Source organism: Vulpes vulpes, chromosome 3 (genome assembly GCF_048418805.1).
Source record: "Vulpes vulpes isolate BD-2025 chromosome 3, VulVul3, whole genome shotgun sequence".
Taxonomy (NCBI): domain Eukaryota; kingdom Metazoa; phylum Chordata; class Mammalia; order Carnivora; family Canidae; genus Vulpes; species Vulpes vulpes.
The window spans coordinates 124305369-124549161 of NC_132782.1; the positions used below are offsets into that span (position 1 = coordinate 124305369).

At 40.4% G+C, this 243793-nt stretch overlaps 2 protein-coding genes across 10 annotated transcripts; both read right to left on the bottom strand.

The window, feature by feature from the left end:
* Nucleotides 1-39089: 39089 nt before the first annotated feature.
* On the bottom strand, nt 39090-42856 carry GPR88 (G protein-coupled receptor 88). The gene has a single exon (XM_072754499.1). The coding sequence runs from the start codon at nt 42142-42144 to the stop codon at nt 40990-40992; it is 1155 nt and encodes a 384-aa protein (XP_072610600.1). The 5' UTR covers nt 42145-42856; the 3' UTR covers nt 39090-40989.
* Nucleotides 42857-60799: 17943 nt separating this feature from the next.
* On the bottom strand, nt 60800-239421 carry CDC14A (cell division cycle 14A). 9 transcript variants are annotated; one of them, XM_072754503.1, is made up of 17 exons: nt 239060-239237; nt 238288-238378; nt 215842-215917; nt 210295-210339; nt 201592-201684; nt 172577-172656; nt 154179-154245; nt 151083-151145; nt 137000-137087; nt 127977-128207; nt 119833-119971; nt 96970-97129; nt 86153-86271; nt 84322-84369; nt 81519-81641; nt 80483-80816; nt 60800-63070 (listed from the first exon to the last, which is right to left on the bottom strand). In XM_072754503.1, the coding sequence occupies exons 1-17, from the start codon at nt 239106-239108 to the stop codon at nt 63041-63043; spliced, it is 1836 nt and encodes a 611-aa protein (XP_072610604.1). In that variant the 5' UTR covers nt 239109-239237; the 3' UTR covers nt 60800-63040. The 9 variants fall into 9 exon arrangements, with proteins under 9 accessions (XP_072610604.1, XP_072610607.1, XP_072610606.1 ...); XM_072754501.1 differs by having other exon boundaries at nt 62493-62997; nt 239060-239238; XM_072754506.1 differs by lacking the exon at nt 84322-84369 and having other exon boundaries at nt 239060-239238.
* Nucleotides 239422-243793: the final 4372 nt, after the last annotated feature.

A 243793-nucleotide genomic window follows, 5' to 3' on the forward strand; every position in this document is an offset into this window, starting at 1 on the left:
CCTTTCTCCAGAAAGGAAAACTTTGAGGAAATTAAAGCAGCAGCAGGTTATGCAGGCAAACACTCATTTATCTGTCATTAGCCCTCGGTGAGGGATTCTAATTCGGCCATTAATGGCAAAAGAAGGCAGCTTTATTCCTCATCTTCGTCCTTTGAATTCTAAGGAACCAACAGGACATTTGTTTTCTCTTTAAAGCTTAGAAAGAGATAGTGGTATCTAGCTTTGATCACTTCCATGCTTTACTTACAGGATATAATAAAGAATTTCTCAAATAGCAAAATACAGTGTGAGCTCCATCTGCAAAAAGAATTATGTTCCGCAGAGCAGAATTCAGGCATATCAGCTAGCTAATTCTGAGCCAAATAACAGTGATTCGTTACATTAAAAAAAAAAAATAACAAAAGAACAAATTTTCTTTCTCTACAAGGCTTCCAGGCCATCTATCTCAAAGCTCCACTAAATAGTTTTGCGTTCATCAAAACTTATTTAAAACTAAGGGTGCCCTCGGCTCTGAGAGATCAGTGGCTGGGCAGTAATCTAGTGCCACCTAGCTTCCCTCCTGGGGGATATTTGTCCATCACTGGATGTTGTCAAATGAAGAAATTAGACTGGGTTCAACAATGGGCAAAGGCTTGATGAAACAGAAGCAAACAAAGAGAAAATGCCTCCGTTCATTTTCATGCAGACCACTGAACATGAGAGGTGGAATCTGGAGCTCCTGGGCAATCGCGGCCCCCCACCCTAGCCAGCCTTTCCCCACCTCATCACCTGCGACTCTGCAGGAAGAGAACACCGTCTGTAACACTCGGGGTGCTTGTGGTGGGGGCTACCCACATCATGCATTTCTCCTGATGGCCTCAACACAGCCTCCAGTATTCCCATCTCAGTCACAGATGCTCTTCCCAGCCTAAAGACTCCCCCCACCCCCATGTTCCCCCACTCAGATCCTTCCAAATTCCAGCCCCACTTCCCATGGCAGCCTTCCCTGACCACACCAAACTCCACCAAGGGCCTCATCTCTGAGTTACATTGTGTTCGCAGTTCTTCATGGTGGTTTTCCTTACTCTGCATGTGCCCGCCTACTCCATCCAGTCCTGGGCCTGGGGGCTCCTACTGGTCCTTCCATCCTTCCATCCTTCCAGGCTCAGCAGATCCCCACCCACACTCCCTCCTCCTATAAGACAAAAGGATGCATTGCCTCCTAGTGTGGATACCTCTAGGAGACAACTCATTCTTTCCTCACCCTATTAGACTCTAAGCAGGGGCTGTGTTTTTAGCCTTCCACTTTGCTCATCAGTAAGTTGTTGTTGAGTAAATGGTTGAAAGAATGAAACGTAGCCTTTGAATTATTTAACATTTCTTAGTGTTTCTCCAGCTAGTCTGTGTTTCTTGCAAACAGATTGTATCTCTTAATCCTCCCATTGCCGTAATCTTAAACACAGGGACTGATCCCAGCTTAATCCCTTCTGAATTTATTTTAAAAAACAAAAACAGGGACACCTGGGCAGCTCAGTGGTTGAGCATCTGCCTTTGGCTCAGGGCGTGACTCTGGAGTCGTGGGATAGAGTCCCACATTGGGCTCCCTGCAGGGAGCCTGCTTCTCCCTCTGCCTGTGTCTCTGCCTCTCCCTCTCTCTTTCTGTGTCTCTCATGAATAAATAAATAAAATCTTAAAAATAAATAAATAAAAAATAAAAGACAAAGCAAATAAAACAAAAACCCTACATTTCCCTAGAGGATTTACTCTCCACTCTAAAATAAGCAGTCTCATTCCTCCTCCCCTTCACACTCTCTCTCTCATTTCCAACTGAAGGCTTTGCTTCTTATTTCACTGAAAAATAGATACAATCTGGGTTCTGGCTGTTAAGTTGACCAGAAACTGAGATCTTCCTTCCACATCAAGTTGAAAAATGCTTAATAAAATATTTTTAAAAAAACTTTGGCAAATAGTGGGATGAAATGGCAAGAAAATTAGGAAAACGAGATGGCATCCAAAATGAGACCAGGAGACAAGGGAAGCACTGAAGCCTCCCACACACGCTGCTGACATATCCACCTTTGGCTTCATTGTTCAGAAGGGACTGGAGATAAAGCCTATGCTGGGTCCCGGCCCTGGAGCCAGGTAGGGGTCGGCCCACATCCAATACACACACTGTTTTCAACACATCATCCAGAGTGATCATTTTCGAATGTGTCTCAACTGCTCCCAATCGCCCAGTAACTCCTTATTTCCACGAATGAATCTCCCAGGCCTTTCAAGGCTCTCCATGATCGGAGGCTCCTTCCCACCTCCTTGAACTCCTTCTTGCCTCTCTCCCACTCATTCACTCCACTCCTGCCATACTGGCCTCCTCGCTCTTCCTCATGTTGTTGCAATCCCTGATAGAGGCAGCCACACTACTTCTCACATCAGGTCCTTCACTTCCTATTCCCCTTTCTAGAATCCTCGACTTCATGTGGCTTATCCCACATCCCACCCAGCTCAGGACTCAGTATAACATCCTCAAAAGGCCTTCCCTGATTACATCATAAAATGGATCCCTCCCCTTCATTCTTCATTCCCTCCCCCAGATTCATCTTGCTTCACAGCACTATCACGGCCTGAAATTACACTTCAAATTTTTGTTAAATATTTATTATCTGTCTTCCCAACTTGAATGTGAACTTTATGATAGGAGAAATTGTCTCTTTCCTATTTAGATCAATAAACCAACCCTAGCCTGGGCCTGAAGATAGGCGCTTTATTCACACTTAACTTTTTCCAAATGGTAGGGTCTTTGGAGAAAAGGGGGCATAAAAGGAGGTATATTATTTGCTGTGGGATAATGGCAATAACAACCCACAAGCTTTAGGGACTTCACAAAATAAAGGTTTCTTCCTTGCTCAGACTGGAGTCTTCACGGGATTTCCTAGTCAGATGGTCTGACTGGTGAAAGGCTTGCTCAATCTCATGGCTCCACTATCCCCAAGGACCTTGAATTCCTCCACTGAATCTTTTGCATCTCTCTGGAGATTGGAGACTTGTGAGACAATAGAGTATTATCCAGGAGATTTTAGGGGTCCAATTTCATCAGAACACAGTCATGATGCCATACCTAACTTTGGGGGAACCTGGGAAAGCATTTTAACCAATTCCAGAGGGAAAAGGAAGTAGGGTGTGGTGAGTCCACAGCATAGTAGGGTCTGTCATGAGAGGTAACCAGCAGGCAGCTGGAAAAGTGTTTTAGGGGAAGGGAATAGCATATGCAAAGGCCAAGAAGTATAAAAAATAACAACATTATTTTAGGAACTTCGGGTTACAGATGTGGCTATATCCTTGTGAATGTATAGTGTGAAACAAAAAGGCATAAGGTGGGAGAAACAGGCAGATTCTAGATGATAAAGGATGCTGTATGCTATGGCAAAGGGTTCAGACTTATTCTGAAGGTAACGGGGTGCTTTTGAAGGATATTAAGGGCATAGGTTGGAGAATAACATAATCAAATGTGTGTTAGTAAAAGATCACTCCAATGATCTGTATGGAAGACAAATTTGGAATAGAGGGAATGGAGGTAAGATAATTAGATAGGAAGGTATTGAAGAAGTATAACAAAAAATGTTGAAGGGGGCACCTGGGTGGCTCAGTGGTTGAGCATTTGCCTTTGGCTCAGGTCATGATTCCGGGGTCCTGGGATGGAGTCCAATATCAAGTTCCTTGCATGGAGCCTGCTTCTCCCTCTGCCTGTGTCTCTGCCTCTCTCTGTGTCTCTCATGAATAAATAAATAAAATCTTTTAAAAAGGAAAAAAGAAAAGTGTTGAAGTCAAACTAAGACAGTAGTTTATAGTAATTGTTAAATTATTTTTTTTTCTGGAAAGTCTTATAAGCATACTTATTGTCTTTGATGAGCTGAAGACTCTAATATTATTCCTGAGGTTTAGAAATTCATCTCATAGAGGTTAGTAAAGTCACATTTTAATTAAATCTCTAATTAGATTTTGAATGTCTATCATTTAAAACTAAAGGTCAGTCTAAATGGATAGTTATTTTTCAGTCAATGCTAAGGATTTTTGGGGAGACAAAGGCAAGGAGTAGAGTTATGGATATGAGTAAACTCTCACGTTGGTAGTGTATGTGGGGGGGGGGGAATTGATAAACATCTCCCCCAATATCCATTGTGACAAGGTATTCTAATCAGAAAACAAATAGAAAGGATAGATTGTTCATCATAACACTATTTATCTCCACCAGATAAATGAACATCATACTCAATTAAGTTAAACTCTTAAGTGTTCCATAACCACCACTACCAACATGCTTACACTTTTCTCCATATAATGACAAACCTTTCCATTCATAACAATTCTTTTTTGTCATCTTTTTATTTTTAAGTTTTTACAGCTTTCCTGAAGTATAATTGACAAATAAAAATTATGTATGTAAGGTGTACTGTGTATTGTGTATTCATTGTAAAATGATTACCACAGTAAATTAACACATTCATAGCTACCATCTTTATTTATTTTGACTTGGTGAAAGCACTTAAGATCTACCCTCAGCAAATTTCAAGTACACATAATAATATTTTTATCTATCTATCTATTTATTTTTGCGGGGGGAGAGAGAGAGCACATACATACACAGTGAGGCAGGGAGGAGCAGAGGGAGACTGAGAGAGAGAATCCCAAGCGGGCTCCACGCCCAGCACAGACTGACGGGGGCTCAATCTCACGACACTGAGATCATGACCTGAGCCACAACCAAGAGTTCTATGCTTAACTGACTGTTCTCCTACATTACAATATTTTTAACAAGAGTCACCATGCTGTATTTTAGATCCTCAGAATTTATTCCTCATAATTAAAAGGTTGTGCCCTTTTTTTTTTACATATTTAGGGTAATTTTATTTTTTTAATGTTTCAAGTTTTATTTAAATTCTAGCTAGTTTACATACAGTATGATATTGGTTTCAGGAGTAGAATTTAGCGATCACTTATATATAACACCCAGTGCTCATCACAAGTGCTCTCCTTAATACCCATCACCCAGTTAGTACATCCCCCCACACACGGCCCCTCCAGGAACCCTCAGTTTGTTCTATATGGTTAACTATCTCTTTTATGGTTTGCCTCCCTCTTTTTTTCCCCCACTTCCCCCATGTTCATCTGTTTTGTTTCTTAAATTCCACATATGAGTGAAATCATATGGTATTTGTCTTTCTCTGACTTATTTCACTTAGCATAGTACACTTTAGCTCCAACTACTTCATTGCAAATGGCAAGATTTCATTCCTTTTGATGGCTGAGTAACATCCCATTGCATATATATGTACTACATCTTCTTTATCCATTCATCAGTTGATGGACATTTGAGCTCTTGCCATAATTTGGTTATTGTTGATAATGCTGCTATAAGCCTTGGGTGTATGTGCCCTTTCAAATCAGTATTTTCATATCCTTTGGTTAAATACCTAGTATTGAAATCACTGAGTCACAGGGTAGTTCTATTTTTAACTTTTTGAGGAATCTCTATACAGTTTTCCAGAGTGGGTGCACTAGTTTGCATTCCCACCAACAGTGCAAGAGGGTTGCCCTTTTTTCTACATCTTCACTAACATCTGTTGTTTATTGTGTTAATTTTAACCATCCTGACAGGTGTGAGGTGGTATCTCATTGTAGTTTTGATCTGTATTTCCCTGATGATGAATAATATTGAATATCTTTTCAGGCTGACAGTAGCCATCTGTACGTCTTTTTTGGAAAAATGTCTATTCATGTCTTCTCCCCATTTCTTAACTGGATTATTCGGGTTTTGGGTGAAAGTGTGTACCCTTTGACCAATGTGTACCAGTTTCTCCATCTGCTAGCCCCTGGTAACCACTATTCCACTCTCTAGTTCCATGACTTTCACATTTTTACATTCCACAGGTAAGTGAGACCATACAATTTTTTTCTTTCTCTGACTTATTACATTTAACATAATGTCTTTGAGTTCATCCACATTGTCACAAATGATAGGGTTTCCATCTTTTTCTGGTTGAATAGTATTCCATTGAGTAAACATATACTATATTTTCTTCTTTGTTCATGAGCAGACATGTAGGTTGTAGGTTTCCATATCTTGGTCATTGTATATAATACTGACATGAACATGAAAGTGCAAGTATATCTCTTTGAGATATACTTGCACTTTCAATTCTTTGGATACATACACAGTAGTGGGATTGCTGGATTGTATAGCAGTTCCACTTTCAATTTTTTAAAGAATCTCCATACTGTTTTCCATAATGGCTGTATCAATTTACATTCCCACCAATAGTGTAGAAGGATTCCTTTTTCTCCACCTCCTCACCGACATTTGCTATCCTCTTGTCCTTTTGATAATAGTCATCCTAACAGGTGTGAGGTGATATCTCATGGTGGTTTTGACTTCCATTTCTCTGATGATTAGTGATTTCCAACATCTTTTCATATATATGTTTGGAAAAATCTCTATATTCTTTGCCCATCTTTTAATGAAGTTATTTGGTTTTGATTGTTGAGAAAGATGCATACACTAAAAACTATAAGACATGAATTAAGAGTGCCTGAATGGCTTAGTCAGTTAAGTGTCTAACTCTTGATTTCAGCTCAAGTCATGATCTCAGGGTCATGGGATCAAGCCCCATATCAGGCTCTGTGTTCAGCAGGAAGTCTGCTTCTATCTCTCTCCCTCTACCCCTACCCCATGCACCCACATGCTCTCTCACTCTCTCTCAAATAAATGAATGAATCTTTAAGAAAAAAGAGACACGAATGAAAGAAATTGAAGAAGACACAAAGAAATGGAATGATACCTCAAACGGGTGAATTGGAAGAATTAGTATTGTTAAAATGTCTATACTACTGAATCTGGTCTACAGATTTAATGTGACCCTTATCAAAATTCTGATAGCATTTTTCACAAAAACAGGACAAAAATACTAAAATTTGCATGAAATCACAAAGTACCTCCATAGCCAAAGCAATCTGTAGAAAGAAGAAAGCATCACACTTCCTAATTTCAAACTATATTACAAAGTTATAGTAATCAAAACAATGCAGTATTGGCATAAAACTAGACTCATAGATCAGTGGAACAGATTTAGCCCAGAAATAAACCTGCACATATACAGTCAACCAATTCATGACAAGGGAACCAAGAATACACAATGGGTAAAGGATATTCTTTTCTATAAATTTTGTTGGGAAATTGGATATCCACATGCAAAAGAATGCAGTTGCACTTTTATCTTACATCATACACAAAAGAATCAACTTAAAATGGATTAAAGATTTAAACATAAGGCTTGAAACCATAAAATTCCTAGAAGAAGACATAAGGGGAAACCTCCTTGACATTATCTTGGCAATGGCTTTTTGGAGTTGACACTAAAAGCTCAAGCAACAAAAACAAAACAAACAAAAAAAAAAAAACAAGTGGGACTATTTCAAACTAAAAAGCTTCTGCACAGCAAAGAAAACAATCCACAAATCAAAAGGCAACTTATAGGATGGGAAAAAATATTTGCAAACCATTGTATTTGATAAAGGGTTAATATATAAAGTAATTCTTATTTAGAATGTTTAGATCTACAATCTAGATATTTTTAAGTTATTGCAAGAAGTGGGAAAAAACTGTTTTTTTCAAACTCAGTAGAAGGGTTCTAAAAAAGGGCAAATTAAAGCATCAGCAATACTTTTTAAAGCAACCTTTACAAATCTAGAATCATTTTGTGTGATAATACCTATTATATTGAAATAGTAGAATTATGGGTGAGTGACTTATTTTGCTCTATCAAATTCTCTGTGTAAGTACATTACTTGTATAACAGAAAATGAATAAAGACAGACTCATTTTGACAAGTTAATTTGCTCACAAAATTATCAGGGATTCCTGAGTTCAAATCCCACCACTTATGTGACATTGAGCAAATTGATATTATTATCATTATTATTATTATTAATATTATTTTTACCATTAATATTATTAAGTAGCATTCAGCATGTATTATGTGCCAGCCTTCTGTTAGGCACTTTATATACATTATCTCATGTTAGGAAATCTTTCAAAATACACTTCCTCAGCTTTTAAAAACATTGATAATAACACCTACTTTGTTATAAGGATTAGATGAGATTATAAATGAAAAGCATGTTGCAAACTGTATAATATTATACATGTGTTGATTTCAATCTCTCTAAATTTTAATTATAAAGAATATTCAGGTAACAAAACCAAATTCACAAATACTTTGTTTTTTAAAAAACAATGGTAAAATTGTCCTACTCATGAACTTCAAGGAATTAGCTTCTTTTAACTGGGACTAGTTTCTGAGAAGCAGAGACGATGTTAAGAACTGAAGCAAAAATCCAGTTAGGGAATGAATAAGTCATGGGAACAAAAGGCATAGCATAGAGAACATAGTCAGTGATACTGTCATAGTGTTGTATGGTGAGAGATGGGAGCTACACTTGTGAGCACAGCCTGATGTATGGAGATGTTGAATCACTATGTTGTATGTTGCCTGATCACCGGGTCCTGGGCTCGAGTCCCGCGTTGGGCTCCCCCGCAGAGAGGCTGCTTCTCCCTTTGCCTATGTCTCTGCCTCTCTCTGTGTGTCTCTCATGAATAAATAAAATATTTTTTTAAAAATTAATGAAGAAGTAAAAAAACAAAACAAAAAGAAGCAGGAAGCACTTATTTCCAGAAAGTGCTAGGGAGGAGAGTGGGGGAAGGGAGAAAATTCTCAAAGTCCTTGAAATACAGACTAATGGGAATCATGTTTGAACTCTCCCCATTATCAGTCACTGTTGTTTCTGATGCTTCATTTTTATGCTCTTTACAGACTTACTAGAACAACTGTATTCACAGTGAGACAATCTTTTTCCCTTTTCTTTGCTAGTTTAATCTACAAATATGCAAATTCTTTTTCAGACTGCAATAGACGAAGATTAGAAGAAAAGTTGCCAATGTCCAGCAAATGCTTTACCATGTGGTGCTGGAAAGATTGGCTTAGCAGAATATTAGACTATATTTCTGACCCAAATTTTGGGCTGTGTTCTATGTCGTATTCCATCCAAACAAGAACCTTTTGGTCATCAAATTGCTCAAGTCCAAAACTAAGAACTATGCCTCAGCCTTCCTCTTCTTGATCTTCCATATCGAACCTGCCAGCAAACCCCATGCTTCTAGCCCAAAGGCCTCTGGGGTCCTCCTCAGTACCTCCATTTCCATTGTTGCCTCACTGCTGAAGTCTCATCTTCTCTCACCTGAACTTCTACCATCACCTCTAACTCACCCTATCTCTTCTTCATTCCTGAGAGAATATTTATATCCCTTTTGGAGCTTAACTTTTCTCTCATACTTCTTTTACTATGTTCAGAGATAATGCTTTCAATTCAGCCTCCTGGATCTATTATTGTCCAATATGGTAAGCACTAGTCACAAGTGGCTACCGAGCACTTGAGATGTGGCAGGTCTGGATTGAGATGTGCTGTAAGTACAAAAGACACACCAGTATTCAAACAATTAGAGGGAAAATGAAAGTTCTCTTACAGTAATCTGTAATTATTTCATTAATACCTCACAAATAATAAATATGTAAATATCTCATTAATGACTGTTTACATTGATTACATGTGAATATGGTAATATTTTTAATGTATTGGGCTAAATAAAATATAATGTTATGTAATTACGTAAATTAATTCCCATTTGTTTCATTTTACTTTTGTGAAGTAGAAAGAAAATCAAATTATATACATAGCTTGAATGCCATTTCTTATTCTATCTTTTCTTTAAGTAAGCTCTATGATCAACATGGAGCTTGAACTCACAACCCCAAGAGCAAAAGTCACATCCCCTACCAACTGAGCCTGCTGGGCACCCCAATAGAAATATTGGATAGACCTGTTTTCCATTGCTAATTCAGTTGTCAGCTGTTCCATTCAATCTTTTTACTGAGGGGAATGCTTTGGAAATCAAGTTTTAAATTTCCTAAAGCTCTTTATTGTTCTCTAATTGCTTCCTTTGCAACTACTCTAACTTTATGAGTTTAAAATCTTCTCAAATCTTTCTGGAGACACATAAATTGAATTTTATTAAATTCCTATTTCCTGTACTAATTTGAATTCCTCAGGATTTAGTTTCTCCATTTTTGTTTCTATTTTGGAGCCTCTCTTTCATGCTGTTGGTTTCTCCTCCAATGGTTTTGATTCTTGGCTACCCATATCTAAAATGGGTATCTGGGCAGATCTGTTATTGGTGACTAAATTCTGTTTCCTCAGCCCAAGTGAATCCTTTAACAATGAATAAGGATATTAATTGATATAGTCCCAGATGTGAAGAGTGTGCAAAAATGTGTGGCCTGGCTGGCTTCTTTATGGCACATGAAGAGCTTGTCTTTTTGGTACAGAGATGCTTGATAATACCTGGGCACTGCTCTAATTATCTCTCTAGGCCCAGTATTTACTTTGGAGTTCCTCAAAATACATCATCTGTTCTATTTAAAATGTTCACCCTCTCATAAGAAATAATTTTAACATAAGAAATGGAAACTTTATAGAACCATGTGGTAGCATAGTCAATAGAAGAAAAGAGAAAAGCGGAAAAGACAAAATATCATTATGAAAATAGCTTTCAAACTACTCAGGTAGTTAGAACCAGTTGCCTTCTTCATACCAACCCAAACCTTGCAAGAAGGCAAGATGAAGTAGAGATAAGGGGCATCAACTATTCAGACATCTGATGACCAACATCTAAATGATACAAAATTGAGCTTTCTTGGAGTTCTCACTGGAAAAACTTTGCACTCAGTAAAGAGGAGAAGAAATTAAAGTGTCTAAAAAGGTTTAAAACTAATGATCTCTAAGGTTTAGTCTAGGGAATGTATCAAGAAGAAAATTCTGGGATGTATCATAAATAACATTGAACTGTTTTGTCATAAAGTTTCACTGTGAGTAACTGGCTGTATAACTCAGGAAATATTTTGCTGGACAAGAAGAAAGGGGTATAAAGCTTCGGGTTAAAGACATATGTGTACATAAGCGTGTGTGTGCACATGTATTCTATAGAAACAAAAAAAAAGGGCAGGAAAAAAGTTTTGCTTTCTGACAAGGTACAGTGAGCCTGACTCCAGGGAGCATGCAGTAGTCAACAAATAATTGTTGAATGGATGAATTCCCATCTATTTAAAATATCCTCAAAGAGACTCTGTGAAGCACCTGTTGATTATTCTTTGATTCTCCGAAAGCACGAGCATGTGATTTATCTCTTCCACAAAAAAATGAAATGGTATACTGATTTTATCTTCTCTGCATAGAAAATGTGGCAATCAAAACAGAATGTTTGTGCTTGAAGGAAAATAAAGGGTTGTTTATTCCAGTTACTCTCATTCTCCGATAGGATAGTGTGTTTTGAGATGTTCAGAGCCTGTTCAAGGTCACAGAGCTGCCTAGCATCAGATCCTGGACCAAACCAGGGTTTCTAGTTCTGTGCCCAGGACCCTTTCTCCTTCACTAGCTGACAATTCTCCACTGTATTGCTAATTTCACTGAATGACAAAGCTGGGCAAGTTGCTAGTACCTGTTGGCATATTATCCAATCTATCCTGCAGAACTTGAATTCTGGCTTACACTTGAGTTCTACTGAAAGTCAAGGTTGGCTTAACAGTTGTTCACTTCATTTATTCAGTAAACGGGGAACACTTCCTATACGCCAGGTATTATTTTAGGCACTATTAATCCAACAATGAATATAACAATCATGGTCCTGCCTTCACAGGGCTTCCATTTTGGTAGGGGTGGCAGGAAACAACAACAAATAAAATTACTAAATATTGTGCTAAGTGATACAAAGGAAGCAAACACGATACCTGTGGCAGAGAATAAAAAGGGACTACTTCAAATAGGGTGGTCAGAAGAGATTGCTCAGAAGCGTGTCATTTAGGCTGAGTCTGAAGTACATAAAGGAGTCAAGCATTGCAAGAGCTTCTAGGCAGAGGGAACAGCAAATGAAAGTTTCTTGAGGCAACAAGGAGCTTGGCATGCCTGAGAACCTGAGAGAAGACCTGTACGTCTGGATCACAGTGAGGGAAGGAGAGAGTGAACTAAAGTGAGGTCAGAATAGAAGACTGGGCCAGGCTACACTAGACTTAGAGGCCCTGGTTTGGAGCTTGGATTTTATGTCAAGTACATAGGAAACCATTGAAGGATTGCAAGCATGGAGTGACATGATTTTATTACATATTAATAAGATCTCTCTATGGTAGACACTGTTCTACTCACTTCAAGAAGAAAAAAACTCATTTAATTATCATAACTCTATAAGATAGGTGCTATTACAATTTATAAACTGAAGCAATTGCAACAAGGAAAGCTGAAATAAATTGCCTAAATTCATATTGTGAGTAAGTGGCAGAGTCACGACTCAAATCCTGGTCATATCACTCTAAAGTATGCATTCTTTTTCTTTCTTTCTTTCTTTCTTTTTTTTTTTTTTTTTTTTTTTTTTTTTTTTGAGAAAGAAAGAGAGATGGGGGAGGGAGAGAGCACGAGCTAGGGGGAGAGGCAGAAGGAAAGGGAGAAGCAGACTCCCAACTGAGCAAGGAGCTGACAATGGGGCGCTTCATCCAAGAACCCTGTGATCATGACCTGAGCCAAAGGCAGACACTTAACTGACTGAGCCACCCAGGTGCCCCAGAGTGTGAACTCTTAACCATACACTTGTGCTTTTAGATTAAGAATTTGGTGGGGTGGGAAAGGGGACAAGGGAGGAGACAAAGGTCTGAGTTAGAGAGCTATCGCAGGGCTTAGAGAAGAGAAAATGGTGGCATAAGTTAGAATGGTGGCCATGAAGATAGATAGGAGCTAGTGGACTTCAGATATATCCAGGTAGTAGAATTGACAGGATTTCATGATGCAATGGCTATGGGAGAAGAGAAAAAGAGAGAAATTGCAGATGGCTCTTAGATTTCAGGCATAAGCAATAAACCAGGCATCTGGTGGTGCCATTTACTGAGATAAGAAAGACTGGTAGAGAAGCAAAACAAGTTTTAGAGAGAAAAGGCAAGCGTTTTGAGTTAGCTGTCTTAAATTGGACATGTTCACTAGATATTTAAATGAATCTAGAACTCAGGGAGCTGGATATTAAAATGTACAGGTCATCCGCACAAAAGCCATGAGAATGGACAAAGCAACTTGGAGGGAGAGTTTAGAGAAAGAATGAAGGTCTGAGACTGACCTCTGCCAGGAGGCTGATTAAAGATGGATCCAGCAAAGGAATCTGAAATGCTTTGGATGGTGAATTGGGGGAGCCATAAAGTATGATAACAGAAAATCCAAGGTGGGAGAGAGTTTTATAAAAAGGGGAGTTGCAAAATGTCAGATGCTGCTGAGAAGTCAAACAACAGGGGTGAGTCAGCTGACCTATGCTACTTGATTTCAGGGATTCAAGGAAGCTCTCATCCCTTGAAGACCCTCCACTCAATTCTCAGATACATGAAAATCTGCATTTAAGTCTTTATTCTTTTTCTCCTTCTTTTTAGTGCATTCCAGTCCCATGAGTGAAAAGTCAAATTGAGTCATTTCTACTTCCTGGAGGGAGTAGGTTTGGGGTCATTTCTGGATACTGGATATTTGACATAAAAGAGGAGAGAAAGAGAGATGAGTACAGGGTGGTGTGGGAAGAGAGGGTAAAGTGGGGGAGAGAGAAAAACAGAAATGATGGAAGACACCAGATAGCACCTTCAGCTACTTCACACTTCTGCCTAGGGCCTGTTCACTGCACTGAGTCACTTCTATTTCAAAATGGCATTCTGGCTGACATTTGATTTGATAAATGAATATAAAATCTCCCTTTCATCCCTCCAGGGTATAAGCAAATGCTCTCTTTATATATGATGCACCATAGATAATGAAGCTCTTCACCTACTCTCTTAAGAGTCTCTTTAACACCTTCCCTGAGGATGTATTAGGGACAGAATTAAGGAAAAATCTCTTAACATACAAACAGTACATGATGCTACTCTTCGAATAATGAAGATGTGGAGAATGAGAAAGTCACACCCACATTAGACCCTTGCATCTTCAGACCAACGCACACCCAAACTAGACCGACCCACAACCCTCAGAAGTGTGAATTTGCCAGGAAGAGGGCTCCCTTCTTAATTGGGTGCTGGGTGGACTTGGCACACTTGAGCCTGAACCTGTTAGTTGTCTGCTTTAACCCTTTAGTTGTCTGCTTTATGCCCTCTTCATTCTTCTTTGATCTTTCACAGATCCTAAGGAAGGAGCAAAACTGGAAAAACAACCAGTTCAGACTTAGTGGTAAATGTTTCCAGTTAAATGGGTCCCTACCACCTTATAAGGGAGGGGGAGCAGAGAGTAAAAATATCATTCATCAAAGTACTTAATTCTTTAAAAACCCTGCTTCCACATGTCTTTAGAGGAACAAAACAAAGGAAGTCAGCATCCTCTCCATGACTTGTGGTTAGAAAAACAATGATGTTATGTAACAGATGTTTCTTAATAATATAAAAATCTACTCAAATGAATGAATGAACGAACAACTGAATGAATGAAAGAAAAAGGCACACCATATACTGATTCTTGATAGATTATTCCAGGCATACTTCCAATGGCTTTGATTACCTTCCAGACACAGAACAGGGCATGAGATTGAGACAGATAGAATAAGAATGCAGGAAAAGCTACCAGGGGTAAAAACAAAAAGACCTTGGCCCCTGTAATGGAGGTGACTGTGTTCTGGACATTTGTCCTCGTGGAGTCTCTTAGGTAATCACAGCCAACTATTCTCAAATCCCTTATCTGAGGATGAAATTTCCCTGACTGAGCAAAAATGAGACAGCTGATAGCCTCTCAACAGAGGTTTTTCTGAAAAGCAAGCATTTCCCCTCTTCAGAGCAACCCCCTTTGGAGAAGGTTAGCATTCCTGGAGTGACTCCAAACTGTCCAGGGAGACTTTCTGTTCCTGGAGTCTAAATAGGAACAATAAGGAGGAGAAAAGTCAATGAGATTCCTTAAAAAACAAAACATAACAAAACAAACAAAAACTACTTTCATTTGGAGCCTAAAGGATTGCAAAGAAGTGGTGGCTGAGGCAGATGAGAACGAAAGTGGTTTCTGGGGCCCTGGAGCCCTGGTAAATCCATGGCAGAGCCAGATTGTGATTTGGCTCTCAGGTGACTACGGCAAGCAGAAGAGCTCTCATTTCTCTTTGTTGTTGTTGTTGTTGTTGTTGTTGTTGTTGTTGTTGTTTTTAATTAACTAGTGGCATTTCCTATAAAAGCCCTAGGTTGTTTCTAGATTGTCCAAACATCCAGTTTGTTGATGAGGCTGCCTCATGGAGAGGGGAACTTGACAGGATTCCCTGACCAGAAGTGAGAATACATTGTCCTGTCTCCTTGCTCTTCTGTCACCTGCAAGAAAGGGAACCCTCTACTTTTCCACCTATGAAACATGGGCACTTTGTCTGGAATTATCATTTGTCCCTAATGCCTTAAAACAGGGTAGGGTATAGAAAAGAGCGAAAGTGCTAGGGTTTTATGCGGCGGGGTTTTTACTTTCGGATTTTATTTATTTCTCACACCAAACCTTTTTTAGACCCAATTAACAGAAAGGAAACTGATTCAGAAAGGTAAATAATTGCCCAGAGTTTCACAGATTATAATGGCATTTTAATTACCTAAATGAAACATCACTTCACAGTTAAAAGTGACTGAGAAAGAGATATGAGGTTGGATTCTCCAGACACTATCTGCAGTGACAATAAAAACTGAGAATCTGCAACAAATTGGTCAACTTATAAAAATTGTCCATTTCTTTCCTAAAAAAAAATGTTTTTAACTGAAAAAGCAACTCCTTGGCACCCACAAGCCTTCCCCATTTGATAAGTTCAAAATCCCAGGGTTACCCTTTGTCTCATCCCAATATGCAAGGCCCTGCGCCCAGCCCAGAGATCCTTGTCCAGAGAGATGTTATTTTAAAGGCTGAGCTTTGCAGTCTCAGCAGTCTAACCCTAGAATTGGGAACAGTCTGTTCAGCAGAAGTCCCTGGAGCTTCATCATCCAAACAAACACGGGGCTCGGGATCACCTCCCCCATCTCAGAGGAATGGGTCCAGAGAACGACAGAAACACAGCAGTCTTCCTACTGTCTTTCTTTAACACAGGATTTCCTTCCAATGTTTCTGCACTTCACGTCTCTGATTCACTTAAAGGGAAACCTTACTTGGGCCCCATTTGTCTTTAGCATCTTGTCCACCCTGCTGGACAAGGGCGAACCTAGGTTCCATGAGACATGAGGCAGCAGTGGTAGCCAGAGCCCAGGAAGGGGTGGAGGTGAGGATGCAGGGGTGAGGTGAGAGGAGTGAAATATCAGGGAGTGAACATCTGAGATCATTGTGAAACACAGATCTAAAAGCCACAAACCTAGGAACTGAGGTTCTCGGGTTACAAAGTCATGCTGTGTAGAAACCTTACATAGAGCTCAAGCCCTGTGGTTGATGGCAGAGCCACCCAGATTTCAGAATATTTACCTTCCATGATCTTCCATTCTCTCCTATGACCTGGACTTGTGGCCTGGTCCCCAGCTCTTCATATCCCTATAATCTTGGCCTATCTTCTGGGAACCCCCAGACCTCTCTCTCCTCTTCTCTTTCCCTTTCCCTTTTGGTGACTTTATTCAACACCATCCTTTTTTGAGAGAGAGAGAGAGAAAGCATGGGAGCAGGGGGTGGGGGATGATAGGTTGAGGCAGGGCAGACGGAGAGACTCTTAAGCAGGACTCAGCACCCAGCACAGAGTTTGACACAAGCCTTGATCTCATGACCCCAAGATCATGAACTGAGCCAAAATCAAGAGTTGGACACTTAACCAATTGAGCCACCCAGGCACCCCTATTCAACACCATCCTTATGTTTCTACCTCATGCCCCCTTTATTTGAGGTCCCTATTATACTATACCACTTGATCCTACCTGTGAGCCACATAAAAGTCACCCTACATCATTATACTCTCACTTTTGTATACATATTTGAATTTCAAACAAATATGTGATTTTACAAACACAGCATTTCACACCTTGTCATTTCCCAGACCAGGAAAATCTGCCTAAAACATCAACTAAGTTTTTAAGGAGATGGTCCATATTTGTACAGATCACCTCTAAATTTGACCTCTGGGTCAATTAGCAGGTTTTCTAGATTAGAAAGTCTTCCATGAGAAAGTCTAACATGAAAAGATGATCCTAGCTTGGTATACTCAGGGAAGTAAAAGCCTAAGACTAGGGCAGGCCACCACCCTTTCATCTGTATTGTTGAGATGAGTTTTATTATTGTACAATGGAAGCCACACAGTAATTAGGTTTGGAAAGAGTGCAAATTAATTAACAAATAATAAATCCATAAAAGGGTATTCAGTGAGACTCAGGGACATCCAGAATCATTGTTCAATGGCCAAGGGCAATTTCTGTGAACTGATGCCAAATATCCCTTAATGCTATTAGAAAAGACCTGTTCTTATAAAAGGATAAAAGGCTAAAGGGATAAGTGTGGTATCTCTCATTTCATATGAGATGAGAGGGTCCAAGGAAGGGGCAGATCAGCTTGTCCCCACAGGAGTGACCAGGGTCACTAGAAAATGTTAGGGCTTCTTGTAAGAAACAGAAAAGAGGACCCATTTTTAAACACTTTTGTTTTCTCTGTTTGTAAAAGATGAGTGATATTTTTCACTAATGCTTAGGTCCAGGAATTAAAACCATGGAACAAACTTGAAAGAGAGTTGGGTTGGAGACACAACCTCAACCTTTTAAGGGTGAGATGCCAAGAGCTTCCCGGAGCATAGTTGATTTTCAGAAGAGACAGGGCCTCTTAGGAACGGCCTTGGCTAAAGTCACGTAGACACTCTGCTCCTGTCCTGGGAAAATTTGAGCAGGGTTAAAAAAAAAAAAAAAAAAACATAAAAAGACAGGAGCCGGGGATCCCTGGGTGGCGCAGCGGTTTGGCGCCTGCCTTCGGCCTGGGGCGCGATCCTGGAGACCCGGGATCGAATCCCACGTCGGGCTCCCGGTGCATGGAGCCTGCTTCTCCCTCTGCCTGTGTCTCTGCCTCTCTCTATATATATGACTATCATAAATAAATAAATTAATTAATTAATTAAAAAAAAAAAAAAAAAGACAGGAGCCCAGTAGCTTCAAGGAGCCCAAAACAGTGTGATACCGGTGGGGGAAGGATTTTCTCCAGACTTCTGGAGAGAAACTTCCTCACTAGGGATCGCTGGTTGATTACGGTGGCCACGGGGGGCTGCAAGAGCAGCTTCCCAGGCCCAGGTGGTAGCACATGGCCAGTCAAGGCCACGAGGTAGGAGGAGCCGCAGTCAGAGCCGGTTAACCTCTAGGTGAAGCAAACTGCGTTAGGTCCAAATCGTCTGCTTTTGTCCTCCCACAACCCCTGATTCCAGTTTTTAATAGATGTTATTTTTTAGTGAAGTTTTAGGTTTACAGAAAAATTGATTAGAGTGCACACAGAGTTCTCATATACCACATCAATGCCCACCTCTAACTACACACTCACACACACACACACACACACACGAAGTGTTCCCTATTATTCGCCTCTTGCCTGAGTACTGAGTATGGTAAATGTATTCCAACTGAACCAATATTAATACATTATTATCAACTGAAGTCCATAATTCACAGTAGGGTTGACAGCTCTATAGTGTTTTGACAAGTGCATAATGACACGTGTCCATCATGACTATACCCGGCAAGATAGTTTCAGTGCCCTAAAATGTGCACTACTCCACCCACTCATTCCTCCCTTCCTTCTACAAACCCCTGGCAAACACTGCTCTTTTTATTGCCTCCATAGTTTTGCCTTTTCCGGCCTGCCTTAGAGTTTAAATCACAAAGTATGTAGCCTTTTCAGATGGACCTGTTTCACTTAGCAAAATGTATGTAAGATGCCTCCGGGTCTTTGCAGGGTTCGACAGCTTATTTCTATTTAGTGCTGAATAATGTTCCACTGTATGGACGTACCACCCTTTCTTTCTCCATCGAAGGACATGTTGGTTGCTTCCAGGTTTTGGCAATTATGAACAAGGCTGCTATACATATTCATATGCAAGTTTCTTAATGGATATAATTTTCCATGTTATTTGAGTAAATACCAAGGAGCACAACTGCTAGACCGTCTGGTAAAAATATGTTTAGTTTTGTAAGAAATAGCCCAATTATCTTCCAAAGCGGCTGTACCACTTTGTATTCCCACCAGCAAGAAATCAGAGTTCCATTTGCTCCACATCCTCACCAGCATCTGGTATTATCAGTGTTTCAGATTATGGACATGTAATTAGGTAGGTAGTGGTATTTCATTATTTTAATTTGTAATTTCGGAATGACATATGCTATTGGGCAGCTTTTCAGATGCTTATTTGTCATCTGCATATCTTCTGGTGAGGCATCTATTTGTATCTGTTTGTTTTTAAACGGGGTTGTTTGTTTTGTTTTCATTGAGTTTTAAGGGTTCTTCATATATTTGGGATGCAAGTTCTTTGTCAGATATCTATTTTGCAAATATTGTCTCCCAGTCTGTGGCTTGTCTTCTCATTTTCTTCACAGTGTCTTTTGCAAAACAGTTTTTTCATTTTAATGAAGTCCCACTCAACAATTTTTTTTCTTTCATGGCTTGTGATGTTCGTATTTATCTAAAAACTCATTGCCAAACCTAGGGCCACATAGAGTTTCTTCTATGTGATCTTCTGGAAGTTTTATAGTTTTATGCTTTACATTTAGGTGTATGATCCATTTTGAGTTAATTTTTGTGAAAGGAAGAAGTCTTCTAATTTTTTTTTTTGCATATAGATGTCCAGTTATTTCAGCACAATTTGTTGAAAATGCTATCCTATCAAAAAAAGAAAGAAAGAAAGAAAGAAAGAAAGAAAGAAAGAAAGAAAAGAAAAGAAAATGCTATCCTATCTCCATTGAATTGTCTTTGCTATTTTGTCAAGATCAGTTGACTATATTTGTATGGATCTATTCCTAGACTCTCTTTTCTGTTCTATTGATGCGTTTGTCTATTCTTTCACCAATATGAATTTTATCATAATTCTATAGCTTTATAGAAAGACTTGCATAGCGTCAGTCCTCCAACTTTGTTCTTCAATGCATTAGCTGGTCTTGGTCTTTCACCTTCCCATCTAAACTTCACAACCAGTTTGACAATGTTCACAAAATAAATTGCTGGGATTTGGGGGTGTGGGGAGGTTGTACTGAATCTATAGAGCAAGCTAGAAAGAACTGACATCTTGACAATGGTGAGTCTTCCTACCCATGTATACAGAATATTTCTTTAGTTATTTAGATCTTTGATTTCCTTCAGTTTTGTTAGATTTATACCTAAGAATCTCATTTTTTAGTGCTAATATATATGGTCCTATGTTTTAATTTCAAATTTCAATGGTTTATTTTTACTTTATAGGAGAGCAGTTGGGTTTTTTTTAAAGCTTTTATTTACTTATTCATTTGAGAGAGACAGAGAGAGACCAGGGGAAGAGACAGTAGAAGTGGGAGAGAAAGAATCTCAAGCAGACTCCACACTCAGCATGGAGCCTAATACAGAGCTCCATCTCACAAGCCTGAGATCATGACCTGAGCCAGAACCAAGAGTCGGATGCTTAACTGCCTGAGGCCCTGACATTTTGTATTTTAACCTTGTATCCTGTAACCTTGCTATAACCACTTGCTAGTTCCATGAGTTTCTGGTTTTTGTTTTGTCAATTCTTTGGAAATTTGTTCAGATTTCTTGATACTTTTTGCTATTAGTTTTATGTAATATTTATTGAGCATCTTGACAAATATTTATTTTGTAAGTCTAAAAGTTATTCTTTGAAAGTTTAAAGAAACTTGACCAGAAGACAATACAAAAATACTGGTGCTTGAATGTCAAATATTACCATATGCATAAAATTACATATTTCAGGGTAGTATGAATTTTCAATGTTAAGTCATATTAAACTCTTTAGTTAAAATAAGCACACCTGGCATTAGCAGTGTAGCCATAGCTTTCTGATGTCAATAAAAACAAAATTGGCAATTTGAGAGTAAATCATGACAAGGTTTTGATGCCTTCGTTTTAAGATATTAATGAAACACTTCAAAACCTTGAAGTGTCCAGATTCTCAGATATTTGATGCATTTGTGTTTCGTGTGAGTTTTGTTTAATTGTGTGTGGGTTTTTTCAATGAATGTTTGGTGGCATATTGCAATCCTCGAACACATGGTCATCTTTATTGTATTGGTGATTTGTACATTTAGCACTAGCATTAGAACAAGTTCTATCAGCAAGCAATATTTTCAATTAGTAAATAAGATTTCAAAAATCATGTAAGAATGGGTTGAAGCTTCTGAATATAAAAATTGAAATTCAAGTCACTGTAGTTCTTTTTGTGTGAGCCTAGATGCTAGCATTTTATTAAATGATTTTATTAATCAAATAAATGATTTTATTAAAATGTTAAATTGCAAAACAAATCATGTCATCTGCAAATAAAGATAGTTTTTTCTTTCCCAATCTGTATATATTTTATTTCCTTTTCTTGTCTTATTGCATATCATATTCATGCATGTTCATTTCCTTCTGAACATCTTTTTACTAGTCATAATCCTTTTTCTTTTAATGGCCACATCTTTATTATTGTTTATTAGTTACTGTGAACAATTTGACTTAATTCAATATAATTTCATTTAATGTGTTTCATTTGTTTTAAGATGTTTATAAAGCTACACTTACACTTCAATTACTGAGTCCCAGCAATTGTAGCAAACCAGCATCTCTGGGGTGAGTGATCCATCAGGGAAATGACAAACTGAAATGCTCATATTCCTGTGGGATCTAATTGGTCTAAACAATGGCTGGGGAAGCACATTTGCAAGAGGGGTCCAGTTCTATAAGAAACATTTCATATTCTATCATGATAAATAATTACTTATTTATTCTAAATGGATATCTGATAATATTCACCTCCACTGATCTTGCAGATGAAAATCCCAAAACACAATGTTTCTGCTTTAAGAACAATTGGGGAAAAAAAACTTTCACTTATATGATAAATTTTACCTAAATTGTATTCATTTGAATAAAATGTTACATGTCCCCAGGAAACAATCAAAAGTCAGTATTTTTATAGTAGAGGAAGTGAGTGTTCTTGAGGTCTAGCAAGGTATAGTATAGGCAGTTTCTTATTTGCTTTAACCTAGGACTGCCTCTGTGTGTGTGTGTGTGTGCGTGTGTGGGGGTGTGTGTGTGTGTGTGGCCATTTTATAACCTTCCCTATGAGGCTCTTTCTTTACACAGAGAACTTGACTAACTTTCTGCATCCTTCAACACTATAAGTTAATGCTTATTTTTATACACTAGTAAAATGCACAAACTCTCTTTTTCTGAAGTGTAATACTAATGAAGTTACTTTGCTGCTTAAGGTGATACACAAGACAGGACTTGTGATAAACAACACAGTTGGAAAAAATACATATAATTGTTAAGGAGAGTATAGCTACTCTTGAATTCAGGAAAAGGGAAGTAAATTATGTTTCTTTCTCAAGGGGACAGATCTGGAAAGTCCTACTACCATCTCAAATAATCTGCTTGCAAATTTCAAAACAAAAGACAGGAGGAAATTACAGGCTGTCACTTTTATTTACAACTTTCTTCCAACCAGAGCCTGCCTTTACAGTGCTACATCTGAAACTAATCTGTGTGGGAAGGTCTCAGAGGCATGGCCAGCCAACTGGCACATTGTTGCCAGAGCTGCGGATGCCATAGCCACTATCAGGTATGGACTCCAGTCAAGTAACCCAAAGCATCTACCTTAAAAAAATCATTGTGCAGAAGACGAGCAGCAATGAGGGGAATAGGGGGTGGGAGAAGGAAGAAATCATGAAAATACATTTTTACAATCCAAAATGCAATTGAAATTCCAGTCTTAATCAAAAACAGTAACAGGCTCTGCTAAATACCCACAAAAGCCTGCTAAAAATATGTGAAGTTCATCCAGAGTTCAAATCTCAAAATTATTTTTATTTCCCAGCTTAAGCCTATCAAAACTGCCATGAAGCCTTTAGTTGTTTTAGTGAGAAGATTGTGCAAAAGGACTAATATATTATATCACATAATGAAGCCAGAAGCTAAAGAAACTTGACAAACCTTTCCTTGCCATTCTACTGAAGGTCCAGAGCACTGAGTTTGGAGTCACCAATCACGAATGTAAGCTTACTGGCTTCCTGACAACTTCACAGAACTTTCCTTTCTGAACCTTTAAAATGAATTATGCTCAGGCCACCACACTGCCTTGAATAGAATAAACGGAATAATTGCTTTCTTCTCACTGTTTTATGGCTGGTCTGGATCCTGCGTAAGCCCTCTCCATATGGTCAGACTTACACTTATGGTCAGCCCTCTCCATAAGTCTCCATGGTCAGACTTACACTTTTTGTATTTACCCTAAGGAGATGGAAATGTATGTCCACAAAAACCTGCACACAGGTGTTTATAAGCAGTTTGACTCATAATTGCCAAAACCTGGAAGCAGCTAAGATGTCCTTCAGTGGTGAAAGGATAAACTGAATAAACAACAGAATATTATTCAGCACTAAAAAGAAACGAGCTATTGAACTATAAAAACACCCAGAGGGGTCTTAAATGCATATTGCTAAGTGACAAACATCAATCTGAAAAGACTAAATGTTGCATGATTCCAATCATATGACGTTCTGGAAAAGGCAAAACAATGAAGACAGTAACAAAATCAGTGGTTGCCAGGGATTTGGGGGCGGATTAGAGGGTTAAATAGGACGAGTACAGAGGATTTTTAGATATTTGTCCAAACTCGTAGAACACTCAACACCACAGTGAACTACATGTAATGTAGGGTATACGGGAAATCTCTGTACTTTCCCCTCAATTTTGCTGGGAACAAATGGAAGTACTAGTTTCAATTCTTTCAGACAATAGTTATGGCTAACTTTGGCTAACCTGAAACTGAGAGGAATTGTCAAGCCTGAGGCTGGGATCCATTGTTGAATTATCCTTGAACGTGCATGCCATTTCATTTTGATATAGTAAATGCCTCATGATATTGTTACTAAGTATCTATCTTTCTAGTTTATAATAGCTACCCTTTATTTACTGCTTATTATATGTCAGGTATTGGGCAAAATTATTATTCAGACACTACAAAAATCCTATGAATTACTGTTTTTATGCATTAGACAATGAAGCTCAGACATGTTATCTAACTTGCCCAAGGTCACACAGCTGATAAGGGGTGAAGCCAGTGACTATTGGACTTATAAGCCAGTGCTTTTAACCACTGTCCCACCTGTCTTTTTTTTATTTTTATTTTTTCAGGTATCAACTCATAGAAGAAAGAATAATGGCTTTCTCAAATCGTGTTTTAGTTTGCCTACAATATGAAAACCAGTCTGTTAATTAGCTTCATTGTCAGAAATGTTATCTTTATGTGCTGAGGTAGTTTGTGCTAATTTGCTTCAAAGGGAATAAATAATAGCACCTTTACTCAATGAAATATTATTCTCTGGTCACCGGTGTTCAGAAGAACCCCTAGAGATTAGCAACCAAACACATGTACAGGAGTCATAAAGCTTCAGAAGAATTAGTAGACAAAGAGATTGTGTTTGAAATTTAACCCACTGTCTCAGGTTTGGAAAGTATATAAGACATTAACTCCACATTAATTCAAGCTACAAATAAAGCACACCAAATCAGAATTTTGAATTCAATAATAGATACGAATGATAAATAAATGGGAGTAACTATAAATAAAGAAAGCCCTCCCATTTGGACTCCACTATGTAGTACTTGCTTATAATAGCCAGATGCCTCCAATCATCCTCATATTTAATTTTTAAGAAAAATTTATGCTGTACCATAAATAAGTGACTGTAATGTTTGCTTACTGAAGTGTGACCAGCTTGCTTACTCTCTTGGCACTCATTTTCCTGCTTCTCGGTCATTATTTTGCAGAGATGTTCTGGGAAAGGTGCAGAAAGTCAAGTATGGTCTCTGAGGATCATAGTCTACAGTGCCAAACACTGACCACGGACCAATGAAGATAAAGACAGTCAAGAGTCTATTTGATTATGTGTCAAGGAGGCCATTGGAAACTTTGACAAAAGGAATTCACAGAAATAGTGGAGGCCAGATTGGAAAGTGTTGGGAGTGGGGGAGGACTGAGAAAGCAGATTCAGGGAGTACAGACTACTCATTTAATAATTTTGGCTGTTAGGACAAAGATTTGAGCATGTTAAAATTCTGTGGAACAGAAGCCAGTGAAGAAGAATCAAAGGTAAAGGAGGAAGAGAAAAAGAGCTGACAGTTCCTGGTGTCCAAGGTGATAGGAAGGACTGTTGCTCTTGGGGCTCTGGTAAAAACCCACTGCAGCTGGGGAAGATTATAGGAGAAACTCTCCACTCCAGGGCAGAGGGCAGGAAACCTGATGGAGCTAGAACTACAACTGGGAAAGAGGTAGGAGCACTGGAAAGGTGACATCCCCAAGACCCAGCGACAGAGTACCTGCTGAAAATTGAAGCTTCATCAGAACAGAAAACCCGCCTTACCTCCCACTCCAGATTAGCAAACACTGAGTAAAAAAACAGTGGAATACCACTGGGAGATTTGCAAGAGCATAGAGACAGGCCCACTGTGGGTTCAGTGCAAAAGGAGGACCTAAAGCTGAGGATGGAGCAAATATTGTGGATACCCACTGACAAAGCAGCACCCCCCACCCTTGCCCCGCAGAAACACGAGGTAGCACCCCAGAGGCATTTGAGGCCTGCGGCGCAGAGGGCAACTATAGGAACAGTAAGCCTCAACCTTAGCTTAGGTCCTAACTAAATTAATTCAAATCCCCATGCCAAAGGCCTAGCAGAAGGAAAGATATGCCCCTTTCCAAGTATAAAACAATCTGCTTCAGAATCTCCTGTCTTATAGCTTTTAACAAAATATTAGGAAGCAGGGATGCCTGGGTGGCTCAGTGGTTGAGCATCTGCCTTTGGCTCAGGGTGTGATCCCAGGGTTCTGGGGTCAAGTCCTGCATCGGGCTCCCCACAGGGAGCCTGCTTCTCCCTCTGCCTGTGTCTCTGCCTCTCTCTCTTTGTGTGTCTCTCATGAATAAATACAAATCTTAAAAAATATATTATAAAGCATAGGAAAACCACACACTGCCAAGAGACAAAGCAATGCTGAAACTGAAAGCTCAGTGGTTAAACTCTCTACTAGAAAAGATGGACAACATGCAAGAGCAGATGGATGATTTCACTGGAGAGATGGAAACCACAGGAAAGAAAAGAGATGATTCTGGGGTGAAAATACACAAATCTTGGGGATTGTTGGTGAGAAGGGGAGAAAAGACAGAGAATGAGGAGTTAAATAACTGCAATGCAATTTGCCAAAGTAGAAAATGCACAAAATATAGTTTGGGAAGGAATTTTCATTATTTCAGATTTAGACAATTTGAATTTAAAGGTTGGTGGAACACCTAAGTGTATATATTCAATACCAGTGGTAAACAGAGGTTTTAAATTCCGGAGAGACATCTGGGCTAAGACCCGCAGGATATGGATGGTTGCTTGAATCACTGGTAGGGATAATATCACTCAAAGACATAGAGGGCACTGAGAATATAAGAGTGCCAAGACTGAAAACAATGAGAGAACCAGCATTTAAGGGGTGGGTAGGTGAAGCGAAGTCACCAAGGAGACAAAAGAGGAGCAGAAAGAATGACAACAGGGTAAAATGCTTCCAAGAATTTAAGTGAGATAAGTGATCGCTATATTTGGCAACAAAGATGTCACTGGTAAGCAAGAGTCTGGTGAATCGAGAAAGTGGGTTGGGTGAACAAAAGAAAATTTTCTCTTCTTAGAGAAAATACCTCTTTCAGGAAGCTTGGCTACCAAGGTAAAAAGAGAAATAAAGCAGGAGCTAAATGGAGATACCTTACCAAGAAAGGATTTGTTTGCTGTAGAATCAGCTTGAACATATTGAAGTGCTGGTGTGAAGGATCCAAGCTGAAGACACAGGAGGGGGGGATGGGGGGGGAACTGACAAGATGGCTTCAGTGAAGAGATCAGTGTCCCAGTATCAACTGACTCTCTTTCATGCTTCCAGCATTTATCTAGTGTCTAGTATGTAGTAGGTGATGAGTCATTGGACAAGGCATTGCCCTTGCCTTCAAGGAATTTATGGTCTATAGCAGCATATGGAATGGTAAACAACGAAAAATAATGCTAAATAGCAAGATAAAAGTTATAGCTTAATCCCAGGGAGCTAGGAGAGCATTTAGGGAGGGTGTCTGATTCAGTTTAAGGACGTCAGAAACAATTTCCTGAAGCCAGAAAATGTAGAGAAGGAGGAGCAATTGCCTGATTTCTAAATGAGTGCTATAATTTGTGATGTTCAAGAGGCTAAGAAAAGCATCGATCATCCTAGGAATGAGTTCCATGGGACTGAGGCATGGTGAATAAGGCGTGTGTTGAGGGGTGAGAAGATGATGTTGGAGAAAGGACCAGATCATGAAGAGCTATGTAAGCCATGCCAAGGTCAAGTAGCTAGTCATCAAAGTGTTTTGCCTGAGAAATGCAATGATCAGTGTTAAGTTTAGAAAACTCACCCTAGCTGCACAAGGAGAATTTGACAGAGAGCAAGAGTCCCCTTAAGATGACATAGAATGAACAGGGAGGTGATGAGGTGGGAGCTCTGAAATAAGGCTGACACTGGAAAAATAAATTCCAAATCAGTTTGATAGTTGACTCAAACCTGAAGATGGTAGATTCGCAATAGCATTCATCCTTGTGATTGTGTGATTCCCTTCATGAATATTTGTCAGCCTACATACAGGAAAGCCAACATTTGGATGGCATGACTGGGTTCATGCCAGTGAGCACAAAGGAGTACAATGGGTCAAGCTGAGATGAGGGCTTGTCAAGGAGGTTTGAAGTGACAGACCAGGTTGTCTAAGCCAGATCAGAAAGAAAGTGAAGGCAGAAGAGAGGGCTCTTGGGAAAATATGGAGAGTTTCAGGAATGGAGGAAAGTTTTCATAAAATCAAAGAACGTGTATAGACATAGTATTCAAGGAGAGATCTGGAAAGACATAAGATTGTGGCCAAAGACAAGCTTCTTTGAATGTTAAGATTTTGTTGCAGGTGATAACAAGTTTCAGGACATGGCCATTGGGCTGAGTGTAGTATAGGCAGGGTGAGCAATCACACCAGAGACTGGCCTGAAAATAAAAACAAAAAAAATTTTTTTAATGTGAAATGTTTATTGCAATAGAACACTTGATTTGAAACCTTAGCTCTGTACTTCTCATCTCTTCAAAGTGAAAACTATTCTTTGAAAAAATGGTGATGATGTAATAAGCAATCTTTTTAATGGTAATGTGTCTTTCTTTCTTTCTTTCTTTCTTTCTTTCTTTCTTTCTTTCTTTCTTTTTTATTTATTTATTTATTTATTTAAGATTTATTTAGTTATTGAAAGAGAGAGAGAGAGTGGGAAGGGGTAGAGGGAGAGACTATCCAAGCAGACTTCTGCTGAACATGGAGCCTAACATGGGGCTGGATCTCAGGAGCCATGAGATTAGGACCTGAGCCAAATCCAAGTTTCCGACACTCAACTGACTGAGCCATTCAGGTGCCCCTTGATGTAACCAATTTCACAGAGTGGCACAAGGGGTTGCTTGCTGCTTCTCCCAGGAAGCTTTCTGTGGAGGCAAGTGTGTTTTCACCTAGAACGACTCTTTGGAAGCTTCTGGGCCTCCCGTTTCCACGTCAAGGATAGAAGTAAAGTGAAAAGTGGAAATATGGCCATCAGCTCGGAGTTTGCAGACTGCTGCCTGGATGGCACCTGGAGTTCACTTCTCTCTCCTCCAGCTCCCCACCCAGCATCGCTCGATTAACTTCTACTTATTATGCAGGACTTTTAAATGTCACTTTCTTAGGCCTTTACTGACACCCAAACCAATTTAGTTCTTCCGTTAATGAATGTTCATGGCACTTCCCATTTCGTTTCTTGGCCCTTTTCCCAACTGTAACGAGAGAATGTGTAGTTATTTATCTCGTGTTTCTCTTCCCTTCCTGGACCTAAGTCCCCTGGAGGTAGGAACTGTGGCTGTATAGTTTGCATAGGTATACGTCGTCTCACAATAAATTACTGGAACCAAAAATGGAATAATTATGCCTCCCCTTATGTCTGTGGGGAGAGTCTAAAGAAGAAATCACTACAATGTGTTCCACTTGGAAGCAAAGCACATTAAAACCAACTGAAACTGATTCCTGACTGCTGGCTCTGACATCATCTCTTTGCAGATGAAGCCTGGACAGCCCTGCTAACAACCCACGTGACATAAATGCATCAAGGTGGGGTCTATTTTTAGCTACAGCAAATTACCATTCCTTTATGCTTTCAGGTTTTCATCTTTGCAAATGAGTTCTCTTGTTCTTAACATTTTTCAGAGTAAAGTAAGCCTGATTGCTTTTACGAAGAAAGAAAACAGTCTTTAAGGCAAAGAGCATTTCTCCTTTAATCTCCGCCCCAGCTCAGAGGTTCAAAGAGCCTTTACTGGGCTGCTTGATGCTATTCCTGAGAATAGGGATGGTCTTTCAGACTTTTTGTAAAGACACTGCAAACTCACACTCACAGGGGAAACTCGGCCCAAAGAGAACAAAACAAAAATTTGGCTCTGAGTCTGGGACATGATGTTCCACAATGACACAATTGATTAATAAGAAATTGGCATCATAGAACTATGGATTTTTAAACCATATTTGTAAATATGCTTGTATCATATAAAAATGAGCTATAGGCTCCCACCAAAGATGCGGTTTACCTAACGTCTTGAAGATGAGGGTGTGCTTTGTACAAGTCAGGTCACTTCCTGCTTTAACAAGTGATGTAGACAAGGTCAAAGTTACTGGCTACAACATGGCATCAGCACAAATGAGCTGTCGCACAGAGAGAATCCTATTTCCTGGTGTTGGGGAGTAGAAAGACAATGGAGGGCCTGTAGATCAAGTAGAGCGATGCAGGGAGGGCATGTGTAGCTTTTTAAGCATATTGAAACATTTGAAGTATAATTCTCTATTTTTAAAAATATCATTTTCTAACACACACACTAAAAATTGAAACCTGGTATACAGTTTTACAAGGACATGAAGAAAAAGTTTCAGAATCACTAAGGAGGCCCAAAATATTTATGTTCAGTCAAGGAAGGCATAGGCCTAAAAAGGCCAGTCATAAAGTTGGCCCAAAAGTAGGATAGGTAGAAGGAGTATGATCAGCTCAATTCAATTTCACCTTTTACCTCTTTCTCCCTATTTTAACTTTACTCTTTTCAATCGAACACACCATGTACAGTCTTGTTTCCATGTATTTGGTGTGCAGAACTCCCCCAAAGATGCCACGTCCTAATTCCTGGAATACGTGAATATGTTCATTAACAAGACAAAGGTTACTCTGTATTAAGATTAAAGTTAAAGAATTTGAGGTGAGATTTCCTGGATTACCTGGGTGGGCCCAATCTAATCTCATGAGTCCTGAAAAAAGTGCCATGAAGGCAGAAAGATGGGTCAGAGATAGACAAAAGGATGAAACTCAACATCAATGGCTCTGAAGATGGAGGAAGGAGACCAGGAGCCAGGGAAAATGACAGCCTCTGGGAGCTGAGAATGGTCCTCAGTTTACAGCCAGCAACAAAACACAGACCTCATTCCTACAACTGCAAGGAGCTATATTCTGCCAACAACACAAATGAGCAGGAAATGGATTCTCCCTACGGTCTCCAGGAAGGAACGCAGCGTGCCAACACTTTGATTGTAAGTAACCTGGTGAGGCCGTACTGAACTTCTGAACTGCAGAACTGTAAAATAAGAAGCTTGAGTTATTGCAAGCCACAAAGCTTCTGGTAATTTTTATAGCAACAATAGAACACCAATACAACGCCTTTGCCACCTTTCTCCGTGTTTGCGATACCATTCCCTCACCCGCATTCTTCTAAATCCCACATTGTCAGTGAAGGAATCCTGACCTCGTGGATCGCTCCCTGCTCTGTTCTACTTTGTTGGCACATATTCTTAACGGAGCTAGTTATTTGTTCATACCTATGTTCTAGCTCCATAGGGAGATTTTTGAGACCCTTAAGAACAGGATGATGTATTAACTGTGGTCCATTGCAATAAAGGCCACAAATCCTTTCCCTGCTAGTATCTACACTCTTGCAATGTGGCTTGGAAGATAGTCCCACCAAAAGATGGATTATATTCCTCTACCCCTTGCATCTGGGTTGGTCCTATAACTTGCTTTGGTCAGTGTACATTAGCAAATATAGCAGTAGCAGTCACATGACTCTGAGATCACCATCAGGAGAACAAGCTTGGGCTAGCCCAGCCAACGGTTAGGTTAGCTAGTCGAATGTCAGACAGGTGTGTGGACCATGGACCGCCAGCTGATGGCAGACTCGAGAGTGGGTGGAGCTGACCAGAAGAAGAACCAGTCAAATGACCCCATCCAGTTTTCTAACTCACAGAATCATGAGCCAATGAATCACTGTTGTTTAAGTCACTGGGGGTAGTCTGTTAAACAGAAAAAGCTAATTTATAGGTAACTCAATGTTCTGCATTGAGCTGTTGGTAAATAATTTCTCGTGGTGCTCATGATGATGAAGATAGTGACAGCCATGACAATGACAATAACAATGACAAAGATAATAAAGAAAGCCATATTGGCTCCGAGTAAAACAGGAAGGTAAGTTGCATCATTTCCATATTCTCATACCAGGAAATGCCAGTGCTTATAAATTGAGAAGTTTCTAATTTTTTGTTCAAATAAGTTGGAAAGCACAGTGTCTAAAGATTTTAGGTTATATACACTACAGTCTATTATTAGTTTCCAACAATTCCAAAATAGCTCTGTACTAAGCTTTTGTATTGGCAACTTTTAGTATTTCAGTCTTTCTCTCTCATTGTGTCAAAACATTAAAAGGAGCCAGATTGTCAGTCTGCTGTGCCAGTTCTAAACATACAAGTAGACTTTGGTTAAAATCTCTTGGGACTTTGTCACATGAGAAACTCAGCCAGGAATTTTCATCAAAGGTAGCTCTTTTTTATTAAGATTTTATTTATTTATTCATGAGAGACACACAGAGAGAGAAACGGGCAGAGGGAGAAGCAGGCTCCCTACAGGGAGCCCAATGCAGGACTTAATCCCAGGACCCTGGGATCACAACCTGACCCAAAGGCAGACATTCAACCACTGAGCCACACCGGTGCCCAGTAAAGGTACCTTTTACATAGGATCCAATAGTAGTTCATCTCTCATCCAAATAATCTCTATCGCTCAACTCACAAAAACAGTCTTCGAGTTTCATACATAGTCGTAAGTGAACTGAGTAGCACATAAAGCCCTGATATGTAGCTTGAGTAGTTTTCAGTACAATGTACTTCTTTCAGCCTACAGTCCATCAAAATGTCTGAGAATGAAGTAGGAACAAAGAGGAGACCAACAGAGAACAACAGGGCACAGTCACCCAAAATGTGGCATAGTCACATTCCAGTGTCCAAGGAGGGACATCCCAGGTCACCTAACCTTGCTTCTCTAGGGCTGTTGTGGGTAAAGTTTTTGCCAAACACATTCTTTCTGATTATCATTTGAAATATTGTAAGCCCAGGGCAACAAAGGTTTTGTCACCTCCAAGCAGAAGAAATATTATGTAATCCTAGAAAGTCTATTTGAAAGGCATCTCAGATTTGATCTGATAAAACTTCCCACATAATACAGACATCCTTTCCAGAGTTAGTCCTCCACACCCTACTTGAATTCCTCAAGTGTTAGGAAAATCACAATTTCCTGAGACAGCCCATACTATTTTGAGCACCTATAATTGAGATGAAGTTTTTTTTTCTCATATTAAACTGAAATCTATCTCCCACCCACTGAGCCAAATTTTACTTCTCAAACTGCACACCATACCACCATACATGTTTTCTCCCTCCCCTGCCACCGGGTGCTGTGTTTACAAGCCCAGGCTTTGGAGTCAGCTGCCAGATTGGTGGTCAATTGTCAGCTCTTTCCCTCGCCAGCTGGGCCAACCTGAGCCAGTCTTCCTCTCAAACAATCGGCATTTTCAACTATAAAACTGGAGTCGTAATACCCGCTTTGCAGGATTATCGTGAAAATCAGATAAGGTAACATATAAAGTACATAGCACAGTTATCAGTATGGTATCAGTAAGTGGAAGCAGGCATGATTACTCTGAGAACCTTCCACATATTTAAAAAGAAACTTATTTTTCCATAATGTCTTCTCTTCTCCAAACTGAGCATCTCCTTCTTCAAGTATACTTTGGAACATGGCAAAAAATATTCTTTCCCTGATCTAGATACTGCACTTGCTTACAGCTTAGGTTCGGATTTAGTGTCCAACTTAAATGATACCTGGTTAACACTCCCTGCTGCAACTGGCCATTTACCTATTGCCAGAAACCAGGGTGGATTTCCTCTAGTTGATAAAACTGGACAGAAAGCAGGTCCATGGTGCATCTGGGCAAGTCCACCGTAAGTCTGCTTGTCCCTCCTGACGGCAGCCTGTTTCCATATCATAAGGTATATGCTTTTGGAGGAAAATGCCTTCTTGTCATTGTCTGGTCTCCAAGAGAAAACAGTTTTGCTGGTCCTGCTGCATCTCCTAGTCCACCTCTTGGGGGTAAAGTGAAGTAACTGATGAATAGGCAATAACCACTAGCCGGGTTTCTCAATGGGGAGGAGCTAATTTAACATCATGAGCCCAAGAAATGTGATCTGCTTGGCCTTCCCTCTCCACGGGGACCAGTGAGAGCTAGTTAGCCTGCTCATTCTAAAGACTAGGTGTGCAAGGAGGAAGTCAGCGAGCTCATTGCGGCACTCACACGAACTTGCATTCTCCTACCTGGCCTTTATGTTATAGAGATGACGTTGCCCTTCATCATTTGTACATTTCATGTTCTTATTTATTTCATGGTCAGTGAGTGAAGAGGGGTGCTATTCGCTGGCCATCTGCAGGCCCCAGTATGTTCTGACCATAATCTGGAACAATCCCACTGAACGAATGCTGACGGCTGAGGAGGTCGGGAGGTGGAGGGGGCTGCGCTAGCCTCCCGTCCTGCTCCTCCCCAGCAGCAGTTCTCTTTTCTACAATCAGCAGAAAACCACCACGAGAGGGATGGAAACAGAAAGAGGCCTGGGAGATTGCAGTTTTTCACATGCTCCATCTGTTCACTGTCTAAAAGCTAAGTAATAAGGGTCACAGAAGATCCTATTTCAGCTCAACAGACTTAAAATAAATGACTTCTAGACACTGGAATTTGTTACTGATTTTAACCCGCAGTCAGCCAGAAGTTCTGAAAAAGAGGTAAGACCCACCAAGTGGGTAGAGAGCAGCACAAATGGCAAACCATCAATCACGTACGTCAACGAGCACTGGATAGACTTCTCCTGATGAATTTTTTTAATGCCAGATATTCACAGCTCAGCTTCCTTTAGGGGTGCCCATGTGACTACTTCTAGCCTCTTGAGGGAGAAGTCCCTTGTGGGAGCTTCTTGGAGTTTCCTTTCTAAAGAAAAAGAGAGACAAGCAAGAAGAGTCTTTTTCCCTCTCTTCTGTGCTATTATGTGATTACAACAGCCATGTTGGAGCCATAAAGCAACAAAGACTGAGGTCGACGGAGTAGAAGGATGCAGAGAACCCGGGCCCTTGAAGACTTCAGGTTGCTACTGAACAAATTATGGAGTTACCTACCTGTAGACGTCTCGTTTATGATGATGAGATGCAATCATTGTTTAAGCCATTTTTAGCTAAGTAGTCTGTTACTTGTAGTGAAGATATTCTCTCCCCCCATCTTTTCTTTGGAGAGAGAGAGACCCTGGAGGCTGGAGGGGAAGAGACAGAGGAGAGAGAGAAAGAGAATGTCAAGCAGAATCTCAAGCAGACTCCACCCCCAGTGTGGAGCCCAATATGGGGCTCAATCTCACGACCCTGAGGTCATGACCTGAGCTGAATCTAAGAGTCAGATGCTTAACCAACTGAGCCATCCAGGCACCCCATAGTGAAGATATTCTAATTGCTACAGGCATGAGTAGCAAATGGTATCTATCACTAGGCCCCTCTTTAAAACATCTTTCTCCTGCTTACACTTTTTAAATATAGTATATATATCACACACATAGATGTATGTCAGTATGTACTTCTGGCTGTAATTATGCACAATTAAGTGTACATAGGAAAAGAAATTTTAAAAAGAGTAGATAAGCACAATAAAATGCTAGGGCGGTAATCTTTGGTAAGTGAAACTTTGGAGAATATAATCTCTTCTATGTTTCTATATCTTACAAATTTTCTATGAATATAGACCTTTATCTTCATACAGAAAAAAAAACTTATTTTCATAAAGTAAAACTTTCATAAGGGCAAATTTTTTAATTCAATCATGTTGGTTTTCCATAGAACTTTCATGTGGCTGAAAGAAGAATATCTGTACAAAGGAGGCGATGTAGTTTCCTACTACCTGAGAAGAGAAAAATGAGAAATGGGTCTAATTTATACAAGAAAAGATAAAAAATTAAACACTTGCTGTTTAATAAAAATAGCACAGAGCTAGACTGGATAATCTCCAGGTCTACCATCCAGTGAACTGACAAAGAAAAGTAAAAATATTCCCACAGTTATTTCTCCAGGGATTCTAGCAAAATAGCATAGTCACTGATTAGCAATGTCTAAGGATTTTAGAAATCAAAAATACATAGTTTTTCTATGCAAGGCCCTGCAAAATAATTGTATGTATAATTACTGAGTATTTGTTCAGAATACCAAAAGAACTTGGATAACAAGAGTGTAAATCTCCCCCGAATGACAGCACTGACAGCTTGTGATTTATGCACATGGTTCACCCCTCCATTGCTACTCTGGGATATCCTTTTGCAAGGGTATGTAATTTATTCTTGGGTCTGTTTCATTAAGAGAAAAATACACGTGCGAGGGAAAGAACCAGATCTTTTTTTTCTTTCAAAATTACTCTTTTTAACTATAAACATATATTAATTTTCTAACATATTTCAGGTAACTGCTTAGTAATAGATAAAAGGCAGTATATGTTCTTTTTTTAATTTTTATTTATTTATGATAGTCACAGAGAGAGAGAGAGAGAGAGAGAGAGAGAGAGAGAGGCAGAGACATAGGCAGAGGGAGAAGCAGGCTCCATGCACCGGGAGCCTGACGTGGGATTCGATCCCGGGCCTCCAGGATCGCGCCCTGGGCCAAAGGCAGGCGCTAAACCGCTGCGCCACCCAGGGATCCCGGCAGTATATGTTCTAACAAAAAATCAAAGGAATGAAAAATAAACCAAAACCTAGTTTTTTTGGGGGGGGGGTGTAAAGATTTTATTTATTTATTCATGAGAGAGGCAGAGACACAGGCAAAAGGAGAAGCAGGCTCCATGCAGGGAGCCCGACGTGGGACTCAATCTCGGGTCTCCAAGATCACACCCTGAGCTGAAGGAGGCACTAAACCGCTGAGCCACCGGAGCTGCCCTAAAACCTAGTTTTGAAGACGACACACATCTTATGACGAAGATGTTACAAGAGAACAAAGCAGCCCAGGAATTCTGTGGAGGCAGAGCTTATGGCTGGGGAATGGGGGTGGGCAGGGCTTTAATGAGGACCTAGAAACTAAGTGAACCTCTGGGAAGGAAGGATGAGGATTGGGTAAGTGAGGAGACTCCAAGACACTCCAGGAAGCGCTCTGAATGAACAAGGCTCAGACACAGACCATGGGGCACCTTTAGACGTCAATGTATGGACCAACCAGGCTATGGTGAAGGATGCCAGGAGGAGCGAAAGTAATCGGGGAGATTAGGGAATAGTCACACCAAGGAGGGAATTGCACACCCGAATGGAAACTCTTGATTTCATCCTATAGCACAGTGCTGACTTCCCACGCTCTGGAGTCAGACAAAAGGTTTAAGCTCCAGCTTTTGTTTAATTGCTACATGACCTTAGGCACATTAGCTACTTTTCTTTCCTTACTTTTTCATTTCCTTCCTGCTTTTCAGCTTGCTTTCTTTTTTTCGGAATTTGGCTTTACTTTTTTCAACTTTCACTGCGAAAGTTTGCAAATATGCACACGAGTCACGACACCCGTGTAATACGCCCCACGTATGCATCGTTGTTTCACCTCCACAGTTTCCACTCCCTCCTCAGCATCCCCCCCAGGCCTGATAGGATTCCTGGGATAGGTCCCTGGGAGCACCTGTTTAAGGAATTCCTGCAGGTGGGAGAAGCTAGGAAAGGCTACCTGAGGAGGACCCCTGTGAAAGCAGTATCCACCTTCGACTTGAGACACGTGGGTCCCAACCTGGGTTTCACGCTTTAAAGGGCCTGCTCCCACCCACCTCTGGTCATTCTCCTTTCTGGAGGGAAAGAAATCCCAAGGAAAGGTCCTTGCCTGCAGCCTGTGCCTCCTCAACAAGTCCTGGTATGGTACCTGGCACCCAGGAATTTCCTGTCTAAATGTCTTGGGGCCATCTCTAGGACATGCTCTAGCAGGTGGCTGGTTGACAGGTGGATGCAGGCAGAGCTTAGACCTGTGGGGCTGAGGCTGCTCACATAGGTGTGAGGCCCCTAAGCTACCAAAGGAAAGAGTAGAGGAAGAGAGAAAGGGTCCCCCCACCCCCATCTTTGTTCCTACAGACAAAGAACTCCCATCTGGAGCTCCATTCTTGCCCCACAACCCACAAACGCCTCTGAAAGTAAGTGCCATCTACAATTGTTCTCAAACTTATGCCACTGATCCCTTTTGTCAAGTCAGCTCCCAGGACCGCCAAAGAGCCAGATGAGCATCGTCTGAGTGCCTGGAGGAATGGAATAAAGCTGACACATGAAAGAGCGAAGTTGATCGATATGGTTGTCATCAGAAGGACAGGGATGCATTGGACTAGGAGACCCAAGCAGACCAACATTCTCTTGGTGAGCAGATCTTTTCCAGGGCTTTCTCTACCAGAAAGTTAGAGCCTTATAGTGTTTAAAACAAAAACCACCTGTGGATGCCTTTGTGTGACAGAGTTAATGTTTATGAACGTACTTCATTTTGGAGGGAAGAAGTGCTAGGAGTAACTAACACCTGTTACATCCTAGAATTTAACCATTAAAGTGCAAGGGAGTGGGAAGTGGGGGGGGGGGGGTGGTTAGACTGCGGGTGCTATATGTATTAACAGGTATATACCTAAAGCAGAAAAGTAGAAAAGGCAAAGTAGGGCAGCCCACAACTGCAATTAGGATATTTTATTCCTGAGTGGATAATATGTGGTTTCATTTAAATAAGAACACAATCTCCATTAACTTAATTCGTAAAAGCAATAACTCCAACACTCCAGCTATTGCCCTGGTAAGGCATTTTTAGACACATCATTGCTACTTCGAAATTAAAAGTGAATCAGTCCTGTGGAGTTAATTACCAGTAAATATAACCTAAAGGAGGTCTCCCAAATGGCACCGAGCCAGCCTAAGATGGTTCTCAGTGTTCACCAGAAATGCTGGAAGATACCGGGTATTTGAAAAGCTAAGTTCATATGTGTCGCAAGTGCTTTGAGGAACAGCAGGAGCAATCATTTGCCGCATCCACAGTGAGAAACAAAAATAAAGGGCTGATTAAAAGAAGACCACTTCAATAGAGATTTAGAAAAAGTGTCCCCTCCACCCCGCCCCACCCCCCCAAAGCAAGCTCTCTGTTGCTGTTGCAACCTATTCCCTAATTCAGTTATGTTTACAGAAAGCAAATCATATCCATTTCCTTTTAATGCTGGCATCCGACCCTATTTGATTATATAAGGTAGAAATCATTTGAGAAACTAAAAATAAAATTAAGCCAGAACGAAGAAGTTACCCTCATCACTACTGCTGTGGAATACAGTGTCCTCTGCTACAGTGTTCTCGAGGAGATATGCAAGAAGACCAGAGACAGAAGAAAAACACTCAGAGAGATAGTTGTCTGAACTTTAATTAAATATTTGAATCATAATTAAATCTTTGAATCAAGGAAAATGGGAATAGATGAAACCTTAGTGAGAGAGAAACAGTACATGCACAAAGGGGACAGGTTAATAAAATGACTGCTGACCTATTATTGGTAATGAACATAATCTGTTTCATTTTACTACAAACATGTCTGTTTCCTGCACCTCCCATAATTATTCAAATGCCCTAGTAAGTGCAATTATTCAAATGCACGCATGTTCCCGCTGTCCTAACTTACACAATGTTCAAGAGTGCAACAGGGCAAGCTGTTCTTTGTTCTGAACCACACAGGCAGGTAATTGAGGTTGCTCGGCCCCAGATTTGATGTAGTTAGCAGTCATGATGCTAATAGATGATTATCTTAAATTACTTTTTTCCCCACCTTAATTTTATGAAGTGACTTCATATGATTTTGCGTCTCAGCTATTTCTAAATAAATTCGGTAAACCAAAGACAAGCCTCGAACCACACATTTTAAGACAGATTCCCACTGGAACTGTTTGCTATATATAACGGAGTCTATTACACCTCTTTCAACAGTCTCAATATTGAGTTTCAACAGACTCAATATTAACGTCGAGTGTCGTGGTCATATGTATACGAGCTACATAGAAAACAGTGTTGCTTTCTAATGTGTGGCTTGTCTAAACCCTAAAAGAGCACAGACCGCTTTGCAGAGCCAAAACCATGATTATTGATCCATCTTGACTGTGGTTCCACTTGCAAGATAAAGTCCCAGCTGGGAGTTTCTCACAAATTGGGTCAAGACAAGAAAGGTAGGTAGCCAGGGTGTCCCTGTGTCTCTTTTCCAAGAATTGAAGGCCACTTCTCCTGGTGTCTGGAAGAAGTAAAATGTCCTTGTCTAATGGGTATTGCTTTAGTAAACCACATGCCCAGTAGGTTCTAGCATCTAGGAGCATGCAATAGCAGCTAACGTTAGCTCTGCAGTCATGGCATTATTAGTGTTTAATTATAGCATGTGCATTGAGATATTTTAAATGTTAAAGAGAAAACAGAAGGATTCATTCTCCTTAGCAACCATTATAGTACAGAATGTTCAAAGCTGCGATCACACTCATAAGGCAAGTAAACTGATTACAAATGAAGGTAGCCACACGTGTGCATGCTATAGGAAACATGAAACTGGCACCTAAAACACCCCTTCTGTGTCTTCAAAATTCCATGGCTGGCTCAGACCGTCAATGGGCACAATGGGAAATCCCCGCTTTAACCCGGCTGTGCCCATGTGGAGTCTTAGACGTGCGAACACGGGGGTCAAGTAATCGATCTGTTTCCTCTTTTTTCACTGGCTAATGGTCCGACTTTATAAAAACCCTTTTAAGAATAAAGGGCTTGAGGTCTTGGCGGCAGCTCCTGCTGGCGGGCACATCTGCGGCTTCGCTCCCCAGGGCAGTGCGGGGCTGCGGAGGACGGAGGCTTCGTCCAAGACCAGCTACTTCCCCAGCGGCTCCGGGAAGGCCGCTCGCTGCGTGGGTACCGGCCGCGGTGGCCCGGGCGCTGGTGCGGGAGGCGGGGGGCGGCAGTCCAGGCCTCGGAGGGGACCCCGCAGTCCAGGCCTTATCACAGCTCCCTTCGCAAGACAGCGCGGAGATAATGAACCTGTCCTTTTCAAAAAAATGTCAGTGTAGCAAGTCCTTGAAGTTTCCGGTGTTTCGACTTCAGGGTTTCTCTAAAACACAGAAACAGAGGCTAAAACTCGGGTGGCTGCGCACAGGGGCCTCGGGGAGCCCTCAGGGCGGGGCCTGCCGGGGTCCTGCCCGGGGTCCTGGCCGGGTCCTGGCGGGGTCCCGGCGGGCGGGGGCGGGGGCGGCGGCGGGGGGCGCCGCCTCCGGGGCCCGGCCGGGTCACCAGTGCTGGCCCGCGGCGCGGGTGCCCAGCTGCGCCTGGGACACCGCGGGCACCGCCGTGGCGGCGGCGGCGGCGGCGGCCGCGTCCCCGACGCCGGGCAGGACGGAGCGCACGGAGCGGCGGAACTCCTCGTTCCTCCAGGTGTAGAGCAGCGGGTTGAGCGCCGACAGGGCGCAGCACAGCAGCCAGCTGGCCGCCTGCACGCCCCAGGGCACGGGCAGCGAGAAGCCGCTGGCCAGGCTCACCCAGGCCAGCGGCTGCGTGGCCAGCAGGAAGACGCAGCAGAGCAGCAGCACCGACAGGCCGCTGAGACGCCGCTGCGCCCGGCGGGGCTGCAGCGCGGGCGGCAGGGGCTGGGCCTGCGCCGGGTGCGCCGTGCCGCCGGGGCCCGGGGCGTGCGGGGCGCCCGGGAAGGCGGCGGCGGCGGCGGCGCAGCCGGGCAGCTGGTGCAGCAGGTGGAAGTTGAGGACGCTGACCCGCTTGACGCTGACGCGCACGCGGCGCACGATGCCCAGGTAGCAGTGCAGCAGCAGCGCCGTCTGCGCCAGCAGCGCGGCGGCCGCCAGCAGCGCGGGGTAGTGCAGGCGCGGGGGCGCGGCGCCGGGCCGCGGGGCCCAGGGCGGCAGCAGCAGCACGAGCGCCAGCGCCAGCGCCCAGGACAGCGCCAGCATGCCCGCCGTGTGGCGCCGCTGGTACAGCGCCTGGTAGGTGGCGGGCGCCCGGGTGATGAGCAGGTAGCGGTTCAGGGCCACCAGGCAGTGGGACAGCAGGGACACGGTGAGCCCCAGGCCCAGCAGCCCGCCCCGCAGCAGGCGGTAGCTGCCGCCCGCGCCGTCCCAGCCCGCGGGGGGCTCCGCCGCGCCGGCGGGCAGCAGCCCGAGCACCGCCTCCTGCGGCATCCAGAGGGCGCACACGCTCAGGTCGGCGGCGCAGCCGTTCACGATGAAGGCGTTGCTGGTGGTCTGCAGCTTCCGGAAGGACGACACGAGGTAGATGACCATGCCGTTGGCCAGCGTGCCCCCGATGGCCAGCCCCGAGTACAGGAGGGACACGGGGATGCGCCGGCCCGCCCACGACTCCTCTTCCTCGCAGAGCAGCAGCAGCGAGCCCCCGGTGGTGGAGGACGTGGACGCGGAGGAGGAGTTGGTCATGCTGGCCGGCTCTTCGCACCTCGCCGCCAGCCTCAGCTCCGCCCGGCGCGGCCCATCCCGACAGCCGCCCGCACGGAGGGCGCGCACGTCCCCCGGGCCCTCCGCCCGCGACGCGCGGGGCGGACTAGCGGCCTGCGGGAGCGGGGGCGGGGCGGGGCGGGGGCCGCGCGGCCGAGGGCAGGTGCCGCCTCGGGGGTGGCTCCGGCGCGCGGGGACAGCCCCCCGGGACGGGGCGCCGGCAGCAGGCTCCTGTCGTCCCCGAAACACGCGCACACGCACGGAGCGGCGGCCGGACGGCGCCCCCGGTGTCCAGAAGGCAGACGCCGCCCAGCGGGGGCAGCGCCGGGGCGCGGGGCGCGGGGGTACCTGGCTCTGGGGCTGGTCCTCGGCGGGCGGCGGCGGAGGCAGGGGCGCCCGGAGACACCTCGCCACGGCCGCGTCCGTGGTCCCCGCGGCGGCAGGAGACGCTGCGCCCGCGTCAGGGCCGGGAGCCGGGGCTCGCGCCTCCCCGGGCAGAGGGCAGCAGCCCGCGGGCGCGGGGAGGCCTCCGGGCGGGCGGGCGGCGCGGCAGGAGCGCGGGCGGGCGCCGGGCTCGGGCGCGGCGGGAGCGGAGCTGCGGGGAGCGGAGCTGCGGGGAGCGGAGCTGCGGGGAGCGCAGCTGCGGGGAGCGCCGGCGGCGCGCGGAGCCGGGGTGCTGGCCGCGGTGCTGAACCCACACGGAGCGCTCTGGTGCTCAGCGCTGCATCACCCAGGGAAAAAGGCAGCCTTGCCACGCTTGGCATGAATTATTCAATAGCTTCTATCTTGTGAAAGGGGGAAAAAAAATACCTTGTTCAGAAAGTGCTGTAATTAACAAGTTTCTCTGCCTTGTCTTTTCTCTCTCTCTCGCCCAATCACCTTATTTTTCACCCTGCTTCATTTTTCTTCCCTTCATCCTCTTCCTCTCATCAGTGTTGGAATAAGACGTAATTCGCTCCTGATCTATTTCGTCCTAGCCCCATGCGTTCCGTGGGCAAGATTTTTCTGAAGGATGACTATACTCCCATACCCAGGACTGATCTCTTCCATCCCACACTTGCAGAGAGAATTACTTTCTTTTCCAAATGAAATTCTTTTTTTTTTTTTCCCCTCCCTTTGGTAAGGTGGGACATGGGTAATTATCCACAGAAAATCCCCGAGCCTCCACTTAAATCATAACTTTGATTTTATTCTCATCACCAAACTCCTTTTCGGAGTTTGGCTTGTGTTCAGGAATGAAATGGTTAGAGGGTAAAAATGAAATGGTCAGGTGAAAAGTAGGTGTCAGGGAGAAAGAAGGAGACCTGAATAATCCAGTGTCGATGACACAATGACTCTTTACTTGAGAACTTTTTTATTTTGTGGCCTTAGATGGAGATTTGCAGTCAGATGTTGGAAACTTCTTTGACACAACCACTTACTTAACCATTCCGCATGGGAAATTTTCCATAAAAGCCACCCTTCCCTCCCCTTGCCCCTCAGTAAATCCATTTTTGCTGTGAAAATCATTTATTTGAAAACTTAAGTCAGTATGGAATATGGTAAGAGCGCATAATGGAAAAAAATGAGCCGTAGAGTTTCGGGACACCTGAGTTCTAAGCTGAGCCTCCACCAACTGGCCTTGTGATGGATCATTTTGTCATCTTGTCAAATAAGTTTTCACTCAGTGACTTCCAAGGCCCTTCCTTTTCAGACTTTCTGTGAATCCTCACACATAAATTTAACATTTCTCCTCCTTAGGTCTGACACTAGAAACGTTCCTCTATCTAACATGTGTCATAGCCCTGGATCCTATGGTAGGAGTCCTCTGCTGGCTGTCTGTAAGGTGACATTTCGGAATGGAGAGCAAGACGCACTTCCTCTGCTGTCCTCTCTCCCTTTCCAAGAAATGGTATTAGTTAGTGACTGTTAACAACTCTAATGGGGTTAGAGCTAAGCATGACTTATGGGTTTAGTCCTTTTAGGCAGTAATTAAGTGGAATTAGTTGAGTTGGAGGATTAAAGAGATGAACCAGAGATTTGCTTTTCGAAGGACTGAAGGTTCATGTCAAGTTCATTGATGTTGAAGAGAATTTGCTATTGTCCTTCACCTGGAGTCATTTGTCTTTCTTGTGTCTCTGAGTACATCAAGCACAGCACGCCTGCAAGAGATTCCTCTAATTATTTATAGTTAAAATCTGTGCTTGAAATAAAAATTTCCCTCACATCAGGGGAGTATCTGATTTCCAGGTCCCTGGCCCCCTGCTGCTGCCTTACCTGTTGCCTGTGGGAACGAGCAAAATCCCTGCTGAGAGGCTCTGGTGCCTTTTAATCACTCACATTTCTGTCAAGTCTATGCCTTTCTTCTTTAGCCCAGGCCTGGCAGGGGGCAAGTTTTTGTTTGTATTTGGTGTGGGTTTTGTTTTAATCTATAGAACAATAGTACAATCTATAGTACAATAGGGTGAAGGGTTTTTTCCTCTCATTCCCAAAACCAGGGCAATGCGTGGCATGTGGAAGGTTCTCAATAAATAAATAATCAGTGAGTGGATGGCTGTATAAATGATTTCTTTTTTCTTTTTCCTTTTTATTCCATGGTGAAACGGTGAGTGATTTTCACGACCCCCTCTTTCCTCCTACCCCTGGCAGGAACTTGGCAAGGGTCAACCACCTTTCTTATGTGCATCCAGTCTCTCTCTACCCACCACTGGTGGCTTTCCTTTGGCTTCAAAAGTGCCAGCTTCACCACAACCTAATAAACACTTCCCCTGCGCTTCGTCTCCTCAAGCTGCCTACACGAGCTCACTCCCTCTCCTGGCAGACACGCTCAGTTCTGCTTTGACCTCCTTTTCTCCCACCAAATGCCCAGCCCACACCGCTTGTGCTCTCACCCTGGGACACTTTCCACCTGGCTGAAGTTCTACTCATACACAAAATTGCCTACCGGACACTGCTACTTGGGTGCTCTGTGGGCATCTCAAAACCTCAAATGTCCAAAACAGGTCCCTTCATCTCCTTTCCAAACCAATCCCTACTTTTCCCGTATTCCAGTCCCTGTGCCCAGCATCACCATTATCCTGATGCCTAAGTCAGAATCCTAGCTATCATTTTTTATTCCTTCTTTCCTCTCTTCCTCCCTATATCCATCAGTCACTCAAGTGTCCTCATTCTACCACATTCATGTTTTGTAATCTGTTCACTGATCTCTATTCACTCTGCCACTACCTAGTATCAGACAACCACAACTACCATCTCTTCTCTAGATTATCCCAACAAGCTCCTAACTGGTGTCTACTTACCATCTTACCTCCCTCCAGGCAAAGTGATCTTTCTAAGACTAAAAGACACCGCTTCTCACGTGTTAATTTTTTGTGTGTGTCCCTACCTTCCACTTCAATGTACATTCTTTGAAAATGGGAGCTTTGCGTTGATTACCAGTGTTATTGGATGCTCCCAGAACAATGCCAGACACATAGGATACTCTTAATCAATATTTGTTGGAAGAAATAGTGAGAAAGTGTCACTTTTGTGCTGAAGTTCTTTCACTAAGACCCTATTATCCTCAGGAGAATCATGAGCATCATCATTGCTAATGTTACTGAATACACACCACATGCACCAGGCATTCCTTTGGGGATTTTTCATCTATGGTTTCATTTGGCCCTCATGTCAGGCCTACAAGGCTTACCTCTAAACTTACAGGCTGGGGCAAGAGTCCTGGTCCAGGGCAGCCCGGGTGGCTCAGCGGTTTAGCGCCGCCTTCAGCCCAGGGTGTGATCCTGGAGACCTGGGATCAAGTCCCACGTCGGGCTCCCTGCATGGACCCTGCTTCTCCCTCTGCCTGTGTCTCTGTCTCTGTCTCTCTGTCTCTGTCTCTCAAGAATAGATAGATAGATGATAGATGATAGATAGATAGATGATAGATGATAGATAGATAGATAGATAGATAGATAGATAGATAGATAGTCCTGGTCCACAGGCTATATATCTAAATATTTTAAATTCATGAATCAAGCCATCAAATTGTCAAATAATATTGTGTTCTCCTACCTTGACAAACATACTTTCATGACAACTGAAAGCTGGGCTCAAATTTAGATCCTCAGATTCATAGATTATTGCATGCTACTGGAATGTGACAACTTGGCCATCTTACCTCTGTCCCACAGTCCATCCCCTTCTCTCCCTGTCCTCAGCTCTGTCATCGCCTGCCTGTTACATATAGGATGCTCCAACCTGCTCATCCAAGTCCCATCCATACTCCTGTCACACAGCTCTCCCTTAGCACCATTTCAGACCTGTAATGATGCTTGGAAGGCAGAGTCAGCCAGCAGAAGGACAAAGTCAGAGCAGAGGTCCACACAGATCATGAAGGTGTGTTCGTGGCCATTGGGCAAGGAATTCTGGGGTCCTTGCCAACGAACGTGGTCTCGAAAGGGCATGTGAGCTTTACATGAACTTGTTCCCCTTGGATCCACTTAATAGATGAGAAAACTGAGTCACAAAAATAATTTGGTAAGTGAATTTCGTTAAGTAGGTAAATTAAACAACTTGCCCAAGATCACACAGCTAGAAAGTAGAATAACTGGGATTCAAACCCGTTGCTCCATACTTAACCCCCACCACACCATACTGACGCCTTTGGTAAAGTTTAAATTCTTTAACATGGGTTAGCTGCCGTAAATAAAGCTGACACAACAAGGAGACCCAAAATTATGGAGGTTCAAAAAATAAATAATTCATTTATCTCTCACAAAGGTGAATGAACAGTCCAGGTGGAAGGCAGATCTACTACACCAGGTCATCCAGAAACCCAGGGATCTCCTTATGGCTCCCCCACCCCTTAGGACAGGAGTATTCAAAGTGTGGCCCCTGACCAGAGACATCAACATCCCTTGGAAACATGTTAGAAATGACTGAGACACACTGGATCAGATTTTCTGGTGATGGTGTCCAGCGATCTGTTTTAACGAGCCCTCCAAGTGACTCTGATGCTTGCTAAAGATCGACCACCACTGCCTCAGGATGCTATCCTTGTCTACTTGGATGACATCATTTCACCACTGTCACATCCACATGCCAGCTGGCAGAGATGGGGAAAGAAGAGAGGGGGGCAGCCAGCTTCCTTTTTAAGGATGTGAACTGAAAAGTTCACATATCACTTCTGCAAATACATACCCCAAACAGTGAAAACTTTAGTCACATGGCTGCTGCTTGCTGCAAGAGAAGCTGGGGCCACACTAGTTGAGTGTTCACAGGCCCTGCGCAACTCCGGGAGGGTAAAAGAAAGGAGAGGGCAAACAGTGGGCAGTAGAGGGAAGCCGGTTACCAGGTTTACCCAGGCTTAAACCTGCAAGTTTAGAATCAGGCCGTTCACTTGGACCCTTTAAGCACAGTGTCTTGGGCATACCAGCTTTTCAAGATCCTTTGACAATACTTAATATCTGAAGAAAAAAAAAAGAATTCCTGGCTCTGAAATATAAAAAAGAAAAGTTTGAAACAGAAATTAATATGCAGGGTGCCTGGGTGGCTCAGTCAATTGAGTGTCTGCCCTTGGTTCAGGTCATGATCCTGGGGTCCTGGCATCGAGCCCTGCATTGGGCTCCCTGCTCACTGGGGAATCTGCTTCTCCTGCCCCTCTGGCCCTCTCCTGCCTCTCTCCCTGCTTGTGTGCTCTCTCTCTCTCTCTCTCTCTCTCTCTCTCTCAAATAAATAAATAAATAAAATCTTTTTTTAATAAATAAAGTCTTAAAAAAAGAAATTTATATGCTATTAGTCAACTGCACATTATCAACAATAGCCAAACCATGGAGCGAGCCAAGTGGATAAAGAAGAGGTGGTACATACACACAATGGAACATTACCCAGCCATCAAAAAGAATGAAATCTTGCCATTTGCAATGACATGGATGGAGCTAGAGGGTATTATGCCAAGCAAAATAAGTTAGTCAGAGAAAGACAAATACCATATGCTTTCACTCATATGTGGAATTTAAGAAAACAGATGGACATAATAGGGAAGGGGGGGAAGGAAAGAGAGAAACAAACCATAAGAGACTCTTTTTTAAAGGTTTTTTATTTATTTATGAGAGAGAGAGTGGAGGGAGAAGCAAAGAAAGAAGGAAAAGCAGACCCCTTGCAGAGCCTGATGCCCACCCTATCCCAGGACCCTGAGCTCATGACCTGAGCCAAAACCAAGCGTCAGACCCTTAACCAACTGTGCCACCCAGGCACCTCCGTAACAACTCTTAACAATAGAGATCAAACTGAAGGTTGGTGGAGGGAGGTGGGTAGGGGTGGGCTACATGGGTGATGGGGATTAGGTACTTGTTATGATGAGCACTGGGTGTTGTATGCAAGTGATGAATCATTTAATTCTACTCCGGAAACCAATATTGTAGTGTATGTTACCTAACTAAAATTTAAATAAAAATTGTGAAAAAAATAGTCAACTGCAAATCAATTCATTATTTATAAACTATTTTAGGTGGAAATCGGGATACATTGTCATATGTTTGATATGATGTGTGATGGGGCCTCCACAAGTGCTGAGGTCTGCACAGGTCTTAAAGCAGCCCAGCTTAAGTCCCTCCTACAACCTCTTCCATCCTTACCTCTGCACCCCTTCTCTCTGCACCCCAGCCCTGCTTCAGCCAGACTGTGGACCTGCCTTCCTTGAGTGTGCCTCAGTTTCTCCTCTTGCTTCTAGCTAGCCATGTCTGTGTTCAGGGCATGCCATTCCCCTGGCTGCCTCTTTGCAATCCATTCCCATTTTGCCTTGCTAAGTCCTACTTATCTTCCAGGCCTGAGCTCAGACTTCCCCCTCCTGCAAGGAGTCTTTCTTGACCTCCACGATGGCTTGTCCAGCCGTGTGCCCCCAAAGCACACGTGTGTGTTGCTGCCACAGCCGGGCTCCCCAAGGACTGGCTACTCCCTCTCCACCTGATAAACTCCTCAAGGCCAAGGCTCTCTTTTTGGTCAGAGTGCCTGATACGCTGTAAATACTTAAACATTTGGTGACTGAATAGGTCCCTGGGGAACCTCTAGTAGGCAAGGTCAAGATTTCAAGCTCAGTTACTTTCTCAAGAGGTCAACCGGCAGTCAGAGTCACGCAGCAAGGCGTTGCTGTTACTGATCTTCCCAAACTGTTTTATAAGCTTCATGTAACCACATCCTCATGCTCGATGCCACCAAATTATTTTTAAATAGAGCTTTTGTTGATAACAAGGCCCCGCTCATACCACCCCACAGCCACCCCTGACAGTACCCAGGGTGTACTTTGTCCAGTACTCAATTTCAAAATCCACCAAAGCACATCTAGCACCTGGCTCCCATGCTTTGGAAAGATCTGAGAAATTGCTCGTTTCCTGGGCCTTCCCTGGCTGCCGGGGGCCAGGCCACAGAGCAACCCCACCAAGCACAACGCCAAGACTGTGTAAAACCCTATTTCAAACCCCAGCTGTATTTCTTCAGATCTGGGTCTTCTCAGAATGAACACAACTGAGAACCATGTTGGGATGCGCTTCTTAAGACCAGAAGAGAGGTTTTGCAAAGGAAGGGCAGCTCCGTGCTGCTTTACAGAAGCCCAGCGTAGGAGTAATTCAACTGCAGGAGCCCATTTACCATTAGGAGAAAGCTCAACTCCGTAGAGTTTTTAGAAATCACGCAGAACCATGGGGCTGGAAATGACCGCTCTGCTCCTTCCCGAGCTCTCATCTGGGGTACCTGAGACCTTCTGCGCTGGCCTCCCAATTGCCTTCTGCTCTGTCAGATCCCAGAGCACCAACCCGAGCAACTGCAGCTCATGCAGGGGTAAACTCCCATCAGGCAAGTACCCCAGAGCCCGGCTCACAGTGGGGGGCCATTTGGCAAAGTCTGGGAGCACTTTTGGTTGTTACACATGGGGGCAGAGGGTGTCACTCTATCTAATGGGTAGAGAGTAGGGACGCTAACCATTTCACAGGAGTCCCACAACGAAGAATGATTATCCAGCTCAAAACGTCAGCAATGCCCAGACTGAGAAACACTGCCAAGGAGGTTAGGAGCTCAGGGTGGAAACCAGAACCTGTTTGTAGTTGCTGGCAAATTATTTCACCTTTACTGATCTCAGTTTTCTCTTTTGTAAAATGCAAATAATGTCACTTCCCTGTAAGGTGGGGAGGGTCTAAGATGATTAAATGTATGCAAACAGCTTCAGGAAGTGGCCAGTGTGTGTGACAATGGTGATTCCCAACTGGGGAGTGGAGGGTGTAAAAGGACACATCTTTCCAAAGAAAAAACCTGGAGGAAATGTGGGATGGCTTATGAAACATAGATTTAGATAAACCAATTTTCAGCTCTGAGTCACTGCCCCAGGAAGTCCCTGTAAGCATTTTAAGAAAACTGTGATCCTCTCCATGTTTGTGTGCAAACATGGATGTGTGTATCTATGTGTTTTTCTGGAGATTAAATAATTATTTCAGCTTCTCAAAGGGGTCTGTAGTCTTAAAGGGTTAGGAATCATTGATGTCATTCAATCTCCTCACTTTATAAAAAACTCAACCCAAAACAGTATATATGACTTATCCCAAATCACACACATGGTGACGAGTCTACACCTCAAACCAGGTTGTCCCTGTGACACTCGTACAGGTGTCCCCACGGAAGTAGGCTATGAAATCAAGGCAATTTATAAACACACGACAAGATAACATAATAAACACAAACACAACTCCTCATTCTAGCACAATCAATATACAAAGCTCTAAATTTGTCTTTTCAGAGTTAATTGAACTATGATCCTCAAATCTCCAGTACCAAAACCACCTGGGTCTGGATCAGAGCCTCGGCCCAGGCCCAGGAATCTGATTTTAACCAGCTCCCCAGGCAACTGTCTTCTACATTAGTATTTGAGAATCACCGAAGCAGAGGATATGTAAACTGATCATGTTAGTTTTTGAGTGTTGATTTGTAAAGTTGCCAAAGCATTTCTTTTCTGAACTACATTTTCAGCTTTTTCCAGGAAAACCAATTTAAACTAAAATTGCTTTGGCTTGGTATTTGTCCAGAAGTGGCTTTTTTTCCAGTAAGGGTTTAATATAGTTTATTTTTTTTAAATGTGCTTAAAAAATATTTCTGTCTGGTAGAGATAGGAACTGGATCGAGACGATTCAGTTTCATGTTTTCAAGTATTTAAGAATTATTTTAGGTAATTGAAGTGAGAAGATCAAATTACTTTTAAGGAACACTGTGTGTGTGTGTGTGTGTGTGTGTGTGTGTGTGTGTGTTTTCTCCCATTATCACTGATGGGGGAAAAAATCACATACTTTTCGGTACTTGGCCACAATTATTATCATCCCTAATTGGAGTTAAGCAGGATTGACAAGATAACAAATGAAATAAGCAGTGACACCCGGGTGGTTCAGTGGTTGAGCATCTGCCTCCGACCCAGGACATGATCCCAGGGTCCTGGGATCGAGTCCCACGTCGGCCTCCCTCTGCCTGGGCCTCTGCAGCTCTCTCTGTGTCTCGTGAATAAAGTCTTTAAAACAAAAACAAACCAAACAAACAAAATAAGCAAAATCTGAGAAACTGTTCGTGTAATTTTAAAGTCTAAATTAGATTGATCAGGAAACAGGACAACCAGGAGCTACTATGCTGTTTCTACTTGAGACAATCACTGGTTAGAAATACTAATATATTCTATTTTCTTCATCTCAGAAATAAGGAGCCTGCTCTCAGCTCTGGAAATAAATTGGCACTATCACTTTCCAGCAGCATTTTTTTTCAGCATATTTCTTTATTCTATAATCCTTTTGAAAAACTTCCCTGGATAGAGACAGCCTTTGGAGCCTCTGTGAAATCACCTGCCAAATATGTGTTTGAAGCCTCTCTGTCATGGAATTTAAGAGTTAAGGATATCACTACATTTGGGGACTGCAGAGCCACACATCCACTTGGATGTCCTTCAAACACCATAGATAAAGCCCAAACTCTCCATGCTTGCCTCACATTGGGGTATGGGCAGGGGGTGACTGTGTGCTAAGCACCCAGTGAGCACTGCCTCATTTCTTCCTAACCACCCAACCCTGGGTGGGAACCACCAACAACTAGTGGGAAAACTAAATGGGTGCACAGACCCAGTCTGCAAACAGGCTGCTCCAAAGGTCCAGCTTTCTTTGAGTGGGTACAGCAATACTCTCCACCGTCTTTTGGTTGTTGTTGCTGGACCACATTGCTCTCCAGTGCTATATCCTATAGCGTCTTTGTTTTGCTATAAAAGTGTAGTGGACATTTGTGTTTATTTATTTAGAGAGAGAATGCAAGCAGGGGAGGAGCAGAGGGAGAGGGAAAGAGAGAATCTTAAACAGGCTCCATGCTGAGCTTGGAGTTCAAGATGGGGCTCTCAAGATCTCATGACCCTAAGATCATGACCTGAGCCAAAATCAAGAGTTAGACACGTAACTGATGTTGCTACCCAGATGCCCATAAAATTTTATTTTTTTAAAAGATTTTATTTATTTATTCATGAGAGACAGAGAGAGAGAGAGAGGCAGAAACATAGGCAGAAGGAGAAGCAGGTTCCCTGTGGGGAGCCTTGTGCGGGACCTGATTCCAGGACCCTGGGATCACGACCTGAGCCAAAGGCAGATGCTCAACCACTGAGCCACCCTGGTGTCCCTAAAATCTTATTTTAAAAAGGCAAGGTTAATGACTGGAAAGCTTGGCTTTCTTCTCCCAATTTCCTAACCCTGGTGTATACAAGGAATTACTGGAGAAGCTTTTTAAAAAGGAAGGGAGGAGGGAAGGAAGGAAGGAAGGAAGGAAGGAAGGAAGGAAGGAAGGAAGGAAGAAGGGAGGGAGGGAGGGAGGGAAGAAGGAAGGAGGGAGGAAGGGAGGGAGGGAGGGAGGGAGGGAGGGAGGGAGGGAGGAAGGACAGACGAACCACCAGCTGAACCACCGAGCTGGTCTGGGGTAGGGCCTTGGTCCCACTATTTTTAATATGCCCCCTAAGTGATTTTAATGCAGTCAGAATTAAGAATCATAGTTCCATAAGAAACTCACTTTACAACCGTTTTAGTGTTAAATTTATATACATCCTTTAAACACAGCCAGTTGAGGAAATTGACGGTCTGGAAAGTTACACTCCAATAAAGTTAAAAGTTTTTCATCTCTTGATCAATGTGGTCAGTTTGTGGCAAAGCAGCATGGGTTCAGGAGGCAGTTCATTTTATCCTACAAACCATCTCTTCTCTTCGTACCACCTCAAAGTTTAGATGGCACAGACCATGCCGGGGTGGAGAGCTGGTGGGAACCGCAACACCAGATGGCCCCACTGGTCTGGAGATTGCTGTTTCTTCTAATTCTTTGCCAGATGAACACATTCAGGTTTTTAATTAGAAAAAAAGATGCCAATATTTACTCCTACACCTCCTGCTGCCTTCAAAACCATCTCAACACACGCTCCTCCTCTCTAAAGGCTCCTCTGACCACACTTTCTTTTCAAGTTTTGTCCACACTCCCTCTCTTCCCTCAAGAACATCAGCATTTCCCAGGGAAAGGGTGTCATCAAAATGGATGGCCACCGTTGGGGTGTCTGTGTTCCTCAGAAGAACTGTGAATTGAGCCCAGTGGTTTTGACTTTGTATCTGTAGCTCCTCGGTAGCTGCTCAGTAGATTTGGTTGGATGAGTGAATGAATAAAATCGCACAGTCAACGCTCCGATGTCTCTGGGTCAGTGTGACTTCTGTTCTTTGATTCCTCTCTCACTGTCTCAATTCTTTCTAGACCGTCAAAGACACCAGAGGCAGCAGCCCATTAAACTTGCCCAAATCCTTTTTGATAAAGCCCCTTCAAAGGGTCGCACCTTATGGGAAGCTGTCTCAAGCAAGGCTTCACTCAAGATTTCTACATCTAATGGCTTAGAGTCTACCCAAGAAAATGAGATCTACGTAGCGCTTATTTCTGAAGCCCTCAGAGAAAATATGAAAAAGGTACAAGTGAAATAAAAGGGTCCAATCTAAACCTATTATGAGTCAGGTACCTGGGATAGAGCAACAGAGGACAGATGTTAGTAGGGGAGGGGGATCACACTTCACCAAACACAACACATGACAAGGCTTCTTTCTGAAGAAGGAGGAAAGTAAGCTGACCTCTTAAAGGACTGACACTATGGGGCGAGGGAAATATGTAAGAAGAAGCCAAAAAATGTAATTTGCAAGAGAGGACAGGGCCTATATTTGTCCAGCACATCATTTGGAGCACTGGGCAAGTTTGTGTAGGAACAAGAAAACATCCGAGGTATTCAGAGTCCTTATTTGAGTACATAACATGCTTTTGGAAAAAAAATCTGGAAATACAATCTGTTATCGTCATTCAGGTTAGCCGACTTGAGGGAGTGGAGGATTTAAATCTTTTACTCTTCTTAATCTCTGATTTTTAAAAAATATTATTTATTTATTTATTCATGAGACACAGAGGGAGAGAGAGACACAGGTAGAGGGAGAAGCAGGCTCCATGCAGGGATCCTGACATGGGACTTGATCCCAGGTCTCCAGGGTCATGCCCTGGGCCGAAGGCTGAGCTAAACCGCTGAGCCACCCGGGCTGCCCAATTTCTGATTTTTTTTTACAAGAATAATATTACATCTTAAAATAAAAGTAATATATTGAGTAAAACCGGAATACATGCTTTCAATAAAATGTTATAAAATAGAAATTCAATTATAATATAGTCGGGTATATCAGTGCATGGTGTTTAATAAACACCTATTTAACACCTATTAAAACCAAAAGAATGATACAACTTGGAAAAGAATTGCCCAGGGTTTATCATCATTAGGACAATGTTAAAAGTCATCTTAAGAATCCCTTAATGTCTTCAACCTGTTTATCAGATGAGCGCAGAAAGCAGCTTTCTGTTGTGTGAGCATTTCAAAAAGGTGCACAAGCAGGTTGCTGTGGAAACCTCACACCTGAACTTTCTGCCCTTTGGCCAACTAATCCTTTCCATTCTACCTTAAAACAACTTTTTTTTTTACAATTTTAAGAATTTGATTTTCTTACATTAGGTCCCAGTGTTTGAATTCTTGTACTTTTTTAGACTCTTCAGGCTAGCTGAGAATCAGCAAGAGATTATTACTTTATATATGTCTCGAAGGCTCCCTGCCTCAAAATATGGTCTATTTTCAAAGCCATAGCACGTTCTAACCAAACTCTCCCCGGGCCTCACCATGTGTACACCAGCCTGAAGCCTTAACATGCTGAGAACTGTCTTACTGGAGATGTTTCTGCTTATTTTGTCTTGATGTGCCCTCTCACACCAGTCAGACTGGCTACATGTAACACAGCAAAAAGGCCAGCAGTGAGGCTCTGCTCTTGAGGCCGAGCTTAAATCCGGGCTGGCCCACTTGCTGGCCGTAGGTCCTAGGGCAAGTCATTCACTTCTTTACATCCCCTTCCTCCACCTGAAGCCTCTTGGTGCTGCTGTCTAGCAACGTAACTTATGTATTGACTTACAGACCTATGGCAGCTAGTGCATTGTCTGGCTTACATTAATCACTCCAAAAAATAACCAGTTACCGTTTCCCCTGGGCCTCCCTGCTTCTGCAGGGCTGCAGGTGCCAGGCTGGAAACATAACTGGGATCATTGGAGCTGACAAAATATTTGCCTCATAGGTCTTTTCCTAAGAATATTCTTGGGAATTTTGACTCGTACAAGGCCCATCCAGGTGGCTCAACCTGGGGGTCAGGAGACATGGGAAGCCTGTGGGCACCTGTAACTTCCTCTGCACAGGCAGCCTGCTGCTTTACTGAAGGGGGTTTAAACCTCTTTGTGATTGCGGTTTTCTCTATTTTGAAAAATCCAGGCCTTTTTTATTTATTCTTAATTTATTTTAGATTATTCTAGCTCATCCTTTTAAATTTTCAATTCCTAACTGTTTTATTTTTCAGTCTCATTCTTTAGATTTGCCGTTTACCTCATTTTAAGCAGTTTCTCAATTTATATCACTATTTTATCATTTTAATTTCTATTTTTACTGTTTAAAGTGTACCTTTCTTAGAGCTTCAGTATTGTCTATTTTTTTTGTGGTCACTATTTTTTATCTTTAACCTTTTTCAATTATTCTTTTACTCCAATATTTTTGAAATTGTCATATTGTTAAAGCTGTCTTAACCTATATTTTTTATTTCTTTCACTTATTAAATAACAGGTAAATACTAGGAGCAAAATCTTGAGACTAGTTTACTTCTTAAAACAAAGATGATTTAGGGCATTTTTCCTACTCTAGTTTATCCCAAAATAAAACCACTTCTGAATGTATCCGTTTAAAAGCAAAACAGAGGAGAGCCTGGGTGGCTCAGCTGGTTAAGCACTGGATTCTTGATTTCTGCTCAGGTCATGATCTCAGGGTTGTGAGGTGGAGCCCAAGAGGCAGGCCCCACACTCAGCCAGGAGCTTGCTTAAAATTCTCTCCCTCTCCCTCTCCGCCCCCCTTTCACTCTCTCTCAAAACAAAAACAAAAACAAAAACAAAAACAAAAACAAAAACCAGAAAAGAGAACTGTGGCCCATCTGGAGCACTAGAGACCCAAAAGGGTAGCATTCCTTTCTACTAGACCACAACTCTCCCCTCCACAAAGAAGTCTCCAGAAATAGGGACTGTGGGGCAACCTCATAAAGTAAAATTACATATCCATTTCAATGGGCTTTGGTTACTACAAAATTAGCTTTAAAAAATAGGGTGCAAAATACATTTCCAGGGCACCTGGGTGGCTCTGTCAGTTGGGCATCTGCTTTCAGCCCCGGTCATGACCTCAGGGTCCTGAGATCGAGCCCTATGTTGGGCTCCCTACTCAGCAGGGAGTCTGCTTCTCCCTCTCTCTGCCTCTCTCTCGCAAATAAATGAATAAAATCTAAAACAAGATAAAACAAAAATATGTTTACATAGCAAAAATGAGACTGATGTCTTTTCAAGGTGGGCTTTGGCTTCCATCTGAAAACAGCTTCCCTGATGATAATGGTGGTTCGCTTTGCCCAGATCTTGCAAACGCTAAGGTTTATGCCCAACACCTGCTATCCTTCCGGAAGTCTAGAATTTTGGTTCATGCTAATCAGAGGGTACTTACATGACCAGCTCCCAATAAAAACCTTTGGTGCTTGATCTCTAATGAGCTTCCCTGGTAGACAACACTTCACTTGTGCAGTCACCACTGGTTGCTGAAGAATGAAGCACATCCTATGTGGTCCCACTGGGAGGGGACCCTTGGACGCTTGCACCTGGTGTCCTCCAGACCTTACTCCACCACGCGTGTCTTCCCTCTGCCAATTTTGCTATTTCCTTTCACTGTAGTAAGTCTTAGCTGTGAGTTCAACCATATGCTGAGTCATGTGAGTCCTTCAACAAATCATAGAACCCGGGGGGTGACCCGGGGGGTGCCGACAAACAGGGCTTCTCCTAGCTCCAGAATGGCTGCTAATTAGTTTCTGACTTAGTCATTGATGGTTAGCTCTCTTCCAGACCAAATGAGTGAACTTTTCCTCTTTTGGATTACCCTAGAAATTAACAGCCCCAACCACTTGTCTCTTCAATAGGAATCCTTAATGAAGGATCATTTCCCCCAACAGATTGAACTTTAAAATAGGTCAAACCATTGTAAAGTCTCGGTTTGCTTGGTGGAGTGTCAGGGTCTCTCTTGGCATTCTCACCTCTTGTCACACAGGACAGCCATCTCGGGACCAGGTCCCCTCACTCAGCCTTTGGTGCAGTGTCTGAGGAGAACCCCAAGGCTGGTGCTCCGTGCTGATGGGACTGGAGATTCTCTGAGGCAAAGGTCTCTGCTCTGTTTTGTGTTTCCTGCATTGACATGGCCTCTGGCCATTACTCCATTATCATTGAAGGCACGTGATCTAAGTGATAAAGTAAGGTACTAACTCTGCCTCAAGCAGCAGGAAAATCTCAGGCTAGCTGCTGTACTTGTGAAGGAAATTGGTGTAAAGAATGGCCAAGGGAGAGAAGTAAATAGTATATCTTCTTAAATCAGGAAAAACTTGCCCTATCCATCCCCGCTGGTCACAGCCAACAGATGTCATGTTATTTACAACCCAAGCTATAGGAGGAGAAGCTAATTGATTACATCTTTCTAGAATTGACAAAACTGTCTGGACCTTGCCTCCTAGGACATGGTATCTCTCTCAGAATGTGTAGTGTGAAGTCTCTCTGCTGGCAAGAAACCTAGATTTTTAAAAATGATGTCATTTCCTCCAGAGTCTTACTTTTTTTTTTTTTTAGACAAAAAATGGATTGTCTCCTTTAATCAATCTCAAATCTTTAGGACCCCCATATCTTCCAAGGTTTTCTCTGTACAAAAAGGCATATATTTCACAGATTCATCTCCATTAGCTCTCAGCAAAGGCCAGATGTACACTAGATAAATGATAGGTAGATAGATAGATAGATAGATAGATAGATAGATAGATAGATAGATAAATGGATAGATGATAGATACTTATATAGACTATCATTACACTATTCTGATCTCTGATTTCAATTTGTTTTTTCAAATTTTCTATTCTATGTACCTGACAATCATTTTTGGAGATCTGGGTGTCAAGATTGACAATCTCACTTGGAGAAAATCTCTTCTTTAAAAACATTTTAAACCACTCTATTGGGGCATGATTAACATCCAAAAAGCTGTGCATATTTAATGTATATAACCTGATGGGTTTGGTGGCAAAAGCAGTTAAGCTAAGATCTACCCTCTTAGCAAATTAGAGTACAAAGTCTCAGTTATGTAAGATGAAAAAGTCCTAGAGATCTACTGTACAGCATAGAGCTTATAGTTAATAGTCACGCATTATACTATTCTTAAAATTTTGAGGGAAATAAATCCCAATAAGAAGTCCTGGAGCTGACTGAAGGTGAGCATTTAGCATAAATTTGCCCAGCCTAGGAAGAGAGGACAATATCCTGTAACATCTGAGAGGGCTATTCATCTCAGCTTCAGCCCAGCATCAGTTGCCTCAAAATTTAGTGTCAGAAGAAGCCCCTTCTTGCTCCTTTGTGGTACACTTGGTCCATTCTTTGAAGCCAGCTTAAATCCTTTTGTTAGAGAGTCATAATGTAAAAAAACAAAATACATTTGATAGATCAGTACCCTTGAAACTGAAGTTTCATGTCAATGTAAACATTTGCAGATGGAGTCATTTCTACAGTTACTACCTTGACTCCTAATTTTCACTTGCAGACCAACCTCTCAAAACAGCTTTGGTCAACTTGATTTGAACCAAAGGAGAAAAAGCAAGTGGTGATGTGAATCACGTCTATTTCGGCGATATGCCAGCTAAAGGAAGGTGTGGTGACTGCAAAGGTCAGTTAACTTATGTTTGTCCATTTAAAACCAGTTCCAAATAACCGTATGTTGCATCAGAAGTAGTCTTCCAATAGAAGTTTCTACTTGCACTCACTCAAAAAGTTTAAAATTCCCTAGAAAAGCTGTTTTTCTCTTTCTTGATATGATTATCATAATTCAATCCATAGAGAAGGAACTGGGTGGGAATATATTAACATTTCAATCCAGCTCAAAATAACTTAATACAATTATTTTCTACTTTCCATTCCAGGGGTGCCACTACTGTGCAACCTATGTGTAAATAAAAGCGTTTTATCTTAGGATATAAATTATGTCGTTGTAATTGGAAATTTCCCTAATTAATCTTCAGAGGAGACTGAATTCTTGCTTTGCTGTGTGTTATAGAGAGGACTGCAAGGCTTTTGCAGGAACCATGAACTCTGCCTTACAAGGGCACTTGGGGAGAGAGCACAGGCTTTGTAGAGAACCTGAAACACCAGAGTGCTGTTCAGCTTACATTCTAACTATTGGTTTAAGCAGAAACTTTTAACGTATTGATGGCTTAACAAATGTCACAAAGGAGAGCTTACAAAAGTGCGAACGATTTTGAAAATACATTTCTGTAAAAAAGAAAAAACATTTCTGTGGCTCAGTGTTGGGAAACTCACGTTCCTGCCTTAGGTGCACCCCAGCTGAATATATATATATTGGGTAGCCTCTCAGGTGTGTCTTGAGATTTATAAATTATTTGGCATCCACAGATGTCACAAAACCATGTGAACTCAACAACGGCTAGGTGAGATATTTGTGGGACTAATTAACTGATTAGTTTTACTATTTTTTTCATAAGAACTGAATCCAAAGAAAAAGATTTTCTGTCCTTCTACACAGGTTCATGAATTCGTAAGAACTCTCCTTCTCTAAGATGTGGTCCCATGACAACCTCCGTACCCCAACTGTCTCATGCAGTGTTGTGAGAACTGCTAATTGGCAGATTCTCAACTCAAGAAGTGAAACCTTCCCACTCACACCCTTTCCTCTGTGTTCTGAAAAAAAAAAAAAAAGTTTAAAGACAAAAGAGAAGGGCACAACCTCAGAAACATCACAACCCGGAGAGATCTGGTTTAATGCAAAGGACATCTTCAACAAATAGTGCAGTTCTTCCTCTCGAGCTGGCTCTTCTGGACATAGATCCAAGTGGGAGGTCTGTTCCATTTGATTTATTTCTGTAATTTCTCCTTTAAGAAAAATGGCCATTCTTCTCCAAAGCCACCGATCACCAGTCTATCATCCAATAGTCGTAAATAACCAAGCAGGACCCAAAACTCTGATCACAATCAGTGTTTTATTAACAGAAAGGAAAATTATATAGAGAAAGACAGCAAGAGCCTGACATCTAACTTTTGTGAAAAGCGAAGTATAAGATTTCTTTGTGCTCACTGTCATATACTTCAAAAAATGGCCATAACCTGGAGAGTTAATAAAAGATAAACTAAAAATCCAGAAGGAAGAGCCTGTGAAACTTGAAAGGCACCAACCAGATTGGATCAAGTATAAAATTATAAAGAGACTTCAGTACATTGATAACTCAAAATGCAAATTATAAAAGTCAGGGAAAACAGATTGCATAAAATTTTTATTTATTAGCAGTGCATTCTTCTACACTTTAAGATAGAACAAAATATCTTTTGGAAGGTAAACTATTTGTAACAAAATACATGTCAACAATTTTTATTTCTGGAGAATTACTTTGCTATATACTTTCTATATTATATATACATATACTTCTTGGTTTGTCTAAGTATCTCCATGTGTACAAATAACTTTAAGACATACACATGTAGATACATGACTAATATACCACACATAATTATGGAAAATTTATAGTAGTCAATTTTACAATCATTTTAATAGCTGCACACAAGTTAGTGTTCACAGAACAAAAACTGTCAATATGATTCCCTTTTCCCCACTTCAAGCATCATCTGAATTACTTTTCACTGATAATTTTTTAAAAATACTATCATCTTTCTATACAACTAACCAATCTATTTTTTACAGGAACTCATAATAAAATATTTTACTATTTCAGCTTTAGAAAAGGTAGACAATTTAATTCCACTTCCTTTAATTTTTGACTCCTAAGACCTACAATTCATTTTTTTTCCGTCAGCTTAGTGCAATTACTTGGTACTGCAGTTACTGAAGTTTAAGTAATGAACCTGAGCCAAACAGTCATTCAAATGCCTTTTTGAAATGTAAAACACGAACGAGATGTTTTGCTGAAGCATGTATAACAGCCTCAAGGTACCCTCTCCTAATAAATAGATTATAAATAACTCAGTGGTTGAGAGTGAAGCACTTCATACGGATCCATTGACTGTGAGTAGTCCACTCTGACAATCAGGCACTGAAGCCTCCAGGCTTCCCAGGGCTACACTAAGATTACACTTCTCGCAAAAGGGCTGTGAGTACCTGCAAGGAGTCCCTTCGTTTTCACTGTCAGGTTTCTGATATGCTGGCTTGTGTGTTAGGTATTTATAATCTGTTTCAAACACATCTCCTTTGATCCAGAGAACTACTTAGCAGCATCTTTTTTCGGTTTTCTCTCTTCATTGATTTAAAAAACTGGTGCCAGACCATATGTGGTTACAGACAACAACCTCGTACCAAAAGCAGAATGTCCTAACTGCGTTAAGGGCTCTTGTGAGAGGAGGAAAGAAATAAAAGCATGTGGAATGTTGAGTCATTGAATAGAGCAAAACCGTGTTTTCAGCGCATCAGGAGAAAGATTCAATGAATTCGGATCTCCAACTGGATGTTAAATTTTGTGAAAGCCCCACAAGGATGCAAAACTAAATGGCTCAGTGACAAAAACAAAGGGAAAGGAAATGGTCTAACAAAGCCATATCAAACGATCCATCGTCCTCCTCTTGCCACAGATCAGCTTGGAAAAACTCATTTTATTAGATTGACTTCTCAAAAGAATGAACTGATCTGCCATATTTATAGTGGGAACATAAAAATCACTTTCCAAAAACTTTCTCCCTTACTTTCTGTTAATAAAGAGGAATTATATATTCATTGTAGACAAAGCCATACTAAACAAATTCAAAATACAAATTTTTGGTAGCAAACAGCAAGAAATCTAAGTCAAAATATAGTCTAGTTTTTACATAATTTTATATATTTATAAATTTATCAAAATAGTCTTTTAAAGTTCACCATACATACATAATAATGTAACACTGTACATGTAAGTGTAATAACAAATGTATTACCGAAATACATTAAAAATAGTCTTTCAAAATACCAAATTCAACATTACAACTGTCTTAAAAAGTGTGGACATCACCATACACATAGTTTCAGTGCATTTGTAGTAGTCATTAGCCAGAGTTTTCTGGTTTCAAGTCTCTTGAAGGTCTTATGTTAGCGCTCTCCTGAATTTAAGGTGAGAAGGCAGAAAGACTCCTCCGACAAGCAGCTGCTTTCTCTCTACATTGCTCGTCCAGGTGAAGACACTGTGTGTAAGAGAGGGACGGCTTTCACCGGAGTGGCGGGGCCTTAGTAATGAATATATTCAGACTGAAGGGACTGTGTGGGGAGAGACATAAACCCGGGTTAAAGTCCATCACATACAAAACTTGTAACACATCCTGCTGCTTCCTCCTTCCACACACAAGGCAGTTTGGGTCTATTATATAAAAGATAAATGAAATAAACTAAGAAGACAATAGAAAGGGATGAAGACAATAGAAAGGGATGAAAAGAAGCATTTGCTAAAAATAAGACACTCAATTATGTGACACGATTGCAAGAAAACTGTATTTTAAAAGGCTGACGGTTTATTCAAAGCAGTTAAAAATTAAGTATTATTTGCAAATTGGTAGGTGGCACCAAACTCACTTCTAAGCTTTGTGCAATAATCTTGAGTTTGATTTCAAAAATATGAAATGACATTTGTAACTAAATTGAAGTTTATTAAAATATACTTTAAGATTATACATACTTTTTAATTGAATCCAATGCATATCAAATGTTGATGTTTCTAATGCAGTAGAATTAGCAGTCAGTTAAATAAATTCCTTAAGAAGGCTTGAACTTAATAAATGGCTTACAAATTCTTTCCATTTAGGGGGAGAGCATTACTAACTTTGCAATTGAAGCTTAAGACCCAAAAGCATTTGTGCAGAAGAATCTTGCAGTCATAACATAAGAAATAGTGGACAGCTTTTGAGAAAAGTAAACACTGCAAATCCCTCCCACGTCATATTAAATATCACATGTAAAAGGAACATGATTGGGATATGTAATCAAGAATGCATTAATAATAGATATTAACCAAGAAAAGATAAAGAAGGGTCAAAAAATTCCCAAATACTTCTTTTTGAGCAAACAGCAGTTAAAAAGAAGAAACACAAATTAGTCTGAACGTTACCAAATTCTTTTGCACAATTCTTCTAATCAAATACCTTCCAACAACAGTTACTCTATTTGCTGCTACATGTCCTTTTCTCCTCCCCCAATATTTCTTTTTCAAATTGATCTGCAACATGGTATTAATAGGTCTTCTCGATTCTGAGACTAGTCCTTTTTGTTGATGGTAGACGTTTCAATAAAAAAAACAATCTCTCTGTTGTGCAAATAATCTACAAAAGGATTCAAACTATCTTTGTTCAGCTTCCAATCCCAATCCCAGTGAATTTTATATCCTACAGACAGCCATTTTCTAAGTATCTATCAACATTGTGAGTCAAAAAGTTACCAGCCTGGGATCCCTGGGTGGCGCAGCGGTTTGGCGCCTGCCTTTGGCCCAGGGCGCGATCCTGGAGACCCGGGATCGAATCCCACATCGGGCTCCCGGTGCATGGAGCCTGCTTCTCCCTCTGCCTGTGTCTCTGCCTCTCTCTCTCTCTCTCTCTCTCTGTGACTATCATAAATAAATAAAAATTAAAAAAAAAAAGTTACCAGCCTGCCCTCAAAGGGTAAAAGCCCATGCTGTCATACAAACATAAAATGAAAAGACAAAGGTGTCAGCATTCAATAACGTGCATAGGGTAAGAGTAGCACTGTAGAGAAGCAAAGCATGAGGCAAAGAGTGGGAAGGGAAGGCTTGGGGAGGGGAGTGGTTCTTGAGGCTGCAAGTTTCAAGGAAGAATAAAACTCTTAAGAAGGAGAATAGTGTTAGGAGGAATGAGAAAAGTTGTCAAGTTGACTTTGTCACTACAGAATGTGGTTTATGCCACGGCTTCAGAACAGGGGAGATGATCAAGAAGGAACGCACTAGAATACAAGTATACCTGAGCTCACAGAGAGCATAAGGGGTAAGACTGAGAAAGTCCAGCAAAACTGGTCTAATGCCTTGAAGCCCACATACATTTAATGTGTAGGACCATCAGTTGCCATCCTAACAACAGAACTTAGAAGTGGCCTATCATTTTTCCAGCTGCTTTTTCCCAGTTTCTAAGTCTAGCAAGTAGACAGAGAGTGCAGGGTCATTATGATCTCCTCCGCTGAAAGACTGCCAAGCCTGCATGCTACACATTGGCCAATGCTTTCCTAGGAATATTTAAATGTTGCTTTTGTTCCAATTAGAAAAGGTATCTGTGTTACCACTAACAGAAATTATGTAGTTCTCAGATTGCCGTAAATTTAGAACAAAGTTGCTTTTGCAAGCATCCCTAAAGTTCCATTCAATTCTCAATAGACAGATATAGCAAAAGAAAAGATACTAGGCAAGTGACTTTTGTTAAACTAACCTTCTCCCAGGATATTTTACATATGCAGCAATATATAGAGGGTAAATATGTATGTACCTATCTTTATTTATTTTATAGAATTACAATGTCCACTGAACTGGAAAACAGAAATAGTCTAGAATGATTTTAGGGATTTTTATCATTCATATGAAGTATATACTCATATTTGCCCTCTGGCAGAAGCCTTTCCCTACACACAGCAGAGGTCATAAACTCTGGCTGCTGTATAATCCAACCTACAGATACAGTTTAGCACGATCCCCACTGCTTCCCACCCAGTGTGCTCACTTAATGTTGCCTAACTGGCTCTGAGTCCTCCACAAACAAATAGACATGATTTGGCTGAGGAATGGACCTTCTGTCATGCTGATTAATTCATTCAACAAATAGTTATTAAACATCAATAATGCATGTGGCAGTAGGGGATGATTAAAAATAAGATACCAAAGCCCTTCCATGGTTTCTTTAATGTGGTATAAAGAAAGTGAAAAGAAATAATAGATCAGTAAAAAAGGGCTTAACAAATTATTCTGACATTAGCATTTCGTAGCAAATTAACTTCTTTTCAACTTCAATCTAAAACAAAAATCTTAATGGAAGTGGAGTTAGGGAAGAAAGAATTGTTAAAGTCTAGGAGACATGTTCACTTGAAAAAAACCATAACTAGTATTTCAAGGCCTTTTCACCCGAGAAGCAATCATGCGGGAGGACAGTAACATTTAGATTTCACATGCTTCCATGATGCAGTTGTACAAGGGCCTCTGACTCATCTGTTACCTGTATCCTACAGTTACTAACAAATACCCCAGAAAACACAATAAACAGTTATTAGCACTGCTAATTTTTTTTGCACTGCTAATTTTTATAGCAAAGATGCAAATGCATTTTGTACTCCATAAACAGTATCATTACTGCTACTGATTTCATTATTCAGAAAATAGGTTAAGGTACAACTGTCTGAATTCTTAACAAACCGGATAGATTACTGAAGAGGTCGATTATTCTGGGAAGATACTTCTTGAGTATGTCCTATATCCAGGCACAGTTCTAAACCTTTTGTATGTTTAACTCATTATACACTCCAGACAATGCATTTTACAGATGAGGACAGGGAGGCCCAGAGTGGTGAAGTACTCTGCCCACGGTCACACAACAGGAGCGGTAGAGCTTGAATCTGAGCCCCCGCAGCCCAGTCTAGTTTGAAGCCCGAACACTTAGCTGCCACAGCATAACACCACAAGACACTTCTAGCTTTTGTCCTGTGATCACTTGCATAGTCAAGTGGACATTCTCTACCTCCCTAACATGGACAAGTAATGACCAGAAGCAGGGTATGATCCTAAGTGAGGAAAGAAATATGAAATTACAAAAAGAGAAAGCAAGCAATATTCATGATACTGTAAAGGAGATATAGGCATTTTAAAATGAAAAATCCTTTAAGGACCAAATCCAAAGTAAATTTCAGGAATATTCTAAAAATAAGTTTTCTTTATAAAAACACCCATGCTTAAGTATTCAGTTTAAAGTTTTAATTCTACTTGACCAATGCTTATCATTGTCATCAGAATTAATACCTGATGCATCTTAAATTTTAAAAAAAATCCAGGAATGACAATGGATATGGTTATGAAGGAAGTGGCACCTGAGGTGTAAATATTATTTTACAAGGTAGTGCTTACTTATTTATATAATTCAGAGATTTTAATTTCTCAAGAAGAATATCCAGGTTCCTGAGCCAGTAAGTTTAACGGGTTATAGTGAGTTAAGACCAGATGAAGTTCATCATGAATATATGGTGTTTTTATAGTGTGAATACCATAAAACTAATAATACAGCAATATTCAGCCTGCAAAATAAGGATAAAATTACCTTACACTTGCAGCCCCCAAAATTTTTATGTCAAAATATAAGCTTCCATCAAGAAGTCTTGTTCCCTGAAAGCAGTTAGATTTGACATAAAACAAAGTGTTAGGTAAGGAGATCAAGACAATTTGTTCTGTTCTGGAAATTTGCTACTAATCTGTTTTGGCAGATGTAGGTAGTGACTTTAAAAATTTAGCTATTCTGGAGGTGTTTCTTTTTTAAACAGCCCAGTTACCTAATCATGGTAGAAAAATGTCTAATAATTATAGATATAAATACTGTGAGATGATTAATAAATACAACTATGTGGACTATCCAAAACAGGAAACGGTAAAGAATAATGAAAAATTTAGGTCTTTGCCCAGCAAATGAATGAAATGACGTCTTAATGTTCAAATAACTTAGACCAAAGGCCCCATGACCTGGAATGTTAGTTTCCTACTAGGTCAAAATCCTGATTCACAATTGCCATGTGCTTTTGCCACCCTGAATTTTTCTCTCCTGCATTTCTCCATCTTGCCTAATCCCTTAAGGAAGAAAAAGTAGTTTATGTAACTACCACTGGTTTGAGTCATAACTACAGAAGCAAGAAGCACCTTAAAAAGTGGTTTGTTTTCATGGCAAAGATAATTAAAAGAAAAAATATGTTTGGTAATGTGGTATCTTATTTTATATATAACTCCAGTGTTGAATTTTAATGAACAAATGGGGAAAAATAAACACCGAGGAATAATAAGTTGATCTATAACTGCCTCTGTACTCTGGGGTCTTTTATGTCTTTGCAATGAAGAGTTTCCAGTTTTTGTATTGCTCGTAAGTTACCAACACACAATATGTGTGCATCAGTACCCATTTCCACAAATGTGGTTTCAAAATACTGAAAGTTTTTGTCTTTGCTAACATAATAATACTTTTCAAATAACACTAGTAGAGAAACATAGCTAGATAAGGTTTTACTGGCATCATATTAACACAAAAAGGCTAAGGTTTTTTATAAAGTCAGCTCTGAAAGAGGTGCAAACATTTTTCTATAGCGTTCTCTAAGCATTTCAGGGACTCCCAAGATTTAACAAGCCAATTTTGGTTAATTAAAATGCTATACAAAATACTCTTTCACCTTCTTACCTAACTTTTAATAGATTCTTTTTTTTTTTTCTGAGTGAACTTAATCTCTGCTATTCAACAATCATTTAAAAAGCTCAATTGTTGGATGACAGATTGTTGTTGACACTCTACTTGACTCAGCCAACCATTCTTGAGTTTTTTCAGTTCATTTGAACATCAAAATTATATCAATGCAAGCCCAGTTAAAAATGCATTGTCTCTTATTTTAGTAAAGCCACATTGCTAGAAGAAAAAAAAAAACACCTCTCAGATGACTGTATATTAAAGCTAAATCTGAAAATCTGCTTTCTGTTTTGTTACTGCTTCCTGTGCTAACGGTAATAAGGGGCTCCTAAGCACCCTAGCTCTTTGCTTCCCATTCATAGTCCTAGATATAGGATCCAATTTTTAGTTCAATAAATATTTATTAGGCACTCACTACACTTTGGAACCTGAGACAACAAAGATGCCTCCAAGAAGCTTAAAAGCCAGCAGAGGGAAGAGAGAATTACATACAGCTTAACTAGAATATGAGAGCAACAAGAAGGTGGGGGCAGGGGGGGCGGTGAACAAAGTCCCACAGGAGTCAAGAAGGATGGGTCAAAAGTGCTTTATCCAAAAGATAACTGTGGAGCCAGGCCAAGAATTATAAAACCAAGCAGAGATAAGGAAAAGCAGAGTGAACCATGTGTGCTAGGGTTTGGGTACGAGGCAGGATGTGGCGCTCTTGCACAGTGCCAGTCAGTATGCCAGAGAGAGAGACAGCTGGAGCTATATACAGCTGGAAAGAGATACAGCTGGAGAGACATGGGTGGGGAGGCACACGGTTAGAGAAGGGCCCCGAGTGGCAAACCAAGGGATCCTGACTGGACCCCACGGGCAAAGTAGAGCCAACAATTCAGAACACAGCAATGGTTTAATCAGCTATGTCTTAGAAATCTAGCACTGGTAGCAGTACAGAGAAAATATTAAAGATGAGAGATACTTAAGGCAGGAAGAAAATTTAACGGGCTATTCCAATAGTCCATGAAGACCTCAATTAGGGCAAGAGTGATGAGAACAGAAGAACAAACAACAAAAAAAATCAGACATCTCTGAGGGATGGCTAATAGGACTAAGTGGCTGGATGTGCAGAGGGAAAGGTAGTGGTAGGGTCACAGAAGATTCCAGATTTGTAGTTTGAATGATAATTACTAAGCCAGGAAACAAAAGGAAGAACAGGAAATTGAAGGAATGTGTTTTCTGTCCCAGGAAATGCCCACAGGAAGTCAGAAATGTAGATCCAACACCAAGGAGGTGATTACCCAGAGAAGTAGGCCAAGGTCAGAGCCTTGGGAAAAATCACAGAGGTGTGGGCAGAAGAAGACAAACAGGTAATGATTTAAGGGGTAGGGAGGAAAAGAAATGGGAAAATAGCATTCTAAAACTCAAAAGAGATGAAAAATAATAGACAAAAAAGGTGGTTGACATTGTCAAGTGCTACAGAAAGACTAAGAAGGAGGAGACCATCTGACCTGGCCTTACAGAAGTCAAGGGCAGCCTCTGGGAGAGACTCTCACCAGAATGGGAGGCCACCTCGCTTGCCCCAAGCTTGGCCACAAAGGAAACATTGTGAGAGGTGACAGGATGGAGGGAAGTGATTGGCGAGACCACTCTGACCGATTCGGATGCACCTGTTTGCAGGTGAGCAGTCAAATGGACGGTAAGAGACTGAAGACATAAAGGAGGAAGGACGTGGATGGAGCAACTCTCTAGAACAGTCCAGAAAGAATAGTACAGGTGGGTAGCGTGATGGGAAAATAGTAAAGATTCTTGTCACCTAAAAGAGAAGGAATAAAGCAGATACACTTTGTGGTAGAGAAGAGGACAGTTAAGGGAAATCACTCCTGATAAATTCTATGTTCTTGGTAGGACTCAAGGCAAAGTCAACAAAGGGTGGCTGTGTTGACAGAGAATGTTAAGAAGTTTTGGAATAGCCGGTGTGAGGAAGAGCAAGGGAGCCAAAATGAGATAATTAATTAAAGTACTATGATGAACACTGAAGGGCCAGGCAAATGAGAAATTCATTTGAAATGGAGTCAACTGGCAGCAAGGTAATGGCATTTTCGCCAGTAGTGCTTAGAAAGAGAGAGACTTGAAACAGACATGAAATGCTTGGATTGATCTTATTTTAGAGGCTGGCAGTGAAGTGGCTACAAAAAGAAGACCCAAGTGTAATGGAGAATGTCAGAAAGAGAAAGCAGAAAGGACTATGTGGGTCAGAGAGGACTGGGGAAGCAGGCAGGGAGCATGGGGAACGGTTAGTATGTGGAGTAAATGTCTAAGAGGAACCTTACCAGATTAAGGATACCAGAAGCAATGCTCTGAGCAATAAAAAGGTCAATGAGATGGATTTCCAAATAAAGAAAAATAAAGATCACTGGAGGAGTTAAGGAAGTTTAAAAGAGTAGCTGTGAGACTTTGACCAAGTCACTGCCTCTCTGAATCTTGATATTTTCATCTGTAAATTATGGACTAAATAAATAAGGTAATGTATATATGAAGCACCTAGTCCAATGCCCAGCACATTGGAGCTACTCACTAAGTCACTGATGATGAATGATGACAATAACGATTAGAAAAGTATCACAGTCATTGAGAATGTTGGCAATAGCCTGGTAGCTACAAAGGAAAGCCAAAGCCCTCAAGGAATGAAGATGAGTAAATGGTAGTGATGAGGACACCAAAGGAGTAGCAGATCACTGGGTGGAGTTTTCAAAGGAAAGGAGAGTCTAAAAACTGTCTAAGTCATCAGAACACAGCATTTTTTACCTCTTACCCATAAAGATTTGGGAGTCACCAGAGAGAAAGCAATTTGCACTTAAGTGGTGAATAAGGGGAATTAGGTTGGAATAGGTCAACCTTATTTTGCTCACTTTCAGACGGACATGTTTTAATTTTCTCTTTTAGTTTAGTTTACTGCTTGCAGTTAATGTCTGTGTTCCCCACTACCTCCAAATTCATGTGTTGAAATTCTAACCTTCAGTATCATGATATTAGGAGGGAGCCTTTGGGAAGCAATGAGGTCATAAGAGTGGGGACTCTACAAATAGGATTAGTTTTCCTATAAATGTGGTCCAGAGAGCTCTCTCATCCTCACACAGCCATGCAAGGATTCAATGTCCATATATAGATATATTATGGTGGAATTGTAGAACTTCGAGGAAAGAGAGACAAAGCTTATAATGATTGGTTTTGCTCTTCAACCACAGAAGCTTCTTAAGCAAAGGATGACATCAGGAAACTAGTATCTTAAGATGATTCTGGCGGCAGCACAAAGACAGATAGAAGGGACCAGAAAAATGAGGGCAGGTAGGTGATCAATTAAGCTGGAAGATGCCATCATGGAGCTTTTAGTCTAGTGGGAGATAATGGCCTACCTTCTTCCACTAAAACAATACTGTGCTCATAGTAAATGCTCATATACATATTAGATCATTTTTTTAATTGGACAAATCTTTACACATATATAAAAAGCTCTCTCTTTTGCTCCTGGCCAAATAAATAAATAAAACAAGATTACAATAAGACTGTTTTCTATTGACTTAGCAGTATTATTGGTATCATGTGAAAAAGAAGGTATCAAACTAAGTTGAACAACCAAGGTAATTAGTAACTCTGATGTCATTGAGATTAAGGCAAGTTCTGTATTTGAAAGAGTCCTTTCAAATGAAGAGTCAAATACAGCTGATACGCTTGTACAGTAAATTAATGTAAACCACTATTTAACCCTGGAAACTAAAATTACCGTTAGCTCTATCTGCAAACACTGTGCGTACCTAACAGCTGACACGTAAATTTAAAGGCACCAACCAAACCACGCTGACCTCAAAACAATCTGATGCTTTGTCAAGAAACATTCTCTAGTCCCCTTAGAAAGGAGACAAAATACCAATGCTGAATAAATATCAAAGACGCAGTTCAAAGACGGAGCTCACATTCTTGATATTATTAACATCCCTTAGCTGAAAATTCCATCAAATTTAAAGGAGTGCAACAACAAAGAGGGGGGGTGGGGAACCACAGCAACTTAAACATACAGGGTTACAAAGATAGTACTAATCCTTGGTATTAAATAGAATACTTGATTAATCTTTGTGATTCAATATATTTAAAATCAGGACAGGATGACAGTTTTTAAAATGGAGAACAGGCAGAGGGGAAAGATATCAAGTTTAAATCAAGAAAAGCTATTAACATCCCATTGGAAATGGAAGCATTTTATTGGGAATGGATGTTCAAACAATCAATAAGTAGATCATCACTGTCACACAAACATTACTCCAAGGTAAAAATGTAGCAAGTTTAATGCACATGCCAATGATTCAGGTTTTCACCTCACTAGGGATTTTACCAAGCTGGATCTAATATTTTGATCTTATTCCAAATCATACTTTAATAATCAGTAATTCCATAAAAAAATAAATACACACACACACACACACACATATATATACATATATATTTTTTTTTCCTAATGCCAGAACACAGAACTTAACTTATTCATTAGGCTACCAAGGTTGTTCTGGCTGGCACTGGTCAAATTTGAGATAAAGAAAGAGAACAAACTGGTGTTTGCCAGAGTACATGGAGTGGGGGGTGCGCAAAATGGGTAAAGCTGAGTGGGAGATACGGGCTTCCAGTTATAGAATGAGTAAGTCACAGGGATGAAAAGGACAGCATAGACGGCACCCGGGTGCCTCAGTGGTTGAGCATCTATCTGCCTTTGGCTCAGGGTGATTCCGGGGTCCTGGGATCAAGTCCTGCATTGGGCTCCCCTCGGGAGTCTTGCCTCTCCTATGCCTGCGTCTCTGCCTCTCTCTGTGTCTCTCATGAATAAATAAATAAAATCTTTTTTTTTTTTTAAAGCACAGCATAGGAATAGAGTTGATGGTGCTGTAATAGCATCGTATGGTGACAGATGGTAGCTACACTTGTGGCGAACACAGAAGAACACAGTAGAACGTATAGAGATGTTGAATCACTGTTGTATAACTGAAACTAATATAACATTGTATGTCAACTACACTTCAGTAAAGAAGAACTAGAGCCAACAATAATGTAAGTGTAAAGGGACAGAAATAATATTGGAGACAAAAATAAAACTGCCTTATGATTACCAAAAAACAAATAAATTTACAATGAAGAACTCATCTACAGAGTCTTCAGAACCAAAGAGCAGACTAACCAGCTGAGTGTAAACACGGCTGCACCCCATCACACAGAGAACTGCATTCAAGGCAATTTCAACTGTGGCATAAGAACGCTAGGGTAAAACAGCACATACACACACTACTTCATTTCAATTTTCCTCTCAACTGTAAACCAAAGGAACATTTTAAATTCCTTTCTGTCAGGCAGCCCCGGTGACTCAGCGGTTTAGTGCCACCTTCAGCCCAGGGTGTGATCCCGGAGTCCCCATATCGAGTCCCACGTCAGGCTCCCTGCACGGAGCCTGCTTCTCCCTCTGCCTGTGTCTCTCCCTTTCTCTCCCTCTCTGTGTCTGTCATGAATGAATGAATGAATGAATGAATGAATGAATGAATGAATAAATAAATAAAATTCCTTTCTGTCTAGTACTATGTTAGAAACCATAAAATAGGGCAGCCTGGGTGGCTCAGTGGTTGAGCATCTGCCTTTGGCCCAGGGCATGATCCTGCGGTCCCAGGATTGAGTGCCACATGGGGCTCGGTGCGTGGAGCCTGCTTCTTCCTCTGCCTGTGTCTCTGCCTCTCCCTCTCTGTGCCTCTCATGAATAAATAAATAAAATGTTAAAAAAAAATAGAAAGAAACCTAGAACTTTATGAAACTTTGTAGGCTGACACACAAAGAAAGTTTAAAAGTTGGAGACCAGTCTCATATATATAGACAACACGTAAGTAACAAATACAGATGCTCGGGTATATAATAGTAACAGTACATAAAGTGCTAACTATGCATCATGCCTAGGAATAGAGGTTAAAAAGGAAAACATTCGGTGGGTTCAATTTCTTGAGGAAAGCTTCAGAGAGTAGATGGAAGGTAGCATATCTCTTTTAAAATGAGATATTGGTGAAGAGGGCAGGGGGCTTTCAAGAAAGGGCTTTCCAGGGGTGCCTGGGTGGCTCAGTCGATTAAGCATCTGCCTTTGGCTCAAGTCATGATCCCACAGTCCTGGGATCGAGTCCCACATTGGACTCCCCTGCTCAAGGGAGTCTGTTTCTCCCTTTCCAAAGGCCAAGAGGTGGGCTGTAATGAGAACAATCTGGGGAAAGAGGACAAGGGAATGGAAGTCCAGGGACAAGCAAGGTCAATGAGGTACAAAGATACAATAAGGGGACCACTGATAGACAGCTGAAAGCTCAACAGAGGCATTCAGGATTAACGTTCTAGCACTAGGGGATCCTGGTCACTTTTGAACAGGTGAGTAACATGCTGAGATTGGTATATCTTAGCTGGCCAGGCTTTTTTTTTTTTTTTTTTTTTTTTGCTGGCCAGGCTTTAAAGTGGGCTTAGCAAACCACAGCCCAGGGGTCAAATCCAACCTACCACCTGCTTCTGTCAATAAAGTTTCACTGAAACACAACCACACCATTTGTTTATGTATCGAGTTGAAGAGTTCGGACTACAAAGCCAAAAGATTCACTATGAGGCCCTTTACAGAAAGACCTTGTGCCCCTACTTACAGTATGAATTAATTAAGAGACTGAGTTATAGGAAGATCAATGAGGCTACAACAATAACAAAGATGAGAAAGCAGCAGAATAGAGGGAAATGGGAAAATTCTAACAGACAATGAATGGCCTCACCGACATAACCGGCAACATCACCATGAGAATATCTCTGGAAATGTCTGGAGACCAATACGTAAGAGTGAGTAACAAAGCTTAACAGAAGTTACTGCTTAGTAGCATAGTAATAAAATCACCAAAAAGATCTTAATAGGTGATGCCCAAAGCAGCTTTCAGAAGAACCTCATTATAGAGCAGCTTATTTATTTGTATATACCCTACAGATCAATACAACAAAAGCTTATTCTAAAAGGCTACTCCATATAGCAAAGATTAATGTGACCTGTTAATGTGACACTGAAGTGACAAAAAATTATTTGTAACCAATCTGACTCTATATATACATATATATAATATATATATGTATTTTATATATATTATATATATATTAATATATTTATTTTATGGCAAAGCACATTATTTTTACAACTCCTCAAAAAGCTCAATTGTTGTAAAAAAAGATGTTTACTAAGGACTATAATTTTTCTTTGGGTAGTTAAGTTTCCATTTGCAAAAATAAATACATCATTTAAAAATTAATAATAGGGCGCCTGGGTGGCTCAGTGGTCGAGCATCTGCCTTTGGCTCGGGTAGTGATCCTAGAGTCCCAGGACTGAATCTCACATCAGGCTCCCCTCAGGGAGGCTACTTCTAGAACCCTCTAACTCTCTCTGTGTGTCTCTCATGAATAAATAAATAAAATTTTTAAAAATTAAAATTAATAAATATATAGTGGATCTGTTGGTCATTCATGATTACTTAATAGCATCAATACTACTATGGGTAGTAAAACATGAAATAATTGATAAAAATAAGCATAGCGTTTAACCAAGGACACCTGCTGAGAGGTAGAGACGGAGGACGCAGATAGGGCTCAGACTAGTCTCCATGCCTTCAGGGTTTTTACCAAGAGCTGTCACGCACAGACTGCTAGGATTATCTTCATCAAATCAGATCTGATCAAGTCACTCTGCTGACAAGATTCCGAGTTTGGAATCTGAACTGCGCCTCCCAGTTTGGCTTCAGCTTAACTTTATAGCCTCATCTACAGTAACCTCCCCTGTCTTTAGCTACACTGGAACACTCACTGCTCTTAAAAACAATAATAGCTGACAATTATTCAGCACCATCTGTATGCAACTGTGTAAACTACTTCATCTGATCTCAGTTAATCATCACAACCACCCTATTACAAAGATATTGGGAGCATTACCACATAAGCTCCAAGGCCTCAGAGTAACACTAACTCCTTTCAAAGTACACAGCTCTATATCAAATTTATATAAAATGTAATATTTTGCATTCTTTATCTCTCATGGGTCCCATCAAATTGTATTAAGCTGCAGAGTGCACATAACCTAGATCTGCCCCCTAATTATTATTATTATTCTCATTTTACTGAGGCTCAGAGAGATTAAATAATTTGCCAAAGTAGTCACTACAAGGAATTAGATAAAATTTGAACCTAGGTCTATCTGTCTTCAGTACATAAAAAGTTTGCCTGCACTTCTGTTCTTATGGTTCCCGTTGCCTGCAATGACTATTTCTCCATTTCCTCCTATTTTCATCACTAGACTCCCAGCAGGCTCCCATTCACCCTCCAAAGCCCGACTAAAGTGTTACCCCTTCCTCACATCCTTCCTTGACCCTTTCTGCAAAGATGAGATATACCTTAGCTATCCTGGTATTTTAAACACCTACCACAATATATATGAATGACATAATATAATCAAAAGCGTATGTTTTTTGGAGTCAAATGGACCCAGGTGCAAATTATGCTTCTGCTACTTATTTGTGGTACAATCTAGGCCTAGGCCAAAATATTTAACCACTCAAACCCTTAAGTTCTTCATCTTTAAAATAGGGGCAATAACTCTTATCCCATCAAGTCATTTAAACACCCAACCATTCATATACCCATTCAAGAGATACTTAATGAGTGCCTACTGTATGCTAGTCACAGAGTATATGACTGTGGCACAGAAAACAGGTATAGTCCCTACCTTTAGGGAGCTGACAATCTGGTGAGGGATACAGGTAAGTGAACAGATGATTAAAATGCAGAGTGAGAAGACTACTGATTAAGACCACGGCAGGGCATAGAAGAGTTTATGGGAAAGGCATCACGACCAACCCCAGACTTCAGAGGTCAGGTAAGGACAGTGGAGATGAATAGCAATTCAATGGTAAGTCTCTTAAAAATAAAACAGAGCAAATATTCAAGACAGATACCTCAGGTAATTTGAACTTAATAAAATACTTCCACCCCACCCACACCATAATCACACGTCCCTCATTTCTTAAGCATTTGAAAACTCCTCTAGAATGTCAGGGAGGGAAAACTGACTTTTTTTTCCTAACAATAAGTGGGTTAATAAAAATAAAACCCTGTGCACTGGCCTGGGCAATAGAAACCCGAGACTCACAGAAGCGGCCATATAAATAAAAATAAAATCTGATTCTTTCTCCGCATTCTGTCACAACCCTAAGAACTCCTTAACATTTGCTCTTGTTTTCTGTGTTAAAGCGTTTAATGACAGAACAAGGAAATCATTTTTACATTTTTCTGGGGGCTGAACTGCTGCATAAAGTGAGAGAGCAATTGCAGCTTTCAAAAGAGATGCTAATTGCAGCTTCTAAAATATTAGACTCCCTCTAAACACACGTCACCCTCAGCCCCTAGGAGTTTCTGGGTCTTTCTTAAAGGTGCTGGGAGGATATTGCCACACAGACTTCATTTCCTACCCAAGGATTTGAAACCATTTCTGTTGAGTGATTTATTCCTAGTTCTTGAGGGGCCTTCCCCCTCACATCTTAGGAAGCTCTGGAAAGACCACCACCATTATTTAGACCAGAGACCCACAGTTAGAAAAGCTGTATTGGACCCACCAAAGAAAACAATTCCCCACCTCCTGCTTTCTTCCACATAAAATGGGAATCTCCATCTTAATTTAGACTTTCTACCAGCAAGCTAGCAGGGGCAGGACTTGAGAGCCATCCTTCCCACAGAGGTTTTCTAGGTAAAGACAAAGGAGCGAGAGTCAGCTCTAAGAGACCTGCTACTTCTTACTTCCCGGGAGGGTGAGAAGGAGGAAAATGTTGTCGTGCTGGCAATTCTATTTATAAATGCTCCTCTTTACAATAAGATGACAAATTTAAGAGACAGAAGAGGTGAACAGCAGCAGCTGCCCACATAGACTATTACTTTAAATTTAATTATTGGAAAATCACTCTATTCGGGCCAGGAGAGGGATGAGGAGAAGGAGGAGATTTGAAGACAAATAACAAAATATAGAATGACACCAAAAACTAAGTTATATAAATATGGGGAGATCAACAATCACCTAACGAATACCCCCATATTTGAACCAGCCAAGAGGAAAACTGAGATCCAGAAAAAGTAGAATGTTAATTCTCTATTAAGCTCCTAACACCTCTGGTACTCAGCTCCAAGTGTAGATTATACTAACTCTTTAGCCATGAAATCAGCGAGATATTTATATAATTATCTATATATCTATATGTGTAACACTTTTTCTGAAAACGAACAGATTTTGTACTCTGATCTAAAAATGGGCTGACCCACGATGTGACAATTCAACTCCTGGTAGGAAGCACAGGACTTTAAACCTTGTTACGAAAAGGTAAATTCTATTATTTTCCATCTAACCCCCTAGTTACTGAGATTTAAGTTTACTGATACACCTATACCCATAATACAGTGGGATCAGAGGCACTAAGGGGTGGAGTGCACTGGCCGTTGCTTGGGGCCCTAATCTATACAGGAATCTAAAATAATGCTGAAAAACATCAAGAGCAATAAAATCTTATGGGGAAAATTATACAAGTGAGCCTTGAACAATGCATGGGTTGGGGGTGCCCATAAGATTTAACTGCGTGGGGCCACGCAGTTAAAAATCTGCATATAACTTTTGACTCCCCCCAAAACTTAACTAGTCTTAGCAAGGACATCAACAGCCAATTAACATGTTATATGTATTATATACTGTATTCTTACAATAAAGTAAAGTAGAAAAAATGAAATATTATTTGGAAAATCATTTGGAAGAGGAAACACACTGTACTGCATTTATTGAAAGAAATCAGTGTATAAGTGGACTCATGCGGTTCAAATCTGCGTTGCTCAAGGGCCAACTATATGTGCCAGAAAGGACAGTGTGTGGATGGAAGAGCGGGGGAAAAAAAACTTTGAAAAGAGTCTGGGGTAGGGATGGGTATGGTGATGAGTCCTATCAACACACACACAGGGGCATGTGCACACATAGGCACTGCATCCTCCCATTAGAAGAGGTGGTCCCTAACTACCATCTAAGGAAAGTGGGTCTCCTTAACTATTCCCATGGGGCTATTGTTCCCCAAGAAAGGCACACTGCCACCAGCAGTTCTCATCCCCTTTCTCCCCTGCAGAAATCAGACTCTTCCTGGACATCGGCTGAGATGTTTGAAGAGTATCAGGCATGAAGAAGTCCCAGGTCCCAGCCTTCCCAGGACACTGGAGCTGGCTTGCACCCTGACTGGAATCACTCCAATTCACGTTTCTTTGACCTATGAGTGATTTCTCCTTCCTATTTTGTCCCTGTTCTCTCACAACAAGACTCACATTGTCAGAGATCTCAGTTCCCTTTGAGGCAATCAAAATATGTGATTAAAGTGATTCATAGCAGGGGGCGAACCAACAGATTTTACCTAACAGGGATTTCTGTTTAAAAGTGGGGCTTGGCAACACTAAATAGCTCAAGGGTAAAATGTGTTTTGCACTCTTTCGTCCTGTCTCTAGAAGAGTGATGGCTAATTCTAAACATCTTCCTGATACTCTGCCTTCCTCTGCCCCTCCAGCCCAGACCCTGCCCTAGAAGCCTTCCTTATCAAGACCTTCAGTTTGACATTTTGTTAATTCTGGGGCAGTTCCCTGCAGGGGTGACGTACCCAGGGGCCTAATGGTTACTTCTAAGAAGATCCTGTTCATTCAGCACCTTCCACATTTAAATACTCCAAATTTTGTTCAATCCTATATGAAGTGGAAGAGTGGTGGTTCCTCACACCACGACAACCAAGCATAGATTGTCTCTTGTATGAATCAACTCTTGGCTTTGCACCAGATATTCAAAGGGATTTGAAAACTTAACTGAAAAGTAACTGGAGTCAACAGTGTCCGTGATGAAGGGAATAAAAGCTGTTTCCCTTCGAAGAGAAATCACCTAAAAAGGAGTGGGAGGAGGAGGAGAAAAGAAGGAAGGAAGAAACCCCCAAGTTGAAACTTGGCATTTACTTGAAGAGGAGCCCGCAGAATGTACGTGCATAGACAGTTTCACAGCACAGAGGGAAGGCATCGCTCAGAAGGCTTCCTTGGCGCTATTAAATTTCTTTGGTGGCAGCCTTGGCTGGGAAGGCAAGGCACAGAAGTTGCATTCAGGGTTCTGAGGACCAAGAGGTGGTGTCTGCGAACTTACGGGGATTGAACGGCTCAGGAATCTCGCTGAGGAAGAAGAGAGGCCGGTGTAGGAGGGTCGGAGGATGGTGGGGTGCTCCTCTGTCTTGATGCTCTGGGGGTTCGGCTGGCTGCTCAGGGAGCTCCCACTGCTGCTGTTGCTTCTGCTGTACTGGTTGTTGTTGAGCTCAGGGTAATTTCTAGCAGGTGTTTGGGAGCTGCCGTTCAAGAGGTTGGTGAACGGGCTGGCTATGAAACCCGTCTTAGAGGACGAGGAGGCCTTTTTGTTCTCTGGCTCCTCTGTTGCAGCGTTCAAGTTCCCTAGAGAACTGGCTAGCCGGGAGTTTATGGAAAAGCTGAATGGAAAACACAGGTTGGGGGGAGGGGGACATAGACAACGATGTATACTCATGCAGAGTTCATGTTTCGAAAACACATAATTAGGACATGAGGGAAATGGGATGCAGACAATCTGATCAATGCAAATGGCGACAGAATGGTTTCTTTATCGCTCTTGGTGATATAATATGTGGCCTTGAGTTACACATGTTAACCTCCCTTCTAAGCAGTTAATTAAGACCCCAGAAGCTAGCTTAACCACTCTGACCAGATGCTGAGATAGAACCTCTGGGGGCTCTATGTGCCCTGAGGTAGAGAGTAAATGAAAATGGGAGAGTAAAAAGTAGACCTGTGTGTAAGATTTAACTTACACATACTCATTCAAACATCCTTACCCATCTTAGTTCTGCCCATACGCATACAAGGAGAAATGATAATACCACCTGTCATCAGCGTGTGCCATGGAACTCCAATTTCTTGATCATGTTAGGCAAGCTGGACCTTTGCTATAGAAAGGGATGCCATACAGCACTCCCTCCACGACCTTGCCCCCACAATGTGAGACAGTAACAAAAGCTCCAGAGGGTCACAGAGCCCTCTGTGATTTCTCCTCCTCTCCCTAACCCCCTCCTCTGACAAACTTCAGCCAAACTCATCGTCTGCTCCAGATGCCCTTTACACCCCCTCCCCCAGTATCTGAGAAGTAGGGTAAAAATTACCTTCTTACACTGGCACCTGAGGACAAAGAGCCTCTGTTTATCCTCTTGGCCGTTGCTGAAGGGGACAAAGCCACTTTTGAGGTCTTCAAAGTAGATGCAGATCCTTGAGGGGACGAAGTCACTCTTTGTGGAGAAAAAGGGGCAAAATGTCACACGAAAGCTCTGTCATCTTAACATTCAGCAGTCTGCTAACACGGTGAACTAAGTAAAGAGATCATAGCAGGTCATGATAACAGTGATGGTAGCAGCGGTCAACACTGACAGAGCACTTGCTCGGTACCAGACGCTCTTCTAAGAACCTCATCGATGGTCATTCAGCTCATCCTCACAGCAATCCTATGAGGTAGCTAAGACTGCAATCCCCACTTTGCAAGTAATGAAATGAAGCCACGAGGGGGAAACTCCCCATCCAAAGTCACTCAGGGAGCTGGTGACAGAGCTGGGATTCAAATCCAGGCTCCAGAGTCCTGTCTTAACCATGATCTTGCCATGCTCGGTCACTTCCCTTCTTGATGGCATCATTCATTCTTTGCAAGACCTAAGATTCCACTTCTTTATATTTTAAATCTGTCCTCTTCTTCCCACTCTGAAACTGCCCTGGGTGAGGCCATCACTACTCCCTACTCTTGATTACTAGCAACATCTTTTCATCTTATTCCTTAATATTCAAATTCTGAATAGTCTCTGCTGGAATCTAAAATATTTAATTATGTCGCTCCACTGTTTAATCCATTTAATCTTTCCTCAGTGCCCAGAAAGCCTAAGTTCCTTGGCTTTATTTATGAAACTCTCCAAAGTCTGGCATTCGCCTTTGTGAGCAGGTCCTTTCTATCCATGCCTCCCCACTAGACACCTCTACATGAAATGTTCTGAATTCCTTGAATGGACTGCATTCACACCTATGTCTAGCTTGCATATGCCGTTTTTCCTGCCAGGGCATCTTCTCTCTCTACTTCTCGTCCACCTCCATCTGCCTCATTCCTATTGTTTATCCTTTGATGATCCAACCAGCTGGTCCCCTATACAGCAAGTCTTTACTGAATTCCCAGGCAGGGTAAGCATCCTGTTCTAGCACACATTCTCATAGCCCTTACGCACCATATTTCATTGTCTGGTATTTGTCTATTTCCCTTGATATAAGCTCCACTGGGGGCAAAGAACTATCTCTCATTTCAATTCCTGATGGTTAGTCCAGTGCCAGACTCAGACAGGATGTTCAATAAATGTCTGCTGAGTGGACAGAGAAAACTGACTCAAATCTGGACAGCCAGGGCCCAGGCATGTTTTTAATATCAAACCTATTTTAACTTGAACAAACCATTTAACATACTAGGACCTTGTTTTCTTTCTTTTCCCCCTTTTTAAAAAAAGATTTTATTTATTTGAGAGAGAAAGAAAGAGAGAAAGCATGAGCGGGGGGAGGGGCATAGGGAGAGGGAGAAGAGGACTCCCTGCTGAGTAGGGAACCTGATGCAGGACTTGATCCCGGGACCCCCAGATCATGACCTGAGCTGAAGGCAGCTGCTTAACCTACTGAACCACCCAGGTGCATGGACCTTGTTTTCCTATCTGCTCTAGAAAAGCTTATTTACCTGTAGACTTTTTCCTTCACCTTCCTCCCCCCCAAACAAAATCTTAAATACATGGTTTACCTCTAAAACAAGAATGGGAAAAATAGTATAAGGAAACAGCAAGTTTCTGGAGTTCTGTCAAAACCACCCACACCAAACAACCCTAGATTCTTGGGCTGAATGAGAACCAGAGGTGAGGGGTGAATCAGCTTTTCACCTTTATCTCATCAACAGTCTTTTTATTTTTAAAGATTTTTTTGAAATTTATTTATTCATGAGAGACACACAAAGAGAGAGAGGCAGAGACACAGGCAGAGGGAGAAGCAGGCTCCACGCAGGGAGCCCGACATGGGATTCGATCCCAGGTGTCCAGGATCAGGCCCTGGGTTGAAGGCAGTGCTAAACCACTGAGCCACCCGGGCTGCCTCCCTCTCATCAACAGTCTTGGCAAACATGTCCAAGGCTCTCACCAAGCCCTAAATGCACTCTGGTACCACTGGTACCTTGAAACCACCCTGGGACTATGTGGGGGACATTTTTCCTCTTCAAATGTTTCCTCTTCAAATGGAGGATGGGTGGGGGGGAAGGAAATAAAACTCAAAAGTAAAGGAGAAGAAGTACATGTAAACCTAGGGGAAAAGAGGACTAACAGAAATGTTAAAAACTCAAAGCAAAATCTGTCACTGGATTGAAAGACACGTTGCAGGGCAAGTTTCTTAGAGACCCTGCACCATGCTGAAAGCACAGACTACATTGACATCCCTACTGCAGCCAAACCTATGGGTGCCTCAAGAAAACAAAAATCCCCTTCATGGTGAGCATTAAAAATACAGTGTTTTGGATGAGCACTGGGTATTATACTATATGGTGGCAAACTGAATTTAAATTTAAAAAAAATACAGTGCATTGTAACAAGCTGGAACAGAAAGGAAGGGACTTTTTTTTTTTTTTATGATAGTCACAGAGAGAGAGAGAGAGGCAGAGACACAGGCGGAGGGAGAAGCAGGCTCCATGCACCGGGAGCCCGATGTGGGACTCGATCCCGGGTCTCCAGGATCGCGCCCTGGGCCAAAGGCAGGCGCCAAACCGCTGCGCCACCCAGGGATCCCGGAAGGGACTTTTTAAAAGGGAAAAGTTATGTGCAATTTGTCTTCACTAGTAAAGGTTGGGAAATATATCTAAAGGGTAGCATTTATTTATAAGCTACTGGAAATTCACCACATTAACAGTACCTGAAAGGCTGGGACACTGCTCTTGGGTGCCCTTTCATATCATCCAACCTAAGGAAATCAAAGACAAATGCTCAGGCATCACCAGGTTCACACATTTAAGCAAAGACCAAAAGCGGCTCTTACGGAGTCAGACCAGTAAAAATATTAAATTGGCAAAAGAGAGAAACCTCCCAAATGCGTATTAGTACTCATTTAGTTTCTAAAATAAATCCTAGAACCAGCAAGAAGCCCACGTTAGTCATTTTGTTTCATCTTGAATTTCATTTACAGCAAATTGCTTTAAATCAGAAGGTGGTGCTGCATCCACTCAGGGTCAAAAAATGTTTGATGATGATACCATGATGCCATTAGGGGAAACTGATTTCCAAAAAATGAGAATATTTCTAAGCATTAAAAAGAACCCACAAAAATCATATTGGAATAGCCTTCTAAAATGTGTAACGGAGATTCTCTCATTTTTTTGCCTATTTATGTGCCAAAATATATGCCAACTTATTCCTCCCACCCCTTATGATTTCTTAAGAATCATATATAAATCTGTTTGAAATTAATTTTAAGCAATATAAAGCCATTTCTTAAGAGTTTCAAGGGAAACAATAGTGAATAAAAGATTAGAAATCTTGAAGAATCTTCCACTGAGTTATTAGAGGATATCCACAGTAAGCAGAGCACAGACTGAATAGCACTGGGTGTATCAGCTCTGTTCCAACTCATCCCCCTGGGGAGAGATTTAACCTGTCTAACCTCAAGCAACCAACCCAAACATGGGTAAAGATGCACACTTTTTGTGTTAATTCCATTAATCGTCATATCCAAACTAAGCACCTAACAAGGCTCCTGACCATAGTAGCTGCTCAGTGAATGATATGCCTCTTCAATTTTGGTAGTTGGTGGTTACTACCAAGCACCAGGCCTGCTATCCCATCTTCTCATGTTACTACCACTGTGAATTGGAGCGACATAAACCTTCATTCCTCAGGCCAGGGACCCATACTCAAAGCATAGGTAACGATGTGCTCAGACCTAATCTGACTTGTGTTATAATCCCCCTAAATAACACATGAAAACTAAACTCTCTGTGAATCTGTTTGACATGTATCATGCTGGCAAAACACCCCTCTTACAGTGCATGTCTCTCACTTAAAAGGCAAAGAAAAGTAGCCATTTCCCATTATAATCATTTGTGAACTTGTCATCCCATACATCACAGTAAAGAATCTGGAAAATATTCACAGATTTTTGCACCTACGTTGATCCTGAAGACTTTCTAACTCATCTGAACCATTAGCAGGTTCTAAATGTTGTGATCACAACATTTAGAATCAATTGATTCTGATTAGTAATTTTAGACTTCAAGCTTGGGATGGTTATAACTTTACAGACACAGGTAAGAATTGTTCATTCAATTCTCAAATATAGAACATAAATCTAAGGAGTTAGGATATACTCAAGCTTGGCATTCAATACTTTTATGCACACTCTAGATTCAAAACAAAAGCCTTAGCACACATGTGAGGATTTGCCACAGGATAGGACACCCACTCACGGGGGAAGAATAGAATTCCAAAAGGAATTTTGAGCACAGTCCCAGAGATACCTAACTGCATAGCAGTTTAAGGTGGCATTCAGAGACTGAGATTATAGGAGATGCTTTCTGTAAACTTCTAGAATTTAGCTGCTCCCTATAGTGACAAAATAATAAAACAAAATAGTAATAAACCAAAAAATAAGAGGTAAACATGGCACTTGTAGAGTGATATTCAAGAGAGATTAAATATTCTATCCACAAATGGAGGCACGATGTAAATTTAAAAGTTTAAAAAGGATCTACCTAAATGCACAGGATGGTGAGGAGCGTGGCGGCTGTCTCTGACTTTTTAAGGCACGTAGTTTGTCTCCTTGGGTTATACTATTTTTCATTTCCACATCTTCATCCTCTTCTAAGTTATTCTGGAAAAAAATGCATGTTTCATAGAAAAGTTATTATGAAGAATTTTGCTTTCTATAGGTTTAATAGACTGTAAACTATATATTTCATATGGATTGACTTAACATAGATCACCTTAAGTAGCTTTAATGCATATGAATTCTAAATACTAAATACATAATTCTGTACACTAAAGAATGTTCAACTGTTCATCAGTTAAATATATGGGTCAAATTCCACATCAGAGAAGCACGGGAATGGATGTAGTAGAGGGTAAAAGGAGCACTTTGTTACAATGGACCCCAACCAAAGAGCCTCTCATGCAAACAAAAATCATGCTTTGGAATATAGCTCAGATACAGACCATCTCAATAGATACATTACAAATATGTTTCCAGGGACTACTAGGGTCCATCACTACAAATTTTCTGTCTTGTTTACAAAAATGAAAGATAAAACAATTTTCGATATCTAGACGATAACTTACTAAGGTCAATTAACACTAGTAAAAGCACACGAGACCTTTCCAGGAGTTAAAGCTTACTAATTGGGAAAGTGTATTTCCTTCTGAAATAAGTCTTATTTCAGAAGTAACACACAAGGTCTTTTCACATGCCAGTTCACATTTAATTCTTACAACTCAGGGCAGGGAGGACACTGTTGTCCATAAAGATGGAAAAAAGGAAGTGCTCATAGAAGTTAAGAATATTGCCCAAGCTCCCCTAAGCTCTTTCTGACAGCTATGATTCTGAAAGATTTCTTGACCCCACATACAACATTCTTTCTAAAATATACGCCACAGCACACTAACACTGCACCAGTAAAGATTTTATTTTGCCCATTTCCTCCCCTGAATATTTCTTATGCCTTGAATTTGCTAAGATTCTTTGCAGCCATAAAAGTCTCCTCCCCTCTTTAAAGACAGAACTCTTATTTGATGAAGGATGTATGATAATATACTTCCCTCAGTCACAGTCTAGTCATATCTGATAGCCATTCCTGGCTCAAAACACTTCTTTGCTCCCTGCCACCTAGGTTGGGTTGCATCAATATACCTGGGATCAGTAGGCACATCCTGGGTAAAAAGACCATACCTTATTACTATAACTCTGAGTGTAAAAAAGAAAATAGAAATACAAAGCACATAGCCAGTGGGAAAGAGGAAATGCAGATGAAAGCTTCCTAGAGGAGGGAATCCTTTAACTGAGTCTTAAAGAATGAGTATAGAGTGAAATGGTCCTAGATCACAGGAAGGGTCATCCTGGCAAAGAATACCATCAGTTCAACAGTTACAGGATCATGGAACCTTAAAGTCAGACTTTCTCTTAAAGTCTTAAGTTGCCCATCTATAAAGTCTCCAGGAATCATTTATATCATTCATCTCTGTCCATACAACCCCAGTTGCAGGAATCCATTACCACCCAAGGAAGCCTACAGAAATAGAAATAGGGCAGGCCTGAAGCGTAGGTTTGTGTGTGGGATGGTACACCTGAGGAGGTGGGCTTAGCTTCACCCAGTAATCAACATGGGTGTTGTGACCAGTTACTTGTACCTAACAGAAGGACGAGCACACAGCCAGTCTCTAGAATATGAGTGGGGTCCAGAAGTATATTAAACCTTCATGGGACTGGCTTCTTGAAGGACCTGACAAGATCTTCACCTTCATCAGTCGGGTTCATTGTCTATTGGGCACCTTTGTGGGAAAGCCAAGAAAGCTTGTCTGTCCTTCCAACCAGGAGGATCAGAATTATGTTCCCAAGTCTGAAACACCTTCAAAATTCTAATGAAAAGTGAGTCTTCACCTGGCATTCCAAAATTCAACCTATCACTCTAATGTTAAAGGTAGAACAAATTTACAAAATTTCACCTTCCACACAATCTTTCTGAGAAAACTTACAGGATGTACATCAGGGAATAGTTAAGACAACAGGAAATCCAGGAAAATTAGGAATCCAATTGAAAAGTATGAAAAGAAGGCCTCAGGTCAGAAGTATATAGTACAGCTAGAGAAAACTAGTCCAGGGTAGGAAGGAGAAGTGTCTTCGGGAAAAGAATGAACTTGGTAAAACTTTTTTGCTGTGTTAAGACTGAAAAAATGTGGGTGCCTAGGTAGCTCAGTTGGTTAAGTGTCTGCCTTCAGCTCACGTCATGATCCCGGGTCCTGGGATCGGGTCTCTATAGGGAGCCCACTTCTCCCTCTGCTTCTCTCTCTGTCTCTCATGAATGAATAAATAAAATCATAAATTAAATTCATTCATGAGAGACACAGAGAGAGAGAGAGTTGAGAGACAGAGAGAGAGAGAGAGACTCAGAGACACAGGCAGAAGGAGAAGCAGGCTCCACGCAGGGAGCCCAACGTGGGACTCAATCCTGGGTCTCCAGGATCACACCTTGAGCCAAAGACAGCACTAAACCGCTGAGCCACCCAGGCTGCCCAATAAAAAGATTTTTACAAAATTTTAAATTAGCTTGGCACAATTTTGGCAGGGGGAGGGAGTAGCCTTATTTTTTCCCAAGTACACAGAAACTATACAAATAAAAAGACAATTAACTTACATCTGAACTCATGTAACATCGTGTCAACTGTACTTCAATAAAAAAAATAAATAGGAAACACTAAAAAAAAAAAAGGTAACTAACTCTGGGAAAAACAAAGAAAGGTTCAACAAAGAAAACAGAGTATTCTACTGATACAGGAGAGCTTGGTTCTTGTCTCATGGAGTCAGAAGGATGAATCTCGCGGACACAGGAGAGTGAGTAAAGGGATAGAAATTTATTAAGTAAAGATACAGAGAAAGCACTCAGGAGTGAGAGGGGTCCCGGCAGGGTTACCACTGAGGGCTTGTCCAGTTGGTCTTTTATTGAGAGCCTAATCAGGGAACCTAAATCCTTTTAACATTATTTACTGATATCACCATTGAGTAAGGACTAGTGATAACATCTTTAATGGCTTACTTCTTCTTTGGGGTCTGGTTATTCTTTGGTGGTCACAGATGATGGTCATAAAAAAGACACCCTCCCACCCACACCTAGGGCAGGGTGGTCTGGCTTGTCCTTTATCTCTGGTTTCCTTACACCTCAGCATTTTTGGGATTTTTGTGAGCCTGCTTCCGTGGCCCTCTACCTAGTCCTCCCTAGCCCTGTTTGTCCCTAACTCACTACACCAAGCTCAGGAGTGAACAATCCTTACATGGTAATAATTTACATATTATTGTGGTTTTTTAAAGATTTTATTTATTCACTCATGAAAGGCATAGAGAGAGAAAGACGCAAAGACACAGACAGAGGGAGAAGCAGGCTCCATGCTGGGAGCCCGATATGGAACTCGATCCTGACACTCTGGGATTATGCCCTGAGCCAAAGGCAGATGCTCAACCGCTGAGCCACCCAGGCATCTCCATATTATTGGGTTCAACCAAAAATGATGATATAGCCATATTGGGAAGAACAGTGGAGTGGGAATAACACTGGGCGGGGGGGGGAGCTAAAATTCTGTCTACCACAACCAGGAGGCAATCAAAAAGTGTCCAAAACTCAAATTATTTTAAATAGCATTATAAGCAAGACATATGTGTTTAGAAATATGGTAGTGAAAATGCTGATGTAATTTGCTTAGAGGATCGCTCTTTTGGGAGTTGGTGTAGGAGTGGGTGTAGGAGTACAGAAGGGTGGGAGAGGGAACGGATATTTTTTATTAGAATTCAGTACTTTTTAACACCTAAAAGTGAGGTCACATATTACTTGAAAAAATAAATACTAATTTAAAAAGATGCACAGTTAACCAAAAAAAATTAAGTGTTTTACATTATAGTTATGTCACATGTGTTTTCTCTCCCACTTTATTATGTATCTTAAAGGCGAAATCTTTTTTTAAATAATTTCAAATGTAGAAAACAACAAAAACACTGCAACAGACAGCCATGCACCTAACGAGCCAGATTCAATATATTTTCTACTTTAGCTCCTTTTCTTAAGGAGTTTACTTAAATACCCTAGCTCTCAAAGAAAAAGAAACCATTGCATATAAACTCCCAGCTCTCAATCTCTGGAGAAGGAAATCATGTCTCTTCTAAAGAAAAATATATATAATATTATTTTACCCTATGATATGTGTTTATGATAAAATACAGATGAGAGTGAAAAAAATATTAAAGTCACCTACATATTTACCATCAGAAGCAAAACACATTAGCACTCTGGCATATAGTCTTCCAGATCTTTCCCTGTGCTATACATACCATCTCCCAACATACTTCTTCCTACAAAAAGAGGTTGAGTTACATATACGCTGCTCTGTAATTTACTTTTTCGCCTAAAAGATAAACTGCTGCCAGAAGTATTTCAGGATAAATTTTAAAGACCAAAACCAAAAAAAACCTCTACCATATTATTCTATAAATAAAATAAAATTCCATAAAATTCTGTCATCTAGATATACCAAATTTTATTGATTTCACCCTGGTTCAGGCACTTTTCTATCTTTCATCACTATAAACAGCTCCAACAAACACCCTCCTTTATACATATGGCTTTTAAACACTGTTCTTTTATTGCCTTAAGATAGATTCATAGAAGTGGAATTGCTAAATACATTGTAAAGTCTTTTGCCATGTATCATCAAATTGCCCTCCATTTGACACTCCAACTGGCAATCTTTAGGGGTTTTTATTCTCCAAATCCTTGCTAATACTGCATACATTCTTTAATCTCACACAACTTGAGAGGCAGAAATAGCATCTTGTCATTTAAATTTGTGTTTCTTTCATTTCTAGGGAAGTAAAATGTTTTTAATGTTTACCAGCCATGAGGATTCCCATTTTGTTTTACTTGTGTATGTGGCATTTTCACATTGATTTTTAAGAGTTCTTTACATTAAAAAAAAAAACAAACCTAATTTGAATATGTTGCAAACATTTCCTCCTAGAGGATGACTGTGAGGAGAATGAACTGAAGAAGGTGAAGTCTGCAGGGGGGCGGGAAGGAGGGGGATGGAGGTAAGTGGCTCCTGCAGGGGTCTGGTGAGAGGTGACAGACTGGATTAGGGCATGAGAAAAACGTGTGTGTCGTTCCCCCCACCCCCACCCCGACCTGGGGACGGGGGAAGCAAGAGGGAGGGGAAGAGACCCAGACATGCAGTACAGGTCTGAAGAACTCTGCTGAAATCCAAATCATATTACTTTTTATCTCACCGTATCATCCCTTATTTTATTTCTGTGGCTACTGTACAAAGCTTCAGGCATTTTTAGGACTAAGGAGTTGCAAAACATATAAGCCATAAAATTCTCAGCAAGTGTTTAAAAGCCTTCAAACTCTTAACAAAAAGTTAATGTTGTTCAAAACACATTTAAATTAAATTACAGAATTAAGAAATTAGAAAGCTGTAAGAAAGAGGACTCTGGCTTTCTAGAATCCTGAGTAGGCCACAAGGACATGAACATTAACTAAGCTCTGTATTTATCAGAGCACCTAGAACACAAACACCTGTGAGGGGAAAATATACTAGAAAACACAGTTCCTTTTATCATGAGGCATAAATCAATCCCAAGAATTGGTGGACCTGGGGCAATCTGAAGGTTTTTCTCAGCAGATGCTGTTAAGTCTCATTCTTTCTACCAAATTCATTCCTTATAATAACTATGAATAGTCACTACTGATGAATGCAGAGAACCTAACCTGGGCCTCAGTTGTGCTCTTGGGCTCCAGACCCTTTCCCCATAGAGCCCTAGTGCAGACTCTCCCTGGCCCTGAGCTACTTAGATTCCCTAGACTCTGCTGAACAGAAACAAAGTCACATGGTTGCTGCTGGCCAAAGAAAGTGAGGAAGCCTAGTCCAGGGAAGACCCTCATATTGTTGCTCAAGGAGAAGGGTCACTCCCCATTGACTCTGGAGGGTCTGAGCACCAGCTCTTTCTTTTGGATACCAGGCTTGCCCTATATAAAGGCAGGAAAATGAGAGTAAACTAAAATACATAAAGAAGGATCATTTTGATGTACTTATTTACAGATGATGGTCTAGCTAAAGAACAAATAATAGTGCAAAGTAGAAAGATTTATTTTATGCCATCAGTTGTTCTCCAAATATAGACAAGATGAAAATGAAAATAAAACACATTCATAGGTTTCAGTTGGATAAAGTAATCACTGACCAACACATTAATAAAATGGTGACAGAGTAAGCTACCGGGGAGGCCGTGGTGTGTGCCATTAAGGAAAAAAATCTATTAGATAAAATATAGCACACTAGGGAAAAAAGACGGAAGAGTTAAAATAGAAAAATGACATAAAAAGAGACTTTGAAATAGAAATGAGTAAAAATAGAAGTGAAAGGACTGGAAGAGAAAGAGGATAATGGATTTTTAGCAGGTTTAAGTGATTTGCCTAGGAAAGGTGGCTGGGTCATCTCCAAAATTCTTTCAGCTCTCAGATGTTGAAATTGTTAAGATGTAAAAGCTGGGGAAATGCAAAGATGTCATCCTCATAAGTTGCTTCTGATTATAAAAAGTTTTGTTTTATCAGAGCCCCCTAATCTGTCTTCTCACCTTCCTCGCTGCACTGGTTGAGACCTTTATCACCTGGGACCACTCCCCTATCACCCGGCCTTTCATCCCTAGCCACACACAGACCCCAACGCCCCTTCCACCTCACAGCCAGAGCAGTCTCCCCGTGGCTCTGTGGTGTACTGTCACTCTCCTGTCCAAGAGCTTCTCCTGGATCCCTGTGGCATTCAGACTGGAACTGAAATGCATAGTGGTCCTAAGAGTGGAAAGAACAGTGCTTGAAAGTAAGGTCTTAATTTTTCACTTAACGGATTTTTTTCTAAGATGTACCCTGTAATGAGAGTTTGATGTAAAAGAGCAAAGGATTTTATAAATCACAGTATTTCAATAATGTAATTAAAACACTACATTCTTGGGGCACCCAGCTGGCTCAGTTGGTGGAGTGTGTGACTCTTGATCTCTGGGTTGTGGGTTCAAACCCCACGTTGGGTGTGGAGATCGCTTAAAAATAAAATATTTAAAAATAAATAAATTAAAACACTACATTCTTATTTACCAGATGTCAATTATGTGAACTTGGCTGAACAAGAGCAGCACCTGCACCTAATTAACATCTCGAAGTCAAGAGCATCTGATTGATTAGTGTGCTAATTTTGGATTATGACCTCGGAGCAGGAAAAGTTAACAACAATCACAATGCCAGGAGAAATTATTAGGACAGGCTGGCTACGGTTATGTTCAAAATTACTGATGTAATATGCTAAAGCCACACTCAGGACCTCATGGAGAGACACCAGAGTATGGAGTGAGGCCTCAAGGTGAGTGGCTGAGTACAGCCTCAGCCAGAGTGTCTGTGTTTAAATGTTAGCTCCACTGCATACTTTGTGATCTTGGGCAGACAGTTCAACTTTCTCTACCTCAGTTAATGTCATCTGTTCAAAAGGACCTAGTTACAGTGCCTATTTCATACAACTATTATAGGAATTAAGAGTTCATCCATGTAAAGTGCCTAGAACAGAGCCTGGCACATAGTAGGTGCTATTTAGGTGGTTGTTACATTCTAAGCTCCTCACTTCACTCCTTACTGATCTGCCCCTTAAAGTGTTTTCAATTCCATCTTCTTAAAATTCTTTATGACCTCAGTGCACGATGGACTCTTAGGCTCTGGGCATGTCTAACGTACTACTGGTACTACTTTGTATTTGAGCACAGATTACCCTTGGATGGCTTGGATTATTACCAATTTCATGTACTCTTGTTTGTTTTCTAAGAAACTGTAAGCCTTCTTCATTCTTTCAAGCAATATTTACCAAGGCCCTTGGGCTGGGAACAGGCTCACAAAGAGGGCAGCCGGAAGCCTCAATCTCCACAGTGTCTATTGCCAGGCAGGGAAGAAAGAAGGAAGAAAAGTACAGTGCAAGGCAGAAGCACCAAGCCGGGAACCTTTGCCAGACCCACAGGATGGGCCATGTGTATTTCATAATCCCTAGCCCTACACTGAGGACCAGGTTCAGTCAAGGTAAAGCCTCTATTTTTAAAAGATTTCTCATAACTCGAAGTAGGCGAAGAGAATTCATCACAGCTGCAGCCTAGTCCCCTTACTGTGGCCTGAATCATTCTGGTTGATCTTTTTGCCTATTCACCTGCCTCTTGAGCACTGAAAAACTGTATATTCAAACCTTCCCAATCAGGTAATCACAGAGCTCCCTAATAATAACCAACCACAGAAAAAAATCCCTGTAGGCCTAGAAATCAGAAAAATAATTTAGTATCTCATTTTCAATCTGACATTACTTTTAAAAAGGAAAAAAAGAAGCAACTTCTAGAAGAATAGTGCCTTTTTGTACTTTATGTACAAACTAAATAAATCGAGAATTTCCATGGGCTTCTATCTCAAACATTGGTATGGAACTTGAAACTTAAAATCCTTGCAGTATTCTCAACTTATTTTCCCACTTGGAATTCACAAGAACGACAAAGATATCACTAACTCTATAACATTCACTTCTGAGTAAACGAACTCCTCATATTCATGCAATGTTCTGGAGCCAGGACAATAAGCATGGCAAGGAAAGCACTTTCAAGTGTTATTTACACAAGACATCACCTAACTGAAAAGTGATTCAAAACGTATATGCATATCACTGTCTGAAATCTTAACTACACCATCATTCTGTGGCATTTCTGAATTATTTTCATTTCTGTGCTCTGACTTCAAAAATAATACCACTTCTGAATGGCTAGAGCTAAAATAATTAATTTAGAGGTACAGGGAATAAGAAACAGAGAAATAGCCCAATACCTGAATACATACTCATATATAAAACTTATTTTAAATTTCATATTTCATTCTTCACCCTTTCAGTGATAAATAAATGTTAATTATTCTTAAGTTCAACAAACTGAGATCTAAAAAAGTATGAGAACAAAATGCTCCACCAGATGTTAATTTAATATGGATTATGATATAGAAAACATTATATTCCTACAAGATAAATTATGTTTCCCAGAGAGATGGATAAATTGTATGTGTGTCTTTTCAGAGGTCATCATGCAAAGCTCTATTTACTTTAACAAAACCTGAGAAGGAAATGCTGACCAGAGCAAGAAAAGTATTCTTGCTTGGCTATATTATAACATTAAAATGTCAGTTCAGATCCTTTTGTTTGCTTTGAATAGGACAGACTACAACACAGAGACAAGAAAATATCAACAAAGGCTCTGAATATCAACATGACCTTGGCTAACATTTACATTTTGTCAGGACAGATGATTCATACAAGTAAACATAGCCACTACATCAGTGGCTTCCTGGAGACCACAGGGTTGAAAAATTGGTTCTTCTGGCAGTCTCCATCCTGTGTTGTTGAAGGAAGCCCATTCTTCTGATTGCCAAGCACTCTGGTTATGTTCCTTGGTGAACATAACTGGTTCTATATGCCATTTGTTGACCTAAAGTAGCTATGATGCATTCCTTCCACTTGGGGTTCCCTGAGGGCCAAACTTGAACCACAGCATTTTGCATAAGACCCTCATCCAGGTCCAACGGGTCACTGGCTAGTAGAATGTAAATCCACACTTGCTGCCTAAATATATTTTTTTAAGATTTATTTATTTATTTGAGGGGGAGAGGGTAGAGGGAGAGGAAGAGAATCTTAAGCAAACTCCCCACTGAGCAAGGAGCACGACATGGGGCTTGATCCCATGACCCCTAGATCATGACGAGCCAAAACCAGGAGCTGGACACTTAACCAACTGAGCTACCCAGGCGCTCCGCTGTTTAAATATTTTTAACAGCTTTTTTTTTTTTGCTCCTTCAGAGCTATAAAAATATAACTACAACCAAGTGCTTAGCTTCACCTCAGGCATACTGTGGTAGAAAGAGCTAAACCAGGAGGAAGACTCTCAGTCTCAAGGCAGGCCCACCACTAAACAACACCATGACCCTCAAGTCATGGGATTTGGTGGGACCTCAGTTTCTAATCTGCACAAGAGGGTAAGTAGAACAAATGATTTCCAGGTTGCTTCTAACTCCAAAAATGCCCATGATCCTACCTGTTTTAAGTCATTTCCATTTTTAGGTAGCAGAGTATAACACAAACACACAGATTCAGAATCAGATAGATGTGGATGGGAATCACTAAGGTTAGAACTTCTCTAACATTCCATTTCCTAACTGTAGAGATAATACTGCTGATATTACCTATCACCAGCTAGTTGTAAAGATTAAATGAGACCACCGATGTCAACTGTTGAAAAGTGGTTTGTTTATAACAGAGCCTCAATTAAAGAAAAAAGTTATGCCTAATTATGTTTTCAACTCTGCATTTTAGAAATCAATATGAATTTGAGACTTTCACAAAAAACCACTTGTGGCATATACTGTTTTTTCAATTGTCACATTAATTCTTTCTTCTTTAAATCCACTTCCATACAAATAAAAAGTTTCACTTTTTATTCCCTTTTTGTGCATAGTCTCCACCCCAGAGTGGCCTCCTTTATAATTGTGCTCCTTAAATTACAGCTTTTTCATTTCTCAGGATAATTGCTGTCTTTGCTTTGATTCTTGTTTTACAAGTAGATGATTCTACATCTAAGAAATTTTGGTACTTTCAGCACCTCAGAAAAGAGATATTGCTATGTTATATATGTTCAGCTGGAAAACAAAGAAATGCAGAACGTTAGTCTTAAGGAGACACGAAAACCTTCCTAAGGAACACTCACCTCTCCAAATCTTTCCACATTTTGTATTTTGGATAAATTTCCACCAATAGACATATCATCCAAACCAGAAAGAATTTTATTAATACTTCCTTCACTGGACGGTCTATTTTTCAGTTTGGATCGGAAAATGTCTCCTTGGACCCATAACGATGCCTGTTTTCTGTAAAAAGGAGAGAAAACAGAATAATTTATCTGTAAAATAAATTACTATCATCTCCTCAGAAGTATAATGTCTTACAGATAAAAAGATTAGCAGACAAACCCTTATAATTCAAACTAGAAAGATTATGAAACCTTAGAAATTTTTAAGTCATTTTCTGAAAGTCAGAATTGTTATATGAAATAAATTAAATAAATTATATTGAAGTTCCATATGAGACACAAATACCTATCTTCCAATATATGTCTACATAACCATACATGAGTTGCCCTATTAAGGTTCTCAGATGCTTACAACAACAACAAAGACTATAAAGCCCATTTGCCTTTTACATATAAATTTGAAATCTGTATGACATTTCTCAAATAGCAATTTGATATGTCTATTAAAACAGCTGGAGTGAACTGGACTCAAAAATACAGGTGAAGAAACTTGAATCAAATAGATAGTACTAAAAGACTACTAAATCCCTAATTGTATGTGGCACCCTGAAAAGCCTTGAACACACAACTTTAGAAACCCACTCTTACTACCTAAAAGCAAGGTAGTAGAGTATCAATTAGATCATCCTTTAAGAAAATATAATTCATCTGTAAGGTTTTTTTATTCAATAAGGCACAATTGTAACTGTTCTCAAGGTTACAAGAAAAAAAACTTAAAACATGTAAACAAAATGACACTCTGGGTTTTAAAGTTTTATTGATAGAGTCACCTTTCTGCATTTCTTTTAAGATAAATTATCCATCAGATAGTTTTCATTCTACTCTATGTCATACTCTACAGAATAGAATTAAACTGAAATTGTGGTTCATTACAAGGAATATTAACATCCAGGGAAATAACAGCATTATCAAGGAGATGCTACCCATAAGAACATAGATTTATTTTTTGAGGCAACAGAAAGACCAAGCAGTACTTTCTCCCAGAGATTCCAAATAAAATTCAGGTTAAACCATGAGGAGAAAAACAATGACAAAAAAATCCTCCCTGAGCTATAGTGTCTCGTTGGAATCCACCTTTCCTTTTTAAAAGAGTTTACTTTCGGAGTGCCTGGGTGGTTCAGTGGGTTAAGCGTCTGCCTTAGGCTCCAGTCATGGCCCCAGGGTCCTGAGATCGAGGCCCACGGTTGGCTCCCTGCTCAGCAGGGAGTCTACTTCTCCCTCTCTGCCTCTCCCCCTTACTCCTACTCTCTCTCACACATACAAATAAATAAAATCTTTAAAAAATAAAAAGAGTTTACTCTCAAATCAGAACTTTTGTTTATGATTAAATACTGTTGAAAGTCTTGAAGAAAAGATTAATTTTTAAGTTATACAGCAAAATTTTACATGAGTAATGCCTCCAACCCAACATATCCACATGCAGGTATCACCCTACAGAGATACATACTTGTATACAAGATGTGAAAATGCTTAGCGCAGCATTATTGTAATTTAAAAAAATACTGGAGCTATCTAATGGACAACCAGTTTATTAACAGTAGATCCATTCTGGAAATAGTATACAGCCAGTAAAAAGCCTGGGGTGGACCTCCATGTAGTAATGAAGAAGAGCAGCTATGAAATAAAGTGTTAGTGAATGAAAAATGTGACAGAGTAGAAAGTGTGATCTCATTTTTTTTGTATAAAAAAAGTTATAATTTAACCAAAAGTTCAGTTATCTAGAAGAACATATAGCAACATATTGACTAGTAACTCTCAAAAACAAAATAAAACTTTCACTTTCTATTGCATGCCTACTGTTGGACTTTTTTAAAACAATGTGCCTCATGTTCTTTTGTAAAAAAATAATAAGTGATAAGCAGAACAAAGCTAGAGTTAGAATGGAAAGGAATCTTCAAAGCTGCTATCATAAAAGATAGCAGACCGCACATCACTACGTCGTGTCCAAAGGTTAACAGCATGGGATAGGACTGGATAATTGGGAAGCTTTCTTTTTTTTTAAGTATAACATCTTACTCCACTTTCAAATAAAAAGGCGTTTTTTTCTTTTAATTTTTGCTCACTTTTCAGCATTTTCCAAATAAAGCAAAGGAAAAAGGAACACCTTTAGATTCTATTTTTGAGACAGGCACTACAGAGGCTCTAGATATAAAATATGTTATCCACATACAAGACTAACAACATTTCTAGCATTGTTCTAAAATTGGAATTCATTTAATTATCTTAAGAAATTTCCAGCATGTTTTTAAACAGATTAAAATTTAAAACAAAAACCTAGTGAAGTTTTAAGTATATGAATAAAATAAAAACTCCAGAAATCTACACACAACAGTTTACTAGGGAGTTTGGCAGTGTCTGCCTTCTATTATGGCAGAAGGCAGCTTTTGGAAGCAAACCACTGAGGAATGCTTTCTGAGCTTAAAATATATAAATTGATGGGGTTACCCTAATGACTGAGTCACATTCAATTTTTTCTATACCAACTGTAAAAATATGTATATAAAAAAAACCCTTAAAGTTTGCTTCCTTTGTGAAAATCATCATAAGACCATGGTATAGCCACCTTTCTAATTTGCACTTTAAGAAATCCTTGCTTTTAATTTTTTATGCCTCCAGATTTTTTTCCACTTAATGCTATATCTAGTATAACTCTTTATCTGATGGTTGACTCTTATATCTTTCCAAAATAGTAGTAAACAAACAGCATAGTACCTGAAACAGTATGAACAATTGAAAAGATAACTGTTAAATTCATAAATGAGTACCTTGAGTCTCTGGTCAAAACTCTCAAGAATAAAGAACTACTATTTCAAAGAGAGAGAAGATTCAGCTCTGCCACAGATAGTGAGAAATTCAGATAAATGAAACATACAGAGAGGTTAGGAATATACAAATAAGAGACAGAATTCCTGTCTCTCAAATGCTTCCAGTTAAGTATAAGAAAAAGAAGTGAAATTCAGTATTAAAGCCCTATGACCAAGATTTGCCCTTAATTCAGTCTGAAAGAATCAGAGAGAACATCCCTGAGAATTCAGAAGTATCTAGAGAGATTAGCAGAACTTAACCAACAAAGTGTTTTCCCAAAGCAAAGAAACAACATGGCTTTGAAGAAGTAGTGATATTAAATAACCCAGCACGTTTGGAAAACTGGGCTGTTTGATTTGGCTGAAGTAGAGGTTATGACGGAAGTAAGCAGCAACCAGTCCATCATGGACCCTGCACGCCACTCTAAGGAATTTAGGTTTGAAAACTGAAAAAAATTCCAATTCCAAAATGTTACAAAATGAAAACTCTGATGCTGCTGCCAACCTAAAGATGGAAATTATAAAGTGACACCTTTCACTTGCTTGGTTTCAAAGATTCTATCTGTCCCATCACTGGAAAGACTTGATTTGAACCTGAATATTAAAGATGAATAAGGTGTCAAAGCTGATTTGCGTGTTGCTAAGTGATGCTCTACGCAAGTGCTTCTTATGAAAAAGCAGCACTTCACGCAAATCCCTTTTTTATTGACAAGAGGAACCGTGCTGGCTTTTATTGTGGTGTCTATTACTCCTTAAAAGCCTCATCTCAAACAGAAGAAGTAAAACGTGTATTTTTAAGTATTTAGCATTTAAAAATCAAATCCTATGAAGCTAACACATCAGCTTAAAGTAAATCCTCCAGCAACGTAGTGGATTTTGTAAGACAGCATGAGATTACTACCCCTTCTGCAAAAAGAACATGTGCTTTGAAATAACAGGAAGAGAGCTGTCATGATTTAAACAGAGCCTTTTGAGAGAGGTAGCCAGTGCTGGGGGTCAAGTGCTTTTGGCCAAGTCCTGGACCTGGGTTAGTCAATCCTGAGACATAAGAAAATAATTAATTTGGCTTCATTACAAGCTAAGTCATTGCCTTCACAAGTCTTTTTAAAAATCTGCTTTTAGGGGCACCTGGGTGGCTAAGCACCCAACTCTTGATTTTGGCTCAGGTCACAGTCTCAGGGTTGGGAGATAGAGCCCTGGCATGGGAATCCATGCTCAGCAGGGAGTCAACTTGAGATTCCCTCTCCCTCTCCCTCTGCTCCTCCCCCTGCTCAGTTCCATCTTTACAGGTGTTTCGGGGTTTGAAATCAGAACACAATGATAGTCATGTGCAGCTTCTTCTGTTTGTAGCCAACCTCTTCTCCCTCACACCCTTGAGTCCAAACTATGCTGATCTCCCCACCATCTTAACTCTTCATTTCTTCCATCACGGACACATATTTGTCTAGTACCCTGACCTCAGAGTCCATCCAAAGCCACCATTTGGCGATTCTATATAGAAACCCAGCTCATGTTCTAACTCAAGTTAGGCCTAATCTAGCTGTATCTGAGGCACCAGTCTGCCGTACATGCCTCCTACTCCACTGGCCCAGGGCTATTATAGCAACAGAGGTAGTTCCTGCTTTAAAGAACTGGACTAACAAAATGGATCAAACTTGGTATTAAAGGAAGACAGACCAGAAAGCAATACGCAAGACTCAGAAGGTGGGAAGGAGACAGGTATTCAAGTTCTAGTCATACTTCAGTATAAACAGATTTACTAGCAAGATGTTTAGACAGAGAATCTGAGGGTAGAGGGGAAGGTTCTTGAGTCTGAAACACACAAGAAAATGTAGCTGAAAGAGAAAATATTAGTTAGAGAATTCCCAAAGCTAATTCTAATTTAGGTAGAGACCCCCACAGTCAAAAGCTGGTTCAGTAGTATCATGCCAAAATACAAACTTTACAACTAAACTTAATGCATTATTGGTTACAAGACCTTCTTTTTCCACCTCTCTTTTCACACAAGAAACAAAACAAAAACCATTCAATCTCCTATCTTTAGTAATTGACATGAGTATTTCAGGACAAATTTCTGATGTCGTCATTGCCCACAATTCTTATATATATCTTAATCTTAATACTGGAATCCACATTAGGATTTCATTTTTACTTAGCCAATAGATCCAATATAATTGATGGTTAATAAATGAATAAAATGATGCAATAGTAAATACCGAAGAGCAATTCAGAGGTTTATAAATGGGTGTTACTGCAAAACTGTGCAAACCCAAACCTATACAATGTGCTTGTAATCCTTAAAAGTAAACCATGATATTGTCCATGGTTATTTTAAATTCTGGCTTATAATAATTCAGGTTTTCTATATTTCAGGAAAGATAAATTCTTAAATCTTTAAAATAGTTTATAAAAAATGTTAATATGCATTCCCTGAACTACTACATGTATCTAAAAAAATTTCAAAAAGAAATAGTAGGAATCAATTATAATTAAAAATCCGCATAAGATACCTAGGAATAAACCTAACCAAAGAGGTAAAGGATCTATACCCTAAAAACTATAGAACACTCTGAAAGAAATTGAGGAAGACACAAAGAGATGGAAAAATATTCCATGCTCATGGATTGGCAGAATTAATATTGTGAAAATGTCAACGTTACCCAGGGAAATTTACACGTTTAATGAAATCCCTATCAAAATACCATGGACTTTCTTCAGAGAGTTAGAACAAATTATTTTAAGATTTGTGTGGAATCAGAAAAGACCCCGAATAGCCAGGGGAATTTTGAAAAAGAAAACCATATCTGGGGGCATCACAATGCCAGATTTCAGGTTGTACTACAAAGCTGTGGTCATCAAGACAGTGTGGTACTGGCACAAAAACAGACACATAGATCAATGGAACAGAATAGAGAACCCAGAAGTGGACCCTGAACTTTATGGTCAACTAATATTCGATAAAGGAGGAAAGACTATCCACTGGAAGAAAGACAGTCTCTTCAATAAATGGTGCTGGGAAAATTGGACATCCACATGCAGAAGAATGAAACTAGACCACTCTCTTTCACCATACACAAAGGTAAACTCAAAATGGATGAAAGATCTAAATGTGAGACAAGATTCCATCAAAATCCTAGAGGAGAACACAGGCAACGCCCTTTTTGAACTCAGCCACAGTAACTTCTTGTAAGATACATCCACAAAGGCAAAAGAAACAAAAGCAAAAATGAACTATTGGGACTTCATCAAGATACGAAGCTTTTGCACAGCAAAGGATACAGTCAACAAAACTAAAAGACAACCTACAGAATGGGAGAAGATATTTGCAAATGACATATCAGATAAAGGGCTAGTTTCCAAGATCTATAAAGAACTTATTAAACTCAACAGCAAAGAAACAAACAATCCAATCATGAAATGGGCAAAAGACATGAACAGAAATCTCACAGAGGAAGACATAGACATGGCCAACACGCACATGAGAAAATGCTCCGCATCACTGGCCATCAGGGAAATACAAATCAAAACCGCAATGAGATACCACCTCACACCAGTGAGAATGGGGAAAATTAACAAGGCAGGAAGCCACAAATGTTGGAGAGGATGCAGAGAAAAGGGAACCCTCTTACACTGTTGGTGGGAATGGGAACTGGTGCAGCCACTCTGGAAAACTGTGTGGAGGTTCCTCAAAGAGTTAAAAATAGATCTGCCCTACGACCCAGCAATTGCACTGCTGGGGATTTACCCCAAAGATTCAGATGCAATGAAACGCTAGGACACCTGCACCCCGATGTTTATAGCAGCAATGTCCACAATAGCCAAACTGTGGAAGGAGCCTCGGTGTCCATCAAAAGATGAATGGATAAAGAAGATGTGGTTCATGTATACAATGGAATATTACTCAGCCATTAGAAACGACAAATATCCACCATTTGCTTCAACGTGGATGGAACTGGAGGGTATTATGCTGAGTGAAGTAAGTCAATCGGAGAAGGACAAACATTGTATGTTCTCATTCATTTGGGGAATATAAATAATAGTGAAAGGGAATATAAGGGAAGGGAGAAGAAATGTGTGGGAAATATCAGAAAGGGAGACAGAACATAAAGACCCCTAACTCTGGGAAACGAACTAGGGGTGGTGGAAGGGGAGGAGGGTAGGGGGTGGGGGTGAATGGGTGACGGGCACTGAGGGGGGCACTTGACGGGATGAGCACTGGGTGTTATTCTGTATGTTGGTAAATTGAACACCAATAAAAAATAAATTTATTATTAAAAAAATAATTAAAAGTCCAAGCCATTATTGTTAGACATTTTCAAGAATTATTCCATTTCCTTGAACAAGTTTTATCTTATTTTTGTAATTTCCTAAAATAAAAAGTGATGGTTTAACTACTAATTTTTTTAATATTATTTATTTATTTATTCATGAGAGACACAGAGAGGAAGAGTCATTGGCAGAGGGAGAAGCAGGCTCCCTGCAAGGAGTCAGATGCAGGACTCGATCCCAGGACTCCGGGACCACGACCTGAACCAAAAGCCAACACTCAACCACCAAGCCATCCAGGTGCCCCTAACTACTAATTTCTGATGTTGCTCATTCTAGTTGTGAAACTTACCAAATACTATAAGTACCAAATTGAACGTAGCATAAGTGACATTTAGAGTAAGAATGACCGAACGACCCTTGTTATACAATGTGGTTGGGGGACCAGCAACATTATATCACCCGGGAGCGTATGAGAAATGTAGAATCTCAAGTCCCACCCCAGACCTAGTAAACCAGAAACTGCAGTTAATAAGACCCCCAAGTGATTCTTACGCATTTTAATATTTAAGAAGCACGACAGACAACTGGAAGGGTTACAACTAAATTAAAATGTTGACAGATATCCAACTGACTGGAAGTTGATGAAAATATCTATGACAATAAAGCAGAAAGGGGGAGCTTCTGATTTATGGATTTAGAAATAGAGAGAATCCAACCACAAAATTGTTGCTCCCTTAAAGATAACTTTATTCAAAATGGAAGCTCTACTTTGCAAAGACAAAACTTGCTGTAGGGTCCAGATGTAGACTTTATGTGAATTATCTCTGTGTTAGGAGGAAACTTAAAAGTGAAAACCTCCATGTTCCTGAATTGGAAGAATTACTATTGTAATATCAATATGACCCAAAGCAATCTACAAATTCAGGGCAATCCCCATCAAGATTCCAATGACATCTTTCACAGAAATAAAACAAACAATACTAACATTTGCATAGAACCCACAAAAGAGGACAGCCCTGGTGGCCCAGCAATTTAGTGCCACCTTCAGCCCAGGGTGTGTTCCTGGAGACCCGGGATTGAGTCCCACGTCAGGCTACCTGCATGGAGCCTGCTTCTCCTTCTGCCTGGGTCTCTGCCTCTGTGTGTGTGTGTGTGTCTGTCATGAATGAATAAATATTTTTTTTAAAAAAAGAACCCACAAAAGACCCCAAATAGCCAGAGCAATTCTGAGAAAGAACAAATCTGGAAGTATCACACTTTCTGATATCAAACTGTATCATAAAGCTAAAATAATCATGACAGTATAGTAAGGGCATAAAAGCAGACATAGATCAGTGAAACAAAATAGCCCAGAAATAAACCCACATATATAAGACAAATTAATTTATGACAAAGGAGCCAAGAATACACAATGGGGAAAGGACAGTATCTTCAATAAATGGTGTTAGGAACACTGGGCAGCCATATGCAAAAGAATAAAACTGGACCACTATCTTACACCATACACAAAAGTCAACTCAAAATGAATTAAGGAATTAAACATAAAACCTACAACCATAAACACTTAGAAGAAAACATAGGCAATAAGCTCCTTGACCTGAGCCTTGGCAGTGAGTTTTTGGATCTGATGTCCAAACCAAAGGCAACAAAAAAGTAAACAGGTGGAACTATATCAAACTTAAAAAGCTTCTGCATTGGGACTCCTGGGTGGCTCAGTGGTTGAGCGTCTGCCTTTGGCTGAGGTTGTGATCCCAGGGTCCTGGGATCAAGTTCCACATCGGGCTCCCCACAGGGAGTCTGCTTCTCCCTCTGCCTATGTCTCTGCTTCTCTCTGTCTCTCATGAATAAATAAAATCTTAAAAAAAATTTTTTTTAAACGCTTCAGCATAGCAAAGTAAGCTTTCCACAAAATGAAAAGGCAGCCTACCAAATGGGAGAAAATATTTGCAAATCATAGGTCTGAAAGAGGTTAATATCCATAATATATAAAGAATTCACACAACTCAAGAGCAAAAAAACAATCAGTTTAAAAAATAGGCAGAGGATCTGAATAGACATTTTCCCAAAGACATACAGATGGCCAACAAGTACATGAAAAGGTGCTCACCATCACTAATTATCAGGGAAATAAATGTAAATCAAAACCACAATAAGATATGACTTCACACCTGTCAGAATAGCTATTCTCAAAACAAACAAATAAACAAGAAATAACACATGTTGGAGAGATTGCAGAGAAAAGGAAACATTCAACCTGGAGGTAGGAATGTAAATTGGTGCAGCCATTATGGAAAACAGTACTGAAGTTTCTCAAAGAATTTTATTTTATTTTATTTTTTTATTTTTAAAGATTTTATTTATTCATTCATGAGAGACAGAGACACAGATAGAGAGAGAAGCAGCCCAATGCAGGACACAATCCCAGGACTCCAGGATTATGCCCCAGGCCGAAGGCAGGGTCTCAACCACTGAGCCACCCAGACGCCCCACTCAAAGAATTTTAAAAAGGATTACCATATGATCTAGCAATTCCACTTCTGCATGGAATGAAAACACTAATTTGAAAATATATATACACTGCTGTATTCACTGCAGCATTATTTATAGCAGCAGACATGTTAGCAACCCAAGTGTCCATTAATAGATGAAGAAATGTGAAGACATAAAGACTTACATAGACACATTCTGATATCAGAATATTACTCAACCACAAAAAAAAGAAGGAAATCTTGCCATTAGCAACAACACGGATAGACCTTGAGGACACTGTGCTAAGCGAAGTAAGCCAGAAAGAGAAAGACAAACACCGTGGGATCTCACTTATATGTGAATTCTAAAGAAAAAGAATTTGTAGATACAGAGGACAGATTGGTGGTTGACAGAAATGAGGGATAAGAGGCAGGCAAAGTGGGTGAAGGGGATCAAAAGGTACAAACTTCCAATTATAACATAAGTAAGTCCTAGGGATGTAATGTATAGCATGGTGACAGACTATAGTTAATAATACCATACTGTATAACTAGAAGTAGTTAAGAGAATAAATCTTATAAGTTCTCATCCTAAGAAAAAGAAATTCATAACTACATTGTGATGGATATTAACTAGACTCATGGTGGTGATTATTTCACATTATATACAAATATCAAATATTACGTTGTATACCTGAAACTAATATAATGTAATATGTCAGCTACATCTCAATAAAAAATTTTAAATTAAGGGAAGCCCAGGTGGCTCAGCGGTTTAGCACTTGCCTTCAGCCCAGGGCATGATCCTAGAGTCCTGGGATCGAGTCCCACATCGATGGGGGATCGCTCCCTGCATGGAGCCTGCTTCTCTTTCTGCCTGTGTCTCTGCCTCTCTCTCTCTCTCTCTCTCTCTCTGTGTGTGTGTGTGTGAGTCTCTCATGAATAGATAAATAAAATCTTAAAAAAAAAGTTTTAATTAAAAATAAATACATAAGATAAAACAACATCATTATATCATACTTCATTGTAAAGAATCTCCTAGGGCTGAAGTTCCCCTTGGGAACCCAATACTGGCCCCTAAAGGCTTCCTTTCTAATGAATGAAAGTTTTAACAGATCATGATCCAGAGGTTAGCATAGTGCCACAAACTGAACATTCAATAAACGGAGTCAAACAAGACATAAAAGCAGCCTGATCCCACTTCTGTACTTCCTTCTACACGCCGTCCCTGAGAAGAATGAGTTGGCTCAAAAATAAAAGAGACATGTTTGTGCCTCATTTTAAAAACTTAAAAGATGTTTGGTAGAATGCATATTATGGGTTCAGAATGGAATTTTTAGTTTAAGAACAACAGTTTTAAGTAGAAGAAAAACACCTGATGGTTGTTTTGCAAACAATTTTATTTGTAGCCTAGAAAAAAATTTAAACATAATATTTCAGACCATAACAAAGAAGAGGTCTTGATCTGCCCATACATAAATTCATCAACTCATAAGGATGCTAGTAAACATCCCTCTTACTGCTGGTGAGACAAGAGGAAGTGTTCTTCAAGATGCAGAACTCAGACACCTGGACATATTTCAGGCTTCAAGGACTAGCAGGATGTGCTTCCCTAAAGTCATAGTTAGAATTAATATTACCTAAAAGGCAATGACTGGATTTTTCACCTCTGAAAGAATACAACCCCTCTAATTCGTGCAGTCATTTTTGACAGATGAAAACCTGTCAGAAAACTTTTTAATCCTCTCACCTCCCTCCTAATGAATGTGTTACTTATTCATGCTTTTGCGTCATTGATGGTGTCATTCTCTTCATCCCTCATACCATTACTCAGGCTTCAAAGCCTGAGAGCGACTTCCCTGAGATGTCCCTGGTACCCATCTGTCTCTAACTCCTCGATCTAACTTCTGGCCTCTTCAACAAGAGCCATCCCCTTTATTTTTTTTTTTAATTTTTTTAAGATTTTATTTATTTATTCATAGAGATGCAGAGAGAGAGAGAGAGAGAGAGAGAGGGAGGCAGAGACATAGGCAGAGGGAGAAGCAGGCTCCATGCAAGGAGCCTGACGTGGGACTCGATCCCGGGACTCCAGAATCACGCCCTGGGCTGCAGGCAGCGCTAAACCGCTGCGCCACCGGAGCTGCCCAAGAGCCATCCCCTTTAGATAACAACAGGCTCTCTTCAATCTCCCTCCACTTTGTTGCAGCCCTGTATTCCTTAAATAACATGTGCATTTCAGGACTCTCCTACTTAAACCAGCCTAAAGTAGACATTTAAGGAATAAGAGAAGTTCAGAATGCCCATGTTCATAGAGGATCTGTGTATCTGACTGTACCTACTTACTGACTATCCACACCAGGCTACACAATCTACGCAGATATATGAGTTTCCTATCTACACAAAGCTGCTATAACAAATTACCACACACCTAGTGGCCCAGGAGAATACATATTTACTCCCCCTGATTCTGGAAGTCAGAAGGCCAACATCAGTTTCACTGAGCTAAAGTCAAGATATTGGCAGGGTTGCTTCTTTCTGGAGGCTCTACAGGGAGAATCTGTTTTCTTGCTTTCTTAGCTGCCAGTGGCTGCCCATATTTCTGGGTTTACAGCCCCTTCCTCAGCTTCAAAGTACACCAATTCAATCTGTTTCTATCATCACATTTCTTCTAAATAACCCCTCCTGTGTCCCTGGGATTAGATTGAACCTACCAGAATAATCCAGGACAATCATTCCACTTCAAGATCCTTAACTTGACCACATTTGCAAGATCCCCATTTATAATATATATATATTTTTTTTAATATTTTTCATTTATTAGAGACTCAGAGAGAGAGAAGCAGGCTCCATGCTGGGAGCCTGACGTGGGACTTGATCCCAGGTCTCCAGGATCACACCCTGGGCTGAAGGCGGCGCTAAACCACTAAGTCACCAGGGCTGCCCCCCATTTATAATATATTGAGTGGAGTTTATTTCTGGGATGCAAGGCTTATTCAATATGTTTTTTCTTAAATCAATGCAATCCACCATATTAACAAGCTAATGAAGAAAATGGCATGATCCTATCAATCAATGCAGAAAAAGCATGACAAAATTCCATACTCATTCATCATAAACCTCTCCAGAAAAGAGAGAGGAACTTCTTCCACTTGATAAAGTACATCTACAGCAAACCTCTAATTGACATTATACTTAATGGTGAATGCTTCCCCCTAACCTCAAGATTAGGAACAAATGAAGAATATCTGCTCTCACCACTCTTACTCATCAAAGTGCTAGAAGTTCAGACTAGGCACCAAGGGAAGAAAAGAAAAGACATGCAGGTTGGAAAGGAAATAAAACTATCTCTATTTGTAGATGACACAATTATCTTTGCAGAAATCCCCAGGAAATTATGTGAGTACGTACACACACACCCCTAAGTTTCAGGATATAAAATAAACATAGATAGAAAGACAACTGCAGGGATGCCTAGATGGCTCGGTGGTTGAGTGTCTGCCTTTGGTTCAGGTCGTGATCCCAGGGTCCTAGGATCAAGTCCCGCATCAGGCTCCCCACAGGGAGCCTGCTTCTCCCTTTGCCTGTGTCTCTCATGAATAAATAAATAAAATCTTTAAAAAAAAAAAAAAGAAAATCAATTGTATTCCTACATACTAGTGATGAACACATAGACTCGGAAATTTAAAATACAATACTATTTATAATCATTCACAAAAAGTAAAATGCTTAGGTGCAAATCTAACAAAACAGGACTTATCAGCTAAAAGCTGATAGTGATGAAAGAAGTCAAAGGAGATCTAAATAAATGAAGAGACACTGAAGAAGTACCAAAGATGTCAATTCACCCCAAATCAATATAGAGGTTTAACACATCCTACCAAAATCGCAGCATGATTTTTTGTAGATATGGACAAGATTACCCTAAAATTCACATAGAAAAGAAAAGGATCTGGCATTGATAAGACAATTTTGCTAAAGAAGGAGAAAGTAGGAGGTACCACTCTTCCAACGTTAAGGCTCATAATACAGGTAGAGTATCAAGACAGTATGGTATTAGAAGAAGGACATACACATCAATGGAACAAACAGAATAAAGAACAAAGAAGCAGATTCATACATATGCCCATCTAATTTTTAACAAAGCTGTCAAAGCAATTCAATGGAGAAAAGATAACCTTTTTCTACAAATACTGCTAAAGCAAGTGGACATCGATGGGCCCAAAAGGAAAAAAAAAAAAAAAAGAATCTTAACTAAGTCTCATGCCTCATCTAAAAATCAACTCAAAATGAATCAGTGACTTAAATGAAAACACATAACTATAAACCTTTTAGAAAAAAACATGAGAAATTATGGAGGTCTAGAGCTAAGCAGAGAGATCTTAGATCTGATACTAAAAGCATGATCTAAAAAAGGAGGAAAATGATAAATGGGACTTCATCAAAATTTAAAATTTTTCCTCTGTGAAAGATCCTATTAAGAGAATGAAAGACAAGTAAAAGACTCAGAGAAAATATTTATCAGACAAAAAACTAGTACCTAGAACATATAAAGAACTCTCAAGGGGCGCCTGGGTGGCTCAGTTGTTTAGGTGTGTGCCTTTCAGCTCAGTCATGATCTCAGGGTCTTGGGATCGAGCCCCACATCAGGCCTCCTGCTCAGCGGGGAGCCTGCTTCTCCCTCTCCTTTTGCCCCTCCCCACCACTCATGCTCTCTCTCTCACTCTGCTCTCTCTCTGTCTCTCAAATAAATAAACAAAATCCTTAAAAAAAAAAAAGAACTACCAAAACTCAGTAATAAGAAAACAAACAGCTCAATAAAGAACAGTCAAAAGATTTAAACAGACACTTTACCAAAAAGATACATGGATGGCAAATAAGTACATAAGAAGCTGCTTATTGTTACTTACTAGGGAAGTGCAAATTAAAGCCATAATGATATATCATTACACTCCTATCAGAGTGGCTAAAACAAAAACAGTAACACCACCAAATGCTGACAAATATAAAGAAAAATTCAATCATTCATGCCTTGCTAGTGAGGATGTAAAATGAAACAGCCACTCTAGAAAACAGTTTGACAGTTTCTTTAAAAACTAAACATGTACCATACAACTCACCAACTGCAGTCTTGGGCATTTATCCCAGAGAAATGAAAATTTATGTTCACACAAAAACCTATATACAAACATTTATAGCATCTTTATTCATAATAGCCAAAAACTGTAAACAGCCCAGCTATCCTTCATGGTTAAAAAGCAATATGCTGAACATGCACACCCTGGAATATTACTCAGCCATAAAAAGGAACAAGTGAGGGGTGCCTGGGTAACTCAATCGGTTGAGTGCCGAATTCTTGATTTCAGCTCAGGTCATGATCTCAGTGTTGTGGGATCGAGTCCTATGCCGGCTCCATGCTCAGTGTGAAGTCTGGGATTCTCTCTCTCTCTTTCTCTCTCTCTCTCTCTGCCCCTCCTCCCACTCATGGGTACGCTCTCTCTCTCAAATCAATCAACCAATCTTTAAAGAAAAAAAGAACAAGTTACTGCTATGTGCAACAGCCTGGATGAATCTCCAGAGAATTACACTGAATGAAAAATGCCAAGCCTAAAAGGTTGCTGCATAATCTATGATTCCATATGTAACATTCTCAAAATGACAAAATATATAAATGGAAAATGGATCAGCAGTTGTCAGAAGGTAACAAGGGGATAAGGGTAGGAAAAATGAGTGCAGCTATACAAAGGCAATGTGTGAAACTCTTTGCAATGACAGAGAGATACTTGTATCTTAACTCCATCAATGTCAATATCTTGATTGTGATATTATACTATAATTTTGCAAGATGTTAGCATTCGGGGAAAGTGGGTAAATACAAAGGAGTCCTCTCTATTATTTCTTACAATTACCTCAAAATACAAATTTTAATCAACGGTGTTTGTGTTTGAGTGTGTGAGTGTGTGTGTGTTTGTGTATGTAGATAGATAGGCAGATAGATAGTAGCTTAGGAGAAGAGTTGAGGTTTAGAATGGTTAGAGAAAGGCAGGTAAAATGTGAAATAAACTTTCCAGACAGGATGCTTAAAAACAGTCAGGGGGCACCTGGGTGGCTCAGTTGGTTAAGCCTCTGACTCTTGGTTTCCGCTCTGGTCATGATCTCACAGAGTCATGGGACCAAGCCCTGAGATGGGCCCCATGCTCAGCACAGAGTCTGTTTGATATTCTCTCTCTCTCCCTCTCCCCTCCCCCTACTTGTTCACATACACTCTAAATAAATAAATATATATATATTTTAAAAAGTCAAGGAAGGAAGTGAACAAAAGTGTGTAAGCACCATGACACCTCAGGCTCCCTATGACCCAGCACCTGCCCCCAGTGAGCCGAAGTGCCACCCTGCAGTGTAGCAGAGATGATGTGGGTACCCCACACTCCCCTTGTAGACAACTAAGTAAATGGTCCCAGTGGAGATCTTCACTCATCCCCATCCCTTTGGCCACCATGTCCCTAGGAACTGTTAAATAGAAAGTTATCTAATGCTCCATACCTTATGGCCTGTACTGATGACCCATGGGTTTCTCAAAGACTTTCAGAACCAAACCTATCATGGCACAAGCCGTAGTTTACCCGTCATATAACAAGACCAACCCTTCCAGATCATCCAACATCAACTAGATCCTTATCTCCAAATGATACTTGCATCTCCTAATTTCCCATCCCACCCCTCAAATCCAATACTATCTTAAAATATTCTTTTCTGAAAATAAAGATGGAAATGCTTCACAACTCATGAAGTCCGCATAACCCTGATACTGACACTTAGAAGTATTACAAGAAAAGAAAATCACACATCATTACCTTTCATGAACACGGACACAAAAATCTCTAAGAAAATATTAGCATATCAAATCCAGTCATATGAAAACATAAAAGCACATCATGACCATTATGGCTCCACATTCAAAAAGCAATATAATTCACATTACCAGAATAAAGGAGAAAAAATTATATGATTATCTTGATAGATGTACAAAAAACTGACAAAATTCAATACCTATTATTAATAGAAACTCTCAATAAACTAGAAACAGAAGGAAATTTCCTCATTCATATAAAAGTCATCTGTGAAAGCCCCACAGCTAACATCACATTTAGTGGTGAAAGGCTGAATGCTGCCCTTTAATATCAAGAGCAAGACAAGGATGTGCATTTTTACCACCTCTAACTAACATTGTACTGGAAATCTCAGTGATAAGGAAAAAAAAAGAAACTATCAAAATTAATAAGTGAAATTACTATGGTTGCAAGATATCTGGTTAATTTCCAAAAATCAGCTTCAGCAAAACTTTAAATTCTGTTCATTAGAAGACATACAGCACAATTATATCTGACAAATGACTTGTATCTAAAATATATATACAAATATCAAATCATTATTTTGTAAACCTGAAATTAATATAATGTTATATGACATTAATTAAGAAATTAAGAAATCTCAATTAAGAAAAAAATCTCACTGGGCACCTGGATGGCTCAATTGGTTAAGCATCTGCCCTTAGCTCAGGTCATGATCTCAGGACCCTGGGATAGAGTGCCAAGTCCAGCTTCCTGTTCATTGGGTAGTCTGCTTCTCCCTCTCTCTCTACTCCTAAACCCCACCCCCTGTCCCCTGCTCCCTGCTCTCTTCTCTCTCTCTCTCCAATAAATAAATACAATAGTTTTTTAAAAAAAATCTCACTGAAAAGCAGAAATGCCTGTTGTAAAGCTGCAACACACAACTTTAACTGCTCTTCCTAATGTTAAATCATCTGTAGAAAACCAATATATTTTCCATCAACTCTGTATATAGTACTGTGAAAAATAATGGTTTAATAGGATCTTCAACAAATATTTTTAAAATAAAATAATATCTTGGAAATTCTGCAAAAAATATATAGGAAAGAAAATATATTTTGAAAATAAAAATAAAATAATAACAAAAAATATATAAATAACTATTACAATCAACAAAAAGAAAAAATTTAAATAGGCAAAGACCTGGCCAAACATCTCTCAAAAGATATATATATGAAAAAATGTTCAACATCATTAGTCATCAGGAAATTGAGACACTATTTCACACCAACCAAATGACTCCACTCCTGCCCAAAAAACAAGTTTACAAAACAAAATGTTAGCAAAGATGTGAAGTAATTAGAACTCATATTCATACAAGTAGTATATAAAATGATTTAACCACCTTGGATAATCTTTCCTCATAAAGTTAAAATATATCTAATCCTATGACCCAGTGACCTTCATTCCTGGGTATTTAAATAAAGGAAATGAAGAAAGATGTCCACAAAAAGACTTGTAGAAAAATATTCACAGCAGTTTCATTCATAATAACCAAAAACTAAACATCCATCATCAGTTGTATGGGTCAATACATCATGATATATTCATTCAACGGGATACTAAGTAATAAAAAGAAACAAACTACTGACATACTTAACATGAATGTATCTCAAAAACAACATTCTGAGAAGAAAATAAAGCCCAAGAACACTCCCAGCTATAAGACTCATTTTAAAACTACAGAAATTGTGACACTAGTGTCAAGAAAGACAAACACAGAATGGAATATAAGGTCAAGAAACAAACTCACACATGTACAGACCCTTGGTTTATAATAAAGGTGACACTTTAGAGCAATGTGACCAGGGTCATCTTTTGATAAATTACGCCAGGTTAATTAGGTACCTATTTGGGAAGGAGGGGAAGAGCCTTGGCTCCTATCTCATTTTTTTAAAAGCAATTCCTGATCAATTGTCAATCTAAATATGGTAGAGAAATCAACAGAACTTGTAGGAAACAACATAAAAGAATATGCTATGCTCTAGATTGACAAAAACGTCTTAAAAGGAATATAAAAAGCATTACCTATAAAGAAAATGATTAATGACACTGGACTGCATTGAAATTAAAACATTCCATTCAAAAGACACTATGGTATAAAAAAGCAAACCCCAAGAGAAGCAGAACATATCTTTGTATTACATAGAAGGGACAGTGTGCATGTAGCCAGAATATTGAGACTTCTACAAATCAACAAGAAAAAGACAATCTGATAGAAAGACGGGTAAGAGACATGAATATACATTTCATAAAAGGGAATATACAAATGGCCGACAGATACATGAAACGTTCAACCACATTTGTTATCAGTGAACAGCAAATTCAAACTACAAAGCAAATTATCACTATAAGCAGAGTATAATGACTTAAAAGACTGACAATATCAGGGCATCTGGGTGGCTCAGTGGTTGAGCATCTGCCTTTGGCTCAGGTTGTGATCCCAGGGTCCAGGGATCGAGTCCAGTATCAGGCTCCCTACAGGGAGCCTGCTTCTCCCTCTGCCTGTGTCTGCCTCTCTCTGTGTGTCTCGAATGAATGAATGAATGAATGAATGAATAAATAAATAAATAAATAAATAAATAAATAAATAATAAAAGACTGGTAATACCAAGTATTAATAAGTATGTGAAGAGTAGAACTCCCACCCACTATTGATAGGAATATAAGGTGGCATATCTACTTTGGAAAAGTCTTTAGTGATACCTGCTAGGACTGAATGTTCCAATCATAGGTATTCATCCAACAGACAAATGTACCAAAGATACTAATGAAATAGCCCCAATCTGGATACAACTTAAATATCCACTAACAGAACAGCTAAAATATGATATATTCAAACAATGGAATTTCATCCAGCAATGAAAATGAACACACTATTTTTACACATAATAAAAAAAAAATGTTGACTGAAAGAAGCCAGACATACATACTGATTCCATCTGTATAAGGTTAAAATCAGGTAAAACTCATCTACGGTGTTAGAAGTAAGCAAACGGTTGCACAGGTAGTGAATGGAAGGAGCACAAGGTGGGCTTCCAGATGCTGGTAATTGTTCTATTTCCTGATCTAAGAGTGGTTACTTGGGTATGTCCACTTTGTGAAAATTTACTGAGCCAACCTCTCAAACTGCCCACTCCTAGCTCCTTGCATTCTACCCACACTAGCCTTCTTTCAAAAATGGTACACTTGTTCCCCTCTCAGGACCTCTGCATGCCTGCTGCCCAGGACAAATTCAGGAGCACTGGCTCCTTCTCACCCTCCAGGTTCTGGCTCTCTTTCAAGAAGCCTTCCTTGACCAAAGGCCTCAGCCGTCCCCTATAATCACTCCCCTCCCCTACTGCTAGTCTCAACTATCATACTGCTGTCAGAAATTAATCTTGTATATAAACTTACACACTTGTTTATTATATGCTCCTTCCCCTAGAGATTTTTGCACAAGGAGTCACACACCTTGTCTGTTATGTTCAGTGCTGCAACCCCAGGCCTGAGAGCACTGCCTGACGGACAGTGCACATCTAACAACTATCTGTTGGGTGAGTGAATGTCATGAATGCACTAAGCAATATTTTCTGCTGTGGGATACCTCAAGACACAGGCTTGGAAAGGAAAAAAATAAGAGGGGAAGAGAACAAGAAAAATATACAGATTCAAGCAAAGCATAATACGACCTCTGGTGCCACTCAAAGCATAAAGCAGATTAGACTCCTACCTTGATGGAGGTGATCTAATAAAGCCTGGGAAAGCCTGGGAGCGATCCAGGCATTTCCCCATGCCAGTTCTATAAGAAACACTGCAAAACAAGGAAGGTCTAGTGCCTCAAACAAAGAACCTGCCTTCAGGAAGGTACTGACCTAAGCATTAATGACTTATTTTAGGACTGATTTTAATTTAATGACTTCAATTAATGACTGATTTTTTTTAAAAGATTGTATTTATTTATTCATGAGAGACAAAGAGAGAAAGAGAGAGAGAGAGAGAGAGAGAGAGGCAGAGACACAGGCAGAGGGAGAAGCAGGCTCCATGCAGGAGCTAATGCAGAACTCGATCCGGGGACTACAGGATCACAACCCTGGGCCGAAGACAGACACTTAACCACTGAGCCACCCAGGTGTCCCAATTAATGACTGATTTTAATGCTTCAGTTATATAAGGAAGTCATTCTTGCACCTCAGTTCTTACAGAAAAATACTTAAAAAATTATAATATGGACTCATACTCAAAGAAATATCCTGAATTTTCTAGCTCAAGTATCTATAAATGAAAAAAAAAAAAGAGGCACTTTTCTTCAATCTAGAGTACCTTTGCCTCATAACCTAATTTCTTCTGTTATTTTGAGATGTGGCAGAGAGAGGAGGCATAGTAGAGAAGGAGGAGGGAGGAGTGTGCAGGCATGTTGTGGGAGGGCTGTGGTATCTGACCCCCTAGGAAAATGAGGTGCAATTCTCAGCTACTTCTCCTCACCTTGTGAGCTGCACCTAGCAGAGTGCCCGGTGCAAGGTGAGTATTCAACAGGTACCTAATAGATGAACATTCTTCCCAATAATGGTTTTAAGAGATTGATGGAACATATTAAAGAACTAGGCTTAGTAGTGTCTTGGTTTCTGTTTCCTAATCCTTAAGGCCATTTATTTAACTTTAGTGAGCAATTAGTACAAGTGGCTGGCAGATACACTGCACCAAGCTCCATGCTATAGGCACACATAAAGCAAAACAGAAGAAACCACTGACTGAGAATCTGACAAAGAATAAATCTCTAAAGGAACAGAATTACTTTATTTGTATCTCATAGGCCAACCCTAGGAATCTCTGTCTTCTTAATGATCCTGTTCTTGGGTATTTTTTTCCTGTGAATTCATTACACTTGTGTTTCAGTCTTTGAAGTGAAGGTATAAATTCACATTTCCAGCACTGTTTTCTTATTTCCTCCCCCACCAAAGCCCCCCCAGGCCGGGAACTAAAGTAATTCCTCAGCAGGATTCCTCAAATCCTTTTAACCATTTCAGATGCTTACGGCTTACTTAAAGCTCCTTTCTGTGGAAGTCACAATCATTTGTTTCTCACCAACAGAAAATTATTTCAATGGGAAAAGAATTATATATAAAAGAATGCTATTCAAAATACAGCCATTGCAGGCAGCCCGGGTGGCTCAGCGGTTTAGCGCCGCCTTCAGCCCAGGGCGTGATCCTGGAGACCCGGGATCGAGTCCCACATCGGGCTCCCTGCATGGAGCCTGCTTCTCCCTCTGCCTGTGTCTCTGCCTCTCTCTCTCTCTCTCTGTCTCATGAATAAATCATGAATAAATAATAAAAATATTAAAACAAAGCAAAAAAAATACTGCCATTGCAGCATAAAAGGAAAAGAAAGAAAATTTCTTTTTTTTTTTTTTAGAAAGAAAATTTCTGAGTAAGATATAATTGATAACATTTTAGAGCTGGACCTAAATCAGCTAGTGTTAATTTCATCTCCTCATTTTATTAATGGATAAACCAATTGTGATTTCTAAAATTTTATAGAGAAATCAGAAAGGTTTGTTCTCTTTTTTTTTTTTAATTTTTTTTTATTTATTTATGATAGTCACAGAGAGAGAGAGAGAGAGAGAGAGAGAGGCAGAGACACAGGCAGAGGGAGAAGCAGGCTCCATGCACCGGGAGCCTGATGTGGGATTCGATCCCAGGTCTCCAGGATCGCGCCCTGGGCCAAAGGCAGGCGCCAAACCGCTGCGCCACCCAGGGATCCCGGTTTGTTCTCTTATGATTTTAATCTCCACCTTATGGGCTAGGAAGGAAGGAAGGAAGGAAGGAATTTATAAGTAGTCTTCCAAATAAAGGTCATAAAGCCATTCAGTGGCATGGCCAGGACTAAAACCCAGTTCTTTTTTTCTTACTTGGTAACTCATAAGCTGCAGCTACTTGAGCAGTTTAGTTAGTTGTCAGGAAAGCAGCAATGTCACCAAAATCACTGACTGACCTTAGTTGTGGTTTCTTTTCATTCTGCTTTTAGACACGCAAACAAAAGAAAAGAATGAAAAGTGTCAAGTAGGATGACATAAGAAAATTGCACTGTAGCCAGATCACACATAGAAGATGACAGAAAAAAGGTAGGCAGAGATGGCTCTGTGATTTTCTTCTCTCACCTGATCTAAGAGATAAAAAAGGTACAAAGTTAGAATGCATTAGCTGTCAAATCAACAATATTCCATTAGAGGTACAGACTTCTCTCACAATGCAGCCATTTTATAACCACAGGCCTGACACAGTCCACAACCAGAGAACAAGAGGTAGAAATGATCAGAAGGCGGATGTAATACAGTAATGGAGACCATATACTTACTCTTCCAAGAAGTGCTGCTGGGGTCCTATAATGGAGCCTGGTCGGCATATTCTGATCCAAGCAATTATTTCAGCATGTGTAAACCTGTAGTGTTTCATGACATAACAGGCAATCAACGTCCCTGTTCTTCCAAGACCAGCTGCAAGAAAAGGAAATAGACCAAGAAATACAAAATATAGCAAATGCACCCACAAAAATACTGAAATCCAACCCTGCCCAGAAACCGCAATGGTTTCAAGTATAATGCAAATGTTTTAAACCCAGAAAATAGGAGCCCCTGGGGGGCTCAGCAGTTGAGCATCTGCTTTGGCTCAGGTCATGATCCCGGGGTCTTGGGATGGAGTTCCACATCAGGCTCCCCACAGGGAGCCTGCTTCTCCCTCTGCCTATGGCTCTGCCTCTCTCTCTGTGTGTGCTCATGAATAAATAAATATTTTGTAAGAGAAATAAACAAACAAACAAACCCAGGCAATAATGTAATGCTTTTTACATAATGTGGGATTAAAAGATGATTCTAACTCAATAAATCTTCTAAAAACAGATCATAAAATTAAAATAAGACTATATAAGAAAGTATAAAAATCACAGCAAGGGTCTTGAAAAATTACTAAGTTCAACCCGTGGGGGCCTTTGGGAATGCCTGTCATCATAAATGTTGTCAGGACAATGCGGGTTCCATGACAATCACTTACAAAATATCAGCTGTCAGGTGTCTCCACCCTCTCCATCCTTGACCCCAGCCGAGGCTGAGATGAATCCACAGTTAACAGTTTGTCTGTGTGACCCCTAAGTCAGCAGTATAACTGATTTTGTTATATGGCCAATTTTTTAGTTTATTTAAATGGTTCAGGTTTTTTTCCTAACTTATTTTAGAATAAGGAATCACAAAGTTTGAAGATGCCATGGATGTCATCAAGCCTCATCAACTACCTCAAGTGTGTCAATACTATCTGTGTCAGATGGTCATCCCAACCTCCATTTCACTCCCTCAGAGACCAGGATTTCAGGATTTCCTCAGTTAGGAGGTATTGATGGAGCACCTACGACCTACCAGGTACTGTGCTAGAAGCTGGAGGCACAGTGACAAATAAAAGAAACATTGTCCCTGCCCTTGGGAGAGCACACAGTCCACTGAGAAAGAACAAAGCAAACAGAAGTGCTCAAATTTCATTTCTCTGGGCTCCTGCATTTTCTAATAACTTCTGTGTTAGCTTATTTTCCTTCTGTTGAATGCACTGTGTGTTGCATAAGATTAAGTAATACAATTAGAAATGACTTTCAAAACAAATGACTTTCAATGAAATACTGGTTATTATTGTGAACTCTGATTTCTTCAAAGTGCTTTTTACCAGTTGCTGTATTTTTTTCCTCTCTCCAAAGAAATAAAAGTGATAGAACTTGATTTACATTTTAGCCAATCTTTTTTAAAAAATACATGCTGACTTCCTCCTTTTGCAAAAATATTCAAACACTTCATCAAGCTACAGGCTCTCAACAGTAGTGGTTGTTCATACATCAGAACAACTGAGGCCCAAAGATACCAGCCAATTGACTCATATAACAAGAGAGTAGGGAATTCAGGACTAAAACTCCCCTATGATCTTGATTCTCATCCCAGAATTCTTTCCACTCTTGGCTCACATCCTGTCACTCATCTTATAGGTACCGACTTGTGTAGAAAGCACCGTGAAAGATCTGGAAACAGAAACATGAAGACAAGCAGGATGCCTGCCCTCATGATATATATAAGACTGACTGAAACAATAGTGCTCATTTACAAGCATTTTCTAAGTCTTTCCATATCTAGCTTCTTGGAATTATATTCAATACTGTAAATTTTTATTTAAGTATCATCCACAACCAAGGCAGTATGCAGAGTTATTTTTCCACTACTAAAAATCTGTTTGTATCATATACACTTTTTCTAAAAGAAGAATAAAGTGGCTCTGGGGATGCCTGGATGGCTCAGTCAGTTGAGTGTCCAGCTTTTGGTTTCACCTCAGGTCGTGAGCTCATGTGTCATGGGACTGAGCCCCATCTAAGGCTCTGCGCTCAGCAGGAGTCTGCTTGAAGATTCTCTCCCTCTGCCCCTCTGCCCACTCACACTCACTCTCTCTCAAGTAAATAAATAAATCTTTAAAAAAAAGAAATAAAAAGAAAGCTCTAATTGTTTTTAAACATTAAATTTAGGCAGTCAAATGTTTATTCAAGATGCCCAGGACAAGGTTCTGCTCGTAGAATAAGGATATAAGCAAGTATAGGATATAATTTTTGACCAGGATGAGTATCAGAGTAGTTGCTGACTATCAAGCAAGAAACAATAAGAAAGAAATGAAGTTTGAACTGAAACTGGGTTTTCAGACAAAGGGGAGGGGAGTACTCTGTGAGCTGCTAGTGTCTTCAAAGAATAGGTCATTGTTGACACAGACTTTAACAGACTCTAAAGAATAGGAAGGTCACAATATTTTCAGCATAGGGTGTGATAGATGAAAGCCTGGCTGGAGAATGTATCAGTGTGTGTCAAGTGCCCTGTGTATATAATATGAATTACTATCTCCTATGTATATAATATGTATTATTACTCCTCAAATATTTGTAGATGATGCTTTGATGAACAAAATTCAACTCATGTTAAAAGTATTACAGAATTCAAGGTGGTTCAGGCCTGGGTGGTTCAGGGCTTGAGCGTCTGCCTTCGGGTCAGGGCATGATCCCAGGGTCCTCCACCTGCCTGGTTCTCCCTCTGCCTATGTCTCTGCCTCTATGTCTCTCTTGAATAAATAAATAAATAAAATCTTAAAAAAATAGTATTACAGAATTCATGATATTATCAACAGCTAATAAAAATACAACTGCTATCATGTAAAAAAAAAAATCTGTATTTTTGCCTTTAACCAATGGAAAGGACAAAATAAAGCTGCCATGTATTTGGGGGCAAGAAAGTGCAGTGATAAAAGCAGATGGATCTAGCAGCAGCACATGGACTATGCTGGAAAGCACAGAGGCAGGAGCTAGGAAGCTGCTGGGAGGCTGGGGCCAGAGGGCGAGGCGGGCTGGATGGATGGTGGTGATAAAAAGGAGGAGCTGAGTAAGAAAGACATTTGGACTGGGTCACAGAGAGAGTCAAAGATGACTGATATTTCTGGCCAGGGAAACTGGTACAAGGTCAATTTCATCTGTGAAAACATTTAGTTAGAAAAGGAAACAGGAAAGTTGACAGTACTGTTTTTAATATGTTTAAGAATCTTTCCCCCAAAAGGCAGAGCCCCTTTGTCAACTTTCCCTGGTCAAATAATAAGGAGTATCTGCTCTAATCTCTCCAGTACTTTGAAATACAGTGCCTCAGCAAATCTAAGATACCATCAAGTCACCTAATGGTGTGAAATGCACCATTATTTAAGCTCCACCTAAGTAAGAAAAAATTAAACTATGACATTCTACCAATTTTCAGATCTACCCTAGATCCATAAATGTGAAAGTGTGAAAAAGCTGTCTCTAAATCAGTGTTTCTCAATCTTTTTTTCATTACTGCCTCCTCCAAGAGTCTAAGACATTATTCCTGATCGTCTCCCATGTAATTTTACTGCCACAGTATACTGCATACCTCTACATACTGTATGTAAATCTGTGCTTTATACAGAAAAAGAATAGTTCCTCCTCCTCCTCCTTCCTCCCAAAAAACAATTCTTCCTCCTTGGAGGCAATAATGCCAGATTGAAAATACATATCAAAAATGCAAGTGAGGGGCACCTGGCTGGCTCCATCAGAGGAATATGTGACTCTTGATGTCGGGATTATGAGTTCGAGCCCCACACTAGGTATACCTCTATAGATTAGTATAGAAGTATACCACTACCTCTATAGAGATTACTTAAAATCTTTGTTTAAAAAAAATGCAAATAAAATTACAAATAAGCTCATGTTTACAGATGCTTGATATTCCCTTCCCATTGAGCCTTCTTTTTAAAAAATTATATTTACAATGTTTTATTAAATGAGGGGTATGTGTATGTGTGTATGTAGCCTGATTTCATCTGAAGTACCTTTTGCCCCAGACCAAACGTCAACATTCCCTAGAAAAGAGTAAATTTTAATTATGGTCTCAATGGGGCTCTTCCTTTAATATTAGAGTTTAAGAGTAATTTGCCTTTCTGTTTCTGTCCAGAGCAGATATTCTCTGCCTCTGCAGAGTTGTTAACTCTCAGACATCTAACAAGACTACAGGTAATCATATGGATAAAACACAGCGGGAAAGCGTGAAGTAGGAATCCTTCTAGGAACCAGGGCACGGTGAGTTTCCAAAGTCCCTCCAAGAAGTCACCAATGTGGGTGTCTGTCTGGAGAGGAGATAGTCTTTCTGGAGGCAACATTACCTCTCATTGTTCCCTCCCTGTGCAAGGAAGGGGCTGTCCCATTCCCTCAGTTGGGCACCTACTCACACACACTCACAACCAAAAAAGGTGGTGCAGAAAATTTTCAAATTTCTCTGAAACTAAAGTTGCTTCCCCCTTTTAAAAAGAGTCTATAATTTAGATCTATAAAAAGAACGTACTTAGCACTCAATAGTTAGGAGCTCTTACCACAATTCAACAGAATAAGAACATTTCACTAAGTTTCTATAAAAACTTTAACAAATTTCTTAAAGCATTCATAATTAAAGGGCTCCCTGACACAGCAAGACAAGATGTTGAAAAGTATTCTATTTATACCAAGTTAAATGCTGATTCCCTTATAGTTCGGGGCATTTTCTGAAATCTTATAGAATATCAACGGTCACATACCAGAACATCATAGTGCTCCCATTTTTTAAAAATTATTATTTGTGCTAGGAAATTTTCAAAAGCTCATAGCCATCCATTTTATCAACCAGAAGGTGGACTATAGGTACTGGATCATTGGTAAGATTTCACACATTCCCAGTAAATCAATTTCTAGTTTCTCTTGCTATATAGCACTTTATGTGGAGGCATGACATATTCATTCCCTTTCTAGCAGCTACTGAAGTTCATGTGACATAGAATAAGATTCTCTCTCCCTCCTCCTTCTACTTCAGTTAAAATGCTCAGTGCTGCTTCAATTCCCAGAAAACTAAACTGACTTAATTAGGGCAGATGTCAAAATAATTAACAGGCCCATAGTAGATAAGTATGCTATTAAAAGCAATACAGCTGTAATTAAACCGAAGGTGTAATCTTTAGAAAGGAGTCCTACATGTGTGTACAAGTGGAAGCAAATGAAATAACATTATCCAAAAGATGTCACCACATGTAAATGTGACCTTCCCATACAAGAACGCACCTCAGTGCTAAGAGTTCTGATTTTAAATTAAAATATATAAACCTCTGCAGCATAAAATACACACACATACACAAACACACACATATACACAACTTACACACCCATTCTGTATTTTTTTAAATGTTAACATTCACAAATCTAGGATATAATACAGAGAATACCTGTAATAAGAATGTTGAACATCAGAGAGTTTCATTTTTATAATTTTAGTTAGATGAGAAATGTTATCAAGAGAGATGCTGATACCCAAAGGAAAATGAAAACACTAATTCAAAAAGATATATGCACTTCTGTTTCTTGTAGCATTATTTACAATAGCCAAGACATGGAAGCAGCCTAAACGTCATCGATAGGTGAATGGATAAGGAAGATGTCTCTCTCTCTCTCTAGATATATATATATATAATATATATATATATCATATATATACACATATATATCTACATATATACACACAGGCAATGTAATATTACTCAGCCATTAAAAAGAATGAGGTTTTGCCATTTGCAACAATATGGATGGACCTGGAGAGGATTATGCTAAGTGAAATAAGTCAGATGGAAAGACAAATAACGTACAATTTCAATTATATGTGGAATCCAAATACAAAACAAACAAAAAAGCAGAAACAGATCTGCAAATACAGAAGCAAAGGGGAATGAAGGGAGGGGCAAAGTGGGTGAAGGGGAGTGGGAGGCACAAGCTTCCAGTTATGGAATGAATAAGTCACAGGGATGAAAGGTCCAGCACATGGAATATAGTCAATGGTATTGTAATAGTGTTGTGTGGTAATAGATGGTAGCTACACGTATGGTGAACACAGCATAATGTATAAACTGTCCAATCACTATACTGTATGCCTAAAACTAATATAACACTGAATCAACTATACTTCAATTTAAAAAGTAGAGAAAGATACTGAGTTTTAAAGACAGTTTTGCATTTTTTCTTCCATGACTTTGTCAGTCCAAGACATGACACACAGATAAAAAGCTCTATGACTTGGTAATCATAAAATTAATTGACTAGGAAATAAGGCCAAATTCATCTGAGGAAAAGTGCTAAATTTTATGACACAAAAATAAACTTTGAGAAAGAACACATAAATATCTCCTACTAAATGTTGGTAGCTGCTCTATTCCCATTAGCTCTCAAGTTCCACTGATATTTGAAACGTGTGAAATGCAGGCTTTTTCTCAGGCCTGGGCAATCTTTAACAGAATGAGCTGGAAAGGCAAAGTTAGAGTGCAAATGGACCACATCCAGGGCGAGCGGGCTCTCCACTCCCCCCTGTGACCCAATTAGAACTGAAAGCACTCTGCCATGATGAGTGAACAGGACACCTTCCTAGCAGACCCCCCATCCCCACCCCATCGGAGAGATGGGACGTCCTGCAGGTCAGCGCCCCATCCTGCTAAGAAGTGGGAAGAGGAGGGGCAGAGGCTCTGTGGATGTGGGTGAGAAGCCTGACTCAAGGAGCCCTCATCCAAAAGGGGGCCGCATGCGGCACATTTCCATCTCTCTGGGTCTCTGGCAAAACACAGCTTCCCGTTGCCGCTCACATGTCAGCCAAGTACCTCCACCTACTCAAATCTTAAACATAGAAACAAAGGCCTACAAAATGGTATTTTAATTTCTGTCAGAACCAAAGCCATGCTTGTCTGAATAAGTCAGTTACAGCAGCACTAGGCACTTGAAAAGAACAGCACAATCCCCAACACCTACTAGACAATTAGCATAAACGCCACACAAACTGGTTCTCAGGCTCACAGTCGTGAGAGCAGCACCACCCAGCGGCCTTCTGAACCGCTGCATGTGAGGAACTAGACTCCATCCCAGGGTGGCCAAAGCGCTGTCCCCTGTCACTGGAATCAGAGATCCCGGTATAATACCTCCCACCACGCTGGAAAATCTAAAATGCAGTATGATCCTCCTCAAGTCTAACAACCAGGCTCCGAGAAAATGTTATTTCACATTTTCTGAGTAGCCAACGCAAGGCTGCCGGATAAAATGCAGGATGTATGTTCTGTGACATCTCTAAAACGTACTCAGAAAGTATTCATCGTTTCTCAAAAATTCAAATTTAACTAGGCATCCTGTATTTTCGTTTGCTGAATCTGGCAACCTTAGGGCTCCTATAACCTGAAAGAACCCCGCCCCAGAAAGTACCCACCTCTAGAGAGCAGAGATTTATTTACATAACCAAATCTTTACATAACCAAGATCCCTCAAAAGAAGCAGTAACAGCATCTGCAGCGAGCTAGCTACTAGCCAATGACCCAAAGATGCTGCTGTCCACTGGCAATGGGCAGGGAAGACACTGGTTCATCATGCAAAAGACTAGGAAGGGGAAAGGGGGAGCAGAGAGCAAAATGGGACTCCAGACAGCTGGGTCGTATAATGGGAGCATCAAATATGAGAAGGGTGGAGGAGGGTAGAAAGGAGATAGCCAATTCTAGAAGAAAAAGAGAAAGAAAAAAACAAACAATCAAACACTAACAACCCTTGCCTCTTGTCAAGGGCACGTAGGCACTGTGACTTCCCTCACCGTGGGGCCTGCTGGTGGTGAGCAGGAGCATGGTCACGTAAGGCCAGGAAAACCATACCTCCACCAATTATCCATATCTAAGCAAACTTTTCCTTAGGGAAGGGGTTATTTAAATGGGTTTTTGTGTTCTGGTTTTCCCAAGCAAAAAAAACAAAACAAAGCAAAACAAAACAAACAAAAAAAAAACCCACTGGTATTCTTCTTCTGAAAACACTAACTGGTTTTGTTTTGCATGCCTGACTGCTTGCAGCCACCACCTCCCCTTGTGGAGGCGCAGGGGCCGCCAGGCCGGACGCACCTTTGCAGTGGACAGCGATCGCCCCGTCCGTGTTCTCACAGATGTTCAGGAACCTGCGCACGATGTTGTCGCTGGGCGTGCTGCCGTCTATGAAGAAGAGGTCATAGTGCTCAAAGCCGGCATCTATGAAGCGCTTGGCCTCGTAAATCTTTTTGTTCAGCCTCACAACTGCAGTCACGTTATGCTTTTTGAAATAAGGAAAGTAGGCTTCAGGGGCGTGAAGAGGATAGCCTGTAGGGAAAACAGAGCTGTGAGCCAAAGGCACGCATTCCACCTTACACATCCAGAAACACGAAAACCTGTCACTCTGAAGTTTATAAATCTCAGCAGAGCTTAGGAGGAAAGTGCATCTGCTGAGAGAGTAAGAGGAGGAAGCACATTTCTAAAGCAGCGGTCTGTGACACACACGCACGCACACACACACACACACCCCACAGGAGGGGTAAAAAAACCTTCTCCGAGTATTGGAAATTGCTAAGGAAAATTCGAAACCTTGGGGACACCTGGGTGGCTCTGCAGTTGAACATCTGCCTTTGGCTCAGGGCGTGATCATGGAGTCCTGAGATCAAGTCCCACATCGGGCTCCCTGCAGGGAGGCTGCTTCTCCCTCTGCCTGTGTCTCTGCCTCTCTCTGTCTCTCATGAATAAATAATGAAAGAAGGAAAGAAGGAAAGAAAGAAAGAAAAGAAAGAGAAAGAAAGGAAAGAAAAAGAAAGAAAGAAAGAAAGAAAGAAAGAAAGAAAGAAAGAAAGAAAAAAGAAAAGAAAGAAAAGGAAAGGAAAGGAAAAGGAAAAGGAAAAGGAAAAGGAAAAGGAAAAGGAAAAGGAAAAGGAAAAGGAAAAGGAAAAGGAAAAGGAAAAGGAAAAGGAAAAGGAAAAGGAAAGGAAAAGAAAAGAAAAGAAAAGAAAAGAAAAGAAAAGAAAAGAAAAGAAAAGAAAGAAAGAGGAAAGGAAAGGAAAGGAAAGGAAAGGAAAGGAAAGGAAAGGAAAGGAAAGAAAAGAAAAGAAAAGAAAAGAAAAGAAAAAAAGAAAAAAGAAAGAGAGAGAGAGAGAAACTTCAACCCATAGGATTCAAATTCCGGAAGAAACTCCTCCCAAGCCAAAACAAAGGCACTCAGGAAGCACTCAAAAAGGTGCCCAGGAGGCCTGGCATGACTCTTTGTGCTTTTTCTTCCACTTGACAAATAACTTTTCAACTACAGTTAAAGCCTTTTTGCCAGGTGATTAGTTTCAATCTATAGTGCAATCCCCCACGAAACAGAGTAAGAATTTTTAAGCACCTACCATGTGAAGTCACCATTGTTTATCATTTAATTACCAACACAGCCTGTGAAGGTAATAATAGCAAACCCCATTTAACAGATCGAGAAACTAAAAAAGTTGAATAATTTTTTAGACCTTTCTTTTTTGTGGGGGGCAGGAGTACAGGTGGTCAGCCCCTAAAATCCCTTCTCTTTCAGGTGGATCCAGCACCCTGTGAGCATTCCTGGATGCCACAGGGTCAGCTGGGTTACAGACATGTGACCTGGACTTTGCCAATCAACAGAAGTGACCACCAGAGGCTTTGACCACTGTAGACCTTGTCCACAGCCCCGGGGATTAAGAGGGGACCCTGACTGCCACATCTGTACCTTGTGCAGGGTTCATGGACTCCTGGCATCCCGCGTGAGACAATCTCATTCACAACTCTTTCATGATGGTGGGTCCTATGCGTATGGGCGGTGGTGGCCAGCAAAGTAAACCAGCAATTTCTGCACCGTGTCTTTGGCTGTATTTCCTGCTGCCTCAGACCCTGCACATGCGAGTCATTTCCTACTTTCTCTCTGCAGCAAGCCAACCCTCTCGTGCTGGGGCCAGGGTCTGCAGAGGACATTTGCAGCTGGTGCTCGCTGTCCATTCAAAACATAGGAGGCACAGAACACAACCAGAGTGACCAGAGGAGGCCAGAGGAAGGAAAAGGAGCTTCTGTGTGGGGGCCAGCAAAGCTTCAGCAGCAGAAGACAGGAGCCGCCCAGCCGCCTGGTCTTGACTCCACAGCCCCCAAGTGCACATACCAGCTGGGCAGCATTCCCTTCAGATCCAATACCAGCCTGGCTCCCCGTGTTCCAGGCCCCAGATTCTGATAACCTCACTTTCTACCTTTCTTAAAGGCAGGCGCTTGTTTCCTCCATAATATTCTGGTTTCTTCAGTGTTGCTGTCTTCCTTTTTGGCCATCTCTGTAACAAATCCCTTGTATTGAATTCCCTCTGTTGGAAGTGGTGTGACTGCATTTCACTGCCTGGACTCTGCCAAGATATCATCTCCTCTGGATCCTGTTCATTTTTTTAGGCCTCTTTCTCCAGACTTCTCTAGGAGGCTGAGATTCCCAGCATAATTCCAATCAATGCCTTTTTGGTTTAATCTCCCTGAGCTGGTTCTGCTGCCTGCAACCAAGAGCCCTAACTGGTATACTGGGCCATGGCCACACAATGAATGGAGGAAGAAGTGGACAGCAGATCAAACTGCCCCACAGCCCAGACAAGATCTTCAAGGACCATGCTGCTTCCAGGCAAACAGGTAACACAGAGCCTATTTTCAATCTTCTGTGGAGACACAGTAACTTATACACACAGACACACACACACAGACATACACACGCATTTAGAGAAAATGGATGCTTTTCTACTTGGAAAAAACAAATGTGTTTTCCTTTTTAGCTCATATTATTTTCCAGCAACAGATTTACAATCTAAAGGAGAAAAGAGCTATGGTTGGTGATATGGGGAACAATGGAAGAAAGAAATGTAGGTAAAATCGTTTATTTATAACCTGAAGCCCACAGACAGATACCTGAGACCGACAGAGTAAGACAGTCCTCCAGGAACTCCCAACTGTCTCAGTACTTTGCTAGAGGGAAAAACAACCTGAGCTCCACAATAACTAGGCCTCTAGCGTCCTATAAGTCTTTAGCATATAAAAAATCCTCTTGGAAACTTCCTTTAGAGGAAAAATGAGTGGGAAATACCAGAAAGGGAGAAAGAACATGAAAGACTCCTAACTCTGGGAAATGAACGAGTGGTGGCGGAAGGGGAGGTAGGCAGGGGGTGGGGGTGACTGGGTGACGGGCACTGAGATGGGCACTTGACGGGATGAGCACTGGGTGTTATTCTATATGTTGGCAAATTGAACACCGATAAAAAATAAATCTATTTTAAAAAAAGAGAGACTCCCTTTATCTTTATCTCTCCCAATCCAAAGTATCTAATCAATCAATCGTTCCTCAGGGGGTAGGGAGGGAGGTAGAGGGGGTGGCCAGATCTTTCTGCCCAGGGGTCCTGTCCTCATGCTATAATAAAAACACTTTTTGCACTGAAAATGTCTCAAGAATTCCTTCTTGACTGGTGGCTTATGGACTCCGCTCCAAACCACATCGGTTGGCATAAGGAAACAGAGTTTTTCTATCATGTAAGAATGGGAAAGAGAAGACTCCTAAACACATGGGAAGTCTTCCCCTGGTGTGGCAGGCTGATGAGCACCTTCTGACCCTGGGTTCCTAGCATATCTGGCACCTCTGTGATGGCACCTGTTTTCAGATGTGCTGATGGTTGGTGTGGCATCTATCCCCCCCCACCCCCTCTACCAAGAAGAGGAGGAGGAAGAAACTTTCTTCTTATATATTAATTTCTATCAGGAGTAAATGGCACTATAGATAATATACCTAATTTAACTATTAAGAGAAACTATGTGTATATCTAGATTTTAAAAACCAATAACAACACTGGAAAGTTATCCAAATATGACAATAGGACACCGAAATAATAACAAGAATAATAATGATCCTAGCTAACACTGACTAAGCACTTACCATGTGCCAAGGCACTAAACTAAATGCTTCATATGGATCATCTCGTTAAACCTTGCAATTACCCAGTTATTGCTGCCTAGAAAAGTAAACTAGCCCAGGCGTACACAGCTAGTGAGAGATGGAGGCAGCATGTGAACCCTGGTAGTCAGATTCCAGAGCCTGTGCTGGGGTGGATTTCAGTAAGATCCAGCTTGACTCCATCTGTTAGGTCTCCAAATAAAGGAACATTATGTGAACATTATGGGCTACACTTCCAAGAGATAGTGAGAATTCTTTAAAATCCTCAAAACTGTCTCAAGTGAGTTATAACCAACGAGAATAACAATATCCTATGACCTCTGAATAACTGGATGTTATCAATGCATTTGGGACTGGTTTTAGCAACATACAGTTTAGCATTCATCAGCCCCTTCCTCCATTTGGCCACTAGAATGCGCCCTAGCAGCAGTAATCCCGGGCGGAGCCCAAGACCTGACCTAACCAGAGACAAAATTTCAGAGCCCAGAGATTTAAAATTCCTCTCTTCCCAACCCCTCATTTAAAGTTAGGACACTGAAAAAAATAATAATAAGAAATAATGTTAGGACACTGAAAAACACCAGTGAAATGACTAGTCACCCAGTCATTATTAAGAGTAAAAACTTGGTGCGCCTGGGTGGCTCCCTCGGTTAAGCATCTGCCTTCAGCTCAGCTCACCGTCCCAGTGTCCTAGGAGAGAGCCCCAAGTTGGCATCCCTACTCAGTGGGGAGTCCGCTTCTGCCCTTCCCGCCTCATTCCTGCTAGCTCCAGCTGGCTGGCTCGCTCTCTCTCTCTCTCTCAAATAAATAAACACAATCTTTCTAAAAAGAAAAGTAAAAACTTCAAAATGGGCAGGTAAATGTAGGAAGGAAGAAAATATATTTAGGCTCATTAATGAGAAAAATGTTATCAGGTTATCTGCTATCTAAGAAGCACCTATTATTATGTGCCTGACACTGTGCAAGACACTTCATAGCATCTCTAATCTTCACTAGATGCCTGCATTGTACATCCTACTTCCCCAGCTCCCATCCCCGTTGACATACAAAGAAACTCATGCTCAGAGAAGTTGTGGAGCCCTAGGAAGTTCACACGACCACTAAGGGGCGGAGTCAGGTTCCACTGCCCAAGCTCAGCTCACCAGCTTCTCTTAACAGGCTTCAAACTGTTGCCATTCCTTATCTCCAGCCATCTTTTTGGTGTTTTCTTTCTCTCTTTCTTTCTTATTTTTTTTAAAGAGAGAAGGTCATTGCCATCTCTGAGTTTGCGGGATTTTTTGGAAAACTGGAAATCCAAAATATGTTTCATTCTACTATTTTATTATTTATGTATCAATTCAAACTTATTTAACCAAAAAAAAAGTGGGGTTCTCCTCTTCTCCACCATCAAAACAATGTGAACCAAGATAATTGTAACAAGCAACTTGCTCGGTGTTGATATATCACATACCTAAGACTCTTAAAATGCATTCTGCCTAAGATTTCATGACTTCTTTTGCTACATCCTTGCAACAGCTTTTTGAGTGTTAATTTCTGTAAAATCTACCTTTTCTATTAACAAACCCCTAACACAATTTTCAGCCTCCTCAGAAAAGTTTCTCAATTAAAAAAAAAAAGCACCTAGATTTCACTGTAATTGGATCAAGTTTATTAATTCCATCACACAATTATCTTCTTAAGCTCAAAAAAGATGTACAAAAAAAAAAAAAAAAAAAAACAACAACAACAACAAAAAAAAGATGTACAAAGTTAAAGCCCTTTTACAAAAAATATGATGAAGCTTCTAGTGACTATCAGATCTTAAAACAGGGAGTCCAATAAAAGATCAATATTTACTAATGACAGCCTTAAGTGAGATTGTTCTAGACATCATAAAAACCAACAAATACTAGGTAAGTAGCCCTTTCAGATTTTTTTTTCCCTCAATGTAAGAAGGCACAATAGATGCATAGGGACAAAAAAAAAAAAAAGAGATGCATTTGGAGCAGAATCTTAAGTGTTTATTTCTAGATTATGTAATTATAGAGTGGCTTTTTCTCTATATTGCTTAAATTTTCTATAGTGAACATGTACTTCCTCTGTATTAAGATGAAAAATAATACAGAATTTGGAATCAGAGAGACCTGTGTTTGAATCCATGTACTGCCATTTTCTAGCCGTGTAAATCTGGGCAAGTGAGGTAATTCCTCTGAACCTCTTACCTTGTCTTCCATAAAATAACTACCACCTCCCCTAGAGAGTGGTTCTGATTCTTAAAGAAATGATATGTGCACAAAAGGCTTATTAGCCCCATTCCTGGCATATAGGCAAATTTAGCTATAGTTATTTCCCAATATTGTAATTTTTAAAGATTTTTGACAATTAAGAAGTTACAATCTTCCCACTATAAAATAAACAAGATACTGATATGTAATTATACAGTATAGGGAATAGGTCAATAATATTGAAATAACTACACATGACAGATGGTAACTAGATTGAATGTGGTGACCATGTTCTAATGTACAGAAATATCCAATCACTATGTTGTACACCTAAAACTAATACAATATTAAAGGCAACTGTTCTTCAATTAAAAAAAAAAGAATTGTCGCACAAAATATTCGAGCCTTTTATCCAATGATTCTACTACTTAAGAATTTAGAGAAGGAGAACTACAAAAAAAAATGTGAACATTTGCCAACCATGAAAAATGAAAAACTGTAAACCATGTAGATCTCATTCAGAAAGTAACAGCATTATAGCACATCACAAAATAATATATAATGCAGTCACGGAAAAGTATAATGAAAACCTACATTTACTACCATGGAAAGAAGTCTGTGACATGTTAGGTGAAAAAAGCTGATATAAGACAGTAATCATAGGGTGCCTGGTGGCTCAGTCAATTAAGCGGTCAACTCTTGATTTGAGGTCAGGTCATGATCTCAGGGACCTGGGAGCAAGCCTCACATCAGGATCTGTGCTCAACAGAGAGTCTGCATGAGATTCTCTCCCTCCCTCTCCTTCTGTCCCTCTCCTTGCTCGCCCTCTCTCACTCTCTTTCTAAAATAAAGAAGTAAATAAATCTTTTTAAAATAAAAAGATAGGGCAGCCCCGGTGGCGCAGTGGTTTAGCGCTGCCTGCAGCCCAGGGTGTGATCCTGGAGACCCTGGATCGAGTCACACATCAGGCTCTCTGCATGGAGCCTGTTTCTTCCTCTGCCTGTGTCTCTGCCTTTCTCTCTCTCTGCATCTCTATGAATAAATAAATAAAAAATCTTTAAAAAAATAAAATAAAATAAAATAAAATAGATAGTAATCATGATGCTATGCTTCTAAAAAAAGAAAGGTTTGTTTGTATGTGTGTGTATGTGTGTGTGTGTGTGTGTGTGTGTTCACTGGAAAAGGAAAAAAAAAAAAAACGTGTGCACACAAATACAAAGAAGCAGATGGAAAGAAAATTAAATCCCCCTATAATCCCACCACCAACCACTAACCCTAGAAAACTTGGGTAGAATTAAAGGTAATTTTTATGTGCTTTTTATTAATTCATCTGTATTTTTAATATAATCATGTATTACCTCTCTAAAAATACTTTAAATGATTCTTTAAATTACACCTCTCATCTTCTCTTTAAGAAAATGTCATAAAACACAGGAACCCTAAATGGCAAAATTCTTTCAACTTCATCAAATGAACACCCACCAACAAAGCCACTACTGAAACTACACACCCACTGAGATTTCCTAGGTCTGAGTCAGATCACTTTGCATAGAAGGCCAAAGGTAAATTTAATCAATCCTGTCTTGAAAGACCAACTGCCAGAAAGCAGTTTCCTTGGGCACTTAACATGGTACTCCTGACAACCCAACATGGGAGAGGTTAATCAATGTCTGGAGCAAAAGAGATTCATTAACAATTTCATGAATGAGAAGATGTAATTCTGGCTTCAGTACAGAGGACTCCTATTTGGTAGCTTAACTCTCTAGACTTGCATTACCCATTACAGGGAAACCATGCTTGAAGCAGAGTTCCCTGGAACATATGCTATATGCATGAACTGATACACACATTTGTGGAAGCTCAAACAAATCAGTAAATCTGAATGCATGATTAACAATATACAATGAAACTAGATGTTCAAACTAATACTTAGGATGATGATGGTGATAAAAGGAGAATAACCCTAAACTTTGGGTTTCAGATGTTTCCTCAAAAGACTGATGTTCCAGTTCTATGACTAGATAAAGAGCAATAAAAAGAAACTATTATATTCATAGGTAAAATTTTTTAATTTTATGTGCTGCTCCCATAAATTATACTTAAGCCTTGGTGCCTATCATTACTTGTCTTCTAGGAATGTTGGCAGGTGAAAATAAATAAATAGAGAAAATAAATAAATAGAGAAAATAAATAGTACTGTGAAAACTCACATAGCTGATTATGTTTCATTCAAGAGGCTTTTTTGTTTTGCGCTTTTTTTTTTTTTTTTTTTTTGTCTTCCTGAGTATGTATGCCCCTGGCTATACACATACTGCAAATGAGTAATTTAATCACTGTCAGCTAGAAAGGTATTCTAGTCATAATGGAACTAAATAGATCAGTATGGTAGCAATGTTTAGGAGCTCAGGTCTGGGATGGAGTACCAGTTCCCCCTATTACTCTGGGTAAATTTTCTACTCATAAAAGCCTCAGTTTCTTCTTCTGCAAAATGGAGATAACCGTATCTAAATCTCATAGAGGTGCATATTAAATGAGATACTATAGTGCTTAGGTAGTAACTATGTCACCACCATCATCATTGTTATTGTTCCACATGATGTTCCCCAAAGAATACTCTGATACAGCACTTTGCCACCAAATAAATCTCAGAACCACTGACAGAATTCAACAATCTGCTTATGAGGTTGACCAGTTGCTTCTCAGGTTTTTCTTTGATAACTGGGTCAGGTAAAGTGCCTAATTATGCATTTTAAAATTTAAATTTTTTCTAGTTTTAAAACAGGATTATAACTTCACCTACTAAACTATATTTAACACACTAATTACTACTGTTCAATTTTTTAATTAATAAATATTCTCTGGAGACTATTACCAAAAGAAAGGATTATCTGAGGAAATTAAGAAATTAAAGATGAACTGAAATAAATTTTTGGATGGTAAAGTAAAGAAAAACCTACCATTTTCAATTTTGCTTTTTGGATGTGGTCCACTAAATGCTAAAAATTTTCCTGGAACAATCCAGTTGAAGTCACCATTTTCAACTCGCTGGTAGAATTTTGTGAGAAAAGAGAAGAAAAATATTTTATAATTCTTATACAATTTAGGAAACCCTTACAAATAATACTGCTTTTTACTCTGTTAGTACTACTGAATATATGTGATGACAAAGTAATATAGCTTAAAATAAAAAACATGCATCTGATTCTCAAACTGATATTTCAATCTGTTTCAGAAAATGTTTTATTATCTATGAAAAGTTTAGAAAACTTTATTTAAAGTAGAGGTACTTTGCTTAAAATAATTTTGTCTCCTGGCTACTCTGCAATGCAATGAAATGAAAACAAATATTACTTGTCTCTGCAATAAATAAAGGGAGAGAAGATAAAAGAAAATATAAGCACTTTTCATGAACATGGTAAACATATTTTAAAGAATGAAAAAAATCTATAAATGTCAGGGTCTTAATGAACACACTTCCATTTTTTTTCCTGTTTGTATAGGTTACTACTATTGTCAGTGTTGATTTTAGACTGGGTATGAAGGAGGCAGGAGTGAGGAACAAAGTCATCAAACCCTCGAGGTACCCCACAAACTTGAGTCAGCCAAAGTCTCCCAGAGGGGTTGCAAACCCAAACAGCTAACTAGTCAGGAGAGAGACATAAACACAGGCAGGTGACTCTTCAGCTCTGGTTAAAGTCACCCTGCAGGAAAGGATAACTGAATGTGGCTGACCTTCTGAATGGGTTTTCACATAAATCTCTCTATATTTGATGTTGACTACTTTAAGTTTTTAAATAAAATGAAACCAAATAAAACACACCAGTTGTCAGCCTCTGGTCTACAGTCCCTAAAGGATCCTCAGAAAACCTCTGAAGACCAGGGAAGGGGCCTAGCATCCTCCTACTGCTCCATTATCCTCTTCCTTGCTTCTCTTCCTTATGTGCCTCTAAACCCATGGAACACTGGGGCAGGGCTGAAGGTACCCAAGATTTGCAGAGAGTTGGGACACATCTGTGCAATGCATCATAAAATATATGTCACTTCTTCACATAAGCATTCTTTAGCCCACTCACAACCCACCCCTACCCTACCATGAGCCCCAGCTTCTAGACTCTATTTCTACCCTCAAGGCTCTCTAGCACTGTACAGATACCTCCTCAAGCTGGAAAGAAAGGCAGTTCTCTACTGGATCAAGAATATCCATTAAAAAGGCTTTCTAGGGATCCCTGGGTGGCGCTGCGGTTTGGCGCCTGCCTTTGGCCCGGGGCGCGATCCTGGAGACCCGGGATCGAATCCCACGTCGGGCTCCCGGTGCATGGAGTCTGCTTCTCTCTCTGCCTGTGTCTCTGCCTCTCTCTCTCTCTCTGTGTGTGACTATCATGAATAAATAAATAAAATCTTTAAAAAAAATAAAAATAAAAATAAAAATAAAAAAAATAAAAAGGCTTTCTTCTCCACCACTACATGGCACAGACCCCAAAGGTAGGAATATGTATCAAATACAGTCTGCATCCTACTGTTAAGAGCACTAAAGTAGTTGTTAAATTAATTGGAGTAACGCCATCAAGGAAATTAGAGCCTTTAATTACTTATACTACAATTATCATTTCTAATTTTCATGAAAATCAAAACTTAGCTGTACAATTTCTATGTTTAAAATGAGATGTTTCTTTCCACTTATAATAAGTTATAAGTGAAACCTTACATGACACATTATAAATGCCTGAATTGCATTAATCTAACTATAATAAATATAATAGCCCCATAGTGCCGGAAATAAAATCTTAGAGCTACTGAATGTTATGATTACACATGCCAAATTATATCTCAGGCATAACTATTCATAACAATCTGATTAAAGAATCTAATATATAACTCTTTGTGACACTTAAGCTTTTTCTTGTTGAAAGAAAGCAGTCTCTAATGGTCCAATGTCCCTCTTAAGTAATTAATAAGCTTAAAACATCATTTAAAAATTCAAAAATAAAGGTATCCTCTAATCAGCAAAAGGCTAAAGGCAATTCTTTCTGAACAATAAAAGAAAGTAGGTTTCTATGTTCACTCTTTCTGTATCCTTGACCACTAAGTAAGCCTAGATAAATTTATCGTACTATGTCTGTTTATTTGGATTACAGACATCCATTTGGTTAAATAGTAACCTTTTATAATCAATCATATGGAGAAAGGCAGTGGATTCACTAAGATACATTTACTCACAAAACCAAAAAGAATATGTTTGCAAATCTGTCTACACAAAAAGATAAACAGCAGATCACACTGGACTATATTCAGTAGCTTAGATAAGCTTGATGGAGTAAACAATGAGATTTGGGTCTTAAATCTAAACCTGAAAAAAATTAGTAAGAAAGCTATAGCTTTCAATTGACTAATATAACATAAGCTTACTTCAGTTAAGTATCCCAAATTAATGTGTGCCTTCTTTCACAGTGAATTAAACAAACATCAATATTTATCAATAATAAAATATTTAAGATGATACAAATTGGTTTTCTAATTAAATACACAAACACACTTCACAGAAATCTAGATAGGACAGAAACCAAAGGTACTCCCCAACCCTACCACACTTTACAAACAAATGTCTCAGCAAACATGAGGCAAGAAGATGGTTTTACCTCTTACATTCCAAAGCCTACTGTACTGCCTATCAAGTGCTACGTAGGAAAACTGTACATGTTCTTCACTATAAGAAAAAAAAAATAAAACCTGAATTCCTTGGGTGCCTAGGTGGCTCAGCTGGTTAAGCATCTGCCTTCAGCTCAGGTCATGGTCCTAGAGTCCTGGGATCAAGCCCAGTGTCAGGCTCTCACTCAGCAGGGAGTCTGCTTCTCCCTCTCCACCATTTGTGTTCCCTTTTCCTATCTCTGTCACTCTCTCAGATAAATAAGCTTTAAAAATCTTTAAAACTTTTTGAATTCCTGAAATGAATATATTTAAGTGTTAATACTCACTTTACTATAGAATTCTTCAGTCTAGAGAGACTCCTAACTCTGGGAAACAAACAAAGGGCTGCGGAAGGGGAGGAGATTAGGGGGATTAGGGAACTGAGTGATGGGCACTAAGGAGGGCACGGGAAGGGATGAGCACTGGATGTTATACTACATGTTGGCAAATTGAATTTAAATACAATATTTTTTTTAAAAAGAATTCTTTAGTCTACAAAAGATTCACCAGATTTCTTTGAAATAGCTAAAGAAATCAAAGTTGCTTACAAAGTAAATAACAGTATTAAAACTGAAAAAAAAAAAGTAAACACAATCTGACTTGAAAACAAATTTTTACAACTTCTAAGAGAAACATGTATGCCAATGAAGTATGCTTGTGTTGTAATGGTCACAAATGGTCACAAATGCCTGTGATGTAATGGGACTGTAATGGTTTTTCAGTCCCAATACTGAAAAACATTTGGCTTTTTACCATTGTAATAAACAGACAGTAACACAGAAAAGACAGACCTTGAGGTTAACAATTACAGGATTGATTCCCTTTATCAAGAGATACGTTTTCTAAGACAATACAGACAGTGTTTAAATACAATTAGACATTCCTTAAAACATTTGCTGAGCCTTTACTATAAATCAAGGACTATAACTTAGGTGTCACACAAAAAATAATTAAAAATATTTTCTCTGTGCTCTTAAGGAATATGAAAGCAAGTTGGAGTGATGACTAACAGTAATAATAATAGATGCAAATACATATAGAACACTGACTCTATGCGAGGCACTACTCTGTTACATGCAACTCATTTCATGCTTATGGCAACCCTATGAGGTGGGTCCTATTAGCTCCATTTTATACCCATTGCTATAGACAGAATTTGTGTCCTCTCAAAATTCATAGGTCAAAACCTAATCCCCAGTATGATCATATTTGGAGGTCATATTTGGAGGAAGGTCATAAGGATGGAACCCTCATAAAGGGATAGTATCCTTAAAAAAAGACCCCCAGAGGGATCCCTGGGTGGCGCAGCGGTTTGGCGCCTGTCTTTGGCCCAGGGCGCGATCCTGGAGACCCAGGATCGAATCCCACATCAGGCTCCCGGCGCATGGAGCCTGCTTCTCCCTCTGCCTGTGTCTCTGCCTCTCTCTCTTTCTCTCTGTATGACTATCATAAATAAATAAATAAATAAATAAATAAATAAATAAATAAATAAATAAATAAATAAATAAATAAATAAATAAAAAGACCCCCAGAGAGCTCCTTGCCCTTCTACAATGTGAAGACAAGGGAAGTATATGGCTATGGAACAGGGCTACCAATGACCAGACCTGCTGGTTCCTTGACCTTGGATTTCTCAGTGTCCAGAACTATGAGAAATAAATGTTTGTTGTTTAAGCCACACAGTCTCTGGTATTGTTACAGCAGTCCAAACTAAGATATCCATTTAAAGAAAAAAAAAAGTTGCATTACACTTTGAAAAGAGCTATAATAGGGCAGCCCCGGTGGCTCAGCGGTTTAGCGCCACCTTCAGTCCAGGGCCTGATCCTGGAGACGGGGGATCAAGTCCCACATCAGGCTCCCTGCATAGAGCCTGCTTCTCCCTCTGCCTGTGTCTCTGCCTCTCTCTCTCTCTGTGTGTGTCTCTCGAGTAAATAAATAAAATCTTTAAGAAAGAAAAGAAAAGAAAAGAAAAGAAAAGAAAAGAAAAGAAAAGAAAAGAAAAGAAAAGAAAAGAAAAGAAAGAAAAGAAAAGAAAAGAAAGAAAAGAAAAGAAAAGAAAAGAACTACAATAGAAGTATATAAGAGGTTTAACTATTTGAGAAATCAAAATGAATCACAAAATCTTTTTATTCATTAAAAAGTATCTTCCCTTTATTTCCCTCATTTCTAAAACAATAAAATAGTGTTGATGGTATAGTTGTATTATATAAATGCAAATATGCTGCAGTGATTGGCACTTTGTGTATTTAAAGCAGAGTAAATATTTGAGTTACTTGGCTTAAATTAAAATGTCATGCCATCTGGCTTTAAATAATCAAACTCTAGATTATTAATTCAGATTTGCTTTTGAGAGCAAGTGTGGTGGAGGGAGAAAGGAGGTCCCCATGTGGATGATTGGTTTGCCTCTGCTAGCTCCAGCTGGGGTGGGGATATTTGGGTGGTAGAAAACACTTAGGAGACTGCTCCAGCTGCTCAGAGCAGCGCAGCCTCTGCTAATGCAACTCCAGGGACCCAGGACATTTGCAGGTGCCACTGCTCAAGATATGACAATTTGAGACCACAAACACATATATAATTGTTGAAACTTGGAAGCAGATGCCCTCACTCATGGAGAGTGGCCACAAACCAGAGCCCTAGAGAAGAGCGGGCTTCAGGTGCACAAAAGAGAGAAAATGCTCGCAAAGGAGACTGAGAAAGAAGGCCAGAGAGCAAGGAAGAGAAAAGCATGAGATAGAACCTTAGGAATTAGGGAAAGAAAGCAAGCATCCAGAACTAGAGTGGCCACAGAACAAATCAAGTAAGAAGAGGGTCAAACACAACCATGTGGTTTGCTGGCTCTTCTGTAAGCACAGAGAGTTTCATAAAACTTACAGAGGTAAAGGCCAGCCCAGAACCAACTGACTGTAACAGAGTCTAGACTGCTCTCTTAAGAAGCTTGGAGGTAGGGTATCTGGGTGGCTCAGAGGTTGAGTGTCTGCCTTTTGCTCAGGTCGTGATCCCAGGGTCCTGGGATCGAGTCCCACATCAGTCTCCCCACAGGGAGCCTGCTTCTCCCTCTGCCTGTGACTCTCCCTCTCTGTGTGTCTTTCATGAATAAATAAAATCTTAAAAAAAAAAAAAGCTTCAAGGTAAAAGAGAACACAAAAAGCAAACTAAAGAGGAAGAAAAAACCATGGGAAATTTCTTAGGACAAGGTAGACCTCAAAACATTTTATAGGGGATCCCTGGGTGGCTCAGCGGTTTGACGCCTGCCTTTGGCCCAGGGCACGATCCTGGAGTCCCGGGATCAAGTCCCATGTCGGGATCCCGGCATGGAGCCTGCTTCTCCCTCTGCCTGTGTCTCTGCCTCTCTCTCTCTCTCTCTCTCTCTCTCTCTCTCTCTCTGTCTATCATGAATAAATAAATAAAAATCTTTAAAAAAAATTTTATAGATTTAAGCAAAGGGTATAGTGGATTAGCAGATATGGCAATGCTGGGTCATTCCACCTTATTAGTCAGTGTCCAGGAAGGAATTTTGCTTCCTTAAACTTGTAGCTTTTAAGTGGTATACTCAGGACTATAGGAGAGCTCCAGGGAAATGCTTCTAATAGTTAGTTCTTTGAGTAGTCAAATCCCTGTGGGAGGCATACCTCCATAGTTCCTCCAGGTGGTAAGGGTGTGCTCACCTACCTGCCTTCTGGAGCTTGCTTGACTCTAGTCTTACAGCAAGAATTCACATTTTTCTAGTTCCATAATCCATGAACAAGAGGGCAGAGCAAGCAAGCAGCACCCAGATTACTTACATTCTAGTTTGGTATACAAACTGTAATCCAAAGCAAAGCCCTGAAACATCATACCTTGGGTGTTCAATAGCAATAACTCCTGCTGTTGACCTAAGGTGGCATATTGAACAGTAGGAGACCTAACAAACACTATTCATTCTCAAGGTACATACATATGGGAACCCTCAGGAATGCACACTACCTAGTCAGGTGACAATTTACTTATTATCTGCAACGAAGGATGAGATAGTCAACCTGGACACTATCTCTGCTCATATATATTAAGCTAAATTGAGGTTACATGGACAGCCTGGTTGAAGAAGACACCTCGCAATTTGTGTTGGACATAACTGGTTTAAAAAAAAAAACTCAGAGCGCCGGAGTGGCTCAGTCAGTTAAGCATCTGCTTTTGGCTCAGGTCATGCTCCTGGGGTCCTAGGATCAAGCCATGCATCAGGCTCTCTGCTCAGCACAGAGTCAGCTTCTCCCTTTCCCTTTGCCTCTCCACCCCACTTGTGCTCACTCTCTCTCTCAAATAAATAAATAAAATCCTTTTTAAAAACTCACTTCTGAAACATAGATTGGTTGGTAATGAAAGAAAGAAACATCATTTAAAGATGTTGACTACCACAGTCAATACATTTTGCCCCTGGAGTGTTACTACAAAATCAGAATTCTTAATTAATAAGTCCTGGTCACTTTCCAAGGTGCTACATCCCTGATTTTAGTATTCAATCATTTATTTATTCTTTCATCTGACCAATATGTAATGAGTGCCCACTATGAGTATACTATCCTGCTGGGTTACTTACTCATACAAAGATGAACAAGGCACGGTTCCTGACCTCGAGCAGCCAGGGTGCAGGGATGTGTACAGAGCACCATGCAGCACCGTGAGAAGAGCTCCCACGGAGCTGAGAATGACTTAGTCAGACATACTGACGTACATGTGATTGGCAGGAAAGAAGAGATCACAGGAAGAGGGGGAACAAGAGTGTGTTGCAAGGCACAAAAACATCAAGAAGCACTGCCGTCCAGGAAGCTACGTGGATTTGGGTCTGAGAGGGAAGAGGAAGAGACAAGAGTGGAGAGGAAGGAAAACCCATGTCAAAAGGGCCTTTTGTGCCACAGTAAGGAGTCCGTATTTCCTCCATACTTTTAGTCAGTGTGGAGCCCATGAAGGACTTAATGCAGAAGACTGGTATAATCAGACTCAATTTCTAAAACACACACTCTGATAGGAATATGGAAAAGGCCTAAGAGTCAAGACATCCAAAATTGAGCAACACTTTCTTGCAAACAGTTCCCACATGGGCTAGCTACACTGTAATGTGGCTAAGATCATGTGCAATCGCCTTCTACGACGACAGCAGTGCTCTTTTCCCAAATGAACACCCTGTAAGTGAAGATAGTAATAATAATGACTTACACAATGCTAGAACATCTCAGGAGCAAAATTTTCCACATTCAGCCTGCCACGGATGAAGGCAAAATTCTGTGTAAACAATTAATCTGATAAGCTTGAAGATGGGGTTTGTGACAAAGGTTGGACATGATAACTTCCGCAAGAATATAAGGATTCTATGGTAGCAGATGATAAGAATAAAGGCTCTAACCCCACACATGAAGAGAGGAAATTGCAGGCAGCCTCTTGAGGGGAAAAAAAAAAAAAGTACCTGACCTAGCAAATATACTGAGAAAACAGGAGGTACTTAAATAAACATCTGTTCAATAAACGAACTGAAAAGTTATCAGCTCAAGGCCATAAAGAGTGTAATGCAGCTTCTTGACCCTCACAGAACCAGGGTTTATCTGTACACCATTATTTCTGTTGAACAAAGCTTCCCAAAATCAGTGAAACAGAATGGAGTTGCCTTGGCAGGGACCAGGGCAGCCAGAGTGCCCAGGCCAGTTGTCAACAGCTATGAGCTATAATCACAGGGTACTGAGCAAATATTATCCTTTTTCACATGTGCCTTGATGAGAGAAGCAAAAGGAGGCCCTATGCAGTGACTCCACACTCAAGTGGGCAGTAACCAGTCAGTCTGTCACCAGGCCTGCAGGAGCCTACTGCAGGTTATCAAGTAACCTCTAGTAAAGTGGCCCTGGTTTGGCAGCATGTAAAAGCAAAGGGTCACCGTCAGTAATTCTGGGAAATATCCTCACACACTGACCATGTTACTTCACCCACCAAAAGCACGTTGTTGGTTTTTTTCCTCAAAAAAGGAATGATTTATGGGAGGGAAAAAAAGATAGTGGAAGATATAAAATAACTCAAAGAATGAAGACAAATTAATTTCTTAGTTTTTGAAGTACGCTTTATGTAAACTTTAAGCTCCATTTAATCCCAAAAGAAGTATTTAAGGAAACTCCTAGCAATTGCATAGGCCAAATTCTGGATGGGGTAATAAATGCAAGCCACACCAATGAGGCATCTCCACAAGCTTCCCCAGGGTTTGTTTCTTTGCCCTTCTCTTCTCCTCCCCTCCCGGGGACATGATGCTGCTCTGAGAGTTTATCTGTGTATGGCCAACACAGAGACATCATCAAAAATGGCAAGCCTTCTGGTAAACAGTAGAAAGCCCCTTGGAGACAACCAAATGACAAACAAAAGACACAACTTCAAGTTCTCTTTGATGAATAATGACTTAAGATAATGCCTAAAAGCACCACCATCAATTTTAGGTGGGCCCTATTTAGTAAGGATGGTTCCCCAAAGAAGAATTTTTAAAAGGCTGACTGAAGGCAGACTCTATGTATGGGTGCTCCTTCAGGGTCTCACAAGCAGAATACTATCCTACGTGAGCAGTAACCATACAGAGGTATGTGAGGGTACAGCTCCTCACATACTCACAGGAACATAATTTGAATACTCAAGCTCTTTCATCTTCACTGCTGTTCCCGAGGGGAAAAGGTCTATTTTCATTTTTCAAGTGAAACCATGAATGGTTACGTTTCAAAGGACTGGCTGTTCTTTGAAAATACCTTAAGAAACCTGTTGGAAAAGTATGAACATTTGGATACTGATTGTTAGGAGAAGTTTTGGGACCACTTTCTTACAGTTACTTTCTGGGATCTTCATGGCATAGCTGCCAGGATTATACCTGTTTGATCAGTGCAAAAGTGAAGAATGCACAGTTCAACAGCTTGGTAAAGGACCTGAGAGATCAGGAAGATACTTTTGTTCAGCAATAATTAATGGGCCATTTTGGAAGTCACATGGAAATAAAGCAAGAGCCTGAGATACCTTATCCCAAGCCTTTTAAATCTGACAGGGCTTAACTCTTATGTGAATAATTAGATCACCTGAAGCAAGGCAGCATAACCTGTTCTGCTAATCTCAGGCTTCACATCATTCCAAGGGACCTCAACAGTGCATGCCAAGCCTGTCCCTGCAGAATCTGCCCTCTACCTACATGCATCTATGGAGCACTTGAAATGTGACCAGTCCAGGAGCTCCTGGGAGCTCAGTCGGTTAAAGCATCTAACTCTGATTTCAAGTCAAGTCTTCATTTCAGCATCAAGAGTTCAAGCCCCACACTGGGCTCCATGCTGGATATGAAGCCTACTTAAAAAAAAAAAAGTGACTAGTCCAAACTGAGATGTGCCATAGAGCAAACTACATGCTGAGATTTGAAGACTTAGTTCAAAAACAGGGATGTACGGGGATCCCTGGGTGGCGCAGTGGTTTAGCGCCTGTCTTTGGCCCAGGGCGCGATCCTGGAGACCCGGGATCGAATCCCACGTCGGGCTCCCGGAGGTGCTTGGAGCCTGCTTCTCCCTCTGCCTGTGTCTCTGCCTCTCTCTCTCTCTCTCTCTCTCATGAATAAATTAAAAAAAAAAAAAATAGGAATGTACAATACTTCAATAATAATTTTTGTATTTTTTTAAATATTTATTTATTTTTTATTTATGGTAGACATAGAGAGGCAGAGACACAGGAGGAGGGAGAAGCAGGCTCCATGCCAGGAGCCCGACTCAGGACTCAATCCCGGGACTCCAGGATCGCGCCCTGGGCCAATGGCAGGCACCAAACCGCTGAGCCACCCAGGGATCCCCAATAATTTTTGTATTGATTACATGATGAAATGATAGTTTGGGTATACTGGATTAGGTAAAATATATTAAAATTAATCTCATCATTTCTTTTTACTTTTTCTAAATGTGGCTACTAGAATGTTTAAAATATATATAATTCTCATTATATATATTTCTATGGACAGCAATGCTCTAGACCCATGAATTACAGAAGGAAAATAGGTATAACCTTTTTCAGAATGAGCGAAAGTTTATCTGAAGATTTTGTAAAATGAGTATTTTCCATGTTCTGCTGGCCTTGTCACTAACAACATTTATAAGTGGCATTCTTATCATAAAATTGCCCTTCAATCTCACACAGAGATGTGATCTCATTAATTTAGGCTTTTTCTTGATCAAATTATGTATTAAATGTAGTTCACTCAAGAAGTGCCTTTGAGGGGCAGCCCGGGTGGCTCAGTGGTTTAGCGCCCCCAGGGCGTGATCCTGGAGACCCGGGATGGAGTCCCACATCGGGCTCCCTGCATGGAGCCTGCTTCTCCCTCTGCCTGTGTCTGTGCCCCTCTTTCTGTGTCTCTCATGAGTAAATAAATAAAATCTTTAAAAAAAAAAAAAAAAGAAGTGCCTTTGAAAAACTTCATCCTGAATATCCCCCACTAATCTAAGACTTACATTCTCCTAATTTGCTATCAATGATAAAATCTTACTAGGAAAACCACGCCTTCATTGGAATGCCTACTTTGTTGGAACACACTAAATATGTGTATCTAGCTATCCTACGAGATCACCCAATGTCCAAACTCACTAAAGCAGGTGAGAAAATGAAAAGTGAGAGAAATTATGGCAAGAAAGGATCAGGTCCACAGAGTGTCGGGAGGAGAGTTCCTTCATATATTCATTGAGCAGCATTTATGACATGCTCACTCCTTGAAAAGCGTCCTTTGTGATTTTCTTTTCCTGGGCTTTATGATTGTGTGTGTGTGTGTGTGTGTGTGTGTGTCACTCCCAGAAAGGAAGTAATTTGACAGAAAACTTTTAAAATGTTCACCAACTGCCCCTTGCCTCCCATTATTATCTGTGTTGTTATTATTATTGTTGTTGTTGTTGTTTATTCAGGTGACAGTATGAACACATTCTTAACAGACTTTTTTGTTTGGCTGGTTGGCTGGCTGGTTTGCAAGAACGATACTGTACTGTCTGTTTCAGGTTTTGCAACAGCTTTTCCAACTACCTCTCAACACAAACATTAAAGTTTTAAAAAAAAAATAGGAAGGAATGAGTAAAATGTCAAATAGTTTTTTTCTAGTTATTGTGGTATTTGTTCCTTCCTCTTCCTGAGTCCCCACACCATCTCCTTTAATGGAAATGGCATTAGCATTTTGACATATAATTTTCTCCATGCTAATACACATGGAGTGTGAAGCTTATCTGATTTGGAAGCCCACTTGAAGAAAAGAATACAGGGGGCACCTGCATGGCTCAGTGGTTAAGCATCTGCCTTTGGCTCAGGTCATGATCCCAAGGTCCTAGAATCGAATCCCATATGGAGCTTGCTAGAGGGAGCCTGCTTCTCCCTCTGCCTATGCTTCTGCCTCTCTCTCGTCTCTCATGAATAAACAAATAAAATCTTTCAAAAAAAATACAGAATTATAAATACACAATTAGGTATATAGGACCTTAAAGGGTGCCCATGGAAGTGGAGGTCTCTAAATTTTAAGCTTTATTAGCTCTACAGGAAATCAGCCCTGCTCTTCTAATACAGATATACATATATAGGTGAAATGGGATCTCATTATTGTTTATTAAAGGAGGGGATTACATTATGAGCGCTTATCTGTATCTTTTCTTCCAAAGAATATGTTAGAGAAATCATTCAAAGACACGCAATATAGCTCAAATTCCCCTTTTCACATCACTACAACCATTCCATGGTGTCTGTGTGTACTACAAGGATTCAATCTTCCCTTCTTATAAGTGGACAGTCTCTTTGTTTCTAGTTGGGGGACGGGGTTTGCGGGGATGAATTTTTTTTTTGCCACTAATAAAAATGCCATGAGAACAACGCTTTTTTGCCAAGAAAGAAAGCTAGCTCAAGATTTTTAATAAATTACACTAAATTTATTAATTTGAGGAGAAATAGCAGTTTTATGATGTTAAATCCTTCTATCCAAGAACTAGGTATAAATTTTTCCATTTAGCCATATCCTACCTCACAAGGAATTTGCGATCCAATAAGAAAAATAAAGCTGTACACAATCAGCCATGATAGAGAAATGGAAAGTGCAAATTGTAACATATGAAACTGAAGGGAGAAAGTACCCAAGAGAGTAATGATCTGTGTAGATCTGACACACACGAAATGGAGGAGGGGAAATGTTAAAGAGGGTGGGCACGGGGCAGAAAGGAAGGCTGAGCAGTTTGGGGTCAAGAATGATGAGAGCCCTGTTTTACGATCACTCAGTCACATGGATGAAAGACCAACAAGGGAAGAAGGGCCAGGGCTCATTAGAGAGTGCTTATAATAGTCCACAAGGAAAGGCACTGGCACCTGAGCCAAAGGGAAGGAAGGGAGAACAGAAAGGACAGGAAAGATGAAACACACCCCCAGAGTTCAAATGCTGCTTAGATTGGGAGGGAAAGAGAAGCGCTTCTGTTCTTGAGCCTGGGAACTGCAGGATGGTGGTGCCATTGATACAAAGGAATGAAGCTTCAGAAGACCATGTTTGAGTGACAAGATGGCCAGTTTCTTTTCAGACATGTTAAGTTTAACATGTAAGCAGGATTTCCAAACAGAAATCCTGAACTAGAGCCCAAAGTGGGAGGGCTGCCCTCTGTTGCTAAGCATAGTGATACATTTCACAGGTCCTCTGGAGAACCCCCAACAGATGAGCTCACTTGCACAGAATGTTGGGCCTACTCACATTCTACAGGCTTCTCATCTTCCAGAAAAGCTAACTGCTTCTAGACTCCTCCTCCTCCTATTCAGAAAGTGCTCTTCTTCACTGCCTCCTTAAACCACAACCTGGCTGGGACAGCCCTTGCCTAAACTGCATCGCTGAGCAGGCAAGACATTATTCGAAAGCTTCATGATGACAAGGGGAAAAAAACTCAGCCAACTCGTAGAACTAGGCAAATTCAGCCACATTTCAAAATAAAATTTATCCAGTCAATAATATTATAAAATGCAAGTCTAGTTTTGTTTTAAACAGAAACTGAATTTTAAATTAACAGTAACTCAGAATCACTAGCAAACTATACTTTGAAATTATTTTTTCTTATAAACTAAACATGTAAAATAATTGTCAACAGAGGTTTGGTGGAAGAACATTATAGATATGATGTTTTTCCCAAACTAAAATTTTGGTGATTCCTGGTTCAAAGGCAATAACCAAGCTGAAAGGACAAAACTGACAACTACAGAAAACTCCAGGATGCTTTTATTTTAGCAGCCATTCAATTTGCAATACCTGAGTGTTGGAGGGTGAGGAAGAGTGAGGAGGTAGGGGATTTTAATTAACATGAAATTATATCTTGCAAAATATTAAAATGTACAAACCTCATAATGTTCATATTCATCCACATCAAATGTCTCAAAGTCAAAAAATCCATGTTGTAATCCCTAGAAGCAGAATTTGAATTAGTTTTTTCACGAAAAATTGGTAAGTCCTCTAGTCATTCCTAGAATTCCTGTTCACAGATGATCTCATTAACTTGAAGGAAAAAGCTTGAAATCTTTCATTTATAACGCATATCTAGAAATCACCTTCTAACATTAGTAATTTTGCACTGAAACTTTCTCACAAGTGGGACTTAACACTTAAAAAAGCATGAAAATATGTCCCACAAAATGTATCTAGAGTCCTAATTTACATCAGTTTTGTATAAAAATCAATTATGTATATAAAATGGAATATGCTAGCAAAAGTAGAGTTAAAACCTGTTGGGGGGATGTCTGGGTGGCTCAGTGGTTGAGTGTCTGTCTGCCTTGGGCTCAGGACCTGATTCTGGAGTTCCAGGATCGAGTCCCACATCGGGCTCTCAGGGAGCCTGCTTCTCCTTCTGCCTGTGTCTCTGCCTCTTTCTCGGTGTCGCTCATAAATAAATAAATAAATAAATAAATAAATAAATAAATAAATAAATAAATAAAATCTTTTAAAAAAAAAAAACCTATTGGGAACTATGCAATTAATTCACATCTAACTATGATAGAATATATAACAGTGATTAACTTTTCAGATAGGAGAAGAAAAATCAATTATTCCTGAGGTTTTGTTTCTCTTTTATCACTAATGAGCCACTTAGCAAAAGGGGCATTTTTACTTAATAGGCCCTTAATTGTTCCTAAAACTCTTTGAGAGAATTTGTTTTATGGTAATAGTTACTGACAGAGTAAAAGCTTACTTGACTGCTCTTACAATTTAGAGGAAGAGCTGATATTTTTAACAACACAAAGAAAACATTCATTACTCCTTTTTATAACTAATGACTTAGAACTTTGAAAACTATCCAGCTTGCTCAGATACAAAATTTTGAAGAGGACAGTCTTTTATAAGTCATGAAGCTATACAGATTAGAATAGAATACAAAACCACTGTTACTTTTAAAAGTTACATATTCAAGTCTTTAAAAATAGAAGAATCTATTAAGTCAAGTTCTCGTACATCTATCTTTGAAAATACTTTAGAGACCAATGTTTTCCAAAAGGCAGAACACGGATCACCTACAACAGAAGCACTTTAAAATACAAATTCCTAAACACCATCCCAGAACTATTAAATGTGATTCTTTGGGGGTAGGATCAGCATTTTAACATGCCTTCTAGGTGTTTCTTATAAATGATAAATTCTGACAACAGTGGTTTAGTCAACACTTGTTTTACAAGCAAAACAAATTTTTTAAATCCTTTCACCTTTAAACAAAGCAATTTAGTGGATCCAGATGCACCAATCCAGTGAAAGCAGTGAGAAAAATATACCGAGGACCTACAACGTTCCTTCCTTTCTCTTCATTCAAAGTGTGTGTTTGTACATGTTTCTGTGTGTAGTTCACACACATGTGAACTATGCTTATGATGATGCCAATACAACAAAATCAGAAAGCTATGCTTCCTAAAAAGGCAAAAATGCAGCCACACTCTGTCTACATTCTTAGGAGTATGATACTCTTTGTCACAGCAATTGCCCAGAACACAGTGGCTTATTATGTAAGAGAGAGTATGGGGAGGGGTAGTATGTCTCAAAGGCATGTTGAACACTGCCAAATCTTCTAAAATCTCATCTACATTTGGGTAAAATAAACCCCAGCACTTGATGGAACAAGAAATTCACAGAAGACTTTATCCATGAACAAAGTCACACCTTTCCTCTATAGCAGGAAGGATGTCATAAATTTCTATATCAAGTTACCAAGTTACCACAACAGGCGGGGATATTCCAGTGTGAACTCTTTCTGAACTTCATAAATTTATAAACAGCCTGTACCAGATGGCAGAACAGACAAAATAATAACAACAATAACAAAAAGTAAGTTACTTTTTTACCCCTCGGGCATACTTTCTAAATGCTATCACAGTGAATTACATATTGAATAATATCTCCATAAGGGTTCTTAACTTGTGTTACTAGAAGTCTGGGTTTGTGACATTATTTGCGGGATGTTCTAGAGCATTTTGACAGTTTTTAAGTGAAAAGAAAAATATTTGAAACTATTTTAAACTTTTACAGAGCTTAAATTCATTTATAAATGATATATCAAAGTCAAAAATAAACCCACAAAACTAGTATACATAACCAATTTTCTCAACTCAAAATGTAACAAAATCAGTTTTGTATTACATCAGAGAAAAACTGGAACAAGAGTCACTGCTGATAGTGTGTGTATAATCCGTAATGACCCTTGCCAATGGGTTATGCAATATGTACATTCCTGACTGATGATAAATCATGGCTATACATTCAAGATGGAATCATGTACTCTGAACCTTCATTAGAATTCACAGTATAGCATGCACTGTGCATGACTTCCCAGTAGATCGATGCTTCTAGAACAACCTTTGATTTATAAGACACCCTGATATATTAGAAAGCTCCAAATTGATAAGGAAAGGTGAGTTAGAATTAGCCCTGCTAATAACTCCCTATGGCCCTAAGAATAACTTACCTTCTCTAGGATTGTTTCCTCATCTATAAAAATGAAATAATAATATCTGGCCTACTTACTCCTTCATAGGCATGTAATAATATCCAGATAGGAAACCAACATGGAAATGTTCTCCCCCACAGTAAAAGAGGTGTGCAGTGGCTTCCTATCTCTCCCACACTAAACTCTAGCTTGATAAGGAAACCGCATCAGTGACAAAGCAATGTCACAGGCAGAGCAGCAGATAGAAATGATACATCTGCCCCAGAACAGGATTAATTTAAATAAGAAAGAGAAAGCCCTTTTACTGCAATAAGGAATTAGAGTTACTCCCAGACACTCCTCAATTTGCCTGACAGTCTATATTTTACAGATCAATCATTCCATCAAGAAGTAAAAGCCTTCTGCTCACTGCCTGTCCTTTCTTCTCTGCAATGACAAACAAGGATGTTGACATTATTCTTTTTTCATATTTTGAAACTTCTATGTCAACTACAGCAAGGAGAATTATTACCTTTCTGATTCCCTGCAAACAGTCGAGGATGGTGAGATTATAAGTGCAATTTCCAAAGGAAGCATCCCTATAAATACAAAAAAACAAAACAAAACACTAAAAACGCACATTCAGAATATTCAAATAATAAAATACCAAAGTCAACTGACGATATGCTTGTTTGGCTTCACAGCTGTCAACACGATAAATTAATGTAACCCATCAGATCCTATTAGTTAACTACTTTTAGAGCTTTACTGAATCATTTCTGAAACTGCTTTAATGCAATAGGCAGAATTAACCAGAAAAGCAGATCTAAGAGCCTGAGCTCTGAAGTCAGACTGCCTTCATTCAAATTCCAGCTCTGCCACATATGGCTGGGACCACGAGCAAGTTATTTTACCTCTATGAGTCTTGGTTTCCCATCTCTGAAATGATGTTACTGATAGTATCTGCCATTCACAGGATTGTTGTCAGATTACATCTAATAAATATAAAGTCCTTCATATAAGACCCTAGGATATAGGAAGCGCCTAATAAATATTATGACTATTCTTTATATTATTAATAGTGAACTAGACTGTTTCATTAAGTAAAAGATTCATAATCACTAAACGTATTCTGACAGAGGAACAACCACCCGTCAGGAATATGATAAATACAAGTATAAAAATGTAAGGAGGACAATGTAGGCAAGTCATCAGAAGCTAGCTGTTATTATCATGGATTAAATGCGGCCCCATCCATCTACCCACCCTCCTCAGCACCACCAAAAAAAAAAAAAAACTATGGAAGAGGCAGTCACACTTCCGAATAATCTCCTGTCGGATCCATGAGAGCTTCTAATGCACCATGAAGTGTTGTTATCAAAAGGAGTGGGAATCTACTGCACCGAAAATTGAGTACTTCATACTTTATTTAAATTTTTAGAGTAACTTAGCAGACTTGCTTCAGGCAACATAAAACTGAAGTATCAAGTTCAGGTGAAGCAAGAACTGGCACTAGAGCTTTAACACTAGCTGTGTTCCAAGGTGTCCAAGGCAAGAAACTTGACCTCAAGGTTCTCAGTCTCTCTCCCTAGGCCCCACTGCTGACCCAAAGGAACAGAGCTGTCCGGCACCTGCCAATAACAAAAGTCAAATGCAGCACAGAAAGTCAGTCCAAGGGCAGCAGTGGGGAAGGTGCCAGATGATGCTCCATGGGGAGAAAATTACCTGTAAAGGCTTTAACATATAATTAACATATCACAACCATCCAAGGCAACTTGAACCTATGGCTGCCACGCCGTAAGTTAAAATGGAACTTTAACGTCACTGGGTTTCAGCACCCTGATAACCTAATATAAAACTGTAAGTTAGGGCAGCCCGGGTGGCTAAGTGGTTGAGCGCCGCCTTCAGCCCAGGGTGTGATCCTGGGGACCCGGGATCGTCAGGCTCCCTGCATGGAACCTACTTCTCCCTCTGCCTGTGTCTCTGCCTCTCAATCTCTCTCTGTGTCTCTCATGAATAAACAAATAAAATCTTAAAAAAAAAAAAATAAAGACAGTAAGTTAGCCACGCAACTTACCAGAAATGTTTAAGTCCTAAAACTTCAAAGTTAACCTATGTAAATAGGAAGGGATATTCTAGATACGTAAGTCTGATTTCAAGACTTCTTTTTTAGCGCCATCTGAATTCCTGGGTCAGTGAAAACCAAAATAGCTCCTCTTCCAAATATCTTGTATAGACATAGGCCATACATTAAAAAACATATTTTAATGGATTAAGCCAGAGAAAGGTGTAGCTGGGGATCCAAGATAAAATAGTGGTTTATAGAAACAATCACATATTCTTTTGTAGGCACTTATCTCTTTGGGACAAGGGTTCAGAATTTTTTGTGTGTCATGGACCTCTTAGCAATCTGATGAAACTTGTGAACTCCTTTTCTCGGTTCAGAATCTCTTGTGTGTCATGAACCTCTTAGCAATCAGATGAAGCTTGTGAGTGCTTTTTCTCAGAATAATGCTTTTAAATGTATAAAATATAAATGAATAACAAAAGAATAATTCAAATTTCTCAAAATACAAAAAACAAACTTACAATACCATAATATTTACCTAACTTACTGTTTATTAGTATGTAACAAGATCTAGTAGGTTTAACAATAACTATAATTTTGAAGAAGGAATGAACATAAATAATAAGATATATGAAATATATAAGACGCATGCCAAAACTATAATGGGATACAAAAATGTCTGTAATTTCTATTGTGACATTCATATTGCTAATACTACTAGAGTTTATTTCCAACATTTATAATTGAAGGTAATTTTATCAGTTATATGATTAGTGAAAACAAAGACATTTTTCTTGTCATTCAGATTCAACAACTCTTGAACTATCTCCACAGACCCTAGATTAAAAATTACTGATTAAGTGAAGAAAAGGGAAAAAAAACTTTATTTAAAAGAGTAAAATAATTTTAAGAAATTGGAAGTACTCCTTATTCTCTGAAGTATGTCTTCCCATGGCTAGAGTCACCTAAACAAATTCACACAGGTAAGTCATCAGAAAAGCTCCAGACCCCATCTTTCTGGCTGTCTGCAAAGTTTGATGAGACGATCATGTTATCTCTTGTCCTATCATAGCCACAGTTTTTCCTGGTGCCTGAAAGAGAGCTCTGGTGACCTGATGATCAAATCTGCAGACCTGAGAGAGGAGGGTGAGTTAACATGCTATGGGACAGAATTAGGATACAAAGCAGTCACAGCAGGCTAGAAAGACAAGAAGTTTGCAGCTAGAAAAATAATAAGGGATGCAATAAAATTAGGTCCCATCCTCAGAACTGGGGAAAGGAGATGACATACCCACCAAGGAGACTATACCCATCACTCCGGGGGGTAATTAATCCTCATGACAGCTGCATGGAGACGATAGGTTCCCAAAACCTGCCCCCATATCAACTGAGAGAAATGGCTTAATATTGGAACCTGGCTCCTACTTCGTCAAAGAGAATAACCATAAAAAGTGAAGGGATACAAAAATGTATTACATATTCTCTCATGGGAAAAAGAGAGAAAGAAAAGGAAGAGGTGGCAGATTGGACACACAGTCTGCCAAAACCACACTAAAAAGAGAATTTTGAAAGGCTTTTTAAAAATGGATTCCAACAACTTCAGGGAGAATAAGAGAGCAGAAAACAGCAATAAAATCCCGAAAGCTGGAAATCAGACAGATGAGGGGTAGTAAATTACAAAACCAAGAAAACTGAACATTAAGATGCCAGTGAGAAAGTTAGAGAATCGGGCGCCTGGTTGGCTCAGTGATTGTGGGTGGGTCTGCCTTTGGCTGAGGTCATGATCGTGGAGTCCTGGGATCAAGCTCCATATGAGGCTTCCTGAAGGGAGCCAGCTTCTCCCTCTGCCTTTGTCTCTGCCTCTTTGTGTGTCTCTCATGAATATGTAAATAAAATCTTAAAAAAAAAAAAAAGGAATCAACCCAGCTAATACTAGAAATTTCCCCAAAGGTTCAGGATTTGGCAGCACTGGGCCCTTTGGGAAGTGAGAATGAAGGAAATGACTGAAATAAGATTGAAAGTCCATTCAAGAAGCAGAGAGATTTTATTCTATAAAAGAAATATTATTTCCCATATTATAAATCAGTCTTCCCTGATGACTTCCCTCAACCCCTCAGGGCAGTCAGAACCATCTGAAAATAGAATGGTTGGCCCTGGAAGACAGCAAGATACCTGCCCCATGCAACATTCAAGATTGAATCAGAGGATTGCTTCAGGATGATTTTTCACCTACTTTGTTGTAAAAATGGAGATCCAGGTTAGGAAAACACAGTTAACCATGGAAGTCCCTTCAACTCTGAAACTGTATCATTATTCAACACAACTGATGATCACTTTCTTCTCCAGATCTCTACCTGGGGTCCTTCCCAACAGAATTTAAACATTTTCAGGTCTCTACCATCTTCAAAAGAAGAAAAACCATTCCAAACTTTCTTGACTGAATATCTCCCCTCAACCACCACCCCTCTCCTTACAGCCTCCCCTTTAAAAGGAATCACAAGACTTCTCTGAAGAACTGTGAATTTAGCCTTTTTGAAGTGGACAGTTCAGTGATTTATTTTAGCATAATCACAATGCCGTGGCTTTTGGTATATCACAACTCATATCACCACTAATTCCAAAACAGTTGTGCATCCCCCAAAAAAGAAACTCTTCACCCATTTACAGTAAATTGCTCACTCTCCCTCCCCACCCTTGGCAATCAATAACCTACTTTGTGTTTCTCTGTATCTACTTCTTCTATGCCCAGGGAATATTTCCCAAGCACCATTTTATTGAATTTGTCAGCAAAAGCATCGCACTCCTTTGAATACTCTCTTCACTAGCTTCCTGGATTTTTCTTCTACCTCTCCAAATATCACTCCTGCCCAATCTTCTTGGCAAAGCCATCCTTTGCCTCCCAATCCTTAACAATTAGAGATTCTCAAGGTTCAATACCAGCCTCAAATTCCTGTCATTTCGTGCTCTCTCCCTAGGCTAGGACTAGCTGGGAAAACATCCGCATCACCTGGATGGTTCCTTAAATACAAAATGCTGGGCCCCACCCAAGGTCCTAATCTAATAGGTCTGGGGCAGAGCCTGAGAATCTGCATTTCTAACAGGTTTCCAGGGGGTATTAGTGCCACTGGTAGAAAGGAGCACATTTTGAAAACTGCTCTACACTATTTCATCCATATAAATTGCTCTAACACAAACTCCTTAAGACTGCACAACAGTATAGCCAACCATATACTATTTGGGTGACTTAAGGCTTCTCACATTCACTGCATAAAAAGACCTTCTTGCAGCTGCCCCACCCCAAAACAACAATAATAATCCAGTCCTCTAGCACTGCCTATCTCCTAAAAGACTTAGCTTCCACAATCATTCGTTAGAACTTAGATGTCCCTCCAGCTTTCATTCCCCTGATCCTGTCGACCACCATGTCCCATTGCTTTTTCTGTCTTAACTGCCCCTGGGCTACATGGACTTCTCTCCAACTCCCCCACTACCTCTCAGATGGACTCCTGCAACAGCCTTCCCACACCCATGCCTCACCTTCCTGATCAGTCTTCTCACAGAAGCCAGAGTGATATTTTTTTTAAAGGTAATCCAATCTAGTCACTCTTTGACTAACACCCTTCACTGAATTCTGTTGCTTTCACGGGAAATTTCAAATCAACGAACATAAGGCCTGGTGGTATCTGACCCTGCCTGCCTAGGCCTCCTCGTATCATGCTCCCTTATGATCTGCCCATCACAAGGCCTTGCCTAAGCCCGTTGGATAGGGCCCTCTGCTCTCACCATAGGATATTTGCTCCTGCTGGTCACATTTTCTCCCACTCCCTTTTGACTAGGTTACCCTTCGGATCACAGCTCATAGGTCTAAGTCACCAGGGAAAAAAAGCCTCAAGGCCACCCTGGCTATAACGGGTCCCCAACTTTTTTTTATTGGACTTAACTGTAGTTTGACATGATATTATGGCATGCTTATTTGGCTCGGCCTCTCTCTATATAACAGTCTCAAAGAAGGTAGGATCTATATATTTTTTACTCACCCTTCTCTCCCTAGTACCTAATATACTGCCTGGCACAAAATAGATATTGAATAAACATTTAAATTAAGTAAAGGAATTTGTCAAGTGGTATTAAACACACACTTTTATTTTCACCCACATACTTTAGAGAGACTATACAGAGCTTTTAGAACTTAAGTTGCAATACTAATATGATAGAAAGTTTTAAAAGTCCCACAGTTTTTTATTGCAATTACAATTCCCAACTGTTTACTTAATTCCTGGTTTGCTTTTTCACTCATTTATCCATGTATTCATTACTCACTCACTCATACTTACTGAGACAGATATTTACTAGGTTAAATAAGAGGACATGTTGTATTGCTACCTCCCCCATAAAGGACAAATGAAATCCACAGACTTCAGCTACAGGAGAAAGTACGCACACTCCATGCTGCCTGGGGAAACCAAAGCGGTTACCTTTATCTGTCATGATAGTTTTGCCATGCATTGATTTAACTCTCTTAAACAGGTAAATGTAAGGCTACTCTTCATTCAGAGATAAGTTAATATCCCAAACACCCAGGGTTTCTAATCATTCACCTCTGCTGAAGAATAAATCATACATCTCTAGCCCCAATATAGAAGACTAATGTTACAGCCAACAGCTGTCTACACATAACCAGATACAAATTTAACCCAACCTCATGCCTGACCATCTAAACTCCATCTATCCTGACAACTCATTTTATATGTGACATCTAGCGTAATAGTCACCTGAACCATAAAGCTATTATAAAGTGATTATAAAAATCTAGTAACCATGACCTTGAGAGCAGCTGGCAATCAATATGAATTTGTTGAATGAAAAACTAAATGAATGAATATTTGAACAGATGAAGCAATTGGAATTTTTTTTATGTTTTTGCATTTATTTTGCAAAGAAACAATAGAAGAAAAAAATCTTTTAAGGTTTTATTTATTTGAGATAGAGCATGAACATGGAGGAGAGAGGGAGAGAGATGGGGAGAAGCAGCCTCTCCACTGAGCAGGGAGCTCAATACAAGGTTCGATCCCAGGACCCTGAGATCATGACCTGAGCCAAAAGCAGACACTTAACAGACTGAGCACCCACATACCCAGAGAAAAATTTAAGACAATAAGAACTACCATGCACAATTAGATTCAAAGAGAAAGGGCTTAATCCACTTTTGTCAGAGAACTGTTTCCTATAGGCTCCCAAGGAGTGATTATTGAATATTCAGGAAGTTTGAGAAGCCAAATCAGCATTAGTGGGTGTATTTATATCACAGAAATCAACAAAGGTTTTTTACTTACAGAGCCAGTTTACCAACAGACGACTGCTTGTAACTTAAGAATCTAGACATCACTCAGAAAGAAGCAACCTTGTAAATGTTAACAATGAGAAGACGAAACCGGAGATGAAAGAATATATTCACACAAAGCAATAAGAAGGCATTTCTGGTAATGTAGTTATTTGAAATGAAAGAATAAAGAACAGAGGCACAGCGTTTAAAATATAGAGACTACACTGAAGAATAAAATAGAGCTGACAGTAAATGGATGAAGAAATATTGGGGGACAGCTCTGCTCTACGTATGTTCTGATCTCATGATTCTCTGTAAGTTCTCTGTATAGCAAGTAGTTAGGAGGTATGCAGATATCTGCAGAGCAATGGGTTGGAAAGGATCTCAAAGGTCACATAAACATCCTCCCAAGCACGGACCTGAATCCCATCTACACAACTGCCACAAGATCATGAGCTCCTTAAGGACCGAGAATGTGTTATTTATGTCTGCATGCCCAGAGTCCAGCACAGGACTACATACATTAATATGTTGCAGATGTTGAATGAATGGATAAATGATCATTACCAGGAGATCACTCAACCAGGAGATCAACTGAACAACTCAAGTGGTGGGGAACTACTGACCTTTCAAAGCAAAAACTATATAAAACAATCTTTAATGAACGTAATTATAAAGACGATACTTTACTCTTTGTATACTAAATCTTTAAAATCCAATATATATCTTTAACTTACAGTCTATCTCAGTTTGGACTAAACAAATTTCAAGTGCTCAAAAGCACACGTAGCTAGTAGTTACTATACTGGATAGTTCAGTTCTAGACTATATTGTATGGATACCTGGCAAGTAGACAATGACCCAAAATATTTCACATAATTATCCAAATTATACTTGACTTCCAATCTCTGAACAAATCCATGACACATATATATCAGGTCCAGGGGTAAAAAAGAGCTGATTTTCATCTAGGCCTACAAGATGAAAAGGTATTTGATGAGAACTTGTCGAAAGAACAAAGGCATCTCCCATTCAAAAAGCAAAAGTAAATGGCTTCATGGGGCAGGCCCAAAAGCTGAGCATGACTAGTAACTAACAAAAACAGAACACAGAACCTCCCACTTTTCAGATTTAACATAAGGCTGGCTACACATCACTTTGTTCATCCAAAGATACAGATATGTAAAAACTCATCTCTAAATCATGGCTTAAAAGGTCACATAAGTCAACAGAAAAGAATTGGTCAAGAATTAGCAATAACAGGCACAAAAAAAAAAAAAAAAAAAAAAAACCAGACTAAAAACTCTGCTACGAGCCTTTTAGCAAGAAGTGAGTGCCATTCATTTAACTATGCTAATTTTGCTTTACAGATAAAAATAATAGTAAATTGGGGATGTCTGGATGGCTCAGTCATTTAAGAAGCTGTCTCTTGATTTTGGCTCAGGTCATGATTTCAGGGTTCTGGGATTGAGCCCTACATCAGGCTCTGCACGCAGAGGGGAATCTGCTTGAGGATTCTTTTTCTCTTCCTCTCCCTCTACCCTTCCCCATGTTCATGCTCTTTCTCATATAAATAAATCTTTTTTTAAAATAATAAATAATAAATAGCCTTTAGTTTGAGTATTAAAAAGATATTCAACAAGACATTCAACAAAATAACTATATTCATCAATGGAAATGATTGCAATCTTTTTCTAAACTATATTTATCAACTAAGACTGGCCATCGGAAGCATACTGTAAATAGTACAAAAAGTTTCACACTTAAAAAAAAAAAAAAAAAGTTTCACACTGACTTCTGTAGAAACTTGGTAACACAGATCCCTGACCATCAAATAGAAATAACAAAAAAAAAGTAATCTGAACCAACTTTCACAACTCAAACCACCAAAGTATCGCACCATGTTTCAAAAAAATAGAATAGATGTAATTTACCTCCTTACACGTATTTAGTGAGTCATAGAGACCCTGACAGTTGTTTCTGTTCTCTGATGCTGTCTATGGCACTTATTTACTAAATTAACAAGAAAAATCTGATAAAGAGTCTGCTTTTCATGGTAGCCAAAGTTACTCAAAGTTACTGTTGAGAATGAACTGAACAGTTTGTAATGCATAAGCCATCAACCCCCATCTATTTTCAACATTCAGGAAACTAGTACATCCTCACTATTCAAAACTAATGCAGATCTTTCTCATTATGCCAAGCATTGAAAGCAAAGGTTTATTAAAGATCTAAGGGGTTATTAAAGATCTAAAGAAATAACCCCAAAGATCAACACTGAGAAGCAAAAGGGTAGCCATCATAAGGATACATTGAAAATGAAAGTAAAGCATAAAATAAATTTTGTTTCTACATTTTTGGTACTCAAAAGAAAAACATAATAAGGAAAACTTGCCTTTGTAATACAAAGCTAATTGTTAAATAAACTTTGACAAAAATCACAGTATCATCACATTTAAGCTAACAAATATCTGGTTCAACATTTTCTGTGAAGAGATAAATTTTATAAATACATCTAACATATACAAGCACATGTTCACTTTGCTTTAGAAGAAAGAAGGCAGTCTAATGCCAAGTTCTAAGTGGCTGACCCCTTTGAGCCTTTGTTAAGAGACCTACAAGTTCCAGCATGCCCAGATGATCTAGAGTAATTGCTTCAGAGATTTCCCACTAAGACTCAGCTACATTAATACATAGCTCAGCAACAGGGATATCACTAGGGATCATCCCCAAAACACAACAAACCTCTCCCTTAATACAAACAGTATGGATTCATTTTAATGAAAAATGTCTTTAAAGGATTGCCAGTGTGAAGTTTGTGGGTCCTCTGGTAAGGAAGTTTTCTGGCCTCAAAACAGTTCTAAGAGAAAAGTCCTGTGTTCTTGCTCATATTAGATAAAATACCATTATTTGATAAGCCATCTATTTTCAAGACTCTCAGGAAATAGTACAAAAACAGTTCCATAAATGGCAGCATATTATTCTAACCTCAAGAGATTTTGTTCCACACAGGTGTGGATCAGGAAATGTGTCCTAAGTGGTTCAGAACACTGGTGATGCCAGATATTAACAGAAACTGGGGGCAGTGGAAACGGATTCAGGATGAAGTACTTTGGAAAAGTCTGAGTTAAATGAAGTTAAATAGGTTTCTTTATTACTCAGAAGCATTCAGAATTTTTAAAATGAGAATATGTTTTTAAATCTGCAAGATGGAGAATTCTAAACTTAATTATTTTTTTAATCTTTTTACCTGTTTATTTTGATTTTGCCATGGTAGATCATACTTGCCAGCATACTGGAAGTTTTTGAAAATCCCAATACCTAAACCCAATACTCCAGAACAATTATGTCAATATTTCCAGGAGTAGAACCCAGGCACCAGTATTTTTTAAAGCATCTCAGACTTTTAAAAACCAAATATGAGAACCAACATAACTTTGGGAAATACTACCTATAAGTTCTGGCCTCTTCTCCAACCTAAGATAAAATAGCCACACAAAAATGCATTCCTGGACCTATCCAGGAAGAGATCTGCAAAAAACCAAAACCAAAAAGAAAAACAAAACTAACAGCTGGAGACAGAACATTTAACATCCATCCAGCTTTATTTCATTGGTGTCAGCACAGCACCCTACCTCAATCTCTCCTCTGCACCTAGTCAATGTTTCTCATATCATGCTTTCTATATTTGTCTTCAAAACTGGGAGCCTAGGGGCGCCTGGGTGGCTCAGGTGGCTGGGTGTCTGCCTTCGGCTCAGGTCATTATCTCTGGGCCCTAGGATGGAGCCCTGCATCCAGCTCCCTGCTCAATGGGGAGTCTGCTTCTTCCTCTCCCCCTGACCCTTCCCACTGCTTATGCTCTCTCTCATTCTCCCTCTCTCTGAGAGAGAAAGATAGTACAAGTATCTCTCTCTCTCTCTCTCTCTCTCTCAAGTAAATAAATAAAATCTTGAAAAAAAAAACTGGGATCCTGGATGTTATGATCTGTATAGTTTTATTCTCCCTTTCATATTATGTCATAAAAAAGCTGACTTCAGCAGATTTATGAATCATCATCAATATTAAAAAAAACTTAACAAGTTGACATATATGGGCCAATAAACAAAGAAGTTTCATAAAATGAACTTAAAAGCACAAAAGAAATCAAAAAGAAGAGTTGTGCAATTTTCCATATTTTACGAGGCTGAGAGTTTTTACAAACGCTGTTTTATGAACATCAGAGAATGTAGATCTGAACACCATGGCCACTGACCTGCCAAGAAAACAATCTAAGAATTCCACTAAGAGTTGGTAGTCTCATGAGACCTTAGACAAATACAAGTAATATGAGTTCATAGAACGGCTGGTCAATAGTACAGACTATAAATTTTGTAATACACTGAAAGGAAAAATACCTAAAAAGATTCACGTCAGGCTTGCCAATTCAAACTCTGCTGACTCTGACCCCAGAACTGAAAGCCCCTTGTTCCCTTGAAGGCCAACTGCCAAGACAACACTAAAGATGGAAGGACTCAATCAATTGAATTAGGTGAAAAATACATTTTTCCTCTAGTTTTCAGCTAACATCACTCTTGACAAACACATTGGCTATCCTTAATACAAGCAAAAGTACATTTTTAGACACAGCTATTTTACAAGTAAAGGGGACTTAATTCCATTAACTTAATGGAACTAATACTGACTTGCAAACAGTAGTGTTACAACAAATACTCCTTGATGGTCACATCAAGCCAGAAGCTGATCTCTAAAGTCTAATATAATAAATGTAATCAATAACATGCAATATATTGGGGGATTGGGTGAAAGCAGTCAAAAGGTACAAACCTTCAGTTGTAAAATAAGTCCTGAAGATGTAATGCACAACATGATGACTAGAGTTAACACTGCTGTATAGCAGATTTGAAAATTGCTAAGAGAACAGACCCTAAAAGTTCTCATCAAAAGGGCAAAAAAAAATTTTTGTCACTATACAAGGTGATAAATGTTAACTAAATTTGTCATGATAATCATTTCACAATATATGTATGCCAAGCACTAGGCTGTACACATTAAACTTATAAAGTGTGGATGTCAATTACATCTCAATAAAGTTGAAAGAAAAAAAGAATAAGGAGTAAAGTTATCCAACTCTTTATTTCCTTCATTTTTAGAGAATTTTTATCTAGGTTAATATAAATCTCTAAATTTTTTAGGATAAAATCCAAATAAAAAACTCAGATAGCCCTTTCAGTTATGATAATGTACCTACACTGAAAACATCATACTGTACAGTATCCTACCTTAACCTTAGAAAAGACAACCTATGCCATCCGAATGAAAAACCACAGCACCTAAAATCAGCACCTGGATTATTATTTTCCAGCTTCATCCTAGCATGAAAGGCAATCATGAGGCCTATCCCTAACACCCCCTCCAATCCCCAGTTCCAGGGTTAAACCTCCTCCATCAATATTACTATAGCACCCATCTCCTGACTCTAATAAAGCACAACAATTGTTTTACAGACCTACACATTTACAAATTATGCACTGAGTTCCCTAGAACAAGTACCTAGCTGTCCTAATCATCCTACAATCCACAAGACTATCTCAGTGACTAGTACAGAAAAAGCAGTATATATAATATACATATTCCCTGGCAAGCAAGTAAGAGCCCAAAAAAAGAGTCAGCCATATTTGGTAGAGTCAGCCAAGCAAGCAAATAAACACAAGACATTTGCTTTAATCATGTATGTGGCAAATGTAAGGGGGCGTGAACAAAATGCCATACACAAAACATGATAGAGAATTACCGGCAAAGGATCTGCCAAGCCTCTCTAGGAAAATGAGGAAGGGCTCTACAGAAGAGACTATTCAAACCTCCATTAAATGAACAAATCTGGAAGAACAATGTTATTTACACTCACGGTAGCCTTAAAACTCCTTTATCAGAAAGACGTTAAAAATCTAGAGAACAGGAAACAGGCACTTTGGTAAAGAGGCCACATAAAGACACGAACCACACTTTGACAAGCCTTCAAACTGATCTTCGTTCTTAAAAAATTTTCAACAATAAAATAATTACATTTAAATGGAAGTCCCTTTAAGGCTTCTTGTTTTTTAAACAAAAGTATTAATGCAAAAGCATAATGAAAAAAAAAATACAGGGGGCCTGGGTGGTTCAGTCGGTCAAGTGTCTGCCTTCAGCTGGGTCATGATCTCAAGGTCCTGGGATCGAGCCCCGCATCAGGCTCTGTGCTCAGCAGGGAGTCTGCTTCCCCCTCTCCCTCTGCTCCTACCCCTGCTTGTACTTTCTCTCCCTCTCTCTCTCTCAAATAAATAAATAAAATCTTGAAAAAAAAAATCCAGACAATGTAGATAAACATATAATTTAAATGGTATAAAAAACCTAGTGGATGACACAATCCAGATTACAAATAAAGGCCAAGGCAAGGATGGCTGACCAGAATTGTCAGATGATTCTTGTTACTATTATATTAGCCTTAGCTGGTCTGGGCTGGAGACTAAAATCAACTCATACCTTAGCATTAGGAAAAAAGCTTCTTTAGTCAAATTCCAGGAAACCAGGAATATTCTTTCAACTAAATTTTTTTTACTAAATTATAAATGCACTACTTTCTGGTATTTTCTGCTTCAAATGTATGGTTTATGAAGAGTCTGGATTCAGAAATGCAGCTTAATGTAAACACAACTCTCGATGTCTTGGGTTATCAGAAAGACAAACTTAGAATTACATTAAAGTTACATTCAAACTTCTGGTAGGACATAGGGGCCTAAACCAAGGAACAAATGCCTCATCTTTGCATTATACATTCTTTTTTTTTCCACATTAATGAGTCCCTTTATGCAAACAGATTACTAAAATCCTTGTCTGTCTAACCATACCATTATAATTGTCTCCATAGTACTATCTCAGTTTCTTTCTTCTAAAATACATTTCAGACCACATGAGTTGAAAAGCTACAGCTGAAATGACTGGAAGCAAACTAAATGTCTAAGGTCAGACTGGTTACATGCATTCTTGTACATTACACAGAAATAATACAGAATAGAGAAGGAAGTTCTCTGTGCATTGATATGAAAAGATATCCAAAGCAAGGTAGGTGAAAAAAAAAAATCAAGGTATAGAAATAGTATATGCAATGTGCTATATTTTGTGATAAAAATGAAAAATAAGAATATATATCTAAACTATTAAAAAAAGAATGCAATCTTGCCTTTTGCAACAAACGGATGCATATGGAGGGTATAATGCTAAGTGAAGTAAAGTCAGTCAGGGAAAAACAAATATCATATGATTTCACTCATGTGGAATTTAGGAAACAAAGAATTGAGAGACAAAAAAGCATACTTTAGGGAACAAACTGATGATTACCAGAGGGGAGATAGGTGAGAGGATGAGTGAAAGAGATGAAAGGGGTTAAGAGTACACGTAGGGTGATGAGCACTGAGTAATGTACAGAATTGTTAATCACTATATTGTACACCTGAAACTAATATAACACCATATGTTAATTATACCAGAATTTTTTTAAATGTACATGTATCTTTATTTGCTTACATATGCATAAAGAAATAGGATATTAAATAAACAAATACCAGAAGTTATCCAGAAAAAACTAGAGACATAAGATCAAGAATGGGAGAGAGTCTTCACTATAAATATTCTTACAAACTTTTTAAATTTCTGAACCCTATTAATGTATTTCTATTTTCAAATATTTAACTAAAAACAATTTGGAAGAATAGCTACAATTTTAATAATTAATACTTTATTCTATGTCAAGGAGTAATAATTTTTTTCCTATCCTTTCTTCCATTCTGATCTTAATTAGTCAAAAATTCTAGTTCTCGGGAAACAAATTAATTACCTAGCACATGTAAGCTAAACATATAATTATGCTTCAAAGACTTTATTCTTTCCTCCTCACCCATCTAAATTGACAATTAAGGACAGCAAGGGTCATCCAGCTAGTGAAACAAATACATTACCCTTGACTTCTGATGGATAATATCATCAGCATAAATGTTAATTTCCATTTTCCACTTAAATATTTATTTTTATTTTATTTTTTTTAAAGGAAACTCAGGGGCACTTTCCCAAGCCTCCTGGGCCACAGGCAGTGTGGGGTGTGTGGTCTCCAGCTAGACTTGCCTGGTTTTGCCCATTTCTTCATTTTAAGATTTTATTTATTTATTCATGAGAGACACAGAAAGAGAGAGGCAGAGACATAGACAAAAGGAGAAGCAAGCTCCCTTCGGGGAGCCTGATGCAGGAGTCAATCCCAGATCCCAGGATCATGCCCTGAGCCGCGAAGGCAGACACTCTACTGCTGAGCTACCCAAATGTCCCTCCGCTTAAAAATTTTAAGTTGCTACATTGTCCAGCAGGCCTACTGACTGGCATTACAATTTTACAAATATTACAGCATTATAATTTCCAAATGTGTGAATTATTTTTTTAAGCCTTTATTTATTTGACAGAGAGAGAGAGCGTGCGCACAGGCAGGGGGAGTGGCAGGCAGAGGGAGAAAGAGAAACAAGCTCTCCGCAGAGCAGGGAGCCCGATGCAGGACTCAATCCCAGGATCCTGGGATTATGACCGGAACCATAGGCAGACACTTAACCTACTGAATCACCCAGATGGCTGAGTTATTTTTCAAAATAACAACCAAAAAATTACAAACATTTTTCTGATTTAGCAAACAAACTGAATGGGCCCTCACTGTCCCCAAGAAAAGAACCTCAGTAATCTCTGCACAGACCTGGCCCTTCACCAGAGACACTGTGTTCTTCCCACAGAGAACTTCTGAGGTCAACTCAGAAACCCATCTCTAGGGTTTTTCCACAGGGCACATTTGTGCCTAATTTGGCCCCTTCCACTCTCCAAACCCTTATCGATGTTTAAAAGCTCAGCTTAGAGGTGCCTGGGTGGCTCAGTCCGTTATGCATCTGCCTTTGGCTCTGGTCACAATCTCAGGGTCCTGGGATCGAACCCTGCGTTGGGTTCCCTGCTTAGTGGAGCACCTGCTTCTCCCTCTGTCCCTGCTCATGCTCACTCTCTCAAATAAATAAAATCTTTAAAATAGAAAATAATAAGTAAAAGCTCAGCTTAAATGGTCTGATACTTTCCCAAATCTCTGTCAGAATTAATCTTATTGCGAGGCCTGGGTGGCTCAGCAGTTGAGCGTCTGCCTTCGATTCACAGTGTGATCCCAAGGTCTGGGATCAAGTCCTGTATCAGGCTCCTTGCCGGAGCCTGCTTCTCCCTCTGCCTATGTATGTGTCTCTCATAAATCAATAAATAAAATCTTTTTTTTTAAATCTTATCTTCAAAAAAAAAATCTTATCTTCTATTTTTATACAACCTAACTATTTTACAGTTAATTATGTGTCTAGACATCTCCCCGTCCCAACGAGAAGGTGGAATCATTAGAAGAAATAGTTCCTATTCATATTTATATCCTTATGGGAATCTTTATTTCTTATTAATAACAGTAACAGTACTAACAACAAGGAGAAAATCAAAAGCCAGGTATTGTGCCAGGCATAATGACAAACGCATTACTTCATTTAATTCCCATGATAGCCCTGAAGCCATTTTACAGAAAAGGAAACTGAGGCTCAGAGAGAAGTAACTTGCTCAAGTTGCTTATACCCAGTACAGGTAGTAAAAAGCAGAATGAGCCTTCAAGCCCAGTGTCTCTGCCTCCAAGGCACTTATTCTTAACCACTATGCTTAGAACTTAGTAGACTGATTAATATTATCATCATTACTACAATGGACTGAATGTTGGTGTCCCCTCCAAAAGCACATGTTGAAATTTGGACCCCTAAGGTGATGGCATTAGGAGGTGGGACCTTTGGGAGGTGATTAGGTCATGAGGGTGAGGCCCTCATGAATGGGATTAGTGCCCTTTTAAAGGCACCCAAGAGAGCTTTCTTGCCTTCATTCTACCATGTGAGGATACAAGTTAGCAGTCTGCGTCCCTGAAGAGACCCCCTCACCAGAACTAACCTCCCTGATCTGGTCTCCAGAACTGAGAAATACATTTCTGTTGTTTATAAGCCACCCAGTCTATGGTACTTTGTTACAGTGCCCCAAACTGACTAAAATAATTACCCTTTTCCGAAACTTAGAATTGCATTTTACAAAGGGCTTTCATATCACAGAAGCCGTTAGAAGGAAAAAACAAGCTTTGTCTCCATGTTAAAACACTCCTATACATAATCTGTCATTTTTATCTGCCCTTTAACAACTGGTTTGTTCATACCTTAGACTGCTGGAGGGTATTTTCATCTCACTACTTTCCTCTGACTTCACTGAGACTATCAAGATGATCAAGCATAGTAGGCAATATTTGCCCCATTCCTCCTCCCCACCTTGACACCCACCCTGTGCCTGAGTAACACCCCCTTCCACGGCCTGAGAAACAGAAATGGGAACCCCTTGGATCTGAAGGAATTTAGTCTCGATTTATTCATTCAAATATTTACTAAAAGCACTTTATGTGTCAGGCACCAGGACCTGCCTCTATGAGTTTACAGGAGGGTAGGGAAGGCAGACAAAGAGGCCTCCTCAATCTTTCCTCTTCCTTTCTTTCATTATTGTCAGTGATTATGAGATCAGCAACAACAAAAAGAAATACATATGCTGGGACGCTTGGCTGGCTCAGTCAGGTAAGTTTCTGCCTTCAGCTCAAGTCATGATCTCAGAGTCCTGAGACAGAGCCCCACACTGGGCTCCCTGCTCAGCGGGAGCCTGCTACTCCCTTTCCCTCTGCCCCTCCCCACTCTTGTGCTCTCTCTCACTCACTCACTCTCTTAATAAATAAATAAAATCTTTAAAAAAAAATACATATGCTTGTAGATCTGGACACACAAATAAGCAAAAAGGTAAAACTGTCAGAATCATTCACAATTCCACCAGAAATGACAAATGTAGGAGTTTGGCTATATGTTCCCTTCCATTTCTTCCAAGTTTACCTGAAATTTTTAAAAGATCTTCTTCAGCTGATACTTAAAAAATATTTTCCAAAAATATTTTTCCTCCCTCATGATATAAGCTAGATTACTGTGGTAAACAGGTAATTTCAGGTCCCCACTGAACATGTGGCTTCTGGGAAGGTACTTTGAGGGTCTTACTCTCCAACCCCAGGCCCTGACATTCAGTTGGAGCTCACTCATGCTCATGAAACAAAAGACTAAATGGATGAATCAATGATGTAGAGTACTAAAATGTAACAAATCAAATCTTGACATAGTTAAGTTCATAAATCAGGCACTCTTTGTGCTGAACGGTCCAGATACAGAAAGGATTCAAGGAGAAAATTAATCCCTAAAAGGAAAAAATATATTTTATTCTTACTAGATAGGGGGAAAAAGAACTCTACAAAAATAAAATAATAAAAACTACCATCTCAGTTCATTCTGTATAACATCATGGTTAGAGTCTTAAAACAATTAAAAACACAATAATCCAGTTTTACGGTGGCAGCTGTGTAGCCCCGTGCTATCCGCCCGAGTCTCACAAGTTATACCTGAACGGAAGATAGGGGGGGTTTGAGCCAGATAGGAGTGCTCTGTAGGCTTCTTCTGGTGTCTTCTTTAAATAGATTACCTAAGACAGATAAATAGCAACATTTAGAACACCACCAAAGAATGACACAAAACTAATTTAATTACCCACCAAATTTGCATTTCCCTTTTTCCACTCTGACAACTGTCAGTATCGGTGATAACGCTAACCTTTAAGAGACAGCAACCGAGCTGCCAAAATTTCCTTTTCAGCTTGAAGCTGGGCTGCAGCCTTTGGCTTAGAAATGGGTAAGAGCTTAGAGACAGAGGGCAGATCCACAAAGAGGCCATCCAAGGCTGTTTACAAGGCACACTGAACAGATACAATGGCAGAATTTTCCCTTTGGAGAGAACAATTCTACTTCCATTATTATACTGTCCACTCGCAATACAATAAAGCACAATAAAATCACAACGAAATGGGTGAAAATGAATGCAGGTAAGAGCACTAGAAGGGCACCTGAATGGCTCAGTCGGTTAAGCATTTGACTCTTGGTTTCAGCTGGGGTCGTGGTCTTGGGGTCATGAGATTGAGCCCCACATCAAGGCTCCATTCTCAATGTGGAGTCTGCTTGGGTTTCTCCTCTCTCTCTCTCTCTCTCTTTCTCTCCCTCTCTCTCAAATAAATAAATAAAAATATTCAAAAATAATTTTTAAAAAAAAGGCACTAGAAAACACACTGGCTTGACTGTTGATATCAAGGATACTTAAATGCCTCTGGCCCAGCAATGATAAACTAATCTTAAAGAAACATAAAGGCAAAAAAGAAAAAATAAAAAGAAAAAAGAAACATAAAGGAGCTCTTAAAATCAGCAAACACTTTAATCAACGTATTGACTATATCATATGTGCCAGGCACTGTATCAGGTACCGATACCTCTCTTAAGAGAATTTACATTCTTATAGGGGTAAAGACAATAGTTAACAAAAATAAACACAGTCTGAGATAGGTGCTAAAAAGAAAGTAAACAGATTCTGGAAAGAGAACAAAAAGAGGTTGCTTGAGGAAAGGCACAGAGAGGGCTCCCTGGGAGACATGTAGGGTAAAATCTGCAGGGTACAAGCCACGGGAAAACTAGGGAAAGGTGAAAGGGCTTCCCAGGCAGTAGGAATAACACAGGCACCATCCTTGCCAAAGGAAAGAGCTTGGTGATTGGACAGAGAGATCACTGGTGTGGCTGGAACATGGGAAAGAGAACCAAGCAGTGGTTCAGAGCAATACAAACCACAGGCAGATTCTAATTTTATTATTCTAAGTATAATTTAATATCTTAATTTTGAGCTGAGGATATTGGTCCTTTCCCTCTATAGTTTGAATCAAATCTTATTCCTAAAAATCCTCTCTACCTAGAATTAATGGCATTATTTCAAAATCCTGTGCATTTCAGCAAGAGTGGCAGAGTCTCAGTTCCTAAAAAGCAGGGCTTTCCTCTTTACTTACAAATTTCCTTTGAGTTTTAAGCTATCCCACTGGCAATACATTACATGTATTTAACTATTAATATTTTCAACACTAGAAAACACCTTAATTCTGTGTTCTCTAAAGAAAGAAAACTGAAATAAATAAATAAAAGATACTTCCAGCTTTTAAAAGAAAGCTCTATACTCATTTGACAAGTAAACCTGAAGGTCTGTAGGGCACACACCAACCAAACCAAGTTGAACATGAAACAAAAACAACACAGAAAATGAAACCACCGTAAAAGAATGTTCTAGACATGAGTCACTGATTCTAAAGGGAGAATCACAACTTCAGTTGCAGCTCAAATAATTATAAAAATCCACTTAAACCAACCCTAGCTTTAAAGGCCGTTTTCAGTAACCAATATTAAAAAACAGGATTTTGCTGTTGCCTAATGGGTAGGTTATACCCTATAAACAGAGTCAATTATTATGCAGTGATTTCACAAGCCTAAAGATGCAGCAGTCCTGGAAAGTTGACTACCTCTGCTAAAAGGGAAAGCTGCTGCAAAAGGCTTCTGTGTTCGGATTACATAATTAAAGCTCATACAACAACCTCTGAAAAGCAAAAATGTATTTCCCTCCTCAGGAACAATTACGTTAATTCCCTTTAATTTTGAGGCAGCCATTCTGCAGGCAAGGCATCAGCGCACATGAAATACTTCTTTAGACTGGATACCCCCACAGGGTTTGCTACTCATCTCACCTGCATGACTTAGCACACATGACCCATGTTCTCACACTGTAAGATGAGAGTCTGTTTTTATTTTTATCCCAGTGCTAAATTATTAATAAGCGTAAAGTGAAACCCAGCAGAGGCCATCTAAATTCCAGGAAGAGTCTAGGGGCAGGTAAATACAATGACCTTTTACAGCCTAATGATAGGTAAAATGTAACAAATGAGTCCTTTACGGAATGCATGCATGCTAGGGTCATTAAAATACCCAATTTATTTTTAAAAAGACTATGTCATGGATTCTTAATGCCAGATCTTCTGAGATAGGTCTCCTATTAAAAGAGAAAAACAGAGAGACAAACGAGGCTTGATTAAAGCCTGGAATAAAGGCAACATTAATTAAGCCTTCTGCTGAAAAATCTGACGCACACAAAGGCAAGGAACTTTCCAAACTCTCACTGCTGCTCTGCGACAGAGTTAGAACACAGATACAACTCCAAAGCCCACAGTAATTCCATACACTTCATCTACTTGAAAATATAAACACAAGCAATAGCACCACAAATTGGGGAAAAAAGATTCCTACTCTTCCAAATTCCTAAACGCCGTAACACTTGACTTCTTAAAGCTGGGTGACTTCAAACTGGTAAACAGTAGTTGTGCCTGAGGAACAGAGCAGGGAGCTGGACTAGAAGGAGAAAGGGATACTTTCTACTTGACATTTTCTGCTATCTCCACATCTTATATTTTGTACAGACATGGATTGATTCATTTTTCAAATGTAGAGTAACTAAATCAGTTAAATAATAAACATCTACTCTTTTTAAAATAAAACCGGGGGCGCCTGGGTGGCTCAGCTGGTTAAGCATCTGCCTTTGGCTCAGGTCATGATCCCAGGGTCCTGGGATCAAGTCCTGCATCGGGTTCCCTCCTCAGCAGGGAGCCTGCTTCTCCTTCTCCCTCTGCTGCTCCCCCAATGCTCATGCTCTCTGGCTCATGTGGTCTCTCTCTCAAATGAGTAAATTTAAAGACCCTTAAAAATAAAATAAAAATAAAACCAAATTTAATACCAAGAATTGGTTGCAAGATATTCTAATATTTCTTAAGATATTTTCTGAATAAAATTAATCTCAAAGCATCTTCTAAATGTTTTTATTTTCCTTTTCTGCTTCCCAGGGATAAATATAATAGGCTATCTATTCTCCTCAAAAAATATTAGCATATATAAACACACACTGAAAGGATCTTCCCAAACTTTTGATTGATAAAACTTAACAAAAGCCCTCTGCATAGTGCTTGGCACACCATGCTAAGTTACCCTTGGAAGAGCGAGGACATGCATTACTTTTATCAAAGTGGACTGCTCTTGCCAGGAAGTCCAAGAAGCTTCTCAATAGAATAGCACTGGACATACGCTTTCTTATTTTTGACTTACTAAAAGCCAACCAATTAAAGTGATTATGTTTTTGCTTAATAACTTTGATACCAGGTGTCAAGGTCCCAAATAACTCTCTTGATTTCTTTACTAAGAGATTCTTAAAGAGCAAGATCCTTAAATAAATAAATAAATAACCATCTGTGAGGTTTTTATTTAACACCATCACTAAAATTATGGTATTGTAAGACAGCATAATTTATATGGTTTACCAATAAGCCAATGTTTCCCACACTTTAATCATGCAACAACTTCCCCAATTTCTGCCACCACACATAGCACCACGTATTACTATATCTCTAAACAGACACACTTTTTTAAATCCATTTACTTGAAAGTGTTTTATATCATTGTTATTAATGAAAAAACAGTATCATTGGCCATAGAGAGTTTAGACGTAAATGAATATTAAAATACATAACTTAAAATTTTTAAAGGTTTGTGCACACCATACGTTGAGAAACAATGCTTCAAAATACCAAGTTTAGGGGATCCCTGGGTGGCTCAGAAGTTTAGCACCTGCCTTCAGCCCAGGGCATGATCCTGGAGTCCTGGGATCGAGTCCCACATCAGGCTCCCTGCATGGAGCCTGCCTCTCCCTCTGCCTGTGTCCCTGCCTCTCTCTCTCTCTCACTCTCTCTCTCTCTCTGTGTCTCTCATGAGTAAATAAATAAAATCTTTAAAAAAAAATACCAAGTTTGGGCTAATTTTATAGAAGAACAGCAAACCAACCTGGGATATTAAATAAAATCCTCTTTAAATTAATCCAAAAATACTTCTAACTCATTTCTCTTTATTAAATCCTATGATCATTAAATATTTAAAGCTTGTTAAAAAATAATATACATGAATTTCAGAGGCATTTTGGAATTTACAATGATATTTCTCTACTCGGATCATTTCATCTCTCTGATACGTAAGGTGATTCTTCAAACAACAAATAGCTTAATATAGAAGAGCTAAACCAGAATTTGAATCACAAATTGGCTGGTGGTCTTTCTCTAGGGACATTTACCTCGGTTCTTACTATGTTTTTAGCTTTAAGTGCAATTATTTTCCCCAAAAAGACTTACTATAAACTGCAACACACACATATATCCCTTATATATTTTTAAATGATAGGATTTAATAAAGAGAAATGAGTTAGAAGTATTTTGGGATTACAGAGGATTTTCTTTAATATCCCAGGTTGGTCTGCTGTTCTATAAATTATACTTATATTCTGTGATCTGTAAAGTGGAAATACTCTTGAGGATTTGATTTGGCCATCTGAGAGAGTATTCTTTAATTCTGGAATTTGATTTCCTGTTATTAGTTTAATATTTTACTTGCTTATAAAAGAGGAAACAAATACTGAGAACAGCCTTACCAGTTAGGTACTGCCACCAGAACACTGACAGGATAGCTGTGAAATTAGCATTCTGACCATTTCTGAGTCAATTAAATTTCTTCAATAGAGAAGTTTCCAGGAAACAGATGTGTGTGACAACTTAAACAGTCTAGAAGTCCTAAAATTTACCAAATATGAAAGCCCTAAACCAAAGTAGAAATTCTCTTTAAACGTTTCAGACAACCAGGTTTAGCCTATACAGAGTGCTAAATGAGGACATGTCCCTATGTAGGATATGTGTTTTGGGTTCTAGTCCACTAATTAAGTCATGCTTGGGCCCCTTCCCAATCCCCATATAACTTAAAATTATAACACTTGCAAGACAACAACTGAGGAGGGGGATGGACAGAGTTAAAAAGACAATGTCTCTTTCCTTTGTGAAGCTAAAGAGGGTAGAGCACCTGCTTGGTTTGAAAGCACTGCTCCCTCACTGGCTTCTCCCATCATCCCCCTGTGTCTGTCATCTGGGGTTCCTCCCTGTCAGTCAAACTCAACCTCAAAAGTCACCTTTGACTCTGGCCTCTCCTTCATGGTATCCACCACCCTCATCCAATCAATACCCAAACTGATTCTTTCTCTATAGCCTCTACAGCTTGGGGGGACTGAAATTTGGGGAGAGACAGAAAAGTATACAAATGTTGTTTAAAAAAAAAAAAACAAATGTTGTTTCAAATTTTATAAAACCACCACTAGGGTCCCCCCAACAACCTCGAGAGAGAGGCCCAAGCATGTTAAGGATCCTGAATCTTAAACCTCATTAGTTTTCCAGTGAATCTGCATTTGACCTTTCTTCCATAACACTTTATCACCACACTCTAGGGCTAACATAGTTTCTCTCTGCCTCCACTCCTGCTGACTCTAGCAATTCTGGAACAGGACTCTGAGAGTCTCAAAACGGCTCAGAAACCCTGGCCAAACTGCCCACCCTACACCAAGATAAAGTACTAACTGATCTTTCCAGGTGAACTTCTCATTGCTGCTTAAATGAACCGCATCTGCTAGTCTGGATCCTCATCATTCCCTAAACATACTTGACACTTTCATCTGAGGTTTCTTCTGGAATACTCTCCACGCCATCTCTGCCTATTAAAATTCTATTTTGGGGTGCCTGGGTGGCTCAGTCGATTAAGTGTCTGCCTTCAGCTCAGGTCATGATCCCAGGGTCCTATATCAGGCTCCCTGCTCAGTGGAGAGTCTGCTTTTCCCTCTCTTCCTTGCTTGTGCTCTATCTCTCTCTCTCTCTCAAATAAGTAAATAAAATTCTTCCTATTTCCTTGGACTTAACTTGAATACCACCTCCACCATGCATTTTTTTTTCTTAAGCTCAGAAACCCTTCCTCTCTACTCCTTAGACTCAACTATAAGAATGATAATGACCATGATAATAATAATAAAAACAAAAAAGCTAAAGGGTGCATACTATGTGCTAGGTGCTATTCTAAGCACTTTATATAATTTCGCTCATTAATCCTCATAATCACCCTGAGGTAGGTTCCATTATTAACTCATTTCCACTTATACACGAAACACTGAACATCAATTGCTCAAGGTCACTCAGCAAGGGTGTGGTGGAGTCAGGCAGTCTGGCTCCCCATAGCACTCCTAACCACTTCCTGATGGGCTCCTGACAGCTGTGTTGTAATTATTTTCCTTTATACTGAAGTATAAAGCTCCTTAAATGCAGTAAACATGTTTTTATACCTTTATAAGCCTTACAATGCCTCTTAACAGATAGATGCTCTGTAAATATATGTTTAATGGATAACTGATTTCAACTTGTAAGGTACTACAAGTGCATTCACCCTAGAGAGTTAATTTAGCTTAAATAATAATTAAGTGAATAAGACTTTCTAAATGTGTCAGTACAATTTTAGTGATAGTGCTCAGGGGAGCTAGTGAAATTAACTTTCAGAGCCCAGTTATTTGAAAGCATCAAACAAGGTGTAGTCAAGTCTTCAGTGATGTGCTAAAAGAAAAAGTAAGATAGAGACTGATTTTACAAATGAGAGCTCTAGCTCAGATGACTCCTATTATTAGCTTATACAGAGTAGTTCAAGAGTCAAGGCATATTACCTGACCCAGACATTGACTGTCCCACTTCTTCTGTGTCTGTTCAGAACCTAGACTCTGCATTCCCAACACCTGATAAAAGGCAGGAAAAGCAGGAGGTGACAAGAACACAAGTCACCAAAGATCAATGTGTATGTACTTAACACAGTTTTTGTGTGGGAACCTGCATACACACCGGGACCCAGGGAAAGTCCACAACCTCGTTAAGGAGCATAAATTGGCAACAATAAGTGCTCTAAAGAGGGCTGGGGAGCAGACCGTGAAGAAACCAGACCCAACTCAAGTCTTCCTTGCATCATGGTCCCGTTTAGATGGCTACCTCCTCCCTTCCTGGGACCGCAACTCTAAACCACTTTGGTGGGGCAGCCTTCTAAGGCAATTTGATGAGATCAGGCCCCTTCCTATGTTCTCAAAGCTCCCTCCCTGGCTAGATTGTAAGTCTGAGCAGGATTTTTGCCTCTTCTCTATCTGCAGGACTCCACACTTCCTGGCACATGGCACATACTCAAAAAATGCTTGATGGGTACAAACACTGGATCTGCAGCCAAGCTGCCTGGATTCAAATCCAGACTCTTTCATTTATGAGCCGTATTACCTTAACTCTTTGTGCTTCCATTTCCTTACCTGGGGAATAGGGATAACAACTGTAACTGCCTCAGGCAGCCCAGGTGGCTCAGCGGTTGAGCACTGCCTTCGGCCCAGGGCGTAGTCCTGGAGACCTGGGATGCATGGAGCCTGCTTCTCCCTCTCCCTCTCCCTCTGAGGCCTTTCTCTCTCTCTCTCTCTCTCTCTCTCTCTCTCATAAATAAAATCTTTAAAAAAAAAAAAAAAACTCTAACTGCCTCATAAGACTGTTGGGAAGATTTAATGATTGAATACTGTATGTAAAGTGCTCAGTTTCTATCAAGCACACAGCTCTTCTATAGCAAGGGACCACAGAAAGGAGATAAACTTTGGTCCCCAAATATTTTTCTCCTTTTTTACCACCTGTATCCCTGTGAATCAAGATCCACAATGGTTATTTCTGACACCTAAGTCCTAAAGCCGGTCTGTGTATAGACATCAACACATGAGATTGTAAACCCTCCCGACTGCTATATACCAAAACTGTAACATACTATCATTTAATTCAACCCTCTCACTGGCAAGTACAGATGTTGATCCTACTCATTTCTGCATCTTCAAATGGCCTCCTGAGTCTCCTGGTGCCTTAGAATCAACAACCATAAAATAAATGCTGTGGCCGGTTTTATCAAATTCATTGTCAAAACAGCAGAAGATCCGTGAAGTGGCCCATATCTTTCCCCAACAAAGTACATGTAACCAAGAGAAAATTGATGCTGTACTCACTTTTCCTTACATGAACTTCTCATGAACAAAAGAATAAGAATACCAGGCTAGGTTTGTTTTTAGGAAAGGAAAGTAATTACCAGTTACCAGCAAAGAATGAGCCACCAAAGTCCATGGAATGATAATCTACAAAAACACACTAAGAAGTGAGAAACTCTGCAACAAGTTGAAAGATAAAATTTCTAAAGTCTCTTCCTTGGCTCCCAAGACTTTGGTTCTCAGACTTCTTAAGTGTCCAGGCACTTAATTTATAAACTGCTTCTTCCTGAAGACAGCATTGAGTCTTAATTGTCATATGTAAGCACAAACAAATGTTTAATTTTACTCTTCATAGCAACATTTCTTATTCATTTCCTTTTATTATAACCAGTGACTGAGAAAACAATATCTACATTCAATGTTAAAACTAAAAAAAAAAAAAAGCAAACATGTCTCAAATCCACACTGATTCTACTTTTCTAATCGTTTATAGAAATATTCAGTGTTAAACAATCACTTACAAATTAGATAGTTAAGTCTGACTGCAAACCAGAAATACAACTGAATATTTAAAACAGTTGTATTTTATTCAATCTATTTTAAATCTGTTGTACTGAATAGTCTAATTAAAAGAATGAATGCACCTTGTCTTTAACACATCACAAAGGAAGGTAAGTCGTTCTCCCTGTTTTTCCAGTTCTGAGTCTATTATAAACCACAGATTATGAGGCCTGCAAAGACAATGCATCTGAACAAATACGGAGGCCAAACTAAGTGCAGAAGTAAGATAGAACCTGATGCCAGGCTCTATCCTCATAGCTTACTTCCATCCTAACAATACTTGACACTCATCTGGTATCCTTCTGAGAACAAGGTCTAGGAATGACTGTGCTCCCGGCTGTGGTGATGTTTGCTCTGAAATACTCTCAAGTGACATCTCTTTACATTTTAATTTGAATTTGAGATTTGATACACAGTGGACTTTATTTATGTGAGAACTCATTTAGAATAGAAATACTATCTCTGCCTCTCATGGGCGTGAAGAGGATAAAACCAGGGGCAGCTCTCGGAGGGGCAGTTAAGGAAAACTGCAGACAACATTAGCCCTGTGTGTCTTCCCGTCTTAATTTGATGGGAACCAGAATTTTAGCAGCCTGAAAAGATAGTTCTTCTAGAACTGACAGCTATAGCCAGAACGAATACACATCTCTTGGTAGCTGCGTCTCAGTAACACTTCAGGCTTTTCGTGCCTGAAGAGAGCTCATGTTCCAACACAGACACTGCCGAGCTGCTTGTATCTCACTGAACTAGCACAGCTCCCTATGAAAGCAAACCAGGGAAACACTAAGCCAATGTTCTCAGCACACAGGAGTCTAAAGAGACCCTTTTAAGGAGGAAAAAGAAAAACTATTTGGTCCCAAGAAAACCTGAGTCCCTAGTCTCACATAAGCTGAGTACAAGGCTATTATGCTACGGCACACAGGTAAACACAGCTCTGTACCTCAACCATCATTCAATGTCAGAAGGCAATCTATATGAAATATAAAAACAGACTCCAGAACATTACTTGAATAATTCATACTCTCAAATGGAATGGTTTCATGTCAAAAATTCACTGCTTACTTATGAGTTTCACTGCTTACTTATGGATATAGTATGAATTTTATTTTATAAAGCCTTCAAATTAAAAAAAAAAAAAGCTTAAAAAAGTGGAGTACGCTCTTTAAATCAAGGACTGAATTTGACCAAGCTTAGAAGGCAAAGAACCATAACTTCATTTATGATAAAGATGCAGATTACAGACCCACAACACACCAAGCATCAGTGTTTGAATTCTCTTAACACCTATAACCAATTACAGAATGTCTTTAACTTGCAGATAAATTCTATTCTAAAAGCATATTTGTAAAGGCTAATATTTAGATCTCTGGAAATAATTACCCAAAGATAAAATCTTATGGTTGTCAGTCTCTTAGGCTAGTCCAAAAATGATTCATATAGTCCATGTTATTAAAATCATATTTCTAAAATAAAATGTGGTGGAAAACATTTCAAAAACATAAAACTAAAACAAAATAATTAGGTTAAAGAGGCACGTTTGCTTTTTAAATTCTCTTCCCTCAGTGTTAATACTTGAGGAAAGCCTAGATTAGAAAAATAAAACATGAGGAAACCAATGCTCATGTTTAGAATGACTTTAAAAGTGAACTTTGAATTATTTCAAATGGTGGGATTGGTACTTTAATATATCTAACTCTACTTCAAAATGCAAAGCTTTCCTCAATATTTGGCATTGTGATTAACACTGCTTCCGGGATGCCTGGGTGGCTCAGCAGTTGAGCATCTGCCTTTGGCTAAGGTCGTGATCCCGGGGTTCAGGATCGAGTCCCGCATCAGGCTCTCTACAAGGAGCCTGCTTCTCCCTCTGCCTGTGTCTCTGCCTCTCTCTGTGTCTCTCATGAATAAATAAATAAAATCTTGAAAAAAAAAAAAAAAAGACTGCTACCAAATCTGAGGCAACAGGAGGTGTAGCAAATAAATACGAGAGGAGAAAGATTTTCCTGCTGTAAACAGAGGCAGATAATTGGGAAGAAAAGTGGACAAGGTCAAAAAATTTCTGGACAAACACAGGGGGATGACTGCCCAACTCACCAGGAATGGAACACAAATGGGGTGGAAAAGCAATAGGACCAAAGTATGGCTTACTTCCTCTGAACTTATGGCAATTTACAGCAGCATAAGCAGAGGGAAGGAGGTTGACCAGACAAACAAATGTATTCATTTTCTTAACTAGAGCGAGCACCTGAAGGGCAAAAAAAAAGAAGCTTTCTCAAATATAGTCACTTATCCTTTTCCAAATTAAAGAAGTTTGCAGGTGAGATGTTATCCAAACTTCTAAGATAGAATCCACATAGGATGTGAACTAAATCTCAGTTCTAGAATCTCAAAGTAACTTGTAAGCTACTGTTCTTTGAATTGACTCAAGAATAGAAAATCAACAATGAACACAAACAAGGAACTGGTTGTTCTCTTCCAGTATTTACAAAGATTTGTTGCTTAGAGAAAGCAGGAGAAACAAGAGCTTTGCCCATCAGGCAGGTGTTTGCAGAAAGGATTCCAGAGCCATTTTATTGTGTATTAGCCCAAACTGCTCAAATATATGCCACATGACAGAACTGTCTTTCAAGAAAATAACAGAATTTATCATTCTGAAATGTGTGTAGACTTTTTAAAGAAGTAACCATGTTCCCTACAAGTTTATTAATTCCACAAACAGTAAAACTGAAACAAGTGAAGACAATTCCAAATTAAATAAAAGTAACTTAAATCCAACCAACAGATCTACTGCATGCATAGCCAGTATATACAAGATACAGGAAGTCCATCCATCCTTCCTGGAGCTACTGGAAATTTCCTTCCCCCTCCAGCTCACCGCTGGAGGTAAACCTCACTACTTCCAGAAAGCACTCCCCCTTCACCCTGATCAGCGTTTTCTCACCCTGTCTTTTGATCAGCAGCAAGACTCGAGGACAGATTTACTCATAGTAAGAAAAATAAGGAAAGAGAAGAAAGAAAAAGAGAATTTGCCACAGTTTTACACACAGGTGATTCATTTCTTCAGTAAAGAATTACTGGTACCAGGAACCAGTAATAGATAACACCAAGAATGAGGCAAATGCGTTCCTAACCTCAATGAGTATCCCTTGTACGTTACTTCAAACCTTCCAATAAAAGCCAGGGGATCCCCAACTTCGAACATGCCTCAGAAAAACCTTCAAAGCCATTTTAAGATCTAGATATCCTGATTTCTCCCCCCTGAGATTCTGATTCACCAGATATGAGAGGTCTGGCCAGTGAATATTTCTGAAACAAAGTTATAGTTGAGAACCCTTGTTATAATAAGCATTACAGGGGCACCCAGGTGGCTCAGTGTTTGAACATCTGCCTTTGGCTCAGGGCGTGATCTCAGGATCCTCGGATCGAGTCCTGCATCAGGCTCCCCACAGGAAGCCTGCTTCTCCCTCTGCCTGTGTCTCTGCATCTTTCATAATAAATAAAATCTTTAAAAATAATAATAATCATTACAGAAGTCAGAAGGCTAAACACCTGAATTATATCACAGAACTACAAATACATATTATTTCATTAGCTTTAAGTAATAATAATAAGGGGGCCATGGAAATCCATAAAATTCCAAGGGCACGACAAAAGGCTTTGTCTGTGTCCTTGACAACCCATGGGTCAAATCTATCTCTTCATGTATCTAGTAGGGAGTGAGTTATATTTTAGGGATACAAAAATGAAGACGGTAGGGAAAGCAGACAAATAATCAGACCATATTGCATGGTAGCATCAGAGAAATCTGAAACAAAGGGATAATGGCACCATGGAGAGCTTTAAGTAGAGATCTAAAAAGAGAGTTCTTTTTCAGGGCAAAACAGATCATTTCAACTTTATAACAACTTCCTACATCATGGAGAATAAAACCCAGACTCTTCTAGATACGAACCCTGGTGGAGACCTGAGACCTCATCACCTGCCTCAGCCCCTTCGCCCTCTGTGTTCTGGCCACATCAGCTTTCTCATAGATCCTCAATCATACCAAGTTCATTCCCACCTTGAAAGGCTTTCTACATTCTATTCCCTCTGCCTAAAATGTTCTTCCTCATTATCAGCTTAACGGTCATCACCTCAGAGAAGGTTTCTCTCAACTTCTAATCTGAAGCAGACCTTTGGTTTGTGCCCCACAGCAGAATACAAGCTCTATGAGGACAGGGAGTTTATCCCTCTTGACCACTGCTATCTCCTTCAGAGTGTAGAAGAGCATCTGGCACAGCTGCTCAATAATTACTTGTTCAAACAACAGAAAGAAAGAAAGGAGCCAGACAGAAGAGGAGAGGGAAAGACCTTCCCATTAGAGGAATAAAGAATTTTTATTAAACAAAGAAGACTACAAGGAGCCCTGTACTTTCCTCTTTTGACTAAGTTACCAGGAAATTCATAAAAATTCAAGTTTTAAGCTTCAGCAAGTTGGAGTCTGTGACATGTGACCAAAAAACTCAAAAAACAATACTGCTATTCTACATAGGAGCCAATTAAGAAAGGAGCAGGGAAAGAAAGAAAACAAAGCAACAGGAGAGAAGTGATCAGGAACGGAGGGAAGAGAAAGAGGTGGGAGTAGCAGGGAAAGAACAAAGAGGAAGGAGAGCCACAGAGAGATAACAAGGAGTGGTAGGTGACTAACAGCCATAAATGAAAGCCAAGGGCAAAGTATGAGAAAACGGGTAACTGGTTATTTCACACAGTGGCGTTAACTGAGCCTCTGGTACCTAAATAAGCTGAGGGCTGCTAACCAACAGGGGAAGGACTAGAATGCCAAAAGTAGAGGGTTTCTGGTCCCTCCCTGCTCTGCCTCTTGGGCCAAGTTCCTTAATTTCTCTGGGTTTCCTAGCGCAGTAAGGAGGAGGAGGAGTGAAGGGTAGGGGCAGGCAGGGCAAAGAGAGGACCTCTTTCTAGGATCTGTTTCTGCAACTTAGGGAAGAATCACTCTCCCGGATCAATTCTTCAGAGGAGAACTTATTCTCTGAATTGCTATAGTAGGTAAAGTAAAAGCCAGAGTCCTGGAGTCTTTGTATTTAACTTCATATCTAGGTCAACCAATATGCCTTTAAAAAAGTAAAATAGGGTTTATAGAAAGAGTCTAGTGGCCCACATTCTGGGTAAAACCCAAAATTCTTCATTGTAATAAGAGGATTTTAATCAACAACTTAAATCTGACTTCCTCTTCCATGAATTCAGAAGTAAAATATTGTCATCAGTGAGTACACATGTATAAAATGTAATATCTAACATATTTTTTTTAACTCTGTGCTAATAATGGCATAGCCCAATGCCAGGATATCCTAAAAATGGCCCTGGTTGTTTTTTAATTCATACACCTAACTTGGAAACAAGAAAACAAAATGATTTTAGAAACTGTTTTAAAATGTTAATCCTGTTTTGTCACTCTTTCCATTATTTCACAGATGTGTTTCCAGAAAAAGAATAAAACTTAAAATGTGGCTCCAGGTAAAAGATGTAGGTTGCTGCCAAAAGTTCTACCCAAATGCAGACAACTGAGAATTTTCTCAAAATTTCAGACACTTCTGAAGGGAACATAAATATTTTATCACATTCAACAAGTAGGATTTAAAGTGTCCCAATTCCAAGACAGACAATACCCTGCGATGCTGTTAGAAGAGTTACAGCATACCCATCAATTCTTTGTAGAGAATGGATCCATTCCCATAGCTTTTAACAAGCAGTTGATTTCAAATTAAAACATTGCAGCCGAGGGACATCTGGGTGGCTCAGTGGTTGAGCATCTATCTGCCTTTGGCTCAGGTCATAATCCTGGTGCCTGGTCTCTGCCTCTCTCTGTGTCTCTCAAGAATAAATAAATTAAATCTTAAAAAAAAGCATTGCAGCCAAGACCCTGGTGACAGAAATCAAGGCCAGGACCTGGGGGTAGGAGTGGCGTGATGTAGACCTCACCTATGGAGTTCATCTGCATCATTTCATACAAGCTATTAACATGAGATCAGTCATCTTGGAAATTTGAATCCCCTCTAGGGCTGTGTCATACCTCATTCATTCCTCTATTCCTTAAAACAAGAGGTAGGCACTATGCTAGACACTGGAGATACAAACATGAGGAAGGGTCACCCTTTCCCTCAAGGAACTCACCCTAGGGGCACCTGGGTGGCTTAGTCGGTTAAGCGTTGCCTTCAGCTTGGGTCATGATCTCAGGGTCCTGGGATGGAGTGCCAGGAAGCCTGCTTCTCCCTCTCCCTCTGCCTACCACTCCTCCTACTTGTTCTTTCTCTCTCTCTCTCCCTCTCTCTCTGTCAAATAAACAAAATCTTTAAAAAGGAGCTCACTCTAGTAGGAGAGAGATGGCAAAGTAAGTGATTGCAAGCTTACTCTAGTAGCTGCTATTGCACATGATCAATTATAAGACAAGGTAAGGAGAGCTATAATTAAGCCATGGTCTGGGTCAGATAATAAGAAATGGCAAAATAAACAAATGGGGGGTAGGGGAAGAGTAGGCAAACAAATTATGGAGAAAACATCAGGCAAGGTTTCCCTGAGAAGGGAATTATGGCTTTATTACTTAGAAATTTCTCAAAGCAAGCCCCACTAAATGACTCACACACCACCTTTCAACAAAGTGTAAAGTCTGATTCACCCACAGTATCTTCACATGGAAAAGCTTGTCTGTCTACTCATTAATTTGAAACTATGGACCACAAATGTTAACTCCCCTACTCAGTAATTCTCTAAAGTACTACGGCAGCTCCAAATAGTTCTTTCAGGCTGAGGTAACACTTTCCTAGTCCCACTACTCACCCCAATTAACTGTGAATTTGCTACCTACACCCCTGGCTTTGGGTCCTCATCATAAAAGCTTGGTTTCCCATAATAAAAACTCAGGAACCCTACAAGCATTTGTCATGGGGTGGGGGCGGTGAGAGGGGGTGGGTACAGGGGACCCAGGGCTGAGGCAGAGAAGCAATAAAGAGAACGAAGAAAGACACACGGGTCAGGATGGCGCTGACATAGGAACCTAGTAGCTGACATGTGCACGGCTAAATTTACCCATGCGGTCGCCAGGATTTGGGCCTTAGAATCACTCCACACACCGCAACCCCAACAGGAGCTCCTCCTTTATTTAAAACTTCAGAAAATACATGTGGAGAGGGCTTTTTAATTTCATTTCACTGTCCATTATGGGGGAAAGGCTATTGTTTTACTCACTAGGTCAAGCAGAAGGGATTTCTTGAAATGAAACTTACATAGATTAAAATTATGCATTCCAAAACTCTTATAAACCTAAGGTTTAGATTAGATATCACCAAGTGCCTAAGGCATCACATACCATCAACACGAATATAGAAACTACACAGGATGAGACACTTCATAACAGGCCCTGAGACCGGCTAGGCGCTGGCTCCTTGGGACCCCCAGGGCTGACCCAAATTCAGGCTTCTCTCACTCAAGGTTGTCACAAGTGAATAAACACACATTTTGGCTGCCAGGAAGAAAGGGATGTGTAGGAGCTTGAGAGAAACATAGTGATTCAAATGAAAGTGAGATAAGAGAAGACAGATTGCATTATTCGAGGTCTTAAAACAAACTCCGCTCTTCCCAACCATCAAGTATCAACTGAATCAGTAGCATGTGAAAGCCAGCTGGACATCTTGATATTTAGACAGAGGAGGTTTCTAAGAAGTTCAGAACACTTTCCATTTTCCCGAAGCTATTCATGCTTAATCGTGGGCTAACCCACACAGTCACCTGTGTACTCAGTGCCAAAAACTAATATTCTAAAAAACATGCAAATACATTTCAGATCTCAGCCTAGTAAGCAGATTCTGCAATGGCTGTGTTTTGCAAACTGCGGGTAACAGCAACATCAATTTAATGGGGTAAAGATTATTTTTTAAGATTTTTTTAAATAAAACAGGACAGAATATAAAATGTCAGTATAACTCACTCATTGTAAAGGAAGAACTGCTTCCTGAACATTTTGTCACAGTTATACATGTGAATGGTGTGTGTATACTAAGAAGCAGTGTAAAATATGATTCTTACTCTGGTTTATAGTGAAAAAAGCTTTGGAAAGCCCTGTCCTGAGATCCAGTCTCAACTACTTCATGTCACTCCTTGGTTCTCCTGTTCTCCTGTCACTCCTGACATTCAGACGTAACCTAAGCTACCCATGGGCATCACCAAAAAAAGTGGGTGAAGAACTGCCACTGAATCTGGCTGGTACCCAAAGGTATTTGGGGTGTTAGCCCCATTAGCCAGAATAAAGCTCAGATGCCACCTGGAAGAGAAAATGCATGGCCGAAGGCTTTGTAACTGGAAATTTCTGCCCTTCCATATGCTATTCTGAATCTTCTGCAGAGTATCATGGTTTCGACGTAGCATTATTCTCAGACTAGCCCTGCTCAATTACATGCTGTGGATCAATAAAGCTCCAACTAGAAACTTGAGGATCTGGGTTCCAGTCTCTCACTTACTAGATTTGACCTTGGGCAGATACTCGATCACTCTGGGCTCAGATTCTCCAAATGAAACCTGAGAAAGCACGACTGGAGCAGAGAGACGTACCTCTAAGGTTCTGCAAAAGTGAGTCTACTTTTCCAGATTCACATACATTTACTTTAAACTCGAGAAAACCATAAACACAATCAAATGGATTCAGTATCGACGGTGGTTGTTTAGTAGCCAGCTAACCTCATCTGGTATAGAATTTGAAAGCACAATCTCCGGTTTCTATAGGCATGTTCCAGTAAATGTCTCATTGCGTAGGAAGCCTACGGCGCCGCGCCTCACCGGGACACAGTCCACGAGCTCACCGCCCTGCGCGGGGTGGGGGCTCAATGTCCCCCGAGCAGCTGCGGAGGCGGTGCTCGCGGCTCCAGCGCCGGCACAAGGTCAAGAAGGAGGTGCCCAGAAGGAGCGGGCCCCCAATGGAGCGCACCTGGATGGAGTGACCCCCCCCTCGACGGAGCGCACCTGGACGGAGCAGGTCCACCCCCCCCCCGACGGAGCGCACCTGGAGCGCACCTGGACGGAGCGGTCCCCCCGATGGAGCAGGCCCCCAACGGAGGGCACCTGGATGGAGCGGGTCCCCCCAACGGAGCGCACCTGGACAGAGTAAGTGCCCCCCCCCCCCCCCCCCCGATGGAGCAGGCCCTGGACGGAGCGGGCCCCCCAGACGGAGGGCACCTGGATGGAGCGGGTCCCCCCAACGGAGCGCACCTGGACAGAGCAGGTGCCCCCCACAATGGAGCGGGCCCCGGACAGAGCGGGCCCCCCAGACGGAGCGGGCCCCCCCGACGGAGGGCACCGGATGGAGCAGGTCCCCCCGACAGAGCGCACCTGGACAGAGCAGGTGACCCCCCCAGTGGAGCGGGCCCCCCAGACGGAGCGGGCCCCCCAGACGGAGGGCACCTGGATGGAGCGGGTCCCCCTGACGGAGCAGGCCCCCTGATGGAGTGGGTACCAGACGGAGCACGCCCGTGGACAGAGCGGCCCGAGGCAGTGAAGACGCACCTGCGGGGAATCATCCTGCCCGACAGGTTGGAAAACGGCAAGACCTTCACCCAGGTGGAAATCAAGCCCAAGATGATGGGCCACGACCTGGCGACCTCTCCATCACGTACGAGCCCGTGAGGCTCGGCAGACCCGGCGTCCCGGCCACGCGCTCCTCCCACTTCGCCCCAAGTAGCCGGTCGGGCCAATAAAGGCACCGACTCGTGCAAAAAAAAAAAAAAAAAAAAAGTAAGTGACTCTGTTCTGTCCAGATGTTTGTATAAAATTGAACGGCGATGACTCCGACTCCTGTGACTGCCAGGTGAGGCCCAGGCAGACACGCAAAGGACACGCTGATTGTAGACGCCCGGGAGGGGCCGACCACGGGCCTCGCATCACGCTGCACAGACACATTTCACGTGACGCTCTGATAAGTCTCTTCGAGGCTTCAGGTACCTCTTTTCAAAATTTTTTCCATAAAAAATACATACAGTTGAAATTTTTAAAGATTCAACTCTTGGGGCAGCCCGAGTGGCTCAGCGGTTTAGCGCTGCTTTCGGCCCAGGGCCTGATCGTGGGGTCCTGGGATCGAGTCCCACCTTGGGCTCCCTGCATGGGGCCTGCTTCTCCCTCTGCCTGTGTCTCTGCCTCTCTCTCTCTCTCTCTCTCTCTCGGTGTCTCTTTCTCTCATGAATAAATAAATAAAATCCTAAAAAAAAAAAAAAAAGGATTTTCCTCTATGGGAAAAAACTAAAACTCTGAGGCTAAAATTAAGACTCTCATCCATGAGGGGGATCCCTGGGTGGCGCAGAGGTTTGGCGCCTGCCTTTGGCCCAGGGCGCGATCCTGGAGACCCGGGATCGAATCCCACATCGGGCTCCCGGTGCATGGAGCCTGCTTCTCCCTCCGCCTGTGTCTCTGCCTCTCTCTCTCTATGACTATCATAAATAAATAAAAAAAAATAAAAAAAAAAGACTCTCATCCATGATACTGATTTCAAATGGTTGTACATGTGAACAAAGCCCATTTCAGTTCTAAAATTCGAGAAAGTTATATAAAACATTTTGTCTTACTCAGTAACTTTAAAAGTATAAATTAATACCTGAAGACACTATGATTCTTGCGATTATTTTTATAATTAATCCTGAGTTCATAATTTAAGTACTACAGCTTTTAAATTACTCCATATTAAACTTTGAAGAATTGTGGAAGATTAACTTTCATTTATCAATGTTTTTATCAACATTATACATTCAGCCATTCACGCTACAAATTTTTACTGAGCACTTTTTATATGTCCTACACTGTTTTAGATGCTGAGGCTGTTGTGAGGAACAAAACACAATCCCTTCCCTTTAAAGGAAAAATAATAAGTAAACACACAATTCCAAGCAGTGAAAAAGTACATCCCCTTAATTCAGTATATAAATGAAACAAATAGACATAAGCTTTGGCATAGAGAACGTGTATACATGTCTTTTCAAGGCTCCTAAAATTCAAAAATTCATGGGTAAACTGCAAGCATAGTGTATCAGCACTTAAATACAGTGTGTGCATGTGTGTATATGCATGTTGTGTACATACATATGTAGGTGTATATAAATTTGTGAGCTTATTTACAGCATAGGACAAGTTTGTTATCAGGATGCCAAAAGGAGAATAGAAAAAAAAAACTGAAGAGATTTATTCAGTTAAACTTGAGAAACATAACCTTTCACAAATGAAAAGCAAACAGCTGATTTTCCTAACCCACAGCTAAACATCACATGCAAGGAGGGTCAAATAAAAAACAGTATTGTTCCTTCTTTATGCTGAGGACTAACAGAATTTCCAAATTCAAAGAGTTTAAAATTGAAAGTGCTCTATTATCTTAGGAAGCCTCACCTGCTTTTGAAACCACCAAAAATATAAGCCTACAAGGATAAAAGCCTGTCTGGCCCATTTACAGGCAATATCACAAAAGCCTTCTTGCCTATCAAGCTATAAAAGGAAGGAACTTGAAAACAGGAAATTGCCCTGCCTCAGCCTGATGCCACACCTCCCTTCCTCTCCACAATTTCCATAAGCAGAAGAAGCAAATGCTATCTGTGAGATGTAATGAGAAGCCACAGAGGTTGACAGTACACTAGTAGCTAACATCAACTTTATTACTGTTTTAATAAATATTTAAGGTAAATGCTTTTATTATTTTGAACCAATATTTTTCTTGATGATTTCACCTATGTTTTTTAGATAACATGTGCTTAACCTATAGCTTTTTTTTTTTTTAAGATTTTATTTATTTACTCATAAGAGACACAAGAGAGAGAGGCAGAAACATAGGCAGAGGGAAAAGCAGGCTCCATGCAGGGAGCCCGACGTGGAACTAGATCCCAGGACCCCAGGATCACGACCTGAGCCAAAAGCAGGAACTCAGCCACTGAGCCACCCAGGTGCCCCTAACCTATAGATTTCCCCCCAACACCATTCTCAGGGACCTCCCAGGAGGACTCAGCTCTCCCCTAACCTATAGATTTTTAATGATAAAGCATTTCTGAAATTGCAATTTACAGATGTACTGTGAATTAGATATTAAGGAAACTAACATACTTGTCCCAACCAATAAAAACAAAAACAAATTCAGAGTTAGTTGGCCTAGATTACCATTTTTCAATTTTTCAATGTTTAAGAACATATTCATGAATCATTTTTAAATAATACTATCCTGAATATAATTTTTTATATATTCAGTAGACCACTAGGTGTTGAATAATCATTAGATCCGTTATCAGCACTTCCTACGTATTCAGACATATGTTAGTACTTACTAATGTAGTACTTTGAAAAGTAACAGAATTTAAGGTATATGGACTTCCTAATTTCTCACAGAAACTTGGACTGATGGGTGTGATTTCTAGGGGTCTACATCTATTGATACAAACTGATTCACGGAAAGGACTTCTTTTTTATTTTTAAAGATGTATTTATTTAAGAGAGAGCGTACATGGGATGGGAGATGCAGTGAGAGAGGGAAGGAATCTCACGCAGACTCCCTGCTGAGCACAAAGGCCAACTCAGGGTTGGATCTCACTACCCTGAGATCATGACCTGAGCCAAAATCAAGGGTTAGATGCTTAACTGACTGAGTCACTCAGGAACCCCAAAATGACTTCTTCTCTTAAAGGAAAGAAGAGACTGATACTTTTCAACTTTTAATGGCCCAAAAACAAGAAACAGGTTTTCAAAACACCAACTATTCAAAAGTTAATAAACCTACAAATAAATACAGGAAAAATAAATCTCATTAGTCAAAAAATGATTAGTAAAACAATGAGGTATCATTTTCACCAATTAGATTTCTATGTCTTTAATGTCTATACCCAATATGCAAAGACACTGGAGACATCATATAGTGCCAAATTTAGTACAGACTTACTTTAATATGGTAATATGCTCCAAGAACCTAAAAAATGGTTAGGGGCACCTGGGAGGCTCAATGGGCTCAATCCACAAAAAGAAACACTCATAATACCAAACAATATTTGTCACATTATAAGAAAATATTGCAAAGGAATCTAAAATGTTAAAAAAAAAAAAAAAAAAACAATGGTATGCCCTCTAAATGGAACATTATTTGGTCATCTAAGTAGCAAAAAAGGCAAAACATATGCAGGCCAAATGAAAAAAGGTTCACAAAACTACACTGCAATTTATACTTAAGTGAATATTCAGGTTTAGAATAATGTTATTGCAGGAGAATTTTCCTACTTTTCTTCTACAATGTGGTTATGCCACTTTTTAAATAAAAAAAAAACTAGTTTCAAATAAATTCACTGAATTACCCCCTTTTCAAACTAGATATTTAAAATATATTAATCATTTCCCAACCCCTCCACCCCCCCCCCAAGAAAACATCTCCTCCATGCACCCCCACTTACCCTCTCAATATTCCCTTCACCAAATTAGCCTACTGGGGTTGGCCATCACTGATCCCTCCCTCTCCTCAGGTTTGACCCTGGTCCCCAAACACCCTCCCCAGAAGAATAACAAGAGTTACTCACCTTAGCATCCTCAACTCCCAGAACAAGGCCTCATGTATAAGGGCTAGAAAAACACTTGTTGATTTATATATTTATCCAATTTGGCTCCTATTGCACATTTTTCTCAATTATTTATTACTCATCTGTCCCCCATTTTAAGCCAGGCATTCATTCTTTTCTCTATGTTTCATTTTTTTTTTTTGTATTCCCCAGAGCCCACTATAGTGCTGGGTCAAGCTCATCTGAGCTAAATAAATATTTACTGAACTAAAGAATGCCTGAATACACAACTCAAAAATGAGAAATTTGCTTAGTTCAGACAGTTTCTACCTTTAAAATGCAAATAACATCCTAAAAAAAAATCTCACACCACACCTTCCAGTGATTTAAGCAATCAAAAGATTAACAACCATCTGAGTATCACTGAGCCAAGGAAGGATGTAAATGTAAAATAGGGTGGAAAGAAAGGCACAGGCTTCAGCTCTTGGGGAAGTCAGACAATAGCTCAGAAAACTTTCTGGAAGGACACACAACTTTTCTGCCTAGACCCACCAGCCATTCCTAAATGCTTAAAATGCCAGGCACTGCCCCAGACACCTGCATGATCATAACCTCCCCTTCAGTCCTCACCACAACTATGTTAGGTGGGGTGTTATTATCTCTATTTTAAAAATAGAAAAAACAGGAATTTGTATGAGTTAAATAGCTTGCTCAAGACATAAAACTAACAAGTGAATTTGAGGGTGAACCCGTGGCTCTGCTCAAGCCGCTGCTCTCAACCACTGTGCCAGGTGGAGAATGGCTTCTTTGCAATTAGTAGTAGACTTAGAATATAACTACTAAGGCGTTAAGTGTAGTCTACAGAATAAATAGCAGACACAGACATGATTACAAAGTCTACAAACCTTCGCCTTGTCATCTCTAATTCAGACATGACATCTGGCTCAGCCCAGTTCCAGTTAATCCATAATTAGACCCCTTATTAGCAATGTGAGGACTTAACAAGTGGGTTAAAGAAAACACATTGCAGTTACAGCCTCTGCTTAAGCACCCTCTGCATATCTGGGGGGGAGAAAAGAAATCTTAATTCTTTTAACTCTGAACTTCATTTTCTAAGCTAAACCATCATACGTATTGTAACGTCTCACACATATTATTTTTCCAATCCTCCAGTCATCATGGGCCTGATACAAATCCTCCTTGACCTCTTTATCATAGTTCTGTGAACTGAAAGCAAGATAGTAACTTGTGAGGATTTGGTCTTTAAGCATGTAGCAAGAAGCTAATTAATTCATGCTTATAATATCTTAGGGCCTATTTTCTTCAAACTCACGTGAGAGTACTGTAGTTGCCACTAAGATCCCAGCATCCTGACCCCTAACGCCAACAATGCACTGAGTATTATCCTAGAAGGGAAACACCTTCCTGACAAAGTTAATCACTTCTTAAAATCTGTGCCCTTCATCTCAAGAAGTATAATGTCACAGCTTAGGTATAAAGTGATACTTCATCAGTAGGGACTTCCCTGAAATGGTGCCTGTCATCTATCTGTTCAGTGTCACAGTGATCTCCAGTGGCCACATCATTCTAGCAACCCCAGCTTTAGAATCACCCACAGAGAAGGGTTTGTGGATTTCCTACTGAACATGATGTTCTATATTTTATCACCTTCTTAATACTCATGACAGTTCTATGAGATAAAATGTATAAAGGCTCTCCTCTACTTAGAGATAAGAAAATAGAAACAGAAGCTTGTGTGACATACTTAAAGTCCTGATCTAATGGAGAAAACACAGGCAAAGCCCTGACTCTGTAAGTGCATGTTTGGCACAAGATGTCAAACTCAAAAGCAAAATATGATAGCTGCAGAACAATATGAATGTACCTAATACTACTGAGCTGTACACTTAAAAAAGTTAAGACTCATCACAAGAAAAAAAAATGTTTTTGCCACTATGTACGGTGACAAATGTTAACTGAACTTATCATGGTGATCATTTTTCAATACATACACATATTAAATCATTACATTGCACACCTGAAAATAATGTTATATCAGTTAAACTTCAATTTAAAAAATAATTAAAAAGAAAGAAGTGGCTAAGACAGTAAATTTTATATGTGTGTATTTTACCACAATTTTTAAAATTGGGAGGGAAAAAGGTTTATCCAAAAAAAAAAAAAGGGGGCAAAGTAATGATGTGACTTTGGGTAGCAGGTACCGCCCTTGGACTCTGATCTCTGCTTTCATTCTGCATCTTTAAAGGCCATAGTTGGCTTGGTCAAAACTACAACATTCTGGTAATGAGGAAGAAACCACTTTACAGTTTATGTCCAATTTGATCACTTTCAGTTTCCCTCTATAGTTACCTAAAGGAAGTCACCTTCCTTCCTTCTGCATTCATTGCGTAGATACTTATGGAGCACTTACTATGTGCAGGGCATGGTTCAAAGCTGATGTTCAGCATCCAAATACCAAAATAGTTGCATTATCAGTTGCTAAGTAGCTGTGGCCTGCAGCATCCCATGCCCCTCCACGCTGGCCACCTCATCTCTTCCCTGGGACACCCCCGTCCCTGGACTTCCCCATGACTCAGCATAACAGGAAGGCTCCATGGTGGCGAGCTTCCAATTCAACTGGTGAATGCCTGGGCCTAACCCCTTAAGTGTTTTATCACCTCCCAGACACAGCAACGAACAGAACAGACAGGGTTCCTACCCTCTAGTCTAGAAAAGAGATAATAAACAACTAAATATAAATGAATCAGATCATTTCAAAGAGTAGAGTGCTGTAAAGAAAACAAAATGACAAGGGACTAGTGGGTGACTGTGCTGAGGGGAGCAGAGCAAAACTTGAGAGGAAGTCTCTCTGAGGAAGTGACTTTACAAGGAATCAGGAATGCAAAGGTCTCAGGTAAAAACACTCCAGGGAGAACAGAAATGTCAAGGCCTTCTGGTGGGAATAAGCTTGAGATTCTCACGGTTAGAAGGCCAGTGTGATAGGGGCATCTTGAGCAAGGAGAACACAGAGGTAGACAGGGCCAGATCAGGGAGGATCTTACTGGCATTGGTAAGGAGGTTGAATTCAATGCCAAGAACAGTGAGCAAGCACTAGACAAATTTGAAACAGGGCCATGAATGATCTAATTTATATTTTTAAAAGATCACTCTGACAATTGTGTGGCAACTCTGATTAAACAAAAGCAAGACTGAAAAAGGAAACAAGTGTACGATGCTCCGGTGGTAACCCAGGTGGACAGCCACAGTGGCTGGAGCTATTGGACAACAAGAGATGTTAAGAAGTATTCTGACTCAATATATGTTTTAGAGGCAGAGCTGACACACCTACTGACAAGTCTAATGTGGGATGGCGAAACAGGAAGAATGAAAATGACTGCTATTCTTGTTTGTTTCAGCAAGCCACTGATGGTGGTCCACTTACTAAACAGGCAATGACTGTGGCAATAAACAGGTGCAAGGAGAGAAGGAATAAAAGCCTGTATTGTCACAATAAGTATGAGATACCATTTAGATTATATAATGTGGAGATACAAATATGTAGTTGGATATTTGACCTTAATAACAGGAAGTTTCCCCCAGAAAATTATGGCTTATCCAAACAGCAACATTTAATACATGTATAACTTCAAATGCAAATGACTGACTCTCTTCTTACAAAACTTGTGCCGACAATTAAGTGCATATACACAACACGAAGTAAGACACACAATTCTCTTTAAGGAAAGAATACAATTCTTGGCTTTCATTTTTATTAAGTATTATGTCAAAAAGCCTCCTGGGGAATGCATTTCCAAAATTGGAAAAAAAATCAATTTGGAAATGAATAATACAAGAATAATTACTTTACATCGCTTCTCCGGACTGTAACGAGCGTGTAAGGCAAGCTCATGCTGCCCTCAGCACTTCTTCAACCCTGCTGAGACTGCTTTCCCGTCATTTGGTTGCATTAAAGTGGTGGAAACTTCTGTACTAGATGTATTTTATCCCAAGCTCAATGCGTCTATTGTGACCTAACTTCGTTTTAAAACTCTAGAGGTGTCATGATGAAATTAAGGATGAAACCAGAAACGGAAAGGACAACCATTAAAAAGGAAAGAAGAGAGGGGAGGCAAGAGGGCAGGGAAGGAGGGAAGGAGAGGCAAGAGCAGCAGATGACCTCTTCCTGACGGCAATGCCTCATGACCGAGGACTCCCAGAGACGATGCTCATGCGACATCACAAAACCCCTCAGAAAGACACGCCTGGTAAATGGCTGGAATCCAGAAGTTATCACCAGCTCTCCATATTCCAAATAGTGTCAATTATCAGTTTCAAATGAGTAATAATTAGTGCAAAGCGAAAACTAAGCACTTCAGCTTACCAGCGCTTCGCTGAACCTTCCTGCCAACAGCCAGCTTTTCATGGATGCTTTTCAAATACAAGCAACAGTCTGGCTGGCACTACAAATAATCCTCGTGTCCTCCAGATTGGAAGGAAACTTAGAGGTCATTATATCCAACCCTATCGTTTTACAGATAAGGAAACTAAATAAAGCAAAGAGAGATAAAGTGGCTTACCCATCATCCCAGAGCCACTTCAGGAGGAAAAAATGTTTTTCTGATTCTTAGTCATGATCCTTGATCATGATCATACCATGCTGCTTACAGAGTGAGAAAGACAAGTGCCACCAGGGATGGCCCCAGGCTTTACCAGAGCTACATCAGAGGGGGAAAAGACGGGCAGAGCTGGACATTTCAGCCCTGGAAACAAGGCCCCAGCCTGCAGGGAGGCTGTCCACCTGCCACCATGCTCAGCCTACACCCTACAACAGCTGACAGTCTTTCCAATGCCACCCCTGGGCTTTTTCTCCCAGAGCTATTGGTTTTATGTGGCAGACTGGGATGTACAGTCAAGATCTTCAGAGGAAGGCCCTTGAAAGGTCACACAGCAGTGTGCTGCCAAGCCTCAGAGCAACACAGACCCTCCCCAAGGACGACGAGAAATGACACCTCTCCCCCCTGCCTTCAGACCAGCATATTCCTAAGTAGATCCCACACGTCCCTAAAAAGCTATTAGAGGTTACAAATGAGTTTGAGTCCTGATGGCTTCTGCCGTCCAAGTTTTTGCCCAATCCCAGTATATATAGAAAATTCTAAAAATAGTCACACCAAAACTCTGTACCACATTCACATGGAACTCACACTTACGTCTTAGTACTTACAGAGAACAAAAGTTCCAATCAAGATTATTTTAGGAAAGTCTTGTCCATCATTAGGAAGTTGTAATATATGCAGCATTTATATTTGGTTTGCCTACTGCAAACACATGTATACATTAATAAATGGGTTGATAAAAAAATAATAATCCTCCCTCCATGCAATCTATGATTTCCTCTTTTGCAAAAAAGAAACACCTCAACAGTCTTTAAAAGTCTTACACTTGGAAAAAAAAAAAAAAGTCTTACACTTGGGGCACCTGGGTGGCTCAATGGTTGAGCATCTGCCTTTGGCTCAGGGTATGATCCTGGGGTCCTGGGATGGAATCCCGCATCAGGCTCCCTGCAGGGAGCCTACTACTCCCTCTGCTTATGTCTCCCTTTCTCTCTGTGTCTCTCATAAATAAATAAATATAAACTTAAAAAAAAAATCTTCCACTCTACTGGGGCACCTGGGTGGTTCAGTGGGTTAAGTATCCATCTCTTGATTTTGGCTCAGGTCATGATCATAGGGTTGTGGGGCTGGGCCTAGCATGGAACCTGCTTAAAATTCTCTCTCTCCCCATCCCTCTGCCCTCCTTTCACCCCTCTCTCTTGAAAAAAAAAAAATGAATCTTCCCCTATAGAGGTGACCTAGTGGTTCAGTCCATTATGTGTCCAACTCTTGATCTCAGCTTAAGTCTTGATCTCAGGGTTGTAAATTCAAGCTCCATGCTGGGCATGGAGCCTACTTAACAACTAAATAAATAAAAATAAAAATATTCCACTATGTATCTTTTCTCTAGAAATGTTCTTTCTGGATAGTCTCTTTTAAAAAAACATCTATACAGGGATGCCTGGGTGGCTCAGCAGTTAAGCATCTGTCTACCTTCAGCTCAGGGCATGATCCCAAAGTCCCAGGATTGAGTCCCACAATGGGCTCCCTGCATGGAACCTGCTTCTCCCTCTGCCTATGCCTCTGCCTCTGTGTGTGTGTGTCTCATGAATAAATGAGTAAAATCTTTTAAAAATATAAATAAATAAATAAATAAATAAATAAATAAATAAGTAAGTAAGTAAGTAAAACACCCATACAACTGTGGAATCCAAGCTACCCATTGCAGTTCTAAGATTCTCTCATAACCTGGGGGTTAAACAGCCCATGGATAGTAGTTCACACTTTCGGTCCCACATCCATTTCCAGGGTGCTAGGAATTTTCCCAGTCTCTCAAATCCCCTAAAAGAGTGGCCTGGATTTTATTTGACAGTGTTAGTATTCCATTGGCCTGATTATAGAAAATAATCATGAAAAAGTACTTACAGCATAAGCACCTATCAAAAATGCTGCATTCGCCCTTTTCCGTTGATCAAAACAGGTGTAGTGCACTATTTTCTTTCTTGATAAACTGTATGACTAAAAAGAGGGAATAAAAGAGTGTAACCATAGAGACAATGCTAAAACATGCAGAAGATAAACATCATCAACTTCCAAGATGTGTCACAATCAGTGGAATCTACCAACTTTCATTTCTACAGCATTTGTTCATGAGCTTGTGAAGGGTGGAGGGTTCCTTTTCGCAGCCCAATCATGATGCAGATTTGACAATAGAACAAATATTTCTCTCCAAGAAGGGAGACATACAATGGGAAATAGTTAAATTATTGCCATCTTTATTAGTGGGAACATTTTTGAAGATTTACTCTAAATCTTTTATGTAAAGTCTATTCATCTTTTTTCTTTTTAATTTTTATTATAAAGTATAGTTGACATACGATGTTTTATTAGTTTCAGGTGTACAACATAGTGATTCCACAATACTATAGATTAGTCATTGTTCACCATGGTAAGTATAGTCACCATACAACATTATTACAACTTCATTGATTATGTTTCCTATGCTATACTTTTCATCTCCGTGACTTATTTTATAACTGAAAGTCTGCACCTCTTTATCCACTTCATCTATTTCACTCATCCTCCCACATCCCTCCTCTCTGGCAGTCACCAGTTTATTCTCTGTATTTGTAAGTCTGAGGGGATTTTGTTATTTGTTTGTTCATTTGTTTTGTTTTTTAGATTCCACATGTAAGTGAAATCATATGGTATTTGTCTTTCTCTTACTTATTTTACTTAGCACAATACTAAGTTTATCCATGTTGACACAAATGGCAAGTCCTTTTTTAAAGACTGAGTAATAATTTATCCTTGCTCTTTCCCTATGCTATATCCACTCCCAGAATAGTTATCTGTACTTTTGATATTTTAGTTTATTTTTAAGTGTGTCAATCAATTTTCCTCAGAGCACTTATACTAATATTAACAGAGCATCAATACTTAACATTTTCTTTCTAGAATGTTCTATTAAAAAAAAACCCCTTTCACTTATCTGAAAATAAATAGTTAATGGGAAAAGATGAACCATCAAAAGGGCAGAAACAGCAAACATCTTAATACAATAACCATATATTACATTCATGGATTCAAACAGTTATTAAGCACCTGCTATATGCCATGCAATATGCTGCATGCTCAAGTATTAACTAAATCCAAAAATTAGCAACTTGGTATGCTGTATACATGCTGAACATGAAAAAAAAATACATAAGTAAAAAGATCTGCTAAGGTGAAATCAAAGTATCAATCAAACTCAAATATACACAAAACAATGAGAACACTGATGCAACTATATGAAATCTGCTCAACTTCCTCGTATTTCAAAGGTTACAGCATTTTGACAAATGTTTTTCAAAATACAGAAACATAGCTACCTTTAACATTTGTCTATAAATTCAAACAGACTGTAAAAGTAGTTTTTATGCCTTACACATTGAGACCACAACCCACGGGACACCTGCTTTTATAGCACGTTTACAACAAATGTTAAGAAATCTCAACTACCTACGTTCTTCATTAACTCTATTTTCTACAAGGAAAAGAAACTCTTTCAACTCTGATGGCTATTCTACATGAAACTGCAACACTCTGGCTTTAATGTAACCACAGAAAAGTAGCTATAGGTATTCCAGCAATGAACCTGGAAACTCTCACCATCCCTTTAGGCATTTCTTTCCTAAGCAAGAATCACATATTCTGGAGTGCCTGGGTAGCTCAGCTGGTTAAGCATCTGCCTTCAGCTTGGTCATGATCCCAAGGTCCTGGGATAGAGCCCCAATATCAGGCTCCTTGCTCAGCAGGGAGTCTGCTGCTTCTTCTCCCTCTCCTTCTGCCCCTCTCCCCACCCCCACTCCTACTCTCTTTTTCTCTCTCAAATAGATCTTTATTTTTCTTCAAGATTTATTTATTTATACATGAGAGACACAGAGACAGAGGCAGAGAGACAGGGAGAGGGAGAAACAGGCTCCTCAAAGGGAGCCCGATATGGGATTCGATTCCGGATCCTGGGATCACACCCTGAATCAAAGGCAGACACTCAACCGCTGAGCCACCCAGGCGTCCCTAAATAAAATATTAATTTTAAAAAAAATATCACGTGTTCTGAAAATGGCATTGCTCTCTTAAACTGAACTTTATTTGTTTTTTAAAGATTTTATTTATTCATGAGAGACACAGAGGCAGAGACACAGGCAGAGGGAGAAGCAGGCTCCATGCAGGGAGCCCGACATGGGACTCAATCCAGAGTCCCCAGGATCACATCCTGGGCTGAAGGTGGTGCTAAACCGCTGGGCCACCGGGGCTGCCCTAAACTGAACTTAAAGAGTTTGCCTCAAAGTGGGTCTCATTACCAAAGTCCTTATTTCCAGACTGGCTTATGAAAATATCCCTATGAAATAAAGCTTTAAAAATACATTTTATTCTGGAAAGCTCCTGGGTAGCTCAGCGGTTGAGCTGCTGCCTTTGGTTTAGGGCATGGTCCAAGTCCTCGGATCAAGTCCCACATCAGGCTCCCTGCAGGGAGCCTGATTCTCCCTCTGCCTATGTCTCTGCCTCTCTCTGTGAAGGATAAATAAATAAAATCTTAAAAAAAAAAAATACATTTTATTCCATTCAGTTCAGTCAATGCACTAAAGTTATCTAAAGACTTCAGGATCACTATCAATGGTACTGACAACTGTCTCCTTTTTTCTCAATTTGTTGTTTGTTTTTTTTAAGATTGATTGATTGATTGATTTTTTTAGAGAAAGAGCACACAAGCACAGGTGGGAGGGAGAAGAGAGGCAGACTCCCCACTGAGCATGGAGCCCCCTGTGGGGCTCCACCTCATGACCCTGAGATGCTCAGTGGAGAATTGGCTTGAGATTCTCTTCCTCTGCCCCTCCCCTGCTCATTCCCTTTCTCTAATAAATAAATAAATGTCTTAAAAAAAAAATAAGAGTCGGACGTAAAACTGACTGAGCCACCCAGACGCCCCAGCTTCTTCAATTTGAAACCATTGTCTCCTAGACATTTCCTTTTGTTATTTTATTATTTGTTTGTTGGTCTGTCTGTAAGTTTATTTTTGTCACTTACTGTTCTCCATCAATAACTTAGGCTAGATTTACTGAAAGGAGAGTCAAGGCCTTTAAAGCCTAAGCATATTTTGTGGTATAAGACTGCCTTACACAGGCCAGCCCCCACAAACATGAGTCATGCTGAGCGTAAGGACCCAGCTCTTCTGGCTCCCAGCCTCTCAATAATTACATTTCCTTGCTCCCTAAAACACCTATGGAGAAGAAAATATCCACAACTGATTCAGAAGTTTGGATTGTCTGTTTTGATGCCCTTTTCCACTAAGAATTTAGATTTCACAACAAACTGTTGCTATCATTTAATGATGTGGAATTAAATTTATTTTATAAATCCATTGGGACAAACTCATAATGCTGTGCTTTTGTCACCAAGAGTCTTTTGGGTTGTTTTCAAACATTTTGCATTTGCTTGGTTTTTGTTTTTCTTACTCTTATTCTAAAGTATATGGAGGGGATCCCTGGGTGGCTCAGTGGTTTGGCACCTGCCTTTGGCCCAGGGCGTGATCCTGGAGCCCTCAGATCAAGTCCCGCATCGGACTTCCTGCGTGGAGCCTGCTTCTCCCTTTGCCTGTGTCTGTGCCTCTCTCTCTCTCTCTCTCTCTCTCTCATGAATAAATAAATAAAATCTTTAAAAACTATATTTAAAAAAATAAAGTATATGGAATATTCTTTAGTATATGTTACAGAGACCATCCTGCAACAGAAACTGTGAAGCTACAGGATGAAATTCTAAAGGAAACTTTCTTTTCACTATAAATCTATAAATTTGGGGGGATCCCAGGGTGGCTCAGCGGTTGGTTTAACACCGCCTTCAGTCCAGGGCCTGATCCTAGAGACCCAGGATGGAGTCCCATGTCAAGCTCCCTGTGTGGAGCCTGCTTCTCTCTCTGCCTGTGTCTCTGCCTCTCTCTCTCTCTCTCTGTCTCTCATGAATAAATAAAACCTTTTAAAAATAAATAAATTTTAAGTAAATATAGTACAAATTAAACTTTTAAGGACTTTAGAAGAATTTTTAAACCTTACAAGCTTTCAGAATGACATCAGATAAAGAATATTCTCACAAAATACACCTACAAATCTTAACTATTTTAGAATATCTATTAGAAGCTGCCTATAGGATAGAAACAATTTTTTTTAACATTCATCACCATATATAATTATTAAATCTTTTTCTTGTGATGAGAACCTTTAAGCAACTTTCTCTTAGCAACTTTCAGATATACAATATAGTATTATTAACTATGACCATAATGCTGTACATTATAATAACTGGCTTTTTAACTACAGCTTTCTGATTTTTAGGAAATTTTTAAGCTCCTAGTATTTACCTCACTTAGATGTTTTGGGACTTCAATTGTTTCTCTCAATTACATCTCAAAAACATTACAGTAAAGCAACGATCTGCTTAGTGAAGCTTGGCCAATGTCTCCCAGGTCAGAACACACAGGTTAAGTTCTCACTCAAGTAATCAACACTAATTCACGATAAACGATAATAGAGAAAAATCTTATGTCTCACTGGCCTTTGTCCTAAGTTCCTTCCTGGCCACAGCCAAGCTTCCCTCTTACAGATCATCTTGCCCCAGTCTTATACCAGCAATGCTTTTGGAACATAGCAGATATTCTGGTACTGGAATGAAAACTTTCAAGGAGGGGCACCTGGGTGGCTCAGTGGTTGAGCAGCTCCCTTTGGCTCAAGTAGTGATCCCAGGGTCCTGGGATCAAGTCCCGCATCAGGCTCCCTGCAGGGTGCCTGCTTTTCCCTCTGCCTATGTCTCTGACTCTCTCTGTGTGTCTCTCATGAATAAATAAATAAAATCTCAAAAAAAAAAAAAAATCCCAAGGATGGGGTGTGTGGCTGGCTCAGTCAGTAAAGCATGAAACTCTCGATCTCAGGATTGTGAGTTTAAACCCCACGTTGGGTGTAGAGATTACTTACAAATAAAAAAAATGTTTTAAAAAATGACCTACTACATATTAAAGCACTCCAAGAGAAACAATACTATCCATTGGCTAGTATTGTTGACTCAAATACCTTAGAGGAACATCCTTGAAGAAAGATCTTCAAGATCTTTCCCAGAGAAACTTCCATGGAGGAAGAGAAAAGCACAGTTGTCTGCAGACAAGAGGACTCTATTTTATGAAGAAGCCCAGCAGATATTTTCTCAGATTCGCCCTAACACTAAGAGCCTCCAAACTGAACTGCATCTTCCTTACTTTGGCCCAATTCCTCTGTGGTTGGGTGTGCTGACTAGGCCCTTCAAGGAGACCACTTGCAGAGGCACCTGGGTGGCTGAGTCAGTGAAGTGTCAGCCTTCGCTCCAGTCATGATCTCAGGGTTCTCAGGGTTCTGGGATTGAGCCCTGAATCCAGCTCCTTGCTGATACAGGCCTTGCCTCTGCCTCTCTCCCTGCTTGTTCTCTCTCTCTCTAATAAATAAATAAAATCGTTTAAATTAAAAAAAAAAAAAAAAAAAGGAGAGCACTTGCAAAGTTAGACCATCAATTCTGGCTTCAGTGAGCTATCTGCTCTATTCCAGATACTTTTTGCTATACATGAGAAGTTCAGAGATTACAAAAACACTGTGTACAATAGCAAAGTAAAGTTAGAAACTTGTAAAACAAATTAACATAGACTTAAAATATAAAGCGGAGGATATCACAGAAGGAATACTAAGACCTCTGGACTACTTGCATGCTCTGCAGCAAGCTTGCATATGACCAATTACAAATGATAACCTGTAGCCCCTATCCACATATATTTTAGATTTCTATCTAGAAACTAGTCATAGCCTTCAGAACCTTCTTAGCCTAAGTGGACATAGCCAGCCCTCTATAATAACCACAGCTAACATTTATTACTACATTCCATCATTTCCTAAAGCATAGAAACATACCAGAGGGGTCCAATTTGACCTGACACAGTGTGACTCCCAAACCAGAAGTCCTGGGCAAGGCTTAAGTACCATGAGAATTCTGTGTCTCTCTTTTACCAACAGAACAAGAGCCAGGACCCAGAGAGGGCCTGGCTTATCACATTAGGCCAATATCTCCTATGTTAGATCACAGAGTTGAGTTCTTTCAGCAAGTATGGTAGATGGAAGAAATCCAGAACTCTCTCACTGAGTTTGATAGTTTGTGCAAATCTCAATTATAAGGACACAAGTTTCATGGTTCAAAATTTAAATAATTCTCAGGCCAGGGGTGCCTGGCTGGCTCAGTCAGTGGAGCATGCAACTCTTGGTATCGGGGTTGTGGGTTTTTTTTTTTTAATTTTTATTTATTTATGACAGTCACACACACAGAGAGAGAGAGAGGCAGAGACACAGGCAGAGGGAGAAGCAGGCTCCATGCACCAGGAGCCCAACGTGGGATTCGATCCCGGGTCTCCAGGATCGCGCCCTAGGCCAAAGGCAGGCACCAAACCGCTGCGCCACCCAGGGATCCCGAGGTTGTGGGTTTATGCCCTGTGGTGGGTATAAAGATTACTTAAAAATAGAAATCTTCCTTAAAAAAAAAAAAAAAGAAAGAAATGAACATGCATTTTAAAAAATAATTGGCCGAATTAGTTAATACTACTAAAACTTTTCAGAAATAAAAAACAAATATCAATCTAAATTATATTCTGTTATTCTGTTTCATCCTGTTAATAGAGTGGTTGAGCGTAACCTAGAGGGCTTATTAAAATACAGATTGCTGGGCCTGAGATTTTTATTTCTAACAAGTTCCTCAATGATGTTCATGTTGCTGGTTCATGCCACTGCACAAAAATGTAACTGGGCCACCCCTGGAAATGTTTTATATGGCTCCTAAAACACGTCCATTTGGTTAGGTAGCCCCAAAGACATATTTAAATTATCTTAGGAACTCCAAATCATGCCATATGCCTTTTAAAATCTTGTTATAAAAAACACATTTCCCCAGATTCCTCAGAAAACTGTTATCACAATTTGGAAATTCTTGCATTCCACCTTAGGAAAGTTCCTTTAATGATTCAGTAACTAAACTCCCTTAAATGGCATTATTCCAGAGGTTCCAAGTTCAGATGCCTTCAGGGGCCAAGAATTTGAAGTGGGTCAGTTGGTAAACTAGAGAAGCATGCTGCATGCCGCATCTCAAGCAGATTTAGCTCCAACCTCCTACTCCCATGTAGGAATCTGGGCCCATAAACAGGTATTTTAATATTTAAGAGATGTCAAAAATCCAGAATTAAACGAAAATTTTCATGAATTACAGATGCAAACCGTAAACTCAAAATCTATGAACAGCATTCATCCCTAAGAAAGCAATACTGAACTAAATCCAACCCACAGGCAACCAGTTTGCCGGAATACTGTGGCTGAAGAAACATCTATTGGTTCTATCGGCATGAATTGAGCAGCTGTTGTGTGTCAAACAAAGTGCTGAACAATGTAGTAACAAGGGGAGCAGAAACTCAGTCTCTAGCCTCATAAACATTCACAGTCTAATGAATATTTGATGCTAACCAAGGGAGAAATATTGGCCAAGGCTTATTACAAACAAAAGAGAACAGCTACCTAGGGATGCATTCATAACAGAGCAAGGACCAATGGAATGATCTTAACTACAGGTACAGTAATTATTTCCTTTAACAAGGTAAAAAATAGTAGATAAAAGGTAAAATGTATTAAATATCTACCAATTAATATAATCAAATCTATAGAAATTTCCAAATCTGGACTGCTTACCTGAGAGTCAGAGTTTTACCACTGTTATGTAAATCATGACAAGTGTGCAATCTAGCATATAAACGTTTAACGGTACTTGTAATAAACCAAAGTACGACGACCACTATGAGAGAGCAATACAAATTAAGATGAGGGTATTGACCCCAGTGAGACATTTCCTATCTCATAAAAGAAAGCTATGTGAAAGGTTGCATTCTGGAGGGCTCACTCCTGGAGGAAAACAAGCCACGGCAACTCAGAGAAAATGTTGACATGCTACACGAATCACAAATAGCCCAGGCTATCCTTGAATGGTGGTGACATATACAAATCATGCACTTTTTCAGCTTAGGACAGGAGACCACCAACTACTCAACCATTCAAAAACAAAAGGTGGTGCAAGGTGGTGTAATTAAGCTCAAAGACAAAACACATACACACACAAAAGAGTTAAGCATAATTTAGAAAAATGGGTTTTTAAGCAGCCTTTTGGTAAAGTTGTTTGCCATGCTTAAGAGTAAAATCTTCAAGTCATTTGGCTAGAACACCATGTTTAGTTAACCTGTGTGAACCAGCCTGATAGAGCTAAGGAAGACATTAGTGCAGCCCGGACAATATGCTCTTTAATAAAATATAGAGCCCATGCACTGCCCTAAACAAGCAAGCTCTGCCAGTGATGGCACTCAGATTAAGTAGATTATAGCATGGGGGCCATGGTGACCAAGGCATCATTCTCTTACAGGTGACTAGGCTAGCCCAGTTAAGGGCCGCAGCAATCAGCGTCTCCAAAGCAATCAGTTGTCATCTCATTGCAAAAGCGATAAAATGAACAGGTCTTCCTGTCAGCAGCCATGACCTCTACATGTTTTACCTCCAACTTTCCAAGGAAAGGGATATTCTTGAAAATTTTCTTTGGCTGTACAAAACAAAATATGGTTTTTATTTATTTTTTTTTTTTTAGCTAAAACAAAATAGGCTGAGCAGTTTCTTAAAAAAGAAAAAGGTATCTCCGTATGGTCTGTTTTATTTCAAAACCCATATGTTTCATTAATGAAATGGCACACTTGATCAGAGTAGAAGTCAAAATATCAAAGAAAAGTTGCTCATAAAGGTTATTTGACCACGATGATAATTTAGTGGATGGCATTTGGGGATTCTCCATTAAACGAGGTCTTCTTGCCTGTGGATTTCTGAATGGGCATCAAGAAAGACTCCATGCCTGGCAAACTCTAAGTATGCTCACTCTCATGTGGATTAACAGTCTTAGAACCCCTGATGCCTCTTTAAACTACCTGAACTGTCTCCAGAACGTAACTTGCTTTTCTTCCCCCCAAAGCCCATGAACCTGAAACAGAAGATAACTTCATGAAGAAATCTCAACAGGTTTTTATAGTTAGAATTAGAGGGTGGTCCAATCATTATATCAAAAGAGTTCTTGTGTACAACCACCTGATACCATGGCAGGTGCCTGGTTAGCGGATAGGATTACTGCACTGATTCATTCAGCAACAAGGACATTCCCTGAGCCCCCACCATCTGCCAGGTACTTTCAGCACTTTAGTACAATCGTCCATTTCACCAGGCCCATGGCCCCCCCTTCTCCTTTTACCCTGAAAGGGTTGTATGGGATGTTTTGTACATTTAAAATTACACTTCTGTCAATATTCTTTTAATCCTTTTAAAAGCAGTCCTCAAGATTACTGTAATTGTCCTGTTGATTCGAAAGAGCAGTATTAAAAAAAAAAAAAAAATCACTGCCCTAGAAAATGCCCCTTTTTTCCAGTGATGCTCTTAGATTTTTTTTTTTTCATGGAGTGAGGTTTAAGTTTTCTCAGAGGAAAAATGAAATCAACAGTTAAAACTGTATTGACCATTTTAGGAAAAGCTAGCTCAATCATATGTTTATAAAACCTTCCTATTATTGTTTCAGTCACTGAAAGATTTGCTTATATGACTAAGTTTGAAGGCATTATTTTTTAAAATATCACTATGTTGCTAGAACGGTCTTCCCTTTTAGAAGCTGTATATTCTAGCTGAGTGTTGCTACCATTGTCTGTGCAAAGAATCCCTTTAAGAACTCGTTAAAAAATTATGAATCTTCTTAGAGGAAAATGTAAATACATAAAATTTTATATATAATTTCAGGGGTTTATGGACCTCTTAAAATACCAAATTAATAAGTTCTGGTCTAGCCTATCAATCACTGATGGTATTTTACATCAAATAATACATACAGTTTTATCAATTGTAATAAATCTTCCTTCTTTGGATTGCTTCCCTCATTATAGTAACTATTGACCAGAAATTGCAAACTACAACCTACCATTGCACAACTCTAAGTGTTTACACCTCTTTTTTAAAAGATTTTATTTATTTGAGAAAGCATGAGAGAGAGGAAGCACAAGCAGAGGGGAGGGGTAGAGGGTGAGGGAGAAGCAGACCCCTGCTGAACAGGGAGCCCTTGATCCCAAGACCCCAGGATCATGATCTGAGCTGAAGGCAGATGCTTAACATACTGAGCCACACAGGTGCCTCATACACTTTTTAAAATATCGTTTAAAACTTAAAAAACAGGGCTTTTTTTGTTGATGGTAGTGATGTCTGCTTTTGGTTTTTGAATCTCAGTAGATATTTAATGGGTAATTTTCCATTCTATTCAACATAATTAAAATGAAAGTCACTAGGAATAGAACCCATATCGACACACAAAAAAACAGCAATAAATCATCACTTCAAATCATCAACTTGAAAAAATACCTTTTGATAATATAAAAATTAAAAATATAGGTTTGGAATAAAATGCATTGCAAAATATTACCTATCTATATAGGTTATCAAATAAAGGAGAGAAATATTAGAGCTTTGTTGGAAGAAATAAAAATTGTCCAAGTAGCAAATAAGACATGCATAAAAGAGCTAGGAAACCACACAGGAGAAATATTCTAAGAAGTTGTAATCAGTTAAAATAGTGCCAAAATATTCAAAGAAGTAGAGTTTGAGGACCAAGTAAACATCATTGTATCTGGTGTGGAAGATGTCACCAGAGCAGGGCGCTTGAGTGGCTCAGTCAGTTAAGCATCTACCTCAGCTCAGGTTGTGGTCTTGGGGTCTTGGGACCAAGCCCCATGGGCTCCCTGATCAGTGGGGGGTCTGCTTCTCCCTCTCCCTCTGTCCTTCCCCCTGCCTCATGCACTCTCCCTCTCTCAAATAAATAAATAAAATCTTAAAAAAAAAAAAAATGTCACCAGAGCAGTTTTACCAGGGTGAGGAAGGCAAGTGAGACAGCAAAGGATGATTTCTTAATCAGTGGATAGTGAAGATGTAAACAGTGAGGGCACAATATTCTGAAACCTCCGGAGGCAAAAAGATAAAAGAGGACCTGTAAGTCAAGGGGATTGTGATAACATTGACAGAAATTGACAGAAGTTTCTTTGTGTCTGGTGACCCTGTGCGAGGCACTGGAGACACAGAATTATATGTCATGTCTCCATCTCCTAGGTGCATATAGTCTAGTGAGAGCAAGCAATGCTAACAGATAATTATAACTCTTTAGTAATAGAGATCTGCACAGAGAATTCTGGGAAAACAGGAGGCACCTCCAACCTTGTTGAGAAGGACATGGAGATGCCTCCTAGAAGCCGTGGTGCCTGAACAAGGTCATAAAGAACAAAGAGTGATTCAACTAAGAAAAAGGAGCATTCAACTAAGAGAAGACATCACAAGCCATTGAGTGGAGCGAATGGTGTGGTTCGGGGTAAAGTGCACAGCTGGGAGTGGCGGGGGTACTGCAATCTTCAGTAAATCAGTAAGTTAGTGCAGGAAATCATCCACTGGGAAAGATGCCAAGGGTGGGAGCTGCCAAGGCAAGCAAGACAAAAGGCATGGAAGCAAGGTGCCTCGAGGTCTTAGCAAAATGAGCAAACAAGGGGCTGCAGGTGAGAAACACCGACAGGGAGCGATAGACTGAGAAAACAGGGAGCCCGAGGGCCTGGAGATTACTTGAAGGTGAGAGAGACAGAATGTGAGAGGTACCTACTGAGCAGGGCACATTCAAAGCAGGAAAGCCTGGAGTCTGGGTTTCTGGAAGAAAAGCAGCTGGGGTGGCAGTCAGTCAGTGGAGCAAGGGGGGCAGAAGAGCCTTGAGACCACTACGGGACAACAAGGTGAAGTCAGCTGGGGCAGCGCTGTGAGCGAGCACAGAGAGATCACAAACCACAGAGGCTCGGCCACCAAGGAAGGTGGCGAGGAGCACGAGTAAGTCGTGAGCCTTGAGATCGAGCTCCCACTTTACCTTGCAGCCTTGGGCAAGTCACCTGCCTCTCCTGTACCTCCCTTCCTACACCTACAAAATTAATTGGCTGGACTAAATGGTTATTTCAGTTCAGCTTTCAAATATGGAAATGATAGCTAGGGGGCTGAGGGAGTGTTATTGTTATTCTTACCCAAAGTCATAAACGTTCCATTAGTAACTTTCTTAAGCATGAGGCATCAAAATGTGCAAAGCCTTTTTACATACATTCCTAATATAATCCTAACCTAACCCCTCTGTGGGAGATCCATAATCCCTATTTTATAGCCAAAGAAACAGATTCTATAAGGCTGAAGCGACTGTAGTGTTGGATTGGTAAAGTCAGTCTTTTTCTTCTAATATAGAGATTCTACATGGATGCTTCAGGATAACTCGGGACTTATTAACAGTTTTGAAAACTCAAACTTACAGCAAGTAACAGGGTGCCCACTAGCTGCACTAAAGCTAAAAATGTCCTCGTAGGCATTCATCAGATTACCTGATTGCTGAAATGAACCAAGGGACTGTTGAACTCTATTAAACTTTCATGTAATGGTGAAAGAAAAGAAAGCTTTGTAAATGAAAACAAATCGAAACAAGTCCATGTATACACTTACCTATACTATTTGGTATCAAACATGGTAGAAAAATAGCCTTATTCAAGCCATCTACTCTTAAGTAGAACACTGAGTCAGACCAAAAATTTTTATTTTCAAAACAATGATTCTTTCTCTTCAATCTTTCAAATAATATCAGATCCCAAACCTTCCATTATAATACCCAGTTCATACCAACTACATACTAACAGGACTAATCAAGAACGCCAAAAAAATTCCTAGGTCCTCAAAAGGAAGAATTAAGCTTCAATTATTTATGAACTATCCTTTCCTTGTTAATTCACCCACTAACAGTCCATTTTATATTTTTATATCCAATCCTTTTTAGGATATTTGCTTCCTTGGTGAATACAAAAGTTTTGACTTTATTTTCTAAACTACTGACAGTAACTTCTTTTCTGAAAAATGTAGATCAGTTTAGTCAAAGGAATTTACATACATCTTTTCAAGTCAGATAATACTTTACAAGTTAATTCTTTAAACAGTCAATTGCAACAGATCTTATGTTATACGATGATTGACGAAAAAATTTCTCTCTGGTATTCATTCCACCACCATTTAGCTTTTTCAGATCAATGGCAAAAATCTGCGAATTCATAAATACACATTTTACAGTAAATTATTCACCAGAGACTGACTTTTATATGTAAGTTCAATAAAAATCAATTAAATCAAAAGATGATCACCAAGCAGCTAATATGTATAAGCCACTGTACTATGTCATACCAGTAACATTCTAAACAACAGAAATAAACGACCTGAGCATTGTAATTTAGCAGTCATCTTTAACAGCATGCTGTACAGTAGTTGACTTTTCAAATGGAAACATTACATTTAAGAACCTCATTTAGAAAACTGGAAGAAAAAGATAAATATTTCATTCTATGTGATGAAATAAATTTACCAAAACCAGGAGTATACATATCACTTTTCCTTATATATGTGTAGAGTTTAAGAGAAAAAAAAAACATGTAAAATCAAAAATACAGATGAATGCTAAATGTATGACCCACATTCTACTCTAACAGGTAAAGTCCTTGCTGTATCACAACTAATTCATCAATCTCACTTGGTGGTTAACTCCACAAAGATGACCCTCAAGAAATTATGTCAAAATTGCAATGCTGACCAGACAAAAAAAAGCTCCAGAGCTCCTGCCCTGCACTGATGAGCCCCTTCATTGCCTGGTTTCAGAAAAATCATCCTGGGAAGGAATTTGATAGACTCATTAAACAACGACCTGAAAGGATTTTTGCTTTCTTTCTTAGGTCCCTATTCCAATGACTTCATTCAGCTCACATTTCAATTCATCCTGAAAAATGAAAGAGGTTAACATGTCCTTTATGGAAGACTCAGGTGGATCAATTTCAATTTCTGGGTGAACCACACATATAAATATCCAAAGATCAAGATTACCTAACTAAGTGGTGTGTGCACAGCAATCCCAGTCAGTGGTCAGATTTCAAAGTTCCAATTTTTAATACCACAATATAAACATCACCATAATACTCACTTTCAGCTTCTTGTTTAGTTTACAGCAGTATCTGTACACCATTGCCAAGTTCAGAGGTCCAAAATCTGCATAAAAACTGAGATTAAAAAAAAAACAAGTAGTATTTAGTAGAAATATAATTTTCAGTAACATCAATCCTCATTTTTATTTTCATTAAAATGGCAATCAAATTTCAGTTATTATCAGGAATAAGGATAAATATGTAATTGATTCATATCAACCAAATGAGAGAATCCCTGGGTGGCTCAGCAATTTAGCACCTGTCTTTGGCCCAAGGCATGATCCTGGAGTCGCAGGATCGAGTCCCACATCAGGCTCCCTGCATGGAGCCTGCTTCTCCCTTTGCCTGTGTCTCTGCCTCTCTCTCTCTCTCCTCTGTGTCTTTCATAAATAAATAAATCAAATCTTTAAAAAAATATATCATCCAAATGACTAATGGTTTTACTCTACTGTTGATCACCAATTATTGTAACCAGTCTCTTAACAGGGAACTATTTGGACAGTTTTGAGTACTACCTCCTTTTATCTCCCTGCCAGGACATTCAGTAAAAAGACAGAAGTGCAGGCGACAAAAGAAGCAACATGAACGTGACATGTATGTTTACTTCTTAGTTTTATTTACCACCTATTCAGTCACCAATTTTAACCATTCCACTCAAACACTGCCCTCAATTCTCAAGTATCTTCAATCTAGTGGTCTTTTTTTCGGTTTTTCTGCTCCTTGAACTTTCTGCCTTACATGACACACTGGCCATCTCCCTTTCCCCACCTCAGACATCTCCAGGCTCCAATCTTCGGTCCACAGCTCTCTCGCACTCACTATCATGAATTTCTGATGATCCTAAGAAAGAGAGATAGATGGCTTCTACACTTGAGACCCAGCATCAGTCTTTTCATCTTCAACTACCTCTGAACCTCTTATCTACAGGCCTTTCCATCACCTGGAACTCAAAACAACTCAAACTCAACCCACCCTTCCTTCAAATCAGCTCACCAGACTCAAACATCTGCTTCTCCTAGTTACTCAGGCATGAAACCTTTCAATCGCAACAAGGCAACAAATAAATATCAATTTAAGTGTCATATGACACTTATGATACCAGAATGATACCAGAAAAGCTACTACTCTTAAGGCATCCCTGGCTTTTCCATTCCTTTTTTTTTTTTTAATTTAAATTCAATTTGCCAAGTGCTTTTCCATTCCTATGTTAGCAACAAAAGGGCAGAGCCTCTTCATCTTACATCCTTACTGTTTAAATTTTCCTTCTCCTACGCCCAGTCATCCTGTATTCCATTCCAAAAATTAATCTTCATAATATCTCACTTCTCAAATATCTTCCGACCATTCAAAAATGTTTAACAGCCCCTTACTTCCTTCAGCATAATTCCTTGGCCCAGCAACCAAAGCCCTACACATTGCGCCCCTAGCTTCCAGAATGACCTTATCCCCTAAAGGTCCCATATGGAATCTGCATTCCTACAATGTCCATTCTTTATTCCCAAATATTCCATGCATATTCTTTTTTTTTTTTTAATTTTTATTTATTTATGATAGTCACAGAGAGAGAGAGAGAGACAGAGACAGAGACATAGGCAGAGGGAGAAGCAGGCTCCATGCACCGGGAGCCTGATGTGGGATTCAATCCTGGGTCTCCAGGATCGCGCCCTGGGCCAAAGGCAAGCGCCAAACCGCTGCGCCACCCAGGGATCCCTCCATGCATATTCTTAATCTAAGCCTCAGCTCACACTGGTCTCCTTGTCTGGAATGCCCTCCTTTTTCTATTTCTACTCCTCTTTAGCTTCCTCAAAATCCAGTTCAAATCCTACCCTACCAGTCACCCTTAGGAAACACTACCTGTATTCTCTCAAAGTTCCCAAAACTTACTATCGAGGCACTATCACATACTGTGAAGCATCTTCTCTTTAAGTATAGATCCTACTTGCCCAACTACAGAGTAAGCCTCTCACTCTGGAGCTGATCTTTTGGGGTTTGTTTGTTTTTTTTTAATATTTATTTATTCATGAGAGACCCACAGAGAGAGGCAGAGACATAGGCAGAGGAAGAAACAGGTTCCTGGGGGGAGCTTGATGGCAGACTCGTTCCCCAGATCCCAGGATCACGACCTGAGCCAAAGGCAGGCGCTCAACCACTGAGCCACCCAGGCACGCCTCTGGGGGTGATCTTATACCTTATATGCTTAGAATAATATTCTACTCATAAGATAAAACTTCAACGAATGAAAAAAAAACACTTCAATGAATGAGTCCTCATTATGAATATTTTACTCATTAATGCTCAGATTCAATTTAGCCTAGACCATAAAATTACTAAATATCAACAAGTTAAAAAAAATCCCCAAAAGACCTTTATTTTAAGGGAGTCATTTACTTTTTTTCTGCTACCTAAATTACAGTATGATAGATATATCATTACACTACACCAAATCTTTCAGGAGCCACTTGCCTTACGTAGGAATACCAAACTTGTATATTTTATCTCCATTAAGCAAGTTGGTAATATGTTGGAATTAATATTCTAGGTAACACCAAAATTAGCTGTCTCTATACACAGGCTTCATGAAAGTAAAAACATAAAGTTGCCTAAAAGGAAACTTGCAACAATTTGAAATAAAAAATTTGATGAAAAAGTTATTGATATATCTCTATAAAGTTCCCAGTGTGATGCTGTGTTGTAAATATAAACAAAATACCCATGAATCCAAAGTGAACTATGTTTACTATACCTAATTACTGGCTAGTCTTGGATGGTCAACAGGAATACAGTCAAAAGAATCAAAATGGAAAGAATATAAGAATAAGCACCTACCAGGATGATTAAGACAGTCCTGTTTGTCACAGAGATATCCTTGTCCTTGAGTTATTGGAAGTAACATTCTTAGCTAATATACCTTGTTTTTTCCTACTTGAACATGAATGCTGACCTCTGTAGAATGTTACAGTAAATCCAGAATTTTTAGTTACAGTTTTGTCAGCTTTTTAGATTCACTTTGAACAAATTTCAGGAAAGCACAAAGAATTCTAAGCATCTTATTCCAGTTTCGTACTAACCATCAGAAGCCAACTTCAGTTTCAAATTCAAAGCTGTGTAGTTTCTAACTCTACAGCCAGCTTAGCCATGTGTACTTTTGGAAGCAACATGGTTAACAAACACAGTTGTTTCACCAAACATCAGATAAGTAAATTGGTATACTCCAATAACACAGAACAAAGTAAATCAAATAGAGACCACATCATAAGGTTGATCTGTACTCTCCAACACAGTAGTAGCACCTGAGGCTATTAAATTTAAATTAATTGAAATTAAGCACCCTATTTCTCTTGCAGCATTATTTACAATAGCTAAGACATGGGAGCCATCCCAGTGTACACACATAGGTGAATGACTAAAGAAGGCGTGGAGTATTTGTACATACACACACACACACACACAAACACACACACACATAGTGGATTACTCAGCCATAAGAAAGGATGAGATCAGGTCATTTGTGACAACATGGATGGACCTGGGGGGTATAATGGAAAGTAGAGTAAGTCAGCCTGAGAAAGACAAATACGATATGATTTCACTCATTTGTGGAATCTAAAATAACAAATGAATAAACAAATAAAAAGCAGAACCAGATCTATAAATACAAAAACCAAACTGCTGGTTGTCAGAGGGGAGACAAGTGAGGGAGAGACAAAATGGGTAAAGAAGAGTAGGAGATACAGGCTTCCAGTTATGGAATGAATAAGTCATGGGGATATAAGATACAGCATAGGGAATATGGTCACTAGTATTGTAAAAGTGTTGTTTGGTGACAGACAGTAGCAAGTTTGTGGTGAATGTAGCATCATAATGCATAGCGACACTTAATCACTATATTATACACCTAAAACTAATGTAACATTGTGTCAATTATATTCAAACTAAAAAAATTAATCAACTAATATTAAAGTTAAATAAATTAAAAATTCAGTTCTCCCATCATATTAATTAGCCCATTTCAAGCACTCCAAAGCTATATGTAGCTAACGGCTACTGATTTGGACAATGAAAATATAGAACATTTTCATCATTAAAGAAAATGTTCTGCACTGATAGAAAACACCGATCAAGATGAAAAGACAGGATGTGAACAAAAATAACTATAAAACACTACAGAAATTGACCAGTAACCTGAATGAGGTACAGATTAAATGCTTGAGGGCAACTGATGTCCTTCCCCTTCAGAGGCCCACATAGTTCCCAATAGTGAAATTAGGCTCTGGGAATTGCTATCCACTTTTGTTCAAGAGGGTCGTATTTCCAAAAAAGACAATTTGAAACCTTGAGCAGGGGAAGACAGAAAAATAGAAGGGGATCCTGACTCCACTCTCTAATGTCTCTCAAACAAACAGGTTGCTATAAGAGCTTTAGCTACAATAAAGAAGGCATACCTCTATCTTGGCCACAGCACCAGCTTAAGGGTCAATAAAAAGCAATCTGAACCCAGAGTTTCCCACCTCACAAAATCTTGAAGCTCAATGCACCAGCTTTCATATTTCACAAAAGGAGGGATGAACTTTAGGTCATAATAAGAAATGAAATCAAAACCTTTGCACAGGGGCACCTGGGTGGCTCAGTGGTTGAGCGTCTGCCTTTGGCTCAGGTCATGATCCCAGGGTCCTGGGATTGAGTCTTACATCAGTTTCCCCATGGGGAGGCTGCTTCTCCCTCTGCCTGTGTCTCTGACTCTGTGTGTGTCCCTCATGAATAAATAAAATCTTTAAAACAAACAAAGAAAGAAACAAATCTCTGCACAGCCAAGAGCAATTTAGAACGGGTCTTCAAAATCAGAATTGTCACAGGCAAATACAAAACCAACAAACTCTATCTTAAAGCCATTTTATATATTGTTTCCTCATAATGTTCACATTTCTAAGAACATATATGTATTTACAATAATGTAGTTTTATATTTTTATATTGTTTTCTAACTAGTTAAATCCATTCTGAAAATGTCAAGATTACTGGGCAAAAAATGGTCCTAGTTGCTCACAGTGTTCTGGGTTATCTCCAACTCTGATATAATAATAAAATGCCATGAGTAAAGAAGACACCTACCAACAACAGGCTTTTTTTTTTCCTTAGGCTTTTATTTAAATTCCAGTTAGTTAATATACAGTGTAATATTAGTTTGAGGTATGCAATATAGTGATTCAACACTTCCATACAACACCCACAGCTCATCACAAGTGCCTTCCTTAATCCCCATCACCTATTTCACCCATGCCCCCTGGACCCTGACCTACCTCCCCTCTGGTAACCATCAGTTTGTTCTCTATAGTTAAGAGTCTGTTTCTTGTTTTGCCTTTCTCTCTTTTTTCCCTTTGCTCACTTGTTTTGTTTCTTAAATTCTACATAGGAGTGAAATTATATGGTATTTGTCTTTCTCTGATTGACTCATTTCACTTAGCTTTATACTCTCTAGCTCCATTCATGCCATTGCAAATGGTATGATTTCATTCTTTTTTATTGCTGAGTAATATTCTACTTTTGTATTTTGGCAATAAATACTTAGCAACAATATGCTTCTTTATAAGAATCCACCCTCATCAGAGATGGAGGAAAATGGAAACACATTTATAAGCCAGACCATTACTAGAGAGAAATATTAAAATACAAAAATCACCTGGGTGGCTCAGTTGGTTAAGCACCTGCCTTCAGCTCAGGTGCTCTCAGGATCCTGAGATTGAGCCCTGCATCAGACTCCCTGCTCAGCTAAGAGTCTGCTTCTCCCTCTTCCTCGGCTCCTCCCCCCCCCCCTCTATGCACTCACTCTCTCCCAAATAAATAAAATATTTTAAAAATATATTTTAAAAAATACAAAAACCAACTGATATCAGTTGAAATAAGTCAAGTGTGCTATAAAGTATAAAATATGTACTTGGGCAACTTGCAACCGAGGCAGGAGAATGAAAGAGTTGGGCTCAGGTTAAAAGAGAGAAAATGGAAGTCATCAACCCGGGGACAGTGAAAGAGGAGGAGAAATGGCAGAGATAAACCCTGCAGAGACACAAGAAAGAAACCTGAGGGCTGAGTGTGTTCCTAAGCCTGAAGTTAATGACACCAGATAGTCTTCTCCATTCTGGCAATTCCCCGGAAGAGGCCTCCAGAGTCACAGCCAAGCAACGGTCACCAACTTTTCTTGGTGGGGCGGAGGGGTAATCTGGGCTCAATTGGGCTCATGTGGGCATGGAAAACCATGGATATATTATTTGATATTTCAGAGTACCTTTAGCTTTCCCTCCAAATGAATAATGAATGAATGAACAAACAAATGTATCTCTCATCTCTTTGTAAACTCCCCCTTGCAGGTTGGCAAATTATGGGTCACTAACCAGAATGAAGTTCATGAATTATTCAGTAAAAATCAGTTAATCTGTCTTTTATTCAGGAAGTATAATTAATCGGCTAAAATCAAACTCTTTCTTGTTTTGAAAGGAAAGAAGTTAAAAGAATTGGAGTCTGCAAGTGGGGAGAGGAGAGAAAGGAGAGTCACCTCCTTCCAGGGAGGACAAAAAAAAATGGAAGCCCAAAGATCAGAGCAAACATTTACCAGGGTCATCCACTATCCACAGGGTCACCCACTACCCACAGGGTCACCTAATACCCACAGTGCTGGTCCGACAGATTTGAAGTGAAATATAAATTGGGCCTAGAAGCCTTTTTATTATATCCAAGATGTCTAATTCTTCTCATAAGATTTATGAAGTTTATGACATATTATTTTATGTTTGGTTTTGAAACAAACTCTTTTTTTTTAAACAAACTCTAATTTAAGTGAATTCATTCTCAGAGAAATCGTTGCCTAAAGCACTAGGGTACCTTATTCTACATACCAGAAGTTTCATTTAAAAATATTCAACTCCTCAGCAAAAAGAGAAGCTATATTCCAAGCAGTACTCATTCATTCAACAAAAATTATGACCACCTACTCTGGGCAAAGCACTATAAGTTAATATATTTAATCAGAGTGCTGACAATACAAAAAAAATTTTTTTATGTATTTGGGAGAAGGGCGAAAAGGGAAGAAGAGGGAGAGAATCTTGAGCAGACTGTACACTAAACACAGAGCCCGACACAGGGCTCGATCTCACAACCCTGAGATCATGACCTGAGCTGAAACCAAGAATGGGATGCTAACTGAGCCACCCAGTCACCTCTAAAAAAATATTTTTAACTGCTTTATAAATACGATGGAAAAATTCTGTAAGATTATCATAAGGCATACCAACTCTTCAATTTTTTACCAGCACCACTGACAGTTTTTGTCTATTCATTCACTCACTCACTCAAATATTTACGGAAAGCCTGCTGACTGCTCTTCCCTACTCAAAAGGAGCTTACCACCTAATGAGAAGACAAGTAAACATTATCACAATGTGATAATGCTGAGTAGCAAATACCCTCCAAAGCATAGTGAGATTATATATATATGTGTGCAAACATATAGAATTTTGATGAAATTAATCAGTGCAGCCCTCTGGGCTCCATACACCACTTAATATTTTCCCTATCACTGGAGTATTATCCACACCACTCCAGTCAGATGATAAAGTTCTTGTACGTGGCTGAAACTCGTAATAATCAAATTTCAAAAAGGCTTCAATTGCTCAGGAAACACTAATCAAAGAACAAAGTACAGTATGAAGCCCCTACAGCTCAAGGCTTATGCTCCAGCCTTTGTGGCACAGCAAACCACAGTCACATTGATGTTGACTTCCAGGAAAGAGAGATCACACATCAAAGAAGCATCCCAGCTCCATGTCAGTCACATACAGTCTGATGGAAAACTAAAGACCACTGGAAAGCAAGGGGTTCTAGTCCCAACTTGATCACTCAGTGTCCCTGGGCCAGCACCTTAGCCTCTCTGGGCTTCCATATCCTCATCTATCAGATGAAGCTGCTGAATTAAGGTTCTGGAGTTCTTTCCAGATATTATATCAAATGTCACATTTCTAGCCATTATATACACTTTAGACTGTTATATATAATATATACTATGCGTATACATACACCTTTATACTTAATAGAGTCTAAAAAGTCTAGGACTCTAGTTATCTAGAAAAGTCTAGGACTCTAGTTATCTAGTTATCTAGAAAAGTCTAGGACTTTTTATCTAGTTATCTAGAAAAGTCTAGGACTTTTTATCTAGTTATCTAGAAAAGTCTAGGACTCTAGTTATCTAGTTATGGACAAACCCATTCAATAGTTCCCATGTTTTCCAAGGGCAACTGGTCCTGTTTGATGCATTCTGCTCTCTCAACGTTTCAAGTCTGGGTATGAAGGCATTTCCCTCAGAACATCTCCTCCAGGAAGGGAAAGAACCTCACACCATTCTCCCTGAATTCACTATGCTTTCTGCATAGCTGGAGAACAAACTCAGAGACCAAAAAGTAGCTTCATAAGGCAGGAAGCTTGATCTCATTACCATCTACTTACCTGCATGAAGTCTGACATTGGTTGAGATCACAAAGGAAGGAGAGAACCCCAATATCAACTTTGACTCCTGGTCTTTGGGACATTATTCTAGGTTTTTAGGGAAGTCCAAGTACACAATACCAGAAGTATGAGGAAGCTCTCTCCACTTAGTATGTTTTTCACCTGAGGCAAATAGCAAGGTTCTGCTGCTGCTGTAAAATGGGTTAGTGTTGCCACTTTACCTTAAAGCAAAACAACAGACTAGATGATATCAAGGAACCTTTCAGCATCACAGTCTGACATTCTATGACTTCTCTCTTTGGAGCAAGTCAATTAATAAAAACCCCCTTTGAGACTCACAGTAATGAAAACAATAGGAGATTTCTTCAGGAATGCACTGGTAAGATTAAAATTCACTCCCACAGAAACATTTTCAAGCAGTATAAGTTAACCCCTTTATTCAATGGCAGATATTGAAAACAAGAGGACTATGCAGACAGTAGACTCATGGCTTTGGTAGAAAACAGAATGATGACTGATGCCCTGTACATAAAAGACTAACCCTCCTCACATTTCCTTGGAAAGGAAAATAATGACTCTAAAACCCAGTGATGATCATATTACCTCTCTAAGCTCCTGGAATTAAAAGCAAAACCCTCATACTTGCCTGTGAGGCCAGCTCCTACCCATATCTCTTTGGGGCTTCATTTTCCTGTTTTGTTTTGTTTTAAGATTTTATTTATTCATGACAGAGAGAGAGAGAGAGAGAGAGAGAGAAAGAGAGAGGCAGAGACACAGGCAGAGGGAGAAGCAGGCTCCATGCACCGGGAGCCCGATGTGGGACTCGATCCCGGGTCTCCAGGATCAGGCCCTGGGCTGAAGGCGGCACTAAACCACTGAGCCACCCGGACTGCCCCATTTCCCTGTTTTTAATACTAGGAAGCTCCGGCCAAGCTATTCCTTTTAGTTCCTGCCTCAGTTCCTTAGTACATCACCCTCCCAGGCCTAGTTAACTCCTATCTACCCTTTAGATCTCAGCTGTAGTCACACTTCCTCAGGTACTTCTTCCTGGATCCCTCTCCAACGCTGGCCTCTGCCTTCACCCCACTTCACACATAACCCCCACACTCCCACCCCCACCCCCACAGGCCAGGCTCCATTATTATGTGTTTTTAGATCTTTCCTTCTGAGTACTTACAAATAATCCTATGTTTGAATATTTGATTAATAACTTCCCTACCGCCCACCAGACTATATAAGTTCCATGAACATAGGGTTGGGTTCAAATGTGCTCACTGTAATAGCCCTAGTACCTGGCACAGAGAAGACTGCGTAATGAGTGGAAGATTAAGATATGGTTGGTTCATCTGGAAAAATATTGCCTGTTTCCATTTAATCCTTCTAAACTATATACCAGATTAATGTGGGGAGAAATACCAGATATCACATTTTATTAGCTTTGGGCACATAATTAGACAAAATTCACAAAATGACCTAAGAAGTAAAGGCAGTAAAGGGGATAGAAAATAGCAGGATTAACCCATCTCTGTATTGCAAGGAAAGGTCTAGAGGGCAGCCTCATCAGCCACCCTTTAGCCTGACCGGTTTGCTCCCAGAAGTAACCCCTACTCTAAAAAGACTCATCCAGACTATACATCACCCTAAATCTTTTTGTCCTAGGAGCCCCTTCAGTTCTGAGAGTTTTGCCACATTAAAATCATCCCAAGGAATCCCTGGGTGGCGCAGTGGTTTAGCGTCTGCCTTTGGCCCAGGGCGCGATCCTGGAGACCCGGGATCGAATCCCACATCAGGCTCCCGGTGCATGGAGCCTGCTTCTCCCTCTGCCTGTGTCTCTGCCTCTCTCTCTCTCTCTCTCTCTCTGTGACTATCATAAATAAATAAAAATTTTTAAAAAAAATCATCCTAAGCCTTTACTTTTGGGTTTTGTAGAGCTGCAGGCAATCTGCTGCAGGGCTTATAAAACAAAGCACAATGTCTGACCCTAGTGAGGGTCAATCAGAACAGGGGGTGCCTGGGTGGCTCAGTCTGTTAAGCTTCTGCCTTCAGCTCAAGTCCTGATCTCAGGGTCCTGGGATCAAGCCTCACATCAAGCCCCACATCGAGCCCCACATCCAGTTCCCTGCTCAGCAGGGAGTCTGCTTCTCCCTCTTCCTGCCACTCTCCCTGCTTGTACTCTCTGGCTCTCTCTGTCAAATAAATAAAATCTTGAAAAGAAAGAAAAGAAAGAAAAGAAAGAGAAAGAAAGAAAGAAAGAAAGAAAGAAAGAAAGAAAGAAAGAAAGAAAGAAAGAAAGAAAGAAAAAGAAAGAGAAAGAAAGAAAAGAAAAGAAAAAAAAGAAAAGAAAAGGTACTATTTTACAAGCCCACCACTCACAGCTTCCTAAAAGAGACCTTTTTATCTCACATTTAGAAAAAAAAATGTTTTTTTAACATTTCAGATTAATTCAGCTGCAGAGAATCAATAATTGATACTAGGACTAATGTAAATGCTGTATTAATACTGCACCCTCTTAAAAGAAAAATATGTATAAAATAAGAAATTAGTTATTTGGGGTGCCTGGGTGGCACTCAATTAAACAATTGAGCTTGGGGATCCCTGGGTGGCGCAGCGGTTTGGCGCCTGCCTTTGGCCCAGGGCGCGATCCTGGAGACCGGGATCGAATCCCACGTCAGGCTCCCGGTGCATGGGGCCTGCTTCTCCCTCTGCCTATGTCTCTGCCTCTCTCTCTCTCTCTCTGTGACTATCATAAATAAAAAAATAATAATAATAAAAAATAAATAAAAATAAAAATAAAAATAAATGGAGTCCCGGGATCGAATCCCACGTCGGGCTCCCGGTGCATGGAGCCTGCTTCTCCCTCTGCCTGTGTCTCTGCCTCTCTCTCTCTATGTCTATCATGAATAAATAAATAAAATCTTTTTAAAAAAATAAATAAATAAATAAACAATTGAGCTCAATTAAACATCTGATTCTTGATTTTGGCTCAGGTCATGATCTCAGGATTGTGAGACCAAGCCCCATGCATAGAGCCTGCTTAAGATGCTCTCACTCCCTCTCCCTCTGCCCCTAACCCTCTCTCTCCCTCTGAAAGAAGTAAGAGAATGAAAGAAAAGAAGGAAGTATGAAGGAAGAAAAAAGAAAGAAAGAGCAGTTATTCAAGGATCCCCAATTCAGAAATCTCAATCTCAATCTCAATCTGGAATAAAAATAAGAATTACAAGTAAACCAAAAAACAAAGTCGTAAGTTTCTTCTAAGGCCTGCTACAAACCCATGCCCTTTAGCTATGTTTGTGAGAGAGTCCCACTCTCACACAGAGTCTATTTAGTCTTATTTTGTACCAAAGGCTAATAAAGTATGATGTCTGGTTTCTAAACCCATAGTATAAAAAATAATAAGAATAAAATAAATAAATAAATAAATAAATAAATAAATAAATAAATAAAATTAAAATAATAAACCCATAGCATGTTAGACCTATCAGACAGACTATAGGGAGGAGGCAGCTATTAGGGGCTGCTATACCGAAAGAAATGTAAAAAACTAACCCAACAGCAAGCAGCACCTAAAACATACTCAACTCCTAGTAGATAGCCACTGACAAAAACTGACTAAATCACCACCACTAAAAGTTGACAAGATGTTTAACTAACAGGAACCATCTGCTACATAAGCAGAGAGCCCCTCATTCCTTAGGAGCAGCTAAAACCATCCCTGAATTACAGTGAAACTGTACAACCAATGAACTTATAATAATAGAGTCTGAGTATTACAGAAAAAAAAAAAAAAAGCAAATCGTAAGCAGTAAACTCTTCAAGGAGGCAGAAATGTAGATTCCTCCTAGAAAGGTTCCACAAATTCTAAAACTGCTTTCATATTTCAAGATGTGACGTCCCAACTCTTTGTAAGAGCTGTCTCACTGGAATGCCACATTCCCAGTCACAACCAGATAAATGTATTACAAGAGTGTATCCATCAAGAACAAATGTAAAATAAACCATCTTTTCTGGTTCTCTAAAAGAAAATTCAATTTTATAGCAAAAGAACAAGTCCAAACTAGAAAATTCTTCAGTTCATCAATAGGATGTGAACACCTTTAAGACCAAAATGTTAAATGTATAAATTAATAAGTGAAACATTTTATTCAGGGGGGACTGGGTGGCTCAGTTGGTTAAGCATCTGCCTTCAGCTCAGGTCACGATCTCAGGGTCCTGGGATGGAGGCCTACATCCCTCCTGAGCAGGGAGCCTGCTTCTTCCTCTCCCTCTCCTTCTGCCCCTGCCCACTGCTCATTCTCTCTCTCTCTCTCTCTCTCTCTCAAATAACTATAATCTTTAAGAAAAATTTATTCAAAAACCTATAGTTCACACAACTATTTCCTATTAAGGAATTCACTGTTGATTATAAATAAACTATAATCATTTACTCAATGTTTCCAAGTTGTGAGGACTGGGAATAATACATACTTTCTATAAATAAGGTGATTTTTTTGATGGTTCTCATTCAACATCTGATTCTTTGGTAGTCCTGAAAGTATTTAGATGCTTAACAAAACCAAAGGATTTTTTTAGGTAAGTTAAAACTAAAGCTCAAAAAAAAAGGTTTGTTTTTTTTTAATTTTTTTTTTTAATTTTTATTTATTTATGATAGTCACAGAGAGAGAGAGGCAGAGACACAGGCGGAGGGAGAAGCAGGCTCCATGCACCGGGAGCCTGATGTGGGACTCGATCCCGGGTCTCCAGGATCGCGCCCTGGGCCAAAGGCAAGCACCAAACCGCTGCGCCACCCAGGGATCCCAAAAAAAAAGGTTTTTAAAGAAACAATGAATTCGACACTTAAGCTTAGAAAGTCCAGTTCAAATCAGGGAGTCAGAAAGGAACTTAAGATCAACACCCCAGCCACCTTCAAAGATTTAAACAAGTAAATATCTGAAAATCCTGGGCAGGGGCAGCCCCAGTGGCTCAGCAGTTTAGCGCCACCTTTGGTCCAGGGCAGATCCTGGAGATGGGGGGACCGAGTCCCACGTTGGGCTCCCTGCATGTAGTCTGCTTCTCCCTCTGCCTGAGTGTGTCTCTGCCTCTCTCTCTCTCTCTCTATCTCTCTCATGAATAAATAAATAAAATCTTTAAAAAATAGAAAAAATAAAAAAAGAATAAAAATCCTGGGGAGGCACTGTTTGCTCCTCAAAGATCACAAAAGACAAAGACTCCTCTTTTACTTTCATTATAAACCCCCCTTTTTACTTCCTTTCCCCATCCCCAAAATAAAACCAGGCAACAGAAAGGCAAGCCCTCCTGATTTGCACACATTGCCCACTTTACATTGTCACTTTGTCCCAGTCACCCAGGCCGAAAGCCTTGAATTTACCTTCAATTCCTCCCCGCCCCCCAATCTGATCAATCCCAAATACAATCAATCCATCCCTTCTAGCTTCTCTGCCCCACCCCCACCCCATCTAGCCTTTCTGTTCCCACTATTACAACCCTAGTCCAGTCCTGCACAGCCCAGATCCCCACCTCCCAGCCTAACCCAGAGCTCTGACCAGCTCTGCCCTTCTAAACCAGCTCAACCCGGGTCGAAACAACTTGCCACAATCCAGTGCCCAACTGTATATCTACACTCCCCTGGGACCTCTCTGCATTCAAATATTTTGCCTCACCTAACAGAATCCTGCCAAACCCAAACACTGAAATCTCTATTTTCTTTCCTTCCTCTTTCATTCACTCACTCAATTCATTCATTCAGCTAAAATTTCTTGAGCACCGGCTCTACGTCAGGTAGCACGCTGGGTTAGAGGGATACAATGGCAAGCAAAAACAGGTAGTACTTGTCCTCACGGAGATGATAAAATACACTTTGCTCTTCCACCACCTTTCAAAAGTTAGTTCAAACATCACTCTATGAAGTCTTTATCACCTTGGGCAGGAATAACCTCTGTGTTTCTTGGATTCCTAACACATACCTTTGCAACTTTTGTCATATATTGCTCTTCACTGTTTTGTATCCACTGCCATCTTTATGTATCTGTGCACACCCCACCCCTACCCCCCCCCCCCCCCGGCAAGGCTTTAGCACAGAGCTGCACACCAAAATCTATCCCACCTAAATGGTAGTTTCTTCTCCAGCAATTTTCAACCACTTCTAAGGTTTAAGTTTTGCTTTTTTCACTTCCTATGAACATGTGTCAAGGGTCTTTTTTTTTTTTTTTTTTAAGTACAAAGGTGTATTAAGCTGTGGGTAAGCAAAAGTCATTTGCTTTGGCCTTTGGAATGTGTTTATGAACTTACAAATGAGAACATCTGATGTCTTAGGAATCTACTTCAAACAAAATAACAAAGCCGCCCCATGGTGACTTGGCACAGAAAGACTTGGACAGCAGACAGCTCCCCACTGGACACTCCTACAACCCATTTGGATCCGTCTGTCAGGCTGCCTGATTAAGACCAGCGCGGTTAGTTTTAACTGAGTCCTTAGCACCTTGGTTAAATTTTGTTTTTGTGAGGCTCATCTCAAGCAAACTGAAAGAACTGAATAATAATTTGTCCTTATGATGGTTAGAGACAGACTACCCACTAGGAATGCCTAAATAGGTCAAAATAGTTTTGTTTTGTTTTTTTAGATTTTATTTATTTATTCATGAGAGAAGACAGAGAGAGAGAGGCAGAGACACAGGCAGAAGGAGAAGCAGGCTCCATGCAGGGAGCCCGAAGTGGGACTCGATCCCGGGACTCCAGTATCACACCCTGGGCCAAAGGCAGGTGCTAAACTGCTGAGCCACCCAGCCGTCCCCAAAATAGTATTTTTTTAATGATTTATTTATTTATTCTAGAGAGAGAGAAAGCAATGAGGAGGAGCACGGGAAAAAGACGACTCAAGCAGACTCCACATTGAGTATGGATCCCAATATAGGGCTCGATCCTACAACCCTGAGATCACAACCTGAGCTGAAACCAAAAGTCAGCCATCCAACTAACTATGCCACCGAGGTGCCTCAAAACAGCAAGGATTTAAATAAATCAATACCTAGAAAGTAAAGTTTGACTCTAGTAGGTCACTGAATTTAGAATTGGCTGGTTAGTATATACACAGAAATCTGTATTTCCTCATCATATATAATATGCGGTATGGTTAGTTACATATACATACATATTTACACCTAAAACTCATGTATTCAAAACAGAGGATAAAAAAAAAAGTGGCCCTGAATAATGCTGGGTTATTTTTGCAAGGTTAGGATGGAAGAAAGAAAGGGAGAAGTGTAAACATATCATCTTTTAAAGCTAAAAAGGTTTCTGAGTTTTTAGAAGAATTCTATGCAGAAACTATCATATCTTAAGTTATACCAGTTAAGAAGCAAGAACATTTCCCTAGACAGCCTGCAAAAGTTTTCCCAAGCTGGGCTTCTTTTGTTTTCAACCATCCTATTAATATATAATGAGAATTAATTCAATATTTTTTCTTTTTCTTTCTTTTCTCAGTAGTCCACTGAAAAGATTAAAAAAAAATTACACCCACAAAGTGGAAAAAAACATTTTCATTCCCATATAGGGCCTAGATAGAAAGTTGGTGCACACACCATCAGAGGCACATTTCTTACCAAAGCCATCACCATCCAACTTAGAAGAGCCAAGCATGCCAGGGAGGGATGAAGCTGTTGTGCACCCTCCCCGCCAGCCTCCAGCTCAAGACAATGGGAACTTGCTGGAAGCATAAAAGCATGAACTCTAGGACCAATACCCATGACTTGAATCCCAGCTCCACAACTTAACTCCTAGCTCAATGACCTTGGGTTCTGCTTACCCTCTGAGCCTTAGCTTCCTCATCTATAAAGTGGTAATGATAATGGCACCTAACTCCTAAGGTTGTTCTGAAGACTTGAGCTAATGTGTGCAAAGCTATACATGTACACTGTTTTTATGATTTGACTTTTATTCCCATGGGGAAGTTTATCTCCAAATTCAACTATATCTCCTCTTATGTCATTATCATTGTAATTTATGGGAGCTGGAATACCAAATGATGGCCCTAAGACTCTCTAAGATCATATATTTGTCTATGTGTCCATGTCCATAAATGGCATTAGGCTTTCCATTAAATAAACCTACTTGCCAGATATTAAAAATTTTTGAGAGAGAGAGAGAGAGAGAGCAAGCTGGAGGGGCAGAGGAAGAGGAGAGAAACTTAAACTGAGTCCCTGCTGAGCCCGGAGCCTGATTCGGGGCTCCATCTCATGACCCTGAGATCACAACATGAGCTGAAACCAAGAGTCAGTCACCCAACAGACTGTACCACTCAGGCGGCCCTACCAAATATGAACTTGAAAACAAAAAATTGAATAAAAAGACTTTCTTCTCACTCAAATACTCCATTCCCACAAATATTTCCAGGCAAGGGAAGTTTTTTTCTGTATTTCTCTCAAAGATGTCCTAGGTTCACATTCTGACTCACATCTATTCTATAGATTATAAAGGAAATCATTCTTTTATATACTATTTTCCAAGAATTTCTGTTTGTATTGATGTCAGGGTGCTTTAATAAAGTTTAAGTGAAAATTGAACATTTGTTTAAATTATTTAAATCTTCAATTTAGCTAATTAGTCCTCATTAAGGCTGCTCCTTCTTTTATGCTAAAACATTTGGTGAAATGCTTTGAGTCACTTCACAAACTGCTTAATATTCAGTCCCCAGAGTATGTCCCTGAAAAGTTCTCTCCTGCATTCTCAATACCTTCCCTTTGCAAACATAAGGAGAGGAGCGATGAATATGGACAAGGCTGAAAATGAAGACCCTCTACACTCTTCACAGCAAACTGCCTCTCCATGCATTAATGTCCAACCCTATTCCCATCATCATAGTCAGGAGGAGCACACAAAGGTTATAACAATTAACATATTTCATTTTGCTAACTTTTGAGCCAAAAAACTTGAGCCAAGTTATAAAAAAAAGTAAGCCTCTATTTGAATTACAGGGCCCAATTCCAAAACCAAAGAATTAGCCTTTCTGGAGAGTTGCGCGTAATTTGTAGCTTAATCAAATACAGATAAATCTTTGAAAGGCTCTCTTTCTATGGGGCTGTTTTTGTCCTACCAATGTATTAGCCTATACTCTGATTTTAATTCTGGTCTGTGAAATCATAACCCAAAAACAAATGTATGGCTTTCTTATCAACCACATTTTACTAAAACTGTTCAGCCCTTTATATTAATGTGACAAATTCTGTTTGAAAATCAAACAGAAAATTCAGACTTTCATTTCTAATAAATAGCCTCACCTCATGGGGCCACGTTGCTAAGTTTTCTCCACCGGCTTCTCAGAAGGCTGCCATTTCAATCATGGTACACGCTATCATCCTCTTAGAACTAACTAAACATCTGCACAAAACAGCTGCGTCCAGAGTACCCACAGCCTAATATTTAAAGAGTCTACTTCCTGATTCAAAAATAATAGTTGCATTTCCAAGGTGATAATTTAGCCAGACAGGCAGCATTTCATTTATATGTTTAGCGAGTAAGTACACAGTCACAAGGCTGTACAAGGCCTGTGTGATAATATATGTAAACATACTCCTTTCCTTAGAGATGTGTACATTATGATTTGACAGTCAAGATTTTTCTCGCCACAAGACACCCTTCAAAGGTTGAACACAGGGGCTTCCAGGGGCTCTGCGGAACCTCTCATCCTACACTGCCCAAAGAAGTAGGGCTGACAAGATGGATTCCTCCCCCTTTCTTCTCTCTCTCTACCCATTTGTCCACCTCTCTACCTGTTTCCTCCTCCTCCTCTTGTTCCTCTCTTCCTAGCCCTGCCTGTGAAATACAGACCTTCATAGCTTCTCTTTCTTCCCCAAAATCACATCATTCTCACAGCTTTCTCAACCCTTTGTTGAAAACCCTCCAAATTTAAGAACTTCAAGTCTAAGTGGTGTCCCTTAAATTCCCTAAACTCAACCTGACCAAAATGGAATGGCTGATGTCTCCACTAATGCCACTTCTTCTGCCCAACCTACTTCTTGTTCAATTAAAGGGCCCAGCAGGCTCACTGGGACCCAGGCAGCCTGTCTTAAGGACTTCTTTGTGTCCTCTTTTTCCTCATCACCCCCCAACCCACCCACCTGATCTGCTGCCAATCACATGGATCCATATCTCTTCTTTCCACCACCATTGCCACCAAGCCTAATCTAGGTACCTATTTCTTCCCCTTGAATATTCCAGAATTTTTCTAATTTCCTCATCACCCCCCAACCCACCCACCTGATCTGCTGCCAATCACATGGATCCATATCTCTTCTTTCCACCACCATTGCCACCAAGCCTAATCTAGGTACCTATTTCTTCCCCTTGAATATTCCAGAATTTTTCTAAGTGGGCTGCTATTTCCACCATAACCCATCTTTTTTTTTTTTTTTTTTTTTTTTTTTTATGATAGTCATACAGAGAGAGAGAGACAGGCAGAGACACAGGCAGAGGGAGAAGCAGGCTCCATGCACCGGGAGCCCGACGTGGGATTCGATCCCGGGTCTCCAGGATCGCGCCCTGGGCCAAAGGCAGGCGCCAAACCGCTGCGCCACCCAGGGATCCCTCGTATTAACTTTTTAAGCGAAGGTGTACTACTCCAGAACTAGCGGGCCCGGTTTCAAATTCCAGCTCTGCTATGTCTTCATTGTGTGACCTTGGGCAAGTTACCTAACCTCTCTGTACCCTAACTCTCATCATCTCTGTACACTAAGGATGGTAAGAGTACTGGCCTCATAGAATTGTTGCAAAAAATAAAATTAATTAATGATTAATAGTAGTGGGGCACCTAGAACAGCACCTAGCTTACATTTAAACACTCAACAAATGTTTTGCATTACTTCCAGTTAGCCCAAATTCAGCCATACCACGGACTGCCCCAAACCCACAGAAGAGGGGATCCCTGGGTGGCTCAGCAGTTGAGCACCTGCCTTTGGCCCAGGGAGCGATCCTGGAGACCCAGGATTGAGTCCCGCATCGGGCTCCCTGCATGGAGCCTGCTTCTCCCTATACCTGTGTCTCTGCCTCTCTTTCTCTTTCTGTGTGTGTCTCTCATGAATAAATAAATAAAATCTTAAAAAAAAAAAAAACCCGCAGAAGAGTCCAACGGCAGACAATGAAACTGCGGATCCCCACCCTAGCATTCAATCTGTATCCCACTGACATTTCAACTTCATATTGCACATCCCTGTGAGACCTGCATACATACCAGGCAAACTGGGGGACGTATTATTATTCCCTGAAGCCACTCTTAAGCCTCCTTCCTCTTCCTTGCTGTTCTTGCTTCTGGGATTTCTCCTATCTCTGCCTAAAAACACTAACCATCCTTCAAACCAACTAAAACTCCTCTATGAAGCCTTTTCTGAACACTTCAACCAAATGTGCTCCCAACTGCCTGGGACTCCTCTTAGCACAGGAGCTCTGTTAACCTGAAGACAGTTCTCCTTCTGTACCTCTCTGTGCCCTGCTGTCATTCTCCCTACAGGTTTGCGGCTTCTTGAAGGTATTATGTGCATTCATCGTCATTGTATTCTCCAGCACCTAGCCATGTGGAATATGCTGGTGTCACAAAAAAGATGGAATGATGGCTAATCAGAAGCACAGCCACTGCTGTGGGATGGTAGCTGGGCAAGTCCAAACCAAAAGAAGCATATGTTCTGCCAGACTGGAGTCCTCTCCATAGTTTCACATGATGTCAAAACTCACAGTAGAAATGGGATGGTCTCTCCAGCAAGTATCTCTTTATAAGACACCAGAAATACAGTAGAGTCAATATAAGAGGAATGTGATTTTTGTCACGTTTGGTCACCCTATCGTAAAACATCAACATTAAAATACACAGAAACTGTTGCTCACATATCAATACTACAATCAGAAAACCATTGAGCAACTGTATTTAGTGGCTAAATGTAATTTCCTGCTAGATCTACCATTTAGCCAACCCTGAAGAAGCAACTTAGACTTCAATGACGGAAGCTTGTTCCGTGACATATTAACAGCCTCTGGCATGTCAGTCACTGCCGAATGGAACATAATGACATGTACACAGTCCCTCCCCTCAGACTCACAAGAGGTCCCCAAGCCCTAACCTCACAAAAAGAAAGCCACAACAATGCCCATTGCCAACAAGAGAGTGAACACTCAATAAACACTGCTAGCAGTGACATCATCCAGGTACGGGGGGGGGGGGGGGGGGGGGGGGGGGGGGGGGCGGGTCAGGGAGCAGGCCTCCCATTCTTCCATTAGGTCTAGGGGCAGAGCTGTAATCTGACACCAGGGATTTAGACCTCAGTGCCACAGCAACTCTGGGCATTCATAAGCAGCAGCAAAGGGTTCTTTCATTCCCACTTTGACTTTAGCCATTCAAGAAGCATCCTGCCTCCAGTACCACTAAGAGAAACGTCCTGAAGACATCAGTTTCAAGAATCCCTATGATGAAGTGACAGTTAAAGATGATTTGCCCTCAAAAGATACACTCTTAAAAATCGAGAATACTCTCACTCTTCAAATGCCTTGGCGGTACCCACAAATCCTTAGGCAGATCGGCCAAAATCCCTTTTAATGGGACAAGTCCTAGGAAGCTTACTAGAGTCACTACGGTTCACTTAACTATGTTCATTTAATTGCATGTTTGGTTAAACAACAAGAAAGTCAAATTAAATGTTTGAGTTAAAATATACTGGACTACTCTGAAACACCAGCTCTTTTAACAAGAACACAATCAAGTCAATTCAGCCTTCTTATTCCTTATTATCTGCCCCTTTTATTGGGTAGATTTATCTCTCTTTAATTAAATTTTTATTGACCTTAAAGTATTAAGATATCTTTTTCCTGTAAACTAATTGCCTTTCACAGAAAGCAGTTCCCTATTCTTGATTTGACACTCTCAAATCCTAACCCCACAGAGGTAAAGTAACCAAAGGCCATCAGCACTCCCATACCACTTCCTCCAAGACAAAGAAAGTAAGTCTCTAAAGCCTGGGGCACCCAAACGGAACAACTCAATTTCTCACACAGGTAAAACCTTACTCATACATATGACTTGGGTACAGCTACCTCCAGCTAAGCATGTCCCACTTTCCAAAAACGAGCTGCAGACACAAAAACATACTGTGAGACAACAGAAGCCTTGTGAACTGTAAAGCTGAAGCACCTGTAACACACACACTTCCCTGTACTCTGTGGGTGCTCCGTAAATACTCACAGGCTGATTCACAGGCCAATTACAGAGTCTAGCAAGGAGTCTCCCTGGTCCTACTCTGGGGAGTGTTGGGTATCTACGGTTGCAGCTGGTGGTGGAGGCAGGAAGAGCTAATAGAGACAAAGGTCTAAAAGGACTGGGATGCTGACAGGTTCACATTATGTTGACTTCCCCCCAACCCTCCCCAGGTATCTAAATCTTCTAAAAAAAAAAGAGTAGCTGAAGGGGAGGGGGGGGTGGTTAACTGGGTGGCAGCCACTGAGGGGAGCACTTGATGGGATGAGCACGGGGTGTTATACTATATGTTGGCAAATCGAACTTCAATAAAAACAAATGGATAAGGGCAGCCTGGGTGGCTCAGCGGCGTAGCGCCGCCTTGGGCCCAGGGCGTGACCCTGGAGACCCGGGATAGAGTCCCACGGCGGGCTCCCGGGATAGAGTCCCACGGCGGGCTCCCGGCATGGACCCTGCATCTCCCTCTGCCTGTGTCTCTGTCTCTCTCTCTCTCTCTCTCTCTCTCTCTCTGTGTGTGTGTGTCTTAAATAAATAATAAATAAATAAATAAATAAATAAATAAATAAATAAATAAATAAATAAATAAAAAAAATCTTAGAGACAAAAAAAAAGGTATTGTTACTTGCACCAATGGGGGGAAGTGAATAAAACTGCCATAAAGGTGCACAGAGTTCCCTCACCAGGAAGCCAACAAACTGAAAGGTCGAGAAAAAAGAAAAATAGAAACTTACTTTTCATAGACCAGCTCCTCATCGATGGAGAAATAGTGGGTATTTACTGTGCTTTTTGGTCTATTCCTTAAAGTAGCAAAATATAACCGATCTGAAAGACAAGTTTAAAAGACGGGAGAAACATATGAGAAGCAGGGAAGCTGAACGGGGAGAGTGGTGAGAACACACGAAGGGTCAAAATAATGACTGCTTCCCCGTTACTTAACGCCCCCCATTAGCACGCGGAATTCCTGCGGAGACCTGGTCGCTCCCAGAGACCAGGGACCCAAGAGCAGGACAGGGAGGCAAGATCGGGACTAGGCGAGGCGCCCGCGGGGCGGGGGCGGGGGGGGGGGGCGCCGGGCTCCCGCCTCTCGGGGCCCAGGCCAGCCGGACCCGCCGGAGCTGGGGGCACCCGGGGAACTGGGGGTGCAAGTCGGGCTCGGAAATCTCCAGACCTCGGCAGCTACAAAAGGGGAAGAGAGAGGGGAGCCTGCAGCTCCGAAGACCTCAAGAAGAGGAAGGGGCGGGGGGGGGGAGACAGGGAGGAGGGCTGGGGGCGAGGGCGCCCCGAAAGGCGAGGCGAGAGCTGGCCCAAGAAGACCGAAGCAGTGAGCGGGAGCTGGACCCCAGCGGCTGCGGGCGGCTGAGCCCCGGACGGCGCCGTCCCACCCCCGGCGGGAGCCCCCTGCCGAGCCGCGGCGGGAGCCGGGCGCGCGGGGCAGCGCGGGAGGGAGGCGGGGGTCCCGGGGCGCGACCGGGGCGGCGGGGCGGGCGGCGCGGCGGGGCTCACCTTTCATGAACTCGCAAGCCCCGATTAGTTCCCCTGAGTCCGCTGCCATCTTAAGCGAGATGCGCGCGGCAGGGCTGGGTCGCGGCCGGCTGCGCTCCCCCGCCCCCGGGGGCTCCCCCGCTGCCCGGGCGCCGGGGGGCTCGCAGTCCCGAGCGCCGAGCCCGCCCGCCCGAGGCGGCGGAGGCGGCCGGGGGCTCAGCGCGCCGGGCGCCCCGGGGACATTCCGCGGGGAGCCCGCGCCCGCTCGGCTCCGGGCGCACACGCCCCGGGCTGTGGCCGCTCCGCCGCGGCCCCGGCTGCTGAGGCTGCTCCGCCGCCGCCGCCGCCGCGCCAGGGGAACGCAGACCGGCTCTTCCCCGCGCTGCCAGCGCGCTCATGGAGGAGGAGACGGCCGGCCCCGAGCGCGCCCGCGGCGACCCGTGCGGCAGCGGGCAGGACCCGGCGCCCGCGGGCCGGCAGCAGCGGCTCGGGCTCCTCCTCCTCCTCCGCCGCCTCCGCGCGGCAGCGACTCTTCCTCCTCCTCCTCCTCCTGCCCCCCCAGGTCCGCCCTCAGACCTTCCTCCCCGCCCTCCCTCGGCCCCCTCCACTTTCACGGCTCCGCGGCCATCCCTTAAAGGGACAGCCCCGCTCGGTCCGCCGCGCGGGCCCCGCGCCCCGGTTACCAGGCGCCGGCGGGTCACCGGGAGCCGGTTGCTAAGGCTTTGTTGCCGTCCACCAATTGCCGTGCAGGAGACGGGGCCCTGGGCCCAGGGGGGCCGGGCGGGGCCTCCGGGCCAGAAACTTATGAATGAGCCGGCGGAGCTGGGAGTGGAGGTGCGCCAGCGCCCCCGCCTCGGCCGCGGCCCGCTCCCCCTGCCTCTCGGGGCCCCGCCCCCGCCTTCTCCCAAACTCTTGCGCGTGCACCCGCGACACCCGCGCACACCCGCGCACACTTGCACACCGCCGACCCCCGGGCCCTGCCTCCTGCAGCAGCTCTTCCAAGCACCCCAACCCCGCCACCGCCGGCACGTCCCCGGCTTTCTAAAAACGAAGAGTAAAGAAAGAAGCGCCACCTCCTAGCCCAAACGAACATGCACCGGTTTCCTCTACACGTACTGGACTTTGGTATAACTTGGGCTTTGTTCTCTTGGGGCGAAAGGTTCCCATCCGGCCCCTCGCGTCCTCTCGGGGGACCGCCACTCTGGGCGCAAAATCATCACAAATGGGCCGCCCGGGGGGGCCCGCGGCTGAGCGCCGCCTTCGGCCCAGGGCGTGATCGCGGAGCCCCGGGATCGAGTCCCGCTTCGGGCTCCCTGCAGGGAGCCTGCTTCCCCCTCTCTCTGCTCCTCTCTCTGGGTCTCTCTGGGTCTCAGGAATAAATAAAATCTTTTTTAAAAAAACCATCACAAATGCCTGACTTTTATTTATCTCGCTGGGCGCAGGAGGGGGGCGGGGGAGCGAGGCCCGGTGGGGAGGGGTGGGGAGGGGAGGGGTGGGGAGGGGAGGGGTGGGGAGGGGAGGGGAGGGGAGGGGAGGCAGGGGCCCGGCGACACCGGGAAATCCCACAGAAGAATCGCCCTGCGTGGCCTGAGCTCCAGCGCCGCAGGCAGCGGCTCGTCTCCAAAGAAAGGGCCCCGTCGCGTTTCGGTGAAGCCCCCCGCTCTGTTGGAACAACTTCCACGCCGGGCGCCCCGCGGCCGTGCCCAGCTGCAGGACAGTCCCTCCGATCTGAAAATGGCGCTACGGCTCCAGCAGCCGAAGAGCATGCGCTGCGAGGGTGTCTCCAGACCCGGGCGGGGATTGGCGCCCGCCCTGGGGACGGCGGGGGCGCCGCGGAGGGCGTGGGGGGCGGGGGAGCCGCCGGGAGAGCTCGGCGCCCGGGGCCGGCGGCGGTCGGCGCGGCCCTGCCAGGGGCTCCCGGCAGCACACAACAAAGGCAAGGGGCTTTGGGAGACCTGAGTGGCCGGGGCTGTTTAGGTCTCCCGTAAGAAAAAAAATATATGTGTATTCTTTTAGATACTCGGGGGAAAAAAAACAGAACATCTCCATTCTAATCAAACATATCCCTGGTAAGAGTAAAAAGTAAAACCTAACATCCAAATCTTTAGGCCATATAAATTCAAAGCTGGAAGAATCCTTAAGGAGCACTTCCTAGACCCTGTGCTCACACAGCACCGTCTATACTCTATCTTCACATGAAACAAAAAAAAAAAAAAAAAAAAAATCTGGAGATATGTAGATATAGATATATAGATAAATATATCCAGAGTTTTTAAAACTGTAAAAGTCTTAAAAAATTAAAAAAATAAAAATTGAACTGTAAAAGTCTTGAAAGATGAATTGTAACGAGTGTCCTGTGTTGAGATGCTTTCCATGTTTAACAGGCCACTGGCCATGGCTATGGAATTCTAAAGGAGGAAACATCTCAGATATGTTGTCCACATTCACACAACTTCTTGGATTTTGCCTGGTATTCCCCCGGTCTTGGTGTCAACCGTCATGTTGGCCAAATCAAATTACTTTATTGAAAATTTCTAACAGATTTTACACGTGAAAGATGGAAAAGCAAAGCGAAAGAATGTCTCAACAAAGTTAACCCCTTTGTTTAGAAGCCTGCATTCATTGATGGTAATGTTTCCAAATTTGCTGATTTAACGTTCGTGCAGAATCTAAATTCATTTGCAAATTTCCTAACAACTTTCAACCCGGTACTGTATTAGAAAAATTGCGTGAAAAAAGAAGTCCTGGTTCTCATTCAACACTTAAACTTTTAATGTCACAAAGTAAATAGTTAATGAAATTAATTCTAAATCTGCATTTTCAGAAAAAGCAGCTTTAATTGAACACCCTCTTGTCATTTTCTAAAACAGATTTACAAAAAGATTTCTTTCATATAATTCTCTGGCTTAGAAATTTTGATCATGAAGAGTGAATTATGACCTGAACAAATAGAAATTCTTAAAAAAAAATTTTAAGATTTTATTTATTTATTCATGAGAGACACAAAGAAAGGCAGAGACATAGAGGGAGAAGCAGGCTCCCTGCAGGGAGCCCAATGCGGGACTCATCCCTGGATCCCAGAATCACCACCTGAGTCTAAGGCAAATGCTCAACCACTGAACCACTGAGGTGTCCCAAAATTCTTAGAATTAAGAACTCAAAATTTTTTTAAAAGTTTCTTTTTCTTAACATATTTACAATATGGATATTATAATGAAATTTTAAAGACTCTAATTTTTTAATGTTGCATGAAAGAAAAATAAGTGATTATCAGTATAATCAAATCTAACCCAAAATCTGCACAATCTAAATGATATGGAAAATTCTACAGAAAAATTGTAAACAAGCTAGTGCACACACAGCACATATCCATGTCAAGGTTCTAATGAGATCATAAAACACTTTATTCTCTCAATTATCATAAAGTCAGTGTTCCTATTGGTTGTAGTTTCATAATAAAAGCATGATTTCAGTCTATGGAGGAAGGTAACAGAAGATACTTCTTTCCAATCATCCAACTTAATAGAAGTGTTAGGAAATGACTTGTACTTTAAACAATTATAAGGAAAGATGTTTCACACATAAAGAAAATACAAAGAGAATGAAGGAAGGTAATATACATAGAAATTTAACAGTTACATGTAAAAGTGTCTCAACAGCAGTAACTCCTTGAATACTACTTGAATCCTGTCTCTGATGCAGGAAGAGGCAGTCTGCAGACTGAGTGTGCACCTGCAGAGCCGGAAGCTCACTGCAGGAGGCAGCTCCAAAATGTGTCACCAAAATATATCTGGTTCTAATTCGGCCTCTGGAGGCTGCACTGGACACCCTTAGTCATTCTTAAACATGACACCTCTTCAAAACTGCAAAGGCAGCTCCCCTGGACCACTTCTTCCTCTCAGTCTTCCCTAGGTCAAAATCCTCACTTCTTTCAACTTTTTCATAAATTACATGGCTTCAAGTCCAGTCACTTTCTTCTCCAATTTGTCTATAAAGTGTGTCCCAGAACTGAGTGCCTGATGACCTAGTATGACTAGTTTTGAGATTGGGAAACAGCACTGATAGAAGATTCAGATGAGAACAAAGGTGATGAAAAACATAAAAGAATTAAATTCTATCATTTAGCTGCAAAAAGAAGGAAAATAGTCTCTCCTGTTGGAGAAGGGCAAGGAAAAAGTTGCTTAGGCTAATCAAAGACCTTATAACTGTGATATTTATATATTCCATTCAAAGTTCCAGTTGTTAAAATATATGATTAGAACATGCTCTTTCAGTTGCTTGTTCAGTCATGATGATGTAAAATGGGCAAATAAAAAATATATATAATACATACTTTGAATTCTTTCTAAAAATTAATTTTCAGTTTAACTGTGAAACAAGGAGCCATAGAAACCTGTCCTTCTGAGTAATTTGAAATTCAAAGTAATTCGAATTGTATAAATATTTTGGTAATTCCTTGCCTGGTGCCAAAAATAATTTAAAGCAATATATATGAATATCCAAAATATGGAGATAATGTGACTCATGACATAGCTGCCCACAGATGCTAAAATCTTGGCCTAACCCAGGGATATTCTGCATCACAGTGATCACCAATGCCTGTTTAAGAACTCTAAACCAGAATGAAAGATGATAAGAACCAGGAAGGACCTGGGAGGTCAGCTAGTTCCAGTTTTCAAACAGGCTCCACAGAGCCTAAGGTAATAGAGGCCCCACCTGGGGGATGGAAGTGAAGAGTGATAGATGAGGACGCAG

Excerpts from the sequence above, each read along its gene's own strand:
- GPR88 (XM_072754499.1), bottom strand. The coding sequence starts at position 42,144 with ATGACCAACTCCTCCTCCGCGTCCACGTCCTCCACCACCGGGGGCTCG.
- CDC14A (XM_072754507.1), bottom strand. The coding sequence starts at position 239,108 with ATGGCAGCGGACTCAGGGGAACTAATCGGGGCTTGCGAGTTCATGAAA. Across the intron at positions 151,146-154,178 it reads GTTTGCAGGGAATCAGAAAG|GGATTACAACATGGATTTTT; the intron begins GTAATAATTCTC and ends TTCTGCTTCTAG. Across the intron at positions 86,272-96,969 it reads ATGTGGAAAGATTTGGAGAG|AATAACTTAGAAGAGGATGA; the intron begins GTGAGTGTTCCT and ends ATTTTTTTCCAG.